The 258017-nt window shown below is 38.0% G+C and overlaps 6 protein-coding genes across 10 annotated transcripts; 4 read left to right on the top strand and 2 right to left on the bottom strand.

The window, feature by feature from the left end:
• Positions 1 to 52679: 52679 nt before the first annotated feature.
• Positions 52680 to 130298, bottom strand: LOC119775136 (dehydrogenase/reductase SDR family member on chromosome X-like). Its single transcript, XM_038273043.1, has 8 exons — positions 130245 to 130298; positions 102676 to 102886; positions 100972 to 101079; positions 84438 to 84506; positions 62443 to 62544; positions 59677 to 59884; positions 58229 to 58436; positions 52680 to 56766 (listed from the first exon to the last, which is right to left on the bottom strand). The coding sequence occupies exons 2-8, from the start codon at positions 102776 to 102778 to the stop codon at positions 56587 to 56589; spliced, it is 978 nt and encodes a 325-aa protein (XP_038128971.1). The 5' UTR covers positions 102779 to 102886; positions 130245 to 130298; the 3' UTR covers positions 52680 to 56586.
• Positions 130299 to 132161: 1863 nt separating this feature from the next.
• On the top strand, positions 132162 to 146981 carry znf148 (zinc finger protein 148). Of its 4 annotated transcripts, XM_038273038.1 has the most exons (8): positions 132192 to 132313; positions 134760 to 134846; positions 135695 to 136065; positions 139263 to 139388; positions 139501 to 139624; positions 141725 to 141808; positions 141895 to 142013; positions 142902 to 144539. In XM_038273038.1, the coding sequence occupies exons 3-8, from the start codon at positions 135718 to 135720 to the stop codon at positions 144537 to 144539; spliced, it is 2439 nt and encodes an 812-aa protein (XP_038128966.1). In that variant the 5' UTR covers positions 132192 to 132313; positions 134760 to 134846; positions 135695 to 135717. The 4 variants fall into 4 exon arrangements, with proteins under 4 accessions (XP_038128967.1, XP_038128966.1, XP_038128968.1 ...); XM_038273039.1 differs by lacking the exon at positions 134760 to 134846 and having other exon boundaries at positions 132162 to 132313; XM_038273040.1 differs by lacking the exons at positions 132192 to 132313; positions 134760 to 134846 and adding an exon at positions 135023 to 135191.
• A 3863-nt stretch (positions 146982 to 150844) lies between these two features.
• On the top strand, positions 150845 to 182311 carry slc12a8 (solute carrier family 12 member 8). 2 transcript variants are annotated; one of them, XM_038273048.1, is made up of 14 exons: positions 150845 to 150947; positions 151214 to 151537; positions 153925 to 154071; positions 157219 to 157410; positions 157495 to 157726; positions 169311 to 169424; positions 169599 to 169686; positions 171978 to 172065; positions 173415 to 173561; positions 176757 to 177333; positions 177414 to 177511; positions 177613 to 177730; positions 178729 to 178789; positions 181794 to 182311. In XM_038273048.1, the coding sequence occupies exons 2-14, from the start codon at positions 151403 to 151405 to the stop codon at positions 181960 to 181962; spliced, it is 2166 nt and encodes a 721-aa protein (XP_038128976.1). In that variant the 5' UTR covers positions 150845 to 150947; positions 151214 to 151402; the 3' UTR covers positions 181963 to 182311. The 2 variants fall into 2 exon arrangements, with proteins under 2 accessions (XP_038128976.1, XP_038128975.1); XM_038273047.1 differs by having other exon boundaries at positions 176679 to 177333.
• Positions 182312 to 184110: 1799 nt separating this feature from the next.
• Positions 184111 to 204221, top strand: heg1 (heart development protein with EGF-like domains 1). Its single transcript, XM_038273057.1, has 14 exons — positions 184111 to 184546; positions 193628 to 194711; positions 195274 to 195758; positions 198424 to 198537; positions 198640 to 198762; positions 198854 to 198945; positions 199068 to 199123; positions 199231 to 199391; positions 200442 to 200576; positions 200718 to 200760; positions 200852 to 200889; positions 200982 to 201069; positions 201234 to 201411; positions 203693 to 204221. The coding sequence occupies exons 1-14, from the start codon at positions 184276 to 184278 to the stop codon at positions 203834 to 203836; spliced, it is 3012 nt and encodes a 1003-aa protein (XP_038128985.1). The 5' UTR covers positions 184111 to 184275; the 3' UTR covers positions 203837 to 204221.
• A 3297-nt stretch (positions 204222 to 207518) lies between these two features.
• On the top strand, positions 207519 to 211726 carry LOC119775137 (glutathione S-transferase theta-3-like). The gene is made up of 5 exons (XM_038273044.1): positions 207519 to 207780; positions 208292 to 208379; positions 208462 to 208612; positions 210249 to 210425; positions 211245 to 211726. The coding sequence occupies exons 1-5, from the start codon at positions 207669 to 207671 to the stop codon at positions 211440 to 211442; spliced, it is 726 nt and encodes a 241-aa protein (XP_038128972.1). The 5' UTR covers positions 207519 to 207668; the 3' UTR covers positions 211443 to 211726.
• Positions 211727 to 237031: 25305 nt separating this feature from the next.
• On the bottom strand, positions 237032 to 241860 carry LOC119775152 (heat shock 70 kDa protein 12A-like). The gene is made up of 4 exons (XM_038273053.1): positions 241522 to 241860; positions 241093 to 241317; positions 240832 to 241003; positions 237032 to 238093 (listed from the first exon to the last, which is right to left on the bottom strand). Exons 1-4 carry the CDS (start codon positions 241801 to 241803, stop codon positions 237066 to 237068), a joined length of 1707 nt encoding a protein of 568 aa, XP_038128981.1. The 5' UTR covers positions 241804 to 241860; the 3' UTR covers positions 237032 to 237065.
• Positions 241861 to 258017: the final 16157 nt, after the last annotated feature.

Here is a 258017-nt window from a genome sequence, read left to right as displayed (position 1 = left end):
AGGCTTTCTGTCTCTTTGCATTAGTCCTGTGTAGCTCACCTCTCACCCATTGTCAGCTGGGACACGCTGCAGCCCTCAGGCTTCTTTGTGAATAAAGCCGATATTGCTAATGGCGAGTGGCACAATAAGAGGCAAAGGAGGAAGGTGTAAATCTGAAACAAGAGCTATAATCTCCTCAGAAAAAAATAAAACATCTTTTATTCTTTTTTGAAAAGTGAATGATAGAACACCAACTAAATTCTTAAATGTGATGTTAATTTGGTTTTATTTGGTGATTCCATTCATCCCTTTGTTTTAAATGAATGGTCCATGGGGGGGGATACAGAATAAATTCAGTCATACAGACTTAGTCTATTTTTATTAACATTCCCATCTGCAATGTAATTTGGTACAGGCTTCCCCCTGCATATATCAGAGTCCCTTCAGACTGTTTTTATTTGCAGTTACACAAGTGTTGATTAAGCTGTGTTCAGAGCAGACCTGTTGTTCTCTCTGGCATTAAGAACATCTTGAAGAATTTTGAAAACCTTCTCTTAAACAGTTCTAAACTGAACCTAGAGATAAGTATGTATGTACTCTGCTTCATCTAGGCAGAGTTCTCATTGTCATCATCCCTGTTGAATTTAAGCTACCACACTTTTAGCTTAGAATTTTGCTTTGCAAAAAAACCCTCCTTAAATCAAGGCAAAATGCTAAAATTTAAAAAATCACCATGAGAATTCTCTGAGGACGTCTTTTATGAAAGTAATTGTTCATACTTCCTGTTCATACTATTTTAGGTTTGCATGTGATAGAAAAGGGATTATTTTCTTTTCTAATCATTATTTTATGGCTTTGGTGGGTGGTGAACAGAAGGCCAGCAGTAAAATCTCAAAATATTACCAAAATCTTCAGTCTGCTTAGATGGGCTTCTTGAAGAAGATAGACAGAATATAAGGAAAACCTTTAATAATGTTGCCTGGCAACAAGAATGACTTTGGCTCTTTCCTAATCCAGACTCTAACCCAAAGAGCATTATTGAGATTATTTCTTATTCAGATGACATCAGCCTTAATACTTTGTTAAAGCTGGCATAAAGATGATGTTATTTTCTAACTTTTTTTTTTTTTTAAGATCTTTTCCTTTTTATCATAAATGAATATGCTATATATGAGCATGTAATGCTCTTCTGCATGTTTTATAACAATGAAATCAAATAAAATAACATCTTCTCATTACTTAAGGCTATTAACTAGACATTTTTGTAAAATACTCAGAATAATTTATAACATATTTGGTTTATTTTATTTTGTACTGCAAGAAAGAAGACAGAAAAGGCTATCTGTTAATAGACAAGTGTCAAGATGTGAGTTCAACAATTAATAATACAAATTTTGGAGCCATGGTGTAAGTAAGCTATGCATTTAAAATGAAGTCTTTTTCAAAGCACAGCAAGTTAATTTAATGACTGTAATATGATATTATGTACCAGTTTAAACAGTAAACAAGATTATAGGATTATACTAAAGTTTGATTTCCAGATGGGAGCTTTGACCGGATACAGATTTCAACTGACTCCAATTCTTTGTAAGAAAAAGTTGTATCAGCAAAATAATTTGTTACTCTGTCTGGGTAAGTTGAAAATGTGTGTATTTAATCCAAACAGTTCTAACAGTAAGATCAAACAATGGTAAAAAAAAAAACAAAAGAAAAAACATTTAAAATATATATTGTTTCCCTCTGAATAACCAAAAAATCTAGAAACACATTGTTCAAGTTATGGGACAGAGTTACTGGTTAAAAAAAAAAAATGAGTTAAATGTTAAAAATGAGAAACATTCAATGTATCTCATTTACACCTAAGCCTTTAATGTGCGGGATAGTGTGGAATGATATGAAATCTTTTTTTCTGAAAGGAAATTCAATGCTTTGTTTTTTTCTCCTTTTTGTTCCATTGACAGAAAATCCCAAATGAAAGATACTACCTTTGAAAACTTGCTCTTGTTTCAGTCATTGCTTCTGGAAATTTACCTAAACACAAAATTGCAACTAAGTACAATAAACAAAAAAGCTTGTATAGCAATTTTGCAGGCCCTGCTTTAAAAATGTTTGCAGCTAGTAACATTACACAATGAGCTAGGGTGTAATTTCTGAGTATAAATCAAAGAAAAAAAGAGCAACAGGAAGCGCAAGAATAGTCCTGGTGAAAAAAATATCCAGATGTTTCTCAAATGAAACCTTCATAAAATAATTTAAATTAATTAAAAAAATTGATTTAGAACCTGGCCCTAGTCCAGAGGTAGCGTTATATCAAGTAGAGAAAGAGCAGTTGGTACACAGCTCTGCAGTTACCCCTTGCTCACACTGGCTCCGGTGCGGTTACCGAGCCGACGGAGACCGCAACTCCCGCACACCCCCTCTCACACCGCCCTTTTGACTACGGTGCGGTGCGGCTCTGCAGCTCCGGCAACAGGTCCGGAGATTTAACTCGTGAGAACAGAAGTTCACTTGAGTTCACGTAACTTCACGCGATAACACGGCCAAAATATGGATATTTGCGAGAGCTTGTTGCGGAGGGCTCCGGCACGCCGCAAGGATGGCTTTCTTGCGGAATTTTCTGCAGCGCCGGACTGTCTCGGTAACCGCAGCCGGACAGCTCAGCAGCCGGTGAGAGAGGTTTACGTCTTTTTAATGACTTGGAATCACTGCGGCGCCGCACCCACCGCACCGCAACGGTAAGACCGGAGTCGGTGTGAGCCTGGGGTGAATCAGGTTTTCACTAATATAATAAATATATTAAATGATACGTATTATTACAGAGATAAACCTTTTAACCGTCTTATGCTTAGTTTTCTAATGATTAATATTGTTAGAATTAGTTATCCATTAAACTCCATGCATCCACTTTTTTCCTGAAGAGTAATAACTAAAACCTCATGTAACTCTAAGGTTTTTAGAAGTCTGCCATCATTTATTATCTAGCAGGACCTCCTTCAGATGAAATCGGACCCTTAAAAAGAATAAAACAGGCCATATGTGGCAAGGGGAGAGGCAGCCTAGTAGTTAGGGCATCAAGCTCGAAATCCCGTGGTTCTGAATTCTAGCCCCACTCCCACAGACTGCCACTCTGGGTCTCTGAGCAAGACCCTTTATTCCACACTGCTCCCTGGGTGCCACACGATGGCAGTCCACTGGGTTAAACACAGAGATAAATTTTTCCAATGTGAGATCAATAAAGTTAAATTATTATTAACTTAAATTTCCTGTTTACTGCTGATGACAACCAACTAGACATTTACTGTTTCAGTTTTTAAAACAGTTTTAAACTGTCCACACTTAATATGTAATATTCAGCCAGTCAAGTTGAAATATTATGGTTTAAGGTTTAATAGCTGCTACAAAACCAAGATTACAGTAGAACTACTTTATTTAATGTTTACTTTGCAATAGGACCTAAAATACAGAACCAGATGCAAAACGGTGAAAATGTACAACTAAGGAAGAGAAGAATATGATATAGAGTATAGACTGCTGGAGGTTTCTTCCTGTTAAAAAGGAGTTTTTCCTCTCCACTGTTGCTACAAGCATGCTTAGTGTGACTGATAGCATTCGAGTCAATGAGTTGATGCAATCAGCTGTTTTTCCTTAGACAGAAAAGTTTGAATAAATTTTACTGTTTGATTTGGTGAATTGTAAAATGTCTTGAGATGACGTGTTTACGTAGAACTGGTGGTATATAGATAAACTGAATTCAATTGAATTGAACTGGAAACAGGAAATAGCATAGGGAACACCCAGGTAGAAGCCAGTGGTGAGGAGTGAAAAGTTTAAATACTGCGGGAAGTATGAAGAAAGAAAGATATTGCATTCAGGTGAAAAAAGAACAACAGCTGGGGCACAAGGAAGGTTAAAAAAGCCGAGAGAAAGAGAAACTTCTTAACAGAGAGGAGCTGAATGAAGGGACAAAGAAAATGGGGGAAGAATCTAAAAGAGATCTTGAATCCAAAAGAATAAGACTAGACTAAAGCATGGATTAATTAACTAACAGATAAGAGATTAACTAAAATGGAAACAAGTGGAGAACACAAACAACAGGGAAATGATCGAAGGATGCATAAAATTGAGGAAAAACTCAAACACCTGGGGATCATAGCACGTCCTGATGAATTCCATAGTACCACAAATACCACAAAGTGTCCATTTTAAAGCACTAAGACAACCAATCCATCCCTCCATCCATTTTTTGACAAGCTTATCCCTGCTGGCATTGCGAGGGGTGCTCTCGTCTATCTCCAACTATCAATGGGTGAGAGGTGGTGTGACAACTTATCTTTGATGTTAAATGTTTTACTCGGTTTAGGTATGGTGTAATTTCATCTTGTGCTGATGTCAATTAACAGTTGTAACCCCAAAACATTAGTTTAGATCAGTGTCTACCAAAACAAAATTTGTTCTGCTGCTAGTGTCACTGAAAATATCAAATTTCCTTCATATTTCATGTTTTTATAATACAACGTTAGGGCCAGTGTCTGATCATCATTCTGCTCTGTTCCTTACACAGCTGCCTTTGTGTTGTGTTCTTGTAAAAATGGACATTACTTAATGAATCTTCTCCACAAAAGAGAAGGAGGGGGTGGGGGGTGGGGTCCATCTTTAATTTCACTGTCACTCTATTCTGTGAGTCAGTTGTGTTCAGAATAGAGACACTGCATCATCCCTTTCTTTCAAAATACCTCCCCTCATTGTGTTCCGACTCAAAGGTCTTAAAAATTTATAGAGCAGCACCAGATTTCAGAAGGAGCGGATCTGGTCGACACTTTTAGATTACTGACGGGTGGTTAATGAGATGATTTCCTTTCACTTGCATTGATACCAAACTGTCATTTATCTTTGCAGAAATTAAATTAGACATGCCAAAAGCTGTTTCCACCATATTAGTCAGTTCCTTTTGGGAGTAAAAAAAAAAAAGATTATATAATGTCTAGAACTGATATTACTTACTTGTATCCTTCCTCCAGTTGGCTTCTTAACCACTGTTCACTTTTGTATGACTCTTTTGTACCCTCTGTCATCCGAACTATGCCCTGTAATACATTCATATCTTCCCTTTTTACTCAGTGTAATAGTGAATTAATCAGATTTCAGAGAGCTAAAAATTAGAAGTGATGTCAAATCCTTGTGGACACATAAAGAGTCTGCTTAATTAAGGGAAATGAATAACTGTGGTTGCACCATGTAGCCTACATTATTTAACACAGCGCTCAACTTGCACCTTGTGCCACTGAAGTTTTTGCCCTTGGTATTTAAAAAGGGACCCAATACTCTGATAACATTTCCTGAGATGTTAATAAAATGCCTGTGTCATGCATGTTCAGATACGACTGAGTGAGTTTAAAACCTCATGAGTACTATCAACTCTGAATGTGAAGCTCTGATTGTTACTGCCAGTTATATAGTCACTACAGAAAACATAATTTCATGTACAGGCTTACTTGGACATACATTTGCCCTTCTGAAACTTTGTGAAGGCAAATCTGTGTTTTACATGCTCCAATATTGTGTAACAAACCTAAAAAATAATGTACCAGTTTAATAATGTAGAAGCTATTAGTCAGCTTTATATTTTTTCAATACATAAAAAATATTTATTTTCTTGGAATGTATTTTTTTAAGAGCAACTATGCAAATTAACAAACACCTAGAAAAACTACATTATATTATAATATTTTCCATGTGAGTCCCAGATTGTTTATACTTATTCACCTTTTCTAAAAAGTGCTTTAAATCAGTCCTACCTGTCTTTATCCAGAAAGGGTCAGAACCTGACGTTTGAAAACAGAGGCAGAAAAAACAGAATAAAGCATTAGCCTCACTGCATGCAGTTAGCCAAGCCTTGTAGCTAAAAAAGGTGCTGGGAAAAAGACCGAATGCACAATCTCTCTCCGTCTTTGGACTGCTGATAAATTTTGATGTTCAGCTGATAAGATCTAAATGCTTTCACCTCCAGCTTCTCTTGGTAAGTTTCCTTCAAGGGACTTTACTTCCATGACTCTACCTGTCAATCAGCCACACTACGACTGTGATGAGAGTTCCTGTCAGCTCAGGAGGAGCTGGCTAAAGACGAACGAAGGAAACAGCTTTACTTGTCATCAAAGATTAAATATTTATCTTGCACATCTAAAAAAACATATTAATGTATTTCAAAATAATTTAATCTTATAATTTAATTTTAATTATTTTTTTTCATGTCTTAATTAAGATCATTGGGTGGGTGGGACGACATCCTAGCGCCCTCTATTGGCCAGCCCCCACTTTTGAGAACCTTTATTTATATTTGAAGAAAGCTAGGTGATAGGAAATCATCAGAGCACTGGTGAGCATCCCAGAATTATTACAACAACTCCTCACGGACACATCAAGAAGGTCTCAAGAGAACCCAGAAGAACATTCTAGTCACAGCAGGCCTAATTTAGCTCAGTAAGGGTCAATTTTGTGATTTGATAACAAAGACACAGGTCAAATATTGTCATCTGTGGAAAAGTGATTGGGGGAAACCAGTAGTGACACAAAGGCAACACCTGTCTCACATCAGATAAAAAAAAAGAAAAATCGTAAATTTTTGGAAAAGTCAGACTTTTTTTAATTGCCTTATAACATCTAACATAAAAATACCAGCATTCCAGAGAAAGAAAATCCCACAGTGAGCCAAACTTAGCTGTAGAAATGTGATAATTTCAGGATATTTTCCATTTCAAACATTTTCTCTTTTGAGCTGTCTTATCGTTTGCTTCAACAGTACAGTTGAGCATGAACTCTTGCACAGATTTTGATACGTTGGTTTAAAAAAATAAGAAAAGTCTCTTGGCTTAAAGGGTTGGTTCCAAATTTTTCTATAAGTGAGCTTTTTATCAGTTAAAATTTTACCTTTTGGCATCCTGGAGTATTAATCTGCATTAGATGGTTCCATTGGCTGAAATTATCAGCTAGTCTGAATGAGACCAAGATAAAGGTGAACTTGTGCCATCTTTAATCTACTGGAATACTGTTTTATGAACCTTTGATGAGGTATCCTGTTTGCACTGGTTGATGAGATTGATGTTGAAATCGACATGAGGCTCATGATTTTCCTGTATGGAGCAAATAAAGAATATATCAAATATTTACGGACAGGATAACTTCCTTATAAATAAGTTAAGCAGTGAATGAAAAAAAATGTTATACCAGTTTTAGCGAAGCTATTTTTAAAACTATTTATATTTTCATGATGTACATTGTTCCTATGATTGGAAATGCTGTTCATGTTCTAGCCTTACGGATTGATGAATTACAACACTATGAATTACAGCTTGGTCCTTGCCATAATATATATCTTTTGTTGTATATATTTTTAAATTATAACATAAATAATATATTATAAAAATGAGTAAGTACAGAAACATTACTGCTTTTTTTTTTATTCCAAGCTGTATGTTGAAAGCAAATATGTTAGACAGAGAGTCTCGGAAAATGTCTTGGGATATATATTGGAATAAAGAATTGCATGGATAGTGCCTCCTTAGAAAAAGCAAAATGGAGAACACGATTAACTTCAATTAAGTTATTCCTTCATCATTATTTTAATCAATGAATTTCATTCTCTGTTATTTACTGCTGCCTAATAAAAGGATAGCAGGTTTCCCAAGTTAGCATCAATTCAAGTTCATCTTGGATTTAAAAGCAAAAGCTGGAAATAAACACAGGTCTTGCTTTTTATATTTCTGTCTGAAGAACTGTTTTCTGTGACAGTAAAAGCAGAAATATGTAGCAGGTATCAGTGTTTCTCCTGAAAAATATGAAGCAGAATATGAGAGAATATCTCTTTAGGATATTCTCCCCACTTTTCGTCAATGATTTAGACCCAGGTCAATGTTTTCCAGTTCAGCAGAGAACGGTGCATATATTTCTTCTCTACTTTACAGTTCTATTTACTGCTTCATCTCATGAGGCTATTATTGTGCCAGTATAGTGTTCAACCTGAGTGGGTTTTATGGATGCTTCTAGGAACTTTGAGAGCTCCAAAGAGGATAGTGCACAGGAGACCTTTAAGCATTTTTACTTCTCCTGTGTTAGTCTGCAGCCAGACCTGCTTGAGCAGAGCAATATGACCATAATAAATGAAGAATAAAAACATAAGCAGGATGGTGGTTTAAGGTCATTGTTATCCCAAAGGTGGGCTTTTATTATTTTGTGTATTTATTATGAAGACTGAAACTGGTAAGTTAAGATTGAAGGTGATAGCTAAAAATGTAACTTCTCCCGGCCAGTAGATTGAGCACTTACACTCACCTGCTCTTGTTCCATACTGTTTATCAGCTAAGCTAATGCTAACCTTTGATTAACTTTGGCAAACACTTAACTTACCTCCCCATGCCTATGGAAATTGTAACAACTGTGTGTGGAGGGGACGTGTCACCTCACATTGGGAAAGCTACAGTATCCAATTGGACTGCCCCACATTGACAAAAACATGATTTTGACTTGAGTTGTTTCTGTTGCTTCCCAAAATAATCCATTCCCCTAGATTATTTAAATACAGTATTACTTTAAAGTCCCAAATTTCACTTCAGGTTTTCCTGATTACCCACAACTTTTACTTTTCCAAGCAGAAAAAAGCATGATCAAGAATGGCAGCTGAAAACTGGACAAGGTAATGTCAGTCCTTCTGATATCTCACTATGTCCGGCTTTTGCTCAAACCCTTTTTTACATAGCCTTTACATGAATAAGCCCTAGATCATGTTGAATGACTGCTCAAATAAACTAACACATACTGTAGGATAAATCTGCTAAGCCTTGCTTTACCACTATAGGTCGCAGAAAACTTTAAAACACCTGGATAAAGCCTACAAATTACCCTGGGAGAATGATGTCCTTCAGTAAACACAGATAGATCCGGCTGGATTTAACATTGAGGGGAAAGAAATGAACAAGGTAAGAAAGCTTTTACATTATGTTGTTCAATTACTGTTGATTATTATGGTCTTCGTTTGCTGCTGGATGAGTAGCGGGGTAGGAATAGATATAAAGCAGCAAGCTGTGATCTATAATCAAAGGAATTTATGGATTTTTTTGCTTCCTGAAGCCTGCTCAGTGGCACAGTGGGTAGCACTGCTCCTACCCACTGTGCCACTGAGCATGGAGTTTGTTCTCCCTGAGCATGCGTGGGTTCTCTCAGGGTACTCCGGCATCCTCCCCCAGTCCAAAAACATGACTTTTAGGTTAATTGGCTTCTCTGGATTCTCCTTAGGTGTGACTGTGTGTGTGAATGGTTGTTTGTCCTGTTTGTCTCTGTGTTGGCCTGCGATGGACTGGCGACCTGTCCAGGGTGGACCCCGCCTCTCGCCCATAGACAGCTGGAGATAATCACCAGCACCCCTCGCGACCCTGCTTGGGATAGGCATGATGGAAGATGGATGGTTTGCTTCCTGATTTGAATGCTCATAGTTTTAAATGTGTTTGTAGTAGTTAATGGACATTTACATTCCTGTGGATATAGATATGTCTAAGATTCACTACGGACAGTAATTACAGTAAAGGAGATTACGTAAATGTAGTTAAATTCCTCTCCTAGAACTGGGGTTAGTGGTTTATCTGAAATAAGTTTAGGGATAAATGAACTTTAGGTTTACCCAGTCTCTCTTTTAAAAGAGATTTGTCATCTCAGTGAAACTTATCTAGTTACATTAAGTTTACATATACATACTACAACCTCTCCTTCGCCCATGTCTCCATACACACTGTAAATACTTCCAAAGCCCCTCTAACCATGGTTTCTTTGCCCCTTTACCACCTTACGTACTCCACGAGTACTCAAAAGCGTGACCATCCTTTTGAGTCTTTTTTTGTTTTTGTTTTCTCTTTCTTGGCTTAAATCTGATAAATATAAAGCTTAAAAGAAGCTATTTCTCAGCTCTATCACTGAGCTACTAGGATGCCTAAGGTCCACCTCATATGAATTCAACCTACTATCCCTGTTGGTGCAGAATTTTTGCATTTATTTATTTTATTTGCACACGTTTTTTGTGTTGCAAGATTTACTTATGTGTTTATTCTCTATTTTGGCAGTGTTGGTTCTACAAACTTGAGGTTGTTATCTAAAAAACTGACTGTAAACAAACGCAGTAATTAAGTAGAAAAACACAGCCAACCTTATTTGAAAAGGATATATGTGAAAATGAATTTAATCTCACTTCTTCATGTATTCCTTCTGGAAAAAAGATAAAAAGCTGAACTGTTAAAAAAAAACAAGAAAAAAAACAAGAAAAAAAACATTTGTTGACTCTCTAAATCTGCTCCAAAAGTCACGCATCCTTCCTCCCTGAAGCACAGGGATGCCACTTTAAGATAACAACTTCAGGGCATTACAGGGGGAGCACACTCACATTAGGCTTGGGACTACTTGTACATGTTTGTGTGTTTGTGCTTTTGGTAATATAGCTTGTAGTCATGTTTTGTTTTCCCCCTGAAGATTTTGAGAGGAAAACAAAAAGTTAAGGCCTGTCTCTGCTTTAAACTTCTTCCAGAACTGTTTTTTTTTTTTGTTGTTCTTCTTCTTTACTCTAAAAACAGCTATCCAGTTATGCATCAAAATGAATACAGATGCTGAATGTAGGAACGTACTAAAAATATTAAAACTTTGATAAAACATCTAGCTCATGAGCTGAAAGAATACAAGATATTAGGGCAATGAGAATGTGACAAGCTGAGATTTTAAAATTGTTTTGGTCTAAGATTAAAACAGCATTTTTATTTTTAAAATAGACTTAAAGGTATAATGGAGAATTTTCACGAATTTTTGAAAAGCCCTGCCCTCTCCATTTAAAAAAAAATGCACATGCACAACCTTGTACCCGCTCCCACCTATTAAACATGTGCAAATGCATGCATGAGCCCATTTCTCCACATGCACGCTCTGTTTAAAAGTTGCTGTTTGCATCGCTCAAAAAAGCTTACTTGAAACATGATTTGCAATTTCTACACTATGTCAGACTCACCACCGGCAAGTGAAAATGTTTTTAACGACAAAGAACCGCTGTGAGAAAGATGAGCTTCAAGGACTGGCTAAAACCGTAGCTCATCACGCATATTAACCTTAAAGTGCACATAATCATTAAAAGATAGCTAACTAGGGACGAACACGTAGGAAGGCCTTACGTAAACATATCACAATAATAACAACAATTGAAATTTATTGATCTCACAGTGGAGAAATTTACTTGAGCATTTAACCCATCCTCTTGGAGGAGCAGTGGGCTGCCATCATGGGGCACCCAGAGAGCAGTGTGGGGTTTAAGGGTCTTGCTCAGAGAGCCAGAGTAGCAGCGGGTTTTGAACTCAGAACCTCAGTATTTCAAGCTCTATGCCCTAACCACTAGGCTGCCACTCACCTTATGAATGATTGACAATTAGGAGGACCATTTATTTTGATGATCCATCCGGAAAAGGAACATCCTATATTATACCCTTAGGGTTGCTTGAATTAAAAATTCAGTTCTTGAATGAAGTTTTAGCACAATTGGTTTAGCTTGATTATATTATGCAAATCTTCTGTCTGAGTTACTAATTCTAAAAAAACTGTTAAATCTAGCTTTCGAAGGACATAAATTTTTAACAAGATTTTCCCCATTTCAAATAATAAAATGATTGGATGCAGATACCATTTTTAGTGGCATTTATACCCATAGATATCTATTTAACCTCTAGATGATTCACTTGTGCTGTTGGCCAGCTGAATGTCTGCACATGGCAGCCATCTTACTACAGTCAGACCAGAATAAAGATCCGGCAGTAGAGTGTAAAAAAACTTTAAACTGGGCAAATTTACTAAAACAATAGTTACTAAACTGTTAGCAACATAGTTTGGGAAATTACACTTTATTACTTTAGCAACTATGGTTTTAGGAAAGCACCCCAGCTAATAACTACAATAACACCACAGCCACCTCACCCAAAGACCATAATTTAAACAAAATAATTTATCATTAAATTGTTGCTGTGGTAAGACGATGCTCTTCTTCCATCCTGGATCTTTGGCCCCGGCACAGTTATGAATGATGGGCTCCTCTGGACCTTTTTTTTTAATTGGACCTTTTTTTTAAATACATAAACACTATCAGAACAAACAATCGCCTTATATTCTTCTATATTAGCATGAAGACATATTTTTTTTAGTATTTTTTGACTTAAGCTTAGTACATGACTGAGCTCTTTTAAGGAAAAGAAAATGAAGAGTAAATACAATTCTGACTAGATAGAGTTTAAATAGGCTAAGTAGAAAAAAACAAAGTAAATTTCAGGCAAACAAAGCCCAAAACATTGGTTTTGTTTTGGCGACTGACTGTTAGAAAAAGATAGAAAACCATTGGATGTGATGGAAGCGGAGATGAGGAAAGAGATCCGTGTCTTTTTCATCAGAACCCTGGTGAGAGGGCTTCAGACCGGCAGAATTACAAACACTTGCGCACGCACACTGGCACACATCTATCACCTCTCACAACTCAATAAAAGTGTTTCTACCCTTTAAGCTGTACTTTGTCACTTCCAAACCCCTCCATAATTCATGGGCCAGTGACAGCACTATTGAACTGAGGACAAAGATGTCTGCCCTGTAGGCTACAGCCACACACAGAGTCAGAAAGAAGGAGCAAAAAAAATAAAGCAGGCCAAGATTTGCATTGGTCACAAACACAAAAACCCACACTGTATTTTATTGAATCATGTGCCCTATAGGCTGCGTGTGGTCTATTAATAATATTGTGGTTGAGTAAACAAACACTTGTAGCTGGTTTCTCTATTTGTTTCCCGTGCTGGCCGTCATGAGCACCAGATGCATGGAAAAATCTCTTTGTTTTCACCTTTTACCTTTAGTGGCAGATCAGTTTTGACGATTATCTGACTTGTTGAATTAGGTTTTGATAGTAGACTGGTCTGTGAGTTTTTTTTCAAATCCAGTGGTCACAATGAAGTGTGTTTGAAACACTTTGTTAGATCAAAAGCTTAAACCATTGAAGACATATTAATATAGAATATTCATATGGCACAGATCTACCTGCTGGCTAATCTGGACCCAACCTGATTTAAAACATTTATAAATTACCGCATGCTGTCCGACGACAGTTTCTAACTTCACTTGTGCCGCTTCTCCTGTTATGGTAAAGCCCTCTGGAGCTTCCGGAACCAGGCTGCACGTGATACATATTAGCCAATAAGCTGTGTCAGTCTGGGTTGCTGCTGCTGCTACTTTTAGACACAGAAGACAAACCTGTGGCAAGCCGGGCGATGGGAAAGAAGGAGAAGACGATGAGAAAAAGAGTGCAGAGAAAGTGTGGACTGCTGGAAGAACTGCAGTGAACTGGTGAAAGAAAAGTGAAATGGCGTGCTCAAAGATGACCCTGCACATTTAGAGGAGTTCACGAGCCTACGGAAACCGCGGCAGACCAAACCAGATGAAAGTGCGCATTCAGCTCGGTAAAGAACTCATGCTCTTCCTCAACACTGAAGTCCTCAGACATTTTTCTTTCATTGTTTCTTTCTTTGCACAGGTAAACAGTACATTTCTTCTTCTACGCTTGCATTATTGGCAGAGCAGACACTGAATGCGCACTTTCATCTGGTTTGGTCTGCCGCAGTTTCCGTAGGCTCGTGAACTCGCAGGCGCGCGCTTTTAGGAAATCCTATACACTACTGTTTATGCTCTAAAAATATTCTAAATGACTTTGTTTCGAGTAAATTATGGACGCTACCAACTCAGGACACTTGGAATACATTGGACGAGCAGTATGGAGGAATATTGACACGTTTTTTGTGGACTTTTATGGACCTTTCTGCCTCGGGCACCATAGACCTCCATTAATTTAATGTCAGCAGACAGCAGGAAGCCTCCCAGATCTCCAGATGCATTTGAGATATCAAAAAAGTACTCCAGAGTGTTGTTCAGCATGGGGGTGAGTAGAAAATGAAGGCTAATCATGTTTTGGGTGTACTATTCCTTTAATCATGGAATCAGCTTATGGGGATCAGCTGTGAGCGCTGAGCACCAGCTCCCAGGAAAGGATCCACGGCGCCCTCTGGTGGGCAAGCCTATGGATCCCAACAGACAAACAGAAGCCCACACAAAGGGATCCACGTCGCCCTCTGGAGGGCAAACCACTGGATCCCAACACTGTCTGCTTACTTGAGTTTTGTACCACCCCTCAGGGATCTTCATATTTCCTTCACCACTCAATTTCACATTTTTTTTGTTTTAATTTAGATTTTTTTTTTTTATAACTTGTATCGGAAGGTATAGGTTTTGTCATTATGCAGTGATGGTAAACCAAAATGGTAATATTGCGAGGCAATATTATAATTAATGCTCATTAACCTGCAAGATTTGATTTAGTCAAATAATGGATAAAAAAATTGACTTTTGTAATGCTTTTATGAATGAAGTTAGGTATGTGACATTTAAATTTTTTTCCAGAAATCAGGGAAACTCAGGGATTTCATGTTCTTTATACCCCAGCTAATCAGCAATTAACAAGCTAATTACCTTTTACATAAGAGCTCTTGCTCCCTGAAGTGAAGCAGTAGTAATGAAAATGGGTAATATAGCAGAATATCCCTACATGCCATTGCCCATTATACTGAATGTTTGACCTTGAGAGAGAACATAAAACATCCTGTACTGCCTGTTGGTACTCATGAAACAACAGATCCAGACATACTAGACTGTCTGAACATGGATTTTTTTCCCCGCAGCCAAGTTTCTTCTTCATTATTAGGAAAACAGATAAGCTGATATGTTTTATTAGGAGTTAGCATAACGTAGCATTAGTTAAGTTAGCATGGCAGTTTGTTTTATTGCCAATATCCCCCCTTGCAAGGTGAAGGAATTTAGTTATTATATTTTTAGCAATAAATTACTTTATAATTTCATGGGGATTTGGTGTATTAGAACACACAGGTCCATTTCCCTTTGCCACTGTTCAACAAAGGAAATACATAAGAGCATGACATGGTAATAAGACTATTTGCTGGGGATTCTCTTTGGCCAAGAAATAAGTAAAAAAAAAAAGAAAGATATATTAGATATTTGGACAGAAGTTTTTTTTTGGTTGAAAACTAACCCCATGTCACAGTAAATTTAGCAACCCCATGATAATGATGGGAACAAGATGTCTTTAGATTGAACAATAATTAGTTCTTTAAATTGATTAAAAGGATCTGTTTACTGAATCATTTATTTTCCCTTTAACTATATATATATATATATATATATATATATATATATATATATATATATATATATATATATATATATATATATATATATATATATATACACTATATTGCCAAAAGTATTTGCTCACCCATCCAAATTATTGGAATCAGGTGTTCCAATCACTTCCATGGCCACAGGTGTTTAAATTCAAGCACCTAGGCATGCAGACTGTTTTTACAAACATTTGTGAAAGAATGGGTCGCTCTCAGGAGCTCAGTGAATTCCAGCGTGGAACTGTGATAGGATGCCACCTGTGCAACAAATCCAGTCGTGAAATTTCCTCGCTCCTAAATATTCCACAGTCAACTGTCAGCTGTATTATAAGAAAATGGAAGTGTTTGGGAACGACAGCAACTCAGCCACGAAGTGGTAGGCCACGTAAACTGACGGAGCGGGGTCAGCGGATGCTGACGCGCATAGTGCGAAGAGGTCGCCAACTTTCTGCAGAGTCAATCACTACAGACCTCCAAACTTCATGTGGCCTTCAGATTAGCTCAAGAACAGTGCGCAGAGAGCTTCATGGAATGGGTTTCCATGGTCGAGCAGCTGCATCCAAGCCATACATCACCAAGTGCAATGCAAAGCGTCGGATGCGGTGGTGTAAAGCACGCCGCCACTGGACTCTAGAGCAGTGGAGACGCGTTCTCTGGAGTGACGAATCGCGCTTCTCCATCTGGCAATCTGATGGACGGGTCTGGGTTTGGCGGTTGCCAGGAGAACGGTACTTGTCTGACTGCATTGTGCCAAGTGTAAAGTTTGGTGGAGGGGGGATTATGGTGTGGGGTTGTTTTTCAGGAGCTGGGCTTGGCCCCTTAGTTCCAGTGAAAGGAACTCTGAATGCTTCAGCATACCAAGACATTTTGGACAATTCCACGCTCCCAACTTTGTGGGAACAGTTTGGAGCTGGCCCCTTCCTCTTCCAACATGACTGTGCACCAGTGCACAAAGCAAGGTCCATAAAGACATGGATGACAGAGTCTGGTGTGGATGAACTTGACTGGCCTGCACAGAGTCCTGACCTCAACCCGATAGAACACCTTTGGGATGAATTAGAGCGGAGACTGAGAGCCAGGCCTTCTCGTCCAACATCAGTGTGCGACCTCACAAATGCGCTTCTGGAAGAATGGTCAAAAATTCCCATAAACACACTCCTAAACCTTGTGGACAGCCTTCCCAGAAGAGTTGAAGCTGTTCTAGCTGCAAAGGGTGGACCGACGTCATATTGAACCCTATGGATTAGGAACGGGATGTCACTTAAGCTCATATGTGAGTCAAGGCAGGTGAGCAAATACTTTTGGCAATATAGTGTATATATATATATATATATATATATATATATATATATATATATATATATATATATATATATATATATATATATATATATATATATATATGCTGATGAAGGTTCTCAGTCATCCAGGTCATAGTCATTCCGTAAAAATTCAAAAAATATCCACTGGACTTGGTTTTCAAGATTTGAAGACGTTTTGCCACCTCTCCAGGAAGCTTTCTCAATTCAAATGTCTGGATCCGCAGTGAGTTTGAGTCTTATATGGACAAGGCCTTGTATTGCTTGGAAACATGCAAATGGTAACCGATGAATGGGTCGTTTAGTTCCATCGTTAGCCTGTAATATCTGAACCTGTCTATGATTCTAGGGGTCGGTCGTTAAAGGGGGATTGCCATTAAGGGGGGGGATTGTCTCCTGTAATACCTGAAACCTGTCTATAATTGTTAAGGGTCAGTCGTTAAGGAGGTATTGTTCACCGGCTGGGTAGGTCCCTCGTTCCTCTGTGATGGGGTGGGGGGTTTGGTGATATCTGGAAGGGATCATGTCTATGATTGAATTGTATGTTTTTGGAAGCTGGAATCTGAGTCCACCACCTCTGTTTAAAGTTGTTTTTTCTCTCTTAACATAGAGGGCTTCCTTCACGCCCCTCTCAAACCACCTATTTTCTTTATCCAGAATATGGACATTCTGGTCCTCAAAAGAATGTCCTTTGGACATTCTTTAAACAGAGGTGGTGGACTCAGATTCCAGCTTTTTTTTTTTTACAGTTAAACTAGGCATTAAGCATGGTTTTGGTCGCATGTAGGGTACTACAGTACTTACAGAGCTTTAAATTGATTTTCTCTATTTGTTTTACAATTAAGGCAACAGGCATGCTAATCATAGAACATGAACAGCCTTTTTTTGTTCCTTAACTGTTCAATTAGGTAATAAAAATAAAAAGATACACAAAAATCTCAGGCTCTCAGATTCTGGCAGCAAGAATTCAGTTGGCTTTAATGAAAAACTGATGAGCTCCACCTGTGTAGACTACCCAGGTTTTCCACCAAGATCCTCTCTGGAAGGGATGCAACACTCACACTTTTTTTTTCTTAAATCATGAAACATTATGTTCCATTTTCCAACAATTAATTTTTTTCATTTTAAGCCTATAACTCACATTTATAATACATTACAAATGGTTTTAGGTGTGATATGACAGAAATAGGAGGAGTAATTTTGTAAGGCACAGGAAGTATACAGAAATAAATGTCCATATTCATCATCAGTACTGTTATTGGAAAGCTTAAAAGTTCAACAAGGTTTCACAAGGACTAAATTGTAATCTCTCCACCATGTTAAGTTGATGACTTTCTGTTAGGAGAACAACAGAACATTTTCTACTGAAATATTATGCAAGTGCAAAAAAGATCAGTTCATTTACATCCGGGATGCCAATGAATAAGGAGGACAGGGTATTTGTGTTGACAGACAAATAGTGTAAGATATTTCTATTTTTACGTGTATGTTGTACCATGGGGTTAATGAGAAATTCTGAAAAATGTTCTCTCTTTAAGGAATTTTTAAAATGTTCTCAGTATGTGTATGTAGTTTTGAGGAAAGGTTTGATGTCCTCTAAAATGATTGAGACCCGATGGTGTGCATGTGTATGTTTTTGTCTCTCCACTTGATAATACGGATTCTCTCACTTTCTCTCTTCCTCCTTTCTGTCACTTATGGTTGCTTTTTTTTGGTATCCTTGTCCTGCCCCACAGCGTGACTAAATACAATCTGTCTCACACATATTCGCATGCACACATGCACACATACACACACAGCACGAAGTTTGTGGCTGTCTTGCAGACATATTTCCGCCAGAAGGCTGTCACTTCTGCTCCTGGGCCACATGTCACTAACCCACCCCAAAAATAAAAGAGGAGACAGAGACAAATACCTCCCTTTCCGGATTTTGACATTGCCCTCTTTCCTTGACAAAGTCAGATCCAGCCATACACAGCAGACTGGTTGCCATCTTTCATTGTAAGGATGTTTATCTTGCCAGATTGGGGACATAGAGGGGCGGGTATGACAGGTGCTGATGCTACATATGTATGATATTGATGTGGCATCTACATCTTCTCAAGGGGAAATCTAAATTTGCATCGAAAGACAAAGTGACGTGGAAAAGTCATTTCAATCTTCTCAAATAGAAGACCTGCTCTGTCATTGACACAAAAATCTTGAGATTCATTCCTGCTATCAACTAAGCCAACCGACTTCCCTACAAATAAGCTGTCATTTAAAATAATTTATAAGAACAATAAACCATTAAATTAACTAACGTAATGTGGAGACATAAATTACATCTGTCTAGGTTCCAGAGTCTAAACGATTGTAAGTAGGGATTTCCAATAATATCATATAAAAAGGTGAAATCGAGCATCGGCAGTTACTAGTGAAACTGTGGAAGATTAAAAGTTTAACACATCAGAAAAAGTGAACGTTTCTTCAAGGTTCAGGGCTGGGATGGCACTCAGAAGGAAAAGTTGGTGGTTTTATTTGGAGTAAAGTTCTGTAATATCTGATGAAGAGTGGAATGAAGCTGTTTTTTTTTACTTTGGTCTGTGTTTAACAGGATCCAGAGGGAGAGGTGAGTTTATCAGCAGGGGCTAAGGTAGACAGATTGTGGTATCGGGCGGTTTGCAGATGATGTTTAAGTTTTTATTCCTTGTTCAAGGAGAATGACAGAGATGATGATGGAGTGGTGGAACGCTGGAGGGTGGACAGGCAGGTGAGTGATGGTGTTGGTGTGTGGAAAGGTCCAGACAATGGTTACAGGTAGGAGTAGCTGAAGGAGCTGTAAGGAGACTTTTTAGAGGTGATCCAAAGGTTAGTTCACCAGCAATCTATGGAAAATGAAGAGGCAGAAAATTAAGACCACAGAGTGTGGGACTCATTTTAAAACATAATTTGTAAAGTAAGAAACCAATGCAAGAGAGCACTAGAGGGGGTTTACCTAGCTGTGTGTTAGTACAATCTGGCATCTGCCTCAGGGGATCCACTGCTCCAAACGCTCCTACTGATTAGCCGAAAAATCTACATTTAAAGTGATTTTCATTCAATTTAATTAAATCAAAATGCATTAAATCCCTTCAAAAATACAGAAAGGAGATCAAAACTAATTGGCTTTTTGGCATTCTGCATGCAGGGGAAAGAAATTCTGTCAGCGGTACCCACCTTAGCACAACACGGGCATTATGAGGTCAGCTGGCTTTATGGAGAAAAAGCAGGAGCTTTTGCCAGGAGCTGTCCTGACTATTTTTATTTTCAAAAGAAAGGCAGATGGGAAGGATAGAAAAACAGGCTGCATACCTCCATTGAGAACATGCTCATGTCATACAGGAAAGAACACAGGTGAATATGAATATACATAATTTAAAACTTCCTCACAGGCAGGCTGAGCAAACCATATATTATGTATTATTACTATATACACTGGACAACACACAGAGCGTTTCGTCCACAAAGGTAAAATGGTTAACCTATGTGTCTTGGAGGGAAAACTGGGAAAGCAGTTTAGGTTGACCTTTGTTCTATCTTCCTCACGTGCAAACAGCAGCTCTATAATGCATGTGCTCTGCTGTGTGCTAACGAACAGTTTATATAAACTGTAGAGAGCTATTATGAGTGTGTTAGCTCGCTTTATGTAAACAGCCATAATCTTCATAGGTAAATGCTTTCCACTGCCACAGGTCATTACTCATATGAGCACCTGGCCTTTTTAAAAGAGCAGTTTGTTTCCGTCAACGACAGCTGGAGATATTAACATATTTGCTATGATTGTTTTTGTTAGGGTGTAAATGCCAAGGTCTCTGTTTCATTGCAAATCAAAGCAGGTGTAGCATTTTCTGTAGCAGTCATGAATGTTATTGTAGCCCACTAAGGTCCATTCAGAATTTCAACAGAAAGCATAACTTCACATTCACAGGCCTGGGTTTAGTCTGTTACTTGTCATCCCACAATGGAGACAGTACTCTGCATCATGCTGTCTATTTAACATCGACAAGGCCAGATGACTCGTAGACTTTTAATTCCCGAGATTATCAGCCGTCCCTGCTCATGTTGTTTCAGTGCGTCAGTCTGAGCCATGGGACATGGGTTAAGACTCAGCTCTGCTGCACAAGTCTGTCACTTCATTTTAAACCAAGGCAAGAAAAGTCCAATCTTTTTATAAACCGACTTTCATTTGAAAGCTTTTCAAAATGAGTCACACACAATATTAGGAATTTATGTCAATAACACAGCAGGGAAAAGTTGACATTTTTGACAAATCACAGAATGTTTCTTATATTACCCACCTTATTTCTTTTTCCTTTCCTTTGTGATTAGTCGGTGTATGTTTTTATTTGTTGTTTTTCAAAACAAAATGGACCTTTTTTTTAGTCCTTGGTTCAATAAGTCTGTCATCTCCCTTGCATGGACTCCCAAAAGCGCTTTTCAAGCATGTTGAAATAGAAATGCAAATGTGACTGAGATGTTACCTAAATGAAACAGAGCAGTACCTCCAGCTGCAGCCTGTTAGTCTCATATGACATGATATATTTATATCGTACATTCGGTTTGAATACAAAACACTCTCATGTGTCGTGACAATCCAGTTGCATCCTAGTCTGCAAGCAACACAGATCACAAAGAACAAATTTTAATATGCTCTGACACGTTGCAAAGGGCAAATACATGTGCAATGTTCTGTTTGTAAACAGATTGGAATAATAACCCAAGTAACCTTTGTCTATCACACTTTTCAGTCTCTTCAGTTTGTTTATTGTCTTAATGTAAGAAGATTAACCTTCAAAATATATGGTAAATCCTTCTGTCTGATCTTATGCATAGCTGACTAAAAGTAACATAAAGGGATACATTTCTATATCAGGCATTGATAGATAATAAAAATCTTTAGATTTTGTTTACTTAAACTTTTTATTCAACTGGTATGATCTCCCATTGTTTTAGAGCCTCAGGTGCATATACAAGCACATTTTCTGAGTAAGAAAATAAGATTCACATAAAAGAATTTTCTAATAAAGTCGCTGCTGCTATTGTGTCAGAACAGCATACACTGTCAAATCAGCATACACTTAGGTTTTCATCTAACCTAAATTCAATTAAATTCAATTCAATTTGTTTATATAGTGCCAATTCAAATCACATGTAATCTCAAGGCACTTTATAGATCACCACATCATACAATCACATTGATTCAAGGTTTTCAATTTAAGGAAAACAAGCTGATTGCATCGACTCATTGACTTGAATGCAATCCCTCACACTAAGCATGCTTAATGTAGGAGATTGCCTTCTAAGGGCGACAGTGGCGTTGGATGTAGGAGTTTGCCCTGAAATCGAAGGATTGACGGTTCAAGCCCCGACTCTGGCTTTCAGTGTCGTGTCCTTGGGCAAGACACTTCACCTGCATTGTCTACTGATGGTGGAGGGCCCGGTGGCGCCAGTGTACGGCAGCCCCGCTTCTGTCAGTGAGCCCCAGGACGTGTGAATGAATGGGTCAATGAATGTAGTGTAAAGCGCTTTGGTCAAGTCTCCTGACTTGAAAAAAGGTGCTATATAAGTACATGCCATTTACCATGGTTGTAGCAACAGTGGAGAGGAAAAACTCCCTCCTTTTAACAGTAAGAAACCTCCAGCAGAACCAGGCTCAGTGTGAGCGGCCATCTGCCGAGGCCGACTGGGGTTCAAGGAGACAGAAGCAAAATACGCAATTGAAAAAGGCGAACCCATCCAGGAAACACACAGCCAGGCAGACAAGCACCAAGCCAGCTCCCATGTCAGAGCATGAAGAGAGCACATCCAGCCAGCCACAGTCAGAGAAACTGGACTACACTGAAAAACAGGCTGATCTCCAACAGTTGTTGATGGACTCAGCACAGTGGAATGAGAAGAGAATGAATTCCGATGTCAAACACAAAAAAAAAATCTAACCAAATTTAAATTCCTGCACACATGTTTTTATACTACTAAGGAAAATAATTTTAAATTAATATTGCTTAATATGGTTTTAGCTACAGAGGCTTCTTCTCCCAATATCACTGAAACTTCAATCATATCTGGCAGTTTCTGCTTCAAATAAATAACAGTTTAATCTTATTCTTTGTGAAGTTTAATGGAGATTGGCAAACATAACAGTGTAATCAAAGCTGATTTTCTTTTTTTTTAAAGTTTAAATAAACGCGTTTTTGATGGTTGGTACACTACTGCTAAAATTGAAAGTGCAAATAATTCTCTGTTCTGCATGTACGTGCAGTGTATGCCGATCTGACAGTGTATGCCGTTTTGACAGAACACCACACAGGTTGGCACGCCTAAATTGTCTAAACCAGGCATGTCTAAAGTAGCACTGATTTTGGACAAGAAGGCTTTTACTTTGGGCTTGTGTAGAGAAAATAATTGAATCTGTCAAGAAATTCCTGTTGGAATAAAATATGTCCTCAAAACTAGTAATTTCACTAAACATTCCTTATGATTTGGACTAGTTATGTTTAAAGAATGGTTAAAAAATCCTCTCTGTGAGGTTAAAAAGGAAATATTTTGTCTTCATCTTCTGAGACTTAATGTAAATGGAAAATAATGGATTGGCCACATCCATGCCAGACTAATTTGAACTTTTGCCAGTCAAGATGAACCTCTAATGAGAAAGTAAAAGAGACTCTGGCTGCAGAGACTGTTTGACTCAACAGTTTAAAAGTAAAGAGACAAAGCAGCTGATGAACTTTAAAGCCATCCATCCATCCATCCATCCATCCATCCATCCATCCATCCATCCATCCATCCATCCATCCATCCATCCATCCATCCATCCATCCATCCATCCATCCATCCATCCATCCATCCATCCATCTTGTATTCATGCCTGAAATATAATTTTTTTTTTTTTTTTACATTTTGTGGAATTACAAAAAAGTCCAATGTGATATGATTGAAAGTATGAAATATTGAAAAAGTTGTCAAAGGACAGTGATAACAAAAAAAGAAAAACAAAGGAGGAACTGTGGCGTACATTTGTAGACCTGTTTTCTTGTAAACCTCTTGCTTAATTTTTTTGTGCTTTTTTTTTATTATGCTGTGTGTTTCTGAAGATGGATAATATGGCCCATTATTCATTGCAAAACAACAGCAAACACTTCAGCTCAGTTTTGTTTTTCTACAGTGGGGATTTCAGGAGGATTTTAGGGCTTATTTTGCACGCTTAAAAGTTTAATCGTAAGTATCAGTGCAAAATGGCTAAATGCAAATATGTGTCACACCTTTTTATAATTTTACTTGTTAAGCTTTGAAAAACCTTTGTTTATTTCATAACAATGCACCACTTTATTTTTTTATATACCCTAAAATCACTCAATACCACAAACATTTGGGTTACTAACCGGTCAAATTAAAAAAAGAGAACTGCAGCTTCATCAACACCCTCCCTTCTCCCCTCCCTGTTCTCTAATACTAAAACGACCTTCACTGCTTGCTCAACATGCTGGAAGAATGAAAACAAGCAGAGAGATGCAGAGCAATAAGACTGAGGGAGGAGGATGTGGTAAATGAACAGAAGGAGGAGAGATGAGAAGGACGATGGGCGGCATGACGAAAAAAGGAGTGAAAATTAAATGGGAGTGGAGGCCACAAATGAAGAAAAGCTGAATGGAATGAAGAATGAGACAAAAGGAGAGTGCCACAGTGTGATGAATCGCTGTCTGCTCACAATACAGCCATGTTTTTTTTTTTTTTTGCTTACTTATGGGCTCAATGGCCCTGCTGATCAGTCTCGATTCAGATACATTTACCCTGAGTTCCCTCATTTAGCAGCGGGCAGCAACTTAATAATAGGGTCGCAGTAAAATGCATTCTTCAAACAAAGGTAAGCATCGGAGGAAAGTTGTTTAATGCAGGTGGGATGACAGAAATTAGATTAACTGTAATACTGTGTTTGACCTCTTTAACCTAGTTTACCCTGATTTATTGCATCAAAGATGAACAGAAAGGAGAAGGAGGAGAGAGTCAGAAAAAAAGCAGAAAGCGTCCCCGCAGTGCTGCAAGCTTCACTGCCTAAATGCTTTTTTCTTCTCTGACTCATCACAGAGTCATGAAATACTAAAGCTGGTAAAGGGAGATTAATTAAAAGCTATCCTATGCATGCAGCATCAATTCTCCACTATGAAACCTTGCAAAACACCCACCAAGATAAAAACAAATCTCTCCCTCTGACTTAGCGTTTTGTATCTAATTCTTTTCTTCTCTATCTTCCTCTTTCACTCTGTATAATCTCTACCTCATTAGCATTTCAAAAATCATATCCTTATGAGTCATGCATTGCAGGCGTTCTGGTGAGTTTGTCATTATTTGGTTATGAAACTGAGGCAACTTAGCCTCTGAGTGCAAGACCAGTTCAAGGTTATTGGAAGGCTCTTTGCATGCCAACAAATCACAAAAACACTGACAGACGTGCAGCAGAGTGAACACTGCATGTGTGCAAGGAAATAAGAGTTTGAATAAAAATTTAGTAATCTTTAGGGAGAAACTGGGTCAATGCTGCAGGATTCAGCTAGAAATAAAGAAGCAAAAATAAAACAGATGACAGATTTAGAGTGAAGAGCGGCGGTGTAAAAATGTCAAGAGGATTTTGTATCAACAGGTAATGAACTATGACTGTGCAAAATGACGGCAACTGAAGCTAAGCGAAGTGAAGGGGAGGGGATGTGGCTTTTGGGAAACAGACCTTGATGTAGAAAATATATCCAGTAATTTGCAGAAATTGGATAAAACTGGATGTTTCAGTATTTCATCTGTCAGACACAATGACTTACCATCTCTAAACAATTCTGTTCATATCAGTGGTAACTTAATTTTGTATTTTATCCTATAATGCTGCTGAAATTCCAAATTTTATTTTTCATTATTAAAAGAAATACGATCGACACCTGACTTGTTTAGATAACAGGTCTTTTTTACTTCAGCAAGGAGTTTCTCCATATCATCTGACCAGATGGAGTCAAAGTTGAACTAATAAAATGCATCTCTTTGTTTACTCCCCACTCTGCCTTAAGGTTCCTGACTGCATGTTTTAACGTAAACACACCCTTTCCTCTGACATCCGGAGGTTTCTGTTCCCAGGATCCCACCAGCACACATACAGATTTAAAACTGACAGTGGATCAGCACATTTAGGATGCCTGGTGGTCTTATTCATCTAAATAGCAATTAACAACCTCATTGTATATACTGTATGTATATATCACAGGTCAATAGCTCAGAAATTTAATTATAACAAAATAGTGAGGACCTTAACAGATTTTTTCCCAACATATAATAACTAAATAAGGAAAATTATTATTTTCAAAGTCTTGTTTAATTTTAAGGTTACGTAATTTAGTATAAGGAAACAGAATAACTTTTTAGTAGGGAATCGTTTTCACTGTGTTTTATGGATATTTATTTTTGCAGGGCAGTTTTGTTGTTCTTTTAAAAGTAAAAAAACAGCTTCTCTGACAAAATTAGTAAAAAAATGTGCCGTTTTTTTTATTACTTGTCATTGTAAGGGACCGAACCAGTCATGTATGAGGATACAATAAATGATTTCCAGGACAAATGGATTTTATGTCCTCAAAATAGCAAAATTTAAAGACAATGGTCCCATGGCCCTTAAAGGAGGTCAAAAGAAGAAAGTAGGATTGTCAACTTTACGATTAAATCATTGAAATAACCAGAGTTTTATAATCTATTGATTTAAATCTATTCCAAGTTGGTCTATAGTTTGAAATCCCAATTAACCTCACTGACTGATCGAAATGCAATAAAATGTGAAAGAACAAAATCCCTAGCTACACCCTGTTGGAGACATGGTGAGTAGTTACATCATTTATGAAGAGTTTGGATTTTTCCGTAGGATGGCGACGGAACCAGTTGGAAGCACGACATTTCCCCATTGCCCTCCTACAGAGAGAGGAGGAGGGAGGAGATTGCTGCTGTGGTGAGAGATGTCTGTATGGGTGGGTGGATGGATGTATATATGGAGCTGTGAATATGTTCTCCTTGCAGCATGTGGGCTTTTTCCAACTCATTCTCCCAATGTTCAAACATTCATGTTAATCTGTCCTAAATACAGTATGTCCTTTTCTAAATAGGAAGTAGGAGTGCATGTCTCTGTTCTGTATAATGATGGATACAGACCTTCACAAAACGTAGTCTGGCTCTTCAGATAAGCTCTGTCTTCTCACCCTTGCTGCGTGTTGCATTTTCCTATATATATTTGGTTTCAGCCTTAGAAAGTTTTCTGTTTTTTTTCTCTTGGATACTTTCAAAGCCTGTAAATCTCCAAAAAGTTTTTCTTTAACCACATTAATGTCTATTTAAGGTAAAATATAATTTTTAAGTAATGAATTTGTATTAACAAAAACCTAACATAATGTGGTTCAGTGTGTAAAAATAATCCTCTCCTAAACCTGCTGGTTGAGCCGCTCTTCCCCACAACAGCTGCCATCAAGATGGCGATGAGTCTTTATCACTGTGGAGAAGCTGTGTCCCTCTTTTCTTTACGGCAGTATTTTTGATTCAGCCACAGTGGAGGGATTTTACAAACAGACTCAGGCTCAGATATCATTATTCTGGCTTTGCTTGTGGGGAGCAGAATTTATGGTTCCATTGATAACAGCAAGATGTCCGTCCTGAAACAGTAAAATAGCCCAGGGGTCGCCATACTGCCACCATGTTTAACTGTCAGTCTGATGCTTTTACTCTGAAATACTGCAGAGTATTAGTTGTAGTGACCTCTTCAGTGACCTCCTGGAGTAATTTTGGCTGCGTGCTTCCTTTCCTTTTAGCACCAAATCCACTATGACATGTATCAGGAGGTCCTGATACTTGCTTTCTCAGATGGGCCATCAGGAGTCTTTTGGTGACTTTCATAATGGGGGATGTCAGAACAACAGGTTTATAATTTTTCCGGACTGATGACTGGGCTCCCTTTATAAACAAGGAAGGGTGTCCTCCAATAATTAGAGGGGATGACACCAGCTGGATTTTGAGTTCTTCCAACTGTTTCTTCCAGTGATCACAAAAATGAAGGAGGGGGAAGAAAAAAAAACACCAAAAACTCCTGATTTTTTTAAAAGACAAAGATGAAGAAGTGGAGGAGAGGAGAGGAGGATGATGAGCCTCTTCCTGACCTGACACCTGTTTTTGTTTTTTTGTTTTTTACCATTCAATAGATAACAGTTACATTTAAGTTTCTACAGACTTGGGCATGATGTGTTGCTTTAGAAGCATAAAGGATATATTTATGGCATGTCTAGCTATAATCAGACATAGTTGTAGATTTTTGAAAAGTCCAGAAAAGGTTACCTAAAAAAACACGGGTTAATCAGAGCCAATTTGTGAATACACTGTGGAAGTTCAGATAGCTTCATCCATTATCAATTAAAGCATCACTTTAAAACTGCATTTTGCATTAACTCTGATTGAATCTGTCTTATAGAAGGTGTTTAATGATTTGGAACATTTAAGTAAAAAAACAAACTCAGATGGACGACATCTTTGGGGGATAATTTTTACACTGTTTATGTTATGTTGGGTAATGTTATGGCTGTTTCAATACATATCTATATATGTATCTGGTTTAAGTAAAAAAAATGAACAATAGTAAAACAGCAAAAGCTAAAATGGCCTCCAGAAAGCTTTAAGTATTTCTGTGTTAAGAATCCTGGATGTTAACGTTGATGTGTCCTAGTGTCGGCATACTGCCTATAAATTATCAATGCAACAGCAGAAGTTGAAGGGGTTTTTTTTTTGGCAGACACCACTCAAACCACTGAAGACATACTTTTGTAATGTTTTTTTGTTTTTTTTTAACAGCAAAATCTTGAGGATATAATAAAGGAGAGCTGTCAAGCTATCAGACTCCATCTGCTGCAGGACAGCGTGATCGTTTTGGCACGGCATATTTTACTGTTTTCTTTTCTGTCTAAGAACAACATCTGAATTTTAAAGGCACTGTTATATCGATTTTTAAGGTCAGAACAATAAGGGCAGTTCTTTTTCTTTTTGTTCACCTATATAGGAAATTTTTCAAGTTTCAAGTTTATTTATTCTGCTGAATTCAGTATAATTCTGTAGCACCAATTAACAACAAATTTCATCCCAATGCAATAAAGAATAATCCACTCATAGAGAGAGATTCCAAGTCAATTATGTAAAATAAGTTATGGTTCTAGACCAAAATTACTATGATAGGCCTGGGTAAAGACATTGTTTTTTTCATGGGGGCACAGGACAAGTATAAACAGGTATAAAACAAAAAGCACAGCATTGATATATGAAATGAGATGGAGAATCAAAGAGCCACTTGCAGCTCTGCCCAATAAATTCCACAGTGTTAAATATGCCGTGTCAAAGTACATTGACTCTTTCAGAGTTATTACAACAACAACTGGAGTAAAATATACACTACATAGAGTTCTAACTTAACACTAATTCCGATTGGGACAAAATGCACTCTTAAAGTGTTACTTTAACACTTCAAAATTACTGTGACACCAGACATAGCAGATAAAGTAGGGAGAACCTATTTATTATGATTTCCTTATTTTGGCAGATCTTTGGTCGGCCGATACACAGATATGAAAAAGATCTTAACCATCGCTCTTATCTACTTCTGAAAGGTATAAAAAGGGTATTTTTCCTTTTTATCCAAATAAAAAGCTTTGAACCATTTAAGATTTAAAGTGAACCTGTAAGAAATGTTCTAAAAAATAAATAAAATAAATAAACAAACTTGAAGATTTTGAGTGATATTCTGAATATGCTGAATGAACCTTCTGAATATGTTGAACGAAAGTAGCCTAAAAGAATTATAGGTAATGTGGTTTTAAAACAAATAGATTACTGACCAACTCACACATTTTGGCTAATCAAAGGCTGTAAAACTGTTCTCAAAAGTTTAAATTAATTAATTTGTTTTTACTGAAAATTATAATTTGTCAGTTATCTTAGGTAATTAATATCAATAACGAATTAATATATTAATGATTAAATAATTATTGTTACATAACATCCACCCAACAGCCCCTTTTTTCCCTTTACTGTGGATTGAGGTGATCTGATTTGGTGGTTGTTCAGAGCTGAAGAGGTCTCTTCATTTCCACCTGTAAAAACAGCCGACAGAAAAGGAAAACTAAGAGGAGCTGCGGGAACAGGGCAGGGTAGTTGTGTCCACAAAAAGTGGACACAACTAAATGTTGAGGAGAGGACAGAACCTTGGGAATTGACATAGTTGGAAAAAAAAGAAATTATGGTGTTTGCACAACATAAATATTTTCATTCAATATATTCTAAATATCACTATTCAAGTATTCAATATATTTTGACTCATGATATATATGTATATATTCTACGGAAAAGGAATAGTACAATTCAGCAGAACATAGTGGTATTGCCTAAAGCAATAAGTTAAAACTAGGACTTTGTTCTGAAGGAGAAGGTCCTAAAAGACTGTTTTGTTTTTAGAATCCCCAGAATCCACCAACAAACCTGCAGTTTTGGAGCAAGGGGCTCAGATGGGAACATGTGAAAAACATCTAAAGAGTATCAGAGCTTGATTGAAGAGAGTTTTAATTCTAAGAAAGAGGATTAAATTATATTCTGGATTTAACAAACCCCTAATAAAGAGAAGCCAAAATTGAAAGCTCTGCCTCTACCAGGCAGAGCTTAAGGGTTCTGTAGAGCATCTTAGCTGTTCTTAGGACTTCTTTTATTCTGGACAGAGGTTTCAGAGGTTATTCCTGGAATATGCTGCAGGCACTCCTCCAGTTTTGAGTTCAAAGCCCTGAGGGCATGGATGAGCACTGGCACCAGTGAGGCATAACTCTCCACAGCCTTGATATTTCCTCTTTTAGACCTGTTTCTCAAGCTTCTTGTGCTTGTTCTTTTGATGCATGCTGAATCATAACTTTTAATAAATGTATAAAAACTGACATTATTTTAAACCATTGTTTTCTCCTAATCAATAATCACAGATTTTGTGTTTCTCTAAGATATCACCTTTTGTCCATCCATCCATCGGGTGCGGGTTCCTATCTCCAGCTGTCTATCGGCGAGAGGTCGCCAGTCTATCACAGGGCAGATCACCTTCTAAGTGTCATGATGGGTCTCTGTGATTAAACCCACATGCAGAACACCACAGGAGACTGAGTAAAAGTTCAACAGTTTATTTTGGATTAACACACACAGAGTAAATTGATTGCACAGGTTCTGGTTCAGGCCTGGGACTGGATTCACAGAGTTATCTGCAGAGAGGGATTGTTTGGTTAGCCAGGTAGCAATGATGTCTTGGTATAGTTTGTTTCTGAGTTGTACCTGATGAGGTTCAGACTGATCGGTGGAGAGAGGGAACCGGTTGGGTCCAGAGACTGTGGGTTCAGCAGAGAGCTTAGCAGCAACAGAGCTTAGCTTCAGGCTAGCGAGGTTCAGACCTTGAGTTGTACTCCAAGTTCTCTTCTGAGAACAAGCGGGGAGATTCAGACTGAGGATCTTCAGGTTTGGCCTCTCATGGCAGGCAGGCAGATTTCCAAACATGAGCTCCTCCAGAGCTACAGACCTCGATCAGGTTTCCTATGAAGCAGAGAAGACAGAGACAGGTTAGAATCAGGGTTACTCTCCAGAGAAGACAGAGATTCTATGTTCAGGCTGAGACTCAGGTTCTGCTAACCAAAACTGGTCAACACTCCGGTGCTGAAAAGAAGTCAAGCCGCGGCTTATGTAGCTGGTCTCCTGATGAGATTAATCAGCCTCAGGTGTGCAGGTGGCTTCAGCTCAGGAGACCCAGGGCGCTCTCTGCTGGAGAAAGGTGGCAGATCTCCAGATCCCAACACTAAGTTTGGCATATTTTGTTGTTTTACATTGTAAAGTGTGACGGTTCGCTTTCTTTCTTTTGACAATGCTGTGGCTGAATCATTCCTTTTTGAACAGCTTACACACTTTGTATCCTTAAAACATTAAAATATTGGTGATATTTTCTCAGGAAAAGTCAAAATGTAAAATAATAGAGCAGGAAATCCGTGTTATCTTCATGTAGTCGTATGCCTGCATTCAGCGCATTTTCCCAAAAAATGATGGAAAAGGAAATACTAGCTTTGATACCACATCTTAAACCTCAAATCTTCCTCTAAGGTTGAAATCTGACTTGAAATGCTTTCACAGCTGATGTCCTTCTTAGATATTATCCCTGTCATGTACCGTAACATGTTTGAGATGCTTGAAACCCCTCAGTTAACCATGAAAGCAGAAGAACACTCTGTACATACATGCATATTAATGTATATTATAACAGACACATTCTTCTATCCTATGTTACATAATAACTTTATTATTTAATCAGCATAACTGTGGCAAACTTAAAACTACAAAACTAAACAGAAGTCACTTTGTGGTGGCTGTTCAGTATTCCTTCTTCAGAATTCCTGTGGTTCCACAAGCTCAGCATGTGAGTGCATTTAGTGGTAAACAGAAGTCATGAGTTTCTAAGATACTTTGACTTTTTGACATTATTTAAATGTTCATCATTCATATCAATCCATTTAATTTGTCACTGGTAACCTAAGATGAATGCAGACATTATACTTACCATTAAAGTAATTGTGATCTGTCCAGCCCCTGATGTCAAACTTTGATGCTCTTTAAAAAAGGAAAAGCTTGTAGATTTAGAACAGAAAGAAAATGTCCTGAACTCTGAGTTCGGTAGTTGTATGATGTATGTTTCCTTCTCCTTTATGGATGATAAACAGTAAGTCCTGCCATGGATGCAGAAAAACTTTTATGGCAAAAAAACTTCAGCAATATAAACTTTAAGTGGATTATACAAAGGTGAGTAAAGTAATTTTAATTTCATAAAAATTTAGCCTGAATTCACTTACAATCGACTGATAACCTAATATTTTCCTTCCAAAGCCAACTAAAACTAGTTTTAGACCTCAAACTGATGAAATATGTCTGCTTTAACTTAGTAGGTGAGGAACTGATTTCTCAAAATGATGCATACTTGGTGCTCTTTCTTTCTATATATATATATATATATATATATGTATATATATATATATATATATATATATATATATATATATATATATATATATATATATATATATAAACATCTGTTGTGATATCAAAGACACAGACTATTTGGAATAATAAGATTTTAATGAATATTCATTTGTAGAAAGAAAATAATCAAGGAAGCTGCTTCAGCCTGTGGATAAGCCACAGCATTACAGTAAAGATGAGTTTAATATAACAGCAAATTAAGTTCACATCAAAAATCATTTTGTAGATGTGTCCTATAGAAACATGATGCTCCTCTTCCTGCTATGTGTGATTTTTAATCTTCTCCTCTCTAACCTAATCCAGACAGCCATCATTGTGAGAGTGACTCCTGCTGCTCTGTGACTCCTTCCTGCAGTGCGTCTCATTGAGTCAATGCAGTAAATGAAAAATGAAAACGACTTTACATAGTCATTGAGAACAGCACTCCTCCTCAACTGGTTTAAGATAATAAAACAATACAGTAATTTTAAGGGGTCTTCTTCAATTTTTCCACATTTTATTGTGTTAAAACCAAAGACTTTAAGTAATTAACTTAAATGTAGTACCAAAGATATATGGATTAATCATTATAGGATATGGATATGGAATCATTATAGAATCATTGTTTTGTGTGTTTGCTTTATCTTTATTCAACCTCATTACTGGTATACAGTTTGGATCCTCCTAAAAGTAACCTAAGTAATTTGAAAAAGTTGATAACTTCTAGATATGCTAAATTTGAAGCATAAGACAAAGGTCCTCAAAACTTTATAACGATTTCAGCTGTTCCAGAATCTGGTTTCTGGATCAGATAATGTTGGTGTAAAGCTTTTCCACTCTCCAGGCTTAAAAGAAAAAGATCAATAAAAATGTAACCAATGAAACTAGCTATCAGGTTCTATAAAACATTTACCAAGCATTTGTTTGTGGGTGTACATCACAAAAATGAATGCCTAAACACATGAATAAATACTATAATAGTGCTACTTTTAGTTATTAAGTGATCCATAAGGCCCCCATTGTTCATATGGTTATTTAATATTTAGAGTTAGTTTATAGTTTGATTTAGATATAAATATAAATGAACATTAATTTATGTATTGCACTGTTGCACTTTATATCTTTATTAGGGAAGAAGATGTAGAGTATTTCATATTTTAAAAACAAGCCCTAATTAGGATTTGTTATCATCTATCACCTTCTATGAAATTTAAACTTGCAAAACTTTACCATCAGGACATTTGCATTTATTCTTATTTATAAAACCGTAAAATGTCAGAATTATGTCGACAGCAAAGGAAGTTGACTCTGGTTGGTAATTTCAACCTTCATTTGTTTTTTTTCCAAAGCTTTGTCCAGATTGGGGAATTATTCTTCATTAGTGCTCTGATTGTGCCCCACAGGGACAGGATGTTCACACCGCCACCTTCCCCAAACAGCATCATCACTGAGCAGTGCCAACACATCTGATGAAACACGTTTTATGAAGATCACAGCGAGCCATGGGCCAGAGAGGCTGGAGAGATGAAGCACGTAGAAGATGAGGCCGTGACCTTGTAAAAGGCATCATCATCATTCTCATCATCACATCTCTCTCTGGTGTCCAATTGTGGTCGCTGACTCTGACATAACATTCCTACATCTTTTTGTTGAAAGTGTTTAAAGGGATGTGCTTCTGATGAGCAGAGCTGAGTGGTGGGCTCTAAATTTCCCTCATGAGGCTTTTATTCGGACAGGGAAGGTGAGAAAACTCAATCTGCTGCTCAGTGATGCTCCCGTCTCTCGCTTTCCCACAAACATGTCCAGAGATGAACATGAAGTGCAAAGCACACCCACACACACACGAACGAAGCCATTCGTTTAAAATGTGAAATGCTTTTTCCTGGAAAACCAATCTGATATCCGTTATTATTACCACAATATTTGGTGCTCCACTGCACAGAGGAAGTCTGGTGTACTTGGCTAGAATAATAACCAACCAAGCAAAACGCATTTTAATAAGTTTGGAGGGGTCTCCTTTTGCTCGGACACTGGAGACTAAGTGTGCTTTAATATTTTTATTTGTTCATAGGTTATTCAACAGTAGATGACTGCAGATGAATCTAAAAAAAACAAAAAGGTTAAATCATTTTGTTTTAGGAGCTGAGGAAAACATTTGCTTGTAAAGGGAGCAGGGTTGTTCCCACTCATACACGGTTATCTCCCAGTGTGACCGAGGGGTAAGCAGGCAATTCCACTGAGTATCTGTGACCAACAAACCATGATGCTCAACTCATGGTGTTTGTGCTTTTGGTTTCCAGCCTGACAGCCTCACTAATCTACGCCTAATGGAGACGGGTTTTTCCCTGCCATGTGCAATAAAGCATCATACAACATACGGCAGGTTTTCTCCCATTGTTTCTACAAACAAAAAACGAGCTTTGGTATATTTTTCTATTTCCCACAATTGCTTTTGTTTAAATATGCTGTGTGTGCCAGGAGCAAGGTGTTTGGAAAATCGGTTTTATCCGATTATGAAACTGTGTGCATGGATTTGTCATCCATTCCCCTGACTTTGGTAAATCCTTGTGAACTGTTATGCAAACACACATTCAAAATTATCCAAATGTGCAGTGATACTAACAGAAGAAATAAAATACAGTACCTTCGTAAAAGTATTCATACTCCCTAAAGTATTAATTATATTGTGCTGAAATTACAAATTTCAATGTGTTAAATACTAAAGTCACATAATAGATAAACAAATGCTACATATGAAATGTATAAATATATTTTCTAACTGGTAAAAATCTGTGGTGGGAGTTTTCAGTTTTCAGTTTAGCCTTGTGGTTCACACAGGCTACTTTTCAGCCATGATCTCAGTTCTTTAAATGTTTATTTAAAAGATTCAACTGTACACAAGCTTGAACTTCCTACTTTCAGTGTGGAGACATTTCTTTCAAAGTTCTCCATAAGCTCTTGTCCATCTTTCTGTGAAGCACAGCAGGCCTTCCTACTGCAACAGACCCACAGCATAATGCTGCCAACATCCTACTTCACAGCTGTGTGTGAACAGCCATTACAGCCAAGCATTTCAGTTTTAGTGTCATTGGCACAAAGGACAAATCTCCCAAGATTAAGGAAAGAGGAAAGCCTTTGGCTAAAGAAAGCCATAAGAAGTTTGCAGTTTTCTGCAAAGTATGTAGGAGTTAAGTAGTTCTGCTGCTTTGGTCAGATCATACATGTCGAGGAAAATCTGTTGGAGAGACAGAATAATTTATTCGCTTCGGTTTAAGCTTCTGTTAGAGCAACAACCATGAACAGCAAGAACAATTTCCTTTCTGGACAAAACAGATATTACAGCAAAAATGGCTTTGAATGCATGTCAAACATTTCAAAATATATAAATTAACTTCCATCACATGTGATGGTCTAATACAGGGATTACCAATTAAAAATCAGCAGGGTCCGGGTAAAGAAAATCAAGTCAAGATGTCAAGAGACATCTTTAACTATAACTATAATCTGTTACTTTATTTTGAACTATAATCTTTTACTTTATTTTGAACTATAATCTGTTAATTTATTTCACCGCATTTAATTCTGAAATAAAATGAGGTGTTTATGCATCCAGTTTATACATTGACTTTTTAGATAAAAAAAAATATTTAAAAAAAATCGAAACATTTTTCCAATTTAAAATCTAAAGTAGAGAACAACAATCGATTCAGCTTGAAAATTTCACATATTCACATATTTTATAAATCCCCTAAACTGACGATTTTTTTTTTATTTTTATTTTTTTTTACTATTTTATGGCTTAATGAGAGCAGTGGGCTTTAGGCTGCCCTGTAAGGCTTTAAACCTGCATTTGAATGGAGACAAACCCATTCTCAAACACATATCAAGGTGCTCATTTGTGATCCTGGATTCATATTTATTTTTGATTCATGGGTCATGGTGAAGAATCCTGCTTCACAACAGCAGATTGAACCAAACATACTCAAAATGTGCGGGCTCATCTTTGAGCACGCCATTTCAGTTTTCTTTCACCAGTTCACTGCACATCTTCCAGCAGTCCACACTTTCTCTGCTTTCTTTTTCTCATCTTCTTCTCCTTCTTTCCCATCGCCCGGCTTGCCACAGGTTTGCCTGCTGCGTCTAAAAGTAGCAGCAGCAGCAACCCAGACTGACACAGCTTATTGGCTAATTTGTATCATGACAGACTGGTACTGGACACTCGGGATTTAAATGTTTTAAATCAGGTTTGGTCCGGATTAGCCAGCAGGTGGGTCTGAATCTGGACCCCGGTCCACTAATCCCTGACCTCTGGTCTACAACATGTAAAATAAAGAATTTTGAGGTTTTTGGCAGTGAAATAATAATGTTTATAATTGGTTTTAAAAGGCTTTGCGTTAGTTTATTATTTTTATTTATTGGTCACATGCATTCGACAACAAATCTATCCAGTTCGTCTCTCTGTGGAGAAAACAGATACTAGAAAAGGTTTAAAGAGAAATTGAGTTATTTTATTCCACTGTTTCCTTCCCACACATCTTCTCCCTACATCTTCATCTTATTGTTATCCCCTTTAGTCGCTGAAGGATGAATATAGTCTGCTAATTTACTCCAGGTCAACTCTGATTTCATTGGACTCTCAAAAATCTCATCGCTCTCTCCTTTCCTCTTGCCTCAATTTATCATGACCTTCCCAAAGCGCTGTCTAGCCAGAACGTCTCATTATTGCACGATGGGGGGGCTGAGACACACACTCGCCCAGATGGTGAAATACTCACACAAATCACAGATAATTAAAGAAAGAATACCCAAGGAAAATACAAGACAATCTGATGGATAAAGATGGTGTGGGTGCAGCAGCTCCGGCTTTGCCTTGTTAACATATGCATATAGCTGACATACACACCACCTGCAGAGTATCAGTGAGTGGCAGGAAAACTCCAGAGAGATCAGGCCTTAAAAATGAGAGCGGGTGTAGACTTTACAGATTTATGCAGACACACAGACACCAACACACAAAAGAACCATGACAGATGAAAGCTAAACAAACTGAAAATCACAGAGCAAACAGTGGAGCTTAGGTGGGCTTTGAGAATGGGGTGTTTGTTTGTGGTCATAAAGCTCAGTTTCCTCCAGCTGGGACTTTATTCGGCTCAGGATGATGATAATTCTTTTTGTTCTTACATTGTGCTTCTCCATGTCTCTTAGTTTATGAGTAAACATAACAAATAGCATAAACAGTTTGCATGTTCTACCCATCCTCATTCAAATTTCTCTTTTCTTAATCGTCTTGCAAATGATAAACACTGTGCTTCCTTGAGTTTATGTTTGAGTGCGCAGATTGTTGCATGGAGGAAGCAGAGGACACAAACAAACTGAGAGCCCATTGATATTATTAGACTCTGAGAATACAGATTCCCTTCATTGGTGAATAAACGGTGGTTGTGTGAATAAAACACAAGTATACTCTACACACTGGAATAAAATCTAAATAGAGATAAGTCATTTTTCTTTAATATAAGTGCATTTGTTCTTGGATTGAGGAGGTAAAAGAGACATTTTGCCAATGGAACAACACAATTTTCATTTAAAATAACAAAACACAATTGCATTGTCTCATTCAAATACACATTATCTAATTATTTTATTTTAAGAGTAAAAATACTCATTCCATTGGCAAACTGTCTCATTCACCTACTCAAATTAAGGGCAAATACACTTGATTTAAGAAATGTTTACTTATTTCTAGATTGTTTTTCTAGTGCAGCAACTGAAGTGTTTTGTTAAAATGATTGAAACTGAATGATTGAAATTAATTTAAACAGTAAGGAAGAAGCGTATTAGTCTGACAAGGGGTGTAAATGGGAGAGAAAAGTCAGTCATTCCACGGTATGAGGAATAGGTCATGAGAGAAGATAACCCAAAGACAACTGTTAAAATGACCATGTCTCAAAAGCAAGTTAATCATGAAAGCAGGAGTCATGAAAAAAAAGATGAACATTTCATCACAGCATCTACGAAAGCCTCCTGCAACAGTCAATATGATGTTTATGCCTATAAAATGAGGAGAGTGTACAAATAAGGTCTGCAAGTGGGAGATCTTTACTCTCCAAAAAATAAAAAACTTTGTCAGAGAGAATGTAGACAAACACTAAGACTTCTAGAATAATGTAATCTGGAATGTTTTTGATTATTTTTTTTTATTTCAACAGTTTTTATTTTTATTTTATTCCAGGCAAGAACCTCAGTGGAACTGTAAGGCATAGAGTAGGGTTATCCATGGTTAGGGCATGTTCTCTTGCAATATTATCTGACCAGCTCACAACTCAATACTCCACATTAGATTCTGCTAAGTATCTGACATTGCTTGAGGGGAACATAAGACCAGCAACCAAGCTGAATCAGAACTGCACTCTGCAACATGACAAAATGTGACTGTAAACTCACTAAGGGCTCTCTAAAAACCGATACGTTTGAAGTCGTGGGCTAAATAAAAGCCCTGAGTTTTAATTCCGATTCTAGGGGGCTAAAACAGATTTTTCAGGAAATAAACCTATAAAATATTCCACAGCTGAATGTTATTTTAGGCAAAAGGAACGACACTAGTTCTTAGGATGCTGGGTGCTTTAACTTTACTTCAGATACAAAACAAATTATGTTTGAAAGCTTTACTTCATAAGTAAAGCAAGGTTAATCTTTGCAGCTTTGCAGTAATTAGCACAGTTAATGACCGTGTGTATCATCAATCCGATAAAATTTTTTTATCAGCATTCTATAGGTCAGAGTAAAGTCTATAGAGAAGTGAAGCAAACAAAGCAATATTTCAAAATGATGACTGGTTGAAAGAAAGACAAATGTAGTCTGTTTGAAGATGTTTTATCAAAAGGCTATTTCTTTCAGAGAAACAAATGAAAAGAAAAAAAACACAGATGCTAAAATATATTCATATGCACACATACACTCCCTGTGTGAAAATGTTCTTGGCAACTATCTGCTCTGCTTTCACACATAAGCACCTCCAGACATTATCTTCACTTTGCACACAGAGTTAGGAGGATAAACTTTCCAAAAAAATACTCACCTCTCTGGTGCAATGATTTGCATACTCATACCGTTCACCTTATATGAGTTCAAGCCTGCAGCCTATATGAAAAATATTCACTTGAGGGATTTTTAGCTGAAAAATATGGTTTCTTCATTGAAGGAAAATCTAGATGTAGAGCAGTCCTGACTCCGGACTGCAGGAAAGGAAGAGCTGACCTGGTGAATCATAAACTATAAACCCAGAGCTTAAAAGGTTTATATTTTGGGATGGAATACATTAGGTTATGATGAATCATTGTCATTTTTTTTTTCAACTTTTAAATTAGGACAGTGGAGGCATAATTCAGTTAGAAAATAAACAAAAGCATAAAAAGGTGAAATGACCTATAATTTTAAATCTTTGACATCATTGCCTACTTTTACCTGCATTCTGAAAATATGTCCAATGATGAGGACATCACTTGTCCTTTGTTCTGTTGAGGATAATCTGCAGATTAGCTATTAAATTCAGTTGATGGGCCCTTCCGAAACATTTATCCAAATGATTTCTTTCTTGTCTGGATGTACAGGGTTTTACAGACGTATTAAATCTGAATTGACCTTCTGCATCACAAATACACCCTACTTTGTGTCAATCTATTCCCTCAAATCCAGTTCAAATATGCTGAAGATTTTGTTTGCATATGCCAATATGCTGAACATCAAAGTAATGTGTGTGTGCCATTAAAGCATGCTTAGCTTTATTCAACAGATGCAATGGATCATACTGGAAGGATCACAGCTATCGACAGGGCGACGGTGGCGTTGGATGTAGGAGAAATCGAAGGATTGATGGTTCAATCCCCGACTCCGACTTTAAATGTCGTTGTGTCCTTGGGCAAGACACTTCACCTGCATTGTCTACTGATGGTGGGCAGAGGGCCCCGGTGGTGCCAGCAGCCCAGCTTCTGTCAGTGAGCCCCAGGGCAGCTGTGGCTACAATGTAGCTTCCCACTATCAGTGTGTGTGTGTGTGTGAACGGGTGAATAAATGTAGTGTAAAGTGCTTTGGTCAAGTTTGATGAGGAACCACCACTGCATAAGGAGTGTATTTATGGGAGACTGAGACAAAGAGAGGACTAACGAGCAGATTGGGAGCAGGTGTGGACAGAGCAGACAGAATAAGAGCTAGGAAAAGAGGAGAACACAAGAGGGCAGCAGAGGGCAACACATGAAAGCCTGAAAACTTAAAAATAACCAAAGAAGACAACAAGATAAGAAATAAACCACTAAAACTAGAAAACATGGAGCAAAGTAAAACTGAACACTCAAAAGAAAACATAACAGAACCAATAACTATGGCACAGATGAGTTTGAGTTCTTCCCCTTTGAAGATCACTTAGGTCCATTGCCTAACTTCATTATTTTCCTTTTCAACTCCCCAAACTAAATGGTTTCTGGTATGTTTAGTGAAAATTGTCTTCCTCAGCTATCGCAGCTCCACATCATCTTCTGGTAATTATTAGTCATTTCTTGTCGCGACTTAATCACTTAAAACAGCCTAATCTGATCTAATATGCCTATGAAAAAAAAAAGAAATACACACATGAAAAGCAGTATGCTTATATTGGAATAGAGGATTATATGCCAGGCTTTCATCCTCTTCATAATTATTTAGTTTTTTCGAGCCTAGAAATTATTTTTGCACCAAGTTCTGCCAGCAGTGTGAAAATCTGTCAAGAAAAATTGGGTTTTATTTCCCCAAAGTAACAATAATCCATACAAAGATTGCACGGCCCTTAAAAGAGGTCAAATGAAGAGACTAACTAAAGGCAAAAAATATCAAGCTCAAACATATCAAACCTCAAACTAACTGAACAAACAAATCTAACCTGACACACAGCAAACAAAGGGGACTTAAATACTGGCTGATCAGACCAGACTGACACATTGAGGAAGAGGTAGGAAGAACATCTACACCAATTAAAAAAAAATAACTAAACAGTTAGCTTAAGGATTAAACTTAAATGATAATCATTAAACAAATTAACAAAATGAGCAAATCACAAAAGCAAGAAGAAATTATGCATCATATTTAAAATGTGGAGTCCATGGTCTTCCCCCATAGTGGATCTCCAGATGGTACCACCCAATCAGTCCATGATTGGGGCTACAGTGGCATTGGATGTAGGAGTTTGCCCTGAAATTGAAGGATTGACGGTTCAACCCCCGACTCTGACTTTCAGTGTCGTTGTTACCTTGGGCAAGACACTTCACCTGCATTGTGTACTGATGGTGGCCAGAGGGCCTGGTGGCGCCAGTGTATGGCAGCCCCGCTTCTGTCAGGGCAGCTGTGGCTACAATGTAGCTTGCCACCATGAGTGTGTGCGTGAATGAATGTAGTGTAAAGTGCTTTGGTCAAGTCTCCTGACTTGAAAAAGCGCTATATAAGTACATGCCATTTACCATTTTACCATGATTATGTCAGCCACTTTCTCCCAGTTGACGGCAGTCCCACTACACCAGAAAAGAAAGCACAAAATATATGAAGCGTTTGACAAAAGTTAACCAAATCTGTGCGCTTCAATTGGAACTAATGTTTTCCAATATTGTCAAAATAAACAAACCAATACATTCATGCTACTGTGTATTAAAACTTATGAAAAAGTGGTTGTGTGTGGGGTTACTGACCATGTGACCATCACAAGCAGCAATGGGCATTGCTGTTTGATTTTTGACTTTTCTTGTTTCTTTTCAAGCCTCTCTTGGGGAAATGTTGAATTGTTTAGCTCTATTACTTCCTTCTTTACTCATTGGACCCCTAAAAAAGGTCACACTCTGGTCAGTCCCTGGACTCTTTGGTCTTGTAGGGGTAAATATACAAAACACTGAAGCTTATTAACAGATGGAGAAAAATAAAGTGCCAGAATGAGCAAGTGGTAAAGAAATTCGTAAAGTACAGTAGACCCCTTTAAAACTCAAGGTAAATATCACAACTTTAACAGGAATAGTAGCACCTGCGGTTTTTTTAATACCCAAAAGGAAGAAGTATCCACTGCAATGTTTATAGCAATTATGCTGTTCTTGTGAATGAATAATGTTATTTTTGACCAAAATTCAACTTTACTTTTATCAAACCAAAACACATTTTCCTGCATTATTTTTTGGGAGATTTTATTCAGGCTGAATGTTGTTGTTTTTTTTTTTTTAAGAGGAAATTGTTTTGTCACTGTAACGCTTAGTTCATCCGAGCTATTGCTTTCCCTAATGGAAGAAAACTAGCAAATGTCACAGAAATTTAGAACATCTAGACTTTATTCTGCTTTAACATATCTTCTCTAATTGGTGGGTTAAAAAAAAATGAATCCAGCTTGTAAATAAGGGAGCTTCAGTAAAATGTTTGCACATTGCTTTTATCTTTTTTTACATTTCAATAGACTTAACTTCATTGAAATGCATGAAAAACACAAACATCTAAAGAAATGTTTTGGAAAAAAAGGACTAACTTAGATGTGGGAATAATGAAAGCAGCAGCAGTCCTGAGGGTGTTTATCAGTGTTTGTCCAAGTCAGAGGGAAAGCTCATGTTTACACAATGACAGATAGTCTCTCCAGCCTGCTGTGTCTTCATGTGGTGACACTCATTTGTCTCCCGTACACTCCCACCAGCACTCACCCACATACGCAGAGACTTATAAGATCTCTAGAAGGCCTTGCTAGTGTTTGATTGTACCTCTATAATCTAATGGCTTTATTGACCTGAAGCCCAAGGACTCCAACATGCTGTCCTCCCACAGAAAGGGCTGAGTAAAAATCCCTTTTTCCTTATCTCATCTCCAGCTTTTTTTCTTCTCCTCCTTTCCAAAGATGATCGCTTCTCTTTGTGATTGTCTCTCTTCATCATCATCTTAGTCTCACTGCAATCTTGTGTCCCTCTCTTAAAGTCAGCAGGGGAGGTGATCAGAAGAAATTCAAGAGTTTCTGAGGATTCATAAGGAGTGGGCGGGAGCGGAAACTAGAGCTTCCAGGCCAGCACACACAGACAGGGGCCTCATGTGCATTCTTCTATTAAGCAAATTAACAGAGAAGGTTAGAATAGTCATTACTGGGTTTAAGAAAAAAATATTGGATCTTGATACCTCTTGCTTAATGATTTGAAGTGGGTTTTTTTTAAGATTAAGGTATAGTTTTGCATTTCATGTATAATTCTAGGGGCCAGAGTTTGGAGGAACAACAGAGAAACGCAAGATCCAAGTCAGCGTGTGAGGTTTCCACATTCACATCCAGGTCATCTGTTGCTGTTGTTCCACCACAGTTCATCAAGTCTTACATCACTGAGGTTCTTCAACAGGATTAGAGCACTTAATGCTTCCCCCTTCTGACAGGAGTCATGGAAATTCTGACCTCCATTTTCCAGTAATGATTCGGAAGTTTCTCCCGCTGCCAAAAACATCAATACTTGATTTATCACTTTGCTTCACTGGTGAAAAACTTACCTGATCTAAACCCTATAGAGATGATAAAGGTATTGTTTTTAAGTAAAAGAAAACACATCTCTGTGTAATTTCAAACTTACAAAAAAGGATAACAGATTTGAATGTGCTACTCTACAACTGTATTACCCCTCTATATCCTTTTAAACGTAATTAAATATTACATTTGTAGCGGAATTTAACAAAGTTTCCCAGAAATGTGTTTCCCTTTTCATCCTTTAAAAGTAACTCTGTGGTCCTCTTGCCTCTATTGGCATCAGGATACCACCTTAGGGAAAATGGTTATCTGCTGTCTTTACAAGCTGTTAATTAATTGAATAGGGTAGAATCATTAAAGTCTCTTGGGTGCATTCACTAATCTGCACTCTTAATCAGGTAATACAACTGTTCTAGGGGTGTGAGATTGCTGGTGTCCCGATGGGTTCTTATTTTAGGCTTTTTGGTGGGTTTGAAATGTGGTTTTAAAGAAGCAAAATCAAATGTTTTGTGCTCTAGAACTGCATTCAAAAGTCACAGTAACAACTTAGCAGTAAGTAGGAAATGATATTCCTTCAAAACTGACAACATCCATCTTGATACATAGAAACAAGATGGACAGAAACAAATCTAGACTTGGCAATCATACAGCTTCATACTAACCACAGAGAAAGGAAAGTTTATTCTTTTTTGTACTTAAATATCTATGTTGTCACATATTTGGCAAGAAATACTTTACTGTCTGATAGCCAGCTTGTTTCCTCTTAAAATACCTGTCACGAAATAACCAGCTTAACTTGACTTCACATGACTGAATCTGACAATATGACTGTTGTCTTATAAAAAATTTTAATTCAGTTTATTTATCCATCCATTAATCAATTTGCCATCACTTTTAGCACATTTCAGGTCGCAAGGGGTGCTGGTGCCTATCTCCAGCCGTCTATGGGCGAGAGGCTGGGTACAACCTGGACAGGTCGCCAATCCATTGAAGGGCAACACAGAGACAAACAACCCAACTCACACCTAAGGAGAATTTAGAGAAGCCAATGAACCTACAGTAACAGTCATGTTTTTGGACTGTGGGAGGGAGCCGGAGTACCTGGAGAGAACCCATGCATGCACAGGAAGAACATGTAAACTCCATGAAGAAAGACCCTAGGGCTGGAAATTGAACCCAGAACCTTCTTGCTGCAAGGCAGCAGTGCTACCGACTGAGCAGCCCCCATTTTATTTATATAGCACCAGTTCATACATCTCATCTCAAGGCACTTTACAAAGACAGTTTAATCGGATGATGTAGTCAGACTGGTTCAAAGTTTTATACCTAAGAAAAACCAGAAGACTGTATCCGGTCATTGATTTTCCAGGATTAGCTCCTTCTGCATGGGCATGTGATGGTAGTAGACTCTTGCTTGAGTCGCTGACCCTCCAACATTCCCTCCTACTGAGCATGGATGTAGCGAAATTGGAGACCAGGCTCAGTGTGAGCCGCCCTCTGCCGAGGCCGACTGGGGTTGAAGAAGAATGGAGCAGACATAGAAAACTAATACATAACCTCTAATCTGTAATTTTTTTTGTTAGAAAATGTAAAGTAAACTAGCTCCTCAGGTCTCTCTGTCTGAGAATGAAACAGTTTGGCAGAAGAGCTCTGCGATAGTTTTCATGTTATTAGATATAGCAGGAAGCATGGTTTAGTCACAGTAAAAGCTGAGCCCATTGCTATACTGTACATAGGAGAGAAGCACTGTGTCTATGTCTGGGACTAAACTCTGAAAAAAGCCCATCATCTATAATGAAAGTTGTTGATGCAAGCAGCCCCTCAGATTTTCCAAGATGCTTTCTAAGCCAAACCTGACCAGATGAAGCTACTACGACAAGAAGATGCAGAGAGAGCACAAAGCTTGAGGCTGAACTACGGTAACAAATACTGTAGAACAGAAATAGAATGAAGTAGAATGATGAAAAGGGATCCCTATGTCCTCCAGCAGTCTAAACCTATAGCAGCATACTATAGACTAGATAGTTTAGGATAACCTGAGCCACTCTAACTATAGTATAAGCTTAATCAAATAAGAAACATTTAATCCTAGCCTTAAAAGTAGACAGGGTGTTTGCTTCACAGCAATCTTCTGATTCAGCCACAGTGGAGGGATTTCACAAAGTAGCAGCAACTTCTAGTGGTAGTTGCTCCTAAAAACTAAAAGATCTGCCTCCCATTCTACTTTGAGAAGTCTAGGAACCACTAGTAAACTTGCAGAGTGAGAGCGAAGTTAGGAACCTGTTAGGAACATAAGGAAAATTCAAATCTCTGATATAAAATGGAGCTAGATTAAAGGCTTTTTATGTAAAAAATTGTAATTTAAATTATATTCTGGAGTCAATAGGAAGCTAAAATAGGAGAAATATGTGAATAGGATTCTGCACAATCTGATTTCACATGTCTTGGACATTCCTTGAGGTGATATTAGTTGTTAAAAGGCATTATATAAATAAGCATTATATTATATAATTAAATCAGGTCACTTGATTGGAATAGTGTTTACATTTTTTTTTACTTAGTCAGCATAACCATTGGTTGGTTTAATTTGTGGCAGTGCATAAGTTACCTTGAAATGGATTCCAAAATTATAGTTTGGGTTTTTTTTTACCCTGAGATTTTACTTTTGTTTTTTTCTTTTTGTTTTTTTGTTGCAAAACAATAGTTCTCATAGGGAAGCTTCCAGTAAGCAATGCTACTGAAACCAAGCTATAAGGTAAAACTTACAGTAAAATGGATCTTGAATGGATCATGTTTTATCAAAAAGTCTATTTTTAACAGATTACTGACCAGGATGACAAAGTGCTGATAGTGTAAAAGCTTGTTTTCAAAAAGACAGATTGCCATCTGTGAAAACACCCTGAGTGGTTTATGTAATGTGGTAAATTTCAAGGACAAATTGGACAGAAATGGTTTATGAACATATCGTTTTTAAAGGCTGAAATAAAAAAATCTGAAAGGAGGATCCACCTGAGAGAGGATGTGAGATTTTCATTCGGCAGGCGTCTGATGGCTGTCAGGCATTTCTCCTCTGCTGCAGATATGACGCAAAAACTTTCTAATGTTTTTGCTTCTCACCGCTGTGTCCTCCTTCTCCTTCTATTCCTTTCCATTTACCTTCTGATACTCTCCTTAATTTCGTCTCCTTTACTTGTCTCGCTTCACTCAGCATGTTTCTGTTTTATCCTTCCCTCCAGATTTTATTACACTACAGATTTTCAGCCCCTCTTCCCCTCATCCTCTCAGTGGAGATGAGGGGGTGGAGTGAAACATTGTGCCCTGGAGATTGTTGTGCCATCCACTTTTCAGATGTTTGGCCTTTGTGTGTGTGTGTGTGTGTCTATGGTGTCTTTGTTGTTGGAAAGCAAGAAAAATGACCCTCTCTCAAATAAACAATTTGGGATATTGTTTTTGTCACTTTTTAACAGAGATATTAATCTTATTTAGAAAATGACAGCATCGGTTCTTTGTTCCTGCTTTTCCTGCTATTCTTTCAGTTTCCTGTTGTGATCAAACATATTTTTTGTTATTTCTCATTTGCATGTTCCTGAGGAAATATGCCCCCTTATTTTTTTTCTTTGTGTGGCAGCTGAGAGAGAAATATGCGGGTATCCTCTTTGAATTTTAAAGTATCTTCTCACTTACCCTGCCTTCATCCTCACCACTCCTCCCCCTCTTTGGCCATTTTTAGAGAGAAAATCCCATCCTCTCTTACAGAACATTTGAGTGCCTGAATTTCTGTGCGTTTAGTAACACACAAACACACCACCAAAGAAAACTGAGGTACTTTGCCTAAACTAAATCTGCCTTATATTATACAGGATGGATTTAGCATATATTTACATAATACTAATACTTTTTAAGATTTTTGTCTTTATATTATTTACAAGTCATCATGTAAGTAAAATTCTAAATAAGTCAAGGAATCTGCATATCACTTCTGATTTACATGTATGGACAACATTTTTGGTATTTTTTGTTTAATGAAAGAAAAACCAACAATGGTGACAGAAATAACTTCTGTCTGAAAAAAGTAATAAAAGATTAACATTCTACGAAAATTAAGAAATGAAAGTCAGACATTGCTATTCAACCATGCCTATAAGGAGGATTTTAAAAAATAAAGTCATGAAACAGGCCTTGACATAAATGATGGTGATTATAGCCTTAACTCAATATTTTATTGCACAGCCTTTTGAGACAATTACTGCAGTTATGTATTCATGCAAGACATTCCAGTTGTCTCAGGTTTGAAGGGTGCCTTTTGTAGACAGCATGTTTCTGCTCCTTCTTATGATGCTCAGTAGGATTTAGGTCAGGACTCATGGAAGGCCACTTGACAGTTGCCCAATGTTGTCCTCTCAGCCAGTGTTGTGTGTTTTTAGCAGTGTGTTTAGGGTCACTATCCTGTTGAATGACATTTTGTCCAGCCCTGTTTAATCTTTTTTTTTTTATTGTTTATTTTCTAAAATCATTATCTTAAGCATGGTTAAAAAATAATGTCTGGCCTTTGCATGGGCGACAGTGGCGTTGGATGTAGGAGTTTGCCCTGAAATCGAAGGTTTGACGGTTCAAGCCCTGACTCTGACTTTCAGTGTCGTTGTGTCCTTGGGCAAGACACTTCACCTGCATTGTCTACTGATGGTGGTCAGAGGGCCCGGTGGCGCAAGTGTACGGCAGCCCTGCTTCTGTCAGTGAGCCCCAGGGCAGCTGTGGCTACAATGTAGCTTGCCACCATGAGTGTGTGCGTGAATGAATGTAGTGTAAAGTGCTTTGGTCAAGTCTCCTGACTTGAATAAAGGCGCTATATAAGTACATGCAATTTAGTTAAATTTTTTCTAGAATTTTTATTTATTATCAAATTCAATGGATTTAAGTTATTTCTATATCCATAGTGGGTTTTCTTTTATCTAACAAGAAGTACTTACAGTACGATTTTTTCCATGCACGTATTTATTGTTGTAATAATGCATAGATCGGGTTTAAGAAAGGAAAACTTCAAATAGCTTCCAAGATTAGTGTTGCACCGATGCCATTTTTTGACCCCGATACGATACCTGGCTGTGCAGTATTAGCCGATACCAATAGCATATCGATACCATCTTTGTGAAGCAGGAAAAAAAGACTAGCACAAAGTGAATCCAGTAGAACCTTTTATTGCCTACCTGGAATGAGTGACAATAGTTGAAGAAACTTTTGGCTCTCAAAATGGTATCTGTGCCCTATTTGTTGGTACTCGACGATACCGATACCACCATTTTAGTGCAGTATCGGGGCCCAGTCCAATACTGGTATCAGAGCAACACTATCCAAGATGAAAACAAAAAAACACAGAGTTGTTGGAGATTAGATTCAATACTTGTTTGCATATCGACAAAGACAAATTTTACGAAAAATAAATGGCAACATGCACAAAACAGGACACAATAAAGGACCAATAATTTCAGCACAAATTATTTCATCCCGTCATTAAAAATGCTAAAACGATCCAAACACGAATACACAAACAACTGTGCATCCTGACATCATGACTCTGGACACTGACAGAGCTCCAATAATAGATCTAGAACATATAAGGGTCCATTTGTGTCATTATGGACTTTGGGTCTGACACATTACCAACCCAACCTTTGACCTCTCATGCTGTATTTTAAAGTATATCTCTGTGTTTGTGATTTTGTCCATCCATCTGTCTTCCCATCAGACAAGGTCAATGTTTCATCTCGCCCTGGGCTGTTAGACCAGCGAAAATGCTGCCTGGAAGATTAATGTCTGTCTTCTTCCCAGTCTAACAGACTGCTAATAGCGAAATCTGCAGATAAAGAGCAAGACATATTTTTTCATGGACAAATACAAGTCCCAGTACCTGAAGGGTAATTTTTTCTTGTTCCTTGACATGTTATGTTTGGAAGAATTACAAAGGTATATATAAAATGCAAATGTTTGTGTGAGTGTAATCCTTGGACTGACTAGGTGTAATTTTCCGTCCTATTAGTTCCACTTGTTAGGTAAAGGTCAATTTCTCTTTGCTATCTAAGAAATGTATTCAGTGCATCTGTTGAACACATCTGTTCAGCACACTGACCTCAGACCTGTGCCAGAAAGACCTTCAGTAAAGCATGAGCAGAACATGTCAGCTGCATATAAATTCAAAGTATATCCTTGGAAATACATCAGATAGAATAGAATTATTACGTGCATCATTTCTTTAGGAGCTCAGTTTCAAAACACAGTTGTCTTTTGCTTTGAAGTAGTTGGAAAATAACAGTGAAACACTGAACCATCGCAGAAACAAAAAAAAAAAAAAAAACTACATTTTACTCACCAAGCTGATCCTCTGAGAGATGCTCATTTTAAAAATAATTTCAAAACTTTCCTGCTTCCAGACCCCAAAAGTAGGTCCTATGACTTTGTTTCAAGATAAAACTTGCTCTACATATTCAAGTCTGGGCTTGATGCTTTGATTTATTTTTTTATCATACATTTTGCCCAGGATTCCCAGATGCAACTAGATTCCCTCTCAGAATCAAAGCTTCGTGATCCAACAACCCCACACTCTCACAGGCTATGGTTTATTAGAAGATTTAGAAATTCAAATTTTTCTGAGACTTTACTTGAAATTGTGTTGTCTGAGTTAGATAACATAAAGACCAAGCTTTTGTGCAGATGACACAACACGATGTATGAATGAGGAGAAAAGACCCTCATTATAGCATAGAAGAGGATCTATGATGTGCAGATCTATTTCTATTGGTCTTGCAAACTATCAATGTGCATAAAACAATATACTTTGTAATACTGGACTCGTCGAAATTATGTGGAAATAAAAAAAATAAAAGTCTCATCCCAGAGGAGACGGCAGCTACAAATCTACACTAGACAACATTTACAATAAAAAAATGGAGACCAAAAGCTGTTCTATTTAGTAGTAGTTCGTACAAAGTAACAATTTTTCAAAGATTTTTATTATCTGATTAAACAAACAAAATAAAAATAAAAGTTGCTTCATAAATCCAATAATCTCTTTAAGACCCCCAACAGGCCTAATGCTACTGTACTGTGGTATAAGGAATTAAGATGAAATGAACCAAGCTTTAATATGAGCAGTTATGTATTGCAAGCCTTTTGGCAGTAATTACATAAATAAAGGCTTGTTATCCACTTCCTTGGACGTGGGTCATCATAGAGTGGGTTCATTATATATCCATAAAGAATTCATGCAGAAAGAAACTTAATTAAATATCAAAGATGATCCCAAATCTGTCTAAGATGCTCCAACATCAATTATGCAGATATGAATAAGGATGCTTGTATTGTGCTTTCTAATTTCATTTCATTCATGTAATATTTTGGTTGAACTAGGCTGCAGTCAGCTAAGTGTAGTGAAGCTTTATGTCCTCATATTGCAGAGCTGAGAAGTTGCTGTTTTCTGCTTATGATGTCAAAGAGTCATTATGGAGAGCAGGATGTAACTCTCTTCACCTGCTTGTCAGATACGTTTTGATGGATTGTCCTACATTTTTCCAAGATTAAATTTGTATATAAAGCACATATATCTGTTTAATGTTTTTCACTTCTTTTTTTTAGCTTTGGTGCAATATTATTACTTTTTTAACTTTTCTACAAGGTCATTGCAATATGACTTCCATCTGTGACAGGTAACCACTTTCCTTAGCTTTCAAAGACCACTTTCAAAAGCTTAAGATAGAGAATATATAAGTATTAGAATACTCAAATTCAGATAGTAAGGCGAAAAAGTCACTAGATTCTTGCTTAAGCAAAGATATGTGAATCACAGGAGCTCTGCTAACCTTTGGCCTATAGTAAGGAAATGTAAGTATCACATCTAAAGCAGAAAACATTGGTCTGGAAAATCATCTTCCATCACATCCTCATCCAGACAGCTGAGTATGTGTGAGTCATTTATCTGGAGGAAATGGCAAGCAGCATGTTTTATGGGGAAAAACAAAACAAAAACAGCATGGTGGGGTCAGTGTGATGCTCTAGGCTGTGTTCTGCTAACTGGTCTTAAGTTGTTCTCATCCCTATACAGAATCCTTTATAGCAGAGGAGTAGTCTGATCATACTTTGATTTGCTGGATTATCTGTTTTTTTTTTTTTTTATGTGCAGTATTTAAAAAAAAAAAAGTTTGATGCACAAAGGCTGAAAATGCATGAGCTGTTTGCAGATTTTCATAGAATGGGAACCTGTGCTTATATGGCATCCCTTTTGAATATATGTGATACTAGGTAAAAAAATAAATAAGGCAGTTTGTTATGTAGGCATCTCTCCGAGGGACAGTTATGTCTTCTAAATGTTTGAAACGCGACACGTACCAGTGTGCAGCGTGTGTCTCACAGATTGATCTGGGAATGTCTCAAAAGTTCAGACTTTGCTTGAGGCTGGAAGGCTCATTCTGAGCATATTCAGGCTGACAGATACTCAGACGGTGCAAAAAGACGAAGAGCAAGTGGCACAATGATATGTTTATTGAGAGGCTTTGGATAATAGAAAAAATAGGCGAGGCTGCTGCTGGAATGTTACAACCGTTGATGGGAAACATGGACATCGATCTCCTTACCTAAACATTCACTCACTCATAAACTCACAGACCAAACACTCTCCATCCGATCGCTGCTCTGAGAGAAAAAACTTACAGCAATGCACGGGACGAGACGGTATCACAGTTTCTACAAGTTCAAATCTACATGAGAAAAATTCACAGTCACATATGAGGGAGGTTTTTTTTCTTCTTCTTAGGCACAGCAAAAGCAATAAGATGAGCATCTTAACGACGGCAAAATTATGTCAAATGTAAAACACGTTTGATAAACCCCGAAGCACCGAGATGAACTGAGTTTTTACCATGATTCTGTCAAAATGTTTAGTTTTCATTCTTAAACATGCAAACCTGCACTTAAAACAAGCACCAGGTATCTGTACTTGTCAGAAAGTAAGATCTCAGCTCATCTGGTTTTCCTTTTGAATTCAGCTCTTCATAAACATACACACATTTAGGAGTTTGCAAAACATGGGACTAAAACATTTAATATAAATGTAATCCCAGGTCAGTCAAAGGAATGGCTATTAAAGCATTTTCAGTACACACATACCTCCACTGGTCTCCTCCAGTGCTTTAGATAAACAGATACAAGTTAATCACAGACAATATCACTGACAAATAATTACTGGAGCTGTTTTGGCTCCTTTTTCTAAATTTGCAGTTCAAGTTCAGAGAGTTCACTTGCTTGTTCATTCCTTATTTGAAAGCTCAGTCTTTGGATAACCTTGTGCTCAAATGAAAGAGTCTGAACCTCTCTTGGTCCCCCCCCCACACACATTGAAGTGCACCTACTTCAGCAGCTGGACTGAGAAAAACTAGATAGCTCTTTGACAGGATGTAGCACACATTTGTAGCCTTGCACTCTATCGAAGAGCGCGGCCGAGTTATAAGCTGGTGTGTTTTTTGTATTTTTTTTTTCCATTTGTGTCACAGGAAGCAAGCACATTTGTTTCTGTGGGAATATGTCTGTTAGTTTGTTATTTACTCCAGTAGCCTAAGGGAGTCACACAATCAAACAAGGAAGCATTGAGGCGAAGAGTTTCGGAGTATTGTGACAACACTGAGAAGGCAGAAAACAGAACGTAGCCAAACACTGAGAAATATTGCTGGCATTGAGGAGTCGGTTCTTACACAGGTACTAATCTAGGAGACATATATCTACGGACTTGTTTGCTTTAAAATTTGAATTATTAACGTCTTCCAGAGATTACACAACTTGACGCATTCGTTGAGGTGGGGGAAACCCGTTCACTGGACTTCTGGTGCATTTGTATCATATCAGAATCATAGTATTTATCTATCATTTTGGACTTGAAGAAAATGCAAAAGTACTAACTCTTTTACATGTAAAATTAAATTGCTCTACAATAGCTAAACAATGATCTTTGATTCTGTCAAAACTTTTCAAAAATGTAAAGAAATAAATATTTTCTTCAATTATCCAAGAAGTTGAGGATTACCTTTCTACATGTCTAACACTAACCTGCATAAATTTATCTCCAGCTTTGCAAAGCATTCAAACTGGATGTGAACAGTAAACTACAGATTGGTGTAAAATGTATTGATTTAATCCAATCGTAAAATTTTATAATTTCACACAACACTGTGCATGTGCTCAGTCTGCACCAAGGAAGATAAAACACACATAATTGTGTTTTTCCAACGGTCAGAAATATTCCCATACAAAGCAAGGTAAAAGTTGCAGTCTTTCAGCCATCTGACCAGCAATGTGCAGCAACTGACTAGGAAGGCTGAGGGGGCAAGGTGCTTTTTCTTTTTAATTAAGCAGGAGAAAATGCTGGTAACTTAATTTCTCTTTGACCTCTTGTGGGAAATACATCAGGAGTTATCCAACTATCATTTCTAAAAAAGTGACTGGATGCACACTGGCCAATATTAAAATTACTAGACAAGCTTTACAGACCAATTACTTCATATGAACCCTGTTCTTCAGTGTTTAAATTTCCTTATGGATCTAAAATTAAATCCACCTTTTTCTCACCATCTGTAAAAAAAAAAAAAAAAAATTTGATAAGTTTTACAAAAACATCAGGCCAGTAAAAGGAATTCCCCTACCTACCTTTAGCTGTCCTGATAAACAAGAAAATGACAGAAGACACCATTATCTATGTTCTCATTTATGGACGGGTAACAGATTCAGTGTGTACTCACAGTTATCTGGGGATTTTATGAGCTGCATCCCTAAAAGGATCTATTCCCTGCTTAAGGAAAAGGTGATCAACTACTCTATATAAATAAATAATACTTAAAAGATTTTCATTAAACACTTTTCTAGACATAGATGAACAAATTCCTGATATAGAGGGAACTTGAGGCATCTTCTTTTTTTCATTCACGTTCCCACTCTGCTTCTATTTTGAATGTCTGAGCCAGTAGCTAAATTAGCCGCCACAGTGATAATATTGCTTTTTACACAGCAAATTAAGATAAAAGGCTTGATGCTTAATGGCAAAGAATTTAGTCAAGACACGTAAATTTGAGATAAACGTTTGATCTTTCTGCATTATTCACAGTGGAGATGGCTTTATGGCGAAACTTGTGGGAGGGTATATTCCTGCATGAGAGACAGCTGTGTTTGTTTGCTGCGTGAGCCTGGATGTGCTGCTTCCAGTGTTTTCTAGTGAGCATCTGTGTCAGCTCACCAGATATTTTGATTTTCACCACAGGGATTTTTCAATCCCATAATGCACTGGGAGTGGCGCCAAATGAGGAAGCAGCATTAGCTGCAGCTATGGGTAACTGATCACAGTTTGTGCAAAACAAAAACAGAAAAGGTGTCTCTTTTTCCCCTTCCTCCAGCTCAGAATATTGTTTAGCTGTCCATCAGCAAGTGTTGGTTCCAGAAGAACTAATCCCAGACGTCTGTGCGTAACATACGCACATGACCTCAGTGCAAGAGCAAATAAGACGGACCCAAAGGAAACTGGCGACTGATTTAAAAACGTTGGTTCTGAGATTCTTTCCTTCATGTTTCTGAAAAGATGGAGAAAAATAAACATTTAAAAATTCAGGATTTACAATAATTTCTCTTCCACGTTTTTAATCAGTCAGACAGGAGAAAGATTGTTTGAATTTTTTTGGGATCTTTCAAATTTCCTTCTAGATCCTTTGAGTGCTTAGAAATGTCTTTGACCTAAAGTGAATTAAGGAATATAGAAATGTATCCTATTATGCAGCAAAGGTTCGAGATTGAGAGAAACAAAGTGCTTTGAGTGAAAAACGGTGGCATTAAAGTAACCACATCTAAAATCAGCACAAAATGCTTTTCCATCCACAATAAAACACATTTGGTCAAATAAATATCATGTCTGTTTATCTGTAAATCTCTAACTTCAAACATTAGTTTACTTATATGCACAATTTCGTTTAAACCTCATCAGAAAATATGAATCCTAGACTTAAGCGTTGGATTGAGCAACGGGTCATTTAATGACACTAAGTTTTGTTCCTTCAAATTATGCCAGATGGCGAAGTCTAAGTCTGGTTTAAGCAGCACAGGTCAGCTGCTTAAATTCCACTACATGTCTGCATATATTGATTGCTTAAATAGAAATAAAACAACATGACATAAAGACATCTTCCATTAACTTTAGCCCTTCATGAGCAGGTCTGGATCAACAGCCTGCCAAACTTCAAACAACCAACCACAGTCCAATCCAGGCAGCCACCACCTTCACATGAGATTCGGAAAAAAATAAAAAAGGTTAAGAAAGAATGTAGGCCCGTTTTTAAGGTCTTTATGTGATGCTTTAAAATAGGTTTAGTCCTGTTGGTCATTTTAGTGTCCCATGTTATTGTAATCCCAGCAGCTGGAGGCTGATTTCCCATAAACTCAGCTGCAGCTGGGGGTCAAATGTTGGCGGGGTTGTCATCTCCCTTCGCCCGTTGGCCCAGTAGCCTCCTTCCGCATCCCCATTCAGGGATGGTGACAAAGCAGCGGACAGGACAGTGGCAGCGCCCTCTGCAGGAGTCTAGGAAAACACAAATATACAAACACACACAACAATGAGAAAAAAATGACGCCAAACTAACCTTTAGCAGAAGGGCTTAAACAGAAAAGCTGAAGTCAGACAGGACCATTTTAGAAACAAGAAAACAAGGCTGGTTTAAAGTTTAAGTTTTTGTCGAGTCTCAACATATAAGTGGTGGATATAGAGTGGGAATAAAAATAAAAAAAATCTCCTTATCATTAGAAACACATTGAAAAAACTTTCCAAAGCACTGCTGTGGGATAATCTGTATTTAGAAGGTGTATACGATCACAATATTTTCTATTGTAAACCATAATTTTCTGGTATGATTAGAACTATGCATCTGTCCACAGGTGGAAGACTATGCCCACCAACAACAGGAAAGGACTAATTTACACACATTTTTACCAAGCAAAGTGATCCACCAATACGGAATGCATTGGTAATAGATTTAATCGCCAGCATTTGAATTGAAGAGTGAGCAAAGTTGCACCCATAAGGAGGAAAAACTCTTTGTTTCACTACAAGTCCACTATGTCTACGTGCTCCTCACAGGATTTCTTTCAAATATAGTCAAAAATAAAATCAGAGAAGGTGTTCAATATCGATGAACACTCACTTCATACAGATCTGAACAAAGCAGGTAGTTTTGTTTTTGTTTTTTTACAAATAAAGAAAAAGTCCTGAGGCCTGTTTACTAAACAAGACTCCACTGCTGAAGAAAAACATTTTTACCAGATTCTTAAATATTAAGACAATTTAGTCTAAGAGTGAGATTTTCCTAAAAACACCACACCAATAATTTAGAGGAGGTTTCACCATGGTTTGGGACCGTTTTTTTTAGCAAATTGAACTAATAACTGAATAACAATGGAAAGGATTATTTTTTAGGAAATTTCAGTGAAGATTCTAAGGATAAAACTGGGGATTATTTTCTAGAAAAACAGATAATTATCAAACTTTAACCAAATTAAAGTGAAAATTAAGATCCGAGGACCTTCGTGAGCATAACCGGCCCTCAGGACCTTTAATATTTGAGAGATGAATGGCTTAAAATTTAAAATGTGAGGTGGCCTAGTGGTTAGGACATAGGGCTTGGAATCCTGAGGTTGAGTTTGAAACCCACTCCCACAGACTGCCACTCTGGGTCTCTGAGCAAGACCCTTAACCCATGATAGCTCCCCAGGCGCCCCAAAGTGACAGGGCACTGCTCCCCAAGGGGATGGGTTAAATCCAGAGGTATATTTCTCCATTTTGAGATCAATAAAGTTCCATTTATTTATTTATTCAATCAATGCAATTCACTCGCCTTCCTTATTACAGGAAAAAAAACTTTGTGTGAATAGTTAGTCCCTTTTCCATCCTTTCCACAGACTGTATGGGTCTGATTCCTTTGTAGATGTTGAAAGTTTTTCTCCTTTAGAATCATAAATCAAACCATTAGATAAAGTAGAACATTTACCCTGAAAAGGAGCCGTGCGATTAGACTTTGTGCCACACGTAAAGGCGTGTAGAGTTGTTGATATAAAGCAGTATCCACCATCCCTGGATCCACGGCGTATGAAACCACTGGAGAAGCTTCTCTCTGCATGGCCTGGTGGAGGTGGGAACTGAACAAAACCTGGGCAAGTTTGCTCTGACAGTAAGCAGCATGAGCTGAATAATGTTGGCTGAAAAAAAAAAACAACAACACAAAAACAAAATCATGTATTATATTCTTGAACACAAAGCCTGAAAGACACTTTTACTTTTTACGACAGAGTATTGGGGCCAGGCTAGAGATTTTTTTTTTCTTTTATTTCTTCTATTGAGAACAAAGTTGTAACATTATGAGAATAAAGTTGTAAAATTATGATAATAAAGTCTTAAAATTATGAGAATAAATTAATAAAATTACGAGAACAAAGTCGTAAAATCACGAGAATAAAGTCGTAACATTATGAGAATAAAGTTGTAAAATTATGACAATAAAGTCGTAAAATATTTAGTATAAAGTCGTAGAATTATGAGAATAAATTCGTAACATTATGAGAATTAACTGGTAACATTATGAGAATAAAGTTGTAAAATTATGACAATAAAGTCGTAAAATTATTAGTATAAAGTTGTAGAATTATGAGAATAAATTCGTAACATTATGAGAATTAACTGGTAAAATTATGACAATAAAGTTGTAAAATTATGACAGTCGTAAAATTATGACAATAAAGTCGTAAAATATTTAGTATAAAGTTGTAGAATCATGAGAATAAATTCGTAACATTATGAGAAGTAACTGGTAACATTATGAGAATAAAGTTGTAAAATTATGACAGTCGTAAAATTATGATAATAAAGTCTTAAATTATGAGAATAAAGTAATAAAATTACGAGAACAAAGTCATAAAATTACAAGAATAAAGTCGTAACATTATGAGAATAAAGTTGTAAAATTATGACAATAAAGTCGTAAAATTATTAGTATAAAGTCGTAGAATTGTGAGAATAAATTCGTAACATTATGAGAATTAACTGGTAAAATTATGACAATAAAGTTGTAAAATTACGAGAACAAAGTCGTAAAATTACAAGAATAAAGTCGGAACAAGATTGAAGTTTAAGTAACTCCATGACTTCTCAGTCTATTGTCCAAAGGCGTCCGCTATCAGATTCAAAAACTGATTTTTAGCACTGACAACAGTGCTATGTTGTCAGTAGCTTTCAGGAATGCTAAACCTGGAAGTTACAGCTATAGTGGCAACTGGATAAATGCTACACAGTGTTACTTTAAATGTCACCTTATAATAAAATAAAATAAAAAAGCTTAAAGCTTCATCCTAGTAGATTATGGAACAATTCTTAAGATCTATTACATAAAATCCTCAAAAAAATATGTTTCTGGCTGTGATGTGACAAAATGTGAGCACCCACCAGCTGTTTAAGTCATTCAGTCTGATTTCCCCGATAGAATGAGCCGATGACGACACATTGACCACACAAGAGACGTGCCCAGCCTTCCCAGAATCCTTCAGTTTATCCAGGAGGAGCCAGGTCAACAGGAAGTGACCCAAGTAGTTCACACCAAAGTGCTGCTCGAACCCATCCTCAGTTCGGCCCTCGGGAACCAGCATCAATCCAGCTTTAGACAATCAGAAATCAACAGATCTGTTATTACTTGCAACACATAAGCAAAAAAACACAGTGATAACAAACACAGGTGTTGATCTTTTAATTAGACTTGGAAGAAGGAGGAAAAACATTTTTGTTTAGGGGATTATTTCAGACTACTTTCTGGTAGTTTACTCTCGGTTTCAGGCTATAGGTTCTCTTCTGTACTGCAGAATAAGGATTTATCTGAGTGCTTTTAAACTTCTGTGGAATGAAAGTTATCTCAGGACACTGAACCTTCAAATAAACCTGAAAACTTGGAAAACAACTTCCAGCTCTCTTGGAAGAAAAGTAAACTTTTACTTAATAGGATCTGAAAACGATCCAAGTGGTAGAACCACTTCAGCTGTGATGGAGTGGTGCCCCAGCCGGGGTTAAGCTCACATCTCAGCCTTTGAAAGTTAATTTATTGTGAAAAATGTTGATAGTTTAGGAGCGATCAAGTTGACAAACAAGGAAGAATTGTTTGTGAAACGCTGATTTAGTCATTAGCTTTCCTGCGTCACCGCCATCTCCTCCTCCTGATTACAAACTCTTTACGCTGCGAGCAGTCTCACTGACAAACCTGAAACTGATTTATAATGTCAGCAAAGGTAAAGGGTGACAAACACTGGCGAATGAACCAAAAGCAGCCGTGCTGCTGGTGTACTGTAAAAGAGCCTTTGAGTTTTGTTGGTTATAGATGTTTCATCCAAAGACAGACTTTCCATACGATGCACTGATGAACCCCATCGTTCAAGGGTAAACAGTAGCTTAATTCAATATGAGGTCTGAGCTTCATTAGTCACCCAGGCTCTTAGATCGTCCCTCTGTTTGATGTCATATAAAAACTCCTGGGTTAAACATCATTCAGAAAAATCATTACCATTTATGTCATAGCTGCCTGTCTGCATACCTAAACAGACCATTTTTATGCTGGTAAAGATAAGCTACCAGCCACAATCAGGGATCACTGACAGGAAGTAAAAAGACCTTTGCAAGTTTGAAATGGTATAAAGAGACTTTCAGCTTCAATGAATCATTAATCCATGTCAGTGGATTTTCATTTCCAGAGCTAAAGACAATCTGAAATCTCAGAATAAATTCAAACTTATCCCTTCAAGGTTTTATCAAAGCTCTATCTCTCACTTCTCTGACAGAAGAGCCGAGTTCAGGCTAACAGCTCAGAGGCTCCTTCTGCAGCGGAATTCATGGCAAACAGAAGGTGGCTCGCAAAAATGAATTATTCAGCAGCTTAAAAGCCAAATATCACATGCCATATCTGCCTCTAAAGTAGAGTTTAATAGAGAGGGAGGAGATGCTCGAGTAAATTTTGTATGTATGGGAAATGCTTCTCCAAACTGCAGCTGAGGTTTAAATCCTCTGCACAGAGGTGTAATTCTGACAATGTTGACAGCATCAAAATGACACTGCAGCGGCTTCCAAACTTGTGCTGAATACATAAACTAATGCACATGGCGAGCTCACCGGAAGTATTCACACTGCTTGAACTTTGTCACACAAAAACTAAGTACTGTATGCCATTTTAACTGTTAAAAAACAGTAGACTTTTGAGGTAGAGTGAAAATTAAGCAGTTACCGTAATTTTCGGACTATTAGCCGCACCTGAATATAAGCCGCAGGAGCTATATTGCATGATTTGTACAAATATAAGTCGAACCGGACTATAAGCAGCAGGTTTTTTATGTTTAACACAAACTGTCTTGCGTTCGCAATGTCTGTCTTTCTCGCTGTCGTTCTGTCTTGAACCACTGGCGGTAGAAGTCTGATTCTGGAGGACCTCCGCATTCCCACCCGCGTGAGACTACCGTACTTGTGTGTTGAAGCAAATGTGACGTCAACATGGTGGATGGTAAAACCCATAGATGTAGGTATTACCCTAGTGGCCGTTAGCTGTAAAAGTCCATAGATAAGCCACATTGTTATATAAGCTGCAAGGTCGAAAAATGGGGAAAAAGTGGCGGCTTATAGTCCGAAAATTACGGTATTTTTTCATTTTGGCTAATAAAATTCTTGAAAGCATGCAGCACATTTGCATTTCCTTTGCATTTTTTTGTATCACAGCTTTTGGCATATTGTTTTAACAGATGTAGGCTGTTTTTTTTTAACTTTACATCTGTACAATTAAGCTCAAGCTCAGTAGGTTTAGATCGAGTCTTTCTGAGGATCCATTTTTAAGTCTTTCCTCAAACTCTCTTTGAAGAAAATCTTTCCATCGTGGCTCTAGTTTTGGTCATTATAGTTTCAGCTCTGTGTAGTCTCCAAATGGTACTCACACTCCGCCCTGTATCTCACTTCCTTCATCCAACTCTCACCAGTAAGTTAAGAAAACTACCCACCTAGTATGATGCCACCATCACCATGCTCCACCCTTGTGCTTAGTGTGATCCATCATACAAAATCCCATTGAATACATGAAAAGCTGTTTTTAATTGAGTGTAATGTAAAAGGTTTTGAGTGGTGTAAATGTTTGCAAGACACCAAAGTAAAGAACAATCCACATATCAAGCCAACATTTCTTTAACCTACCATTGTTTACCAAAATATTCAGTGGCAGCTTCCTCTTCTTGAAGCTTTCAGCAAATTGACGGATCGATTGCAATGAAGCCAGGTCCAATTTTCCAAACTCCACTGAAATAGACGGAAACAGACAGAAGAGTGAGAGCGATTTAAAACGGATTATTGGTGTGAGCAGTTTTGCCAGTAGAACATCAAAGCGTGTATTAGCGGGTTCTCCCCACAGTGTTCCCACTGCTCTGCTTCAGTCCATTATTTCACATCTAAAATGACTCATTCTTTCTGAACCCATCACAGCTTAACACATAACTATCGAAGCTCTAATGGTTGATAAGATAAAGGTAAGAGAGGCCTACTTAGCAGCCAAGATGACTCTGTAGTTTTGTGCTGACTTATCTTTTAACAGCATTTCTGCACATTTTTCATGTCCCAAATTTCCAAGGCGTGAATCAGCAAATTCTTCATCAATTTCTCAAAGCATAACTATAAAATGTAACCATGGAGGATTATGTGTGCTAAGCTGAGACTAATTCTCAGATTTTGCTCAAAGCTAAAAAAGTTAGTGAGCCAGAAAGAAAGGATGGAATAGAAAGCTTGGAAGAAATTAAATGAAAAAAGAAAGAAGCAAAAAAAAAAAAGGCTTTTTGCTTTGCTTAGACAGAAGGAAGGAAAAATGACAGGAGACAAAGGAGAACAAGGAAAATGATTTTTCCATCTATCCTCCTTTTTTCTTATCATTATTCACACCTGGAAACTTTCTAAGCTTTAAACAAAGTATGACATCACTTCTGGACCAAATATAAAGGCCTATAACTCAGTCCCAGAATTGAATTAAGAGTATTTAGCAAAATAGCTCAAATATGCTGCATATTGTTTTGCTGGTTTTTATCTGGAGGATATTATGGTATGTATTTTTTTGTGATAACAGAGAGACAGCCATCTAACCAGTTAAATTATTGTTTTTTTATTGTTTTGCTAAAGCAGTTTCCAACTTTGATTCAAAAACACTTTTTTAAAGCTTTTTCTGTTGTATTTTAATAAGAACACAACTAGACAGACAGGAGACAAAAAGGAAAATCATATTACATTTTTTTTCCTTATGAACACTGATATTGTGGGCCCTTATTTTCACATGGTAAAATAAATCTTTTATTTACTTTCATCAAAGAAGCTTATTTCTCCAACAGCTTTCTGTTCTTCAGAAATTAGGACGTAACTCTAAAACCTGCTATACAAATTTCAAAACCAAGAATGCATCAGTTTGTTTCGATCTAAATAATTTGTAAATCTCAAATATAATAATACAGACTTATTACACTTATTCAATAGCTCCCCCGAAAAAATGTAAAATGTACCGGAGCACTGACTGTTTAACCTTCTGCCTTTTTTTGTGGCTTTTCTCCTTCATTTACAGTTTTAATAATTTCATTGTTCAGTGCAGAGTCTTTTTTATACTTTCTTTCTTTACGTCTTAAATACCAGCCTTGTTTCCAACGTGTTCTGCTTAGATTGAAAAGCACTCTAATCTCAATCTGCCAAACATATAAATCATTTTAAGCATAACCTTATGGGTAGGGGTGGAAATTGCCAAAGAAGTCACGATTTGAATCGTGATTCACGTGCCGATGTGATTCTATCACGATGCATCACGATATTTGAAATATTTTCATTGAACACTGTTAGAAAAAAAAATACAGCCATTACCAGTGGCTGACTGGCTGTGAATGATCTGGGTAGTGTCTTCAATTGATAAATAACTGAAAGCAACTGAAGTCATACATAGCTGTATTTATTAAAATGACTTTTGGAGGTATTGCCATGAAAACAAACACTGGACACAAATATTACTGTTACTGGAGTGAAAACACAAAAAAAAAAGTGCTTAGGATTTATAAAAGTTAAAATAAAAAAATAAGGATAATCAGTGCCGTTTACATGGCCTCAGTGGTCCTTTAAACCAATGAAATGAAACATTCAAATGTATGACATTTCCCCTTTTGCAAATTACATGCTTCATATCAATTTCGTTTTTACCTTCTTTGCTTTTAAAGCCAAAATGCATCCAAGCATTTGACTTGAAACGTTATTGAGCTGGGGGCAAATTTTCTCAGTCTTCTCCATGTTTTGTTTATGAATGACTCGTGGCAGTATCCCACGGCCGGAAATGCTTGTGACACAAGGCAGCCGCCGTCAACGTATCCGCAGCGACATCTACTGGACTGGAAGTTGTATTCCACTTGTTTATGGCTGAAGTGTACCAACCATTCATGTATTTTATTGATTCCTTTTTTTAAATTAAGAATCGATAATTGGCGTCAAGAATCCATGCAGTAGATCATAAAAATTAGGATCGCGATGCATCGTCATGACGATTATTTTGCACACCCCTACTTATGGTTAATTTTAACTTAATTTTAGTTCATAATGGGATCTGTTTTACCGAATGAAACCCACTAACCGAACGATTGAGGATGAAATCTGATCATTCCTCTATCAACAAATCTAAAACATCTCTACTCCCATGTCTAGCTGAGTGGAGCTGAGGCGCAGTAAGCGATGCTGAGGATATTAACGTTTGTCAGGATGGCTTCCTGCTGCGCTTCTTTTTCCTCCAGCTCAGACACTCAGGCTAGAACCACACCGCAGTCAGAATCAGGTAGGTAGTTAATTAAATTGTGTCATATTTCATAAAGAAGTTCAAAATATTTAATCCAGAACTCTTATGATCCTGAACTGTATTGATCCTTCCTCTTTAAAAAATAGGAATCGAAAATCGACAGGAACTGGAATCGAAACCAGGATTCCGACCTGGAACGTTCAAATTCAAACGATGTCCAACTCTGGATGTAACGCCGAGTGGGAAAGAAATACACGGAACAAGCTGAAAGAAATGAACCAGTCTCTGGACCTCTGTGAGGCGGTGGGTGAGAGGATTATGCGTGCAAAGCCGACACCCATTATGGACGACATCTCTCATCCTCTCCATAACATCGTAGGAGCTCTGAGCTGCTCCTCCAGCAGCAGGGTGCAGCAACTAATGCGCAGCGCTGTTCTCAGAGATCTTTCACCCCTCAGCATCAGACACTGAGCAATAAATCATACAAGTCTTCATTGCTCACTGCGATATCAATGTAAATATGCCATGCCGTCTTCTCAATGTAGATCCATCATATATTAATGCAATATGTGCATTAATTCCAGACAAATATCTGTTATCATTGTTTATATACAGCTGTGAAGAAAGATCCATCCTTTTTTTGCATATACTATTTCTATATAATATCTCATATTCTTGTTTTATTCAAAACTTATCCCGTTACTTTCTTTTTTATTTTGGTGCACATAATCCCAGATGTTTCAAGTTTAGAATTTTTAGAAAAGAGCTTTCATTAAGACAACATTCCTGTTGTGGGTTGAAGAAAGTTTTATCCAATTCTACGTTTTTCTACTCACACTCGAAGCAATTTCTGATTTTTGTTGGAGTGCAAAATAAGAAAAACTGCATTTTGTTAGAGGACAGTCAGACACATTTTAAACATTTATTTGAAAATAAGAGAGCACAATGGTAAATTTTTTAAATCAGATTAGCTTTTATCTTTTATTTCTTATGAGAAACTACATTATTTCCAATGCCTGTAATCCCCTGCTCTACTTTGGCTGACAGATTTATGGAATCACCAATAACAGCAGCATCATACAAAAATGGCACGTCGTGCCTCCTATTCTAAATGTTTTATTTTACTGTACTTACAGCAACATGACTGTAATATAAAATCAACCTAGCAGCATTAGACTGAATAATGCCTGAGTATATAAAAAATGTTAAGAGTGGAACTAAAAGCTCATTCAGTTTGACAAGTATGCCTAAAACTACTTAAAGCCTTTGGTATTCAGAGTTTGAGTAGTTTTATTAGTGATGTCATTTTAAAGGCTTTAATCCACCCCCTTGTGAATAGTGAATATGCTAAAAGCACTTTCCGTACATCCCTGATTATATAAATACAGGTGCTGGTCATAAAATTAGAATATCATGAAAAAGTAGATTGATTTCAGTAATTCCATTTAAAAAGTGAAACTTGTATATTATATTCATACATTACATACAAACTCATATATTTCAGATGTTTATTTTGTTTAATTTTGATGATTACAAATGACAACAAATGAAAATCTCAAATTCATCATATCAGAAAATTAGAATATTGTGAAAAGGTTCAAAATTGATGGCCCCTGGTGCCACACTCTAATCAGCTAATTAACTCAAACCACCTGCAAAAGCCTTTAAATGGTCTTTCAGTCTAGTTCTATAGGCTACACAATCATGGGGAAGACTGCTGACTTGACAGTTGTCCAAAAGACGACCATCGACACCTTGCACAAGGAGGGCAAGACACAAAAGGTCATCGCTAAAGAGGCTGTCTGTTCACAGAGCTCAGTGTCCAAGCACATTAATAGAGAGGCGAAGGGAAGGAAAAGATGTGGTCGAAAAAAGTGTACAAGCAAGAGAGATAACCGCACCCTGGAGAGGATTGTGAAACAAAACCCATTCAAAAATGTGGGGGAGATTCACAAAGAGTGGACTGCAGCTGGAGTGAGTGCTTCAAGAACCACCACACACAGACGTATGAAAGACATGGGTTTCTGCTGTCGCATTCCTTGTGTCAAGCCACTCTTGAACCACAGACAGCGTCAGAAGCGTCTTGCCTGGGCTAAAGAGAAACAGGACTGGACTGCTGGTGAGTGGTCCAAAGTCGTGTTCTCTGATGAAAGTAAATTTTGCATTTCCTTTGGAAATCAAGGTCCCAGAGTCTGGAGGAAAAGAAGAGAGGCACTTCATCCACGTTGCTTGAAGTCCAGTGTAAAGTTTCCACAGTCAGTGATGGTTTGGGGTGCCATGTCATCTGCTGGTGTTGGTCCATTGTGTTTTCTGAGGTCCAGGGTCAACGCAGCCACATACCAGGAAGTTTTAGAGCACTTCATGCTTCCTGCAGCTGACCAACTTTTTGGAGATGCAGATTTCATTTTCCAACAGGACTTGGCACCTGCACACAGTGCCAAAGCTACCAGTACCTGGTTGAAGGACCATGGTATCCCTGTTCTTAATTGGCCAGCAAACTCTCCTGACCTTAACCCCATAGAAAATCTATGGGGTATTGTGAAGAAGAAGATGCAATACACCAGACCCAACAATTCAGAAGAGGGTTAGGGTTAGGGTTAGTTCACTTCCTGTTTGGATTAACTGAGTGTGCAACTGAGTGTGCAGCTGTTCAGAGGATCTCCATCTGAAGTTAAGTTATTTTCTCTGTGATATCTCTGTATCTAAGTAACTCTAACTGACTACTTTAAAACATAGCACCTTCTGCTGCACTTTTCTACTGAGCACTTGTCAGTTTCACACGGTTTTATTTCTGATAGCAAGAAGTAGCTAGCCTAGGCTAGCGCTAGCTTAGCATTGCTATGGCTTCTCTCTCTCCCTCCCTTGACTCTTTTCCAACTCTTCCTTCTTCCTCTCCTCTCTCCTGCTCTCTGTGTCAGATGTTCAGTTATTCCTCTGCCTCCTTTAGTGATAATGGGATGTGAAATAAGTGTAGTATTTTTGTAGCTTTGGAGGCGAGGGTGTCAGAGTTAGAATCCAGGCTTCAGGCTGTTGAAGTAGGCCCCCCACGTAGCTGTCCTCCAAAAGTGCCTGAGCAGCCAGGCGATTGGGTAACTGTACGCAGAAAGCGTAGTCGTGGATCTCTGCCCACTGGTCACCACCAACGCGTTCACGTTTCTAACCGGTTTTCCCCACTCAGTGACACACCAACTGAGAAGCCCACTCTGGTGATTGGCAGCTCCATAGTCAGAAACGTGGGATTAGAGACACCAGGGACCATAGTCAAATGTTTGCCGGGGGCCAGAACGGGCGACATCAAATCCTACCTGAAACTACTGGCTAAGGATAAGGTTAAATACAGTAAGATTGTTATTCACGCTGGTGGTAATGACACCCGGTTACGCCGATCGGAGGTCACTAAAATTAGTGTTGCTTCGGTGTGTAAGTTTGCCAAAAAAATGTCGGACTCCGTAATTTTCTCTGGTCCCCTCCCTGATCTGACCAGTGATGACATGTTTAGCCGCATGTCGTCATTCAACCGCTGGTTGTCTAGGTGGTGCCCTGAAAACAACGTGGGCTACATTAATAATTGGCAATCCTTTTGGGGAAAGCCTGGTCTGATTCGGAGAGACGGCATCCATCTCACTTTGGATGGTGCAGCTCTTCTTTCTAGGAATCTGGCCACATTTATTAGTCCTCCAAAACCCTGACCACCCAGGGTGCAGACCAGGAAGCAGAGTTGTAGTTTAACACACATCTCTGCAGCTTCTCTACTGTTACCCACTCTTTACTCCATCCAGACAGTGTCTTGCCCACGACCAAAATCTAATAAATTAGCAAAGATTCCCAAAGGAGTAAATCATGATAATCTAATTAAAATCAAAATAACTCCAATTGGGGAAAAAGTTAAAACAATTAAATGCGGTCTGTTTAACATAAGATCGCTTTCCTCTAAAAGTCTACTAGTTAATGACTTGATTTGTGATAATCACATTGACTTGTTTTGCCTTACAGAAACCTGGCTGCAGCAAGAGGATTATGTGAGCATAAATGAGGCAACTCCTTCAAGCTATTTAAATTTTCACATCCCCAGAAGTTCTGGGCGAGGAGGAGGAGTAGCAACAATCTTCCAGTCTGACTTACTGATTACTCCCAAAACAATTAATACCTACAACTCTTTTGAACATTTAACCCTTAATTTCCCTGATCCAAATTTCAAGGCAAGAAAACCTCTTCTTTTTGTAACTTTGTATCGTCCACCAGGTCCTTACTCTGAATTTTTAGATGAGTTTTCAGAGTTCCTTTCTGATTTGGTATTAAATACTGACAGGGTCATCATAGTGGGAGATTTTAACATCCATGCTGACATTGAAGGCGATAGCTTGAGAGCAGCCTTTAATGCTATCTTAGACACTATTGGCTTTGTTCAAAATGTGAATAGTCCCACGCATTCTCATCTTCATACTTTGGATCTTGTGCTGACATACGGCATAGAATGTGAAGAAATAACAGTATTTCCTCACAACCCTGTCCTCTCTGACCACTTTCTAATAACCTTCAGGATTACTTTAACAGAGTTCTCCTCCCCCAAAAGAAGGTTCAATTTTAGTAGATCTTTATCAGATAGTGCAGTTATAAATTTTAAAGAATCTGCTTCACTTTCTCTCTGCTCTGTGTCACTGAGCAGTGCTGCAGAGTGCAAAAGCTTAGCTTATTCCCCTTCACAGGTTGATGATTTTGTTGATGGGGTTGCTAGTTCTCTGCGTATTGCCTTAGACAACGCAGCTCCTTTGAAAATGAAAACCGTTAAAAATAGAAAGCTTGCTCCTTGGTTTAATGCAGAGCTGCGTACTTTGAAGCAAAATGCTAGGAAACTGGAGAGAAAATATCGCTCCACAGGCCTGCGAGAGTCCTTCCTAGTCTGGAAAAATGGTTTACTGCTGTATAAGAGGACCCTTTGTAAAGCAAGAGCAGCATACTTCTCCTCATTAATAGAGGAGAATAAGAATAATCCTAGATTTCTTTTTAATACAGTTGCCAAACTCACCCAGAGCCATAGCTCTGTTGAACCGTCCATTCCACCTGCTCTTAGCAGCAATGATTTTATGGGATTCTTTATAAATAAGATTGATCTTATTAAAAATAAGATCATAAGCACTCCTCTATCCGCGATTGTACCTGAGGTAGTCATGGAATCTGAACCGGGTTTAGACTGCTTTGATCCAGTTGAACTCTCTGAATTAGCAAAATTATTGTCTTCATCTAAGCCTTCAACTTGTATGTTAGATCCAGTTCCAACCAGGTTATTTAAGGAGGTATTCCCTTTGATCTCCTCCTCCATTTTAGATGTGATTAATCTATCTCTGTTAGAGGGATATGTACCTAAAGCTTTTAAGATTGCTGTAATTAAACCTCTGCTTAAGAAACCGTCTCTTGACCCAGATGACTTGGTCAATTATAGACCTATATCCAATCTTCCTTTCTTATCCAAAATTCTTGAGAAAGTAGTTGCCAAACAAGTCTGCGATCACTTCCACCATAATGAACTTTTTGAAGAGTTTCAGTCTGGCTTTAGAGCTCATCATAGCACTGAAACAGCTCTGGTGAAAGTCACTAATGATATTCTCATGGCCTCAGATAATGGACTTGTATCTGTGCTCGTCCTGTTGGATCTTAGTGCTGCATTTGATACAGTTGACCATAATATTCTTTTAGAAAGACTTGAATATTTTGTTGGAATTAAAGGAACAGCACTAGACTGGTTTAAATCTTATCTATCTGATCGAATTCAGTTTGTTCATGTTAATGATAGATCTTCAACACGCTCAAAGGTTACCTGTGGAGTACCACAGGGATCAGGGCTAGGACCAATTCTCTTTACTTTATACATGCTCCCAATTGGTAGAATTATTAGACAGCATGGGATTAATTTCCACTGTTATGCTGATGATACCCAGCTATATCTGTCTATAAATCCAGATGAAGCTAACCCATTACATAGATTACAGGCATGTCTTGAAGACATAAAAACCTGGATGACTCTTAACTTTCTGCTTCTGAATGCAGACAAAACAGAAGTTATAGTCTTTGGACCAGAGTCTCTGAAAAAGAAACTGATTAGCCAGTCACTTCATTTGGATGGGATTAAACTGATTTCAGATAATAAAGTAAAAAATCTTGGTGTTATTTTTGATCAGGACCTGTCATTTAAATCCCATATCAAAGAGGTTTCTAGAATTTCCTTCTTTCATCTGAGGAACATTGCAAAAATTAGAAATATCCTGTCCAGGGGTGATGCTGAGAAACTAGTCCATGCATTTGTTACTTCAAGGCTGGACTATTGTAATTCTTTACTATCAGGAAGTCCACAAACTGTAGTTAAAAGCCTTCAGCTGATCCAAAATGCTGCAGCCAGAGTTCTAATGAAAATGAAAAAGAGAGATCATATCTCTCCTATCCTGGCTTCTCTTCATTGGCTTCCTGTTAAATCAAGAATAGAATTTAAAATCCTCCTTCTCACATATAAAGCCTTAAATGGCCAAGCTCCATCTTATATCAGAGATCTGATTGTTCCTTATGTTCCTAACAGAGCACTTCGCTCTCAATCTGCAGGTTTACTAGTGGTTCCTAGAATTTCTAAAAGTAGAATGGGAGGCAGATCTTTTAGTTATCAGGCTCCTCTCCTGTGGAACCAACTACCAGTTTTAGTCCGTGAGGCAGACACCCTGTCTACTTTTAAGGCTAGGCTTAAAACTTTCATTTTTGATAAAGCTTATAGTTAGGGTGGCTCAGGTTATCCTGAGCTATCTCTATAGTTATGCTGCTATAGGCTTAGACTTTTGGAGGACATAGGGACCCCCATTTCATCATTCTGCTTCATTCTCTCTCTGTTCTCCTATTCTGCAGAATCTGTTAGTTCAATCTCTAACCTTCTGCTCTCTCTGCTTTTCCTCAGAGTAGCTTTGCCTCGTCTGTTCCTGTTTGGCTGTGACGTCATCCTGGAAAAAAACATCAGCTGTGCTGCTTCTATCAACACCCTTGTTAATAGATGTTGGAGATCGGCCTGTTTTCCAGTGTGGTCCTGTTTCTCTGACCGTGACTGAGTGGATGTGCTCTCTTCGTCCTCTGGCATGGGAGCTGCCTTGGAGCTCGTCTGCCTGGCTGTGTGTTTCCTGGACGGGGCCGCCTTTTACAGCTGCTTTTTGTATCTCTGCTTCTGTCTCCTTGAACCCCAGTCGGCCTCGGCAGATGGCCGCTCACACTGAGCCTGGTTCTGCTGGAGGTTTCTTCCTGTTAGAAGGGAGTTTTTCCTCTCCACTGTCGCTACAAGCATGCTTAGTGTGGGGGATTGTATTTGAGTCAATGAGTCAATGCAATCAACTGGTTTTCCTTAGATAGAAAACTTTGTATCAATTTGACTGTATGATCTGGTTGAACTGTAAAGTGCCTTGAGATGACATGTGTTGTGAATTTGGCGCTATATAAATAAACTGAACTGAATTGAATTGAAGAGCTAAAAGCCACTATTAGAGCAACCTGGGCTATCATAACACCTGAGCAGTGCCACAGACTGATCGACTCCATGCCACGCCGCATTGCTGCAGTAATACAGGCCAAAGGAGGCCCAACTAAATACTGAGTGCTGCACATGCTCATACTTTTCATGTTCATACTTTTCAGTTGGCCAACATTTCTATAAATCCTTTGTTTTTATTGGTCTTCAGTAATATTCTAATTTTCTGATATGATGAATTTGAGATTTTCATTTGTTGTCATTTGTAATTATCAAAATTAAACAAAATAAACATCTGAAATATATGAGTTTGTATGTAATGTATGAATATAATATACAAGTTTCACTTTTTAAATGGAATTACTGAAATCAATCTACTTTTTCATGATATTCTAATTTTATGACCAGCACCTGTACAATATATTCCTTGCTCAGTATTTTTTGTTTCCTCTGAAAGGTTCAACACAGACCAACAGAAGATTGTGACTTCCTAACAAAGGGCAATGATAAACTGTGTCTCTCTATAACCAGAGAATGTCTGAAGAGCTTCCAATTTAATGGCCAAAGACAGAGAGAGGACGGAGAGGGAACAGGAGAGAGGAGATTCGATGGGACTGATAAAAATGGCTGTAGAGACGGTGGGAGAGCGGCTGTCCCTGATCGAGATCTGATAGCAGACTTATCTCCAGGCCGTGCCATTCACCTCTTTCTGACTGCATGTGTGAGATTGAAAGGGTATGGGGAGAAAATAATGAAAAAAGGGGAGGGAGGGGGTGTATTTAAATGGATTCAAGCATTCATTTGCCTCTTTTTTTCTGTGGCTGCATTTACCCTTCAAGAAAGCAGAGGAATTTCTATACATTTTTCCGCCATTGTGCCATTACTCATGTCAACCTGAAAAGATGTTCAGCAACCTTTTTAAAAAACAGCAGTTGAAATAAAATGTGTATATTTTACATATCTATCTATCATAAAGACATTTGACTATGTTGCTTGAATTACATCTATAGTAAGAAGTTGCTAAATATTTTTATGATCTTATATGAGGTGATCAGTGATCACAGGTTTAAACTGTTTTTTAAACATTTATGTCCATAAATTCATGAAAATAACTGACAACAACAACAAAAAACAAACAAAGACAAATTAGCTCTACAGGTTTGAAATAGAAGAAGAGAAATACAAATTGGCAAAAACAAAAACTAATTGTATCAGTAAAAAGACTTAAATTACAGATAAATTATATACTAAATCTACTAGTCTTTCCAATTCATTGTAATAAAGTGGTAGTAATATAGTTAACTGCACTCCATGCTCTACTTTGTCCAGAATAACAGACCAATTTTGCATCCCGCAAGTAGGAAGGGGACTTTTCAAATTGTCCAGATGGGAGTCAACTGGGTGAATGCCCTAGTACACTGCATACTAGTAGAGCTGGTAGAGCCGGATTTTAACAGTCAGTGGAAACTGCTAGAAAGAATCAGATAACTACGGATGTGACACCAAGATATTTATTTTTTATGAGAAAATCTGTGCATTAAAAAAATAAGACAGAGTATTAGGGTCAGGTTAGAGATGATTTTTTATTTTGAGAATAAAGTTGTAAAATTACAAGAACAAAGTTCCAACATTACGAGAATTAAGTCATCATACAACAAACCCAAAATTTCAGAAAGAAAGCTTCAAGCTCAGACCAGCATATGACGGCTGACTGGCGCCACCAAACAGCAACCTGAGTCCACTTTGACATGCTGCCAAATTTGATGCTGATGTGCTAAAAGATTTTCTTATTTGTCAAACCAGAGCTAAAGTATAACTTCACATGATGCTTGACATTCCTCATTTTAGTGAAGAACATGCTTTTTTTAAGAGTTGACATAAAATACATTTTTTTCTCGCAATTTTAGGACTTTATTCTTGTGATTTTATGACTATTCTCATCGTGACTTTTTTCTCGTAATATTACGACTTTATTCTCGTAAGTTACGACTTTACTCTCGTAATTTTACAACTCTATTCTCGTAATTTTAAGACTATTCTCATTGTGGCTTTTTTTCTCGTAATTTACGACTTTATTCTCGTAATTTTATGACACTATTCTCGTAATTTTATGACTATTCTTTTTGCGACTTTATTCTCATAATTTTACGACTGTATTCTCGTAATGTTACAAATTAATTCTCTAAATAGAAGGAAAAAAAATCTCTAGCCTTGCCGTAATACTCAAAAAGAGCAGAACAGTTAATGAAATGAAAAGTGATCAGTTAGATTCTAATAAATCCCCATTTCTACCTGGCTTTAACACGCTTGCTTCCCACCTGAGACCACAGCAGATATTATTAAGTAGGATTAAACCTAAATCTGATTAAAAAAATGCATTTCTGTTAAACACATTCAAATCCTCCCCTGGCTGCTAACAGACCAGAGAAGCTACATTACTCACATGCGCTAAAGGTGACGACAAATACCCCTGTGAGAATAGGGTGACTTCGCTTTAAGCGCTGACCTGATTTGATGATTCCTTTTTGGCCTCAATTTAACAAAATCTGACCTGAATGAGGGCAATAATGTTTCCAATTCAATACAAATCTGATCACTACTACTCTATGACTCAGGAGTAAAAATAAAAAAACACACAATGAATGAATCAGTACCGCTGAGCGAGCTCTCAGAGACAGCAGTATAAATAGATTCACTTTGAGCTGTCTGATAAAACAGTGAAATCCAAGAATATTAGCTCTGGGCAGCATGCCAGAGTCAGCTCCTCAACAGATGTTCTTTATTCAGCAAAAGTAAGGGAAAGGAGGCGGCCTGGTGCTTCAGTCAACTGTACTTCTACTGAGATGGTGGGCCCACCAAAGACGGACGTTAATTCAAACATGTACTTTCCTAAATGCATACAAAAGAAAATGTATTAAGAGTCATGTATATAATTTTTCTCTTGGGTTTATAATCTGCATGATCTCAGAGCTTGTTAAAATATTACCCACCATCTAAGAGTTAGGTAAAAGCTGAAATAAAATTAATATGTGTGTTAACTGCGCACACAAACTTCCACAGCCTGCTTTGCTTCACGCTTTTAATTTAGGTCTATGGTTTGAGGCACAATGTGCTACTTTCAACTACACCATGACTAAAGTTAGTGGACAGACATCACTGCCTGTGGCAAACAGACAGGAATGGTCTGTGTTTTTGTGCATTAGTGTTTATGTACATGTTCATAATTCAAGGTAAAATGCCCAAACTTCAGGAACTAGCACCTGATTGCGGACAGATATGACCATGGGTTAGGTTAGTCCTGTTTTAAGGTTTTCTGGGGACAGGTGATACACTGAAACCTGATGTCAGATGGAACAAAAGGTTTCTGGTTCTGCATCTGCAAATACCTGAAACTGAATTTCACAAAAAACAGCTAAGACATCACTGAAATAAAACTGCTTTGCTACTTTTTTTTTTCCATCTTTGTAATATTGTCTCATTTTAACGTCACAATGCAGAATTTTCTATGTGCTTAGATCTATCAATTATAGAAAAGGGTGTTCAGTTCCACTGAGCCATTACTTTTTAGACCAGCTCTTGAATGTAATCACATTTACAAGTATTTAAATATCTTCATCCAAAAAGTTAAGAAATTTACATTCACACAGGACTGGACAACATTTCAATGTCAAATATCGCAATAGAATTTGCATTTGTGATCGACTGACATTCCAGGTTTTATGTAGTTTTATGTGTTTTGTAGGAGCAATTATTGCTAAAATGTTAAATTGGATGAGTTGTACAAACATCGAAAAATACTTGTAAGTTTGTACAGGTATCCATTGTGGGCATTCTAGGGCAGTTTTTCTAAGGCTTTCACTTTTTCACACTCACAATGACCACAGTCCAGCTGCTATGCAGCTGTGTTGCAGACATGATGCATAAAGTCTTTCCCTCTGAACGTTGCAACCAAGCTGTCCCCGCTGTGGCTTCAGAAACAGCGCTTGAGAGAACAAAGGATCACGTGAGTTCACGTTTTTTAGGGACGTTGTTGGTGGAAAACTCTATCTGTGCACATAAATAACCCTTTTCATCATCCGATTGCCCTTCTGTTTCACCTATCTGTTTTCGCTATGGTAGGTTGTTGATTTTATTTCATTTTATTCTGAAATTCACAGGAACTTTTTTCTGATGTCAACTTTTCCTGTTTGGTGTGTGAAATTCAGTAGCCCAATGCAAAGACAACTGCAGCGTCAAGTCAAACTTCGCTCTTGCACGGCCTCTGTTAATACATGTGAGGTTACAAAATTATTTCATTTAAAATCCTTGCACCATCCGTGGCACGTTGAAAGTAAGCCCAGCATTAGGTTTGAACTTTGCCGAGCCAAGCTAACATGGAAATAAGCTTAGAAATTGAGCATTCAAATGTAACTCTAGCTATATGCAAGGGCTGTTCTTTTTCACATGAACCTCGACCTCTGGGTATTTTCAGTCTCGACCAGATCTTCTAAAAGTGTCCTTCATTTAGTTCAAACTTCCCCCGGTTTCCTGCCCCTGTTTTTCCTGCAGCCTTGCTGTGTGCAACATCTAGTAAACGGCAAAGGTTTTTTACTTAAAATATTTCAACTCAGGGACTCCATAGGGCTTTATACTACAGCCATCCAAGCAGTGATGGTTGCAAGCTTCATTGTACCCACAGCTACCTTAGGGCACAGAGGCAAAGCTGCAGTCCACAGATGCCAATGGGACTTCTGACCAGGCTCAGTAGGCAAAGCGGATGAGGCCTCTTTCTCAAGGCTAGGAAGGAGAAGAACTCCTGTATCTTATGCCACTATTGCCCTGTAAGAGATATCATTGCAACAGGAAACAAAAAAATTAGATTTTCATCAACATGGCTTCCTAATCCTGCTGCTAAAGATCGAATTCTTCCCCCTGAACTATTGATCTCATCAGATCCACCAGATCTGCAGTAGGCCACTTCGATGGCCATGTCTTCTGGGATGAATTGACAGTACTATGTAAGATGTAAAAAAAAATAGGGGTACTGACCAGCTGAAGTTATACTAGAATGATGTATTAATCAGTTCTGTCAGTGTGCCTCAGAACAGCTGTGGCCGTGATGCAGCTTACCACCATCAGCGTATATTAAGTGTGTAAATGGGTGAATGCCTAAATGTAATGTGAAGCGGTGTGAAGTCCTTGGACATTATAAAGCATGACTTTATTTTCTATATTATTTACTTGAGGGCAATTGGTTGCATATAAATGGACGCTGAACTTTTCAGATTACACTTTTTCTTCTAGTAGTAAAATGTTGAAAAAAGAATTTTTATCCTTTTGCTGCTCTCAAATTTTTTTAGTTAACCCTAGATGGATATATAGAGCAATAATGGTAAAAATCAAACTGAAGTTTTCACATTGACTCTGGTTAATTGCTTTCAGTTTTATATGACACATAAAGACATTCACCATTAAAGTGGATTTTTTCCCCACCGGTGAATCCATGAGTGATCAGATGAAACTACCTCAGAAGCCCACATGTCTATTAAAAACTGTTGCCTATTTCTCCTAACAGACAAATGTGCAGATACCGGGAAGGGTGCCAGAGGGCTTTTGGACAGAGATGTTTAAGGCTGCCGCCTCACATACTAATGAGAATCCATTACTGTCTGAATCCACACAACCACATCAACACATTCTCATTCAGCCCACAAGCAGCTGGCTACAGACACCCGTGTCCCTTATGTCTCAGTGTCTGCCAATTACAAAAGAAGTAATCAATTCTAGCATGACTGCATCCAGGGAAATCGACTTCAATGACACCAGCTACATGCCTGCTGTCCAGGTACCCGGCACCCACTCGACCGGCCAGCCCTCCACGTCCTTCCACCACAAGGCCAAAGCACACAAACCACAAGACGAGCTCATTAAAATGCACCAAAACACAGGTGATATTTAATAAAAAGGCAAAAAAATATATAATTCGTGTGATACAGCGTGTTGTCAAACGACAGTTACAAAAAGATAAAAAAAATAACAAATAAACCTCCAGTTTTCCATTTTCTGTTTATTTTTTCTACTTTTAGTAATTATGAAAATAGAGAGAATAAACAGCATCAATCAGTTAAAACATTTAGGTTATTCTGAACCATCAAAAGATGGCTCAATTTAATAGGCCCAAAAATAACAACTTTTTTTATGCCAATTTTTTTTATGGAATATGTTATCATAGAAAAAAAAAAAGCAAAGAAAGAAACAAAGAAAAACTAACACTGAAAACCAAAAGATTGGACTTCAAGGTAAGAAAATCAGAAGTAGTAAAAAATAAAAATAATGCCCAGCAAAAATTATTTCATTTTTGCATATTGAGACTAAATGCACATCTAAAAACAATCAACAACGAACCTGTAAGAAAAAAATCCTAAAAGAAAATATGAAATACTTTGAAAAAGAATGTAGACATATGAGTGAAATATAATGCAAAAAAGGAGCACAAATCTAACCTTATAAAGACACATCAATAAATAATAAAAAACAAAGATAGATTGAAATGTGAATCCTAATCTTGATCAGTCCATACATTTTATCAGCCAGTCAAAAAGGCAAATACCGTATTTTCACGACCATAAGGCGCACCGGACTAAAAGGCGCAGTCTCAGTTATGTGTCCCATTTCTGTATTTAACACACACATAAGGCGCACCGGACTATAGGGCGCGTTTTTTATATACAGGTACATGTCCTCTCAGGTGGATTTTCCCACTTAAAAACATATTAAAACTACTTTATTCCCACTGATCACAGCAAATAAAGCTGCAAGGTGTATTTATTACAAAGTATTATTCAAACCTGGGAACCGGCCGTGAGAGACACATCGCTGATGACACAGGGCTGTGATTACTCCTCTGATACAGTTTATTGACGCATAAATTAACTTAAAACGTAGGCAGGATAATAATCTGGATGAACTGACTGCAATGATTAAATTTTCAGGTGGACTTTCTCACTCAAAAAGATTTAGATTATTTAGATGAAAAAACACCTGCCGAGGTGAGCCCGGATGCGCCGCGGCCCAGAGGCTGCTGTTGAATTAAGTTTTCAGGTAGAAAAATAGAGCGGGAGCAAAACTGAGTATGATTGTGCTTTATTCAAGTATTTATTACAGAGTATTAATCAAAACCCTCAAAGTCCACATCCGTTTTCTGAATTAAACAGCTGCGCTAAATCCGACATGCCAGTTTCCCCTTCTTCTTCGTTTATTGACGCATAAATTAACTTAAAACATAGGCAGGATAATAATCTGGATGAACTGACTGCAATGATTACATTTTCAGGTGGACTTTCTCACTTAAAAAGATTTAGATTAGCCTATTTAGATGAAAAAACACCTGCCGAGGTGAGCCCGGATGCGCCGCGGCCCAGAGGCTGCTGTTGAATTAAGTTTTCAGGTAGAAAAATAGAGCGGGAGCAAAACTGAGTATGATTGTGCTTTATTCATGTATTTATTACAGAGTATTAATCAAACCCCTCAAAGTCCTCATCTCAAAGTCCTCATCCTCTGTTTCTGAATTAAACAGCTGCGCTAAATCCGACATGCCAGTTTCCCCTTCTTCCTCGTTTATTGACGCATAAATTAACTTAAAACATAGGCAGGATAATAATCTGGATGAACTGACTGCAATGATTAAATTTTCAGGTGGACTTTCTCACTTAAAAAGATTTAGATTATTTAGATGAAAAAACACCTGCTGAGGTGAGCCCGGATGCGCCGCGGCCCAGAGGCTGCTGTTGAATTAAGTTTTCAGGTAGAAAAATAGAGCGGGAGCAAAACTGAGTATGATTGTGCTTTATTCAAGTATTTATTACAGAGTATTAATCAAACCCCTCAAAGTCCTCATCCTCTGTTTCTGAATTAAACAGCTGCGCTAAATCCGACATGCCAGTTTCCCCTTCTTCTTCGCTGTCAGAGTCACTTTCCGTGCCGGGCGGCTCCTTGGAAATGATGCCGGCTTTTGCGAAAGCCTCTTTAGGCAAAGTCTTTCTTTTAAAAATCACCATAGGCGGCAGTTTCTGTCCATTTGCGTGGCAGCCAAGCACAACAGTAAACGACGCCTTTTCATACCCTGTTGTGTGTATCGCTACAGTGCTGGTCCCCTTCTTCTCCACGGTGTGATTCACCGGGATGTCGAAAGTGAGCGGCACCTCGTCCATGTTGGTGATGTGGCTTGGCTGGATGACTTTGTCAGCGATGTGTTTGCTGCAGAAGGAGTGGAAGCTCGCCAGCTTTTCATCATAATCCGCCGGACGTCGCTGAGCAACTGTAGTCCTGGTCCAGATGGAAAAATTGCACCGTTTCATAAAACGGAAGCACCACGATGGACCTCCTTGAAAATTTTCAATTTTCATTTCTTCCGCCAGCTTTACTGCTTTTAGTCGAACAGTGACCGTTGAAACGCTGGCCCCACTCGTTCTTTGCTCCACGATCCACCGCTCGAGTCTTTCCTCCAACTCGGGCCACCTCGCCTTATGTCCGCGGAAACTCAGCTGCGTCTTCTTCACCAGTCGGAGTTCGTTTTCCAGCTTCCTCCACTTGCGAACCATTGATTCATTTATATTGAATTCTCTCGCAGCTGCTCGATTTCCATGTTCCTCTGCGTAGCTGATAGCCTTCAGTTTAAACTGGGCTTCATAGGCGTGTCTCTTTGCCAATTTCAGGGTTGTTAAGACAACAATGTTCTGCATAAAGCACATACCTGTTGTTTTATACACAAGCCACGCCCACACTTCCCCCTTTAAGGTTCTCACACACTCATGGTGGTCTCAACAACGTCCGCAGATAGGGCGCACCGCACCATAGGGCGCACCCCACATTTTGAGGGAAAAAAAAGACGTTTAGGTGCGCCTTATAGTCGTGAAAATACGGTATCTGATGTTTTTTAGTAAAATACACAATTCCTCTGCAATGCCATGTGTATTAAAGGAGAAGTCCGTTCATATTCAGAATTCAAACTTCTGAAAGTACTTTAAATAAGAAATTATTACATACCGTTCAGTATATGATAGGTTTAATAGGTTAAATTAAGAATAATTTAATTTAAATGTGATTTATCTGAGACATTCATGGATGTCAAAGAGCACTACTGCCACCTACTGGTTTGTGACGTCACGGTGCAGTATCGGCTTTTGAGCAAGTCCTGGTGCTGTATCTGGTGTTTGTCACAACGCGCTTTTATCCAAGTCCTCTTGAAAACATTCTTCTTCCAAATGTTGGCTACATATTATGTGTTTTTTCTCTGGCCAGAAGTTCGAAGGCAAATCCGACCTCTTCAAGTTGGCAATCCAACGATGAACCCGTGGTGGATCATGAATCGGAAAGGTGGATTAACTCATTTTGTTTTCACTTTTACCCGATGTATCTAACTGCCATGCCTATGGTTATTGTCAGTTTCACTATAGCTCTCAAGAATTTCAATGGTGAAGTCCTCTGGATTGCAGATGTGTCTAGAAGCTCCCATTGATTTTGCTTGTAAAGCGGGGAGAATGGCGCTCGGCTTACTGCACTGTGACGTAACTGCCGGAAGATGTCAGGAGTGAGGTGTTACTACTGTATATCTGGGCAAAAATGTCCGTTCCCAGAGTCAGTGATCGCGACTAAAAATATTGTTTTATTTTATTATTGATTAACGTTAAATTAATTAAATCACTGCGTACATATTGGTTTTAGGTATAGAAAATATTCCATTGATCATTCCTCGCTGACCGGAAATTTCCTTTAGGTAACAAAAGTCTTCTTTGTGAATGTTGTTACTGAGGGAAGACAACTCATAGGGAGATATTCTAAATGTCAATGAAAACAAATACAAAAAATAAAATAAAAAGGGAGAAAACTAAGAAGCTGTTAAAAAGTAACCCTATTTTTCTTAACATCTTTGGACATGATGAAACATGTCTGGGGCCTCGTCCAATCACAGACGTGGTTTGCAAAAGTATTTTGTAATTTAGGCAACATGTCCGCATGGATTCAGTGTTTTAGGAGATTATATAAAATTCATATCAAGTGTGCATCGGGTTCATAGAGTGGGGAGATTTCCAGACGTCAGTTCTGTGGTTTAATGCGAACAGCAACAGTGTTTCCTGAAACAATGACGTCTTTAGCACCACCTCTCTCCATAACCTGCATGCCCATCTTTGCTGTGTTTACCTTGCAGGAGTCGTCTGAGGATGCCTGGTGGTTTTGTTGCCTGGTGTGTTACTGTGGCTGCATCACAGCACCACCGTGGAATGCATATTTCAGTGGTGCTGTATGACTGCAGACACAGACTTTTGAATTTATCCCATTGTAATAACGATTACCTTCGCCAAGGTGCCCTTTTTATCAGCTGTGTTTGTTGTTTGGTTGCTTTGTTAGAAGCATTACTTTAAAAGTTATGAACTGACCTTAATACAATTTTTAGCAGAGTCTATGGACAGAATATTTCACTTGTTGCAATTCTTCCCCTTACATAGTTAGTGTTTTCATCCTGGTTTTAGACAGCCATTTTAGAAATGCACTCTGCAAAAATAGATAAAAATACAAAAACATTTTTCTAAATAAATATAACTGGTCTTTATTTTAACCAATAGAATCATTATTTTGGCTTGTTAAATTATGATCTTATATACTGCACTTCAAATAAAATAATGGAGATTTAATTTCTTATTTTAAGTGCAAAGATCTTACTCCATTGGCACACCATTTATTGGACAAACTCAAAGTGAGTCCAAAAACACTTATTTAAAGACAAATCTACTTAGCTTTAGTTAGATTTTTGCACTGTGCCATTGTTGTCTCTGTGTGGACAGGGCCTCAGGTTAATTTAGGCTTGGAAAAGAAAAAGGCTATAAGCAGATACTGTAACAGAAATGCTTAATGTATCACAATAAAGGCCTCTGTTTATGAATAATGATCAGCCTTTTTGCAATGTTTGAGTAAAGATAAAGTAGATCTTCTTGGTAATAATGAAGTATTGTTAATTTAACATTAGTGTTAAAGTAATGTTAGCTACTATAAGAAGGTAAAAAAGTTCACTAAACTATCTCTACACTAACTATACTGCATTCTCTGATTCTAAAGAAGAAGAAAAAATGCTCATTGGAAGGTTGGCTTCTTTAGTGAGGAGGGATTTATATAAAGAATAATGACGTGAAATTAAATATAATATCAGTTATATGTAATATGTTTACCAAGCACGACTTCCTGGATTTTATTTTGAGGAATATAATATGACGTCAATCCAGTGTGGTTCAAGTCAAGGCTTCTTGAGCAGAGAAGAGAATAACTTCTGACACCTCTTTGTCAGGACACCGGTGGGATTGATGATACGGTGAAGGTCAGCCGATTTAATTTCTCAACACTGGAGTTACGGAGTACCCTGTAGGCTTTAGTCGATGGTGTGATAAATATCAGCTATCAATTGTCTCTTCTTATCTCCATTCCTTTCCTCTTCCAACTCCTTTCTTGACACATTTCTTTTCATTTAGAGGGGTTTCTCTCTAATGCAGTTAAGCTGCTTTTTTGCTGGAAATCTGGTTCGGTTAATAAAGTCAACACACAAGTGAACACATTCCATGTGTTTCAGATAAAAGTTTGTGAGCCAGTGGTCAGCCTGGCTTCTACATGCTGAGAACGGCAGCAGGATAAAAGGCATTTCAATGTTTTTCTGTTATGTTTCAGAATTTCTTTTTTTTTCACCCCTTTGTTCACCATAATGGGCACTTTGCTAAGTTAAGAGTGGCTTACTGAGAGATTACGTTTATATGCATGCAGGTGTAAAAACAGCTGGGAAAAACACTTTGCTTTTAGTAAAAAGGTTGCATGGCTAAATCAAGGTATGCTTTTCTAGAAGCATCTGTATTCATGCTGTTGTGTTTCCAGTTCTACCTTTGGCCTCCTTGTACTCTTCACAAATCCTTTTGATGGCAGCAAGACCCTCCTGCTCATCCCTTCCACCTAAAACAGAGATACAGAGATGAATATCACGTCTGACAGGGCCTTCAAGGCTTTTTTTAAAGAATAAAACATGCAGCATTTCTGTTACACAACTCCTCATTTTATAAGCATATATTTCCGAGTGGAGTCCTTTAAATTAGGAAGGTACAGGACAAAAAGGCTTTTGGTGTTAGGGAAGATGTATCTGTTAGCGATTTAAATAATCATTTTGATCTAACTACTAGAATCATGGTAAAAACTGTGACCTTATATTCAAATACTTCAGACATAATATCAATAAAAAACTTTTAATGAAAGGAAGTATATCACTGTGTGAAATGAACAGGTTAGGTGCAATAAATGTCTCTTTTTTTATATGAATGTATCATTAAATCCTTAACTATGAGGAACGTTAAGCTAAAATTTGGTGGGGCCATATCATTTCTTCATATTCTTTTAGTTAACAGATGTGTGCGATAACCCAATATGACAGGCATAAAATAGAGCTTTTTCACCGAGATACGAGGCTCCGAGCAGCTATTAGTCAAACACCTGGCATATCTCGGCAAGGTGAGCCCTGTGTCCTTATAAAGATGTGAACGGAGAGCACAAGTGGCATAAACTCTAGAAAAACAGAAAGAAATAACACCGCAGATATGCAAGTTTAGAAATATATAACCTTAAAAAAGTCTAAAGCACTGAATTTGAAGGATACATCCGGCTTTTATAAAGGATTCATCTTTTCAGACATAAATGTTTTTAATTGAAATCTAAATCTAAATGAGTCATTTTTTTCTTAAAATAAGTGCATTTGTTCTTGAATTGAAGAGGTAAAAGAGACATTCTGCCAATGGAACAAGACAATTTACACTTAAAATAAGAAAACAATTGCATTCTCTTATTTCAAGTGCATATTATCTAATTATCTTATTTTAAGGATAAAATTACTCATTCCATTGGCAAACTGTCTCATTTACCTACTCAAATTACGAGTGAATACACTTAATTTAGGAAATTTTTACTTATTTCTAGATCATTTTTGCAGTGATGAAAAAGGCTTTTATTTATTTATTTATTTATTTATATATATATATATATATATATAAAAAAGGAATGGACAGATGGGCGGGCGAACCTGTAGCCAAATGCAGACATCTAGCTGTGCACTGGAAAAACACAATTGCATTGTCTTATTTCAAGTGCATATTATCTAATTATCTTATTTTCAGAATAAAAACATTCATCTAGTTTACCTACTCAAATTGAGGGCAAATATACTGAATTTCAGATATTTTTTTACTTATTTCTAGAATATTTTTCCAGTGTAAAGCATGGATATGGCTGGCGACGGCTGCACAAGATTCAGTCTAACATTAACAATTCATGTTAATCTTTGTTTTCTGGGTAATTTATGTGGAAGTAAAGCAACAGTATCATCCCTACATTCATTTTTCCAGGAAGGAAAATATGCAAATATAAACTGAGAAAGAGTGAGATGGATTTCTCTGCTGCACTACAGCGTCCCTGTAATACTTTATAATCACATCCTTAAAGGAGAAGTTCGGTTTTTTACACTTTAAGCCCATTTTCTGTAGTGTCCAGGATGAAATCGACGTCGAGGTGCTAACGTCTCTGTTAAACACTTTAAAAAACTCTGAAAATGGAATACGAAAGGTGGATTCTTGATTCTCGACGTCGGAGTACACAGAGTGAAGCGAAAAGACTACAACTGTGTAAACAGGCTCCATTTCCGTTTCCGGTGGCAGCGGAATATTGACTATTCCTACAGAACTCAATGGGATTTACAAAATGCTAAATAAAACACTACAGGAACGTTTTTTCTTCACGAAACTTTTTTTGGAACGTCATTGAACAGCGCTGACGACACGGTGAGTAGCATATTTTAAAAAAAGAACGTTTAAGGTTGTTTTAAGGACATTATCGGACATGCTCTATGCTAGCCATTCTAAAGCAGCCAGGGGGTGATTCTAAATGAGCCAAAAAGCAGAGACAGGAGCAATTGTCAAACTTTTGGTGTCGATCATTCGATTTCATCCTGGACACTACAGAAAATGGGCTTAAAGTGTAAAAAACCGAACTTCTCCTTTAACTGTGAAATGAAAAAATGTCTTATTAAAGTAAAACAAAAGGATGACTCAACTCATCTGACTTTAAGAACGTAAAACTTTTAAAAACAGAAATCGAAACGTGACAAACTTCATGCCTAAAGCTCCGGAACAAATAGATCCCAAAGCCTACAACCGATCAAGAGATCACTCTTTAAAGCAACAAGTTATTTAACAAAGTTCACAGTAAGAATTTGTTGCTCATTGATAAACAAACGCATGAATTCAGACCCACCAATTATTTCCAGTAAACCTCCACAAGGCAACAACCTCTCTTCTCTGGACGTGAACGGTGACACTCTAATCTTGGATTATAGCGCTGGGCTTTTCAAGGGCACGGCGTTATTTGCCATGCGGTTCAGTCAAGGCTGCTCCTCTGTAGGAAATCTCCCAAGGGTCAACCAGGCACACAGGTAGCAGACAGACGAAGGTTTTTTTTTTTTTTTTCCAAAACTACTTAAAAAAATTCAAGGTAATTTAAAGGCAGGAGTTTCAAACACAAAACAATTCTGGACTAAGATGATTTTATAAAAATCCACTGCAACCATTTTTATTTCATATCAGTCAACGAGTTATGCAGGGGAATCTCTCAGTCCATCATTTCTCTGTTAAAATGAGACCATAAAATAACTTTTTGCTGTAAAATGTTGTTGTGGATAAAAGCCAAAACCCATCTGCGCTCACCATTCCCATGGTGAACAATGCTGGCAACAGCTTCCCCCCAACTGAAATGATTTCTTTAAGCAAAGACACAGAAGCTGATTGAAAGATGAATGGATTAAATTACCTGATAAATGTTCAAAGGGTCTCATACTAAGAGGAAGTTCACCTTTCAGTAGAACTTGAGGTACATAATAAGAGGTTAGATCAAAGCCTGTGTTGGAAAGGTTTGGTTAGAGTCTACGACCAAGCTAAAACATCTCCTACTTTCCATTCAGTCTAAATAAGATCAATCTACTTGACGGCAAACATTTCAGCCTCCAGGTCTGCATGTCTGTTAGAAAGATACAACAAAAGATTTAAAAGGTTGGTGGATGAAAACGTATGAGATTTATATGAAAAATATGTTTGATTTTTTTTTTCCAATCGCAGAATTACAAGTCTTGTGCTACGGTTCGGCGACAAACCTGATTTTTACCGTTACCGTCATTCACTATAATAACCGGCGAAAATTTTCCCATGTCGATAAAATAAAAATTTCCTGTGTGCGACGGTGGCTGGTTCCTTCCCCTTCAAGGCACTGCAGCGTGTGACATCAGAATGGGATATGAGCCCAGTGAAGAAGCTTCTTAGATATCTTTAAACGAAATTACATCAGCCAATTCTAATGCGCGCTCAGCTTCATCTCTGTTCTCACTCGGCTCACCAGGGTTAACAGCTGCGTAAAGCTGACATCTCACCCACGTCAAAAACTCTACAAATATACTGAATGGTTGGTGCTACTTTAATGTAGAATTGTTCAGAAAAAAATATTATTTTTGCTACTTTTGTTTAAGAGACATTAAAGATTATTTATCAGGTCATCCAGAGGTCACAAGTTGCGGTATAAATACGGTCCGGTGTGGTCAGCCACTTCAGTATCTGGTAGGTTTAAGAAGATTTTTTGCACCATTACATCTGCAAAGAGACGTCCTGGTCTACAATTGCATTGGGGGCCAACCAGGTGTCAGTGATGTAGGGATGGAACGGTTTATGAAAACCATCCGAACCGTTCGGTTTGAGTGTCTCGGTTCGGTTCGCGTGTGTTGCGTTCGGTTCATGCGCTGCTCCTTTTTCTCATAGGCAAAGCGTTTACACTGCAGAGCAGAAGGTGGCGGCACTGCGACCAAAGCCAACCACCAGTAGTAAACAAGAAGAGGAAGAAGCGAAGCACCGTAGCCGGGTGTAGCAGAAAAAAATCAGTTGTTGTGGAGTTTTGTGTGGGTATGGCGAGTGGGAAAGAACAGGAGTTGGAAGAAGTGCCAGCAGAACTTTATAGGTCTGCTGTATGGGACCACTTTGCATTTAGAGTGACCTACGATGACGGCAGAAAGAAAGTTGTGGATAAAAGTGCAACAGTGTGCAAGCATTGTGCAACACATTTTGTTCATGCTAACAGCAACATGACCAACGTGTAACGCTAACCCCGAAATCCCACATACTCCGTCAGCACTCTGCTCCACTCCACTCCGCTGCGCTCCACTGCGCTCCAGACCGCCTGCGCAAAGCAAAGCCTACAGCCTCCACTGTGGCTCCCGTCCGCTCCGCTCTGAGTTCCTTGGAGATCGTTGAGGGCATGCACGAGATGATTAAATTCAAAGCAGCAAAACATGCGGAAATGATCCAGGGTTTCCGCGGATCATTAAAAATAATTACAGTTCATTAATTTTTTCTGATTTTTTCATTAATTTCATTAATTTTTATGGGATTTCGGTGTAACAATCAACATCTACCAAACCGAACCGAAAACCGTGACCATGAAACCGTGAACCGAACCGAACCGTGGATTTTGTGAACCGTTCCACCCCTACAGTGATGGGGCCCCTAATAGGTCATGGACCCGTAAGCAACCGCTGTCTCTGCCTACGGATAGTTACGCCATAGATCACCCCATTAAACTCAGAATTGAACCAAAGGGCTTTACTTTTTGAGTGCTTCGTTAGTGCCGTTAAAACTACAGCGCAACCACGCTGTCAAATTCAAAGATGTGTAAAACCCTCCATTATTTTTGAGAAAAAATGTAACATTTTTCTACTGTTCAATCAGACATTGTTGAAACTTTAAACATGAGTTGGTACAAGACTTTAATATTTATTTTAAAGCAATATGTAATGTGATTTATTCAATAAATAAATCAGTTACATTTCCTGCATATGCTTTATTTCTGATAAAGGAGCCGGAGCATTTTTCGTTATCGAGGTAAAACTGCCCAACTTATAGCGATATTGATTTGAGGTCATATCGCCCAGACCTACCTTGAGCATCTAAACTTCCATGAGAGTTTGCTGAAGTTTGTAGCTGCACTGCTATGAAATGTGAAATGATCATAGGGTGTGAAGGCAACGGCATTATCGTGCCATGATACAGGGAAACAATGTTTCACCCAAATGATAACTCATTCAAGAGAGAAAAAAAAACTACAAATCTGAGCTTGGTTTATGGTTATTGCTTGGAATATTTATCTAGATCTTAAAAGAAAAAACTATCAGGATTTAATGAATGGCTGTAATAAAAGCGTGATAAATGAAAGTCGTGAACTTTGTTAATTTCGCAGCTCTTCCTGTCGGATATATTTATGCAGCATTGACAGAGTTCCCATCTCAAACTGCAACATTTATAGAGGAGAGTTTGACAACAAATCGTGCAGACTGATTTACAACTTTCTGAGACGCGTGATCTGCTAACAGGAACATTATTATCCGTCAAGGAAGTGAGTCTTAAATCTTGTGAATAAAATGGCAGCAAGAAGCATTGCAAGATAGGGAGAGTTTATCAGGCAGAGGTAAGAAGGAAATCTATTCATAGTGATAACAAAATCATTTATTCCTACAAGAATGTAGGAAATATTCAGTAAAGTAGGTTTTTTAACCATGGACTCAAACAGTTGTCATTAAACTCACCACATTATCATTTCTAGATCAGGTTCTTTTGAATGCGATTGCCAGCTAAATTGCATACAGGATGAATGCAGGTATGAATGAAAGTTTCTAAAATGGACAGCAGACTGTTTAGTCACAAAGAACATTTCTGAATAGTCAGATAAAATAAATAAAACAACAGATTGATGACTATATAAAATTAAATGAATGTTTCTTATGTTCCTACTAAACAATGGCCTTTCATATATTCAACTGTTTTTATATGTCTATACGCCATGAAGTGTGAGAGTTAGATTTTAATGTTAGGCAGAATGCAACCAGAGGTTTTAAAACTTCTTTGATAACATACACACACGCCGGACTTATATATATATATAAAGGAGGAAACAAGAGGTAAATAAACAAATTGTGTATTTTTGAATAGTATTCTTTCTAGGCTGAAAGGCTCTTAGAATCTTAATTTACCCAATCAAGGTAAAGCTGACATGCTTTATTTTTTTTTATCCTCTGCATAAGAGAAAAATGTGGTTGTTTTCTACATTCAATTGGATGAAATGCTTTGTTTTCTTCCTATTAATCCACTATTTATCTATTTTTCTTATATTCTTTTTACCCCTTCTTGGTTCTGGTTTCCTCTGGAGTGAAGAGCAAAGATGCAGTTTTCATTGGTCTGCATGGATGTTAGCAACATTTGCAATGGGCTTATAGTGAAGAGAATATGACCTGATAAACACAATATTAAAAAAAATAATAATAATTCATTAAACATAATCTGAGAAAAGAGAAATTTGAAAATAAATAGAAAAAAAAATAATGCAATTTGAAATATATGGAAAAAGAAAAAAAAATCTAAGAAAGCTGCAAAGTTACTCTCAAATCCATTTTTAATAGGGATGCACGATATTGGGATTTTGGCCGATATCCGATATTTTAAAACTCATGTAGCCGATAACCAATATCGATACCGATGTTAAAGCTGGACTAAAATAAGTAGTCATTGAAAATAGCAGTTTTGTTATCCATTTCTGACACTTTGAAAAATAATATACTCAAATATATTTTCATATGCTGATATCAAATTGATTTTTAAAAACGCGGTATCGATCTATTTTACTTTCAAAATCTCGTGAAATTTCATCGTTCTGTTACAAACTCTTGTGATATTTTGCAAATTCTTGTGAGATTTTGTTAGTAAAATAGATCGATACCGCGTCAATATATCAACATATAAAAATATGGCAAAATTTCGTGAATTTTCGGGGGATTTCGTAGCATTACGATGACATATAGCAATATTTCATTAGTAAAAGAGATTGATATGGTGTTTTTAAATGGCAATATATCAGCATATGAAGATATTGGGATATTTTAATGTATCAATATTTTTTCCCTCGTCTTTAGAAGTTTTTAAGTCTGTAAAAAAGAAGTTTTTGAGGAAGAAGAAGAAGTAGTATTTTTATTTTTTTTTAGACTTTAGAAACTCAGAAGCTGATCAAATATCGGGTTAAATATCGGTGTGGTGGCCGATGTCCGATATTCAGTTTTAAGGCCGATACCGATAGGGGGCCGATTATATAGTGCATCCCTAGTTTTTAATTGTACATTATTTACAATTTTCATTTCTATCCTGCATCCCCCCCCCCCCCCTCCTCCCCTCATCTTTTGGTTTATACAAACGTGTTCTTTGCATCCAAAGTGGAACAAATATCACTGCCCATTAATGGTGCTGTTCATTTCACTAATGATCTAAAAACACCTTATAGGCCTTCAAAGACATTTACATACAGATGTCTAAGCTTACTTAAATAACTCCAGGCAGCTTCCTGGAGTTATTTAGGGGTTTGGGAGTTAAGTGGGAAAAATCGGGAATGTGGACAATTCTTTTCAGAACTTTAGTGTTGAGAAAATTAAAGCCTTATTTTATTTTTATTCAACAGTCGCACTACTCTATCCTGGTGCGTTACACAACATCTCAATAAAAAAAAAATCTCAGCTTTGTGGCTGTTAAATGAAAAAAATAAAATAAAATAAGGAAAATGTTAATGGAGTCTCAGTACTGCAGTTTCAACCCTGAAATCCACAATCTTTTATCTGAAAGTGCAGAGACTCAAAGCAAACTCTCCTCCTCCACACACGAGCGCTACGCCAACACTTCACCTGAAATATGCAGCCACTCCATTATCAGAGCGGGATCCACTTTACCATAAATATTCACACTTCATGAATTCAGTTGGTGGATTTGCAATGTAGATACATGCGCAGTCGTCGTCTGTGGGATTAGTCTAAAAACACAAAGGATTGCCTGAAGCCGCAACAGACACTTGACTGAATTCTCCTATGATTTATTTATTCATCCGGAGCGCACTCTTAAAGAAGGGAAATCTCATTATCGTACAAAGAGAATTCTAGCAAAAAAATAAATAAGACTTTCTGCTATAAAATCAAAAACACCCAAGAGGACGGAGCTAATCTTATTATAGACCTCAATTCCTGCTTGAAATCAAATAAAGTTCACTGTTCACCTTTAAAAAAGAGATTTTTATCTGAAATCATGATTCAATCAGATTTTTGTCTTCTTAAAATGTAGGGTTATATATACAGTATTTAATATACCTGGTAGTTTACCGCCTTAGCTAGAATGCCTGCAATGCAAACCTAAATTGCAGCTTTTAACTATGTAATACACGATGAGAGATCACATAAAACCACCCCAGAGAGCTAAATGAAAACACATTAGAAAATGAAGCTCACACTACTATACACTGTACAACCTTTTGAAAGTTTTATTCCCTGACTTTCAGATTTTCCTCGTGTGCAGAGCGGCTATCGAGAGCGGCTCCCCGCCACTTTTTCTGGAGGAATCTTGCTGCGAGTCACAAATTGAACAGACTCAGGTTGAGGGCAGACAGGGAATGCTAAAGTAACCAAATGACAAGCCAGCAGGTGGCAGATGAGTTCAAATCCCTTTTGATTTCCACTTTTTGTGCAGAAGCTCCTGAAACTCTAGGAGCTTGGTCACTGTGAAAACGGAGCCGTTTTCCCCCTCTGTTATTAAAGTATAACCGCCGTCTATCACATACAGCGTCGCATCCTTCACTACATTTCCCAGCATGCACCACAGACCGGCCATCATGGCGGCGGCCGATCCAAACATTTCACCCGGTAATTTACACTAGTTCTGCAATTACAACGTCACCTTTCATTTAACATTTTACTTACTCACCAACATAGCGAACTCTGAAAGTATCCACTGCGTCAGCATCAGTATACATTCCGTAGTCGGCAATAAAACTTCCCAGTCAAGTTACACTTTCTCTTCCCTTAGTCCGTCAGAATACTGGTCCGTGTGGAAACACGTACCGCATCGGAGCCAGTCTCTTATTCATTGTCCCAGGGCATTGGAAAAGACTATTAGGGGGCAGGGGTGTTAAGTGGGATTTCAGTGTGTCTGATAATTGTTTGCATGATAATAAGTAGGTGAAATGGTAATGTTTGTATGGTTAAATTATTTCATAAATATGTATGTTTTTGTATGAATGATGATATTGTCTGTATTTATTTTTCTATAATGTTAACTGTGGTTTATTTGGGATTTGCCTTCCTGTTCAGTTGGGCTGTCCCAATTGGTTAATTATTGGTGGGTCTATTTAAGGGGCATACTCACAATGTCTTGGGAGGGCTGCTTAGAGGGCTGCTTAGAGGGCTGCTTGAGGGACTGCTTGGAGGGCTGGTTGGAGAAACTCCTTTGGAAGGTCTGCTTTAAAAAAACTTTATTTAATGTCAGCTTGCTGAGAGGCTGTCAGTTTTTTGTATTGCCTGCAATGGCCGGTTTTGTTTTCTTTATTTGAAAGTATTTTGTTTGTTTTGTTTTTTTTTTGTCTTCACCATCGCCAGTAAATAAATTGCTACACGCTTTTTAACTGGAATTTTGTCGTCCGCTGGTTCTTACCATTTAATTTTTGCAAGTCATCTGCTTACTCCTCCTCTGACGTGAGACGAGAGCTGGCGAGCCGTTTTTCTCACATGTGGTGTCAGAAGTGGGATCGTGGCGCCGAAGAAGTCTACGAAAAGGAGAGGAGGAGGAAGGCTGCAGTCAAGGTCTGCGATGTCAGTGGTCAGGCGGACCAAAGCTGACTCAATGGAGCTTCCTTGTGATGAGGAGGACTTGGTGGAAGAAGAGGGAGTCCAGCGCTCAGCTGATGATGCTGAGGGTGGAGCCACAGGAGGAGCAGCTGAAGTGTCCGGGGAGCTTGACCTGCGTTCACTGTACAACCTGCTACAGACTGCTATCAAGACCCAAGAGCATGAGTCCTACAAGCATGAACAGAGGTGGCGTAGCGTTCAGGTCCAGTTGAACAATGTGTGGGATGAGTTGGACTCTGGGCGACGAGGGGCCTCAGCGACCTGTGTTTGAAGCCGCTGTACCAGCACTGCCAGTCAGGCCACCAGTGCCATCTCCAGAAGCCCAGCGGAGTCCGGCAGCCACACCACCAGTGTCACAGCATCCAACGGTGCCACCTGAAGTTCTGCTGAATCCGGTGGTGGCGTCGGCCGCACCATTTCCTGTGCCAGTTCCAGCAGCCTCACTGTATCCAGCAATCGACCCAGCAGCGCCGTCCCCAGTGGCCTGGACCAGAGCGGCAGTGCCAAAGCTGGAAGAGGGGGACGATATTGAACAGTACCTTACAACTTTTGAACGACTTGCTGTCGCCTATAGGTGGCCGAGAGCCAACTGGGCTGTGTACCTGGTGCCATATCTTACCGGCCGAGCCAGGGCAGCTTATGTGGCAATGGACAGTTTTGATGCCACGGACTATGATAAAGTGAAAGACGCTATTCTCACCAAGTTCGAGATAAATGAAGAAGTCTACAGGCAGCGTTTCCGTGATCCAGAGGTCAGGACAGGGGAGACTCCACGGGAGCTGTACAACCGCCTGATGGACCTCTACAGGAAGTGGATTAAGCCATCCGGGAAGTCGGTGGAGGAAGTAGGAGAAATTCTGGTCCTGGAACAGTACCTGCGTACCCTAGCTCCAGAGGTGCGTGTCTGGGTGAAGGAGCACCGCCCAGCTACAGGCCAGCAAGCTGCAGAGCTGGTGGAAGCCTTCCTTGCTGCTCGTCAGGGGCCAAAGATTTTCCGGGTTCAGACCTTCAGCCGACCAGCTATTGGAGGTAAGTCTGGGGGATTCGGTGGTGGAGTTGGTCCTAGGGGGTCCGTACAGAGTAGGATACCAGATAAACGGGCCTACCCTTTTCCTTCTACTTCACAGCCTAGACAGGCCCCAGCCACCTCACAGCCTAGACAGGCCCCAGCACCCACAGCTACACAGAACAGGACTTTTGTTATCTGTCATTACTGCAGCCAACCTGGTCACATGATTCGGGATTGCCCCGTTAGGAAAGCTAAAAACCTGTGTAGCCTGTCAGGGCCTGGAACTGGAGTTGTTGCCAGATTACAGACTACACCGGTCAAAGTAAATGGCAAAACTACAGTTGCTCTCTTAGACTCCGGTAGCATTCACACCTTAGTCCAGCCCCATCTGGTAAAGCAGCCAGTTGAGTTGGGGAAAGGGCAGCTCAGGGTTTGCTGTGTGAATGGAGATGAGCATGTTTACCCGGTAGCAGACATTTGTCTGGAGGTCAAAGGTCAGATATTTTCATTGGACGTGGGAGTGGTTAAAGGACTGAGCTATCCTGTAGTGTTGGGGCAGGATGTGTTAATTCTGCCTGAGCTTATTCAGTCTTCTGAGCCAGTTAGCCTGGTTGTAACCCGCTCTCAGGCCAAGGCTCAGCAGAAAGAGTTTCTAGAAGAGGTTACTGCCCGAGCCCTGATAGAAACTATGCCTTTTAGCCACACTGACATAGACTTCCCTGAGCATGAGAAGTTACACAAAGGCCGCAGACAGAGAAGAAGGGAAAAGCTATTGGGATCAGTTCAGAAAATGGCAGAGCAGTTGCCAGTTCCAGAAGTTGATAAAGCAGACATGTGGGAGCCCCCAAGTAACATTAGGGATCTGCAGAGGGAAGATGAGTCATTAAAGGAGCTTTTCAGTAAAGCAACAGAAACTGAAGGGGAAAAGAATGGGATAGCCACTGCTTTGTATGGGGAGGATTATTTTATCAGGCATGGTTTGCTTTTTCATCAACTTGAGGGGGGCAGTATAGAGCAGGTGGTAGTGCCACAGTGTCTGAGGGGGAAAGTGCTGGCCCTAGGTCATGATGTTCCCTTAGCAGGACATTTGGGTAATGTCAAGACCTTTGAGAGGATAGCACGGCGATTCTACTGGCCAGGGTTATATACTGATGTCCTGAAGTATTGCAAGTCATGTCCCATCTGTCAACTGACCAGCAGCCATAAAGTTAGGCCTTCCCCACTTAAGTCTCTCCCCATTATTGGTGTCCCATTCCATAGAATAGGGATGGATATCGTTGGTCCCCTGGAGAGAACAAGGTCAGGTCACCGGTTCATCCTTGTTGTGTGTGATTATGCTACCCGCTACCCAGAAGCCTTCCCCTTGCGCAAAATCACAGCCGTTGCTGTTGCCCGTGCCTTACTCCAGCTGATCTCTAGGGTAGGCATACCTCAGGAGATAATTACAGATCAGGGCACTGCATTTCTATCAAAGACACTTAAACAGGTCTATAGCTTACTGGGGATAAAGGGGATACGGACTACTCCCTACCACCCCCAGACTGATGGGTTGGTTGAGAGATACAACCGCACACTGAAGAGCATGCTCAAAAAGTTTGTTGCTCTGAATGGCAAAGACTGGGACCAGTGGTTGCCGTACCTGCTTTTTGCCTACAGGGAGGTTCCCCAGGCCTCCACGGGGTTCTCGCCCTTTGAACTGTTGTACGGGCGCCATGTCCGGGGCCCTCTGGATTTATTGCGAGATGCCTGGGTGGCACCTCAACCGGAAGCAGCAGACGGCGTCCTCTCCTATGTCCTTAGGATGCGGGACAAGCTGGAGGAGATGGCCTCCTTGGTGGAGGAGAATATGCAGCAGGCGCAGGAGACCCAAGCACGGTGGTATGACAAGTCTGCACGCCAGAGAACTTTTTCACCGGGGCAGCAGGTCCTGTTGCTGTTGCCGACAACGGAGAACAAGCTCCTTGCCCGTTGGCAAGGGCCGTACAGGATTACACGTCAACTGGGCCCAGTGACTTACGAGTTGGAGATGCCGGGGAGGCGGAAGACTCGACAGGCCTACCATGTCAACCTTCTCAAAGAGTGGCACGGACGGGAGCCACCTGTCAGCCAACAGCTGATGGTACAAGCAGTGCAGGAGGATGAGGATCCACCAGAGCAGTTCTTTCCAGCTGCTGTTTCCCCCACTGAACCAGACCTTTCACACCTGACTGCTCAGCAGGCCAAGGAAGTGCAGGCTGTCATACCTGCAGGTCTGTTTTCCGAGCAGCCGGGTCACACTTCATTGGTGGACCATGACATCCCGCTGAAAGACTCCACTCCGGTGAGGCAGCGGATGTATCGTATCCCTGAGCGCTTGTTGCCGGCCCTCCAGCAGGAGCTGGAGGACATGAAGCAGCTTGGGGTCATCGAGCGTTCCAGCAGTGGTTGGAGTAGTCCCATTGTGCTCGTGCCGAAGAAGGATGGGAGCATCCGTTTTTGCATTGACTTCAGGCAAGTTAATGCTCAGTCTTACTTCGATGCATACCCAATGCCGAGGCTGGAGGACCTTATCGAGCGCCTTGGGAGGGCGCAGTTCATCACAACCCTTGATCTCTGTAAGGGGTACTGGCAGGTACCGTTGGCGGAGGGAGCCAGACCATACACGGCCTTCCGTACCCCTCAAGGTCTTTATCAATTTACTGTTATGCCTTTTGGCCTACAGGGAGCACCAGCCACTTTCCAACGGCTGATGGACCAAGTCTTGGAGGGCACTGGAGCCTACGCTGCAGCCTATTTGGACGATGTGGTGATTTACAGTGCCACCTGGCAAGACCATATTCAACACCTGGCCGAGATTCTGAAGCGCATTCACGCAGCTGGACTGACGATCCAGCCAAAGAAATGTGCCCTAGCCCAGACGGAGGTCCGGTATCTGGGACACATCATCGGCAGTGGGGTAATCAAACCTCAAAAGGACAAGTTGGAGGCTATCCGAGACTGCCCACAACCCCAGACCAAAAAGGAGATACGGTCTTTCTTGGGGCTGGCTGGGTGGTACCGGAGATTTGTCCCGAACTTTGCTACCCGGGCTGCACCTCTCTCTGACCTGACCCGGAAGTCGGGGTCAGTAAGGGTGAAGTGGGAGGAGGTGCATGAACAGGCTTTCCAAGACTTGAAGGCAGCATTACTCTGTGAGCCGGTGCTGCAGAGTCCAGACTTTGAGAAACCTTTTGTTGTGCAGACTGATGCCTCTGGAGTTGGGCTGGGGGCGGTCCTTCTCCAGGGGGAGGATGAACAGCAGAAGCCTGTGGCTTATATCAGCCGCAAACTATTTCCTCGGGAGACCAGGTATTCTGTGGTGGAGCTAGAGTGCCTAGCTGTGAAATGGGCTCTTGAGTCTTTCAGATATTACCTGTTAGGAAGAGACTTTCTGCTTGAGACTGACCATAGGGCACTCCAATGGTTGGGGAAAATGAAAGACTCCAATGCTCGCATTACAAGATGGTTTTTGTCTTTACAGCCATTTCGGTTTAAAATTCAGTACAGGGCGGGGAAGCTGAACCCTGTAGCGGATTTCCTGTCTCGCCACCCCTGTGTCAAGACTTCAGAAGGGGGAGGAAATGTGAAAACGGAGCCGTTTTCCCCCTCTGTTATTAAAGTATAACCGCCGTCTATCACATACAGCGTCGCATCCTTCACTACATTTCCCAGCATGCACCACAGACCGGCCATCATGGCGGCGGCCGATCCAAACATTTCACCCGGTAATTTACACTAGTTCTGCAATTACAACGTCACCTTTCATTTAACATTTTACTTACTCACCAACATAGCGAACTCTGAAAGTATCCACTGCGTCAGCATCAGTATACATTCCGTAGTCGGCAATAAAACTTCCCAGTCAAGTTACACTTTCTCTTCCCTTAGTCCGTCAGAATACTGGTCCGTGTGGAAACACGTACCGCATCGGAGCCAGTCTCTTATTCATTGTCCCAGGGCATTGGAAAAGACTATTAGGGGGCAGGGGTGTTAAGTGGGATTTCAGTGTGTCTGATAATTGTTTGCATGATAATAAGTAGGTGAAATGGTAATGTTTGTATGGTTAAATTATTTCATAAATATGTATGTTTTTGTATGAATGATGATATTGTCTGTATTTATTTTTCTATAATGTTAACTGTGGTTTATTTGGGATTTGCCTTCCTGTTCAGTTGGGCTGTCCCAATTGGTTAATTATTGGTGGGTCTATTTAAGGGGCATACTCACAATGTCTTGGGAGGGCTGCTTAGAGGGCTGCTTGAGGGACTGCTTGGAGGGCTGGTTGGAGAAACTCCTTTGGAAGGTCTGCTTTAAAAAAACTTTATTTAATGTCAGCTTGCTGAGAGGCTGTCAGTTTTTTGTATTGCCTGCAATGGCCGGTTTTGTTTTCTTTATTTGAAAGTATTTTGTTTGTTTTGTTTTTTTTTTGTCTTCACCATCGCCAGTAAATAAATTGCTACACGCTTTTTAACTGGAATTTTGTCGTCCGCTGGTTCTTACCATTTAATTTTTGCAAGTCATCTGCTTACTCCTCCTCTGACGTGAGACGAGAGCTGGCGAGCCGTTTTTCTCACAGTCACTTTATTCACTTGTGGCTTGTTCAATGGTTTGAGATTTAATAGTTTATTTTTGAGGTTTTATTTTTGTTGTTGTGTGGTTTGTTTTAAGTCCTTAAGTTTGGAAAGAATGCCGAGATTTTGGTAAATATGAGCAAATCAGTAAAGGTGCTCTTGGATGATGCACCAAAGCTTTTTTTAAGGCAGATTTTTCTAATTTAGTAGCAAAACAATGTTCCAGAGAAGCTGGAGGAGGTGTCTGGAAACAGGGAAGCCTTTATAGACTGCTGCCCCACTGCAATCCAGATGAGCAGAAGATGAGCAGTAAAAGGATATTCCATAAAAAAATGTGAAACTGAAACATTCAACTTCTGATTTGGAAATAAAAAAATAACAAAAAAACAGCTTACATTTTCCATTTTTTTATTTTCATTTTTACTTTTGTGCTTCACAACAAGATTGTTTAAGGTTGCTGCATGGTGCATTAGGCATGTTGACAGCAATTTACTCATTCTGTAGTGAGTAAGATTGTGTTTTTTGCAGTAATCAAGAGCTTTCCCAGCATCCTTTATAATTAGACATGGTTAATTTATCCTCACTTCCGCATTTAGTAAAAGATTCTCTTATCGTCTGGGGGTTAGGAAGTCACATTTCCAATAATAGATGAGTTGCAAAGTCAACATCTAGAGAAATTCTAAAATATTTACGTTTATTGTGCTTTTATATTTTTTTTTTCTGAGATTAGAACTATAAACACCTTCAAGTTTCAATGCTTCCCAAAAGGAAAAAGGCATAGCCAACAATATGACTATGAAAATACTGTACGAAAATATTTCTCAGTATACTTAAGCCATCAATTTTTCAATTGTTTTTTTTTGTTCCATTAATTAATAACAGTTTTTTGGTATATAAATGTATCAAGGTCTTCATTAAAAATATATATTTCGTTAAGAAGCAAGAATTTTAATTGCTAATCTGGGAAAATCTCTCTTCATAATATGTGTTTATCTCTTCGGTTGTGTTTGCTGATCGTTGATAAGGAACTTGATACTGTACCTATAATAACATGTGCTCCCAGTCTGGCCAGGTGCCGGACAACCTCATAGCCGATTCCCCTGCCACCTCCTGTCACTATGGCAACCTTGCCATCTTGTCTGGGCATCACTGGAGTCAGGAGAGGACACAGATGTCAGAGACAATTTAATTTCACATAACAATTCATTATAATTAGCCTACGCTGTTGATAAACTGTAAAACCCACCGCTGGTGTTCAAAAATATTTAAGAGGCAAAATCCATAACTTACAGCCAGGTGCCATAATCTATTTTAAATTAAATAATTTAAGAGTATTCAAATAAAACACCATTGTGTGCAATATTATTGCTTGGATACATTTTTTTGTTGAATACTACAATTTAGATGTAATGCCTAAACACTGTAGGTAGTACCTAATATACTACCTTTAGTTGGTATCAATCCATTAGACTAATCCATTAGACATCCTGAGCTATCTCTATAGTTATGCTGCAATAGGCTTAGACTTCTGGAGGACATAGGGACCCCTATTTCATCATTCTGTCTTTATTCTCCCACTCTGTAGAATCTGTTAGTTCAATCTCCAACGTTCTGCCCTCTCTGCTTTTTCCTCATACTAGCTTTGCCTCATTTGTTCCTGTTTGGCTGTGCTCCACCCTGGAGAGAAAAATCAGCTGTGCCGCTTCCATCAACACATTTGTTTATAGATGTTGGAGATTGGCCTGTTTTCCAGTGTAGTCCTGTTTCTCTGACTGTGACTGGCTGGATGCGCTCTCTTCATCCTCTGAGACAGGAGTTGGCTCAGAGCTCGTCTGCCTGGATATGTTTCCGGGATGAGGCCGCCTTTTACAGTTGCTTTTTGTATCTCTGCTTCTGTCTCCTTGAATCCCAGTCGGCCTCGGCAGATGGCCGCTCACACTGAGCCTGGTTCTGCGGGGGGGTTTCTTCCTGTTAAAAGGGAGTTTTTACTCTCCACTGTCGCTACAAGCATGCTTAGTGTGAGGATTACATTGGAGTCAATGCAATCAACTGGTTTTCCTTAGATAGAAACTTTGAATCAATTTGACTAAAGATGACATGTGTTGTGAATTGGCACTAGAGAAATTAACTGAATTGACATGAACATGATTAGCATAATGTAATCCTGCCAATTGAATGAAATGAAAGGCTAAATAACATATTTTATTTAAACTCGCGATGTGTTTAATGCAGATTTACAACAAACCTATTCATCAGTAAAGGTAAATTCTCAAATTCAAAAAAACAAAAGAGAATAAATGCTGATATCAGTGAGAAATTTCACAACTGAGTAATTGCATTGACCAACCCTGATTTATGCTAAGCACTTTGGGCGAGTTCGTCAAAAACAACTGTTATTCCGAACCGAACTGCGTTACAAAAAGCCACTATTAAAATTTGAATTATTCTGGAATAAATAATAACACTTCCGAGCACAAACTTTGACGCTTGATGTATTAAGAATGCTAACCCGGCAAATTCGGCTAAAAAAAAAACAACCAAAACATTTTATGTAGCCGTGTTTTTAGCCTTTTTTTTAATTAACCTAGCTAGCATGCTATATTAGCATTAACGACGGTAGTCAGCGCTAACAGCTAGGAGTCTTCCGTTCACTTTCTGGGCGACGCTACAGGGGAATGGCTCAATTCTGAACGGATCCAACTTTCCTAACGTTTAAATAAATAACTAAAAGAGAAATTAACTAACCTGGTAGTTTTAAAGGTGTGTTTAACAGCTGAGCCAGAAGAACCTTAAAGCCAAGCAGGTACAGCTTGAAAGCAGACAGTAGAGGAAACCAAAGAGCCCACATCTTGGTCAGAGTGCATCAGCCGCAGCAGCAGCGGAGGAATCTGTCAATCTGCACCGCCTTTGGGACGTTTTCCAATAAGAACTTATGCATCCTCGCATCCTTGCTGAGCTGAATGACAAACAATTTGAAGCCTTATTAACTTTACTACTTTATTTTTAATTAAGAGTAATCAGAAAACAAATAAAAAATAATGTGATCCATTCAACTCCTTCAACACTTGGCTTTTCAGCTAAAAAAAGTGACTAAATGGCAGGGGTGGAGGTAGATGGGGAGCCAGGGGTGGCCATGGCCACCCTTAGCCAATCATTCGCCACCCCTACCCTTTTTCCCTTTAATACAGATGTTTTTTCGTGTTTATTATACACATTAATACCGAATTCATGCTCTTTTCAAAACTAAATTTTGTCCTATATGGAGTAATGAGAAAGTTGTGTCTCTGCAAGTCATCTGAGTCTTCAGTGAAATCAAAGATAAGTAACAATTTGAATGCAAACTTATCAAAAAATCAATTTATGTAGATACTAATGCCTGTAAATATTTATTTTATGCAGAATGTTTACTGATACAAGTAGGTAAGTAATGACAATGGAAAAGATTTATGCACTAGAACTGAAAACTGAGTTTTAAACACTATACCTTTTATCTAGAAATTACAGATGTATATACGTCTATGTGTTAGCAAAGGCTGTAGGACAGTATAGTTAGTCTTTATTTAGAAAATATGGATGTTTTGCTTGTTAATTTTCCTGTTGGAACAGTGTAGATTGACCCTGAGGTTCTGGCGCCTATCCACCTTCGGCCACCCCTCAGTGTACATTGGTTATTTCCTGGCCACCTTTATAAAAAAAATTCTGGCTACGTCTCTGCTTAATGGCGGAGTAGTTGCCTCTGCTTGATGTTCCTTCTCTGTAGATCCTGCATATTGCTTCCTTCAGCTCACTGGCTACCTCATTAACTGTTGCCAGATAGGTCACATACTTCAGAAGCAGCAGTCATTTGACACTCCAGTCTGATCTATAATTTCCCCAGACAGGTTTTAAGAGCCTGTCTGGAGAGGAAGAAGCCACTGTCCGCGGCGCTGTCTTAGATTTTTTGATGGACTGATGGTCTGGCAGTTAGCTTTTTCTCTCCTGGGATCATTGCAGGCTGTCACACCCGTCTGTTGTTACTGGAGGCTGGGATGATAGCTGTTAAATAAAGCCTTAGTAAAAACAGCGCTGTGCAAAACTATTTAAACCCTTTCAGCTGTTTAACAGTTTGTCATGTTACAGAAATAAACCTTTTTTTAACTGATCAATCATAAAGGGTAGAGAGTCTGAAGTGTTGCATGATTATTGATATATTTGTAAGACCAAGTCTTTTGGGGCAGGCCATGTCTTTTGGTGCGTTCACACTGAAAGCGTTTTGGGCGTCAAGGCATCCGATTTAAATGCAAAGTCTATGGAGGGAGGCATTGAGAGGTCCAGTGGCATGTCCGAGCATCAGGAGTGGCGCATTCTGGCATCCGAGCTTCCTGCCTTTGGAAGGTTCAACGCTGGAGTTTAGAAATCGGCACTTTTGCTGGGGGGACACCAGGGCTTCAACCATTCAGAACAGCTGATTTGGGAGTTGTTGGGGGAGGAGACACGCATTATATGCAAGCTCTGATCGCTTCTTCTGCAGAGATGTCTGCATATGAAAAATAAATAAAGGGGTTAAACTCCAAAGGTTTTAAAAAAAGGCTGGTGGAATGGTGATGTACAAGGAAAACAGAGTGAGCTCTGATCATTATTACTCCACTAAATTTTTTTTTTTTTATGAACTATGGCGAAACATTTTATGAATACCCCAATTACCTATGTAAAGTTATGGACAGATTCTACATCTCAGCTGTTATTTAAAAGGTATAGTGGAGGATTTTCTGGAATTTATTAAAAGACCCGCCCTCTCCACTTAAAAAAAAAGCACATTCACAACCCTGTACCCGCTCCTGAGAGGCAATGCATATTAAACATGTGTGAGAGCATGCACTATATCGCTCAATGCAAAAACCTTAAATCCATAGGGATACATTACCTGTTGACTGGCCACAATAAAACCACAAAAAATGTCAGAAAAAAGAATAAATTAAATCAGCTACTGTTCTTTAAACCTTGAGAGGTTCTAGCCTACCAAGTACGTTAAAACCGTAATGACGGACAGTAACCCTCATTGTTTTAGTATGGGATTGCATTTAAAGCACCACATACGTGTTAAGCAAAGGCAGAAGTGAGTCAGTGGTTGCCATAATAAGTGTTATCTGAATAATTCTGGCAGTAAGGAAGAAGCTACGATAAGAAGGCTGAGAGTGTTCTCACTAGAACTAAGGAAGTAGAGCACATCAGCCCCGTTCTGAAGTCCTTCCACTGTCTCCCTGTTGCTCAGAGAACAGACTTCAAAATCCTTCCTTTAAGTCTATAAATCACTGATTGGATCAGCACCTCAATACATGGCAGATCTGTTGTCAGTGTATCAACTTCAACACTCAGGTCTTCTAGTTCAAGCCTACTCTGTTCACCCAGAACTAGAACGTGACATGGAGAAGCAGCATTTAGTTCCTTTGCTCTATTTATCTGGACCAAACTCCCAGAAAGGGAAAAGTGCTGAAAACCTGAGTTCTTTTAAGTCAGTTAAAAACCCCTATGTTTACAACTACTGTTGCTGTTTAAGTTAAACTGCTAACTGAGGTATTATTAGTTTAAATGTTATTAGTTTAAAGTTTATAGTGGAGGATATAGCAACTGTAACTTGCCCTATCAACCCTCCAGACCACTCAGGTCTTCTGGCTCCAGCCTGCTCTGCATACCTAGAACCAGAACTAAACATGGAGAAGCAGCATTTAGTTCCTATGCTCCACTTTTCTGGAACAAACTTCCAGAAAACTGTAAAAGTGCGGAAAGCCTGAGTTCCATTAAATCAAGACTAAAAACACATTTGTTTAGGATTGCCTTCGACTGTTCTAGTTAAACAGTTCAACTGAAACATATTTTCTTTAGTCCAACTGTTTTAAATATTCTTTTTTGTTTTTGCATTTTTTATTTATTTATTTTTTCCTACTTGCTTTGATTCTGTTTTATCTTCTTGTATTTTAATCATGTAAAGCACTTTGCATTGTCTTTGTACTGAATTGTGCTATACAAATACATTTTTTGTACAGGAATTTTATTTAGAGCAGTAAGGAAAAAGTGTCTCAGTTTAATTTAGACTAGTATGTACTTTTTCAGTTTCACAGAAATGTGTAAATTTCATACCCATATTTACACAATCATTTACTACTATGAGCGGATCTAATCAAATGTGTGTTGTGTTGACCAATATGATGCATTCAATTTTCCAAATACAGTGGATACTAATACTATGGCAGTGTTGTTAGCATTCTGAGCAAGCAGACTCAAGACCAAAAGAGCCTTGATAATTCTCAGGTAATTCACTTGCAGGACATTTGGCCGGAAGCATTTGCAAACTAAAACAATTAAGCAAGAAATTTAGTCAAGTGGATGAAGAAAAAACCCATACAAAACCCATTTTAAATTGCATTTCCCTTTCAGTTTGGTATACTTTACTGTCACAAACACTTGAATACTTTATTATCTTTTGTAATATAATTTATACATAATTGATGACTGTGAAACTATAATCTAATATATTTAAAAGTCAAAGTGTCCACATTAGAGGATTATTTCCATCACTTAAAAGGACACCTGTTGCTCTGAGTGGAAATCACTGTGTGTTTTAAAATCCCAGTGGAAATCACTTGTGACAAATGTGGCAAGTTGAAATGAATTAATTATACTCCCTGAAGCAATATACTCACTGCTTCATAACAACAGAAGGAAACCACTTAGTTTGGACGGTTCAAAACACATTGGCTTTAAACAATATGCAGCACAGAGTGAAGATGTGTGAATGGAAACATTTGAATCAAGAATTGAATTTAATTAAAAGTCTCGATGAATGCAATCCATGGCTTTTGTAAATATACACCTTTTGCATGAGTGGCATTACATCTTCAATTCAATTCAGTTTATTTATATAGCGCCAAATTCACAACACATGTCATCTCAAGGCACTTTACAGTTCAACCAGCTCATACAGTTAAATTGATTCAAAGTTTTCTATCTAAGGAAAACCAGTTGATTGCATCGACTCATTGACTCAAATACAATCCCTCACACTAAGCATGCTTGTAGCGACAGTGGAGAGGAAAAACTCCCTTTTAACAGGAAGTAACCCTCCAGCAGAACCAGACTTAGAGTGAGCGGCCATCTGCCGAGGCCAACTGGGGTTCAAGGAGACAGAAGCAGAGACACGAAAAGCAGCTGCATCCTTCCTCCCATAGTCTTCTTTTTAAATTAGTGGGTCCAATAGAACATTAAATGGCTCCATAACAACCTGCTGCATCCCTATGAACTCATTTAAAGAAGATTGCAAAAATAAATTATACATTTCAGATCACAGAATAAGAAGAGGTATGCTGACCAGATTCCTAAGTCACTTTTTAATCTCCTTTGTGTTACATAACTAAGTCATCGTGTTATAAGTTGCCCCTCTGCAAGTATCCTCATTTAAAAAGCTTTTCAAAGTGATGTAAGAATCTCATTCTTCATGCAAAATGTTCCCACTTCTCCCAAATGCCTTTACTTTCTTGCACTGCTCTTATTCAGCATAATGTTAAAGTCTCTTTTAACCATCCATGGCTAACATTAATAATGGCTCTGCTACAAGGTTGATTATGTTTTATGATGTGAGATAAGGATCATTACCTTAACGTGAAAGCCATCCTTTCCTTACCGTTATCATTATTAATACCAATACCCTTTCCAATTACATTCCTTCTTCCTTTATAGTTCCCTGTGCCACTCTCTGAAATCTGGCATCAGTTGACAGGTCTATATGATGCAAAATCATTTTTGAGGCTTTTAAAGGGAATGTATTATGCAAATTGAAATGTTATAAGCTTTTACCGGTGTTATAATGCTATTTCTACATCTAAATCAAGCATTCACTGGATTCATCCATGTCTGAGTAATCCTCGTGAAACAGGCCACACCCAGACAGGGAGAGGCAAATTTACTTTAAAGGTAACTGCTTTTCTTCAGAGTTAGGAAAAAATAAAAAAAATCATGACAAATTATACCTCTGTTCTACCAAAAGTATAATTTTGTTATACATCTCTATACTTATTGACTTTGAAAGGTTTAAAACAGCATATATTACCTTTATCTATGTTTTGAGGCTATTTCTTTACCAAAATAATGAACAAAATGCTATTTTGCTTGATTCACTCACATCTGAATAATCACCATGAATTCTTCTTTCTGAGCAGCAGCCACCTTCGTATCTTGGGAAACAGAGTAGCCATTACTTTTCTACAAAGGAACCTGAAAACCCACCCTCCCAGGAAGCTCCTACCTTGACCCCGTCCATTCGCTGAGCAAATAACCGCCTGTTTTCTCTGATCATAATAAGCCGTGATGTAAGACAGAGCATTTCGACTAGAAGCTGAGATAAAGGGGCTCTTTTAGCATCAAATCTGCACAGTAACAGCAACTGTTCTTGTTTTAACTGATAAGAAAATAACTAATATTTCATAACAAATAAATACTGGGTATATTTAATAATATATTTTATCTACAGTTGAAAAAAGCATTATATACACCTTTTAATAGTGTTTTTGTTCTCTTTTATTTTCTTTAGACTTTTGCAAAGCACAGGCAAATATATATTTTTAAGACTGAGTCTCAAACCCAACTGCCTGAGGTAAATGAGCAGAAGATAAAATGCAATTCCTGCAACAGAGTCTGCAACTTGAATTCTCTATATACTTATCCACCATATTTGGCTATAATCACTGAATGCTGCTGCTATTTATAGAAGATAGTGATCAGTTATTGGTTGAAAGAGGTTTTAGAGGCTATCCCAGATATGTCTTTGGAGAGCTGTTTACTTTAAAAGATCGATAACAACTTAGTAATAAATATATTATGGAGTATGTTGAGTGAAGGTGCATCCAAAAATACAGGCATAGCTTATGTTAAAAACTACTTACATGATTTATTCCACTCTGATCTAAAAATAGATAAAAACATCTTTGTTTCTGTCATACTGGTGTTACTCTCTTAACTTTTAGTAAATAGTAAAGCTGTCAAAGTAGCTGTTTCCCTGGAAATGTGGTAGCATGATCATTCTGAAATATGTAACAAAATCCAACCTTCACTTACAATATATTCATTTTTAGGGAAAAATGCACTAAAACGAAATTGTTTAAGTGATTAATATGGTGTCTAGGGACTAGGCATCTGCAGCAGTCGCATCATTTATCATCCTCACCTAAATATCAAAATATCATATTTATGGTGGAAATAACAAACCATAATTGATTGTTTCAGAAACTGTATATTGGAGTTGTTTCAAATATCATCATTCAACATATACATGTTTGGAAATAAATATAATGCATTTATTGTGACTGTTAAACATTTGCACATCTTTATAGTTCAACAGAAACTTATATGTTAATGGTTCATGCTATGCTCATAACATTGCTTTTGTTTACTGTACTCAGTGACAGAGGTATTGCTAAAATATGGTTATGGATTTTTTAAAAGGTCTTTTATCTATCTGGTTTTATCATAAATGCCGCAATATACAGTATAATGTATTAATCTATGACTTCCTATCTCCCTGTAAATATGACATGTCACCAGCGATTTTCTCATTGGCCAAACTCGAAATGGAAAAATCAAGCAAACAAAACATTCAGTTAACATGTATGCTGGTGAGGATTCTCAGTCATCCAGCATGTCCCTACTAAAACAGAAGGGAAGCACAAAGAACAGAAACAAATCAAAACCTGTTGGTACACACTCTGGGTGTTTGTCAAATAAACTAGGAAATCCAAAAGACAGGCAGCAGAATATAACAGTGAAAAGATCAAACACAAAAACATCGCTATCCCATATGTAGCTGGAGTCTCTGTAAAACTCAAGAAGATTTTTCTCTAAATAAAAAATCCCAGTACATTTCAAACCATACAAGACCCTTAGACAGAGGCTAGTGCATCTTAAAGACAACACCCCAGACCTAAGATGAGCGGAGGGGTGTATGCAGTTCAATGCATTGAGGAATGCTCTGATCTTTATATTGGAGAAACCAAACAGTCTCCACAGACACATGGCTCAACACAGGAGAGCTACAACACTCTGCTGTCCACCTACACCTTATGGACAAAGGACATTCATTGGAGGACCAGAATGTTCACATTTTGGACAAAGGAGACAGGTGGTTTGAGAGGGGTGTGAAGGAAGCCATTTATGTTAAGAAGGAAAAACCAACCTTAAACAGAGGGGGTGGATTCAGCTCTATATTTAGTTTATTTCTATAGCACCAATTCACAACACATGTCATCTCAAGGCAATTTACAGTTCACCAGATCATAAAGTCAAATTGATACAAAGTTTTCTATCTAAGGAAAACCAGTTGATTGCATTGACTCATTGACTCAAATACAATCCCTCACACTAAGCATGCTTGTAGCAACAGTGGAGAGGAAAAACTCCTTTTAACAGGAAGAAACCCCCAGCAGAACCAGGCTCAGTGTGAGCGGCCATCTGCTGAGGACAACTGGGGTTCAAGGAGACAGAAGCAGAGATACAAAAAACAACTGTAAAAGGCGGCCCCATTCAGGAAACACACAGCCAGGCAGACGAGCTCTGAGCCAACTACCATCTCAGAGGATGAAGAGAGCACACCCAGCCAGTCACAGTCAGAGAAACAGGACTACACTGGAAAACAGGCCGGTCTCCAACATCTATAAACACGGGTGTTGATGGCAGCAGCACAGCTGATGTTTCTCACAATGCAGCGATGGAGTTGTTTCCTTCCCACTATCATCTCAATCCTCATCTCTATGCAGAGGACCAAAACATCTCGCCTGCTCAGCCAGGCCAACAATGAACCTAACAACTCCCCTTTTCATAGACATAGGCTAGAATTGCAGGCTAACACAGACCTCAATGACTCCCCATTATTAAGGGGCGGACCCTTTCCTCCAGTTCAATTTGAATGTTTTCTAAGCCAAAACAAGGCTTTGATGGGCTACTCTATGAAGCTTGGAAATTAACACTAATTCAGACATTTTGAATTGAAAAAACTTCCTGGATGAAAGCAAAACGTCTTCAGACTTGGAAAACAAAGTCCAGTGGATTGTTTTTTTTTACTTTTTTGGAAATTAAGATGTATGTTGGTCTTCCTTTACGTACGTTGGGAAGTGAACAAGGAAGCAACCTGAAGTCACCCATTTATGAAGTCAGAGTATTGAATCAATGTTTAAACTGGAATAATAAGGCCAGGCTGGATTTGGACTTAATTTACCTCGCCTCCATGCACAGTTAGGAAAGATGTACTTGGTTTTAGGAGGACATAAAGGACAGTTCTGAAAAAAACTACAACTTTGAAAGTGTTACAGCTATCATAGCTATTTATCAGCTATGAAGAAGCTTTTAGACACATTTAATTTAGGGTTTACATAGATGTTAATGGTAGCTAAAGTGGTTTAACAACACATCTTAATTTAAACAAACAAAAATTAAAAAAATGCAACAAATAAATCTTTAATCAGAAAATATGAGCAGACCTTCTGCTAAACTAATGGGTCTTGTTTGGCTAACAAAGAAACAGCTAAATGATGGCTAGTATTCAAAGCAGGTCAACCAAACTCTCCCTCATTTCAATATAATTACAATCATTTCCACTAAAAACAGGCTTTGGGCTTTCACCCTATGAAGCTACCTTTTTTTCCCACCCTGACAGGGAAATAATCAGTATTAGGTTGTGTCTCTCGCCCACAGTCCAATAGTTAAGTTGGGGGCAGAGCAGCATCACTGACAAGCAGTTAGCCTCAGTTATTAAAGTCTGCTCTGGAAGGCAGACAAATAAGCAGCAACATAAAGACAATGTGTCATCGTGACTCTGCAGATGGAGGCAGTGTGTATATTTAAATATGCATGCACTGCTGCTTAGCAGGACTAAAAGGCTGTGTTTCATTTTCCCTTCGTGCACACATGCTAGTGTTTGTTCTGCAGCCTGAGAGGTTCAGGAGGTCAATAAAGCGAACTGGCCTGCCATTGTTTAAAGGAAATCGCATCTCACGCATGACTGTAGGATGATTATTTAAAATGATGGGAAATCAGGAAGCACACACACACGCACAAGGATGAAGACACATAGGAGACAAGCTGGGAACAGTAAATGACAGGAGGGTGTGTGATGTAAATATCATGTGAACACCATCAAAATAGCTCCATCCGACAGCCACCTTTCATGAAAGCTACAGGCTGACTGCAAATCATAACTTGTCTTGCTTAGAAATCCAGGCTGACAACAGCACAGTGGGATTCCTGGACCTGACAGTTGAAATGTAATTCTTACATCATGACTCACATATTCGGGTAGGAAAGGAAATTTATTTTAAGAACTTTATGCAGGAAATGACTTTAGAAACTTTTGATGTGGTGGTATTTTTATTTTATTTTTTTTTTGTAAGTGAACAGCTGGTGCCCAGGGGAGATGGGAGGTGAAGTGTCATATCTGGAAGAAAGGGAATTTGTTTGGTCGTGTCATGGACAATTTGATCTTTGCAGTGCAACAGCCTGTGCGAATCAATGCCGTCTTTTCTGGCAGTTTGAGCTGCATCCTGCTCAGCTATTCTTCAGAAGCTGCCTCCACTCGAGAGGCAGAGAATCAAGGTTAGGCTGAAAAAGCTCAGGCTTTGACAGACAAAGCTCCCGGCTACAGAGTGTTTAGCCAATAATGATGCTGTGCATATGCATACACATATGCAAGGAAGACAAGTCCTTGGGGATCTCCTTGTTCCCAACCAAAAGAAAAAAGTCCTTACGTATTTACACGTCAGTTTACCTGCCTTGTGTCTTAAACAGAAGTACTTAAAAAAAGAAAAAAAAAAGAGGCAAGAAGTTTTAAACGTTTTTCAATATAACACACTGGAAAACGATCTTAAAATAAGTACAAATATTTTAAATTAAGTGTATTTTCCTTTAATTTGGGTAGGTAAATGAGATAGTTTGCCAACGGAATTAGTATTTTTACTCTTAAAATAAGATAATTGTATAACATGTTTTTGAAATAAGACAATGCAATTGTGTTTCTTTATTTTAAATGAAAATTGTGTTCTTCCATTGGCAAAATGTCTCTTTTACCTCCTCAATCCAAGAACAAATGCACTTATTTTAAGTAAAAATTACTTATCTAGATTAACATTTTTTCCAGTCCAGACAATACTAGGTTTTACTAGCTGGACTATTGTATTGTTCTTTATTTGTTCTTTATTCTTTTCCGAAAATTTGGTCCCCTGACAGCCAGAAATATCCACTCAATTTCATTTTGTCATGTTTAAACCAGCAAGTGTACAACAGGGAAATGAAACATACATTCTTTGAATATGCCAGCTTATATATTCAGTATAATATCAGTATATATATTCTTATATATTTTACCTTAATACCCCAAAGCTAATTCTAGTGAGAACTTCATATCAACAGTGTGGCCTCAGAGGTCTTTGGAGAACATGAGTGAAAGAGCATCAGGAAGACCAAATACAGCCAACAGGTCTGAACAGGGGCGGAGCTAGATGGGGGGCCAGGGGTGGCCATACATACACAATATAAGTGTGCATGTGCAGCATGAGGATTAAGCAGGTGACAAAGATTGGTATACGGGACAACTGATAGATAAGACAATCCCCTGGAAATAAAAGCCAAAAGAAGATCATTGTATATACTTTTAATTTAGACAGCCTGTGTAAATGTGTCTATATAAAAACTAGCAAGGATTTTAGTTAAACTAGCCTGTCTTCAGTGATTTATTTGGAAAAATACAGAGTGTCATTGATTTTCCTCTTGGTCCAGTGTGATTTAGAGTAGATTGACCCAGAGCTCAGTCACCCCTCAGTGTACATTGGTCTCTGTTAAGCCACCTCTGAAAATTGTCTGGCTCTGTCCCTTTTCTAAAGAAGTCTAGAAAGAACTAAAAATACAATATCCCACATTTTGAATGTCTCATGAGGGAGTGGTTTATCCATCATCTAATGTTGGCAGCAGTGAAACTCAGCTCTGACTGAACCCTGAATGCATTATTTACACCAGGGGTGTTAAACTACAAGTCTAAATGCTGATTTATACTTCGAAACAAGGTCGTCTGAGTAGGTGTCGCAGTGAACGCCTCATCGCCACCTCATCAGACACTGGGGAGGTGTCTGAGGAGGACCTGTTTGTCTATTAAAGTGCAAATTGTAGGTGACCACAGACAGTGCTGTAGACAGAAGGCCTATGATACCACCATTGTGGAAAACAATTAATGAAGATGGACCAGCTAGAGGAGCGAGATGCATTAGAATGCTGGGACCCTTTTTCCACCTGGATCCCCACTCTTTTTTGCCCTCATGTGAAAGCGAAAGTGAAAGCCCTTTGGGAAACTCCAACTCCCATTGTCATTGTGACACAGCACACACAAGTGAACACTGCGCACAATGAAATTGCATTTATGCCTCACCCGTGCAAGGGGGCAGCCCTCAAATGGCGCCCCAAGGGAGTAGTGTGGCGGGACGGTACCATGCTCAGGGTACCTCAGTCATGGAGGAGGATGGGGGAGAGCGCTGGTTAATTACTCCCCCCACCAACCTGGCGGGTCGGGAGTCGAACCAGTAACCTTTGGGATCCAAGTCTGACACCCTAACCACTCACCCACGACTGCCCAACAATGTCCCTCCATTGTTGGAAAAAACTTGCCCCCACTTCCTCATCGCCTCGGCCATATCTAGACCCACAGCTAGTTTGTGATTGTCCCTCTTGCATTTGGCATGGAATAAACATAGTGCAGACCACGCTTCAAATTTAAGCATAAATCAAAATGTCTGAGTCATACCTGCGACAAGCTCACTGCGACACACTGCTGTGGGAGTATAACCAGCCCTTAAAGGCAACTGTCCTTTAAATTTTCGATGTGTCCCTGTTCCGAACCCTGAATCAAACAAATGAATTAGTACCTCCTCAATATGTCTTAAAACAAAGACACATATAAATGTTGCAGGACACCAGCATTCAGCAGAGCTGATCTTAGTAGAGGGAAGTAAATGCAAAACAATCCAGAAAAAATCTACAGCCAGCAAATGTACAGAGAGTTGGTTAATCCTCCCTCTCCAGGGTAGTGAGCCTCATCATAAACCCACAGCTTTGGCTATACTGTTAAGATCAATGCATATTCAAGTGTTAAACTGGTTCAGTCAGCGTGAGGGCTTAAAAACTTAAATGTCTAGATTTGCAATCCTGGAGGAATCACACGCTTAAAGAGGTATTGTACAAAGCTCAGTCCGAGTGAAAAATACAAATACATACCAGTAGTTATCAGGTTATCACTATGAAAAAATATTTTTTTAAAATTGTGTTATTCCCCGGCCTAATTATATACAACTTTTTGTCTGATTGTCTTGTTTTAAAAATCCCAGTAAAATAGGAGAAGAGGAAACCAAAGCATAAAAAAAAAAAAAAAAACTCTGAAGTTTACATTAAACTGTGTTCATGTCCTAAAAGGGTCCAGTCAAAGTCCACACTTGAATATTTCAGTCTCTAGATTTTTGATGACTGCAAAGTCACAGAAAACACTTCCATAGGTCTCTAAGAAGTGTTAACTTAGGGGAACTAAATAACCTTTTTCAGATGTTTATTATCTTTTCTTTTACAGCTAAGCACTTCTGTGTTTGTATGATCACACAGAAGCCAGATAATACAAACTTAAGCTGTTTTTAGAATAAAGATGTAAAATGGCATAAAAACTCACTGTACAAGTTTTTATATTTTACTGCATCAGTGTCCTTTCATTACACCTTATATATTTCTTTATTATTTGCTAAATGTCCAATTAAATCTTGTTGGGCCATAATTATAATTTAATTAGTCATCATGTGTTTAGATAGTTGTTTCCCTAAAGTTTGGTATTTGTGCTGCAACTCTTTTACCAAGACAAGGGCTTTAATGACTAAAGGAATCATGGTGCAGTTTTGAGGATCAATCCATCCATCCATTCATGCATTCATCTATCCATCTACCTTCTCCCGATAATTCCGTCAGGGTCACGGTGGGGCCGGTGCCTATCTCCAGCAGTCTATTGGTAAAAGTCTCTTGCAGGTGAACACATAGACACACAAAGACATACAAACTTGCATGCACACATCACACCTGAGGGCAATTTAGAGATGCCAATTAAACTAACAGTCATGCTTTTGGACTGTGGGAGGAAGCCAGAGTACCTGGAGAGAACCCACATATGCACAGGGATAACATGCAAACTCCATGCAGAAAGATCCCGGGCTGGGAATTGAACCTGGAACCTTCTTGCTGCAAGGCAACAGCGCTAGCCTAGCATTGAGGATATGTAAGAGAAAAATGTCCATATCTAACATTTCTTACCTACTATGTATAACAGTTGCTACAATAATGAAGGCTTTTAAAATTATTGTATATTTCAATGACACTCAGGAAATCCATTGGTTTATTTTCATGTCTTAGCTAGGAAGAGAGAAGTCCATCAAAGGGAGAATTTGTTAAAAACACAAAAGCTTTAATGGAAAATACAGAACTGGAGAAATGGGAAGGAATCCCAGAAGAGGAAAGCCTCGGTGAGATCTCTGCTCCTGAGATCTCTGAGTGCTCAATGGAACATGTGGGTGGGAAGAGGCAGCTGACCTCTGGAGAGCCCATTTGGACAGTTTCATGTCATCTGAGGCTGCTGCCTTCATAGCCCTTCCACAGGGAGAGAAGCCAAAGGCCAGCTTGTAAACACTGAAAGTGAAAATGAAATTCTTGCATGTGGGAGACTCCTCAAGATTGTTGTCAAGTGCAGCCGGGGACCTGAATCGAATATCATAGAGAACAGTCTTTATGTTTTTCACTCTCTTATTTTTGTCCACTTATTTTTCATATTTGTTTTATGTTTTGTTTTTCCTCACATAATGTAACCCTAGCCAACTGATTGTGTGCTTTCTAATGTCTCTCTTCTGATGGCAGTAACTGACAAAGCATTTGCTGCCATAAACTTTCAAAATTGTCTTTCGTTTCTAAGGAAAGTGCTCTTTTCTCTGTCTATCTGTGTTTGGTTTTGCCTCTTTTCTTTATGGCTATCATTCACTATACATGCCCACTTTTATTTTTTTGGTTAGTAGATATTTCTCCTTGATCCTTTTTAGTATTTAACTGGTTCTTTCCTTCAAGATGACTTAAACAAAGCTGGAATTTTATTCAGCTATCTTTATTCCCTATTTTCAGTCCAATAGAAAGTTCTCTTGGATCTAAGGTTGTGTATTTTATTTTGTTTTTTTTAGTGTTTTGTGTCGCCATATATAGTTTACAGATCTGCATTAAATGATACCTTGAATTAGGTTGAGCTACAACATAATATAGATAGTGAAAATTAATCTACCGGTAATATGACTGCATAGTATTATATGAATGCATTCTTCTTATTTGGAACAAATTTGATTATATTTAATATGAATTGGACCTGTTTGTCTATTAAAGTGCAACAAGACCTAACCTGTTGAGTAATGTTTGTTAGGCAGCAAAAGCATTTTAACCCCTTAAGTCTTCCTACCCACAAACAACAAGCAGGAGTGTTTCTTTTTGTGACCAATTCTTTGCTACATTAACACTTTCTTGAGTTTTTTCCTTACAGACAACTCTGAATCTTTGCACATTCCTGCAATGGATTCCAGCCTGCCTTGAACTTTATGCTGTCCTTTCAGGTTTCAGGATAAAAAAAAAACAAAAAACAGCTTCAGAAATGCCAGACATATCCAAAACCTTTCAACTGTTTCTTAAAATACACCTGGGGCAGGGCTATGATCTGACTTCAAAAGATGTCCTTGATTCATGACATATGGCTTAAAAAAAAAAAAAAAAACAGGACACAAAAAAAACCCCTTCAAACCTGACAATAGTTGTTTAAGAAGGATGGTAGGTTATCTTCAAAAGGTGCATAATTCTGCATCCTAGTTGTGTTTTTTCCATCAGATTTCTTATTTTGGACATCAAATACCTATGCGATACTTCATCATACATACACCAACACATCTATTTCCTAAATGGCACCAGGGAGCGGAAGTCTTTCTATTAGTAGATGTAGAATGAGGAGCAGTGGGAGGAATATTTGCTTGCACCAATTAAGTCTGTCATTAACGCTCAACGACACACTCAAACACACATGCATAGACGAAGCGATGAAAAAGGTACGCACACACAATATCTAAAACACTTAATTTAACACTCCGTTAGTCCCTGTTTTTGTGTATGTGCTACTCTTCTGTCTGAAACATGCTGTCAGTATGACAGGACTGAGAGGAAGATCCTTTCATCTGCTGCTATTGTTCCTCCTGTCTCTCACTCTTAGAATAAACGATCACCGAGTATTTGTGTGGTGGTGTGTGTTAGTCCTTTGGCTTCCTGGACTTTCATCTTTTTCTGCATTCTATCCATAAAAACATCATCTCAATCATGCAGTTTTATCATCTGACTAGGTGTACAATCATGTTCATTATACTCAGTCTGATTTCAAACTAGATTCTCAGATTATTTGTAGATATAAATTTGAAGTGCCAAACTGTTAGCTAACTCAGATCCATAGATTTGAAAATAATGTTTTAAAAAATTAATTGAAACCAAAAAAAACAAAAAACACCCCTTAACAATGTTTGGAACAGGGCATGCTTAGGTGGTGCACACAACCCATGTACGGAGGCCTTAAGGGCAGATTATACTTCTGCAAACGCACACATCAAATGTCGCTTGGGTCTGGTTCATGAACCAGATTTGCTGGTATGCTTCTGCACCGTTGGTCTGGAATTTCTTGGGACGCACAGCAGTTTCTCGCCAAAGTGCAAGGGGGAGCCTATTCGAGAACTCGCGAGAACTTCAGGGGCGCCTCGGTAGTGTTTATCTACCAAAACAACATTGTTGCATCTGCAATATATCTATAGTTGCTAGACATCGAAAAGGATATATTTATTTATATAATTTGTCTGAGGCATTGTACGAGTGGTTGTACTTCCAAACCTCCTTGATTAACCTTTTGTTGTAGTTGTCCATTGTAGTTGCTCCTCGGTTTTTAAAAATGGCGCGCCCCGGCATCAAATCGAGAAGGACGACCACACAGACAGCCAGAAATGCATACCAAAGACCAATCACAACTGCTTTTTGTCTGCGCACTTCCTCTTGAGGTCTGCGCGGGTTTGCGACCGTCCGAAGCCTAGTCAGGATTTTTTCGAGGTGCGCAAAGACGGTTGCAGAACGTGGTGGCGTGGTCGCGCACAGGGACAGATTTGACGGTTGCAGAGGCTATTTAGCAAAAATATTCAAACATAAATGCATGATGGGGTTTTGCATCTAAAGGCAACATTTCCTGTCTTACGTGCATTGTTGCCAGGTTGGGATGTTTCCCATAAGTGTAGTGTGTTGTCATAAGTGTAGATGGAAAAATGTCAGGGCCGAAAATAGCTCCCAGTCCAAGCCTGGACTGAAGAGACACAGAAAACACTTCCAACGCTGTGTAAGAAGTGCTAACTTAGTGGAACTGAATAACCATTTTCAAATGTTTTTTTTTTTTTTGCAAAATATTCTGAAAACCATTGAGGATTTCTCTTTTATTTTACAGCCAAGCACGTCTTTGTGTTTGTATGATCACATAGAAGCCAGATAATGCAAACTAAAGTTGTTTTTAGAATAAAGACGTAAAATGGCATTAAAAGTCAGTCACTGTACAAGTTTTTGTACTATATTGCCTCAGAGCCATTTCATACAAAAAAAATGTCAGGATTTTTTCAATTAACTTACACTCATCATTTTTGGATGTGTGGGATGATTACACCTTATATACTGTATCTCAATATTATTTTTCAAATGTCCACTACAATTAAAGTTACAAATGAACATTTTCTGAGCCATAATAATTGATATTTAATTAGTCATCATGTCTCTAGACAGAAGTAAAAACTTCACCAGTTCATCAAAATACTAAACAAATAACCCAACTCTCCATTGACTTTAGTTTTGTGTTATTGACAATTAAACAGTTAAAACATTTAGCCACACATGGCCCTCAGAGCCTGCAGCACAACTTTGCAACCACACATATAATTAGGCTACTCCTCCTCATGCAGGTATCCAGCTTGGTAAAGCACTAGTGTGGGATGGGACCTAATTATTCAGCCAGGGGTGCTGTAAGACAGCCAGTGTGGTAGAGGTGGTCAGTCTGGCATGAACTGCATCCCCAAATTAATCCCTTTAGTTTTCAGTGAGGTAAAGGTCAGGACTACTGGAGGCAAATTCATCCTGTCCATGGCCAAAATCTCTGATGAACTTTACTTTGTTGGGGGGTCAGAGATTTGGCGGATAGAGTCAGGGTCTCAAGAGTCTCATAATGATTCTTTCTGGTGATAGTGAGACTGCCAAGAACAATATTCACATAATTTTTTCTTTTTTTACTGTTAACCCCTCCTTTGTTTAACAAGAAAGTTTTAGAATCCCTGGAAAGATAAAGTAAAAATACATAATATATTGCAAAATAAACTATAAGTAATGTTACTGTATATTACTTAAAAGTTATACCAACAACTTTTTCATCAAAATGATACATTTTTCTAAACTAAAATATCCACAAACGACGACAGTGGTGCAGAATAAAAGTATACATTTTACTAAAGAAAAAAAAAGATATATTGATAACTGTTGTTTTGTTATCTTTATTTTGATGGGTCAAAAATATATCAATGTCAACTGATGATACCTACATAATCATGAAAGGATTTGCCACAAGCATTGCCACATCCTTTCAGCTTCATGATAGAGATGAGGAATGGCTTCTTCAAAAAGGTGAGCAGTGGTAAACCTTCACTTTCAGTGACTTAACAAGGAAAGGGACTCAGAAGGCTCAGGTTGCCTCTTTTCTTCTTAACTGATAAGTTAAATGTTTTTCATTAGTGGATCTGGCAACTGGCTAGTGAACTGTAGAGATCTGGGCGAGCGTAAATAGATGCAGAGAGGAGTTAAAGTTCTAGCTATCGACTTTATGGGTTGAATGGCCCAAATATAGTATGGACTGACTTTATGTGGTGCTATTTCTCAGCACGCCTACCTCTAATAACGCTTTATCAACATTCACCCAACTCTACTCAATAAAGCGAGCACAACAATAAAGAGATAGAAAACTTAAGAAAATAAGAATTTTACCGACCCAGAGGAAACAAAACCGTTTTCTATGTTTCAGATCTACTTTGCCCTGATTGCCTCACAAGCAGGGATCAGAACCTACTCCAATGGAAATGCACTTTTTAATTCCAAAATTAAATTAAAATTAAAAATAAATGATGAGTTTGAAGCATTACTATGATTATTTCTCTCTATGATTTTTCCATAAAGATAAATGATGTACAATGTTTGGTCTCAGAAACATACAAATCCCCATTTTTTACAAATCAAAACTAATGAAATTTATTGACATACTACAATTTAAAAATGCTATGCTTCGAAAGCATATTTGAAATTTCCTAAAGAATAGAGAGGGCAGGTATGATCTGAGAAGAGAATCTAATAAAAGCAAACATGTGCTTGCATCACTCTTTAAAGTATATGTATAAGTTTGCAGAGTTATTTATTTGGAATGGTTTAGATTAATTAATTAAGCAAAGCACAAATATCGCTCAGTTCATGAGAAAATATAAGGAGTAATATAAATAATGTGTATAAATATGAACATGATAAAATGTTCAGCTAATTCTGAATAGTGCATACATTCTTTAATCTCTAATCTAGAGCGGATTGAGTAATCTGTATTTGCTGTTATTTTGATATGTGTTGATATTCTGTCCATACATGCATGTGACTGTGCATTCATACATATATGCAATCATGGATTATAATATAACTCATTTAAATGACGAACTTGCAGAATGATCTAACAACAGGACTAGATAAGCTTTTTGTCAGGATTTGGCTATGGTTAGTTGACCCAAAAGCAGAGGCAGGCAGGCAGAGGTGAATTTATGGTAGATTTAATGAAGAGTAACTGAAAAAACTAAGTCCAAACAAACAAGAAACTAGGAATCCAAAATTCAAAACATAGGAAAAATAAGTAGAAAACAAACCAGAAAACCATGGAGACATCAGAGAATCAAAAACTCAAGGAGGAAGGCTCAGAGAGACAAAGTTGGACTGTGTATGACGAGGACCCAGCAAAGAGGAACTGAAGAGAGGAGGTTTTTAAAGTAGACTGAGACAAAGAGAGGGCTAATGAGGAAACTGGGAGCAGGTGTGCACAGAACAAGAGAGGGAAAGAGCTAGGGAAGAAGGAGAACATAAGAGGGCAGCAGAGAGCAACAAAAAGAAACCTGGAAGACTGGAAATAACAAAATAATTAAATTACTAGGACTATAAAACACGGAGAAAAGAAAACTAAACATGCAAAAGAAAACATAACAGAACCCAGACTAGGACAGAAACTGGAAAAAAAGCAAAGACCACAGCAAAATAAAAATAAAACCACTAACACTAGAAAACAAGGGGTAAAACAAGACTGAACACTAAAAAGAAAAATATAACAGAACCAAGACTAAGACAATATCTAAGAAAAGAATCAAAGAACTCAATAAACTAAGAATTAACCCACTAAAACTAGAAAACATGAGCAAAGCAAAACTGGATACTCAAAAGAAAAACATAACAGAAACAAAACCTGACACTTTTTCTACTTCCTGCTGCCTTTTGAACATCTTAAGATTTGTTTACAGAATCTTTTCTTGGATGTTTTATGTTGAGATTAACTTTACTTTACTTTATTTTTGTAACTGCTGCAAATGCAAACATGTATATATACCTATGTATGTATTTTTTCTTTTATATTATTTTTTCCTGTTCAACATAACGCATATAAAAAAATGTTTTAAAACGTAGAAAGTGGTTTGTCTACATGTACAAAAGGGAAAAAGAAAGAGGATGACACAGTAAGCAGTTGGTACCCAATAGGAATGTAAATTTGAGAAGTGACAGATTGAACTGGTGCCTCTTCAGATACCTGAAAATCAAGTTTTCAGAAAATGCATCAAAAACCGGGGACTTAAAATGTCCACTTTGGAAAGTATTTCTATAAATCTCACCAAGAAGGATAATTGCACGTCTTAAAGAATGCAAATACACCGGATTGGCTCTATAATGTGTTTTGAAGTCTGCAAAAGTCTCTGTAGGAAAGTAAACCGAAGTAAGGCACATTATACACTAAGTTTGAAAGCTAAAACATTTCATAACCTGGTAAAGGTTTTACCAGAATTTAATCAAAACATTTTAAATCATATATGTTTGTTGAATGATGACTTCATCAAGTGGTGTGTTTAGCAAAGATTGCTTTTAGCTAAAAATACCCATCATGCTCTGGTGAAATGTTCCTGTTAAATTTCCCCACTGGGCTGTCTACCTGGCCAAAGGGGCTGTGGATGTGATTCATGTGTAACTCAAAGTCTCCATCCCAGTCTCTTCTAATGCTTATTATGTGCAGTGTTTGGGCTGGAGGGAGTCCATTACGCTGACTATATCACATCCTTGTCCATCGGGGGGCCCACAAAGAGAATCTGGGAGGAAGGAAGAGCAAAGACTGAATAGAGGCTCCGGGGCATATTCCAGGGAAGAGTGTGTGTATGGATGCGTGAGTGTGTAGGGAAACTCGGACACAGCAGACATGTGTCACCTCAGTTCTCGCGCCATCAAGCTAAACTGACATAAACAGCCCCGGGCGGCCCTATCAGAGATGGACTTTACATAACGGCTGAGTCACTCACAATCTATTTTTATGGCTTTGAGGTGTGTGTGCTGCGTTAAGTGTTGAAGAGCTTTATCTTTTTGAGAGCATATTTAAGACCCTCCATGTGAGGACAAGAACATATGGGATGCTGCGTGATCTTGACCCCAGTTTCACCTCTTTCAAGGATGATATGAGTAGGAATGTGAATCAGGGCTGGCTGTGGGTTTGAAAGAAGTCTGGGAGAGCTGCTTGTCCATATGAGGGATATAATGGAAGGAAGAGGAAAAAAGACAGAGGTGATGGGTACCAGCATGTCTCATACGTACGGTACCAACAGCAGTGAAAACATCAAAACGCAAAAGTTCTCTGATACATTAAAGCTGGTTCTACCTTTTTAAAGGTGCAATTCTTATATTTTCATGACACTTTTTTATCTTGGTTTTATTTAATCATTTGTATCTTTTTATTAAGTTATTAAAACAGTAATGGATGGAGTATAAACATTAGTGAATGCATTGGTATTTGTGATCTTTAACACTCACAGTAAAGTTTTTTTCTTTCTCCAAATGCAAAATATTAAAGTTAAACATATTTATAAACTAGTGTACAACATATGTAAGCAAATGTAAATCAAATAGGGTTTAGTTTTTTTTTTTTTTAGTTTGCTATCATCAATTTTCTAAATTTTCAAAGTTTGAATGAAAATAAATGCTATATATTCTAATAACTGTGCATGGTGCAATTAAAAGATATTGTTGCCCTTAAAGCCTTTTTTTTTTAAAGTACAGACAACATACTTCCATCTGTGTTGCTTTTTTAGATGAAGGAACTTAAAGTACCGGTAATCATAAGTTGTGCAGGAAAAGGAAAATCCAACGTGATTTTAAATTTCTAATAAATGAAATCTGAAAACTGTGGCCTGCATTTTTATTTAGTCCGATTAAGTTATACCTTGTATGATCATCATGTGTATGATCACATTTTCCAGGGATTAAATTTAGAAACCTTAAGAGTATGTCACTACAAACTTAACACTTATAGAAACTAAAATTTTGGTTCATTCCTTTTTGCAGAACAGCTCAAATACAGTCAGAATAATTAGAGGGTATCTTCAGTCCTACCTTATATTTGATGTTATATTTAAGTCTTGGCAATTTTACTAAATGTTTTTTTTTTTGTCCTTTTTTTGTTCAAATTTGTTTCATTTAGTTTCATTTTATTTCATTTGTTGCCTATTTTATTGATCAAGAACATTTTTTATTTTATTTTATTTCAAACTACAAAAGTAGAACATTCTTTGTAAATCTTAGGTATATTAAGTAAAGTTTCATAAATTTCTGTACAAGGGTTTGTAGTTGAGATAAAAACAAAATCATAAAAATATGGCTATGACACCATATTAAAAAGCTACCAAGCACAAGTCGGCCAATCAAGTTGCAGTTTAAGAGGAGACATAAAGCTGTGATGAAAACAAGAGGTGTGAAGCTCTAAAGCTAAACCAAAATCAACATGGCAGCGCAGCAGGATGCTCACATCTGATTTGTCAGAATCCCTTATTTGTCTTTAAAAAAGAAAAACAAGTGGATTTTTGTATTTTTGGGTGGTCGAGATGTATTTCTACCTTATTGGTTAAAACAAGACTTTGGTAGGCTGGGGCTGGCTGTCACATCAACACATCAGAAGGTCTGAGGAATGTTCCTCCTTTTCCCTTCCAAACAGTCAAATCCTGTTCAGTGTTTTAAAGCAATACTGTTTAAGTTTTAGCCACCCTGAGGACCACTGACAATACTGCATTGTCTCAAAATGAAAAGGAAACATTTCCCTTCTAGATTAAATCGTACATCACAGAACCAAAATGTGTCTGATCAGGTGTTTTATTGCCTAACATGAACTTTTAGCTAATTTCAGCTTTTGTTGTTTAGGGGAATTGCAGACTAAAGTGGCGTAACATAACTCATTCAGCAATGGATCCAACCCAGTTACAAAGGAGCGTTTTAAAGAAGGACAGCCAGGAGCGTCAATACGCAGCAAAAGCTGGATATCGCCCTGAAAAATCATTTAATATATCTCAAATTAACTGAATACATGGGTCAAAGCATGCATAGTGTTGTTGGAATACTAACTATGTATTTATATAAGTATTGTTTTAGTTACCTCATTTTTAATCGATTGTCTATGCCTGTGTTCAAAAATATTTGTCCTCTTGGAGTTTACCTATTTTGTTTGCTTATAACCTGGAATTAAAACGGATTTTGGCCCATTTCCTGGCTGATCCAGCTGCTTCAAGCTAAGGAATCTATGCTGGTTGTCTGATTTGACATACTCATTCTTCCACATTAACATACATTCTTCTTTCCCAATTTGAATGTTATTTTAGCATTTTTTTTTCTCTCTCACTCGATGTTTTGGTTTGAGATTAAACTATTTTCAAACATGCACAATTTTCAGTAGCAGTAACACATTCCTACTTTGCTTCACTTCTGACAATTCATTCATTGTCTGTCGATGAACCCCATAGCATGATGCTGCCACTTCATGCTTTGCTGTTAGGATGCATTCCATTCCTGGATGCATTTGTTCTATCGAGTCGAAACACATGTATTGATCTCTTCATACTGTAACCCCATGAAGTTTAGATTGTAGACCAAGATCTTAACTTTGTGCTTCTGCTATAACAGCTGGAATAATCAGCTCCTTTTCCAATGGGAAAATGATCAAAGGAAATCCAGCAGGTGGTTGATAAAGTGACAAAGTAGACTGCAGACTAAAATTAAAACCGTTTATACCGCTTTAAAGTATTCATCTTATATGTTTCCTAATATTTTGTCTGTGAAAATTTTTTTTCCTAATATCTTTATTAAAATTTGCAATACATGAAAACTGGAAAGAGTCAAGGCTAAATTCCTGTTCTGGAGAAATATTTCCCTGTCAGAGGATGAATATTTTGGTCGAGTCAAAACAAAATCAAGTGGGAAATGTTGGTTAGACATGTTGAAAAGATGTCAAGTTCAATACCATTGCATGCTGGACCCTAAAGAAGAAATCAGACCCCTTATACTTTTTCACATTTGGTCACAAATCAGCTGAAAATGTTAGGAATCCAGTTTGTGTGGGTTGTTTGTTTTTCTCTCTCGACCAACAGGTGGTGCCCTGTTCTCGTTGGGCCTCCCTACACACCTGCGGCTCGTTGGATCATTACTGGAGGAGTATATGAGCAGTGGGCTGTCACTACCTCGACTCCAGAGTGTTTGCCACTTTTGGGTACTCTAGCCAAGCTGAGATTAGCAGAGTCTAACCTAAGCTTTGTTTCTCTGAGTCTTATCTAGTTTTTGTCTTTGCTCTTTGGCAGGAAGCCTTCCTGAGTAACTGGATACCTGGACCTTCCCCCCCTGGAAGGATTAACTGAGAACGCACTGAGCAGGGGAAAATCTCCACATGATCCGTTCAAGTCCTCTTCGGAAATCCAAGAGACAGCCTGGTCCTTTACTCCTCTGGGTCCAACGCTTGTCTATCTGTCCGCGCTCCATCGAGTTCCCTCTTCTCTGGATTAACCCCCACATGCTGGATTCAAGGTTTGACAAGAGCCCCCTCAGACATGAGTCCCTCTCCGGTAATATTCAAGCCTCAGTCAAATTTCCTACGGTCCCTGAACAGATCATTGTGATCTCCCCTTCAGACTTTCCAGTTCCGGTTCATCAGTCCACTGAGTTCCAGATCCAACTTCTGTTATACTTTTACATTTAATAAACCTGTTAAACTTTTTCCTTAGTAGAACATAGCTGCAAAGTGAGACGAAACTGTAGATTATCTTCAGAAGTATTATAGAACTACCATTCCCTGTAATTACACCTACATGTCTCTGTTATTTGTGCCTAAGATGCTCAGGTGTAGATTGGTTGGAGAGTCGCTGGGAGCAGCAGTTGTTTTTCAAATTTTACAGATTCTGATATGGAGTTTTTCCTGACTTTGACTAGACCATTTACCAATATAAACAAGCTGGGATCTAAACCATTCCACTGTAGGTCTAGCTGCATGTTTGATCAAATCTTTTGCAGTTTCATATGGACTCTCTCCCAGATTTGCCCTAGTTTTGGCTTCACCTTCTCAGAAAAGTATGCCCCCAGCAACAGTGCCACCACCATGTTTTCCCATGTAATATGATATTGTAGAATATTTGGTTTAAGTTTATTTTTGGTCTAATTTGAGGAAAGCATGCACTTCCACTTATAAATAGAAATGAACACTACTCCTTTCCTTTTTTTTCTCTTATAAATTATGAACACTATATTTCACTATCCTTCCATTTAGAAAGTTTGCATGACACAATGTTCTCCATTAGAGAACATTGTGTTTAACAATTTGTCACCTTGTGGCAGCACAAGGTGACAAATTGTTAAACTTTTAATGTGAGTTTCTTCCAAAAAAAGTGAAAAACCACTTGATTTTTTTTTTTCCAAGTTGGAAGACGTTTCACTCCCCACCCATAAAGCTTTCTCAATTTAAACTGTCTGGATTAGTGTGGAGCTCCAGGCCTTATAGAGTAGCCCAACAAGAGCCTTATTATGGCTTAGAAAACATGCATATTGAATGGAAACAGGTCCACTTTGTAAAGGGGAGTCGTTAGGGTCATTATTGGCCTGGCTCACAGGAGACATGTTTGGATCACCTATGTGGCGATGAGGATTGAGGTGATAATGGGAAGGAATCAGATCTAAAGCTGCATTATAGGTTTTCAAGAGCTGGAACCCGAGTCCTCCTCCTCTGATTAAGGTTATTTTTCTCTCTTAATGTAAATCTTCACCAGCAATGTGAGATTAGTTTTTTTAACAGAGCAAAACTGGTCAATATGACATATCAGGAAACACTTTTTTTAATAAACCTGAGTAAGTTGTATAAATTTAAGCCCATTTGCACACACACACACACACAGAAACACACAGCTGCCTTCCATTACGAGTCCCACTGAGCCCTTCCTGCTCCACTTTTATCAGTAATTCTGGAGCATGTCAGTGTTTAACCCCCCCTCCCACACCGTCACACACCGCCTTTCTTTTTTAACAAACTGAACAGCCATGCACGGTCACCCAAACACCCTCTTCCTCTGTCGTTCCTTAACAACAGCCCAGGACACCTGATTAGACAGAAACAGCTGCAGCAGCTGCCACTCTCCTCCTGCTCCCTCATCATGTCATTACTACAGTCACTTAAACAGCATGTGGATCAGTGTTTGACTTTTAAAGAGACAAGATGGGCTTGTTGCATTCACAGGCAAGTGTGGCAAAATAATAATACTCTTTTTGTTGTCCTTCTCCTTCTCTCCACAGGAGACTCCTTCCAGTGTTTTTGCGAGACTGCAGGATTTCTTTCTCATGGCTGCGTCCAACACAGAGTGGAAAGCACTTAAAACTAAAAAAAAGAAGATATTTTTACAATGTTCAAACTCCCTTCCCTTTGGCTACAAAAATATGCCAGGCTGTTGCAATCCTCTCATGAGTTTATGGTGTTAACATGAAAAAGAAAAGGAAGTGGTTTAAATACAGAGTGAGCCGCAGCCAGTGATTATCACTCAGTAATTACCAGCAGATCTATTTCACAGGGGATTGGGGTAACCCCCAACCCACCACCCACCGCCCTCTTTTTTTTTTCTTCCATTACTTCCATCAAGATGAGTAACATCAATTTATGCTGCAAGGATTCATGCAAAGCTGAAGACATGGGCTGTAAATCCCTTCTCTCCTGAAATTCAATAAAGAAAAGCAAACATGCCCTTGATTCGTCCTTGCAGTTTTCTACTCAACAGTGATCACAATTAAATCGCTTTTCTAAAGGTTGGAGAAGAAATATGCACCATTTATCAGTCGGATTGGGATTAAGTGAAATTATATTTTGGGGGAACACAAGAGACAGCCACTTCATTAACAGGTGCGTTATTATTTTGTTTTTAAAGTGAAGTAATACTGGACATGTTAAGTCCAAACACGCTCACAGACGTCAAGTGGGGGCATTTGCGCTATGCGTAAAAAAAAAAGCATTTGCGATAAGGACGCAAAACATGGCACAACAAGGCAGATTAGGAGGAAGACGCACATGGAACCGGTGGAGATAATCCCGTTATCTCGTTGGACGTGCAACCCCGGCGTGAAAGCATCCTCAGAGACAGAGATGAACTGAACACGAACTAATGCTGCGGGTGTATATGACCTGAGGAGGAGGAGGGGGGTGCGGGAAACACGCGGGTAAACACTGCTGCTCTTGACCTTAAGGAACACGCTCGTCTTTTACCGCAATGTCACTGGCGCTCTCCGTTAGTAATTGAGCCCACACTCATTTCCTCCCCTTTAAGGCGTTGGAAAAACCTTTGGATGTCTTTTATTTCCAGTTGTAACAGCTTGTTCTCATCCGGTGATGGATGACTGCTGTCAAGTGGAGCCGGGCGGGAATCAGGGGCTCTCCTCAGGTCTGCGCACCCTGGTTATCACCTTTACGCGCAGGAGGAGCAGCGCGTGTGCACAGAAGCATAGACCCACATATCTTAGAGGGAAATTACGCACGGCTTAAGTCTAAATAAATAAACAAAAGAAGACAGGACAGCACTTACGGGATGAGGCAGGACTCTGTGCGCTCCATTGGGGTTTTCCACTTCTACCCCCCCCCCCCCCCCCCCCCCCTCCTGCTTTAACGGAATCCTCAAATTCCGTGGTCGCAGTCCACGTCCCTGCAGATGTACCAGAGGATCACATAGAGGATGAGCAGGATGGCGAAGATGAAGAGCGCAACTAGGATGGCTTTGGTCACCGGAGAAATGAGCGACTGCATGTCAGGAGCAGAGCCGGGCAGAGCGGCGTCCGTCCGGTCCTCAGTCTGCCGTCTCTCCCTCCCTCTCCTTCTATCTGGTGGCAACTGTTGAGGACTTAGGTCTTTTTAAACACACGTGTAGGTGCCCCGCGTGCGCGCACACGCGCAAACCCGGGCTGCGAGAACGTGTATTTAAATAAATATATATATAAAGCCGCGGGGATCCAGGCGCGCAACGCGTGGGGGGGGCTTCCCTCTCTGGAGGTGGTGGAGTAGTGAGCTCTGATTAAATCTTTCCGGCGTCTTGTAGAGCATCAACACTGAAGTGGAAACAGCCCACTCACGGTTCAGTCAAAGGGAAATGCTCGGTGAGATGTGGATATGCTGGCAGAGAGCTGTCAGTGCGTGCTGGATGGAAAAGTTGCGCACCAAGCTGCCTGCTGCACTTGACGGCAAACAGGTTGATTAGTATTCCTCTCAGCACCGTCTGTGCGTGCGAGAGAAAAATGCTGGTGTGACAGGGTATCTTCTTATCTCTACACCCTGCATGTCGCTTTTTTGAGCAAAGGTGCCATTCTAAGAAGAATTAGGCGCGTCTCATTTTATTCCTGGATTAAAATAGTTTACAATTGTTCTTACTATCGGTTTGTGACACAATTAGAGCAACATGTCAGGTAACTGATATCAAAAAGCAACTCTGAACCATTAGGATAGCACTTTGCAGCTCTACAAAGGTGTTGACATTTCTCTTCTTTATCTTTGGACGCCTGTTGGATTTCCTAAACTTATGTTTTTCTTACAAATTATCGCAAAAATCAGTAAAACACCTTTTTAGGATAAAATAAGCTTCAAATGAAACACATTGAAAAGAGTAAAACAGATCTGGCATGTGAAGTTAAAAAATAAATTAAAGCATGTTAAATATCTAGTTTTTGCTCATGTTAAAAGTACTGATTTGTATTTTTTTTAAGGAAAAATAAATAAATGGAAATATATTTTCAAAGAAATCAATGAAAACCCTAAAACCTGCAACTTTCTACAAACCACAGTAATTATATCAAAGAAAAAACTCTGATAAAAAAAAAAAAAAAAATTTAAACTATTTGGCTAACATGCAAAACATATTTTTTGGCCAAAAACTGACTCCCCCAAGACACCATCCCCATATTAACATAGTGGTGGCAGCATTATGCTGTGGGAATGCTTGTTTTTTTGGGTTTTTTTAGCATTCCAATAGAGAGTTAAACTGGCATAGTTGATTAATGAACTTAAATATAGGGAAGACAGTTTGTTTAAACTTCGAAAAGATTTGGGAATAAGGAAAAATGAAAGACAAAAACTTAGTGCAGGATAAATCTTTTGGTAGGTCGGAATATTTCAGCTTTAATTTAGGTAGAAATGTTGTGTGTTCAGACTAAAAACATTTAAAGGCATTACATTTTATTTTTAAAGTGCTTTATGACCTATGCTGATAGTTATTGAAAGAGTTTTATAAGCTTCGCACAAATCATTTAGGCCACCAACACCTAATGTTGCTGTTAAAAAAAAGGCCTCACATTGATTAAATATTCCCATAGAAAGAGCTGTTTTTTTTTTTTTTTTTTTTTTGTGTTTCATAATGCATACTTGAACCATAATACACTAACAGAGACTTTAAATATCGAATCTGTGCTCACATCTGCGCAATTAGAACATCTCAGTAGATCAGCGAGTAACGTAATGAGGAACTTCCTCGTGTCACCCACTAGATGGCGACAAACACACATCTTGCATGTCTGTCCTCAGCAAATGTGATAGGTGTAAAATATTCTCTGCAGCACTTCGAAGTTGTGCCAATTAGTGATGACTGTTAAACAGCTCTAACCCACATAGGTAAGAATATATATTTCTATATTTGAATTTGGCATGGTCTAAATGAGCCTTTGCAAGTTATAATAAGGGCTAGTGTCTGTCGTATCAGCAGCAAGCAGAGTGCAGCAGAGCGGTGGATGCTAGCTCTGCTTCAGCTAATTTAGGAGAAGGAATCAATTTACGCCTTTCAAGCTCCCAAATAAGATCTGTATATGAAATGTCAAATATGCTAAGCTCTGTTGATATTAAGTCATTGCCGGAAACTGGACAAATATTGACAAACCGTTGACTAAGCTAGCGGCTAAGTAGCTAGCTACACACAGGCCGGAAAGATTGTCAAGTTTTTTTAAGTATAGTGTGTTTTCCTGTGAAATCTTTCAAATTAAAAGAGGCGTTTTAACACGATCTCATCAATAAACATTCATGGGAATTATTTATTTAAATGTGGACATTATAACAACTTTAAACCAAATATTTATGTCTTTTTTTCTTCTTGCTGGACTTCATTCATCAATCTGTTCATCATATACCATTTACCTCTTTGTTTATGTTTTTATTTATTTTTTTGTTAAACCATTTAAACCCCGTAAAGAGCTGTTGTTTAAAAAAAACATTTCAAATAGACTTTGAAACCAAATGATATGATTGTGTTGTGAAATAATATATAATATAGAAAAAATATATTTTTCTATATTAAGTTTTGAACACTTTAGTGTCATTTTATCCTTTTAAAAACTTTATGCACCCTTGGTAATAAATACATTCATAAAATTTTTTTAAATGTCACATATCTTGTTTAGATCAAACAAGAGCTCATCTGAAGCATGTCTCCACCTTGGCGTTCATTCCTTTTGTACGACAGAGTATTAGAGCCAGGCTAGAGATTCTATTTTTCTTCTATTTCGAGAATAAAGACGTAAAATTACAAGAGTACAGTCGTAACATTACGAGAGTACAACTTTATTCTCGTAATGTTACGACTTTATTCTCATGATGTTATGACTTTATTCTCATGATGTTATGACTTTATTCTCATGATGTTACGACTTTATTCTCATGATGTTACGACTTTATTCTCATGATGTTATGACTTTATTCTCATGATGTTACGACTTTATTCTCATGATGTTATGACTTTATTCTCATGATGTTACGACTTTATTCTCATGACGTTACGACTATTCTCATGACGTTACAACTATTCTCATAATGTTACGACTTTATTCTCATAATGTTACGACTTTATTCTCATGATGTTATGACTTTATTCTCATGACGTTACGACTATTCTCATGACGTTACGACTATTCTCATAATGTTACGACTTTATTCTCGTGATGTTACGACTTTATTCTCATGATGTTATGACTTTATTCTCATGACGTTACGACTATTCTCATGACGTTACGACTATTCTCATAATGTTACGACTTTATTCTCATGATGTTATGACTTTATTCTCAAGACTTTACGACTATTCTCATAATGTTACGACTTTATTCTCATGATGTTATGACTTTATTCTCATGATGTTACGACTTTATTCTCATGACGTTACGACTATTCTCATGACGTTACGACTATTCTCATGACGTTACGACTATTCTTATAATGTTACGACTTTATTCTCGTGATGTTACGACTTTATTCTCATGATGTTACGACTTTATTCTCATGACGTTACGACTATTCTCATGACGTTACGACTATTCTCATGACGTTACGACTATTCTCATAATGTTACGACTTTATTCTCGTGATGTTACGACTTTATTCTCATGATGTTACGACTTTATTCTCATGATGTTACAACTTTATTCTCATGACGTTACGACTATTCTCATGACGTTACGACTATTCTCATGACGTTACGACTATTCTCGTAATGTTACGACTTTATTCTTGAAATAGAAGAAAAATAATCTTTAGCCTGGCCCTTATACTCTGTCATCCTTTGGCTTTATAACGTAATTAAACATCAAATTATTTGATTTTATGTTAGGATCACAATATGGTGCTTAAAATAAGCACTTTTTCAGTTACCCGCTTTATAAGCAACTTAAACAGTTGTTGTTTTTTGTTGTTTTGTTTCCATTAATATTTGGTTTATACGCTAATATTTTCAAATTTTATTTTGCTTTATTGTACACATTTTTAATTGATAAATTCTGAGACTTTTTGTGAAATCCTTGTCAGTTTGTTCAACATAAATTACTGTCTCTGGAAAAAAAGTTTGTTTTTATATATTTGCAGTTAATCTCGAGCTTGAAATAAGGTCTTTTTACATATTAGGTGCCTTCCAAACGCTGATATATTTAACAAGGTGTTAGTAATCTGCAGTCAGCTACTTATGGTTTTATCTTGTTTCTCTCAAAGCACCCTGTTAGACAAAGACTGCAACCCCTCAGAGAACGTTTTTAGAGTGCTTTTATTTTGAAGTGTCAGCCGCCTTCTCTTCCTGTTTCAGTTGCTCCGATGCAATGTAGCAGCTTTGCTGAGCGCGGTGAGCTAGTTGGCTAACTGGGGTCTCAGGCCGTTTGACCTGCCTGCTACAGTGAGTCTGTTTACATTGACTGCTGTCTCTCTTATCACCGTTGCAGAAAACGTCTCGCGGCTTTCTGCTCATTTAGCTGAACTCTTGTAAAACTCCTTTTAAAAACGTCCATAAATGCTACGTTAGCTAGCTTTAGCTGAATTGAAGCCATTGCTAACGCTAGTTGTTATCTTTTTAATGAGACTTTATGTTGAAATAAAGCTTCTACACCAATCCAGGGAAGTAAATACATGTAATCTGTTAATTTATCATACTATAATATCATTGTTTTTTTCTGTCTTTAAACAGATTTGTTAAAGTTGAGGTTATCTGTCTGTTTATCTTTGCACTCGTCTGCCTTTACATGTAAGTTAATCAATTCTAATCTTTTTAAGCTGATTTACTTAGCTTTTTAGATGCTTGGAACCATATAGTTTGTTTTAAAATATATAATTAAAGAAGTAAGAGCTGCCTTAGTTGAAAAAGTTGACAGTTTCCTGGGAGCAGACATTGTTGACATTAGATATCCACCTCTGTGCGATCATAACAACCATTAACCCAGGTATCAACCCAGTTTTTTTAGCCGTTTTATTGTTGTATGCGTTTGTTTGGCTAATTTAGAATATTCACTCTACATTTAAATGTGACATAAACAAAACAGCGTGACCAAAGTGGTCAGTTTATGTTCTATTTAGGAACTGAAAACTAACCTTTCAGACCTTTGTTCGTAATTTGAGTCTTTCTTCCTTTTTGCTGCCTGACAAGTGTTTGCTCCAAGGCTTTTTTTATTATCTCTACATTTATAGACATGTTTTGGGTTCTTTATGTTTAAATTAAATCCTATCTCCTTCTAAATTTTCATTTTACAGACCATAGGAATACTCGATGTAAGATGAACACTGAGGACAAGTTGGATGGGATGCTGCTGAAATGCAGCAGCGGAGGGATAGATGGCAGAGGAAGAGTCTGTTTGGGCACTGGGGGACTGGTGGTGATGACCCTCGGGGAGAGATCGCTTGCAAACCAGCCCCTTTTGGCTGAGGATGATGACGATGAAGGTGACGAGGACTTGACTGGAGGTTCGCTGGTTACACATGACCTGGTCCCTCCACAGCAGCTGATGATGCCGGAGGAGGTGACAAAGAACGGCGTGGAAGGATTGGAAGAGGAGGGAGGAGGCGAGGTTGGAGTCAACTTCCCCCTTAAACTCAACAAGTTGTCCTACTCGCTTCATATGCCAGTGAGTTCACTTTTCTGATGGTTTTATTTGAGGATCCTGCTGTCTGTGCAGCAAACAGTCCTAAGAGGTCACACTGAAGCTGCAGGCTACCCACAAGGGTGGAGTTTTATAGAGGGCAGGGTTTCAAACACTTCTCGTTGGTTAAATATTTCCAGTTTATGTTTCAGTTGCTGTACAAACCCCCTGATGGTTTATCTATGCTAAAAATTTTAGTTCTTCACAATTAAACCCATGTTTTTGACCAAGGAAACCAGCTACCCTTAATAAAAATGTCGAAATTACGTGTTTAGTTCTGCTTTCAGCATCTCTCATTAAACCGTTTTCAAGGATTTAATGTTAGCTTTAAAATATCTTATAACATGTATGTTATTAGGAAGAAATGAAAACGAATCAAAGCTCCTCATGACTGTTCCTCTATCTTCAATTTTGAATCTAAGAGGAGAAAGTTTGTTAGTTGATCTTGTAACCAGTTCTGGTTTTGATTATTATAAGTCTGTAAATCTTTCAAATGTTCTCTTTAGATGGATTTAAATTATGACAAAATAATCAGTAAAAGTTTTATTGCTGGAAATCGCACAATTTCATACTTTGTGTGAAAAACCCTTATTACCCCACTGGAGCTGGGCAATAAAACAATATCAATTAACAATTAATCAACTAGCTTAATCAACAATTAATCGGATAAACTGTGATTATTCAATTATTAAAATCTCAGCTAATTTAGATAAATTGATTAATTGTTATTTGGACATGTTCAGACTATAAAACATTCCATTAGCTGAAAGAGTAACCCACTCAGCGCCGTTTTAATGCCAAAATGGTAGAAACAAATGTATAAAGACTTGCATTTGAGATGAAAAACCTATCCAGAAATCATCAAGTGGCAGTTTTAGCTTCATTTGTTTTAAATTCTATATACAATCTTGTTTAATTAACCTTTTTCTATCCAATTATTATTCAAATAAGCAAAAAAACAAATCAACAGAGTAATCCGTCAGCAGAATCATCATTAGTTGCAGCCCTAATATCGGTATGTAACAAAATACACACCTAAGAATTATTCATAGAAAATACGCTGATAAAAACACCTATAATTTCAACTGTGAATTTTGGGGGATGTAGGCAGAGGTAAGGATTTACCCTGTAGGACTGACCTCTTTTTAAAGGTTAGAGGAAATATTTTTCAGTTCAGCATTTTTCCCAATGCTAATGTTTTTGTCTGTTTGATCCCTCCCTCTAGATCATCGAAGCAGCTTTAATAACAAATTTTTTTTTATGAGGTCATATACGGTAGACAAATACAAAGAGTAATACTAGAATATTCCTGCTAAGCTGGAATTTAATACTACATTCACATTTAAAGCAGCAAAGGAGGCAGAAGCAGCTAGTTTACATGCAAAGTCAATGGTTGACGCGCATCAAGGCGCAGCAAAACGTCCTGCAGCGAGTTTTGAGCAACAGGAGCAGCGCGTTGTGAGCTTCTGAGCATATGATGCGCTGCAAACGCAGCAGCTGCTGGAGTTGGAAAAATTGCCGACAAAACATGTTCACTTTTATTATCCTGGTGTCTGTAGTTTGGATTACTTACATGAAAACTGCCTTCCAGCCGCAGCGGCAAACCGCAAAGCGGCGACCGGGCCAGAGGCCTACTGACAGCGCAACGCCAGTATGTGGGGGTCTCAGTGGCTCCCACGGCGAAATAATATTTGAAGGCAGGATGGTAATCTGGATGAACTGCACATGCGTTTTTGTTTCTCTCGCTGCTTGCGGTCTGAACATAGCAGAAGAGATCAGTGGCCGTTTTTCACCTCACAGCTTTACAATGTGTTAAAAACTAGCAATCTTCCTCCAGCAGGAGGTTTTTCAGTGTCATTGGATGTAGTTAACACAAACTGCCTGGCTGTGGACCTCAGAGTGGAAACATTTATGACTTACAACTAGGGATGCACGATATTGGGATTTTGGCCGATATCCGATATGCCGATATTTTAAAACTCATGTAGCCGATAACCGATATCGATACCGATGTTAAAGCTGGACAAAAATAAGTAGTCATTGAAAATAGCTGTTTTGTTATCCATTTCTGACACTTTGAAAAATAATGTACTCAAATATATTTTCATATGCTGATATCAAATTGATTTTTAAAAACGCGGTATCGATCTATTTTACTTTCAAAATCTCGTGAAATTTCATCGTTCTGTTACAAACTCTCGTGATATTTTGCAAATTCTTGTGAGATTTTGTTAGTAAAATAGATCGATACCGCGTCAATATATCAACATATAAAAATATGGCAAAATATTGTGAATTTTCGGGGGATTTCATAGCGTAACAATGACATATAGCAATATTTCATTAGTAAAAGAGATTGATATGGTGTTTTTAAAAGGCAATATATCAGCATATGAAGATATTGTGATATTTTAATGTATCAATATTTTTTCCCTCGTCTTTAGAAGTTTTCAAGTCTGTAAAAAGGAAGTTTTTGAGGAAGAAGAACTAGTATTTTATTTTATTTTTTTTTAGACTTTAGAAACTCAGAAGCTGATCAAATATCGGGTTAAATATCGGTGGGGTGGCCGATGTCCGATATTCAGTTTGGGGGCCAATTATATCGTGCATCCCTACTTACAACCATTTGAAAACAGAGGATTCTGGAAAAGTAAAGAAAATGAAGAAAATATTTTCTTAAACTTATATGTTTTACCTCTGTGCTTATATCTTTGGTACTTCTTTAATGCGGTCAACCCTTTTTAAATGTGAGTCTCAGTTCAGTTTGGTGTCAGACAAACAGGAGAAGCTGGAGCACTGTGTGATCTCTTTAAGTCTTATCCTTTTATCTGCTGCATTAAAATCACTGATAAAAAAAAAAAAAATAAAGGGAAAAGATTGAGCTGCAAGCTCATAAACCGATAAGAACATATTACCAACTTGTGTCATGTATTTAGTCACTCCTAAACTATGCAGATGTCCTCTAAAACCAGCTGTAGAGTCATTTCTCAGCTATAGAGGGTGAAGGCAGGTCGTCCTCCAGACTAAGGGGCCTCAGGCATCCTAATATTGAAGTGTCCTTCTCTTTGTTTTGCTCATTCCCACCTGCCAGACCTGTATGAACCGCCAGCTGCCCGGTATCCCATAAAGTGGGTCATGTGCCATATTAAATGTCTTGACTATGTCTGGCCCTGCTGTTACAGCTGAACATCAAGCAGGAGCTGAAGCTGTCTGACCCTGGAGTCCATATAAAGAAGGACAAAAAAGCAATTAAGGACATGACTGTGTACCCCAAGAAGAAAAAAAGGAAGCAGCGCTCGCCTGCAAAGGTAGAAATAGGCAATTGGTTTTATTTTAGGACATTTGTTAGCCCTCACCCCTGGATTGTATAAATAAGCAGAAAACTCCTTCACTTCTTTGTTCTTTTTTTTGCTATTTTAGATCCTGGACATGAATGATGATGGATCTGTTGCCATTCCTAACCCAAAGTGTCATGTTTGCCCTCATTGCAACGCTGCATTCAGAACCAATTACCATTTGCAGAGACATGTCTTCATTCATACAGGTACAGAAAGCCTTAAATTCTTTATTTGAAATTGCTTGTTTTTATCCACCTTATCCCTGGCAGCGGTTGGAGAGGCAACTATTGCAGTTGCTACTCAGCATTTCTTTTTAAATGTGTTTTAAAGTACTGTTAATCAGTTTTTTGTTTTCTTTATAATAATCACAGCTAATCATTTCTGACCATGTTTCTTTTTAAGGTAGGATTTCTTTAGATAAATAATCTTTCCTGTTTTGGAGCAGCGCCTATAATCTCAGTAGATTAGATTAGACATTTAGGTTCCCTTGTTTTTATTATGGTTATAATTTATCAGTAGATGATACATGGTACCCCATTTTCAACAATCATGAAAAATTACATCTTCAGAACTGATGGGGGCGCCACATGGCTCTATGTTAAAGCCAGCACAGTTTGTAGAGCTTGTGGTCATGGGTTTGATTCCCAAGCTGCTTACTAGGGACGTCCCAATGCAACTTTTTCATTTCTGATATGATATCGATGCGATATTAAATCAGGGTTTCTGCGGGTCGTTAAAAGTCATTCAATTATTATTTTTTAAATGAAGGCCTTAATTTGCATTAAAATTCATTACTGCAAATTATGAATGTGATTATAGTGGCATTTAAAATGCTTTATTTAAATGAAATAAAAAATTCTACAAACAGTTTCATCAGATATAACTAGTTTTGCGTGTTTGCACGGAACTGCTTCCAGTTGATCGTAAAGTCGTATGTTTGGAAGAAAAGAAAAAATCGAGGGGGAGAAAAGGCTAGGGAATGGGAAAATGCTCATTTTTAACAAAAGTTGCTGGAAGCAAGGAATTTGGGACATAGCTGCAACCTGTCGATGGTTAACATGATGAACTTGTACCTGTTGTACTTGTTGATGGCATTAGAATTATTTCTAAGAGTATTAAAAGAGCTTTAAAAATAATAATATATATATATATATATATATATATATATATATTAGGGGTGGAACGGTACACAAAATCCACGGTTCGGTTCGATTCACGGTTTCTGGTCACGGTTTTCGGTTCGATTCGATACATGTTGATTGTTACACCGAAATCCCATGAAAAAATTATGAAATTAATGAAAAAATCCCCCCAAAAATAATGGATTGTAATTATTTTAAATGATCCGTGGAAACCCTGGATCATTTCCGTATGTTTTGCTGCTTTGAATTTAATCATCTGGCGCATGCTCTCTACCATCTCCCAGGGACTCAGAGGGGAGCAGACGAAGCCACAGTGGGGGCTGTAGCTTTGCTTTGAGCAGCCGGTCTGGGGCGCAGCGGGGGTTGCTAAAGGAGTATGAGGGATTTCGGGGTTAGCATGACATGTTGCTGTTAGCATAAACAAAACGTGTTGCACAATGCTTGCACACTGTTGCACTTTTATCCACAACTTTCTTTCCGCCGTCATCGTAGGTCACTCTAAATGCAAAGTGGTCCCATACAGCAGACTTATAAAGTGCTGCTGGCGCGTCTTCCAAATCCTGTTCTTTCCCACTCGCCAGTCCGACACAATTCTCCACAACAACTGATTTTTTTCCCTGCTACACCCGGCTAAGCTGCTTCGCTTCTTCTTCTTCTTGTTTACTACTGGCGGTTGGCTTTGGTCGCAGTACCGCCACCTTCTGCTCTGGAGTGTAATCGCTTCCTCTATGAGAAAAAGGAGCAGCGCATGAACCGAACGAAACACACGTGAACCGAACCGAGACAGTCGAACCGAACGGTTCTGACGGTTTTCATAAATCGTCCCATCCCTAATATATATATATATATATATATATATATATATATATATATATATATATATATATATATATATATATATATATATATATATATATATATATATACATATATATATAAAAGCTCTTTTATGAGTTTTAAAAAGGAGTAAAATGCATGTCGTCCCCTTTAGGTTATTAAACAGATTAAAGTTTATATTAAACATTCACATTACAGTTTAATACATTATTTGTTGTCTGTGTTTTAAAAACACAAAAAAGACAAATCTGTTCAGACATAAGGTGGAGAAATGTCCAATCGGCTTCATTCGTACCATTTATCTGATTATTTTTCCCGACTCTGTAGGTGAGAAGCCGTTTCAGTGCAGCCAGTGTGACATGCGGTTCATTCAGAAGTATCTCCTGCAGAGGCATGAGAAGATCCACACTGGTGAGCTTTAGATGATTTACACTAATGTCAGTTTGGATTTGGTTTATGGTTGTGTTTTTGTTCAACATCTTTGTGTTTTGCTTCAGGTGAGAAGCCTTTTCGCTGCGATGAGTGTGGGATGAGATTCATCCAGAAGTATCACATGGAGAGACATAAGAGAACTCACAGTGGAGAGAAGCCCTACCAATGTGACTACTGTCACCAGGTACAAAGCTGTTTACATGGAAATGAAGGCATTTAGATCAGTTACAAATATAATAAATCAGGAGTATAGGTCTTATCAGGGATCTTATTGGTCTTAAAAAAGTATGCGAGGCAAATTTGATCATTTTCTACATCTTTTTAAAGTATAGATATGGTTTCCAGACCTTTACATCCCACTATTTCAAAGATGGAAATCTGATTTTCCCTCAAAAAAAGTAAATTTTTTCCCATATCATTTATTTCTGTTTTTTAAGTTGCTGATTGAACTCCTAAATAAAAACATAGCAATTTAGACACAAAAATTAAGCCATAAAAAAAAAAAAAAAATAATAGTCAGGTTAGGTGTTTTATAAAATATGTGAATCAGGAAATTGTCTCTATACCAAACTGAACGATTGTTGTTCTCTACTTCGAAAAACACATTAGATTTTGAAATGGAAAAATTTTCTATTATTTCTTTTTTTTATATTTTTCAATTTAAAAATTCAACGTATAACATGGATGCATCAAAACCTGTTTTTATTTCAGTGTTAAATTCTGTTTAAACTAACAGATTATAATTAAAAATGTCTCTGGACCTTTACTGGTTGATGATTTTCTTTATTCGGACCCCGCTGAGTTTTAATTGGTTACTAGTTGGATCTAGTTTCCCTGTCTCTGCTTGAAAAAACAAAGCATTCCCTTAAATAAAGATTTAGGTTTTATTTTGGAAATAAATGACACAGATGTCTTAATTTTACTTGTGATTTCACATGTAAATTAAGCTTTTCTTGTTTTCATACAAAGTCAGATTGGTCTATTTGTTAAAATAATGTTTGATTTTCCAACAGCTGAAACATTTTTCAAGCAGTCTTGCTTGAAATTTTCTAAATCTGTTTCCTGTCCGCAGTACTTCTCCAGAACGGACCGGGTTCTAAAACACAGGCGAATGTGTCATGAAAACAGAGAGAGGAAGACGAACAAGGCTGCCAATAAAATGGGACCTCTGCGTGACGGCGATTCCTCAGGGTCTCCCTTTCTCTCCAAAGAGTGCTCTCTACCCAAGAAAAAGCGCCAAAAATGTGCAGAAAAGAGCTCAGGCTCCGCCAGTACCGCCCTGACAGAAGGGCATGTTTTCACCGCTGAAGAAGCGCAGGAGAAAGAGGGGCAGAGTCGGGATAAAATCGAAGCTCCGTGTATATTTGCTGTGTCATCCAAGGTCAAACATGAGTATGTTTTACCTGACTATTCGGTGGAACTTCCTGAGGAAACCGCCAGCCAAAACGAAGACGAGGACGTTTCATCAGAGGACACAACCCCACCAAAAATAGTCCTAAAGAAAATCCCCAAGAGAAGCCTTAAGCAGCCCAGCGAGCAAACCCCTCCCTGCCTGTCTTCCTCTCTATCCTCCTACGAGGAAACCGATAAGGTACCTCAGTTTACCTTTGAAATTGTGGACAAGCAGGGTCTTTTAGACGTGGAGAGCAACACTGACCTGGAATCAGTCGAACCTCTTCAAGGCGGGGCGCCCAAACCAGCCAGCAGCACAAACTACGACGACGCCATGCAGTTTCTCAAAAAGAAGCGTTACCTTCACGCCGCCATGGCCAACAACAGCCGGGACTACGGCCTGAACGCGAGCACCATCCCCTCCCAGCCGTCTGTCACCCAAACGGTGGTGTCCGCCGTCATCGATGAAACTGTCCCCGCCACCATCCTGGAGCCCCAGCCCATCAGCACGGAGATCAAGGCGGCTCACGAGAAAAACGTTCTGCCTGATGAGGTTCTTCAGACGCTGTTGGAGCACTACTCTAACAAAGCAAACGGCCAATCAGACATTTCCTTCACTGTGGCTGATACAGAAGTGACTTCCAGCATATCTATTAACTCCTCCGACGTTTCTGAGAGCAGCCCTGTGGAGAGCATGGGATCCTCCGGCGCCCAGACTCAGCCTCCCACAGAGAAGGTCAGCCTCCTGCATGAATACTCTAAATTTCTCCAACAAGCTCTGGAGAGGACCAGTCAGAACGACAGCTACTTAACCAGTCAGAGCCTCAGCCTGGTCGCTGAAAACCCCACCTTAGCGGGGCAGCCGCTGTTCTCCAATGAGAAGCATTTCTCTTCGCCCAGCAGGTTCAAATCAGGGATGAGCTCTCCATTAAGGTCCACGTTGGAAAAACCTCACTTCGGTTTACTGGTCGGAGACTCCCAGCACTCGTTTTCATTTTCAGGTGACGAGACCACCCCGCCGTCCGCCGTGTCTCCAGCAGACGAGGACTTCCTGGAGCAGGTCTCGCCCTCCAAGAAGTCCGACTCCACGCAGGGGATACTGCAGACTTTCCAGATCAACTCCTTTGATCAGAATTTCAAATCACATTTCCAGGCGACGAGACCGGCGTCGTCGCCGCAGTTCACAATCGCCAACGGACAAATGGGGGTCCGAGGACACGGCACGGACTTCTCAGAGTTCCCTTTAGTTCGAGTCACCGAGACTAGGGTTCAATTGAACTCGTCCCCTGACGTTTCAACCAGCGAATCCTTTGGCTGAAGAAAAATAAAACAACAGGGAAAGCAGTCATTTGTTCGTTTTAGCAGCACTTTATTTCATCAGTCTTGTTTTGCCAAAACTATTCCCAACACAATCATGTTTTCTTTCCTAAAGGGGTCTGAAAAATACTCATGTATGTTTTTTTTGTTTTTACTTCAACCTCTCTTTACATACTAAGAGGAACAACTCGTAACGAGAAGCATTTCTCCACTTGATTCAAAGCAGTACTTGTTCTGGAATGTACACTAGGAGGTTAAGTGACCAAAGTGTAATTATACCCGTATCTTTGCCGCCGAGAGTTTATTTAATAGGGGTGTCGGTTTGCCTTGCTTGAAAAATAATCAACTCACCTTTTGCTGCTTGATGCAATATTTCCACTTTTTATACACCAGTCAGCCGTTAAATTAAGTCAGATAAGTGAAGGTCCCTCGATTGTTGGGAGTTTTCTTCAGTATGTGTAGATCTAGAGGCTCTCAGAGCGTTTGTTTCTCTGGTTTGGGGGTGGGGAGTTAACACACAGGTGCATCTCAGTTTGTTAAAATATCAATGAAAAATTTAATAACTGTAATTCAGAAAATGAATCTTAGAAAGCGCGTATTTATTCCACAGTGATGCATTTTTGGTATTTATTTCTGTGCAAAGATAACCATGGCTCACAGGGGAAAAATAAAGATTCGTCAGCCTTTTTAAAGGGACAATCTATTCACTTGGTATATTTTGCCCCATATTACAGACTAATCGGCTAAAATAAGGCTTCTATATGGCAGCAAAAAGAAAGAAATAGTTTTACCAGATCTGATTACCACTGCACTTATCATCTGGAATCATTTATTTTCTTCCTTCCACTCAATTTTCCATTAACATGGTTTGATTACTGAACCATATAGAACCAGTCAGCCTAGTTAGTAATGACTTTTTATGTTTTACTCCTCTTATAGAGGATATAAAGGACTGTTCCAGGCCCACAGTCTTTTTACGGTATTATAAGCTGCTGTGACCATAACATTTCTGCATTATAAATCTTTACATTGCTCTAGTACAACATTGTGATTGTCTGCCATGATCACTTGAATTAACAGAATCAGTCTAAATAGTGGAGATATTGATTTTTAGAGCCAAATTACTGAATAAATCAACTTGTTGCTGTATTTTAATTGACTGAGATGCTTCTGTGGTGCTGTAACATTAATGTTGCCCATTCTGGGTGACGGGGTTCATAATATTACAGCTGATTGTTGTATGGTTGTATTTAACGGGCGCCTCTTATTTTCTTTCTTTACCTACCTCCCCTTGATGCTCATCTACAAACTCCCTTTATTTTAGCTCTTGAAATAATCAAAAATGGCACAATTATTCTTTTTGTTTGAGTCACTTTATTCTCATCTAACTCGGATGTGTGAAACTTATGGTACAGGACTTACCTACTTCATTTCTTGAATAAATTGAAGCCCAATTTGGTTGATTTAACGACCAAATGTAAAATCCTGATAGATCTAGTTGAGGTCTTAAAATCGTACTTTTTAAATCTCCCCATTTGCCTCTACAAAGGCTCATCTGTGCTCTTAACGAGCATGTTTCTGTCTCACTTTATGAAATGATTTAGGCCTGGCAGAGCTGCACACATTGAAGTGTTTGCAGGATAATGTTTTAAACTTTGTTCAGATGGTATTAAATCACTTGTGCTTAGTCTACGCACCGTTTGCACACTACAGCGAATGTAGGATGTAAAGTCACTGCTATAGCTACCTTTCTGAGACCTAATGGAAACTTTTGCCATTTATTTAATTCTAGACATCCTTTTTGCCTCATTGTAAAGGGCGAAGGTGTTTGGGTTTAAGTGGCGTCTAAAAACATTGGCAACAATTTTATTTCACTATTGTTGGTCTACGGTTGAATTAATTTAGCTTCTGTGCCTTTCTGTTCTTTTTCAGCACTTCGTTTTCCTCATTCCTGTTAATCATTTTGTCTTTTTACTTACTGCGCTCTAAGGCTACCAATTCCTCTTGCACAATAATCACAAACTCATAAGCTATCAACTTAATTTTTTTACTGTATTGTGATAAACTTGGAGCTTTATTTGATTTGCTTTGTCATGTTTTTGTTGTTTTTAGTTTCTAAAAAAAGAATTTAATGTTTCAAACTATTGAGAGCAGATGGCATTTATTCAGTTTTATGATTTTTATTGGCTCCAGAGACTTAGCTACAGATCAGGTCTTATGGAAACCATGCAATTGCAAATATGTGACTGATGAGTGGGGTCCCTTTTCTACCCTTATGTTATTAATTGTACATACACGTCTTTATGATTTGTGCGTGCACCATCCGGTTCGGGAATGTTTTAAAGCTCCCTCTTGTTACATCTTCACCGACAATCAGGGACACAGGCGCCACATTAAGCATTTAATTTTCCTCAAGAATGTATAAAAATGATCCTGCTGTAAATATGTTGTGTATATTTTTTATGTTCTGCAAAGTACTGTTTATCAAAAAAAAGGAGAAAAAAGATGTGCAAGAGACACTTTTTGTCAGCGGAAGGCATTGTTTCCAAGCATTTCATGGATATTACAATGAGACACATGACCTGAGTGAAGATGGCCTCCCAACCCTATTCAAATCAGACAAAATTGGTGTCAAACGTTTGTGCTGGTTCATGCAGCAAAAATTTTTGTTTGTGCCGCTATATTTTTAAAGATAAAGAAATGTTTCTAGAGATCACCAAAGGTCAACCAACCCCCCAACTTCTTCAAATCAGACGAAATGGTTATCAATTAACTCGACTCCAAATGGAAACAATTTTGTCTGATTTCATAAAAGTTGGTAGCCTCGTGAGATCATCCTGATCTCGCAAGATTTCACTCGCTAATCAGTCTGGAGACTCTCCGTTGAAGAAAATTTGGAGCCGTTCACCAAACGAACGTCCAATCAGCGTTGGCTTTGAGGCGGGTTGAGGTGTGACGCAACGAGAAGCGCGACAGTTCAGTCTAAAGAACATGGCGGCTTCAGCCGATGAAACTAGCGTTAGCGTGGCTATCGAGCAAGTTTTATCGGAATTACAGAGTATTTCTTCACTGAAAGAAGAGCAAAACACTGCTCTGGAGGCTTTTCTCAGAGGAAAAGATGTTTTTGCTCTTCTCCCGACTGGTTTCGGCAAGAGTTTGATCTATCAATTGGCTCCTCTTCGTTGTCGCTCTGTTAGTACGTCATATGCTTCGTTGATCTGATTGGTTTATTTGGCCCGTCTATCACCAACATAGGCCAATCAGCTAACCAGTATTTTCGCCCCTTTCCAAAATTACTTCTACGGAAGGTTTCCAGATGGATATGCGGAGCAAATCCATCTGGCGGAGTCAGGTTAAAAAGTCGGGGGGCTGGTTGACCTTTTGACCTTTACCTTTTCATTAATATCTTCAAACCCCAAGCAGCACAAACTCGACTCCGTTTACTACACAAACGAAGTCGAGTTAATTGGCACTGAATTTTGTCTGATTTGAAGGAAGATGGGGGGACCAGTTTCACTCAGGTATAAACATGCACTGCCAGATAAAGATGTGAATGTTTTCCACATCTGCCAGTAGTTTTAAAAAGAAATCAGAATCATTAAAGCCGGTGTTGAATTGAAAGGCAAACGACTAGAGATGGTTAAAACAAGCGGAGAATTACTTAGTCTAAGAGTTGCTCTCTGTATCAAATATTTAACCTGAGCTGTTAGATTATGACAAGGTTGTGGTTTCCTGGTCTCCACAGGCTGTTTAATTGAAGCTATTTTGAAAAGCACAGAGCAGATGGGTTTATATGAGAAACCTGTTCTGCCTTTGGGAATTTCCAACACATAACTCATTAGTTTCCTACATCAGCAGCTCTTAAGTTTCTTTATTTTTTCCTTTTGTCTACCTATGTCCGTCTTCTGGCCATAAGTGTCCTTGTATAAGCTAAAAAAAATGTGTTTTGTGTAAAAAAAGAAAAAAAAAAAAATCTGTATTATAGATTTTTTTATAAATGATATTTTTGACAAGTCATTTAAAGCACTGATACATAAAATCACAGAGATACATTCTTTGCTCCCATTATTTAACTTTACTAGTTCCTGTTGAAACCTTCCAGTTACAGAACAGGAATCCAAACGTTGACATTTTTCTACCTTTTAAAAGGATTTGGACAAAGAAGCTTCCTGCTTCCCTGGTGGTTAAATGAAACGGCTGAATTTGCATGGTCACTGACTTGTTTGGTTGGATGAACTCTTTTTAATATAATTGTGCAGCTTTCATTGTAACTGATAAATCAGTCGAGTTAATCCCATATAATTAGAGCTTTGCTAAATATGATTTTGTAGGCAAATTGATTAAGTTGTTCTGATTGTTGTGTGTACTGTCCTTATGAATAAAATGATTCACAGGAAGTGAGCTGGAAGATCTGATTTTTGTATCATTTTTATGCAGAAGTGTCAAGTAACAAAGTAAAAATACATTACTGTACTTAAGTACACTTTTTAGGTATCTATACTTTACTCCATTGCTTATTTGTCTTCCTACATTTAACTTCTACTCATTACATTTTCAGACAAGTATCTGTACTTTCTATTCCTTACATTTACAAAACAAACGTTACGCGTCACTCTTGGCTTCGGTTTAATGTTTATAAATATTTATTTCCCGTCAAGTGCACCATCCAATGCAGATCATTGGCTCCATCCACATCTAGTGAAAACAAGTGTCATTGGATGAGTCTTATAACGCAAACACTCATTGGTTAGCTAAAGGAAATCATCAGAAGTAAGCAGGTGTTCTTCAAACTGCAAATGTGAATTGTCTATATCATGCTACAATGTCAGATTAAGAAAAAGATGTTAAAAGGTCGGACACAGGCGAGAGCATATCGGGAGATGGAGACGGAGACCAGCATGACCTCCCTCATCCTTGGCCCTATCTCAGAGAATTAGCTTTCAATTCATATAGTGGCATCTGGCTGTTTTTATTAAAGGTTACTTCATACTTTTATTCTTTAAGTAGTTTTTGGAGCACATAATTTTTTACTTTTACTTGAGTGAAGAGGTCAAGTTGATACTTAAACTTTTACCAGAGTGTTTTTAAACTGCAGTATCTATACTTCTACTTCTAAAACGTGTGTACTTTTAGCACCACTGCTTTTATGTTATTTATAGCTGCCTATCAATGCAGGGGAGGATGATGCTTTTTTGTCTTTGGGTGAGACCCTGGACTAGTAGCAAGTTTATAATCACCAAAACATACTTGGTTTAATAAAGCTAACGGATTTAAAAATGAAGAAAAAAGAAAAGAAAACCTTTTAAATTTCAGGACAGATTTATGTTTGGGAACATATATAAATATAGCTTAAAGAGATAGAGAACCCTTTTTGGACTTAATTGTGCATCTGATGTGTTGGGTAAAAAACTGCTTTAATTTGAAAATGACTCTCCTTAATTTATGCTATATAGCTAAATCGTAGGGGTACTTCAAAGCTACCTGCCCTATTTCTCAGCAAAACTCAGATCTTTGGTCCACTTATTAAGCAGGTTATCTTAAAAAACCATACAATAGAAATTAGTGTTGCACCGATGCCATTTTTTAGCCCTGATACCCGGCTGTGCAGTATCGGCCGATACCATCTATTTGAAATTTATGTGTCTATATATGAAGAACTGCATACTACTTGGATGTAAAGTAATTGCCATCATGGCTTTGACAAGCTGCTGCCTACCTTTGTGAAGCAAGAAAAAGACTAATACGAAGTGAATCCAGTAGAAATTTTTATTGCCTACCTGGAATGGGTGAAAATAGTTTAATAAACTTTTGGCTCTCAAAATGGTATCAGTGCCCTATTTGGTACTCGCCGATACCGATGCCACCATTTTAGTGCAGTATCGGGGCCCTGTCCAATACTGGTATTGGTGCAACACTAACAGAAATTCAAACTAAATTGTATTTTAACAGTCAGTTTATATTTATTTCTTAGAAAGTACACCATATTATGACTTAGACAGACTTAGTCATTTTGTACATACAGGGTGTATACGAAACGACATTTCGATCTGAAGACATTTCCATTTCTAAAGTGCAGCAGTGATAAAATGTAAACATAAGACTAGTTTATGATTTACAGTTCCCAACATTCAGCGCTTTTAAAAAAACAAAAAAACAAACTAATTTTATACAACATTATACAACATATTAAATAAAAACAGATGAAATAAAAGAGTTTTTTTTTCCAGCTTTAATCATTTATCAACCTTGTACTGCTGGGCTTATTGCCAAGACTAACACAGGATTCCCAGCATTCAAGGTGAGAGAGGAAAGTTTACCTGCTGACGTTTTCACACACCTTATCACTCTGGATTCATTTTTCCTTTTCCGCTGTTTTCTATTAACACCAAACGACATGGAGACATAAACGGTAAGCTTAAAACGATTATTTAAAGAAAGAAAAAAATGCTTTTGGAGAAGTTTACCTTTAACTCACAGACTGAACATTTACGCACAGCTAAAATTAAAGATATATATTAGCGGTACGCACTATTACTGCAGTGGAAAGTGCCACGCAATCATATTTGCATGACTTTCATTTACTTATATTAAAGTTTAAAACGTGCATAAAACTATTAATGAGCAACACAGTCAGTACTGTCAGCCACAGTACTGTTGGTTTTGACTGACTTTAAGGTGAAGCTGTGACGTCCTTGGAGCTGTTTGCGCCGCAGCGTCAGAGAGACTCACACCCAGCAGGATCCGGGTGAGACTCCTGCTGCTGTTTGACAAAGGCCCGCAGCTTCCTCACGCTTTCACATGGGAGAATAAGAACAAGCAAACAAGCCTAGGGTTGATGTCAGTGAAGGAGCTTTCCTGCTATCGATGGAGACCCTGCCAATCGGTTGGCACGTGCACACCTGCGGCCAGGAGGGCGATGGGATCCAGCTGCTGAAGGAGGGAGCAGCTGACGCCATCAGCAACACTCAGGTTCACGATCTGTTCCATGAAGATGCACAGGTAACATTCTGATATTTACCAACTTCAACCTTTTATCAGTCACGTTACTTTCCGAAATATATAAACACCTTAGACGGTTAAAAAAAAATAAAAACCAAGCAATATTTATGGGTTTTGAATAAATACTTAGCTCCAAATTAAACATTTTGTTTGGAGCTAAATATTTATTTAACAAACTAAATATTTCATTTGCAAACTAAATATTTATCTTCTAACTAAATATTTCTTTTAAAAATAAGATTTTTTTTTTATAAATGAATGAGTGACACGGTGGAAAACAAATTAACCCCTTATTTGTCCTCTTAAAACACGCTAAATAATCATAAATATTGCTCCTAATTTTTGATTGCTTAACTTTACAAACAGCCCCCCATGTTAGAGCACCTCTTTTAAAGAAAATCAACATTTTATTTGCAATATAAATTGGTGCATAACTGTGAGGTTGAAGAATTCATTTCTTTGTGTTTGTATGAGGCCCAACTCAATACTTTAATGTTTTACCTTTTTTGTCAGTTCCTTCCAGTTTCCACACCATTTTCCCAATATTTATTTGTAAAAGATTAAGTTCAGTTGAGAGAAGTTCATAAAAATTACCTTTCAAGCCACATATAATATGCTGACTTCAGGTATTTGGGTTATTCCAGCACAGGACTATGTGATTTAATGCTGCCTTCATGTGGTCTGCTAAAAGATGATCTTTACCACTTGTAAAGTGGAAATTAGAATAGAACAGAATAGAAAAGAAAATCCATTTATTGTCCCATAGTGGGGAAATTCTGGTGTTTACAGCAGCAAAAAGATTATAGATAAAAGTGGTCACACAAATGTAGACCTTATAATAACATAATAGTGAAGAGTTAAAAAATAAACAAATGAAATACTGCACTGTAAAGTGTTTTAACAATATAAATAATGTGCAACTGGAGAATAAATAAACAATATACAGCTGTAAACATTTTTACAGTAATGGATATTTGAAAATAGCTGCAACATCAGAGATGTACAAGATGACAGCAGCATGTTATTTAACTGACTAAGAGAGAAACTGTGCAAAATCAGCATGAATATAACAACTTATTGAAGTTGTTGGGAACAGTGATGGTTTGAAAGTCTTACAGCTGCTGGGAGGAAGGATCTGCGATAATGCTCCCATTGTGTTCAAGTGCAACTTAAGTGCTTTTGTTGTGGTAGAGAAGAGAAACATGTTGGCAACTTGGGCTGGATGGTTAGACTTGCTACTTATTCTGATATAGGAAGCAGAGGATGCATCAAATGCATCGGCTGACTGCTAGCAAGTATGTCGTTAAATCAAACATCTGAAGTTTAAATAGTGACATATTTTTTAAAACATATATATCTCAAAGCATTTTGAAGGCTACAAACACAACATGAAAGAACGCATAACGATGCAGTGTCCACCATACAGAATCACTCTCTGCTCTCTGCACTGTTGAAAGGTCAAAGTTTACCTCATCTCAGCAACGCTGTTATCATACAGTAACATTTTCCCAGCTTTCCAGTGAACTTACAGCATGCTTGGGGCTGATATACAATTTTCATGTCGGCTTTTGGTATTAACTATAATTACGAAACCACATCAAGGCACCATGAGGCCATCCTGTGTGTCTCGCTGTATGTTTGCTGTTAGGAGGTGAGCCTCCCCTTCTATCATTTACAGTGAGTCATTTACAGGCATTAAAAGGTCATTTTTCAATATTAGGCTCTTAGCAAACTCTGACTAGCTTCCCAGTTCAAAAAAGCTTCCCCACAGCATGATAGTGCCACCGCTGTGTTTCTCCATGAAGTGGCTTGTTCAAGGCAATGGTTAGTGAAAGTCCTCTACCACCACTTTCATTTTCCACACTTCTAAACCAAGCAACTTCTTCCATGCTGTATTATGTTGTGTTAGCCGGTGGTTTGTGACCACCTTTAAACACTTCATATTGCTTTCTTTCAATAGCTGCTCTGTTCTCATCACTTTGCCATAAACAGTGGATGTGTTGCATGCATTACTAATAGACACCGAAGTGCTTGATGTTGTGCCAGCCTGTCAGTTTAAGTGGACAGCCACGTCTTGCTAGGTTTGCAGTGCCTGGTACAAAAATATATATTGCACCTTTAAAAAAAAAAAAAAGAAAGAAAAACTGTTTTTATTTTTTTTTTATTTACAATAATTAAAATTACCTCCACTCTTCAATTATATGCTATTCAGTGTTGGTCTGTGATATGAAAGAGAAATGAAACAAAAAAATGTGAAAAGGTTAAAAGAGTATGACTATTTTTGGCATTACAGATTGACCTCAATTAAATCTGAAAAACTAAAGATGGTAAGTCTGCAAAGCGCATGTTTAGATATTTATATATTTCAATCAGTCTTTTATTTTCAGGGTTTCCACCAGCCCAGCCAGCCATGGTGGAGGATCAAGCTGTTTGTGTGGGAACCGGTGCTTTTTGGGACCTGGGACGGCGTTTTCACCACCTGCATGATCAATATCTTCGGGGTGGTTTTATTCCTACGCACTGGATATCTGGTGGTAAGTCTGCATAGTTTGAGTGTGCATGATAATCTGTTTTCCTAAAGCAGTTTTTAAAAAATCAACAGACATTTGAAGGATGATATGAATAAAAATGACAAAGCAACAAGGCATTGCAAGATTAAATACTTCAGAAGACTCGTTCTGAACTAAAATGACAACCCTGTGTGAAGAAAATAGTAAATAAATAAAATATTGGATGGTATCTAAAGACTGAAGCATGAATATCAGTTGGTCGTTTTTTGTTTTTTTACTTGGCTGCTTATGCCAAAGCTTGAATCCCTGTGGCGGTTTGGTTTAGACCATAAAAGAAGCTGAATCATCTCAATGCTCCTCTCAGGTTATATAGGTTGAACAACTTGGCTAAGAGACTCAGAGTCAACAATTTGGCAATGTAAAAGGAAATAAAGGATCCGCCAGTGTTAATCTGCTTAAACCGTGATAGTGGTATCTTGTTCTCTAACACTTGTTAGAAGACAGAACATCCTGCACTTTTTTGGACTACACCTATAAGTAAAGGAGAGCCCAATCTCAAGGACTACCGGTATGTGGAGTTTCATTAGTCTGGGATCCCAGTATCTTGTATCCCATCCGGAACATTGTTTGGAGGTCAAAGTTGCAGCTCTAGATGGGTTTATTACCCACAGAAAGGAAGAAAACTAACCCCTCAATTACTATTTAGACCAGTGACTTTATAGTGAACTCCGTCAACTGACCGTTCGGACAGATGACTACTACTCTTTGCTTCTGTTGGTCATGTGACCCCAGCTTCCTGCATGGTGTCTGCACCTTTTTTCTCTCTCGTCCCAAAACAAATCCCATGATGCTTTGCAAGGAGATCTCTTGCAAGGCATACTGGGATATATCTGCTCATCTAGTAACCATGTGTCCCTACCCGATCTGTACCATTGGCTCATTCGCGCATGTGCAAGCAAATATTTGTCCAGGTCACCATAAATAATGTAATTATGGTACTAAAAGTACTTATTTTTATCCTTAAATCAATAGATAATGCTATATTGCATATCTAAATGTTTTTTTTTTTTTTACTTTTCTGAGACAATTTGTTGCTTTTTATATTTTCTCTTTTAAACTACTTGTCTGACATCATTAGACATGCTAAGAGTAATCTGGCAAAATATGATTAAACCATGTTTATCTTCATCTCAGTTGTTTTCTTACTTTTGATTACGCACTATATACTATAAGGTTAGCACAAAAGGAAAAAATGTAACTTAAACACTAGATTTATTTTTAAATCCAAAGCCGAAAAAGTAAACTCTCGGAAGTAGTGTAGAATCCCATTCCCGGCAGAGACAAGTGATAAAACAGGATTTAAATGGATTTATTTTCTCAGGAAATAAATGAACCTTTAATGCATTATAGTTTATTTCACATACCACTATTAGGGAGGAGAAAAATGTAGGTATTTTCTAAAAATCAACGGCGACCCAGATGTATATCTGGTTGTACATGCGCAAATGAACTGATGGTATGGATCGGGTAGTGTAGCCATGGATGCACACTACTTTTCAAGGTGCATTGTGGGAAATTTTGAGTGCACTACCTTTTATTCTGCTAAACATTCAGAAATGTATTTAAAATGGTGTAGCCCGTATATAGAGCTATATATAGGGGTTAGTGCAGATGTTTAGACACAGCCTTTAATCTCATTTCAGAACCTCTTTCCATGGAGTTCCACACGGCTCAGTTCTCAGCTATAGTTTACTGAAACCGCTCCATTTCTTTTCACTGTTATGCAGAGAACGGTCTTATTACTTTGGGAATCTGAAACCATATGTTGAGCATCAGATAACATTTCTGTGTAACTCTGGATTCATATTTTCATGCCTGTGTGATTTCCTCCTCTGTAACTTTCTGACCTGCTCCTGCCTGATGTTTCACCCCAGGCTCCTAGATCAGCAGATCGGCTTCTGTTGAATTTACCAAAAATTTGTCTCAACCTCAGAGGAGATCGGCCCTTTTCTTCAAAGCTCCAAAATGCAGTTTGAATATTAGACTGAAATCTCCTAAAACATGTTTATTATCACTATCTTTTAAGAATTGCAAGCTTATATTTTTTATTTTATTGTGCTCTTATTGCTTTTTCCTGAATACATTTTATTTATGAAGTAGTTTGTTCTGTTTTTGTCTTTTTGGAAGACTTTGTTTTTTTATGAAAAGGTTATAAATTATGTTAAACAATCAATGACATTTTATAGATGGTTTAAAGGAGGCTACAGTGAGACAGAGATGCCCCCTTTTAAAAGGCAAATTACTTTTGATGTCATTAGCATAACAATAAAACGGTTCGTGCTGAAAAAAGAAACAGGAAAACACAGTAGACCAAAATAGACACATGTGGAAGACAAGAAAAATAAGTTAAATGGGAGGAGCGGAGCAAAGTTAAATATAACGGGTGTTATTAAATAAGTACAGAGCACAGCACCTCTTAGACAAATAATACAGCCTAGTTATGACAAAATTCTGTTTTAATCAGCTGCTGAATGACTGAACTGAGCAGACAAAATCACTTACAGCTGATAGAAAACACTTAACAGGTTTATAAACATAGACCCGTGTAGAATTAATATCTGATTAAGCTTCATCTGCGTGTTTAAAAGCTCTGTTACATAAATGTGAAGCATTTTATAACAACGTATGAGAGTCATTAAAGCTGACATTACTAAGATTAATGTTAAATGTGTTTGGTGATTAGATGTGGCTCCAAGGACTCGTTGATTTTAACACCTACATGCTTGTTGATCTTCACTGATGGCTCAAATATAGTTTCCCAACTAGAAGACAAGGTTTCTTATTCACAGTGACAAGCGTCTTATCAAACGGAAATGACACGGTTGTTTAGGTGTGAAGGGAGGCAGTGTGTCTAAGCATGACTGATGGCTCAGCACCTGCTCACTATGTCATATCTGCAGTCTTTCTATGAGAGCGGCAGAGGTGCTGCATTATCTTAAACTAAGAACAAGAAGAATACAAGTGCCTAAAGAAATACGTTCAATAACCTTTTTATTTTGGCTCCAGATGTATTTCATGCAAGTATTTTATTTCATACATGTTCCAATGAATGAGGGAAAAAAAAAAAAAGATGTATGATTTAAATGTTGTATCTTGTCCTGACATCATCAGGGAAACACCGGCGTGCTGTTGGGGTTGCTCCTCGTCTCCGTGGTGGTTTTAGTTGCCATTGTAACGGTAATGTCTGGGATCGGAGTTGGGGAGCACTGTGGTTTTGGGAGCGGAGGAATCTACTCCATGATTTCCACCGTCTTAGGAGGCCGGGTGGGCGGCACTGTTGGCCTCCTCTACGTGTTTGGACAGGTGGGTTGATTCTAGAGTCGTTCCTATGAGGCGGCTAAAGGATCCTTTGGGGTGACTGCTCTGCTGACTCCCTCTCCTCTGCAGTGTGTTGCCGGGGCCATGTACATCACAGGTTTCTCTGAGTCGGTGGCGGAGCTGCTGGGTTTGCAGAGCCAGTGGGCGGTGCGCTGCATGTCTGCAGCTGTCCTCCTAGCATTGCTTGGAATTAACCTGGCAGGTGTGAAGTGGATTGTCAGACTCCAGCTCCTGCTGCTGGCTGTGCTGGCTGTCTCCACTCTGGACTTTGTTATTGGCACCTTCACACACCTTGATCCAGGTAAGAGCCAATGGTTGCAACTGTTTCCTCTAATTCAAAAAAGAAAACAGTGTTAGAATGAAAGAAAAAAAACTATATTATCCTTAAACCTGTTGCTTTTTATAACCACAAATATTAAGGATTTTTCAAGAAATTGTATATAATAGAGCAACACAAATTAGCTGCTAATTATAAAATAGAATACCCTCTAAATTCAATTCAATTGAGTTTATTAATATAGCGCCAATTCACAACATGTCATCTCAAGACACTTTACAGTTCACCAGATCATGCAGTCGAACTGATTCAAAGTTTTCTATCTAAGGAAAACCAGTTGGCTGCATCGAATCATTGGCTCAAATGCAATCTCTTACACCAAGCATGCTTGTAGCGACAGTGGAGAGGAAAAACTCCCTTTTAACAGGAAGAAACCTCCAGCAGAACCAGGCTCAGTTTGAGAAGCCATTTGCTGAGGCTGACTAGGGTTCAGAGCTCCGAGCCAGCTCCCATGTCAGAGGATGAAGAGAGCACATCCAGCCGGTCACAGTCAGAGAAACAGGACTACACTGGAAAACAGGCTGATCTCCAACATCTATAAACAAAGGTGTTGATGGAAGCAGCCCAGCTGATATTTCTCTCCAGGATGGTGTCATAGCCAAACATGAACAGACAAGGCAAAGCTACTATGAGAAAAAACAGACAGAGCATAATGTTAGAGATTGAACTACTAGAGTGGGAGAATAGAGATATAATGATGAAAACTTGTCCCCATGTCCCCCAGAAGTCTAAGCCTATAGCAGCATATCTATAGAAATAAAACAAAATGCAACTCCTTTAATCTAGAAGCCACAGAAGGTAAAATGTTCAGTTACTTGTAACTTTGTCTCAGACTAAATCCAATTATGCAAGCTTAAGGGAACTAAAGTGAACAAACATAATCATTTGGACGAAACGTCAGGTAGGTTAGGGATTGGGTTGTGGGGAGGTTTAAAGTAGGGTTAGCTTTTAAAACGTATCAGAAACCTAGACCATCTCACTCAACACAGTTGATTCCTTCCTCTCATTTCACCAATGGAAAATAAACAACATGACTACTAATGTGGCAAACAGGGTCCTGCTGGGATGAACGCTGAGTTTTTGTTCTATTTGCAAAATTATATGTATGTTGGAAAACTAACACTCTCCGATGTTAAACTTGGTGATGGTAGAGTGATGTGGTGCTCATGCATCTTTCAGTAATGGGAAGCTTGTCAGAGGAAATGAGAAGATGGATGAACCTAAATATAAGGTAATTCTGGCCATGATACCTATTAATAGCTTTAAAAGCCTTGATTGGCATGAAGATTATGCCTTCAAACAGAAAAATACTAAACATTCAGCATCAAATGCCATAAATATAAGTTTATGAATGCATTTTCACATGTTTAAATGGTTGAGTTAAACTCCAGCTGTGAAACAGTGTAGAATCTGTGTTGAGAATTTCTACTTGAATTTCTTCTATTACAGAACTGCAGCTTTTTCCTTTCACTTTCCTAATATGCATTAGTATGTGTGTATGTGCAACATAGAGTGCTCCAATAAAAGAAAATGTGAACAATTTTGACAGCAGCACAATTTATGGAGATCAAAATACCTAAAAAAAGGCTTGGGATAAACAAATACTATTGTGTATTCTCCTATATCAATCTTTGATTAAAACAAGTGAGAATGAAGAAGGTGTGACGTTTGACTGGTTCCTGCCAGTATCTCCTCTTAACAAAAGTTTTTTGCCACCACCCAAATAATAAACATGTTTTTACATGTAATAAGCATCCATTGTTTAACTACTGAGGGCTTTGTTCAGACAAGTTAGAGGAAAAAATGTGAGATTTGAAAATCAGATGATTTGTCTTTTTTTTTTAAGGTTAGCAATTAGAGGGGAAGATGGAGAGTTTGGATTTTATTAATAGTTGTTATAATTTTGAACATGTTTTAGGAATAAACATCTTTTAAGAAAAAAAAGGTTTGCCCTCTGTATTTACCTTCAGAAAAATAACTGCTTTAAAAACACTGAAAGCAAATTAAATAAACTCTATTCTGTATCTCTTGCACAAAAAGCTGTGGTTATACCTTAAAAAATTTGTTTTAGTTTTGTTTATAATAAGTGGAAATTAAGTCTGTCAGTTTGATATTTATTAAACAAAAAATTTTACAACATTTCTTGAAATGATGTTGCTGGTCTGTTATTTCCAGATTAAACACATTTAGGTCTTTTTTCATTTTACAAATTGTACAATATGTGTAAACAGAAATGGACTGTATGATCAATCAAGGTTTTGTGCAGTAATTTAGTTAATTTAAACCTTACTAGGATGAAAATATCCAAAGGTTTGGAAACCTTTGACTCATTGTTTGGTTGAGTCATGATGCTGTGATGTTGTCCGACCAGTAGGTGGTGCTGCAGTGTTGTTTATTCTCTTTAGTGTCTCCTGTTGAAAGAAAACTTATGTTGTTTGTTTGTGTTTATCCAGTGATAAACCTCCCCCCACCCCTCCCTTATGTAAATAACCAATTCTTCTTTTTGGATCTTTTAAATCTTAAGTGTGAAACCGTCATCAGTGACTTTTGGTTTTCTTTAGTTGAATAGATTGTATCCTTTTGTTGACCTGCAGGAAGTCCTTCCCTACATTTCCTGTTCTCCGTGGTTATCAACTTCCTGTGCAGTTGGAAGAGAGAAGTTTGCAGAGTTCAGACCAGTTACTGAAGAACATTTTCCTTAATGTTTCACCTAAGAATGACTTTATGTGTATCAGAATGTAGAAAAAACTTTATCTTTATTATCTAAAGTGCCACTAAAACATGACAGTGGTCTGCCACCAGTGTTGATTACAACATCTCAGCCCTTTGGTTTGTTTGATAGCACGGTTATTAGAGGCCACACTGCAGCTACGAGGAACCCTTGAAGAACCGGCCACAACAACGGCTCCAGGTTTTTCTCATTAAAAAAAGCTGCTTTGTGTTGGGGTGATGATTTCATAATTGGCAGAGGACCAACAGGTCCCCTAGCAAACAAGCTTAAACTCACTGAACGCTGGAACGCATCCTAAAGGAAATGGGAGCCACCGCCAAAATGATGTGGTCATGGTTTGATAACATGTCTGCTTGGCAAGTGCTGCTGCTAAGGTCGTTTCACAAAGCCACCTACAAAAGGCCGGTCCTGTAATCCAAGTAATTCTATAAACCAAAACAAAACATTTTAAATCACAGATGAATTTATCTTCCCCACACTTTGAACCCCTGACTAGATTAAGATGATTTGTTTACATTAATCAGCACCTAAAACATTACAACTATGGTTTATGCGACACAAAGAAGCACAGAAATGTGAATTATGATGCAGAAAATTATGGATTTAAATGTTTTTTTATGAATTACAAATCAAAGTGTGCCTGATTGCATTCATATTCAATCCCATTGACCCTGATACCACCAGATTATAGTTGGTGCCAACATTTACCTTCATAAATAGTTCAGTGTTTAAATGAATCTCAGTATAAATCAGTTATGCCAACCACAGTTACACTAGGGGAAGGAAATACTTTGCAGAACCATTTTCAGTTGTAGATCCAGGGTTCAGTCTGGGGTACCCCTCTTCCATCTTCAGATAATTTCTTGTTTAGCCAATGTTTAGTTAGGATGGATTTATAGAAACTGTGATCTGAAATGTTCGATTCTGGATACAGGTTCTGTAGATAAAGGTCTGAACTTTCCAACTTATTAACAGAATTTGGTCTAAAAGCTACTTTGTAACCAACTGCATTATTTTTGCGACATCTTAAAAGTTTCCTCCAAACCTTAATAACTATTTTCTTACTTTAAATTCACCAGCAATAGAATCATCTCCAATATTTTGCCTGGAAAAAATGACTATAAAAAAATATAACAGCAGAGATTAGCCTATCTTGATCAAATAACGTAGTTTGGTTAAATGCTTATAAATTATCTTTTGTCGATTGCTTGGGTTTGAGCTAAATATTTGCAAAAAAATCTCTGTGGTTGAAATCTTTGCTGGTGGATATGAAGTAAAAAATAGTACATTAATGCACAGGATAAACTTTGTGTTATAAATGTGATGTCTGATTCTATAGATAACTATATGTCTTCAATACAGATTTCCCCTCCTTTTTGCAGCACTATTTAAAACATGATTTGTTCCAGTCTTATATATTTTTGCCGGCCTTTGACTGTGTTTTCTTTAGCTTCATCCATCTCATCATCCATCCCATCAACCTTTCCTGTCTCTTAAAGTCATAGGGGAGTTATTTAAATGTCAAATTATTCTGGCTTAAACATGTGTATAAATGTTCTCTTTATCAGACTATATTTTATTTAAATTATTATTATTATTTCTGTTTAAAAAAAAAAGTTCCGACTTAAAATCTGTGTTTTTTTTCTGTTGTCTTATGCAGGCCAGTTAGTTATACGTCAGCTTGAACACCTAAATTCGGCCAATCATATATCAATGGTCATCTGTCAATTAAATTTTTTTCGCTCATAGCATCTTGATTCATGTCTCGCAGCTAATATATGCAACGGTTGAAATAAGAATAATTTCCTTTACCATTTAGTTCCGTCCCAGTGTTCACGGGGATGGACGTCTGTGTCTTCAGTAGGCGTAGAGCTAACAGAACTGCCAGCGTTGCGAGGCAAGGGTTCAAACATGTACGGCTGGAAGCCTTCTACACCAAACCAAGCTTCTGCCGCCCTGGCGTCCTCTTCCACAACATCTTCGTCCCACTTTCCTCCTCTAAATAAAATATGTATGATGGAGGAGACTCATTCAAGACCTCCGACACTAAACTCTCCTCCTCTTGCATGTTTCCGCTGTCCATAGCGTTCCTTGACAGTGTTGTTTCTAAGTCACCAATTTAGTCCTACTTGGTCACAATGGAATTTGCCATTGGGAACCTACTAGCACTAAGTTGCTAACTGGTTAGCAAGATGCTTCCGACAAACTGGCCACAACCAAACTTGCTTGCCACAACAATCCTGCCCCCTTCATAATCGACCAGTCACATTCATTTTATTCACTTGAGTAAAGTCGTGCACCGCTCGGGAGAATTCAGAAACGCAACGGTTGGAACAGCCGCTTCCCTACGACTTTAATATAACCATCTCCAAGGCATGACACTGCCACCCCCTTGTCTCACAGTAGTGATGGCTGGTCCGGGTTATTTGTTTTATTAGCTTTCTGTACTATATATTTTTCTGTACTATCTTTCTAATCAGCCATTTCTTTTTCTTTTTTTAATGTTGAATACCTGATAGGAGCCAAAAGTGATGCTGTTTCTTCTTGCACTCTGTCAACTCTTTGTCATTTACATGCCCGGCCTAGCAGGTGGAGTTGGACGGGAAATCCGCTGAAACTGTAACGCCTTATAATTATTTGTGATTAAAAGATTGTGGTAGAATCCATTTCCCTTTTTATGTGCAGTAAACACATGGTTGTAGCCTCTAAAGCTGTCTGTCTATTGTCTCTGTGACCAATCAGCTTAACCATAAACTCGACGGACTGTGATCCAGAGAAGAATTACAGCTCAGCAGGCCTTACCCTGTTCCCCCTACAGAGCAGGAAGCCGTAATGGGCTCCTTGGGTCTGGGCTTTAGGGTGTTAACCAGACTCACCCACATTTTTGGAAGATGAGAAACGGAGATGGACAGAACAGAGATCTAAAGCGACTTTTCACTCCAGAGACCGCCTCAGCTTCTTTTTTTCTTTTTTTTTTTCATTATTGTTTTGTGGTCAAAAGGGTAATATATGGTTTTCAGTCATCCCTCTGGGACCTGCTCCACCTCGGTAAAATCACAGCCTGCTGTGTTCTCTGCACAGTCCATGGTTGTTAGGGTGGGAGGGTAGGAGGTCAGCTCAGCAGAGGGAGAGGCCTCGGATGCTCATGTAATCCAACTATGCATTCCAGCATGCATCAGAGGAATGCTGCGCTTAGAGAAGCACCCCAAACCATTGCTTGTCACAGAAAACTGCTGCTTTTCAGGTGGATTATTCCAAATCTTTCTCAAATTCACCAGAAAATCAAATCAGAACCAGTAGATAAAATCTTAAACTCTAAATCGGAGACATGAACTTATTGAGGGACATTTAGGACTTTCTCCCACATCCAGGCAGCATCCGAGAATTTCTGGTTTCTTATAGTTTACCAAACGATACTCTGCCTTTATCGAAGCTCTGCACGTCTGGGTTGCTGGTAATTTAATACAGGTAGATCTGAAAAAATAAATATGATAGATATTTAGTATTTTTGTTACTTAGTTCTAAAAATAAATGCGTTTTGGTTCATTTCACATAAAGTAAAATATTTCAAGACCATTTCATTTCTGCACTTGGGAGAAGAGGTATTTTATCTGCAGACATAACATTCTATAGAATCCTAGTGCAAAACAGAATTTCAGTTCTCTTCTCTTTTGATAAGCCCTGAATGATGTTCCAGAGCTTCAGGTCTATCCTTCCTTTCAGCTTCTATGACTTTACTTCCTTCGCTGAATCTTTTGAGTGTTTCAGGAAGTTGGCACCATAGCGTTAAGAGGATGAGTTTAGTCTCAAGTCAGATTTTCGATCGTTGCGAAACTATAGACCTTTCCTTAAAATAGAAACTGAAGCTTTTTCAGAGGCTTTCTCTTTGGTTTAAAAACATTATCCAGTGTTTTACCCGTTTCTCTAAGAAGTTTACCTCAATAATAAACCATTTCAGGATAACAAAGTATCACTGTCTGTTGCATTAACTTAAACAAAAAAAAAGGACAACCTAAATAAGCAATGATTTCCTTTAATTTTGTGTTTAAAAACTAAAACTAAGCTATATTCCATGTGTAATCTATCTCCATCCCTCCATACATTGTAAATTACACCACAGGCTCATAGCTTCCACCTATTTACTGCTACAGACTAGCATGTACACTGTGCTGCACTTTATAACATTGACCCTATAATCCTACATTTAATAGATTTGCTTTATTCCCTGTTTTATTTGCTCCCAACCTGCTGGTAATTAGCCTTTTGCATTATATGATTTTTAAAACCTTATTAATTTGGCCAGTGGTGTGTGCTAACGCATACAAAGATTCCTCTCTTCAGGTCTGATACTGTGCATGTAATTATGGCAGATTAGGTGTTTTTGGCAGATGTCCAAGCATTTTCTGAAGAAGTTGACTTCGGAAACAATAAAAATAAAAGTTTAAACTTCATGTTTGAGTTAGAAATTAAATTAATATATCTTTTTTTCCCTCCAGTTGGTTTCTCTGCTTTTTCCTGTTAGTTTAAAATGTGTTGTTATTTTATATAAATAAAAGTGAACATCATCGAAGGGCAAAGGTCATTAAAATGTACTAATGAGGTGGAAAAACAACATGAACAACGGAGTGTTGGCCTAGAGGTTAGAACAGTGCACTTGTGCTCTGAGAAGGTTGCAAGTTCCCGGTTCGATTCCCCACAGCCTCCACTCTGGGTTCCTGAGCAAGACCCTTAACTCCACACTGCTCCCTGGGAGCTGCATAGTGGCAGCCCACTGCTCTCCAAGGGGATGGGCCAAATGCAGAGAGTGAATTTCTCCAGTGTGAGATCAATACATTTAAATTAATTCATTCATTTAAAGAATTAATATGTTTTCTTATGTGATGTCATCATGTGTGAGTAGAAGGTTGTTGACTTGGAGGCCTGATTATCTGGGATTCTGTTTTATTGGTGGCGAATTATATTTGAAGTTAAATTTACAGATTATGTATGTTTTTCTTCTCCCTCTTCTGATGATATTCTCCTGATTTTCAATTTCTTCTTCAGAGTTAAATGAAGCGAAGCATTGCATCTGTCAGTATATATAAGCTTCCTATGCTTGAGTTTAAAACATGTGAACGCCCTTTCAAAGAGTTCAGTAGTCAGAGCAGGCAGAGTCAGACTCTCTTGGATGTTGGAGGAGGATGTTGTAATATGGGTGTGGAGCTCTTGTTGTGGACACGGACACACTGGATTTGTTAGGTCCTGGTTGTTTAGACAGAGGGTGATTTCATTGGGTCACAGAGTGAGCAAGAGTTTACAGCTTCTTATATCTCACTGAGATCATGAGTCCTTAAAACAAAGACATTTCCTCAAAAAAGAAAAAAAGAGGGGGAAAAAAATCCTCTAACTCAGTTTCTCACTGACTTTGATTCTTTCTCCAAAACCTGGAAGCTGCTGAGCTTCTGAAAAGGGTGGTGACTTCCTTTCGGATAAACATGTCATTAATCTGAGCGAACACATTCTTTCCCATCGCAAGATAACCAAAGGGGGAAATGTCCGGTGCAGGTTCCTCAGGCTGTGTGGTTACACCGGACCTCCTCCAACACAAAGCGACCTTCAGTCACACATTGGTCTGACTCGCCCTGCCTGGAAAGAGCTGCACTACCTGTTGTTCACATTTTTTATTTTTTTTATTTATTTATTTTTGTTACCAACCCTGATTTATTCTGCTCACAACAGACCATATAGACTCTGTTTTATAGATATGTGTTTATGCAGAAGTAATACAATATATGAAGCTATAATTCATTGCATTCAAAATGTTAAATTAGAAACATAAATAGAAGATGAGCAGAAATAGACGTTTCTGTTTGTGCATTTAATGTTTTTCAAAGAGAAGGTGATGTTTACATGGAACTTGTAGTTTTAAATAATTAGGGTAGAAAATTAACCTTTATAACTTGTTTTTGTTATGTCCATTAATAGTTTACCAACTTAAGCAGTTTAAGTTGAGATCCTAGAACACTAGAACATCAAGAATACTTCATGAAATTAAACCAATTTCTCAAATTAAGGACCTGTTATTTGAAAAGCTCCCATCCGATTTCTTCTATTTGCTTTTTTTTCCATATTTAAATGTTTCAAAAAATATATAAGTAAAACAAATCCAAGAAGCCTTTTTTAAAATAAGCATTTTATATTAATAAAAAACGTCCCCTAACTTACTGCCTGGTTGTGCCACCCATTCATCGCTGTGGGGAAATTATTGATTGAATGGTCGTATAGTTGGTTGTTTAAAGCATAAACAGCCTGTTTAAGTAGTGCTCCAATTTTTCGAACTAACTCAAAGCTAAACTTTGATCAACTTTGAGCCAAAGTATTTTATTTTTGTATTTTTAAGTCCTTTATTGCTTGATTGATTTACTGGTGCCCTTTAGACGAGTTTTTGCTTTATAAGTCAGGTGTGGTACAGCACTTGGTCACTAGCTGTTAACCAGACATTCTGCTTACTAGAGAGTGATACTAATTCAAGGTTTTAAAGGCAGTTACATGTCATCCAGAACCTGAATTACCAATGTAGTCCCAGACAATCACACTAACACCATCATGTTTGACTGTCACTGCTATTTTCTTAATCTTTTGTGCCACCAGCTTACAATAGTTCTCCCTTCAGGTAATATGATATTTATTCTTATTTTTCAGAGATCATTAAGATCTCTTCTGGCAAATGTGAGACTGGACTTTGTTTCCTTTCTGGTCGGAGCTGGTTTTCAGGTTAGAACCTTCCCCTAGATGCCATCCAGATCAATATTAATGTTGAATCATTAAAAAAAGAAAAAACTGCAGACCTTTGTGACCTCCTGAATGAGACATTGATGTTCTCTAACAGTGATTTTGAGAGGCTACCTTCACACTATGGTTCGTTGGAGCTTCCAAACCTTTAAAATCTTCTAAACTGATTGATTTTATTTTATTTTTTTAATCCTGATGGCGTCAGTGATTTTTATTTCTCTTTGGTTCTTGAATATCTTGAAATATGTTTTTATTTCTTAGATCTTTTACCCTACTTCATGCTGTCAGATTCACTGATTCTAAAGGACGGGCAGAATTCAAGCTTGGGTTTGACCTTTGAAACTAAAATCAGCTTTTAAAAAACAAAACAAAAAAAACCCTTTTGTTTAATCACAGTTCATTTTGTTCTAACAGGTTTTATGTTTCTTCTTTCAAACAGGGCCAGGTTGTGCTGATGCAAGTTTTCAATGTGGTTTAAGTTTATATATCCAGAATCGTGTTCTAGGATTTTAATATCCGTAAGGAGGCATTATGAAAATATAAGATAGAGGGAAATAGACGTTCTCTCTGTACCAGAATGCAACAGTGCAGAACACCTGATTTTCTTTTCTGCTTTATTATAAAGGCTGGATATTTGTAAAATGTTGCAGTGTACTCTATTTTGTTCCAAACTGACTTTCTAAGAACCTGGTTAAGATTAAGATGAAATGTGCTCGAAACAGTTTGGACATATTTGCTGTTTGCTGATATATTTGACGTTTTTTTCCCCGTTGCCAAAACAGCCTTGCCTCTGGATTCCTTTAGACTCCTGAAGAAGTGCTGTGGTATCTGGCACTAAGATGTAAGCAGCAGATCCCTTGAGTCCTGTAAGCTGCAGGGTGTGGCCCCCATGAATCTGACATGTTTCTGCAGCATATCCCGCAGAGGCTCCTTCGGAGTGTAATTTAGAGGAGGAGTCAACACCTCAAACTTATTGTTGTTTCTCCACACTGTTTAGGACTCATATTTACCTTGTATCATGGAGCAGAACATTGTCCAAATTATCTCTGGCTTTTCTTTTCTATTCTCATATTGTAGCCGGATAGCATTGATTTAAAAAAAAAAAAAAAAAAAATCGTTGCCAGAATCAGTTTCCTTCTTCTAAACTTTAAGCTACAGTAGCTTGTTGGTTGGCTGTTTAAACTCTAATTTGTTTCACAGAAAAAAGCTCATATTTTCTTCTTTAAAAAAGCACATTCTTCCTTTACAAAGTTAACAAATCTGAAGGCTTGATCCATCACCTGTATGTTTTTTTTTTCTTTCATTAGATGAAACATTTCTACACATTACAACTTTGAGTTATTCAAAAATAATATGACTGATGCCCCACACTGGTTTTTTGCTGGACATTGTTGTTTTAATGTTCTCTTAAGGAGCAAGTTCCAGAGATTTTGCAGATATTTTGCCCCCGCTGGTGACAAGTGAAAATGTCACCACTGTTGTGCACATGCATGAGGGAAGAGGAAAAAGCAAGGCAGTCTGGTGCTGCGGCTGCACGGGTCCTTTGTTTACAGGAATGATGTCATCTGATCACATGATCTGAGCTCCCTTCTTATAAAAACCTTCTCTAATATTCTCATAATCTCTCTAATTTCATTGCAGATCATGCTCCAATTCAGTCATTTTGTTTGCAATAGAGAAAAGTTGTATTTTCTTACTCTTGTGTTGAATCTGTGATGTTTGAGATGCACCAGAGGATGTTTATGATCCTTCTTCACAAAGCGTTGCCCCTGCTCTCACTGTGGCAGAGACTCAACAAAGTAGCAAGGGGAACTAAAGCACAGCGGGTGACCCACGTCCACACCCAGAGAATTGGTCCCTAATAACTCATAAACTGACTAAAAGAGCCTATATAGGCAACTGTGGTGACCAGAGGAAACTCCTTTTACATGTTAGGCAATAATAAGGTCATGTATGGGAAGGAAAAAAAAATTATAATTTTAAACTTGCACAATACATCTATAAGCCTGTTTAGTAATGTGCTTTATGTGCTGCTGCTTCTTCCAGAGCACGGTTTCATTGGTTACTCAGCCGAGCTTCTCAGCAATAACAGCGGACCAGATTATAGCCCAGGAGAAAACTTTTTCACCGTTTTCGGAGTCTTCTTCCCTGCTGCTACAGGTGCGTGCTCTCCCACCCCCTCTAGCTCCTTTTAGATAACGTTTTTCATTTATCACACAGCATGTCAACAACTCTGCTTTCCATTTATTTTTAAAGCTACAGTTTCCATGTGGATAACTGCGTTTTGTAATGTTTATTTGGTGAACATTAGTGTGTGTATGTGTTCATGTTTAGGGGTCATGGCAGGATTCAACATGAGCTCAGACCTGCAGCGGCCGGAGACCAGCATCCCCGTGGGAACCCTGGCAGCTGTTTTTACTTCGTACGGCAGCAAACCCATTCACACAGCACATTAGTGTCATTAAAATATTTATATTATTCAGTTTTAAAATCTTTTATAGAGTGATTTCAGGTTAATTCCAAAGTTGATTAAAAAAACAAAATTAGCCTTTAATGAATTATATAAAATCCAAAATGTTATGTTCTACACAAAAATAGAGAAGTCTGCTCTTTTTCCAACTTACAACTGTTGTTGACCTCCATAAGGAGGGTAAGCAGCAAAGCTGGCTGGGAGTGCAGTATGCAGGCATGATGGAAAATTTAGTGGAGGGAAAAAAGTAGAAAACGGAATTCAAACAACAGATAAATGATAATAAACCGAGCCTTAAAGGAGTCATAGAATGATTCTATAGAGTATTTGGTGCTGGTCCTTAAGGTCTCTGAATAGGGTGTGTAACACTGGTTGAGCTGAAAATGGCATATTTGCTGTTCTAGCCCTAATGCAAGCCTAAGCAAAGAAGCATCATCATCATCAAGCAACAAGCCCTCACTCACTGAAACATTGAAGTTGTTAATATGGTAGCGTGGCCAGATGTCTTCTTTTTCCTCTCATCTGGGATTTTGGTCGACTACAGTGCACCATGTAGTCGAAACACACTGGGCAGTTGAGCCGTTCCGTCAAGGAACCCCAACGGACGGGGGCAGGGAGCACGCAGGGGACGGAGCCACCAAACCTAACAGGGTGACAGTAGCCTGGACACAGGCCGCCCAATGCTCCCCCCACCTGCCTTACCGGCCCCCAGCCCCCCTCCTCCAGCTGAGGATGGGCAGCTCACGGCTCTCTGCTAAGGTCTGGTCCAGTCAGCGCCACAGCAGTCGACACCTCATACCTCTCCCCCCCTTGGGCCAGTGGGCTGGTCTGTACGTCAATTTCATGGAGTGACAAAAGTACAGGCCAGAACCAAATAAGGCAACATCCCCGAATTGACGTCAACTCTGGGCTTCGTTTGAATTCGCAGTTAAAAATTGTGAGATTTGCAGAGAAAGGAGTCGTCGATGGGGTTTGAACTTCTCTGTACGTCCATTTCTCCCACTAACTATCATTATTCATGACATTCGGTTTTGTACTCTATGACCCCCTCCAAAGGACATTCGTTCTGGTGGGATGGTTAGTGGTGTCTTATTAGTTAGGGGGCAGGCAAACTGCTCAGCAATGAGCAGGTTAAATTCAGAGGACAGATTTCTTTGTGATGTGCTTTTGGAAGCTTTAAATCTTTTATTAGAACTTAAGAGCTACAACACAGAGACAAATCCAGGACATGAACTGAAGGTGATAATTTCTTTATGACAAACTAATCCAAACCACAGACGACGTTAGAGTTGTCTTATTGATGGACAAATAATGATGGAGCGTTGCTAGGTCTTCCAGTCAATATTTCAGAAGAAAGTACATTTTGTATTTCATTTATATGTCAACCTGTCAGAGGAGGGTCAATAAATCCAATATGATTGTTTTTTCAGAGAAGTTTAACAGCTAATGATGATTTGAGGAGCCGACTCATCTGCTGGTTTTAGTCGACCGGGTTTTCCCACGTCCATGTTCACATTTTAGAGAATTTTATGCTGTTTTCAGCACACTATTAAAAGCACCAAAAGCATATTTAATGACAGTGAACTCACTGTGCTTCATTTACTATCAACTGATCTGGACATGAACCCTACAGAGAATCTGAGTGGTATTATTTAGAGGAAAATGCCAGATGGCAGAAAAGTAACCTGGGCTTCCTCAGTGGTACCACTGATCCATCCCCTCCAACCTGCGTTTTGTTGATGCAGTTATTTATACACACGTGCCTCATAGACTATTTTGAATTAATTAGACACTTTTGGGTTGAAATAATTTTCTAATTTTAGATAACTTTCAGCCATAATCATCTAAATGTTTAAAAGATAATATATAGCTCTATAGTAAAGAGTATAATGACCTGTGAGTGGTACTTTTTGGATTTGTATTACTGAATCAAATATGCTCTCTCACAATATTCAAATTTTTTTAAATACTTACCTGTACACCTACTCTATGGCATCATTGTGGTATTTGTTATCAGAAGGGGAATTCCCCCCAAACATGCTTTACTTTCCCCATCTACTGCGGCGTTTCTTAAAGGTCAAATCTTTCCTGTTTCAGTGGGTAGAACAAACAAACCCACATTCCCAGCTCCAACCCAGCAGGTTTCTACCACTCACATTATTCTGTCTGACTTTTTGTATTAATAGAGAGAGAAAGGAGCTGTTGTTTATAATCTGGTGTGGTGTACTGTCTGTGACCTGCAGGTGGTTCCTGTATCTGGTCTTTGTCTTCCTCCTGGGGGCCATCTGCACCAGAGAAGCTCTGCGCTTTGACTTCTTGATAGCAGAGAAGGTAAACTCCTCTCTGTTTCCATCCAGCTGTGTCTGAGTCCTTCCAGCAGAGGAGGCACAGTGTGGGGTTTTCACACCATGTTGATTTGTTGTGGTAGGTTCAGCCTCCAACTGTGTGCACTTTTAAAATGGTTGGACGTCTTGAAAAACATTTTCCAGTCCTCAAAAAAATTCCTGTTTGACCATAGTCTGTATTTGAAGTAGGTTATAGACAGCTAAGCTCTAGAACATTCACAGTCATTTCTAAATGTCCACCTGTGTGTGATTTATTCTGAGTGAAAATGAAATTGTCCTGTTAAGATCTTAAAGGTTGCTTAGATTTGTTTATGGTTGATTGGTTAATTGACAAACGGCATCAAGGAGATCAAGGAGCATAACAGACAGTTCAGTTATTTATTTAGTTATTTATTTTTTTTATCAGTCTGGCAACGTGGCAATAAGAATAATTGTCTTGATGCCAAAAAGAGCCCAACAGATTTTTACTTTCACAAGTGGAGCAGTACGGCCATCGCTATAGTGTTCTGCTTGATTTATGCACGTAAGTAGACTTACAGATGATATGGACACTGCAATGGGAAAGTATAATGGGAAAGAAAAAAATGGGGAAAAGATAAAAGAAAAAGGGAGACAATTATAAAAACATTTGAACACTAAAAACGATAAGAACAGTTGAGAGTTTTAGACCAAATTAGTATCTGAAGCTTTAGACAGTTCGGGGGGCTCTATTTAATCTATGAGCTTCAAATTGGAAAGAATGGCCAGGAGAAATCCACAGTTTGAAAGAAAAGTCCAGCTAAAATTACACATCGCTATGGAAACGTCATCCCCACTGTAATGTTTGGAGGTAGAAGAAGAGTGCTGTGGGGGTCAACAATAACAAATCTGCGGTTCAGATGTTTTAAAAAGAAGAATGGGCTAACATCTGTATTTTAGCTCTGAAAAACTGCTAAATGCAACTGAAACTGCAGCAGAATTATGTCAGCAGATTATCGATTAAAACAGGTTTAAATAAATGCGCGTCACAGTTTTCTTATTCTTACACTATTTGTAAAATTTTTTTAAACCATTTAGCATTCACTTTTCATTTTTAAAGATCATTGACCTTGGTGTTTAATGTAAAATTCCTTCAATTGTAGCTTAAATGAGGTGACGAATGGGAGACACATTTGTAAATATTTGATTTCAAAGACTGAAAAAGTGCTGAAGTCCTTGACTTCTCCATTAGTGATTAGTTCTCATTGTTTTTGCAAGGGCACGACTGCAGCGGAACTGACTTGGGCGTAGCTTTCATGAGATTTCAACCCCACCTCATCCCTTTCTACCCTGTGTTTGTTTTCCGTCTTCCTCCAGGTCTCCTTGGTGGGTTTCCTCTTTCTGCTGGGTCTTTACATCTCCTCTCTAGCTTCCTGCATGGGAGGCTTGTATGGAGCACCCAGGATCCTCCAGTGCATCGCCCAGGAAAGGGTCATCCCCTCACTGGCCTTCCTAGGAAGAGGGGTGAGTGGATAGAAGGCTGAAGGAATACATTTAAAGAAAACAAAATAGTAAAATATTTTTTTAGTCCAATTGTGATTTTATGCTCCATAGAGTTTCTTTTCTGCAGAAAACCTAAAGTGAAAATGACTGTTGTTTTCTGTCCTTGGTGGTTAACCAATTCAATTTGTAATCAAACAGTTTTCTTTAGGTACAAGTCAAATGTTCAACTTGAACATGCACATTAGCAAACAAATCAAACCAATAAGGTGGCAGCTGAAGCTTTAATTAAAATTAAACTTTGATTTTATCAAGCAAAACCTTTAAATGTTCCTCTAAGTTCAGGGTGGTTGCAATGGTGGTTAATTCAATTCAGTTTATTTATATAGCACCAATTCACAACACATGTCGTCTCATGGCACTTTGCAGTTCTCCAGATCACACAGTCAAATTGATTCATAGTTTTCTATCTAAGGAAAACCAGTTGATTTCATGGACTCATTGACTCTTCAGCAATCCCTCATACTAAGAATACTTGAAGCGAGTGTGGAGAGGAAAAACTCCCTTTTAACAGAAAGAAACCTCCAGCAGAACCAGGCTCAGTGTGAGCGGCCATCTGCTGAGGCCGACTGGGGTTCAAGGAGACTGAAGCAGAGTTACAAAAAGCAGCTGCAAAAGGCGGCCTGGTCCAGGAAACACACAGCCAGGCAGACGAGCTCTGAGCCAGCTCCCATGTCAGAGGATGAAGAGAGCACATCCAGCCAGTCACAGAAACAGGACTACACTGAAAAACAGGCAGATCTCCAACATCTATAAACAAAGGTGTTGATGGCAGCTGTTATTTCTCTCCAGGGTGGAGTCACAACAAAACAGGAACAGATGAGGCAAAGCTACTATGAGAAAAAACAGAGAGAGCATAACATTGGAGATTGAACTAACAGACGCTGCAGTTTACAAACCAACATTTTCCTTATGGTGTGACATATTTCCTCTACAATTATCTAAACTGATTAAATCCTTTTATTTGACATATAATGAACACAGTAGGCAGTTCCTTTGATCTTTAATTTTAAACAGGCATTAGTTTTCATCCAAATGTTGTGTTTTATTTCTTTAAAATATTTTATCTGATTTAAGCAACCATACCACCACATGTTGCTAATATATACCTTTTGTTCTTAAATGGAAAAATGTATCATCATTTATTAGAATTCTTCCACAAACCTTTACAGTGTTTTAGTAACACATGTGAAGGTTTTCTTTAGAAGGAATGCCTTTGACCTTATATCTTAGTCCAGATATAAGTGAATGTTTGAAAATTTTAAATGAAAGTTTAAATAAAAGTTGTTTTTTTTAACCTCTTGAAGCCTGTTGCAAATATGCAACATGCTGTATGTATTACTTCAGCAGCCAAGATAAGATGGGCATTCCCTCAGTGCCAATTATTTCAGATTGGGTGCAGACCTAGGAACACATATATACCATATGTATATATATATATATATATATATATATATATATATATATATACACACACACACACACACACACACACACACACACACACACACACACACACACACACACACACAGCTGGTGAAATAAGTATTGAACACGCCACCATTTCTCTCGATAAATGTCCGTAACTATCCATGCAATCCACACATACAAAGAAATCAAACCATATATGTCTAGAAATTAAGTAATGTGTAATAACGTGAAATTGCAGAGGTGAGTTACCTCAGGGCTGGAGGGATTTATTGATGCACAAAAAAATTCTGCTGAAGTAAAATGAACAGTGACAATGAACATTTTAAGATAAACTCCTAAAGAAGTTCAGAGTAAACATATTTGCCTGTAGTCATTCTCATTCCAGTTTCACACAACATTCAAAAACACATCTTGACTGTGTTACCTGCAGTGAACAGCATATTGTGACCTATTCAGCGGGTAGCCTGGATGTATAGGGGGTGTGGTGCTCAGACTCAGCAGGAAGCCTTTTTCTAAGCTGCCTAATTATAGAGCTTGGGCTTCATAAAGTAGAAGTGAGTGGACTGACCTCAGCATTGCAACACCCCGCTGCTGCTACACATTTGGTGGCGAGTCACGTTGATGCTGTGACCTCTTTGACCTCAGGCTTCCCAGTATGGCAGCACTGCTCGACCTCTCTCAGCATGGTGGAATGAGGCCTGAGACATCTTGGCCCAAATCAAAGCCTCAGAACAAACGCAGGAAGGGCGACGGGCAGGGCCCTGCTCTGCTGTGTGCTCTGGAGGCCCGCCAAGCGCATAACAGGCCGTCTGTAACTGTGCAACAAGACGGGGGAGTTCAAGCAAGAGGCTGCTGATTGGAGATATATGTTGTCTTCCAGAGTTAAATACTTCTGTTAAGCTGATTTTACATCTTCCTTAAAAGTTAAGGAGAAATAAAACCCATTTCAGAGATTGTCTTAAATATATTGACTATTTTTGTCTGCACAGTTTAAATATTTTTTGGAAGATTAATAGTGCTGCTGCAGAAGTTTGTCTTTTTTTTTTAGAATACAAAGCTGTGATTTTGGTCAAGGAAGAAGGCAACCATTTTGGGGTGTTTGAGATTTATGCAAAATATTGTTGTTTAGAAAAAGTCGGTCAGTAACCGCTGGCTGTAACTGCAGCATATTTAAATCCAATTATAAAGTCAGATGTACTTCTTTGGATATTGTGTTTATAAATGTTAACTTTTTGCTTCAGAAAATCAAGAACGGTTCATGAAATCTTAAAAAGCAAATTCCTGACATGTTCTCCAATTAAAAATGTGTATATTTAAAAAAAACATGATTATTGGGAGGAAACTGTTTAAAAAAAAAGGATCTACATCTTTAGATCCAGTTTTATATGTGCTGAAACATATGAGTGTCTTGGTCAGTTGGGTTTTTTGCCAAACGACTCACGTTTGCTTTTGGTTTGATTAAAATCAATTTACAACACAATCTTTTTTTTTTTTAAATCCTTCACATTTTCAGTGAATTTTAGCTACATCTTTCCTAATTCTGAGTTTTGACAATTTTGTAAATTACTACTGCAGCAGGTGAACCCATGGCACCCTTCTACATTACTAGGTATTCCTAATATCACTGTGTGATTTTTGTCTTGTTGGCAGAAAGGCCCAAACCGGACCCCCGTGGCGGCCATCTGTCTGACCAGCATACTGACCTTAGCCTTCATTTTCATTGGTCAGGTCAACGTCTTGGCACCAATCGTCACCATTAACTTCATGCTCACCTACAGCTTCATTGACTACTCCTATTTCTGCGTGGCCATGACCTTCCAGCTTCAGATTAAACGGAAGAAGCTCATTTCAGGAAGCAGAAGCAGACGCAGCTCGACCAAGCAAAGCTCCAGGCCCCTGATTGAATCTCCTCCCTCTAACTATGGGAGCGGAGGCGAGAGCCCGCAGGGGAAAGGCACCCTGCTGGAGTTCAACAGAGATATGGATCAGATCTTTCCATCCGTCTCCAAACTTAATCCTGGACCAGAGAAAACGCTCATGAAGCAGGAGGTGTGCAGCAGATCTCATAGTAGGAAGGCTGCCACCAAGCAGAGGCTGATGGACAGCTTTGGTCTGGATCTGAACAGCAACGTGTTTTCAGACGAGAAAGATGGGGAGCAAAGCTCCGCTCCTTCAGAGGAAGAAAACAAGGAACCCAGTGGAGACGACGTGTTCAGGCCTGCAGATCAATCTGAAGTCAGATGTCCCACAGATATGCATAACACACAGGAAGATTCATCCACTGAAGCTCACTCTCAACATGAAGGTGACTAATTGACTAGGAAGATTATTATAACACTAAAGTGAGTTCATTTCGTTTGCAGTGACTTTTCAAAACTATTTCAGGTAATGAAGACAAAACGGAGCAGCAGCAGTTTGAAATCCAACCCATGCGGGATGCTTTTTACACCAAGTTGTGTAACCACTGGATGGCTTTAATTGGGGTGAACTACACAACACAGACAGCTAATTATGCTTCTCCTGTTACCATGGATGACTCGTGATTAATAATTATTTGTCTGAATTTATTTGCTTTCTTTTTCAGGCAATGAGTTCCATATTAATTATGTTCATCATTCAGTGGGTTTATGCTTTAGCAAACATCATGGTTGCATTGCTGCTCTTCTTCTACATCGGGAAAACAAGTCCCGGTCTTCCTACAGGTACTTTCTGCTCATATGGATAATCAACATGAATAAATCCTTTATTATAGAAGTAAAAACTATCTAGAAAGTAATAACCTTTTGATTTAGTACATTTATCCAGTTAGGGGAAAGTATTGGGTAAAGAGATAATTGTTTATTACAATATCATCAGTGGCACAGTCCTTCCTGTGCTAACATTAAAGATAAATATGACCTTACTTCCAACACAGCGAATAAAGGAAATAGACCTCTCTGTCAATTAAAAGTTATTTTTTGATAATTAGGAGTTTCTATAAATTCTTATCAGATGTGCAACATAATGTATGCATAAAAAATATAAAGATAAGAATAATTTAGAAAGAGTTTAGAAAACCAATTTTTCAAGGGATTGTTTTTCTTTTGTTGCCATACTCCTATTAAAGCTTGGATTGTCATGAAATGAGAAATCATGCTTCAAATGCTAACAATCCATTCATTTCATGGCTCTTTAACTGTCTGTTTATTTTCTTCAGTTGATGAGTTATTTTGGTTGATTTAAAATCAAAGTAATTTATTTGAGCAGCAGAGCAGAAAGGTATTCTGTTTCTGATACCCTGATGGAAATCAGAACTATACGTGATGTGATTCTCTGAATATATTCTTCACTTGAGGGAACTTGGTTGCATTTAAATGTGCTTACTCTGTGTTCAGCTCATATTTATCTACAGCAGCAGCAGCCTCTGTTTTTAGGCTTGCACTTTCTCCACACAACAGGCCTTGCAGCTGTTGTGGCTTAGGATTTCTTGAATAGCTGCATCTGTGCACTGCAACACGTGGTAGCTGAATGACTCCACACAATTTTGAGCTCCAGTGTCAAGATTTGTCCCTCAGGTGGATGGTGCAACTCTGCTGGTCTCAGACCCGTAATCACAGTTTTCTAAAGAGGTTTTAAGTCCAGGAAGTTTTGCAACTGATGTGCAAAAAGTTGTTTCCCTTTAAGCAAAACATGAACTATTTCTATTTTGATCTATTTGCAGGTATCGCAGCTCAGTTCAGCTTTTTCAGATGGATGAAGTCAGTTCTCAGCCGCCTCTGCAGGTATTATTTAGTAGTTTTATTGTTGAGTTGCAAATATTTTCTCTTACATTTATTGGAAGCTAAAACTAGATTAAAGCAAATGGTGTTTTCTATTTTCTTTTCTTGAATAAAGTATTTCAGTTATATTGTGAGTTATTAGCCAGACTCATCTCTGATTTAAGAAAAGATCATAAAACATTGGATCTGTAATTTAAAAGTACAGAAATGAGGAATACTGTTGTATTTTTTTATGCACCTTGATTTAAGTATAATTACATTTGATGAAAAGTGTATTAAAGTCTTAGAGCATTACATTTCAGGGAGATAATTGATTAATAAGTCACTGATAATTCTTTCCATCCATGCCCGCCCAAGAAGGAAAACACAGATAGTCTTCTCCCTAGCAACACCTCCAGCTCATTTTAAGAGATTAAATGGTTTTCCCAGACCAAAGAGGACATTAGGTTCCTTAAATTGTTCTCGATCTGATCTAGGTCAAATAAGCTGACTCCTTTTCATGCAGAAAAGCACTAGTTCTATTTTGAGCTCTTGACGGATGATGGAGCTTCTTGCTTTATTTATTTTTTACTAAGTCCTGGATACCTCTTGATGTTTATTTTAGCATTTTTTTTTCCCAATCTCATTTATTTATTTTATTATATATTTTTATTTTCATGTGCTATGTTCATAGATGAGGAATGTAATGTTACTTTTGTCTGTGAATCAAGACGTTTGCTTATTGGTTCAGCACTTGCTTTACCATGACAGATTTTCTAATGCCCAAATGACTACAAATGACACCCCATTCCTTCTCCCAGTGTCTAAAATCTGTTGTAGACATTAGACTAGTTTAACTCTCGTGCTAAATACAAAGGTTGTTGCCAATCCACAGTGAACAGTCCTTGTTTTTCCTGTTTAGAACCACAGCTTTTGACTTGGATTAACCAACTCTAAACTCAGCTAGTTCACGCTTTGTTATAAAGAGCTGGAGTGTATAGAGAAAGTCGTGGCCTGAATATCTTCAAAAATCTAGGACACTGAGTTTCCACTTCTCTCCACAACCATGCATAACCATGCATCTCCAAAAACAAAACCAAAGACAACCTGCAGCCATGACAGAGTCCATCCTGCACTGGGATCAGCTTTGTTACAGACACATCTCAACACCTCCCTGCTGTACAACATGATTCCAAGTCTATTGAAGGTCCATAGTAGTAGAAATATCGTCCTCTGTTCCAGTGCGAGAACAGAGGACACATTTATCCACCTGGATCAGAGGATTGACGATCAAATTGTAAGCTTTGTGATGAAGAGGAGGGATCCACTGGTACTTGAGAAATATTCCTGCGTTCAGTTTCTTAAGGTCGATTACACCGAAGCATAAACTCAACAATATCAAGAAATAATTCACAGCAATTTATTGATTCCCCTCAGGACTGGGAATAGGAACGATTTGCGGCCCTGGCATTTTTCCATCTAAAATAAAAACCAAAAACTAAAAAACACAATAAAACACAATATGAATACACATTGTGGATTAACCAATCTAGCTTTGGTTATTAACACGGATGCAGCAGTGACTTCAGCAGGGTTGCCAGATGTCACCGTGTCACGTTTTTCCAAGCCAAAAAATGTTCATAAACCGCCTGGATATACGAAATCTCACCCAATTTGAACCAAAGTCTATTGATCTCTTAGACCATAAATCTAAAGTAAAACATTTTTCACCCATAGACTGCCATCCTAAACTGACAGATTGGGAAACATCCCAACCTGGCAACAATGCATGTAAGATGGGAAACGTAGCCTTTAGATGCAAAGATACAAAAATATGCACCGCAGCATGTTTTTGCAAAATATTCATACATAAATTTGCCAAATATACGAGGAACATCGTAGTTTGGTTTAAAGAAAGCATTTTAGTTTTATTATAATTTAGTTTGTTCCAAGGATTTTGCAGTTTAAAGAAGTTGGATTTTACAGTTTGAATAAATAGAAAATTACACCATATGCCAACCATCACAAGGATGTGCATGACAAGGAATGGCTTTATATACTGCATGAATCATTTAACTAATTAGAATAGTATTAATTCTTGAGCTCCTTGAGTTATTTACTGTCACAGGTAGGTGCTTTGGCTGGAGAGGAACTTTTGGGGCCGGTGTGATTTAAGGACACTGAAAGAATAAAAATAATATAAAATAGTAAAATAAATTTGTATTGAGCCTCATTTATCAGGAAATATTAATTAAAACCTTCCTGTCCCTCCAGAGTAATGATTCAAATAATTAAAGCCTTTATGAAAACATCCAGTGATCAACCATCACTGGAAATCTCCAGACGTTCATCATCAGCAGATATCTTTGATACTTTTACTGTATCAGGTGAACAACAAAGGTCTGAAACAGGGACTTATGGGTGAAAACCAACTAAAATCTGATTTAGCCAGGAGTAAAGAATGAAATGTGGGTCTGTTCTGGTGCTGCTACCCAACGTAAATCAGCAAGCAGCATCTGAAGGAAAGAGCTGGAGTAGAACCCATCAGGGAGGAGAAACTTTGGTCCATCAGAACAGACTGGAACAGGATTGTGTGAGTTCAAACAAGCCAGACGGATGAAGAGGGATGTCCAAAAGTTACTCACTGGTAGACTGAGCGTGCAGCTAATTGCTGCCGGAGGAACTGAAAGGAGAAACTACTAATTAAACTTTCACTTTGTTACAGTCAGAACACCAAATAAAAAGGTTAAAACTACCTGAACTGTGACCAGCTTGGGTTGGAAAAAGGTCCCAGTTTATTTTTAGCCACGGCACTCAGGGAAAATCTCTAAACCTCAACTGTTAAAGAACCACAGCAAAGAGTTGAAGCTGGATGTCAACAAGTCACTAAACACCAGTTTATTTTGGGGCTCTTTTTTTAACATCTTCAGCTAAGATGTTTCAGGAAGCTTTATACCTGACTTTATGTTAAATTATAACTTTTCTCCATGTTTGTTCATCTTTCTCATTGTTTTTCTTCATCTTCCAGGAAGAGAGGGTCTCCTCGGGATGAGATAGTAGTGACTCCTTCTTTGTCAAGAATTGGACTCAAAACCAAGCAGCTGACTGAGGAAAACACAGACTTTGCTTCACGCCACCGTTTTCACCAATCTTCGTTCATCCAATCCGACACGGTGGTGCAACCAGCGTGCAAGTGACACAAGTCATCGGCTGAAAACCTCAAACCACAAAGTGTACCTCATGCTGCTGCGCTCTGCGCATGTTTCCTATGTAGAAAAGACTTTCACCGGCTGAGCTCGTGTTCTGGTGATGTTTCAAGAAAAGCTGAGCTTTTCTTAGAACTCTGCAAAAGGCGAGACTTTTTGAGGGACGAAAAAAATACTTGGGTGCTAAACATCACATTTAGTTTGATTTGTAACTAAGTTAAGAAATCAATTTATTTTGTTACAATTTTTGTTTTTTGATTTTCCCCACAATCATCTTTTGTATTACAATGAATATTGCACAAATGTATGACATGATTAAATATAAACACTATTTGAATCATTTGGAGTACTGTTTATCTGGGTTTTTGAAGTGTTTTTCCCCCCCAAAAAAAGTACTGAAAGCAAATTGCTTCTTATAGATCTGAAAGAGCAACTTATTTTCTCGGGTGCATTGATTAGTTTTCAAATTTAAGAAAAATAAATTGCAAATCCCAACCACCAGCTTCTGTTTATAAACAAATATAAGGACAGATATGCTTATTTTTGGTGATATTCCATTTATAGGTTAGCAAATCATATGTGTTTAAGGTAGATCTTGAGCTGCAGTGCTGACAGGGGGGTATATTACCTCACCTCTTCCTTCTTCCTGTCATGCTCGGTGTCAACAGCAGCGGCCAAATGATGATCTGCAAGCACAACAATTATCTCATTTTTTCTCACCTTGAATGTAAATATTTAGTTCCTGTAATTCGGGGATGTTTGCATGCTTTCTGCTGCTTATTTCCTCTCATAATCCTCCATCTCTGCATCACTGCAACACATGTTGCAGCTGAGCTCCGTCTCCAACATGACGGTTCTGCACAACTTTAAACCACAGGATGTTTGGGTTCTAGGTTAATTCAATATAAAGAAAATGGATCTGTAAATCAGTGAAGGCATCGTTCAATGTTTCATCAGTTTCCTTAAATGAGTAAAAGAAACACATTTCTAGCTTCCTGAGAAAGTTGATATATTCTATCACTGCACTCTGTGTTATTTGAACTTTAATCGTTCATTTAGGCCACATCATTGATCCAAAAGGGGGAAATGTTTCCAAATAAAATTGAGTTAAATCTCAGGAAACTGATATCATCCTTCCATCGTATTTAAAGTTTAGAAACTTTTCAAGTTTATTGTCTTAGATTTTATTTTGGTCTGTAAGATCTAAATGCAGGCCTAAGTTTTATTATTTATATATATATATATAAAAAAAAATTTGATTATTTTTGGTCAGGTTAGTTTTTGGAGTGAAAATTGACATGAATATTTTTTTTTAATTGGAAAGTGGGTTTGGAGCTAATATAAAGTAGAGTGTGTACCAAAATATATGCTACTGTTCATTTAAAAGGAAAATGTCTTGAAAATGCTTGGTGTGGATCTGTCGGCTATAGGAGACAGAAGAAATGAAAGAAAAAGTGATGCAATCTCTGAAATATCTCGACCAAATCTAATACCTTAGAGATGTAACTAAATGTAGATATTTAAAGATAGAAATGATCACTTATAACTGCAGACTTTGGTCCAAATATGATATAAATGTATTAATTTATTCATTATACAAACAATGATAAAATCAGAAACAATTTAGGAAACATCAAAACCGCTATTAATATATGAATAACAGATTTTAAAACGGTGTTAATTTTTTATGATGTTAAATTTAAAGTTTGACCTTATTAATCTGGTCTAAGCCTCCATACTACGTAGATTAAATATCTTTTTTTCTCCATGAATTCATGCAGAAAAAGTATTCTGATGTTTTGTGTTAAGTTTATAAATAAAATGAAAAAAAATTAGACATCCTGAGCAGGTAAGATGTTTACTGCTTACAAAGTCTCAACAGAACCCCTCTCCATGAACTTTTCTTTTATAACTTGAAAGTTGAGGTGTTTTTATGTTTTATATTTTCTGTTTAACTCTTTAATAAGGTTTATCCCTAAATCTGTCTGGAAGCAGGTTTTCTCATCAGCTTTAAGGATCATTTTGGAGGTTTTACTTGTGACACCTGCAGGAAGCGCAATAATCAGGCTGAGTTTAAATGTGTTGGAGGAGGAGGAGGAGCATGATAACAAGCTGCTCCCTCTCCTCTTATCTTCCGCTCCCCGCCTGCAGAGCCCCTGATCTCCTCCGGATCTCCTCCAGGAGTCTCTCATTTCCATCTGAACCCCCCCAGCAGCCGGAGCGCCTGTCCCATGGTGTCCCCGGGGGAGGACTCCCGGGAATCCACTCGTGTACGCCGCTGATTCAGGGGGTCTGAAAGAAGTCATGGAAACGTGCTTTTTGAATCACCTCCTCCTCTGCTGTGTGTCTGTGCTGCTGCTGCTGCCGGGGCCCCTCTGGGCAGGGACCCCCGGCTACAACCGCACCGCTCCGGTAACGGACGGCTTGGATCGCTCAGCGGGAACAGATGGACTCAGCGGCGCAGAAAGCGGCGCAACTTCTACTTCATCCTCCAGCGAAAGTTTATCCCCATCACAGAGGGACCTCCTGCTCTCCCGCACCGCAGAAACACGCACAGCAGCAGCCAGGAGCCACGGTAAGAGGAACAGGGCCCTGCTGGAGGATAGAAACAAACCATGCAAACTGATTAAAATAAAGATTTAAAGGTTAAAATCATTGAATGCTTCAAGATGCAGCAGGGAGACTTAATATTGGGATGAATAGTAGCTGCAGATGGTAGTAAAGTTGTTACTATAACCTAAATATACCAAAATAAATAAAAATCTTTAGTTCTCAATGAAATTATCTTTAAAATTTCCTTTTAATATAGAAAAAAACATAATAGTTAAACCAGATTCTCCAGATAAATTAAATTTCCAAAGATTTTTTTTTTGTGAAAAATGAGAAAACACAAATATTAAACTTTATTAGGACAGATTTGATCAGATGATGCCTAAATACTTATTTAAACTCTTCTACAGTATAAAAAAGACTTTTAAAAGTTATGAAATGTTACCCATTAAAGTCTTCTGGAATTTACTAAGCTAAACTAATCTAATTTTAAGCAATAGATATATTAGCTACATTGTTTATTAAGGAAATTTACATAAACATCTTGATTAGATTTAAACTAAATATGTTTTTTTAGTCAGGAGTTGGACATGTTTGTTTTATAACAGAAAACATAAGATAAGACCTGGAGATTGAGAAAATTTCTCTATTGGAGAAAACTGTATTTTTGTTTATTTATTTACCGGCCAAATTCAAAGTGGCTTAAAAAGCTGAGGTTCTTCACCTTGAGCCTTTTGCAGTAAATTTTAGATTTTGTCAGGGAAAATTTTTTACAGGTTAACTTATTTGATTGGATGTTTAACATCCAATCAAATAATTCAAATAAATATTAGAATATTTATAATCAAAATCTACAAATGCAATATTTACAGTTCTATTGATGACCTGTTAAAACTTCATCTTTATTCACTGTGGAGGGACAGCGAGCTGAATTTAAAAGGCTTTATATTTATTAAAGTGGACAGATTCATCTCTCATATGTCCCTTTCATTCAGTTTTACCAATAAAATGAAAATCCAAACGTAGCTGAGACTTGGTAGCGACATATTGAATCTTCAGATGACTTCACTCTCAGCAGCATCTTCAGTTTCCCTGCAGCCGATGTGTTTTCTGTTAACAGACATGAGGGTCATGCAAGGAGAACATGCTGCTGAATGATTTTGATTTAAGTGCAGGAGGGTCTTTCAGGTCTCCAGATTTGAGAATTTTAAAAGGAAATTTCTTCTACATGAAGCATAAACTCAGAATAACAAAACCTATTTTTATCTGCTAGACTGTTTAAAAACAAATAGGGATCAATATCCTGATCAGATATTGGTATCAGAAATCAGTTCAATTCATCAGAATATATCCAACAGCATTTAAAATCTCCACTATAAGCAAGTTGATAGAAACACCTTTATTTATCAAGTTCCGCTGAAAGTTATGTAACTTTTTTTTGTTGACTCCCAACTAATCGGATAAATCGTGTTTAACTGATTATTGATAAACCATTAACTGGAGTATAGAGACTCTAAAACCTACCTTTGACTGACAGATTTAACCCACTTAGAGGAGCAATTATACCAAGATTGTAAAGAAATACATAAACATTTTGCAGTTAAGATAGAAAAACTCTTTTTTGTTTGTCAATATGCCTCGTCCAGAAAATGTTTAGTTTCACCTTGTTTGATTTCGTAAAAAGCCTTCTTTAGGGAGCATTTTGGTATCCAAATATTAATCAATTAATTGGAAATAATAATCAAACAGATTAATCCATTTGAAAATGAATCTTTAGATGCAACCCTAATTGACTCTCTGTTTGAATAATATTGTCTGATTTACCACGGCTGGGCGATATGGCTTAGAGTCTAATCTCTGATTTTTTGTCCTCCTGAATCTGATTAAACATTTTTTTTCTCCTCATATAAGTTTCATTATAACAATGAAAAATATTGCTTTCTAAAACTGTCTTTTTTTTTAAATATCCCCCCTAGGAGCTGACCTTAACTAACATCAACATTCAAGCTGTTAAACATGCTTTTAAAATAATCATGTTTCACAACAAACAATGAAAATATAACAAACTAAATGCTTCCAGCGGGTTACATCACACAGCGAGCCAGTTTCATTTATGAACAAAGAGTGATGATGTCACTCTGAGCTATAGAACAAAAGGAGTTGATTTGATAAAAAAAAAATCTAATATCCAATAAAAAATCTTTCACACAAAAAAATTAAACAAATCAATTTTATTGATTAATCAGCCAGCACTATATTAAACCTTTTTAAAAATTCTTTACTAGAAAATTATTTAGAAATAGTTTGTGTGATTCGTGCTGATGTGTCGGGTCAATATCGGCATTATATTGGAAATTTTAAAAAAGTAGTGTCTGGATATCCCTAAAAACAAAAGTCGGCTTCCAAACACCTGCCGTATAGAAGAGGATCTAAAACCTGAAAGCTTCCAGGAAATCTTTTTTTAAATTTCTTTATTATTTCCCATTTTCATCAATATAGCAGTGGTAGAATGTTTCCACTACTAAATACCAGAGTAAGAGAATTTATATTTCTGAAAAACAAAAAAACAAACAAACAAAAAAATCATTTTCTCTTTATAAACTTTGAAAAGTTTATATGATACTATCTTGGCCATGGACAGGTCGATCAGAGAGAAAGAACCCAGGAACCATAAGAATTTTACATTTTTTGAGACTTGGATAGTAGTTTTATTAAAGAGCTAGATTTTTTTTTTGTTTTTTTTTTTTTAATCACCACTTTACATTTGGAGGAAAAGAGGGAAAGCTTGCAGGATTCTAGGATGTTTGGTTGTTCATATATACGGTATTTTGCAGGAAGATGGATGCGTGCATTTTACAAAATGATGCTTTTACAAGAAAAGACAGGAAGGCGATGGATACATGTTGAAGCAGCATCACAGGAAATCAGCAACCAAGTTAAAGTTTTGGGTAAAAATATGTCTTAGTAATGAATAATGAGCAGAAAATTATTTAGAAAAATGTCTTTAAGACCAAAAGAGTCCACTTTTTTGATGTTCCTTCATAAAGCTATTATCTTAGTTCTGTAGAAACTCTGTGAGAATGTTGGTCTACAATCCAGATTCAGGGGCGCCAGCTCTGCAGAGAAATGAGCCAAACTTATAGTTAACTGTTGGTGGAAACTTCTTGAATGTTCCAGATCTTGGAACATTTTAGTGTTAATTCTTATAAAGACAAGAAAAAGATTTGTAAGAATTTTTTAAGAAGCATGGCCTGCTTCTGTCAGCGTGCCCCAGGGCAGCTGTGGCCATTTACCATTTACATTTATATCCCAAAAGGCTATTTGAAGTTTTTATAAGGTCAAAAAAGGAAGTCATAAAAACAGTAAATTATGTTAACAGGAATAATACCATCCTGGAAACAAATATGCAGCTTTAAGGGTTCAAATAAACTTATTTTTGTGGTTTATTTGTTATTAAAGACAGATTCTTATGAAAGGATAATCCTTCTGCTGTACAAAAGAAATGTTTGGCTAAATTAAAACAACAAACTGAATTCATCTGCCCCAAAGGATCGAGCCAATTTTCATAAATACCATCGAATTTTCTTCAGTATCAAACTGATGGGGCATCTCTAAAGCTAGAGCTATGAAATATATAAAAATACAAGTTATTTGCAATGTCAATGTTTGAAAAACCTAAATAATAAAGTAACCATGTGTTTACTCTACATATCAAGAATGTGTTTGTCTCATTCGATGAACTTTGGCCGTCTAATGTTAAAATGTCACAGTTATGGGAACAAAATGATGAAGAATGGAACATTTTGAAAAGATTGAGGAAAAAGTGACGTAGTCACAACTTGAATCATCATTATCACATTATATAGCTAATGCTGCTTTTGCATGTTTTCTATTATGGTGTCACCCAAGTAGTAACAGGACTTTCCTTATTGAACCGTTTGAGTTTATTCTTTTTGTATTTTGGGTGATATTTCTTAACAAGCTGAATGCATTGATGTTCATTCTGCAGCAGTTTTTGTTAATATTTGTGGCAGAGTTATTAGAAGGATGTGTTTTAGGTTTTATTTGTCCTGTCTTGGGTTTGGCTTCATGTTTCCTACAGTACATTCCCACTAACACCCTTTATGATTCATGCTGTTACATTCAGTCCAACTGGGAGCCGTCCCAACCAGTTTCATAACACAGATGCCCTCACTCTGAGCTGGGATGTTGGACTGTCGGCTGAAATAAAATGCAGCTTTGAGGTCATGACCTACAGATACCCATCAGAATTAAAACGAAAACCTGCTACTTTCTCGTCCCAACTTAACCTGGCATTAAAATGTTCACGCAGTTTAGTTAAATATGTTTATTCCCGGCTTTTCTAAGCTGTCATTGAAGAAGATGACTATGCTGAAGTTTCTGAAGGATATCAGATGTGAAGAAACACTGACAACTGTGTCAACAGCTGAGAGATAAACAGCAGTGATCTGGGAGTGTCCATCACTTTCTGCCAGCACCACGTTCCAATCTTGAGTTTAGTTTAGAGACAAGAAATGAAATATGAAGACTGACACAAACAGTCTGGTGGCCCTTTTCTCTTCTCTATGGACTCCCATCAGACAGACTGTTATGCTTCTGAATCCTCTTTTTATTGAGTTTTTGGATGGAGGCCTTTTGTGGCACCGATGCTAACCCCCTCAGAGCTCCTGTCTTAGTCCTGGAAGGAGGCCAGATAAAAAGCTGTCAGACCACACAAGACTAGAGAGATGAGCAGAGGAAGAACTCCTGTTTATCCCTGAACACTAACTGTGTTTTCTTTTCACCCCCAAGGTGTAAATATGTGGCAGAATTGAAGTAGATTAATCATTTATTGCAGTAGAAGACAGAGAGCAGAGAGCTTTCTTAATGCACATGGTGCCAATTTGCAAAAAATGCCTCCTTAGGGTGAAAAAAAACAACATAATTTATATGCATAAAAATGCAAAAAGAGAATTATATATGGATAGATTCAAAGTGAACTATGTACAAATATGTTAAAAAAAGTTTAAAAACAAACCAATGGATTTTGTTTTCCAAGTTTGAGGATGTTTTGCTTCCCATTCGGGAAGCTTTCTCAAAATTGCATTGAGTTCCAAGCTTTATAGAGTAGCCCAGCAAAGCAAAGCCTTGTTGTGGCTTAGAAAACATGCAAATTGACTAGCATATCTACAAATATATAGTTACCATGTTCAGTGACAGCATAAACTGGGCTGCCTGTCTAGTTTCAGCTTTTTCATCATCTTTTTAATGCAGATATAAACAATTATAGCCAAGAGGTCTGTTTAAGAAGATAAACCTTCATTATGTAAATCATGGATTATCTTGTTTTCTTATTTTTGTGGTTAATTGAGGCTGTAACTATAACTATTCATCTGCTGGCTATTTTTTTGACTAAGATAGCAAAAGATGCTTTTCTTCAACATATAAAAAAAACTTAGTTTTTCCATTTGTTTATTTAATTTTTTTTTTGTTTCTAAAAAATATTTAAAATACAGGTATATGTGTATAGATAAATATATATTCTTTCAAGGGTTTAATAACTACAAAGTGAGTTATCTTTCAGGAAATGACATGTTTTACTGTCTGTGAGTGAAATTGACAATTATTCGGTACCAAAATATGTCATTTTTTGTTCAATAATAGATTAATGAGATAAATTGGTTTGGTCTAAAATGAAACTTCCTAGAAGTTTAATTTTAGAGCCTTTATTATTTAAATGTTTTAACCTTACAAGTAATATCCATCCATCCATCCATCCATCCATCCATCCATCCATCCATCCATCCATCCATCCATCCATCCATCCATCCATCCATCCATCCATCCATCCATCCATCCATCCATCCATCCATCTGGGTCCACCCTAGACAGGTTGCCAGTCTATCGCAGGACAAAAGTATTATATGAAACACAATGAATGTGAAAGAAGTTTATAAGTTTAGTATATTTTATTAAGAAGGCAAATTAAAGTCCTGCACATGAGCAGAACATAAGAACAAAAAAGACAGAAAAGTTAATTGCAGTGGCAGAATATATGGAGGTTATAAAAAGTTTGACTAAAACTTTTAACTAGGTAAACTTTAGAATTATATCACCTTGATGAACTCAGCGTTTTAACAATTTTCTTACTATAAAATCTAACTTATGCAATCAAAATAAACATCAACATAAAATATCCATATTTCATATGGATTGTTTGGTCGTATCTAGGGCTGCAACTAATATTTATTTTTCTTATCGATTAATCCGTCTATTATATTTTTTAATTAATTGATTAATAATCGGATAGCAAAATGTTTCTTAAAGAAGATTTTTTTTGACTAAGTTAAACCAGGTGAAACTAACTTTTCCACTCAAGTTTTTTTTTTTACTTAAATGCAAATTTTTTTATATATTTTTTTCACAATCTTGGTATAATTACTGCTTTGTCAGCTAAAGCCGTTTTTTAGAGTCTCTATACCCCAGGTATTGATTAATCATTTGCCAAATCAGTTTAAGATTATTTCAGTAATTGATTAATCATGATAAATTTGATTAATTGTTTTAGCATTAGTCGCATAATTATATCACCTATTATTATAGTGGGATCTAAACATTAAAATGAAAGGATGAGCTATATTCCTGCAGTGAGGGTTGTTGTTCATCTCTACTAGCGGCTGGCTAGTGGTGAGTTACCCGTCTTGCAAACAGGAAGCCTCGGTTCGTATCCCAGCTGGGGGGAATAGGGGGATGAGCTACCAGTGTGGGTCCTTAAGCAAGACCCTTCACGCTAATGCCAGCTTTAGGGAGTGGTGATCTAGTGGTTAGGGTTCTCAGTTTAAGCCCCACCCCCAGAGACTGACCCTCTGGCTCCCTGAGCAAGACCCTTAACCCTGCAGTGCTCCCTGGGCGCCGCACAATGGCAGCCCACTGTGCCCCAAGGGGATAGGTTAAATGCAGAGAGCTAATTTAATTGTTCTATACTTGTGACAGTACAATGACAATAAACTCTTGAGAAAATAAATCTTTGTCAGGAGTGATAATAATTATAAAGCATTGGTAGTTAGTAAATTGCTAAATGAATGCTTAATGGACTTATATCACTCAGATGAGTTATTTAGGTTTTATTTGACAATTGAAATTAGGCTGGTTAAAATACTGCCATAATTTAAGGTTTAAGCTAATCATTGTTCTGAGCAAATAAAGTAATCAGTAAAATGATAACTCTATATTGTGAATGCCACAGTGTAAATCCATGTTTCTAGGTGGGACCTTGGCTGCATTCCATTCCTCTTCGTTTCGGCCCTGATTCTCAGCTGTAAACTGCTAAACACCACAAAAATGTCCCCAAATTAGCCGTGTTGTCTCAGCTGTCACGTTCTTTTCATTTCTGCTAGTGTTTAGTGTGTTTATATGTGACTGAATCATTTTACCCAGCAGGCTAAAAGAGACCTCTGAACAATGAAAACACGCCCAGGTCCACGCTTTGCCGTTTTCTGCCAATCTCCCTCTGCTCACTCAGCTTTAGGAAGGAAATGGCAGATTCCCAGCAGAGACAGCCACTTCCATATTTAGGACTTCAAGCCATTGTTAAGAGTAGACAAACTGGCAGCCAGTTGCTCTCCACCCAAACTTTGCTGCCCAAACAGCCGTTATTGTTCCCTCCTGACAGCATCTTCTCACCGTCTGCAGTCGTAACGAGCTTCCAGACAACCTGGTGAGCGCCACTATACACCATCACTGAATGGTTAATTAAAAACTCCAGGGAGTTAACGAAATCCACAACACCTTTAGGATTTCATTTCAGTGTATTTGGGTTTCTGTAATTGATTTTACACATCTTTAATAGCGGTGTGGGAACATATCAATTTTGAGATTTATTGTGATTTTTTTGCTGCCAGATATGACATTAATCTTTCAGTTCCTAGTATCGATTTAAAAAAAACAAAACATTTTACCTGAAATAATGAGGGAATTTAAATAAAATGGGCTACATCTGTACCAATAGTGCTGTGTAGCCCTATTGCTATGCGTTTTTCCAGACATTACACTGTTGCAAGTACAGAGCATAGAAATTCACCCTTTGCGTTTAACCCATCCCTTTGAGGAGCAGTGGGCTGCCATTGTGCGGCGCCTGGGGAGCATTGTGGGGTTAAGGGTTTGCTCAGGGACCCAGAGCAGCAGTCTATGATAGTGGGGTTTGAACTCAGAACCTCAGGATTCCAAGCTCCATGCCTTAACCACTAGGCCGCTCCCTCATTGAGGCAGTCACAGTGGAAGAAGGAAACTGACTCAAACCCCAAACCACATGGTTACCAAGATAAATAAATAATCAATATCTTTTGATGAACATATAAAACGTTTGCTTTTTTTTATCTATACCTTTAATTTGATAACTCAGAGAAATATTGCAATATATAGTGAGATTGCAATACTGTGATAATATCGTACTGTGAACAAAGTATCGTGACAAGTGTCGTATCGAAACACCCATGCCAATACTCACCCCTCACTATTATGTATATAACTTATAAATATATGAATCACCTTTATTTGTCATTTAAAAAAAATCAGTCCTCAGCATTAAACTCGTCCTTTAAGGGAGCAGTGAGCAGCTTTCTGTAGCTCCCATTGAGGATTGTAGGGTTAAGGGGTCTCATTCCTGGGCCCGGGGTGGCAGACACCCTGCTCTCTACATGACGCCAATACCCAATAGGAAAGGAAATTCCTGCATAAAAAAAATACAGTCAGTCCATCTGAGAATTAGATGTCTTTTTTGAAAATAAATTGCTCCAATCAAACCACTTTTATTCTGTACATATTGATGTATTTGTCAACCCTTCATTCATCCATTAATGAAAACCCTCCATGCACCCATTTACCATCCATCCACTCCATATGCCTATTCATTCATCCATCATCCATCCATTGTAGTTTACTAATCAAGAAACAAGACAAACATTAAGTCTGCCAAAAAAAAAAGTTAATATTATTAAACCTTTATGAGCCAATGACCTGTTCTTTCAAAGGGGAACTATAAAATGTGGAAAATATAATTTTTTCCTTGAGAAATATTAAATTTTGGTCTTTTTTTCTGTATTTGCAGAAACAGAGCAAACAGAAGTGTTCACCGAAACAAGCAGCAAGTTTCAAGATGTCACAAATCTGTCCACGGAGCCACCTACCTCCTCCTTTATAATCACCTCTGATTTCAGCAGCAGTAAAAGTAGTTTTAGTAGTAGCAGCAGTAGCAGCATCAGTAGTAGTGTTAGTGGTAGTACTAGAAGTAGTAGTAGTAGTAGCACTAGTAGTAGCAGTAGTAGTAGTGGCCTTACTAACACAAACCAGATGGCAGTGATCTCCCACTCTGTGTCCACGGACGACCATTCCTTGGTGCCAGAGGATGAAACGTTGCCCCAGGGCAGTCCGGATACGACGCTCCGTTTGGGAGACGCAACGTCTTCGGAGTCGCAGACGGACACGCTAACTGGCAGCACCTACACAACCACTGTCAGCCGTGCTGGGGAGAGGACCCTGCTCTCTGTTACCTCCTCTAACAACAGCACCTCTCCTGCCTTCACTCAGAACTCGAGTTCCCTCCTGCCTCCGTCCAACTGGAGTATCCCTCCCAGACCTGCGGACACAGAGGGTTATACTCAGAGCGCCCCGGCAACAAGGACTAATGGTGAGGAAACAACAGAGCAGCATGTGACTGGAACCTCTTTAGAGACTGAGGGGCCAGCAGGAGCCAATGGAACCCCAGGTTTAACCGGACAGCCTAATGCCACCAAGCATCAGCTTTCTTTAACATCTCAGGAGATCACAGGTTCAACGCCTCCCCTCAGGGTGACGCAGCCCAGCACGGATCAGTCAGAAACACCTGTTTCTTCCACTCCTCCTCTCACTTCGTATGCAGAGGTTCCTGTAAATGCTTCTGGGACAGATCCTGATTCTGGAAGTAGTGAAAGATCATCCACAGAGATGACAACTGGAGCCCACAGCCCCAACACCCAGAACCAGGAGGGCACAGAGGGGCTTTCATCCCAAACCAGTGAGGGCAGCGTGAGCTTTGGTCTGACTGCCGTACCTTCTACAGTCAGCAGTTTATCTGACCTGGAGTCACAGACACACATGCCAGGGACGGTTACAGAGACCTTCCTCTCCACTGTCCCAGTCACTGCCACTGAAAGGTAAATAATAACTTAACCTTTTATTCCAATCAATGCAAACACTTGATTCAGTTCCTACACAGACCATTGGCGCCCCCTGCTGGTGACTGACTAGCAGTAAGTAATGAATAAATGTGTAGTGGAAACAAGTACATGGTAAACACATTATATTAAACATAAAATTACAAAAAAGTGTAAATTTCTGAAATATGAGGAATCATACTGTTTTTTGAAAGTATTTAATATTGGATAATCCCTTGAAATCTATTTTTTTCAAAGGGGCCCACAGACAAAATATATATAAAACATAAACCAAAGATGATTTTAAGTGTTGACTGAATTGGTAATTCAAAATCCATACGACCGTTTTTAGATTTTTATTTTAAAAATTATAACATCATTTTTCTTTCAGTTCATAAATTTGTAATTTCCTCTACTCACCCACCTCATTAAATCCCAATAAAACACGCTGAAATGTGTTCTTATAATTTGGCCAAATGTGGAAAAGTTTTGATAATCCAGAGATGAGTTAGCAAATGCTCAAAAACAAACTTTTTTCTGATTTAACTATTTTTTTTTTCAGATCAGAGACAACAGAGGAAGTCACCTTTAAATCCACTGCTTTTACAACCACCGCCATGACCTCCACTGTGCCGCCCCTGCCAGCTACATCAGCAGCAATGCTGAGCAGCTCCTCCAGTGCTTATACCACAGAGTCCACCACAGAGGCCGCCCTCCCGTCCACCTCACCCTCCACCACAGCCTCCACCCCGGCCCTGCAGACCTCTACGGCGCTCCTTACAGTCCGCGTGACACCAAGCCAAACGCAGAGGCCTTCAACTAAAATGACCATCCCCACAAAAGCCACCACCGCTCAGACCGAGACGACCACAGGGCACCAAAAACTCACTACAACAAAAAGTCAGTACATCATAACCACCAACAGTCCAAGCACTACAGCCAGCAGCACAGAGGCTCCGCCCACCACCAAGAAACAGACCGATGGAGCCACAGAGGCGGAGGCGACCACCACGTCCACCACCTTCCAAACTACCAAAGTGCCACATGGTGAGTTATTGATGATTTCAGACTCTCACTTTGCTGCGTTTAGCTTCCCCTTTGCTTCCTCAGCTCCTATGTTCTTATCCTCACTGACTGACAGAGAAATCAGGTTTTATTCAGCAGGAATGTTACAATGAAACTTTCATTAAAAGATCCAGTAGAGCGGATAACATGTCATCAGCACCCTAAATATAATGCTTTCTAAACTCTAACTACTAAATCAGACGTGTTTATAATTGTTTGAGACAATGTTCTGATTCACATGTAGAAGATTTACTGAATTGATGAGTTCTGGTCAAAATTATACTGCTATTTTATTACTTTATTGCTGTATAGGACTCAAAATAGAATCAGCTGGAATGGACTTAGAATCTGTTCGTATAATTTGATCGAATTTACTATTTTTCTAAAATGCCTTAAGACGACGCATGCTGTTAATTGCAACTAAAGCTGAATAAATGATAAATTATATTAAACTTTACAGGAGTATAAGGATCCAGAGATAAAGGAAACACAATAAATACATCAAAATTAAATTTATAAGAAAGTAAGTATCAGATTAAAATACATTTTTTCAAATAATAATTGATAGCAATTATATTAGAAGGCTAAGACATGATAGAAATTAACTAATAGAACCAACTTTGTCCTTTATGTATGAGTTGCAGGAGCCACCTGGGTCACTAAAGGGCTATAATGATATTAATATTTCCTTGTATTGGTCGGGACAATGGCTGCCACATTTTGGTTGATATAATGTTGTCTAATTTTTTTATATATATTTATTGTTCTTACATAGACACCACTAAAATAATCTAACCTACTATTAAATTGAATGCTGTGCCTTTGAAAAACCTTTATTCTGTTCAGGCTGTGTTTCTGATGACAAAATGCTGAAATTTGCTGACTAGCGATGTTCTGATCTGATATGGATATCAGATATCGGTCCCATATCAGGCAAAAAAAATATCTGCTTTTGGCAGAAGTTTATATAATCCAGAAGTCTCCAACCCTGGTCCTCCAGATCTACTGTCATTGCTACTTCAACACAGTTAATTTGAATGACTGATTACCTCAACAGCATGTCATCAAGTTTGGCAAAGGTGTTTTCGAATTGGATCCATCTTAAACCTGCAGGACAGTAGAGCATGAAGACCAGGGTCGGAGGCCTCTGATCTAACCCATTGGTTAAACAGAAAAGCACCCTGAGAGTGCAGACCTCTGCCAAGCAGCAAACTTTCCCCCATATTGTGACTTTAACCTGTGGCTAAAACTCACACATGATCTGGATCATTCCGAAACTTTAAATATAACCTGTAGTAAAAATTTCGTTAATAACCGTTAATAACTTTTCAAATTATGCTGCGCAAAGACAGACAGACAAACACACAAACTCTTCTAAAAACATGAGTTTGTCACGTTTTGGTTATGGTTTAGAGGACCCAAATGCAGAGGCAGAGAGGCTGAGGTGAATACTTGTAGTTTTAATGATGAAAATGGTTAACAAAGGCAGTCCAAAAATCCAACTAATAATGTAACAGACCAGAACCATGGAGACATCAAGGGAAAACACATACAAGGAGCCAGGGAGAGACGAGGTGAGACAACGACAGCGATGACAGGACCAGCAACAACAAGGAACCAACAAAGAGTGAGATCAGAGGGAGAGCATATAGCTGACAGAAACAAAGGCAGGGCTAACGAGCTGACAAAGAGCAGGTGTGAGAGGAGATAACGAGGGAGCCAAGGGGAAGGAACACACACACACACACATACACAAGAGGGCAACAGAGGACAACAGAAAAACATGAGAACATAAATCTAGAAATGACAACAAAACTGGAATTAAACCAATAAAACTAGATAACGAGGAGCAAAGAAAAGTACAACAGAACCAAGTCCATGACAGATTTCCTTTGCAAAGGTAATAATCAGTGGGCCAGTTGCTCTCATATCTGTTATTGTTGTTGACTCTCATTAATATCAATTCATTAAACCTTTTTTTAATTCAAATCCACAAAATAATGAATAAAAGGATTCATGATTGATGCTTACATTGTGTCAATTTTAGTGTTGCATTGGACATCAAAAAGTTGTATAGGGACATCCCTGCTGAGTCCATAATAAAACTTTAGTTTTTCCTCTGTGGTTATTCTACAGTCTAATGATGTTTGGAATCATTTATTACATTTCATTAAGTGCCTTTGTCTTTTATGAATTAAACTTTGTAAAATGTGACCCTTGCAATCATGTACGTTTTAGACACACAGATTTAGTGATTTTACTGGACTAAAGTAAAGTGACACAAATATAAAGTCTTGCTTCTTTAGCATTGATCTTGTAGCATGGGATAAATTATGTAGTTTTTTTATGAAAGTGTCCAAATCTAAGGAACCCCATCATGTGACCCTGTTCATGTATTATTATTATCAAATTACCTAAAGTAGTTTCTGCCAAATAAGATCAGATCCAGTTCCACACAGTCGTACTTTAGCCAGAGCTAACCTGATATTTATAAAAAGTAGACTTAGAAATGTTCTACCAGTGTTATTTATTCTTATTTGGTGTAGTAGAAATGTCCTGACATTCCCTGGGGTAGCTCTGCTTTCATCTTGCCGACAGGTAAAGATATAAATTAATTTTTAAACCCTTTGATGTCTCTGAATGTCAGAAAATCCCTGTGTGTCGAACCCTTGCCTGAATGGAGGGATTTGTGTGAGCTATAAAGGACCTGAGTTCACCTGTCAGTGTCAGAAGGCCTGGACGGGACCGACCTGCAACCAGGGTGAGCTCATGTTTACGCCATCAAATCAAACTTGAAGACTGAAGTAATGGAGCGATCTTTACATATCAGTCCCTCCTATAACTTTGCACCTACTGTGTTTAGATATGGATGAGTGTGAGCAGGACCCCTGCCCAGCTGTCTCCACATGCATCAACACCAAAGGCTCTTTTAACTGTGAATGTCCGCTCGGCTACGATCTGGAGGACGGACGGACGTGCAGCAGAGGTGATGCTGAAATATAAAGAAGTCCTGTTTACCTTTTCGTTAAAGTTATCTCTGTCTGCTCACTGAAGGCTTTTCTTTTTCCCTTTTATAGCAAAGACATTTCTGGGAACCTTCAGTTTCAACAGAAAAGATAGAATAAAAAGCTCTGCTATGTACGAGATTCAGAGAGAGCTCATACAGCTGGTGAGTCTCACTCTATAGTATTTTACAATATTCAATAGTTTCACCCTGCAACACTATCAAAACAACACTGGTTACATCCTTAAATGTTTGATATTTAATAAATCTCATGCATGATCCTGCAGCTTAACATCTCGTTATCAGTGCTCCAAGGTTACAGCCGCTCAACACTGAGGAGGAAGTAAGTCTGCAGCAGTCTTTAACTTTTACATTTCTATTCTTTGGATATTTCTTATTTAGGTTTAGAGATTAATAATAAATCCTAATCATTGGGATTGTTCTTTATAGGGAGCAGGGCGGGGTTCAAATCTTGGCTGTCAACATGTTTGCTGTCTCCACCAATGTGACGACTACTGAAGTGTACAACAGCATCCAGATGTCTCTGAGCAACTGCAGCTCCTCGTTGACTCACTGCAGAATGGTGCTGCAGCATCAGCTGTCCTACCGCGGTGAGTTTATCCGCCAATATAATCATCATCACCAACAAACTTCAATTTATTCTCTATTTCTGTGTTGACCTGTTATGAGTTTTACTCTGAGCAGTTCATCAAATGTAGCTGTAGCGTATAAGTATGGCCACCAGGGGGCAGGGTTTATCAAAAGCTTTTAGCTTAACCCTTCAATTAATGTTATGGGATGTGCACCTAAATAATGATTTTTGTTTTTTGGCTTTTTGTGGAATAACTTAAATACACTTTTTCCTACTCCCTACACCCTGAATAGATTTATGAAAAAATTTATTACAGCTTTGAATTCATGATGAATTGGATCCAACTCATACAGGCATAAAGCGATGCAAGCATCCTATTTTAACAGTGGGTTCGTTTCTCCCACCGATATATCTATTCAGCAAAGTTAATACGTTTCCATTAGGAAATACAATCAAAGTTAATTAAGAAGCTTAATGTTAGCAAGAGTTGTTATTGGCAAATCTAGTTTTGATGTGTTTTGGGGGTTAATAATCTGCAACCCTAACAGGAAAAAAAAAATTGGTCAGAACAATCGAGAATAATCCAGGAACCTCTGGGACTTATCATAGTCTTTAAGGATTTAACAACACCACCAACATTTTACAGAGTTCTACAAAATAAGAACCTGTTTTAAAGTTTTAAAGCACAAAAGAATTTAGGAGCTGTTTGGCCAAAACTGCTGTAAGAAAGATTGGAGGAGAGAGGGTGAGGTTTTAAGAGTAAAAACACTTGTACCTACCTTAAAGCATGGTGGTGGTGTTATCATCCTGAGGGTCTGTTATGCTTCTGCTTTATGTGAAAGTCTCACCTGCACATTAGAATCAGTGTTTGGTCATGTGACGGTGCTGTAAGTTTTTTAAGTGTTTGTCGTTATTTATACAAATATTTTAGAGCGCTTTCTGGGCCCAGAATCACAAAACATCTATATTAGAAAAAAACAATTGTTGTCATCTCTAAAACTACCATTAAAGTGGGTCTAGTTATAAATCTTTTATTTGATTTTCACAATAATTCTTACCTGTGTTTCAGTGGAGAGTTTATGTGAAGCTCAGAAAACTCAATGTGATGCAGAACGCTCCACCTGCACTGACAGCAGCGGCACGGCTCAGTGCCAGTGTCTGCAGGGATATTACAAACACAATCCAGAAGACGTGTCCTGCCTAGGTAAGCTGTTTCTATCATTGTCTTGCCTAGGTAAGCTCTGTTTATCATTGAACAACCATGTCAGCTATATCAAATGGTCCCTTGTTTAACGAAGACGAAGCATCAGTTTGTTTTAAAAAGTTTATTTTTGTTTTATTTCAGAATGCAGGGATGGATACAAGCTGGAAAACGGCACATGTGTCCCGTGAGTCACATTTTCTTTATTTTTACTCTCAGATCAGTAAAAATGCAATTTAAAAGTCTGTAGCAATCCCTGTTTCTGTTTTTTTTTCTAGGTGCATGTTTGGATTCGGAGGATTCAATTGCTCCAATTGTAAGTAGATGCAATTTTATTTTTTTGCTTGGAAAAAGGTTATAGTGATTTTTTTTTGTTAATCAAAATAATTTAATTTGTTAACATTACAGTTTACAAGCTGATTGCAGTTGTGGTGTCACCTGCAGGAGGCGCTCTCCTCCTCATCCTCATTATCGCTCTCATTGTGACTTGCTGCAAGTAAGACGCTGCTACTTATCATAGGAGCAAAAATATTTTTTTCATGTGTTTGTTTAGTTTTTTTTTTGGTAATGCAAGTTTAATTTTATTCTAACTATTTTGATCTGGTTGATGTCAATAAACTTAAACTGTGGGATTAACATTTTTAATATTCCACCTTTCAGGAAAGACAAAAATGACATTAATAAGATCATCTTCAAGAGTGGAGACATGCAGATGTCGCCGTATGCAGATTTTCCCAAAAACAACCGGATATCCATGGAGTGGGGCAGGGAGACCATAGAGATGCAGGAAAATGGCAGCACCAAAAACCTGCTGCAGATGACAGACATTTACTATTCTGTAAGCAGACTGATATTTTCCTTTCTCCTTTGATGGCCTATTATTTCCTACAGTGTAACGTTTTCAGTATTTTCAGTTTGTTTTTGTTGTTTGGATAGTAGGAATACAGAACAAGCGATGGACGGATTCCCAAAGGTGTGCTTGTCACTACCCGATACGTCCCAGTAGCACAATCCATACAATCAGCTCATTTGCACAACCAGATATATATACGGGTCACCCTCAATTTTATTTTGTAAAAAAATACCTAAATTACATTTTCCCCTTCCCAAAAACAGTAAGTATACTAAAATATACTGTGTTAAACATTAATAATGTATTTCCTGAAAAATTAAATGCCTTAAAATCCTTTCTATTTTATCAGTTGTCTGGGCCCGAACTGCACCTGAAATTGCGTGATCTAAAGAAAGAAACAACTAAAATGCAGATAAACATGGTTTAATAATTTTTTCCTTTCTGAGCATGTCCGATGATGGTATCAGGGATGCAGTTTAATGGAGAAAATGTAAAAAGCATCAAATTGTTTAAAAAAAGTCATAAAACTTTCTTTTTTTTTAAATATGTGTATTTGCATTCTTTAGTGAGTTAAGATTAGAAATAAGTGCTTTAGTACAATAATTGGATTACTTATGGCAAACTGGGTGAATATCTGCTTTCACATGCATTAATGAGCTGATGGTATGGGTCGTGCTTCCGGGACGGATCGGGTTGTGCTCTGCCTTAGCCCAACTTAGAGCTCATTACATTCAGGCAACTATCTGGATTTAGGAGTTATTCAGAGGATTCCTTAACATTGAGAGACAGGACAGGGCCTTTCAAAGTATAATGCATGCCTTCCCTAGGTGGCATCAGAGCACTAGAATACAAACAGACATTTAGCCATTTTAGGCAAACCTAAGGCTCTCTAAAAAAGCCCTATAGGTAGCCTTATTGGTAGGCCTTCTCATCTGTTTACATTCTGTCTGTAGTAATGTTTTATTTTTGCAGCATTGGTTTGTTTGTGGATTGTTTAGCAAGATTACAGAAAAAGCTGTGGATGAATGAGCTGAAATATTTCCTATGCGTGCTTTAGCTCAATCTAGAACCCATGGAATTAAGTTATGATCCAGCTCATTACCTTGATTTATCTTCTAAAAGTTCCTTTAATGATGTGAGATTGGGAAATGAGCTGCTTGGTGGAGGTCTGCACTCTGTAATGTTTGGACCTTTGTCAAAAACTAATAGATACAGTCCAAACAGAACTAATTTCACAGAAATTAAACCTGAGGAAAAATTTTTAAAAAGTCTGTTAATCAGGCAAAAATCTCTACAAATAAGCTTTTTTTTTGCCTATAAGATCACTATGATGCAGCTGGATGAATTTTATAAATCATACTAATTTCTTAAAAAGTTGGTCAAAATCAACCGGCAGACTGGGATTTTTTATAGCATCTCTAAGGAAAGATGTGGGATGTGATGAGTTTAGCAAAAACATTTTACAGTTCTTTGGTTTAACCCTTTAAAGGGCAAGTTACCGTTTTTGATCCCCTTTCAAATGGAGTTACCGTCCCTCGGTGAAGTCTAGAGGCACAAGATCTATATCCAGCCATTCGGCAAAGATACTGCTACATGGCTGTACATCTTATTTTGCAATTTGACCAATTAGATGAGCCCTTGAATGATATATTACCTTCTGGAAATTAAGTTGGAAAAAAACAAAGTCAAGAACAAAAGGTAAAAAGCTAAATGAAAAGTTTAAAAGTAAAGTTAAAAAGTTAATAAGCCTAGTTAAAAATTATATTTACGTTTATAAGCTAAAAAATGTAAGTGCCAGTATCAGCATTAATTCCTCTAAGGTTATGTTGTACCAAAAAAAGTGTTTTTCATGAATTTCTTGTATAAGCACTTTTGTAATTTTTCTTAATATATTCAGGCAAGTTGGTGTTTCTTGTTGTTACATTGACATTAATTTTTGGCATCAAAATATCCAGATTTTTTTGAATGTTACAAAGGCTTGAAATGTTGATTTTCAAAGAATTGCACTTATTTCCCCATAAAGAGTTAATACAGAAAAGCTGCTGCATTTAACACCTGATTTATCCTTTAAACATGGGAGAGAAAGCACCATGATTTGGGATTCCTTTGCTTCCTTAAGGCCTGAACTCCTTGCTGTTTTTTACAGGAATACCTGGTTCGACACTTAAGCTTCTGTGTTTTTATCGATTATTGATAAAGTTAAAAACCTTTATTTTCTGTAGCAGTTGATTAATTAAAAATATTTTTCTATGTCATTTCCTCACAGCCTGCTTTGCGTAACGCTGACCTGGAGCGAAATGGCCTCTATCCGTTCACGGGTATGCCGGGATCACGCCACTCATGCATTTACCCCGCCCAGTGGAACCCGTCGTTTATAAGTGATGACTCCCGGAGAAGAGACTACTTTTGAGAGCATTTCTCTGGACCCACCGACTTCCTCTGTTTCTTACTGTCGTACTGCATTCTGATAGTTTTATTTTCCCCGTCTGATGGTTATAAGGGAGCTAATTAGGTCATCTTGAATCAGGGCTGAACACACAAACCTGTAAAAGTCTGTTTGTTGCTGCATTTAAATGTAACTGCAAGTTAAATCTGTTTCCTGTTACCATTTCAGTATTTTTACATGTTTTGAATCACCCTCCCCTCCCTCCCCCAAAAGGCCTCACATTGGAGAATGTATTCTTTATTTGAATTACAGTGTAACTTTTCCATTACATTTATTGTCCTAATGTACGGAATTAGGAGGATTAGGGCCACTGAGAAAAAAAAAAGGTAACTGATTTTTAAATTTTATTTCAGTTTAGTATGGGGAAAAAAGTCAGAATTCTGACTTTAATCTCAGAATTATGACTTTAATCTCAGAATTTTGGATCTTAATGTAGATGGGCACCATGAAGGAAGAGATATGGGAGCACTCAGCTTCACTGACAAAGATGTGAGTTGTTTGAGGTGGCCAGTGACACATTGGTGGAAAATGAATTAGGAAACTTTTTACGTGCCCGAGGGGGCCCTGGTGATGCTATTTCATTAATGGAAGAGCAGAAGGTGATTAAAACAAGAGAGCTAGTCTCTAAAACAGACATGACTATGGCTTGATGCTAACATGTTTGTTATCTGTCAGGTTTCTGAGAAAAAAGTCAGAATTCTTAGAAAAAAGTCAGAATTCTGACTTTTTCCCCATATTAAACTGAAATAAAATTTAAAAATCAGTTAATTTTTTTTATTTTTCAGTGGCCCTAATCCTCTTCCGTACTAATGTGATCTCAGTTATTGCTGTTTTGATTTTTTTTTTTACTCATTTTAAAACAGAGACAATATTCACCTAGTGCCTTTCAGGAATTAACAAAAAAAATGAAACATAATGCAGCAAACTGTCCAACAATATTTAAAAACATTAGTAGCACAGCACTTGAAGTCCTGATGCATCGGTTCACACCACTGCTGTAAAAATAATCTGTTTTGATAAGACTTTGAAAAAGGAATATTTTTCGAGCTTAACAAGAAAATACAGAATTTCAAAGTGTGGATTAATGCAGAAAGTGACCAAATAATGAGTCTCTAACCTGATGCTAGCTGTTATTTAAGCACAGTTGTCCATGTGTAACATAACGGACATATTGAGCGTTCACCCTGACTGACTTTAAAGGGATAAACCTGTGGCTTAAAGTGTGTGAGAGAGGTGGTTTGTATGTGCACAAAGACTGTGTGTTTGTATGGTGTGTGTGTCTGTGCAAAATAATAACTACCAGTTATAACTCTCCACACGTGTTTGAATGTAAGGATGTATAATAATTAGCCGTTGCTGTTATGGATTATTATTTTTATGAGTGTTTGTCCTTTTATGTGTTTATATGATGTGTTTATTCTGCCGTTTTAGTCAGAAGTTTCTATTTAAATAAAAATACTTTAAAGATTTTTGTGTTCATTTCTGATTTAATAAAAAAAAAACACTTGAAAAGGATTTTACTCTAGGGCTAAATGTAAATAACTATATATGCATGTATATTTCTGCATAAGGATCATTGTCCAAAAGGTTGACCCTCCAGTCCATCACAGAATAAATACACTTACATTCCTTAGGGTAATTTAGAGACTAATTAAGCTAGCGTTTGAACCGTGGAAGGAAACAGGAGAACCACAGAGAAACTATACACACCCAGGAAGAACATTTAAAAATACTCCTTTCAGATATTAACCATGGACCTTTATGCCGTAATCAGGCCAAAAGCTTGAAGCTTTTTCCCCTCAGTAATCCAGTAGATGGGGGAAAAAAAGCAACTAATTGGATCCTCTCTGTTGGGTTCAGCTATTTATAAAAAATAAACAAAAAAACAATGTAGGTATTACATTTCCATAAAAAAAATGATAAAGAAGATTAGGAGAAATGTAAATACTGAAGCAGAAGCCACTCCCCTAAACATCCAGAAACAAACCGTGCACATTTGCAAAAGACCTCAGTACAATTAGAAATATTGAATATCCTTACATATGAGAACCTTTAACTTTCTGATATTTACTGCAACTTATTCATGATTTCTTTTATCTTAAACTGAATTTAGGCTCCTACAGCAGCGGTACTACTAACTGCTTTAGAATGCTTGTAACACAAAAAGTGAAATCTACTTTCATTGGTGCGATAACCTTTGGCAATGACCCATAATTTTTTTTTTTTTAATCAAGACCTTTAGAACATGGCTGCAGAAGACACAATTGCATCAATGAAGTGATTATTTATTAAGAACAATAATGGTAATTTGCCAATAAATAGTTGCTCATGCATCCTCAGAGTAACTGCAAAAATTTAATACACAAACAAAAGCCAGAAAAATGCTTTAAAATAACTAAGCATCCTTGTTGCTTCAATTTGAACTTGACGGATCATCATCAGTATGAGCACCTCTATACATCAGCTGCCATCAGCAGTGTCCTTAGAGAAGCAGGTGGGTTCATCAATCTATGAAAGCTTATAAGACCATTTCCAAACTGTCTGAAGTGCATCATTCTGCAGAGACCGCAGCCACTCGGATTTAATTCATTTCAGTTTATTTATATATAGTAGGGCCAATCCATAACACACATCATCTTTACAGAGACAGTTCAATCAGATCATACCATCAGGTCGGTTATAAGTTTTCTATCAAAGAAAAAAATAGCTGCTTTAGCCCAAGGTCAGAGCGTTAAGTTCAGCAAAATGACTCAAAGCTCTAGAGAGTTTTCTCATACTCTACTGTGTTCAATTTGTAGGTTAAAGGGATATAGAAAAAAAGGGGATATGTGAAACAAATGTGACAGAAAGATAGTAGAGAGCTGAAGTAGGGAGACAAAGATAGAGATCAGAGATACACAGAAAGACTAAAAAAATCTGATGGTAAAAACACAATAATGAACTATGCAATCAATAGACAAAAGGAAAAACTAACAAGGCAACAACTAGAGAACACAAAAGGGAAAAAAGAAGAGGGACACAAATTAACAGTGCAATCAGAAAACGCTGAACTACAATGATTATTTAGAAACAGAGAAAGGCTCTTCTCTCTGCAAGCGTTTTGGCAGCAGGATTTACTGTAGGTTTAAAAGCTGCATCTGAATTAAGATCAATGTCTTATCAACAGTTAAACCAAAGTAGAGCTGTTTTTCCTCTGAAGGGTTCTGATTTATTCTACAAAAAGAAGGATTTTTGAAGTCTTATCAAACTCCAAACCTACTAAACTTAAGCAAAATGAATATCAGATTTTGTATCTTCTTCAAATTAACTTCTGACTGGAGAAGGAAATAAACAACATAGGATATAACTTCTTCTTAGGCCTTTTCTACTTCACCTTTAGGCGATATATGCAGCAAAACTCAATGAGCAAATCTTTACCATTTCTTAAACTTAAAAATTTGCATTGATGCCAAACTGTTCTGTAAGTAACATTAAAAGTCACCCAAGTTTAACCGGTTGCATTGGTGCCATAATTTGAAAACCATGGTTCTGGAATTTTGCCTTCTCCCTGCAGTTGAATGTGTGAGACAGCAGGGGTCGCACTTGCCCTATTTATGGAACCCAAACCAGACCCTTGAATTCTGCTGGAAGGGGCGGTTTTTCTGAGAATTTCCTGTGTTTATGTGCTCTGGTTCTGGAGTTTGGTGGACTCCTTATTGGGTTTCCTGAAGGAATCATTGAAAGCTGCATCTTCAGAGCATTTATTTCTGCACTAAAACTCGATAAAACTTCATCAGTGCAGAAGCAAGCAGCAGGGATGGCTTTGGAACTTTATCTGGACCTTTTTTCTCAGCCCTGTCGCTCTGTTTATATGTTTGCAAAGAAGAACAACATTCCCTTTGAGTTCAAGAAAGTTTCTCTGATGCATGGTGAGTTCACCCTCAGGAACACTGGAAAATGCATATTTTAAGGGAGAGTAGATGCTGGGATGGCTGTTTATCAAGGTTCTGTCTGTGGAGGGTTGCTGGTTCAAACTCACCCTGGTTTTCAATAAAAGACAAATATACCATTTGTTGAGACTTGTTTAGGTTAAAAGGTTTAAAATGTGGGGAAACTCAGAAAATCATGAGCAGCACCAAAGCATTATTTTCTCTTTAGGATTAACACATATTTATATTTGGCTGTAAGGAGCACCCTTATTATTAATAGACTTATTATTATAGAGTCTGATTTTCTCTCATACAGATAGTTATGGATTTGATTTATTTTAATTTGAACTTTAGTCCTAAAAGAAAAAAAATGGAAAATTGGTTAACATCAGTTGTTAAAAATTATTTAAAACTTTTGCTCACCTCTGTCAGCTTGAGCAGGTGAAGAGTGAATCATTCTTTAAATGAAGCAGCTTCCTGCTGAACTGAGATGTTTCTGTGTTGCTTTTAGGAGAGCACTTTGGGGATCAGTTTGGAAAAATCAACATGATGAGAAAAGTTCCAGCACTTCGTGATGGAGACTTTTGTCTGGCTGAAAGGTGATCATTAAATAAATAAAAAAATCAGCTTGATAACCCCTGCACCTAATGTAGACCTATTGATCCACTTGCTTCCCTCTAGCATCCCCATCATGCTTTATCTGGCTGAGAAGTTCCAGACTCCAGAGTTCTGGTACCCCACCGATATCCACCAGCGTGCTCGAATCAATGAGTACCTGTCCTGGCAGCACACCGCCATCCGGATGTATAGATCCAAGATGTTCTGGCTCAGGGTATGTTGACCAACACGGCCCAAAGGCTTCCTCTTAACTGGGTCTATTCAAAATAAATACAACAAACACTGATGGTTCTTTGTGCAGCAGTAGCTTTAAATCTATCAGTATATGTAAAGTTCATATATATCAGGAATTCTTTAATGTCAGACATTTCTAATGCATTTTTAATTTAAGACACAAACATTTTATAAAAGTGCTGTGCAATTTTACTAGCAGGTCATTAATATATTACTAATTACAACTGGACATTATAGCCAATTAATATGTCATTCTAATCAAGGGTAAAACCAACAAATTCTCTTTGATTAAATGATTATAACTCACAATTTGCTTAATTACCAGGTGTTATTAACAGCTTACCTTTGTGGCTGGACGTTTTGGACCGGCTGTTAAAATCCGAGATGTCTTCATTATTGGTAAATGTCAATAAATCAGTTTATTGATCATTAACCACAAGGAAAATATTTATCTCTTCTATTAAAGTTGTTACTCACAGGAAGTAGGCTCTGCTGCTTTTAATCAACCGGTCACTGCTGAATAAATAACCACAGACTAACACAAATAAAACAGAAGGGCTGCTTTGTTTATTGAACCTAATAATCCCTATTACAGTATTATTATGTTCAATAAACTATGCAAACAATACAAACTACTAAAATTAAACACTGAATAAATAAAAGAAACAGTAAACATAAGAGAATTCAAATAAGTTCTTAAGGTAGAGTCTGATAATGTTCAGCTCATTAGCTCAGATGCTGTGATGCAATGAGATCTCCATCAGATTAGCTGTAGCGATATAAATAACAAACAGATGTGTGCAGCTCAGAGTTCAGGAAGGCAGGCAGCGACTCAGCGGCCTTTCAGTTGGAAGCACTCACAGCACAGAGGGTCACACCGGACACAGGAGGTCCACCCAGGACATAAAACCAGTTCTCATCTTGTTGGATTGACAGACGGATATTTCAACAAAACAGGGCTGTCCTGAATTTTTAGCTCAGATCTCTTTCAAAGACTTATTTAGTTCTTTTTGCCAGCAAAAATAAACTACGATTCAGAAGATTGCACCATGTGTAATGTGATGTCCAGATGGATGTTCAGGTCTCTCTGTTGCATCCAGACCAGGGCTCAGTGTATGGGGAGTGTTGGCCTAGTGGTTAGAAGAGTGAAGCTTGTAACTTTGGGTCCCTGAGCAAGGGCCTTAACCCCACACTGCTCCCTGGGCACTGCCAGGCTCGGACTGGTAATCTGTGATACCGTGGGCAGCTACTAATTTCAGCCGGCCCTCCTTAAATCATACCATCTCCAGCCGAGAGACAGATTTAGATGGAAAAATGCCAGGGCCGGAAATCGTTCCTAGTCCGAGTCTGGTGGCAGCCCACTGCTCCCCAAGGGGGTGGGTTAAATGCAGAGTGTGAATGTCGTTGCTCTGTACTTGTGATATTGTAATGACAATAAATGGGGGAGAAAAAAAAAAGAAAGGTAGAAGAGAGAGAAAAAGAATTTTCCCTGTAGATTTAAAGAAACCGTGAGTGCGTGAGTCAGGATGTGATGTTGTGTGGTTCTGATCTGTAACAATCAGCAAACTGTGTTAAAGAGTGTGTGTTTCTACTAAAACGGAAATATTTGTCTGAAGCTCCTGATACCCAAAATGATTGGCATGGAAGTCCCAAAGGAGAAGATGGATGGAGCCTTGGAGGACCTGAACAACTCCCTGAACCTCATTGAAGAAAAGTTTCTCCAGGACCGCCTGTTCTTTGGGGGGGATCAGATCTCTCTGGCTGACCTGGTGGCTATAGTGGAGGTCATGCAGGTGAGCTGAATATTTATGGTCATTGTTTTCTTAGCTGAGGGATGGACCTGACAACAAAAGCTGCAGCAGAATGTAAAGCTGCGTTTCTCTGGAACAAGGTTCAAACAAATACAAGAAGGATTTCTTGTAAGTGTCTTGGAGTAGAACTGCTCCTCTTTCACAACACAAAGTCAGATGGGGAGTTTCAGACATTAGTAACACTTCCTGAATGCCTCTCTGGAAGTTCCCTAGACTCTCTCTTACACTTTAAGTGCAGATCTGGATGCCCTGCAGGGAGTGTAGGTTTAATCTAAAGTCACAAGGTGCATTTCCATCACCTTTTCCTAATATCATTTTAAAGTTAGAATCTTTAGCAACGTTCATATCAAGAAAATCTTGATGGAAATGGAAATATTGGATAAAAGGTTTCATGTTACTCTACTTCTGGTAGAAAATAAATCTTCTGGTTTTCGTCCTGATTTTTTCTTCATTAGCTTCTGATAAGTGAAAATAGATGGAATTTTACCCTTTCTATTTATTTGTATGTATTAATCTAGTAGGAACTGTATTAGTTATGTTAATATAATACTAACTGTATTATTAAATTTAACTGAAAAATAATGAGGTACTGAATTTTTTGAAGCAACATTTGAACCACAGTAACACTGCTATAAGAGGAAGCTATGGGCTATTTTACAATATTGCTGAACCACCTTTACACTTGTCTTGTCTTTAGAAAATAAAGGTCCTGATCAGCCTGAATCTGGGAAATTATTCTCATCCGTGAATTCATCTCCTGTAGATCCACCCTAACATTCCACTCATCTTTTCTTCCATTAGCCAGTCGGCGCTGGTTTGGACGTTTTCAATGGGAGACCCAAGCTGAGCGCCTGGCGGGACAGAGTACGGGTCTCCATCGACATGGAGCTGTTTGACGAGGCCAACCGGGACATCCTGGGTGCTCAGGAGATTATGGGAAAAATAGATCCCGGCACACTGGAGCTTTTTAAGCCTAAAATCCTCAGATTTTACTATTGAGCCGGACAACATTGATGTAACCCAAAAGAAAACTAAGCAGCTGTTAGACGTCATAATAAAATCTCATCTTTCTGTTTAGGTTTATATTCTAATGGTCCCATTGACCAGGAGATAAACTGACAGATTATGTAATTGAGGAATGTGAAATTTAATGCTTCTCTGAGTTCTCTGGAATGTTGGTTATTGGCTAACCTTCAGTGCAACTTCTTCTTTTATAACCAAATTATATTCTAATGCTTTATCCTATGGTATTTCTCATATTAAATAAACTGTACTCCATGTAACATATTTGTCTTATCTTGCTTTTTGCATTTTTGAACAAGGAATGATAAACATGGATTGCATTTTCTTTCATTATAAAGCTGTAGATAAATGATGGGGAAATGCTGCCATCTTGTGGAGGATTGTTCCTTGGACCTTTAGTAAAAAATATACAGGTGCTGGTCATAAAATTAGAATATCATGAAAAAGTAGATTGATTTCAGTAATTCCATTTAAAAAGTGAAACTTGTATATTATATTCATACATTACATACAAACTCATATATTTCAGATGTTTATTTTGTTTAATTTTGATGATTACAAATGACAACAAATGAAAATCTCAAATTCATCATATCAGAAAATTAGAATATTACTGAAGACCAATAAAAACAAAGGATTTATAGAAATGTTGGCCAACTGAAAAGTATGAACATGAAAAGTATGAGCATGTACAGCACTCAGTATTTAGTTGGGCCTCCTTTGGCCTGTATTACTGCAGCAATGCGGCGTGGCATGGATTCGATCAGTCTGTGGCACTGCTCAGGTGTTATGATAGCCCAGGTTGCTCTAATAGTGGCTTTTAGCTCTTCTGAATTGTTGGGTCTGGTGTATTGCATCTTCTTCTTCACAATACCCCATAGATTTTCTATGGGGTTAAGGTCAGGAGAGTTTGCTGGCCAATTAAGAACAGGGATACCATGGTCCTTCAACCAGGTACTGGTAGCTTTGGCACTGTGTGCAGGTGCCAAGTCCTGTTGGAAAATGAAATCTGCATCTCCAAAAAGTTGGTCAGCTGCAGGAAGCATGAAGTGCTCTAAAACTTCCTGGTATGTGGCTGCGTTGACCCTGGACCTCAGAAAACACAATGGACCAACACCAGCAGATGACATGGCACCCCAAACCATCACTGACTGTGGAAACTTTACACTGGACTTCAAGCAACGTGGATGAAGTGCCTCTCTTCTTTTCCTCCAGACTCTGGGACCTTGATTTCCAAAGGAAATGCAAAATTTACTTTCATCAGAGAACATGACTTTGGACCACTCACCAGCAGTCCAGTCCTGTTTCTCTTTAGACGCTTCTGACGCTGTCTGTGGTTCAAGAGTGGCTTGACACAAGGAATGCGACAGCAGAAACCCATGTCTTTCATACGTCTGTGTGTGGTGGTTCTTGAAGCACTCACTCCAGCTGCAGTCCACTCTTTGTGAATCTCCCCCACATTTTTGAATGGGTTTTGTTTCACAATCCTCTCCAGGGTGCGGTTATCTCTCTTGCTTGTACACTTTTTTCGACCACATCTTTTCCTTCCCTTCGCCTCTCTATTAATGTGCTTGGACACTGAGCTCTGTGAACAGCCAGCCTCTTTAGCGATGACCTTTTGTGTCTTGCCCTCCTTGTGCAAGGTGTCGATGGTCGTCTTTTGGACAACTGTCAAGTCAGCAGTCTTCCCCATGATTGTGTAGCCTATAGAACTAGACTGAAAGACCATTTAAAGGCTTTTGCAGGTGGTTTGAGTTAATTAGCTGATTAGAGTGTGGCACCAGGGGCCATCAATTTTGAACCTTTTCACAATATTCTAATTTTCTGATATGATGAATTTGAGATTTTCATTTGTTGTCATTTGTAATCATCAAAATTAAACAAAATAAACATCTGAAATATATGAGTTTGTATGTAATGTATGAATATAATATACAAGTTTCACTTTTTAAATGGAATTACTGAAATCAATCTACTTTTTCATGATATTCTAATTTTATGACCAGCACCTGTATTTAAAATCCGCTCCAAACTTTTCAAGTTATGCTATAGTCTATAGACCAGTGTTTCCCAATCAATCTATCTAGAAATTAGTGAAAATATTCTTAATTAGCTGAATTTACTCTTAATTTGAGCAGGTAAATAAAATCGTTTGCCATCGGAATGTGTATTTTTACTTTTAGAATAAGATAATTAGATGATATGCACTTGAAATAAGACAATGCAGTTGTTTCTTTCTGATTTTCAATGTAAATAGTCTCATTTCATTGGCAAAGTGTCTGTCTTATCTCCTCAATTCAAGAAAAAATGCACTTTTTTTTTTTTTATGAACTTATTTAGATTTACATTTTTTGCAGTGTGGGTATTTTGTCTCACCATGAGTTCCCCTCTCAGGCAAAAGTATTGATGACTGCCTAAAAGTGGAAAGTACAATAACTAATTATAAAATAAAAAAGTATTTTATTTAACCTTTTTTATCTTGTGCATTTAATTCTTTGGTCTGTTATTTTTTCCAACTATAATAAAAACATAAACATGTTGCCCTGAAGTTGGTTGAAGGAATAAAAATCAATATAAAAATAAAATTGTACTATAAATCTGCCTTTATAAAACTCGAGCTCCTCTGAGTAACTCCCCTACAATCACATTTCTTATTTAAAATGTGAAACTAAATGCTGAACAAAAATTATAGTCAGACTGACTCCATTTCTTTTACGTTGTTTTCAACATTCATTACATCTCTGAGCTGCTTTGGAGAGCTCAGCAGATCTCAGGCTGTTCTTTACATCCAGTCTGTTCCTCTGCTTGGTTTTGATTTGTGTTAAAGCTGCAGGTAAAATCAAATATATAATAAAAACGTACTTTTCGGTTGAAAAAAAAGCTTGGTTTATTTTTCAGTTGGGTCCTCACAAAGTAGAACTAATTCCAGCCCTATTTTATTCTTTTACCTGATAAATTAATTATTTCCATGTACCCTTTGCAATGCATTCTTGGACTACTGTCGGTACGAGAACCCCCAGTTGGGAATCACTGCTGTACTTAGACAAAGATACAAACTCACCTAAAACATAACCCACTTTGCAAAGGTAATAAGAGCAGGTGTGGATTTAGGAAATTTGGGGCCCTAGGCAAAGACAGGCAGAGGGCCCTTTGAATTAAGAAGGCAACACATAAAACACACCCATTATACAGATACAGGATTTTTAATAGAATAGAAATATATTATTTGTTTTATGTTATGTCCCTCTCTTCTTGTACCTTTGTAATAGGAACAGATTATTGAAAACATGAAAAAACTTCAAAATACAGCACGTATGTTAAAATGTTAGTTGGCTGCAGTGATATTTCTAAGTCCAAAAGTAGCTGGGTGAAAGGAACATGAGAGAATGCTCCTAGGATGGAGCAGTTTGGGTTTATTCAGGTATTATTGGTAAGATTTTAATTTGTGCTTTATCATTTTAATGATCAGCGAATCAGGAAATCCTGGTGACCAACAGAAACCGTAGCTGACTTAGTAGCAAACAGGATGACAAAGAAAATGCATTCAGCCAAACACTCCACAAGGTGGCAGCATTTCCCCTTTTTTTCTTTTACAGTTACTGAGTGTAAAAACTAAGCAGCATAAACCTTTACACAATAGAAATCTTATTTGAATGATAAAAAATAATCTACAGAACAAAGTGTCAACAGGACCTGTGGCTTGTTATAAAATTAAACAAAAAAGGCTTTTAAATTCTTAGAACCATCAGAATATATATTTTAAGGTAATTATAATATGAGTTTGCTTGTTGGAATCATTAACTGCTTTAAAAAAATATTATTATTATTATGCTTTTCAAAGAATTTAAAAGGGTGTGTGGGAATAGGAATATATGTACCAGAGTTCAAAATACACATTTCTAAAAGAATTTCAGATCAACTATGTGTTTTCAAGGCAGAGATGGTGGCAGTTATACTGAGTTTACAATAGGTTGAGGAGGTCAGACCAGACAGGGTGGTGGTCTGCACGGATTCCAAAGCAGTTTTAGAAAGTATTCAGGGAGAAGGAAATAATAGGAAAGATTTAGTATTAGAAATTCAGCACAGTTTATTTAGATTATACAGGAGTGGCATTGATATTTGGTTTTGTTGGGTTCCAGCACATGAAGGGGTAAAAGGAAATGAAAAGGCAGACAAATTAGCAAAAAGGGCTTTAGAGGAGGCCATAACAATTACAATTCCTTTAGGGAAAGGGGGAAGGAAAATCATTTATTAAGAGGAAAGAAATTGAAAAATGGCAAAAAAAGGTGGAATGAAGATAAAAAAGGAAGAAGGTTATATAAAGTGCAAAAGTCAGTATTAAATAGAAATATTAATGAGAGAAACCGAAGGGAAGAAATAATAATGATCAGATTAAGAGTAGGTCATACTTATTTAAATGACAATTTATACTTAATAGGGAGGAAAAATAATGATAAATGTGAAGGATGTGGAGAGATAGAAAATGTAGAACACGTATTGATGAACTGGAAAACATCTGAACCTGAAAGGTAGAAATTGAAAAGAGTTGAAAGGACAGGCCAAGAATGGAGTCTTAAAGGATTATTGGGAAATAAAGGAAATATAAAAGATATTTATAGATTAAGGAAAGCATTATTTATTTATCTTCAGAATACAAAATTAAAAAATAGAATTTAATAGATGTAAAACAATGTTTCTACACACTCATGAACAGTAGGTGGCGGTATGCACGTCCCTTCCCTAGAGCCCGGTGGGACCGAAAACATTTTGAATGGAAATCAATGGGGAGAAATTAATAAACTTCTGGTCCCAGTCGCTCTCTGTCATTGATTCCAGATATGCTGGTTGTGTATTTAAATATTTTTTTTTTTTTTGAGTTCCTCTTTGGTCAAAATCTGGTCAAAACCCATCAATGAGATCGCACCAAACAGGAAGTTAAATGCACAAAGGATCCGGTAGATTTCCAAATAAAACACATCCGATCTTAACCCATGGTCATTTTGTCAACATTAGTTTCTCCCGTATGCCACGACGTAATGCATTGATCTGAAAATCAACCTCAGACGCAACGCACGCAGTGGCGAGGGTTTAATCCGTCAGATGGAGTTAAATCACAAAGAATTCAATGTTGAATCGGGGCGGCAGCTAAATGCTAGGCGATGGGTAGCAGCCAAAACGTTGCAATTTCACATAATCCTGACGAGATCCGAAAAATCGTAGCAAAAACTAGCAAGCGGGTGATTATGTATGTTCACTAAGTAAATATTATGTAAATAAACCCTACACTTCTCGCTATAAATGTAATCAAAACCCATTTAAATGCAGAAACTGATTTAAATTATTGATTTTCCCACTAAAAGTTGGAGAAATCTCGGCCATGTTTATACCAAAACGTTACAGTTTCACATTATCTTGAAAAATCTTTGCAAGAAACGAACAAGCAAGTGAATATGTACATTCCCTGAGTAAATATTCTGGCAACAAACTATACATTTCTCCCTAGAAATGTAATCAAAACTCATTTTAATGCAAAAACAAACTCAAGTTATTAATCTTTCCACAAAAAAATGAGCGAATGTCGGCCATATATATATTTTTTTTTCTTCTCCCAGCTGGAATCTTGAAAGTGACGTGACTAGGACGTAAAACAATAGAAAGCGTATAGGCAGAAGAAATGTAACAGTACCACAAAAAATGGCCATTAATGTACCTCCACTACGTTTTGCACTACATTTTCCCATGAGACTGGGTTGGCGGTAATGCTTCAGAAGTTGAAAGATTAGTGATGTTTTATTTGGAGCTACCACCAGGTGGCGATGGCATACAGCAATGTATATTTCTGCTGCTGGCGCCTGGTGCAAATATTCTTTAAAGGTCAAAAAGGACTCAACTGCTAGACCTATACTGCTTTTTGAGGTTGAACATATGCAATTTGTGTTTTTTTTTTAATAATTATAGTATAGTCAAACAAACCTTTTCCTTGTTCTCGCCACCTCAAGAACAAGTTTCTCGGTTCTCATGAAGCATGTAAAAAGCTGAAGAGATACAGATGGACTTGCAATGTATAAAAACCTATTTCACCTGTACAGATAGAGACAAGCAGCGAAATTTGTTTTTCCTGAAGCTTGTTATGCATGAAATGAGTTTATTACAAACCATTTCATTGGACATGATGTGAATCTGTCTTCATTCACTCTTGTTTTTCTCAAGGACAAGAATGTGTGGCACCAAAAACACATTTAGAGGTTTAGAATTAAAATGAAATTTTAGCACTGAAAGTGAATCTTGTCAAGCTGTAGTATCAATGCAATAAAACACATTTTCTGACCCTAGTCAAGTAATAAATGAAGACAAGTAATAAATGATAAGGATTATTGCATTTACTGGAAGAACCTATCATGTGTTTATCCTCGCTTATCATTTACTTTTCTCTGTCAAAGGTTTAACTTTATGATTCAAGGAATATTTCAGTTAGTAAAGTATTTGTTATCACAAACTTTATATGAAAACTTTATTGCTGCTATATGCCATTTATGCAGTACAAGGTTCTGTAGAGCAATGTTTGAAAGTCAAGCATAAGATTGTAAAAGAGAAGTATTTCCAGCTTTATGTCTGTTTTACAGGCTGATAAAAGTAAGCATTCTGTGATGGGAAAAGATCATGTTGACTAACCTCCAGCAGCCATATTTTACACTTTACCTCTGGTAACCTGATTTTTGGGAAACACCTTCCTGGGAAAATTAAGGAAAGTAAATATATCTATACAGTTTGTCAATATATTTGATCTAAACAAATAACTCAGGCTTACTACATAAATAATGTGTTTGCTGTTTATTTTCCCAATATTAGATAAAATAAATGTGCTACCATATAAAGAATCAAAAGGCAAAGCTCTCTATTTCACCATCTACATTCCTACCCTGCAGCACTGCCCAACTAGAGCAGTACAAACCCATAGCTCTGCAGAACAGCCTCTCTGCAGAAGATAAATCCTGTCCCGAGTCTCACCAGCAGAGTTCTAGGATAATGATTTATCCATCATATAGGAAGGAATCCATGTTGAGTTGAAAAAAAACCAAACTGCAATTTGCAATATTGGTCAGATACTTCAACTGCAATAAAACATAAACTATGTTTATTACCAGAAAAATAAATTATAGAACTTGAAAATGGCTGAAACTGGAATGTGCAACAAATCTCTGAACTTCATTGGAAAAATTCTATATTTTTTGGGGGAAAAAGACAAGATAAGGATAAGAAAGATATTTTTTTCTCAATAGGTTGAACAAAATCAAACAACTCTTTGTTAGCTTTTGATTTTTTTAATTATTTTAATTAAAAACATAAGGCCATACAGAGGTGCCATTTATACTCTTATTCCAAGCTTTTTTTTTTCCATATCCCTGCTATTTAGAAATGTTTCAATCATGTTCCTTGTTTACTTAAGTTAGTTCTGTCAAACACCAATAAAAAGTTTACATCGGACATTTTAGAGAAAACTTTAACCCAAGGTTCATGGACTTTAAAAATAAACCTGATTTAAAACCTTCAGTTTATTCCCTTCCCCCGAGGGCTAACCTCATCCTCTATAGACATAGGTGGTCTTTTTATTATTCAATAAAACGAAAAAACTGTTATTTGAATAAAAAAATAAAAATAAAAACAGATCTTAAAATGAAATAATTTATTTTTTAAGTTAAGGTTTCTTTGTAAAACATTTTTCTAATTGAAATCACAATGTTTTTCTTACAAAATGAAAAGGGGTATTTGCAAAACAATCAAAAAAGGGGAAGCATCAAAACCAAAGTTTGATTCATAACCAAATAGTTTTGTGAAGTGAAACTTGACTTTCAATTTTTTATTTTACTTTCTATTATATTGAATAATAAAAGACAACATTCCCTCCAAAATTCCTTCCATATAACCTAAACTTCAGATGAGTGGATTTAATATGGGTTTGATGTATTCCCATCAGAGCAGATTGTAGGACCGGCTTCCAGTAAACGTTTCAAGCATTGATTGTAAAAATGGCATCACCCTGCCCTTGCATTACGGTAATCTTAAAAAAAAAACAAAAAAAAAACAATAACAACAAACTACTTACAGTAATCTTAGCTTCCAAAGCTGAGAATATTACCTGTATAAACACAGTTATAGACCTTATCAACTGATCACACAGGGACAGCTCCTAAAAGCTGCTTTGATGTTTATACTAGAACAACTGAACACATAGAAACTATCTTTTTGCTGACACCTACAGTAGGATTCCCCCAAAATGTAAAAGATTACTGACTTTGATAGTTGTAAAGTGATTTTGTGATCAAAGTGGAAAAAATATTAACTAGTTCATTATACCTGGCATTTTTCTTTTAAAAGAGAAAGAAAGGAAAGGCAGCTAGGATATATTTTTTATTTCCTTTGAGGTTTAAACTCTTTCCTTTTCATTGTTGAACAATCACATTTTGATATCAGCTATCACAAAATGTAACTTTAGCATGAAATGTCACTATTTATAGTTTGTATACACTCAAATTTTAGAAAGTTAGTTTTGACAACTCGTATTGAAATGTTATAATCATTCTGCCCAATTTTATTGGGTCATTAGAATCTGACTGAATGTTTAAGGTGTTCAGATTATTTACACATTTTTCTCCAGTGTAATAAAGCTTTAGTGTCCCAACTTGTGGTTTTCTAAAGCAGCATTCCTTGGTTAATTTCAAGAATGAAATTATAGACAAGAATATAATACATCTTACTTTAATTTCAATGTAGAAAATGTATATTTTATTGCATTTTTGCACAGTATGTCTTCAGTTTGTATGCATGGTCCATAATGTGCCCTAGGCCTTCAGACAGACCACTCCACATCTTTAAGATGAGAAGATCCACAGATCTTGCTCCAATGCTCCAAGCATCCAGAACTCCACCAATGATCAAAGCATCCAATACTCCACCGATGTTCGAAGCATCCAATGCTCCACCAATGCTCCAAGCATCCAGAACTCCATCAAGGTTCCAAGCATCCAATGCTCCACCAATGCTCCAAGCATCCAGAACTCCATCAATGTTCCAAGCATCCAATGCTCCAACAATGTTCCAAGCATCCAGAGCTCCACCAATGCTCCAAGCATCCAATTCCTCAACAATGCTCCTAGCATCCAGAACTTCACCAATGCTCCAAGCATCCAATGCTCCAACAATGCTCCAAGCATCCAATGTTCCAACCATGCTCCAAGCATCTAATGCTCCACCAATGTTCCAAGCATCCAGAGCTCCACCAATGCTCCAAGCATCCAATGCCCCACCAATTCTCCAAGCATCCAATGCTCCACCAATGTTCCAAGCATCCAGAGCTCCAATAATTTTTCAAGCATCTAATACTCCACCAATGCTCCAAGCATCCACGACTCTAAGCATCCAATGTTCCACCAAGGCTCCAAGCAGCCAAGACCCCAAGCACCAAATGCTCCACCAATGCTCCAAGCATCCAATGCCCCACCAATGCTGCTAGCATCCAAGACTCTAAGCATTCAATGTTCCACCAATGCTCCAAGCAGCCAAGACCCCAAGCATCAAATGCTCCAACAATGTTCCAAGCATCCAGAGCTCCACCAATGCTCCTAGCATCCAAGACTCTAAGCATCCAATATTCCACCAATGCTCCAAGCAGCCAAGACCCCAAGCATCAAATGCTCCAACAATGTTCCAAGCATCCAGAGCTCCACCAATGCTCCAAGCATCCAATGCCCCACCAATGCCCCAAGCATCCAGTGCTCCACCAATGTTCCAAGCATCCAGAGCTCCAATAATTTTTCAAGCATCCAATGCTCCACCAATGCTCCAAGCATCCAAGACTTCAAGCATCAAATGCTCCACCAATGCTCCAAGCATCCAAGACTCCAAGCATCCAATGTTCCACCAATGCTCCAAGCAGCCTTGACTCCAAGCATCAAATGCTCCACCAATGCTCCAAGTATCCAAGACTTCAAGCATCAAATGCTCCACCAATGCTCCAAGCACCCAAGACTCCAAGCATCAAATGCTCCATCAATGCTCCAAGCATCCAACACCCCACCAATGCTCCTAGCATCCAAGACTCCAAGCATCAAATGCTCCACCAAGGCTCGAAGCATCTAAAACTCCACCAATTCTCCAAGCATCCAGAAATCCACAAAGGCCCAAAAACTATGTATTCATCCAGAACTCCATCAATGTTCCAAGCATCCAATGCTCCACCAATGCTGCAAGCATCCAATGCCCCACCAATGCCCTTAGCATCCAGAACTCCACCAATGCTCCAAGCATCCAATTCCTCAACAATGCTCCTAGCATCCAGAACTTCACCAATGCTCCAAGCATCCAATGCTCCAACAATGCTCCAAGCATCCAATGTTCCAACAATGCTCCAAGCATCTAATGCTCCACCAATTTTCCAAGCATCCAGAGCTCCACCAATGCTCCAAGCATCCAATGCCCCACCAATTCTCCAAGCATCCAATGCTCCACCAATGTTCCAAGCATCCAGAGCTCCAATAATTTTTCAAGCATCTAATGCTCCACCAATGCTCCAAGCATCCAAGACTCTAAGCATCCAATGTTCCACCAATGCTCCAAGCAGCCAAGACCCCAAGCACCAAATGCTTCACCAATGCTCCAAGCATCCAATGCCCCACCAATGCTGCTAGCATCCAAGACTCTAAGCATCCAATGTTCCACCAATGCTCCAAGCAGCCAAGACCCCAAGTATCAAATGCTACAACAATGTCCCAAGCATCCAGAGCTCCACCAATGCTCCTAGCATCCAAGACTCTAAGCGTCCAATGTTCCACCAATGCTCCAAGCAGCCAAGACCCCAAGCATCAAATGCTCCAACAATGTTCCAAGCATCCAGAGCTCCACCAATGCTCCAAGCATCCAATGCCCCACCAATGCCCCAAGCATCCAATGCCCCACCAATGCTCCAAGCATCCAATGCCCCACCAATGCTCCAAGCATCCAATGCTCCACCAATGTTCCAAGCATCCAGAGCTCCAATAATTTTTCAAGCATCCAATGCTCCACCAATGCTCCAAGCATCCAAGACTTCAAGCATCAAATGCTCCACCAATGCTCCAAGCATCCAAGACTCCAAGCATCCAATGTTCCACCAATGCTCCAAGCAGCCTTGACTCCAAGCATCAAATGCTCCACCAATGCTCCAAGTATCCAAGACTTCAAGCATCAAATGCTCCACCAATGCTCCAAGCATCCAAGACTCCAAGCATCAAATGCTCCACCAATGCTCCAAGCATCCAAGACCCCAAGCATCAAATGCTCCACCAAGGCTCCAAGCATCTAAAACTCCACCAATTCTCCAAGCATCCAGAAATCCACCAAGGCCCAAAAACTATGTATTCCAATGTACGCAGGGTGCTAACTTATTTGCCCATTGTTTGCACCTGTATTCCCAGTTACTTAAAGGTATAGATAACAATATTTTATTTCGGGGTGGATCATCTAAATAAGTGGTCCTTCTAATTGTCAATCATTCTAGTGATATGTTTATGTAAGGCCGTCCCCATTAGTTATCTTTTTATGTGCATGCACACTTTCAGGTGTATAAACGTGGTGAGCTATGGTTTTAGACAGTTATTGAAGCTCAAGTTCCTTACCATGGTTCTTTGGAAATGGCCAAGGATCGTAAGAGAAATATTGTCTACGAAGTGTATGAGAAGAAAAGAAGGGCATCAGATGAGGCAGATACAATATCCCAGAATGCTTTAGGCAGAGAGCTCTCCTCACAAAGCATTATGAGATTTGCTGTCACAGCGGCTCTCTGTCGCTACTCGACATCAGTGATTAATATTTAAAGTGGTGCATGAGGAGTTATGTGACCAACGGGTAGCAAAAAGCAGAGATCATCTGTCCAAATGGTCAGTTAACTGAGTTTACTATAAATTTGCCTATATAATCCCCGCTCTAAAAAGTGATTGATGGATTTAGTGGTTAGGGTGGACGTTCGGTTACACATTTGTTTTAAAAGTGGAGAGGTGGGTCTTTTCAAAAATTCACCAAAAACCTCCACTAAACCTTTGTTGTTGGTATTATTGGGTCCTACTGTAAGTTTTCTCAATTCCACCACTGTACAATTATGTTTCTGCCACCATTATTCAATTAAATGATCAAAGTCACCATGCTCCTACCTAACGTCTGTCAATACTTTGGTCCTGAGCACAAGAATATGACAATGTTCTTAGTAGTTAAAATTCAAAACTTTAACAAACTTCTGCACACTCAAATATGTATTCAGCATAAATAATCTTGTTTGTTTTTAGTATATTTAACTCAGACTTTCTGATATATATAAATATATAATCTAAGTAAATATAAATATAAATAAATATAATTAAATACTTATGATTTTGAGTTCACTTGAAGATTTTGACAATGAGATCCTATTGGTTTACTATCAGTTGTTGGGATCTGGAGTTCTGTCCACCTTTCTCCAGCAGAGGGCGCCCTAGGTCTCCTGGAGCCGAAGCTGACTTCTACACCTGCGGCTCGTTAAGTCATCAGGAGACCAGCATATAAGCAGTGGCAGCGCAACACTCCAATGCCAGAGTGTTAAGCCAGTTACGGTTAGCAAGCCTGAGCCAACCAACCTGTCTGATTCTCTGACTCCCTTGATACCTGAACCTGAACCTAACCAGTTTTGTCCTCTCTGCTTCCTAGGAAGATCCGAACAGAACCCTGAAACTCCGGAAGAGTTTCTCATCTGCACTACCTGTCTTATCTCAGGAGATCCCTGGATGACCAAGCTATCTGAACCTGCCTTCCCGCTCTCAAGAAGAGAACTGGAGATAACCTCTGATCTGAACACCGAGAAGTCTGAAGTCAAGCCCTGCCACTGCCAAGCCCTCTGCTCACCATCTGCCTCTGGACCCTCCTGGTTCCCTCCCTCTACCGCTCAGTCAACTACTGAACAGGTACAGACCTGCATTATCCTTCAAACAACCAAACCTGAAACCCAGCTAACCGAACTGTCCCTCTCTGCAGAGAACCCTGTCGTGACCAGTCCTGGACCAGTCCCTCAATCAGTCTTTATTATTCATTGTGTTTTCAATAAACTGTTAAACTTTTCCTCCGTGTCTGAGTGTGTTCTGCATGTGGGTTAGGTCCCTTAATCCCAACATGATGTTTCTGCCACCATTATTCAATTAAATGATCAAAGTCACCATGCTCCTACCTAACGTCTGTCTATACTTTGGTCCTGAGCACAAGAATATGACAATGTTCTTAGTAGTTAAAATTCAAAACTTTAACAAACTTCTGCACACTCAAATATGTATTCAGCATAAATAATCTTGTTTGTTTTTAGTATATTTAACTCAGACTTTCTGATATATATAAATATATAATCTAAGTAAATATAAATATAAATAAATATAATTAAATACTTATGATTTTGAGTTCACCTGAAGATTTTGACAATTAGATCCTATTGGTTTACTATCAGTGATGTGTCTAGCTAGTGCTGCAACACCATGAGTGAGGTTATTATTACATTTGATAATATCTAATTTATGTTATTGGTTTAGAAATATTTATGAAATCATAAAATTTGATATTTGATATGATTAAAACTTTAAAATATTAGTAAGGGAACTACTACTTATTGAACAATCTAATTAATAACTATCAAACCACAATCTGAATGGAATCTAAATGGCAGTCATTTAGACAGGAGAATCTACTAACTGTAGGTTAAGGTTGGAGATGTTATTCCAACCTTCATGACGTGCAGCCGGCCATTAATATTTCAGATGGTAGAAGAGTAGAATTGGTCTCTAGAAGTAATAAAGGTTTATTGTACTTAAATATGTGTGCCAGTCTTCATGTTTTATGTATTCCTGCCAACTGTAAACGTGTAAAGATGTTACTAGTCTAGTTTTTTACTGAATGGCCTTTATTGTTATATTGGAATTTGGAACCATACACATCTCTGTTGGACAAGAGAAAATCTCTGTGTCTGTTTCTATGTATTGACGTGAGACGGCTTGGGTGTGACTTTCTTTTAATTCACCGACTTTTCATGCATCTCAAAATTTCTTTTTTGTTTATTACATATAATTTAATTTCTGGACATCTATGGTTTGATTTCTTTGCATGGGTGCAATGCATGGATTGTTACCAACATCTGGTGAAAATGTTATGTCATCAGCAACTATATACATACATATATATACACAGAGATGGGAAGTAACGAAGTACAAATACTTCGTTACTGTACTCAAGTAGATTTTTCTGATATTTTTACTTTACTTTACTACTTATTTTTATGGCGACTTTTTACTTCTACCCCTTACATTTTTACACAAATATCTGTACTTTCTACTCCTTACATTTTAAAAAATTGGCTCGTTACTTTAGTTTCGAATAATTTCAATGGAGTTACTGTACCGTTATTATTTTTCACGTCATCAATACCAAATTCGATCTAATTGGAATTGGAATCTACGTTGCATTTGACGAACCACTACAAGATGAATCGCAGATTCGGCGGTATTCATTCGTGGCAAATCATTGCAGCTTGGTGGCGGTGGCGTTAGCATAGTAGTATGGACGACGAGATGATTGAAAATGAACACAACAGAGATCTAGTCCTATTGGCAGACATCCATTTAAAATGTAGGCAACAGCATGAAAACAGTGGTTTCTACTCTAGCATAAGATTGTAAAAGAGAAGTATTTCCAGCTTTATGTCTGTTTTACAGGTTGATAAAAGTAAGCATTCTGTGATGGGAAAAGATCATGTTGACTAACCTCCAGCAGCCATATTTTACACTTAACCTCTGGTAACCTGATTTTGGGAAACACCTTCCTGGGAAAATTAAGGAAAGTAAATATATCTAAAGGTTTGTCAATATATTTGATCCAAACAAATAACTCAGGCTTACTACATAAATAATGTGTTTGCTCTTTATTTTCCCAATATTAGATAAAAATAAATTGTGCTAGCATATAAAAAATGAAAAGGCAAGGCTCTCTATTTCACCATCTACATTCCTACCCTGCAGCACTGCCCAACTAGAGCAGTACAAACCCATAGCTCTGCAGAACAGCCTCTCTGCAGAAGATAAATCCTGTCCAGAGTTTCACCAGCAGAGTTCTAGGATAATGAGTTATCCATCATATAGGAAGGAATCTATGTTGAGTTGAAAAAAAACTGCAATTTGCAATATTGGTCAGATACTTCAACTGCAATAAAATATAAACTATGTTTATTACCAGAAAAATAAATTATAGAACTTTAAAATACCTGAAACAGGAATGTGCAACAAATCTCTGAACTTCATTGGAAAAATTCTATATTTTTTTTGGGGGGGGAGGACAAGATAAGGATAAGAAATATATTTTTTCTCAATAGGTTGAACAAAATCAAACAACTCTTTGTTAGCTTTTGATTTTTTTATTATTTTAATTAAAAACATAAGGCCATACAGAGGTGCCATTAATACTCTAATTCCAAGCTTTTTTTTTTCCATATCCCTGCTATTTAGAAATGTTTCAATCATGTTTCTTGTTTACTTAAGTTAGTTCTGTCAAACACCAATAAAAAGTTTACATCGGACATTTTAGAGAAAACTTTAACCCAAGGTTCATGGACTTTAAAAATAAACCTGATTTAAAACCTTCAGTTTATTCCCTTCCCCCGAGGGCTAACCTCATCCTATATAGATATAGGTGTTTTTTTTATTTTCAATAAAACGAAAAAAACTGTTATTTGAATAAAAAAAATAAAATAAAAACAGATTTTAAAAATGAAATAATTTATTTTTTAAGTTAAGGTTTCTTTGTAAAACATTTTTCTAATTGAAATCACAATGTTTTTCTTGCAAAATGAAAAGGGGTATTTGCAAAACAATCAAAAAAGAGGAAGCATCAAAACCAAAGTTTGTAGTTTTGTGAAGTAAAACTTTACTTTCAAAAATAAAACATTCATATAAAAAATCGTACACAAATATAATTTTGGGTATAATTTACTTTCTATTATATTCAATAATAAAAGACAAAATTCCCTCCAAAATTCCTTTCATATAACCTATACTTCAGGTGAGTGGATTTAATATGGGTTTGATGTATTCCCATCAGAGCAGATTGTAGGACCGGCTTCCAGTAAACGTTTCAAGCATTGATTGTAAAAATGGCAGCACCCTGCCCTTGCATTACGGTAATCTTAAAAAAAAACACAAAAAAACCCAATAACAACAGACTACTTACAGTAATCTTAGCTTCCAAAGCTGAGAATATTACCTGTATAAACACAGTTATAGGCCTTATCAACTGATCACACAGGGACAGCTCCTAAAAGCTGCTTTGATGTTTTTACTTGAACAACTGAACACATAGAAATTATCTTTTTGCTGACACCTACAGTAGGATTCCCCCAAAATGTAAAAGATTACTGACATTGATAGTTGTAATGTGATTTTGTGATCAAAGTGGAAAAAATTAACTAGTTCATTATACCTGGCATTTTTCTTTTAAAAGAGAAAGAAAGGAAAGGCAGCTAGGATATATTTTTTATTTCCTTTGAGGTTTAAACTCTTTCCTTTTCATTGTTGAACAATCACATTTTGATATCAGCTATCACAAAATGTAACTTTAGCATGAAATGTCACTATTTATAGTTTGTATACACTCACATTTTAGAAAGTTAGTTTTGACAACTCGTATTGAAATGTTATAATCATTCTGCCCAATTTTATTGGGTCATTAGAATCTGACTGAATGTTTAAGGTGTTCAGATTATTTACACATTTTTCTCCAGTGTAATAAAGCTTAAGTGTCCCAACTTGTGGTTTTCTAAAGCAGCATTCCTTGGTTAATTTCAAGAATGAAATTAGAGACAAGAATATAATACATCTTACTTTAATTTCAATGTAGAAAATGTATATTTATTGCATTTTTGCACAGTATGTCTTCAGTTTGTATGCATGGTCCATAATGTACCCTAGGCCTTCAGACAGACCACTCCACATATTTAACCCTTCTGTTATGTTCATTTCTTAGGAACAGCAATGCTGTTCCCGGGTCAGTTTGACCCGGTGCATGTTTAATCATCCAAAAGATGTCTGAAACCAAAAAACTCCCAACAAGCATTGTTAATATTTCATTGCTAACTCCATTACTAACTATTCTATGTATATTTAGTGCAATGGTGTTCCTTACCTCTAACAGGAAATGATTCAATTATAATAATTCACTCGTTTTTCAAAAAAAAAAACCCCTGCATGTTCAAACTTTTTTTAATGTTTCACCACTTTATTACTTTTGAAAGACCAACATGTAAAACAAAATAGTTTTACACAACATTCAAACTTAACATTTAAATTTTTGTTTTACATACATGCACTGTTTGTGAACCAGAAATGAACAAAGTCGCAACACAACAATACAACAAACAAGCAATTGCAATATGAACAAGGTGTATGTGCGTGTGTGTCTGTTTGTCTGTCTGTATATCTACACAGCACACGAGTGACATGTCATCATACTGTGCTTTGTGCAAATGAATTTTGCACATTTAGCGCAGGTCATGCTTGTCTTGACATCGTCAGATGGCCTGCAGAACTGGCACCTCTTCCTCTTTCTTTTCCCCTCAGCAGCAACCTATAAACAAGAGGACCATGATTACTTTAGTATGGTGTCTTTTTGCTGATCCCAAGGCACACACTCTCTTACACTTATACACACACACTCACAGCCACACACACACACACCCACTTACTTACTTACTTACCTCACGCATTGGTGTACTTGATGCAGTCCTCTCGTGGATCTCCCTCACCCTGGCTGCAGCGGCAAGGGTCCTTGGCAGGTGCTGCCTCCGTTGGATGTGCGGTGTCACAAGCGCCTTCCCCAGCTCCTCGAGAAAGATGTGCCTCTTTTACAGCTTTGACACATTCCAGTCAGGAAATATCTCCATCCAGATGATAAATGCATTGTAGGCTGATACATTGATCATGTTATAAAAGATGACCAATGGCCAGCGCGCAGTCATCCGTTTGGTGCTGTAGGACCCTGTCACTTTGTCAAAGTTGTCTACCCCCCCTTTGGTGGCATTGTAATCAAGGATCATGCTTGGCTTCTGGTCCGCTCTTGTGCTGATTTCAGCAGTTTTGTGCAGAGTGCTCATGAGCACAAAATTTTTTGCCTTTTTTGGGGCAGTAAGACACTAGGGCTGTGGTGTCTGTCTAGGCAAACATGGAAGATTAAGGGGCCCTGTCCTTGATTACCAGCAGCTCAGCAGGGAGTTCAGCCCTGTTCTTTTGGACAGTTCCGGCCATTGTGAGCTTTCTCTTTAGAAGCTCCTGACCCAAGTTGTACTGTAAAATTGTCACAGGTTATGTTCTGTTCCCTGAGACCCTGTGCCATGTCAAGCACGACCCTTCTGCTCTGATTCTTCTCTGGGGCTCCTCCACCGGCTTTCCAGTGTAAACCTGCATGTTCAGTGCATAGCTGGTGTTTGCATCACATGCTGCACAGATTTTTATCCCATATTTAGCTGGTTTGGAAGGCATGTATTGCCTAAATGGGCAGCGAGCTCTGAATGCCACCAGCCTTTCATCCACTGTGACATTAGGGCCTGGGTTGTAGAGTAGTGGAAGTTGCTCTACCCAGTTGTCCCACACTGTCCTAACAGCTGCCAGCTTGTCTCTCTCCCGTCTACCAGCCCTTGTCTCTCGATTGTCAAATTTTTGTGTGTGCCTGTGTGTGTGGGGGGTGGGGGTGTGTGTGTGAGATTGGGGTGAAATATGTCTCATAGTTGCAAAGAAAGAAATAGTCTGACATTTCTGACACACTTTTACCTCCAGTTTGACTGCTGGGTCAAATTGACCCGAACAATATCTATGTGATATAAACATGTAGGGGGTGGTTGCAAATATGTGAGATGAACCATTTTCATATTATATGTTGATTACACTATTGAAGGCAAGCAGAAGAAGTTTCATTCTGAAAAAATACTTTAACTTTTATACTTTAAAATACTTTAATTTTTCCTAGATCTTCAAACTTTAAAACGGGTCAATTTGACCCGTAACATAACAGGAGGGTTAAGATGAGAAGATCCACAGATCTTGCTCCAATGCTCCAAGTATCCAGAACTCCACCAATGATCAAAGCATCCAATACTCCACCGATGTTCGAAGCATCCAATGCTCCACCAATGCTCCAAGCACCCAGAACTCCATCAATGTTCCAAGCATCCAATGCTCCACCAATGCTTCAAGCATCCAATGCCCCACCAATGCCCCTAGCATCCAGAACTCCACCAATGCTCCAAGCATCCAATGCTCCAACAATGTTCCAAGCATCCAGAGCTCCACCAATGCTCCAAGCATCCAATTCCCCAACAATGCTCCTAGCATCCAGAACTCCACCAATGCTCCAAGCATCCAATGCTCCAACAATGCTCCAAGCATCCAATGCTCCACCAATGTTCCAAGCATCCAGAGCTCCAATAATTTTTCAAGCATCTGATGCTCCACCAATGCTCCAAGCATCCAAGACTCTAAGCATCCAATGTTCCACCAATGCTCCAAGAAGCCAAGACTCCAAGAATCAAATGCTGCACCAATACTGCTAGCATCCAATGCTCCAACAATGTTCCAAGCATCCAGAGCTCCACCAATGCTCCAAGCATCCAATGCCCCACCAATGCCCCAAGCATCCAATGCCCCACCAATGCTCCAAGCATCCAATGCTCCACCAATGTTCCAAGCATCCAGAGCTCCAATAATTTTTCAAGCATCCAATGCTCCACCAATGCTCCAAGCATCCAATGCCCCACCAATGCTCCAAGCATCCAATGTCCCACCAATGCTCCAAGCATCCAATGCTCCACCAATGGTCCAAGCATCCAAGACTCCAAGCATCCAATGTTCCACCAATGCTCCAAGCAGCCTTGACTTCAAGCATCCAATGCTCCACCAATGCTCCAAGTATCCAAGACTTCAAGCATCAAATGCTCCACCAATGCTCCAAGCATCCAAGACTCCAAGCATCCAATGTTCCACCAATGCTCCAAGCAGCCTTGACTCCAAGCATCCAATGCTCCACCAATGCTCCAAGTATCCAAGACTTCAAGCATCAAATGCTCCACCAATGCTCCAAGCATCCAAGACTTCAAGCATCAAATGCACCACCAATGCTCCAAGCATCCAATACCCCACCAATGCTCCTAGCATCCAAGACTCCAAGCATCAAATCCTCCAAGGCTCCAAGCATCTAAAACTCCACCAATTCTCCAAGCATCCAGAAATCCACTAAGGCCAAAAAACTATGCATTCCAATGTATGCAGGGTGCTAATTTGAAGATTCCATGAATTTGTGTTAACTTGTTTGCTCATTGTTTGCACCTGTATTCCCAATGACTTAAAGGTATAGATAACAATATTTTATTTTGGGGTGGATCATCTAAATAAGTGGTCCTTCTAATTGTCAATCATTCTAGTGATATGTTTATGTAAGGCCGTCCCCATTAGTTATCTTTTTATGTGCATGCACACTTTCAGGTGTATAAACGTGGTGAGCTACGGTTTTAGACAGTTATTGAAGCTCAATTTCCTTACCATGGTTCTTTGGAAATGGCCAAGGATCGTAAGAGAAATATTGTCTACGAAGTGTATGAGAAGAAAAGAGAGGCATCAGATGAGGCATATATATCCCAGAATGCTTTAGGCAGAGAGAGCATTATGAGATTTGCTGTCACAGCGGCCCTCTGTCGCTACTCGACATCAGTGATTAATATTTAAAGTGGTGCATGAGGAGTTATGTGACCAACGGGTAGCAAAAAGCAGAGATCATCTGTCCAAATGGTCAGTTAACTGAGTTTACTATAAATTTGCCTATATAATCCCCGCTCTAAAAAGTGATTGATGGATTTAGTGGTTAGGGTGGACGTTCTGTTACACAGTTGTGCATGTGCATTTGTTTTAAAAGTGGAGAGGTGGGTCTTTTCAAAAATTCACCAAAAACCTCCACTAAACCTTTGTTGTTGGTATTATTGGGTCCTACTGTAAGTTTTCTAAATTCCACCACTGTACAATTATGTTTCTGCCACCATTATTCAATTAAATGATCAAAGTCACCATGCTCCTACCTAACGTCTGTCTATACTTTGGTCCTGAGCACAAGAATATGACAATGTTCTTAGTAGTTAAAATTCAAAACTTTAACAAACTTCTGCACACTCAAATATGTATTCAGCATAAATAATCTTGTTTGTTTTTAGTATATTTAACTCAGACTTTCTGATATATATAAATATATAATCTAAGTAAATAGAAATATAAATAAATATAATTAAATACTTATGATTTTGAGTTCACCTGAAGATTTTGACAATTAGATCCTATTGGTTTACTATCAGTGATGTGTCTAGCTAGTGCTGCAACACCATGAGTGAGGTTATTATTACATTTGATAATATCTAATTTATGTTATTGGTTTAGAAATAGGAGCTAGAAAAGATGTGGAAAGTAAAAGCAGCAGTGGTGCCAGTGGTAATTGGAGCACTGGGGGCTGTGACCCCCAAACTGGGAGAGTGGCTACAGTAGATTCCAGGTAAAACATCGGAGGTCTCTGTCCAGAAGAGCGCAATCCTAGGAACAGCTAAGATACTGCACAGAACCCTCAAACTCCCAGGCCTCTGGTAGAGGACCCGAGCTTGAGGATGACACACACCATGTGTGTGTGTGTGTGTTTACATACACACAAACAGATTAATGATTAAACTTTACTGATCTCACACTGGAGAAATTTACCTGTGCATTTAAACCATCCCCTTGGGGATGCAGTGGGCTGCAACTGTGCAGCACCCAGGGAGCAGTGTGGTTAGGTGTCCTGCTCAGAGATCCAGAGTGGCAGTCTATGGGAGTGGGGCTTCAACTCAGAACCTTTGGATCCCAAGCGCAATGCCCTAAAGCAGACCCCTCCCAGAAGCACAAAGAATCACAGCACAGTTGGCCCCGAAAAGTTGAGTCTAGAAAAGATTGCCTTTGTTAGATCTCAACTTTGATGACTCCATGCCCACCCTCTATGAACGACAGTATTTTTTTTTAACACACAAACCAGCATTCTTACCAAACTGAAGTTCAACACCTGAACATTTCAGGTCATCTAATATAAAGGAAATCAGTGCTATAAATTCCTTGATAAAATCGTTCAAACAAGAAGTGCTGTACAGATATGTTGTGCCTTCTGCTTGTGCATACAGCATCTTTGTCTGAAGACATGCGAAACAGAGTTGGAGCTATTGGTTCACTAATTAGTTAGCTTTACCTCCAGATCATTTCCTTGTGATATGTAGACTAACTTTGTAGTTTTACCTGTATTTAGTCCACTTCACATTGGTGAAAACAGGCACCCCAACATATTTTATTTTCATTTCCTTTCTTCTATTCTGACAAGTTTTGAACTATAATTTTAAAACGGGGTGAGTAACCCACCTTTCCTGTATGTTCATTCTGCAACTGTGTTATTATCTGATAAAAACCCTCAACATTGACATCTGTAAATTGCTTCTTTGTTTGGCCTGGTACACACATATGTTCCTCTCTCTCCTGCAATAACCTGTGGCTTTTCTGGCTTGACTGTTTAGTAGCAAACTAGCCATGGCGACACCTTAACAGGTGAAGTCCACAGAGAATAAAACAGTTCCTGAATGCAATGTTCTACAGTAACTTAGACTCTCTTCCAACACCCTAGAGAAGGGTTGCGCAAACCTCAGTTCGTTCTTCAACACACCAGTACCAGACCTCTGCAGAGAATAGTGACATCCTGATAAAGGAAATTTATGGAGCTGTGTTTGAGCATATAGGAGAAACACATCTAAATGTTGACCTGTCCTTGGTTTTCAAGATGGAACCTTTATTTGAGGCTTGCTGTCTGAAGCTCCTCCTGTTTTGTCTTTGTCTACTTTTTGCTTTTAATTTTATTAAAAGGGTAACCTCTCTGATTGTGTAGGATTGCCAAACTTTGCTGACCAATCAAGCCTTGACTGGAATTATGTCATCGACAGTGATGGGACTAACGGCGTTGAAAGTAACGGCGTTACTAACTCAGTTACTTTTTGGGAGAAGTAACTAGTAACTATAACTAATTACTTTTTCAAAGTAACGTGCCCAACACTGGTCATCGAGGACTTATACTATAGACAAAACCTCGACCCTGCTACTGGGCATTCCAGCTCACCTGTGTCTTTTCTGGACTCTACCTTTCCGATGGAAGCGAGCCTACCGCTCTGGAAAGCGGAGTGGTCAGCTAGTACTATTATAGGCTGCTCCACGGCAAAGTTTCTCTGCCTCATTCAGGATATGCAAGCTGGTGCCCCGCTTTTCCTGCCCAATCCGTGGATTGGATCCTGTGGACGCAGGGTGAATTCTAGCAACAAGTCCCAGACGCCAGCTAATGGCATAAACCCTTTTTTCTTTTTTTTGTTATTCTTGTGAAGGCAGTCAATAATCAGCTTATGGTTTATCTTAATGAACATAATATATCAGAGGCCCGCTTCTTTTCTTGTTGTACCTCCCTCCGCTTGGCAATATTTTTAGAAAATTTGGGATTGTTATGCAGATGACACACAGACATATTTACCACTAAAGAAAGCAGAATCCACCTCTCTTTGGTCTCTGTTTTTATGTCTGGAAGATTTCTAAATTTCTTGAAACTTAATGAAGATAAGACAGAGGTAGTGATTTTTGGCAGATCCACTGTAGATTCCCTGACCAATCTTGGCTCTTAGGCCTATTATGTGAAGCTGGTTGTTACAAATTTAAGGGTCAAGATGGATGCTGGATTTTAGCTGGAAGCACACATTAGAGTCGTAGTAAAATCCATCTTTTTCCATTTAAGGCAGCTGGCCATAGAAAAACCTTACTTTCCAGAGAGCATCTTGAAACAGTGATCCATGCATTTGTGACCATACAGCTGGATAACTATAATGCACTTTATATAGGAGACATTTTTTATTTATTTCCCACCTTTAGAGGGTACAAAATGCTGCTTCACGTCTTTTAACATGTACACGAAAATTTGACCACATTTCCCCTATTTTAGCTTCCTTACACTGGTTGCCTGTGCATTTTAGAATTCATTTTATAATCTTTTTATTTGTTTTTAAAGCTCTTAATGACCTTGCCCCTCCCCATCTGTCTGAGCTGTTACATTCTTACAAAACCTCTGGTTCCCTCAGATCAGCTGACCATTTGCTTCTAAAGGTGCCAAGGACAAAGTGCCGGTATATAATGTCGGTATATTAAGTGCTTCATAAATGAAGTTGGTATGGTATGGTACCTTCAAGGACTGTAGTTTGACACCTCTGGTTTAGAGTAAGGTTTGGCAAGAAAACTTCAAAGTTTTACTTTGTATTCCATTAAGCACATGATAATATGAAACAGAACTATTGACAATAACATAATAAAAATGCAAAAAAAATTCAGCTTTTAGACACTCATATTTTCCGTCACCACTATGGCCACTGTTAAAAATATATAGTAACAATGACGAAGCATGTTGTCCTCTAAACACAAGTACAACCTGAACAACTGAATGCTGCACAGAGAACAGCTAAAAATTATTTAAAGAACAATTGAACTTCTGTTAAACAGAGAAGAATTTATTTTGAATGCAGAAGTCAGGTATCCTGTTCCACTGATTTTCGGACTTGTAATTGTAACTTTCTGGGATGTTCCAGTTAAAAAAGTTAAAGTTAAAAATGTCAAATTCCCAAAACATATGTCAGTAATATGTATCTTAGCAAAAGCAGAAATTATCAGTTTAAAACATAACACATATTCACCAGTACATAACAGATGAGTCAAGTAAAGCTCTTGATGTTTGCAACTACGTAACTGATACAACATAAGATAAAAGAGAAAAACAATCATAGAGAAAATTAAAGGGGTCATAGAAAACCGAATTTCCATTGTCATAGATGAATGGCAATAGTTCAGTGGGTAAAAGAGACATACAGAGAAGTTCAATCCCCATCGACACCTCCTTTCTCTGCAAATCTCACAATTCTGAACTTCCACCATAAAACAGGCGAATCTAAACGAAGCCCAGAGTTGATGTCAATTCTTTGATGTTGCCTTATTTGGATTGGGGGTGCGGGTATGAAGTGTCGACTGCTGGGCCGCTGACTGGACCGAACCTCAGCAAAGAGCCATGAGACCCGAGTCTTCAGCCGGAGGAGAGGGGCTGGGGGATGGTAAGGCAAGTGGGGGGAAGCACGGGGCAGCTGGTATCCAGGCTTCCAAAATGGCAAAGGTTTTGAGCAACATTAAAACATTGCACAAATTGCTGGGAGCCTATTAAAAAAATTAGATGATAGTTTTAATGTTGAAATTTAACAACATTTTAACAACATTTTCCTTTAATTTCATAGATTACCTTTGAATTTTATTCTGTACCTACTTATTTAGCGTGTTTCCATATCTCTCTGTTGTACAGTAGATTATTAAATTGCACACCAGAATGCAGCACGATAAGTTATAATACAACTGCTGTGTTTTTTAGAAAGTGATGTTGAATAAACTCTAGGTTTTGATTCTGTTATATCCTCATGAAATCCAGCTCAATTGTCTGTTTTATGCCCGTCTCTTGGTCTGTGCCTGTGGCTGTCATTTCTGTGTAACCAAACTTGATCTCCAGTTTGACCTCACGACTCAGTCCACGTGTGATATCAGGAGATGGCACAGCAAATGAGCCAATTTTTTCAACCCCTCTTTCATCCACATACTTTACATTTTGTCTCTTGGTTTGATAAAATGTAAAGTTCATCTGTGTCTGATCTGATTCTATAGGATATAAGATGTGTTTCCTAGTTTCATTCCATCCAACATCCTCATCAGCTTTCACTAGGTCCATAAAGATATCAGTACAATATGTGCCATCATTGTTTGTGATTTTTTTATCTGCCCTGTGTATTGATTCATTAAACATTTCATTAGTACCAACTCCATAAGTGAAAGCACTTTTTCTTGATGCTACAACTGATGGGTTTCTTCCGAACTCAACAGCTCCTTTCAGGATTGCTTCTTGTGGCCTAAATGGACACAGAACTTTGCAGTTATCAATAAACTCATCAGTTATATGTCTACGTAGAATCTCACTCTCAGCAAATCCCCCGACTAACAGGATGTACTCAATCTTAAAATCTTTACTTAATAACTGCCTGAGATTATCAGTGATCCCACACAGACTCTCTTCAAAGAAAGACCTCAGTTTCTGTTTACAGACTCTGATGGAACCTTCATTCCAGGATACTCCTTGAACTTTTTCAAGGAAAAGTTCAATGTCTTGTTTTTTCTGAGCTGCTCTTCCCAGGTTCAATGAACAGGTGATTTCAAAGTCTTTATCCTTTTTTTTGAAAATGTTGAAATCATTCATCATTTTCTGAACCTCACTGGGGTAGTTTAGTTCATATTCATCCCAAACTCCGTCACAGAATATTTCTATCAGGAACTCCTTAAATTTTCTATCCACGTTTTGTCCTCCGTAATCATTTCCAGATGCCTTGTGCAGCTCTTTCAATGCTCCTCTCTCCAAGACCTCGTGTACAGTGATGTCAATAGTTCCTCCTGAAATAAAACAAAAATGACACCTTGACCGACAGTTCTGTTGAATAAAAAATGTCAAAGCAATGCTCTTTCTAAAGGAAACAAACCAAACACTACTTGTTAATCTGTAGTTTATTAGCAAAATTCAAAGGCAAACTTTTTTTTTTACTTTGCAATCACAACTTCTGCTTTCTTTCCAAATAAACTAACTCTAACAAATTCATTTAAATTCAGTTTGTCTACTGTAGTGCCAGTTAAGAAGACATCATCTCAAGGCACCTTACAGAGTCAATACAGTCAGATTGGTTAAAAGCATCTGTAAAGAAGGCCAGTTGATTGTACTGAGTCATTGACTCAACAAATATTTTCTCTTCCTGCTTGCCTCTTTCTCCTTGTACCCAAGCTTGCCCAGTCTGTATTTCCAAAATGTGTTCTTAATATTTTGAACTAGACTGGCGACCTGTCCAGGGTGTATCCAACATCTTGCCCGTAGATAGGCGCCGATAGGCACCAGCACTCCTCGCGACCCCAGCAGGGATAAAGCATAGTGGAAAATGGATATTTTGAACTATTCCCTTCAGATTCACTATCCTTAACCAAAATTCTGTACAGGGAGAAAGAGGGTGAGTTTGCTTATTGATAAACAAAGGCTTTGAATACAGAATTACAGATGACATCTACTCCTTACCTTGAAAAACATTTTCATTCACCCACACTCCACACCCACATAAATGGTCTACACACACCCCCACCAAAAGCTGTGCAATTCCTACCCTTCTCTTCTCATCTGCGCTGCCTGATTTCTGAGGAGGATGTGAATTGTTTTTTTAAACGTCAGAATTCCTACAAAGCACAAGATGGTGTATGCCCCTACTGCTAAGAGCCTGCACTGTCCAACTTTCCTATTTATACTCAGATCTTCATCAAATCACTTGAGCTATGAGAGGCCCCCTACTGCTTCAAACACTTCAAAATTACCCAGGATTCTCAAGAAACACACCATTACGATAAAAAGTTGACATGGAGACTGTAGGAGAGCAACAACCCACCAGCAGAACTATATCTTGAAGGAATAGGAGGAGCACTGCCAACACCCTCAAAATTACCTCCAGAAGGCCACTAATGCAAATGCTTATACTGTAAGAAAAATCGCGCATGAGGTTGGTATGAGGGACTGGCGTCTTAAAGTGTTTAGCTGTAAGTAAACTCCTGCAAGTTTGGAACTTGCCAGAAAACAACAGTAATGGCAGATTTATCATTGGTACCCTATTTGCTCTTCACAGATGAGAGCAGGTTCACATGGAGTACTTGTGACATACATGTGTCATGACTGCAGCCCGGCAGCTGATCTAATTACTAACTTCATTCACCTGCTGTTCTATCCCTGCTCTCTAATTATCATTCCTCTTATCCAAAAACATACAATTCAATCATAGACATGATCCCTTCCAGATATCACCAAACCCCCCACCCCATCACAGAGGAACGAGGGACCTACCCACTCCAGCCGGTGAACAATACCTCTTAATGGCCGACTCTTAACAATCATAGACAGGTTTCAGGTATTACAGGAGATAATCCCCCCCTTAACGGCAATCCCCCCCTTTAACGACCGATCCTCAGAATCATAGACAGATTTCAGATATTACAGGCTAACGATGGAACCAAACGACCCACTCATTGGTTACCATTTGCATGTTTCCAAGCAATATAAGGCTTTGTCCATACAAGACTCAAACTCACTGCAGATCCAGACATTTGAATTGAGAAAGCTTCCTGGAGAGGTGGCGAAACGTCTTCAAATCTTGGAAACCAAGTCCAGTGGATATTTTTTTGAATTTTTATGGAATAACTATGACCTGGATGACTGAGAACCGTCATCAGCATATTCCTCTTATTCACCAGAGTGCCAGTTATGGGGGATGCTCCACTCACCCCTGCAGCATCTGCAGATCTGCAGATCCACAGCTCCACGTTCCGTCGCTGTTTTGAAAAAAAAGTTTTTTAAAATACTTTAATTCCTCCACTTGAGGCAGAACCTCTTCTCCAACCTGAAGGGGGCAAGCCACCATTTACCAGGCGAGAACCATGTCCTCACATTTGGAGAAGCGGATTCTCATCCAGGCCACTTCACACTTGGTTGCAAAACCGCCCTAGCTCCTGTTCTAGGTCTTGGCCACGTCAACCGCAAAAAAAAAAAGGGAAAAAAAGAATTGAGGTCCTACACTACATTGCCATGTTGCTGACATAGTGCAGCAAGAGACATGGTGATGTGGTAAAAGCAGGGATCCATTATTCAGGTCAAGATGGTAAAAAAATTGTCTAGTTTCCAAGGTTCTAGTTTCCAGTTTTCAATCTATTCAGGTAATGAGGTTATTAGCCCAGAGTCTGTGCTTTAGCTGGAAGTTCAAATGGTTGGTCCTACTCTCTGTTCAGGGTTTAAAAAACTGAAGTGGGAAGTTTCATAGCTCAATGATTTTTGTTGTTACTTTATACAGGGTTTAAATGTTTATCTCCTAGTACAGGGTTAACTCTAAATATGTTGTATGTATTAATTAATTCATTTTTCTTAAGCTTTTTTTTTAAAGAACAGAGGTACTACACCTAAACATAAAAAATAAATACTTAAAAAAATTAACAGCTTGAAAAATCCTAATTATCATATATTTTAATAATATTTTGTCTGTAATAGAATTTTGCTGAGAAGATATTATTTTCTATTACTGTATGTAATGGAAATAGTAAATGAAATATTTTACCTCCACAGTCAACAATAATGTACTGAGTTCCTGGAGACTGGTCTAGTTTGTCTTCTCCTCTGTTTTCAGCTATGAAACCCTCAGATGGAAGCCTTTTACAGAAGACTGAAGCTGCTTCTGGTTCCAGGGCAATGACTAGTAGGTCAGAGTTTTCTTTGGGCACAATACCTGCCTAAGAGAAATTAGACAACTAATGTTTATCATCTATTTAGATACATTAAAAACTGTTTTTTGGTGGTTTGAGTTTAGGTTGTTAGTTACCTGAGTTGCAGCTTCTCTCATAAATTGTTTTGCAGAATGATCCCAGATGGCAGGAACAGTCAGCACCCAGGTGAAATCAGAGGCTGTGAACTTCCTCCCCTCTGTGTTTGTTGCAATATATTGTAAAGCGTCGTCCTTCAGGAATCTCAGTGCTTCTGTAAAAACTTTCATTGCCGTCATTTCTTTTCCGTTAGCTGCTTTAATCTTCAGATTCCTGGTGATTTTCTGTTGAGTATAAATCATTGCATTATGTGCACCTGCTTTTGACTTGAACACTTGCCAAACTCCGATAGTCTTAATTTTTTTCTGACGTCTGAGCCGAACATAAGTACAATAGTATATTGCTTTGAATATTAGAATTGTGTAACCACAGGCACAAAAATATTAATTGTCCTATCTTTCTTTAAAATGAATGCAGATTGTACTTACTTTTCCATATAGGGCCATCTTAAAGCAGTTAAAGAAGTACTGCTCCCTGGCTTCATGACCCTTTTTTGAAAGATATGTTTCTTTAGCTTCATAACCAAAGCTGACAAACTCCTCATGTTCATCAAACAGGATGCAGGTAGGAGCCTTTGGGGTTTCCAGTCCAACCTCTTGACCCCAAAATTTTAAATAGGGATCAATTTCTTCATCCCTGGATGTTATACTGAAGGCATATCCACTGTAGGCAGTGCCAAAGTCTATGGCTATGATGAAAGCGTCTTCCATGGTGGACACAGATCTGTCTGGCTGGGCTGAAGAAAAAAGTACTGAGAGTTAGATTGTTCAGTTTATATGTATATATCGTCCAAGTGGGCAGGGCTGCCTTCAGGTCCTTCCCCTTCAGTGAAATAGAGAGTTTATCACTCTAACTCAACACACTGACAAGGGAAGAACAAGGAAGAACAACGTCCACAAATTAAAGGCAACTACAGGTAAATATCTCAGCTATTTCAGAAGATAACATGAACTATATAGAGATGATATAAGCACAGAGGAAGCCAAAGTTTGTCAATTAATTTTATCAAATAAACTAAATACCTCTTTAGTAAAAATTCTCAAAACAATACTAGAGCTTTAATGGTCAAACAAGTATGCAAAATTCAAGAACCTTAATGAAAACAGCACAAGCCTTGGATATTAAGTTGCTGAAAACAAGTGAAAGTATTATATGAACAGTTAGATACGATTCAGGATAAGCCTACTTTATTTTGTAATATTTTTTCTAAGTATTTGACAGTGGTAGATGGCTGTCTAACTTCATGTTCATTTTATCTAGAAATACATCCAGAGTATTTGGTTAAATACAGAATGTCGTCCTTTGACGAGGAACTCGACTCGAGGTAAGATAATCAGATAAATGTAATTCAATTTGGAGAAATATTATAATGAAAAGTTTATAATTTTTTATTTTCAAAAAATCATTATAATCTTGAAAATACAAAACAATGTATTAAGAAAATAGAAATTTCATATTTATTTTAAGGTTTTATAGGTTAGTCAGATAGTTTGGTATTTTACTTATTCAAGTGTTTGTAAATGTAAAAGCTACAAATATTAACCAAAGGCTGAGTTTTATATGTTTTTAATTTATATCATCTGAAAAAAATGGTTACAAACTAATATGCACAGAACAGCTTGAAAAGTTGGGAGTAAATAAGGACTAAATAAGGAAGTTGTGTAAAACCTGGCTTTTCAGTAAAGTGTGAGCGCTAAATTACAGCTTGCAGCTTATTATGGAGGATAATGTACCAAAGAGCTGAAAATAATTTAAATGCCCTATTATGTCGCACTGTTGGCAATTGTAATCGATAATATAATAAATGGCATTATAAAATATAATTGTGGCAAATGTAATAGATAATAAAAAATAGAGATACTCACAAGACTATGAAATATCAAAAATAAAAAAAATATTACAGCAAATGGAAAATACTGAAAAGCTGAAAAAAACAGCATGGATTTAGAAAATACTAATAAAGCAGATAACAAGTAACAGCAATACTGCACAAAAAACACTAAACAGATGAAATCTAACAGCATAGAAAGGAACATTTCTTGGGTCTATGAAGACGATAAAGTCTGTGAGCAGCCTAAAGCAAGGATCAATATTAGAACTCTTTTTGTGCACCTAGCATGTAGTAGGGGGCTCCCTAAAACAAAACTAGTCTTCCTAACAGTATATATTTCGAGTTTATTTACAAATCAGAAATTATTTCATAACACAATTTTAACAAATGATCTAGTTTTAAAAATGTATTTTTGTTTACTTAATTGTTTCGCTCATTTCTTGTGATTTCTGTGTAAAGCTTTGAAGACTGGTTGAGAACTCAACAACAACAACGTCAAACACTCAGGTAAACATACGATTCCTATCTATGTTTCCTTTAGTATGCAATAATTCATTTTTTTTTCTGAAGCAATTGGAATTACTTAGACAATTACTGTTTAAAGTGTTAGAGATTTAAACATTTAAAACTGAATACCCTTTTTTTTTTTTTTTTTTTTTACAGATCTCTTTATAATCATTGTTTGGACACAATGTGCTCACTCTACAAAAGGTACCATACTTTATACCTTTTTTGTTCTAGTTAAGAGCAGAGGTGGATAATGCATGTACAGAAAGTAAAAACACTTAAAGAGATTTGTTCCAAACATTTCCATTTCCACAACACTGACTGGCGACTAATCACCTGGTTGAGTGAAGAGGATGAAGGAAAAGCAGGAAGTGATTTTACTTACTGGACTCATCTCTGGTTTGGGGACAGAGGATGAAAAGAGTTTTTTTATTTATTAGTATTTTTTTTGTATTTTGTCTTTAGCTAATCAATCAAGAGACTTCCCCTTTAATTTTACTGATAAATTAATTTTATGATATTGTAAACCTTTTGATGTAAAATCTTTATATCTATAGGGAAGGAGAAAATATTAGTCAAATTATGTAAATATCACAAAAATAGTCTAAATCTTATCCAAAAACAATCGATTCCAGAGTCGATAGTTTTGGGTTGATACATAACATGGTTGATGGGGAATATTGGGCCGCATGTATCAACATTTTTGTTTTTTTTTCTCCTATCGAGGACTCCCACAAATTTATCACATCATATTTAAATAGTAATACTAAATGATCGTAAATGATTCTCTAAACATGATGCAGACCATCTGTGTGGAATTGAGCGTGCATTACTGAGAAATTTAAATCTCAAAATCTCTGTCCCAATAATGGCATATAGGTATTTGGATTTGGATTAATGGCATAAATTCACACGCTTGTTCATTCACAAAATGGCATTTAGTCTGGCTGGACCAATCACAGCGAGGAAAGCAGGAGTTTATGATGTATGAGGAGTGGCGGCCTAGTGGTTAGGGCATAGGGCTTTGAATCTTGAGATTGTGAGTTCGATCTCCCACAGACTGCCACTCTGGGTCCCTGAGCAAGACCCTTAACCCCACACTGCTCCCCTTGCGCCGTACAGTGGCAGCTCACTGCTCCCCAAGGGGATGGGTTGAATGCAGAGAAGTAATTTCCCTCTGGGATTTTTAGAGTATATAAAAAATAAAAAAAATCAGTGTCAGAATTACCCATAATGCAGCAGTGCTTTTCTACTACAATTACAACAAACTGGTGACCAAAACGGAGAAATGTTGCAATGAAAATTTAATTGCAAAAGAGCGTAGTAGAAAGCACACCTTTTATCCAAACATTTGTGATAAGTTAATGAGTTGCAATTTTACCCCCTGCCACCAAATGGCTGCAGATATGATGTACCCCCCGGATGTGTGTCTGTGTGTTGCAAGTCATTAGTAGATGAATAATGAACATATCACTGTGTTCCTGTATCCTCCTGACTCGTTATGTTAATAAATAAGTTTAGATATGAACCCGAGCTTCTTTATTAAGATTAGACATATTGCTGTCATGATGGGTTTCAGAAAAGCCCAGTATGCAGAACACCACGGAAACTGATGAAAAGTTTAACAAGTTTTATTGAGCACAAGCACATGGAATAAACACAGGAACTGGTTCAGGCCTGGGGGCAGGTTCATTGGAGTCTGTGAAGATGACAGTTCAGTTAGCTTGGAAGCAGATGAGTCTGAGTTTGAGAGTTTCAGATTTATACCTTGAGGTGTCCGGATTTGGCTTTGAGAGAGGAACTGTTGGGTCCAGAGACTGTTTAGTTCAGCAGAGTCCAATAACCGCTTCAGCGTCTTACTTCTAGCGTGAGGGCAGACCTTGGCTTTGGGTTTCCAGCTCTTAGTCCAGAGCTGCATGAGAATCCAGAGAAGGGTCTTCAGGTTTGGCTCAGAGGGCTGGCTCGGCAGGTTAAGCTCATCCAGAGCTTACAAGGAAAAAACTGGATTCCTGAAAGCAGAGACAAAGAGGGATCAGAATCCAATCAGGAATCAGGAGCAACAAAGGTTCACAGAAGAAGCTAGGCTCAGGTGCTAACCAAACTGGATAAACACTGCGGCGTTGAAGCAAGGTCTGAAGGCAGGTTATATACTGTGGATCCTCTGATGATGAGATGCGCCTCAGGTGTGTCGAAGGCTCAGCTCAGGAGGATCCACGGCGGACTCTGCTGGAGAAAGGTGGAACTTCTCCAGATCCCAACAATTGCAACGCTCGCTTGAGAGTTTCCTTGATGGCTTGACATGTTTCACGGCCTACAAAATTTCAAAAGCAGAGAGCGTTGCATGAAGTTTTTACGTCATACTCTTTCCCAGAGTAAAATGCTGTTTAAATGTTGTATTAGTTTGGCTGCCCAGGTTACAGTAGACTGGTTGAAGATAATATGAGCAAAATGGTTCAAGACCACTTCCAATATAGAGTCAATAATGTTGAAGACTTTGAAGTATGGAAGAAAATGTGTCCCCATTTTCTAAAATGGATTAATGGAAATGCTTTTTCAATTTTTTTGTTTTCATAATGCTTCATGTCTTGACTAAGGTATCAATAAAAACACTTCACATTTAATTTGCAAAAATGTCTCAGCAAAAATGAACAAAATTAATTTTGAAATGAAAAATTATAAAAAGGAAATGCATTTGAGTTACAGTCAAGATGTGGGTGTACAAAGGTTCATTCGTAGTTTCAAATGGGGTTTCATGGTGTTTTGCAGTGTTTATTTTAGAAAATCTTTTGGTGAGCCTAAATATTTGATTGTTTCTTTGTTTATAAATCAGACATGGTGACATTTAAAATAACGGTTCCACCTGAAAAATATTCCTCAATGCCTTTCTGTTATACAAACACAAATACAAACAATTGTATTTCCAATTTATAGTTTGGGAGCTGTTCTTACTTTATTTCACATATGTAATTTTAGGCAGAATTGTCACCTAAGACCTTGTGGGCTTAAGTGGTTAAAGTAGAAAATTAAAACAAGTTGTGAGGATCAATGAGCATTTATGAGTCAAAAAATTGCAGCTTTGACTTTGAAATTAACTAATTTTTCTGCTAACATATTTTAATTTTCAAATTTCACATTTAAAAATTAATTTTGATTGCTTTTTTATTGGACATCTTTTACAAATTAAATGTGATTTTATTATTCCTTTAGATTAAGTAACAAAATGAGTAGTCCTGTAGAAGAAAATAGAAAAAGCAGTTTGGGTTATCATCTGCTAATTTTATGTGTGAGTCAAGAAATTTTTTTTCTAATCATATACCTCACAATATTTTTTACAAGTTAACTCTTTTTTTATCATGTCATAATAAAGGCTTGAAGACCTACCTTATAAGATGCCAGATCACCCAAAAAGGTAAAAAATGTTACACCACCAATATTTTAAATCCACTTTTTTGTCATATGTCTTGGATTTATTGAACAACAATATATTAACATATTTTCAACTCTGTTTCTTTTACTCGACAGCATTGCTCTGGATCAAAGTAAAAACCAACTCCAATCACTTCATCAACGGTAAAGATTCATATTTATCTTCTAACACATGTATTTTCTCCTCCTCGCATCCTTCTCCTTGGGTTCAAAGTCGCATCCTGTATGATTTCCACCTGCGGTCGGTTTCAATAAGCAGTTTTCAGCAGCTCAAATCTTGTGTATTCTCTTATGCTTTTAAACTGAGTTGTGAAGCGCTTTGTGGCTTTGACATGTGAAAGGTGCTTTATAAATAAAGCTAACTTGCTTTCTTACTAATAGCATTAATTATATTTAAAGACTGGTAGATGCACATGTTTCCATACCATTCGGACCTTACGGTGTAGTTTGAACATTCTTTTGTTTTTTTGCTTCATTCCAACATTTTTTTTTAGAAGTCTGCAGGCAGCTCCACTTTTGAGTGGATTAACTGACCAATACTAAATTATTGGTAATTTCAAAGTTTTTCGCATTCAGGACCCCCAAATGGCTAGTAGTGCCCCTGATCTTACCTTTTTTTTTTAATATGTCACAGGCATTTTTGGAGTTTCAGGTTTTCTGTGCTAATGCTACCTTGCAGTACGCACTTTATTTCCTTTTATAAATGACTGTCTAGAGTACTGCTGTTATTGTTCACTTCTGCTCCAGTTCCTTTAAATCCATTTGGATTCAGTGAAACATCACAACAGTGATCATTTATTTCCTCCCCTTTCCTCATCAGAAACACCTATAACCACATAAAGTGTTTTGCCCCAAAACAATAAGTTTCATTTAAGCCATTTTCTGATCAGGAAATTGGCTACAAACTGTAAAATTTGGAGAGGTCAGAGGACAAGGAGAGGGGAAGGGATAAAGGAGGGGCAGCTTGAAAAGTTTTGGTATGCGATAAAATGGTGAAAACAGTGATGGTTCTGTGTATAGTTACATAACAGCCAACTCAAAGCACTGACTTGAATCGGATAGAAATACAACTTTTATTGATCTCACATTGGAGAAATTTGCCTCTGCATGTAACCCATCCTCTTGTGGAGCAGTGGGCTGCCATTGTGCATCGCCCAGGAAGCAGTGTGGGATTAAGAGTCATGCTCAGAGGCCCAGAGTGCCGGCTGTTGGGATCGAACCGGATACTTGCACTGTTTAACCACTAGGCCAACACTCCCCATAGCCCATTTAGGGCTACATGAAATCTATGTAGAAAGACAGAAATAACATTCATAGGCAAAAATTTTATGCATTTAGTCTACCTAAAGCTTGCATATGGTTAATTATGTTAACCATAATATCAAAGTCACCAGAACTATGACTGATTCAAGTTCAAGTTAAAGTCGGCTTCTTTGTCAATTTCTTTACATGCACTGGTCATACAAAGAATTTAAATTTTGTTTCTTACTTTCCCATGCAGATATAGACATTTTCATGATTTTATTCTAAGATGTGACCCAAATGCAGAAAACCAAACAGGGAGACCTGGGGAGGGTTTAACAGGTTTATTGAGAACTGGTAGAGAAGGGTCCAGTGCTGCTCTGAACACTGGCGAACCGGGACTGAAAAGTGAAGGGGAAGATCCTGTGGTTAGTTCAGGCTCAGCGGGAAATTTGAGCTTCGATTTGCAAAAGGGAATAAAGGCAACAGTACTCACGTTTCCAGAAAAGGTGTCTTTCTTTAAATCCATTCGGTGTGGGTTTTACCAGTTATTGAATAGCTCGTTGGAGGGCGGACAGGGTTTACCCAGTATGAGGTGTTTCCTTGAGGAACGGAGGAGCTGACTGCCACTTAGATTTCCTGTGGTACTTGAACGGTTTCTTGTGGAGATGAATCCCCTGCTCAGTGTGAAGCTCAAACAATCCTTTGGGGAAAAGTTGATCCAAACCACCAGTTTGAATCCTCAGCTCAGTTTGAAGCTCAGATGATCCTTCCAGCAAAACTGAGCTTGGCTAGAGTACCCAAAACTGGCAAACACTCTGGCGTTGAGGTAGTGGCAGTCAGCAGCTTAAGAGTCCTCTGGTAATGAGGCAACCATGCACAGGTGTGTGAGAGGGCCAACGAGAACTAGTCGCCAACTGGGGGTGGAGGGAAAACACACAAAAACACAACCCACACCAACTGGATTCCTAACAGACATACTCTAGATGCAGACATAGACAGTAAAAAAATAAAATATACGTACCACGAGTGAATTTACTGAAATATAGAATATATATCAAAATATAGAAATATAAAACATATATATAAATTAGACAGGATCCTAGGTTCCTGGTTTGACTGGTTGGTGGGGGGGCTGCCAGTGATGGGAGAGTGGGTAGAGTGTTCAGCATCCTGATTGCTGTGTGGATGAAGATACTTACAAGTCCGGTGGTGCGGGAGCGGAGGCTCCTGTACCTCTTTCCAGAGGGCAGGAGGCTTAATAGTTTGTGTGCAGGGTGGGTTGTGTCCTTGACAATCATTAGTGCTTTGCGGTTAAAGGTGGGTGGTGTAAATATCCTGCAGGGAAGGGAGTGGTGCTCCAATAATCCCTTTAACTGTGTTAACAATGCACTGGAGGGTCTTCCTGTTCTGATCTATGCAGCTTCAGCCCCACACTGTGATGTAGCTGGACATGATGCCCTCAATGGTCTCTCTGTTGAATGTGGTCATGACAGGAGGTGTGGCACTTGCCTTCTTCACTTTGAGCAAGAAGTAGAGGCGCTGCTGGGCTTTCTTTGCTTGCTGTGTTGGTGGTCCAGGAGAGGTTGTCACTGACGTGCACCCCCAGGAATTTTGTGCTGTTCACACTCTCCAAAGCATCTCCATAGATGGACAGTGGTGGTAGTTGTCTGTAGCCTCTCTGAAAGCTGACAACAATCTCCTTGGTCTTGCTGACATTCAGAAGAATGTAGTTGTCTTTTTCTCTGCAGTGAGCATCAATCAGTGTTGTATTGTCCGCAAACTTCACCAGATGGTTGGAACTGTGAGTCATGTGTTAGCAATGTGAAGAGCATGGGGCTGAGCACACACCTTTGTGTGCTCCTGTGCTCAGGATCAGAGCTTGGGGTTCTCTGCAACAGGAAGTCTAGCAGCCAGTTGCAGAGATGATTAGTTGTTGTGGTATTATGGTATTGAATGTTGAACTGAAGTCTATGAACAGCATTCTCACATATAGGTCTTTATTGTCCAAGTGGGTGAGGACTGGATGGAGGGCAAAGCAGCTCATTTAGTGCAATGCTCCTGTCAATGTTATTGTTGCTGTGGGGGATGTGCACCACGACCAACAGAACCATGGTGAATTCCCTGGGGAGTTAGAAGGGTTGGCACTCAATGAAAATAAACTTTGCCATTGGAGAGCAGTGACTGTGTACCACCGTAGCGTCTCGGCACCAAGCATCATGTGTGTAAACACAAACTCCACCATCACATTTTTTTTGTCTGCTAGGGCTCTGTCAGCTCGACAGCACGTTAGCTGCTCCAGGTGTATAGCTGGGTCGGGGATGTTATCGTTGAGCCATGATTCAGTAAAAACAGTAAGGCAGCAGTTACTCACTGTCTTGTTTGCTGATCTTAGCAACCGAAAGTCATCCATCTTATTGTCCAGTGATTTTACATTCGCCAGAAATATGGATGGAATTGATGGGCGAGTTGGGTTGGCTGCCATCCTTGTTCTCACACCAGCTCATTTGCCTGTCTTCCTTGTCCTTGTATACCGCTTGCAGTGCCAGGTGAAGCAGATGGGTCCGACGTTGTGGTAAGCAGGCGGAGTATTCCCAGTTCTGCCATCGTCTCTGTTTTTATGTCCAAACATCGATATTGCTGTTTTCCTTTCGCATCTGCAACAGTTGCTGTCGGCTGTACATCCTGTTTCATGAGATAAACATTCTGAAAAACACATTTTAACAACAACAAAAAAAAACACTGCACGTTCAGGAGAAGCAAGGGGTCACTGCATCTACATGTGCCACACCGCTGTCGATATCAGTTAATTAGAGGTTTCTTTGGAACACTTGATGCCTATGAAAAATTAATAATATGTCGTCTATCAGAAAAATGTATGAAGTCTATTTTTGACAAGTCTGAATGTTTCTAAATTCCAGATGGGCCAGACAAGAGGTCAGGTACAGAAAGATTAAAGTGGAACCTGTAGATTTTATAATAAGAGCTATAACATAGAAGGATGCAACACTTATAGAGTTTTCATTTCAGAATAGCAGATTTTATGAGGGATGATAAGGACACAGAATGTATTCAGAGTGAAGCTGAGTCAATCCAATGCTTGGGTTGTTGATGTTCTCTTGAAGGTCATTTTTGGATTTTGGCTCCCATAGAACTAAAAGCTGCTGGTTACGATATTTAGTTTAGCCTTTTAGGATTTTCTGTCTTTGTGTTTTCAGATATGTTATTCTAATCTAGCCAGTGTGTTGTTTTGAATTTTAACTTAAATGTTCTAAAAATGTGGTTTAAAAAATGAGGCTCATTATATCCCATTAGAAACAATATTGTTTTAATATAATCGCAAGCTAGTTTGGATGATGTTTTTACTTTAAAAAAATTTATAATTATGTAGAAATTGGGTTTATCTTCTCTTTCTATTATTTGTACTGGATGAATTATAACGGTGGCAGTCAAAACGTTGAATTTAAAAGACACATTTTGGCTGCACTGTATGTGCTCAATTTATGTTATTTTAAACTTTTGTTAAAATTGTTGATTTATTTTAAATGTGAGAAAATAACTTTTTTATTTTCAACAGCATGAAGGAACTGAAGGCCAGATTCAAAAATGAATATGAAACCTTAAGGTAATTCTAAATACGATTTTACATTTGAAATGGGCAAGAGATTTGAAATTAGTCCTAAAGAAATAAAATAGTTTTATTTAATGGTCAAAGCCAGCTAGATTGGTTTTACACAAATCCAATTGATATAATTTTATAAGTACTATAAATACTGACAACAACAGAAGGAAAAGATGAGCATTTATGAAATGTCCCAAATGAGCTATGTATTATATTTAAACACCAAGAGGCCTTTTAGTCCACAGAAAGCATTTTTTAGTAAACGCCTCAATTATGGTTCAGATGCTCCATGCAAAAAATGGAATGTCTTAAGAGCCCTACTGAAGGAAATTTCTTTTTGTATACACTCTGCGTGAACAAAATGACAATAAAGTGTGTCTAAGTCTAAGTAAAAAAAAAAAAAACTGTTTTGGTGTACAGCAAAACAACAGATCAAATTTAAGAAAGAAGGAACAGATTCATATAATCAATGTTAATCAAATGTTTGGAGAGATTTCATCATAACCAAAATGCAGGAGGGATCAAATTTAAGAAAGAAGGAACATATTCATATAATCAATGTTAATCAAATGTTTGGAGAGATTTCATTCATAACCAAAATGCAGGAGGGATTTTGGCACTGCAGTGCCAAAACCCCTCCTGCAGTGGGTGCAAACCTGGTGAAAAAATTACAGGAAACATTTGACCTCTGTAATTGCAAACAAAGACTCCTGTACCAAATATTAACATTGATTTCCTCAGGTGTTTAAATATTTATTTGCAGCTGTATCATACAAATAAATAGTTACATTTTTTTATTTCCAGAAAATAACCTAGAAAATTTTTATTTCTAGGTTATATCTCTCACAGTGGACATGTACCTACAGTGGACATAACAATTTCAACCTCCTCCATGATTTCTAAGGCGGAGAACTTTCAAAATAGCAGGGTGTTCAAAACTTATTTTCTTCACTGTATCATGGCGACCGCTAAGTGCCTTCCATTTCGGCTTGTGCCCTAACCAATTTGATAAATTCGAAGGACCCTTGTTGTCTTTTCATACGTTTGGGGCAGCACCTGTCTGCAATATTCCATTGGCTACAATATTAAAAGCATAGAATGAGAAAATATATTTGATCTGTGATAAATTGTTGTGCGATACCGTCCTGTTTTCTAAACATAAAATTTAGCAATAGCATCATGTTATATTTTGAACTTCACAGATCCACTCTGTACTCAACTCAAAAATTTGAGATGTCCCAACGAGGGTAAAGTGTTTATTGTTTTCTCAGAAAAATTATTTTGTTTAAAAACATCTAAAATTATGTAAATTCCTACATAAACACTGAGCATTAAGTTTATCTTAATGCTGCAGCTGTGAGTTTTACTACTACTGCAGCATATATTAAAAAATGAATTCAAATCAAAATATGTGTATTCTTTTAAATAAAGCATTCAGCTCAAGAGGGAGATGCAACAGAAGACATATGAAGAAATAAGGTAATAAACATGCAAACCAAGACTGAAAATGATTTATTCTAAAACTATGCCATACATGCATTATAAGTATAGCACATGTAACATTGTCTGAATTCATCCAGGTGTATAATTCCCTACTTTTCAACTGTAGTTGCTTCTAATCTGTAATAGATTAAGTAGGTAATTCTAAAGACATGATGCTTACTGTATTATATTGTTTTTGTATGCAGATCTGATCTGAAAGACACAAGAAAGACTCTGGAATCTTTCAATGAATGGTAAATTTGTGTTTGGACAAATCAGCTAACGATCTGATCCTTAAAATGTGGAGAAAACATAGTTAATATTCAATACTGATTACTAGATTCACTATTTTATATTGTTTCCTGGGATAACCTGAAAACTAATTTCCTTTTTTCTATTTTAAAGGCTTAAAAACATGGAGTCAACTTCTATATGGTATGTTGTCTGAGAAAAACGATGCATAAGCTCAAGCCCTGTACTCAAGCCCAACAATCTTTCATGTAATTTTGCTTTAACGATTAAAACCAGCAGCAGGATACTTTCTTATTCAATTCAGTACAAAGACTATTGAAAATGCTTTACCTGAATTAAACAATAACATAGAAGAAACATAAAAGCAAAAATAAAAGTAAGTTTAAAAGGAAAAGTCACTGTTTACATCCTTAAGCTTTCTCGGGTCGATTCTTAAAGATAAAAACATGATAAAAGTAGGTAATAAAACAAATAAAACAGTTTTGACCACAACTTTAAACTATTAATACCTAAGTTAACAGTTTAACTCTAAAATTTTTTTTTTTTACTTTCATTTAACTCATTCAGTACTTTTATAATCTTCTCAGAGCATAGGAACTAAATAATACTCCCTATGTTTGGTTTTAGTTCTGGGATACAGAGTAGGCTTGAACTAGATGACCTGGGTGGTCTGGGATGTTGGTCCACTGACAACAAATCTGTTTTTATTGAGGTGCTGAACCATTCAGTGATTTATAAACTAACAGAAGTCTATTCTCTGAGCTACAGGTAGCCAGTGGAAGAACTTAAAAACCAGGCTGATGTGCTCTACTATCTTAGTTCTAGTGAGAACACAGGCAGCAGAGTTTTGAATCAGCTGCAGCTGTCTGATGGACTTTTAGGTAAACATACAGTATGGAGACACTGTTGCAGTAATCAGTTCACCAAAGATAAATGTATAATGAGTTTTTTCTAGATCCTGCTGGACATTAGTCCTTTAATTATGGAGATGTTCTTCAAGGCTAACTTAGTAGCTGGCTTAATGTGCCTCCAGTTTGCTACATATTCTTCCTACTTTTTTTTCTGCTGCTATTTTCCGCTTTAGTCCAGCTTTATCATGAACTGTGATATTAGCTACTTTAGGTTCTAATGCATTCTGTTGCTTCACTATTCTCTAGACAACTGGTTAAGCTGTTTAACATTTTTATGAACACATTCATACCAATCAGTAATGTGTGAGTCTAGTTGTACACAAACCTTGAGTAACTCTACTATACTAAGAAAATGATTCATCATCTTCCTGTTAATTAACCTACAATTAGCTGAGTAAAATGAGGGAAAAGCTATGCTTTTGTTATTTCCGTCCAGCTCTATGGCGTCAAATTTATTTCAAAAAGCGTTTTGAAATAAATGTGAAGCAATGCAGCTCCCAGTTTTCTTTCTACTCTGAGCTGTGTGCAAAAGCTTAGAGTTTACAGCTGCAACCCACCTCCACTCACTTACAAAACCATCCAAACACAGCACAATAGGGGCAGAGGACTACATGCCTGCTGACAGGGGAGGACAACCAGGCCAGTCGTCTTTGGCCACAAATATGATTTTTGCAAGGAAATTTTAGCTTTATTCTTAAATTTCATAAAATATTTTCCTATTATTACTTTCTTTCCATTATCCACAACAGTATTGGTAAATACCCCCAAGAGTCATTCCTTCTAACTAGTTATGCCGCTGACACAGTATCTCTGAATTTTATCGAACTGCTATACATAAGACTTGCTGCGCTGCAGGTGGAGACAGGAAAATATACAACCTGAATCTTCGCCTCTGTACACGGTCAGGCAGCAGCTCCATCACCTCAACATGAAGGGTACAGCTACTCTCAGCCTAAGAAACCGGCTCAAGACGCAGGAACAGCTTTAGATCGAACAGAACTTTAGATCAGTCTCCCCTGCTAAAGCCAAAGAAAGCGGTCATAGCTTGAAAGTGCTCTGATTTTCAGTCTTTGTTTCTCACAGTTTCTGTCAAGGGTATGTTCCGTATCTTTGCTAGATAAAGTTATAATTAAGACCGGACCAATGGGTACGTGATGTGATAACATGGTGCCTCAGCGGCTGCTGCTGTGGAAGTGAATAAATAGACAATCCTTCTGTACAGCCTTAACTGCTTAAGAAAGACTTGACCAGACTAATTTGTGGTAAATTTAAACATATCACACAAGTAGAAATCACAGCAGTTAAAATCTCTAAATGGGATCACATGAGACTTTAGCAGGTACAGAATGCCAAATGTGTGGCATATTTCATAAATTAAAAACTGGAAAGATCTCTATGTAAACATTTAGATATTACGTGAGATAATTGCATTAAATAAATAAATATAGATTGTATGCTTAATAAATAAATAATACAATATTTTTTCAGTTATTTAATTAACTATTAAATATTGTAAATAACCTTGTTCAAAGTTTGATCAATCAGGACTTGATCAATCTTGGGGGCCCGACTCGTTATTTCTGTCCAGGGCAAAGGACAAGGCTGTAAGCTGCCCTGGAGGTGGATTAGTGAATTTTTTACTCAACCATAAGCGTAAGCTGTGATATGACAGATCAAATTTTTTTCTGACCAGTGCATGCCCATCCAAAGCCTGCTAGAAGAGGACACAAAATAACATCTACTGATAAAAAGTTGCATGCATATGTAAAAGAGAGTGGGTCCTGTCAATGTGCTTCCGACTGATATCCCCTTGGCTTCCTGGGGAAGGTGAAATCCCTTAGGGTCTCCCATCTGGGCCCTCTGATGTGTACCTTGCCACACATACAATATGCAAAATTATATGAGGTTTAGAAATGAACATTTTAAAATATAGCCAATTCTCAGCATGCAGCAGGTGCACAAGGTATATCGTTTTTATTTTATTTTCACACACAATTTGTTTTGTACATGTTATAGTTAAATAATATAAGTAATAAATATGATCTTACTCTCTAATGCAGAAATGAGATTCTCATTTGCCCCTTGTGAAATATCAACAGCATAAAGTGTCCAATGAAGAGACTTTACTTTCTTCAACTACTGTAGATTGGTTTATCTGCTCTATCTAAGAGCAGTATACATTAATTCAGCTCAATAAAAATAGCAAGAAAATTACTTATAGAGAAGGTTGAGGAAGAGTATATCACAATTAATTTACATACAATGTGACGTTTTTATTCTGTTTTTAGCTCTAGTTTTAAAAATGTGGAGGAGACAACACAATTGCTTTACCCAAGGTACAGTACTACTAATTAACTACAAAAGAAAAATCAATTTTTAATTTTTTTAATACTTGCACACAAAAAGGTATATGCCATAGAATAAAAATATGCCAAAACCTACTGTTAGATATTATTTTTCTAGGCGTATTTAAGTAGCCTTAAAAAATACAATCATACTTTTTGGATTTTGTGGAACAATTATGGAAAGTTTGTTGAAAAATTGTTATTTTCAGTTTTTTGTTCACTCCTATAAAGAATTTAGTAAAAGTTTATATATATAAACAGAAAATGAAGAACAAATGTTATTATTATTGACAGTTTAGTTGACTATGCATAGCATTTCACATAGAGAATTTCATTGAGAGTTAAGATACTTTTGAACATGCTGTTTATGGAATGTTTACAATTTCAAAAATGTGCACCAACAATCTCTTTAATGTCTTCATAAAGTCTCGATACCGTGGATGAGGGCAGTGGTGGAGAGAAATATTATGGAATAAGGTAAAAGGGATTTTTGAAGATATTCTAAATATACTGAGAAAGAATGAACAGAATGTAAAGAAAAATTAAACCTGCCAAAATACATACCATAATCATTTAATTCCATAATAAAAATTTTTAACTTGAGGAAGTTGTTGTTCATTGAATGCTTTTAAGCAATTTAAAAGCTTTTTTTCCTTTCTTCCAAAGATCATCTGTGGAATCAGATGAAGACAAGGGATCATCTCTCCAAGGGTAGAGCGCATACACTGGATACACTTTTTACCTCAGTGATTAAGAATCTTGAATAGTGATAGATGTTATCACATGTTCTCACAAAACACATGTAGACTAGGTGTGGATTTTTACTGTATTTACATTGATTATTTAAAATCTGTATTTAGTTCACATAATCTAACATTCCAGACCATTTTTAAGTGAAAACTTTGATATCAGCATCAATGCCTGATTTATGAATATGCATTTATAAATTGTCATCGAAATCTACTAAATAAAAACGAGGCAACAGAAAACAGAACATTGTTGTGGCATTATAGCAGGATTCCTTTTGATGTTAAAAATGTAGAATTGGCTCTAATCAACAGAATCAGGTTGGTAAAGACCAGGAATCTTTTTTTTTTTTTTTCCGAACTATATATTTAGAAAATTAGTGCAACATAAAAATCTGAAAACCATCAATCCATCCACTTTTTGTTACTCTTATCCCAAGGGTGCTGGTGTATTGTTGTATTACTTCAGTCTACCTCAGCTCTTATCTGTACCTTTGCTGGGCTTCTAGGCTCCAAATAACTTTAGTGAAGAATTCAGCAAATTAATCTGGGCAGTCCAT

This window comes from Cyprinodon tularosa, unplaced genomic scaffold, assembly GCF_016077235.1.
Source record: "Cyprinodon tularosa strain WSP-4 unplaced genomic scaffold, ASM1607723v1 ctg852, whole genome shotgun sequence".
Lineage (NCBI taxonomy): Eukaryota > Metazoa > Chordata > Actinopteri > Cyprinodontiformes > Cyprinodontidae > Cyprinodon > Cyprinodon tularosa.
The sequence above is the reverse complement of the archived record's forward strand: the minus strand, read 5'-3'. Positions and strand labels throughout refer to the sequence as shown.

Bases quoted from the DNA above. Each gene is read 5' to 3' on its own strand.
- znf148 (XM_038273041.1), top strand. From the start codon at position 135,718: ATGAACACTGAGGACAAGTTGGATGGGATGCTGCTGAAATGCAGCAGC. The intron at 139,389-139,500 runs GTAGAAATAGGC...TTGCTATTTTAG, and splicing joins AGCAGCGCTCGCCTGCAAAG to ATCCTGGACATGAATGATGA. The intron at 139,625-141,724 runs GTACAGAAAGCC...CCGACTCTGTAG, and splicing joins ACATGTCTTCATTCATACAG to GTGAGAAGCCGTTTCAGTGC.
- heg1 (XM_038273057.1), top strand. From the start codon at position 184,276: ATGGAAACGTGCTTTTTGAATCACCTCCTCCTCTGCTGTGTGTCTGTG. The intron at 198,946-199,067 runs GTGAGTCTCACT...ATGATCCTGCAG, and splicing joins AGAGAGAGCTCATACAGCTG to CTTAACATCTCGTTATCAGT. The intron at 200,577-200,717 runs GTAAGCTGTTTC...GTTTTATTTCAG, and splicing joins AGAAGACGTGTCCTGCCTAG to AATGCAGGGATGGATACAAG.
- LOC119775152 (XM_038273053.1), bottom strand. From the start codon at position 241,803: ATGGAAGACGCTTTCATCATAGCCATAGACTTTGGCACTGCCTACAGT. The intron at 241,004-241,092 runs GTAACTAACAAC...AATTTCTCTTAG, and splicing joins TGAGAGAAGCTGCAACTCAG to GCAGGTATTGTGCCCAAAGA. The intron at 238,094-240,831 runs GTAAAATATTTC...GTTTTATTTCAG, and splicing joins CATTATTGTTGACTGTGGAG to GAGGAACTATTGACATCACT.
- LOC119775137 (XM_038273044.1), top strand. From the start codon at position 207,669: ATGGCTTTGGAACTTTATCTGGACCTTTTTTCTCAGCCCTGTCGCTCT. The intron at 207,781-208,291 runs GTGAGTTCACCC...TGTTGCTTTTAG, and splicing joins GAAAGTTTCTCTGATGCATG to GAGAGCACTTTGGGGATCAG. The intron at 210,426-211,244 runs GTGAGCTGAATA...TTCTTCCATTAG, and splicing joins CTATAGTGGAGGTCATGCAG to CCAGTCGGCGCTGGTTTGGA.
- slc12a8 (XM_038273047.1), top strand. From the start codon at position 151,403: ATGGAGACCCTGCCAATCGGTTGGCACGTGCACACCTGCGGCCAGGAG. The intron at 157,727-169,310 runs GTAAGAGCCAAT...TGCTTCTTCCAG, and splicing joins CTTCACACACCTTGATCCAG to AGCACGGTTTCATTGGTTAC. The intron at 169,425-169,598 runs GTGCGTGCTCTC...GTTCATGTTTAG, and splicing joins CTTCTTCCCTGCTGCTACAG to GGGTCATGGCAGGATTCAAC.
- LOC119775136 (XM_038273043.1), bottom strand. From the start codon at position 102,778: ATGTGGGCTCTTTGGTTTCCTCTACTGTCTGCTTTCAAGCTGTACCTG. The intron at 84,507-100,971 runs GTACAGTATCAA...TCTCTGTTTTAG, and splicing joins GGGAGCACATGTTATTATAG to GTGGAAGGGATGAGCAGGAG. The intron at 62,545-84,437 runs GTAGAACTGGAA...CGTCTATTTCAG, and splicing joins AGAGTACAAGGAGGCCAAAG to TGGAGTTTGGAAAATTGGAC.